This window comes from Salmo salar, chromosome 09 (assembly GCF_965601325.2).
Source record: "Salmo salar chromosome 09, fSalSal1, whole genome shotgun sequence".
Lineage (NCBI taxonomy): Eukaryota > Metazoa > Chordata > Actinopteri > Salmoniformes > Salmonidae > Salmo > Salmo salar.
Window position 1 is genome coordinate 138653143 of NC_138299.1, and position 288358 is coordinate 138941500.

At 43.4% G+C, this 288358-nt stretch overlaps 2 protein-coding genes across 2 annotated transcripts; one reads left to right on the forward strand and one right to left on the reverse strand.

Annotated features, from left to right (window-relative positions):
• Positions 1–10531: 10531 nt before the first annotated feature.
• Positions 10532–181951, forward strand: LOC106612992 (cell adhesion molecule DSCAM). The gene is made up of 33 exons (XM_014214775.3): positions 10532–11335; positions 30696–31013; positions 31120–31266; positions 110937–111083; positions 111298–111576; positions 111797–112072; positions 114285–114581; positions 115745–116017; positions 117379–117657; positions 117927–118046; positions 120209–120388; positions 128963–129159; positions 129410–129506; positions 129721–129849; positions 130017–130184; positions 130692–130762; positions 130973–131216; positions 132861–133007; positions 134054–134209; positions 134426–134559; positions 134764–134917; positions 135112–135229; positions 135931–136094; positions 136268–136366; positions 137421–137609; positions 173252–173542; positions 173723–173899; positions 174271–174301; positions 175308–175420; positions 175519–175668; positions 176747–176947; positions 177216–177518; positions 181405–181951. Exons 1-33 carry the CDS (start codon positions 11293–11295, stop codon positions 181818–181820), a joined length of 6108 nt encoding a protein of 2035 aa, XP_014070250.2. The 5' UTR covers positions 10532–11292; the 3' UTR covers positions 181821–181951.
• Positions 181952–207699: 25748 nt separating this feature from the next.
• Positions 207700–256209, reverse strand: pcp4b (Purkinje cell protein 4b). Its single transcript, NM_001146574.1, is given in 3 exon segments — positions 207700–208276; positions 226638–226689; positions 256109–256209. Coding segments are annotated over 3 exon segments (204 nt in total). The 5' UTR covers positions 256118–256209; the 3' UTR covers positions 207700–208133.
• Positions 256210–288358: the final 32149 nt, after the last annotated feature.

Here is a 288358-nt window from a genome sequence, read left to right on the forward strand (position 1 = left end):
TTGCATGTGAAAACACAGAATCCTACTTAATACTCCATGTGCTTAACCTATGTCACTTTTGTTTTGTTATCCTAACCTGAACGACAAGTCAAATATGACAAAAGTTATATCACATCTAGTCATAACCCGGTTCACACAGGGTGTGCCGGGGGCTTGAATCGAATCCCCTCACTATCTTATTGCTGCTCCACCAATGACCAGAAGAGGGCAATCCTGACCATTACCTTGCTCCCATGTAAACTGGAGGCAATGTGACATACTGGTGAGCAAATTAGTCAGATTATGGGAGTAAACAGCCTCAGTGCTGTGCAAAGCTTCTTCAGAGGAACATCGGTTCCTAATCCTCACAGAGATCTGATCACTATGTCTGATGAGACCGGAGAGATGACCACACAGAGAACGTCATATCACCCCCTGCCCCCTCCACCTCTTTCATCATCACAATACACCCACAGCTCCACCCAATCACCTTCAGAGTAGCCATCTCCCAATCCTTACAATGAATACATGTCAAATTCTAGAGTTTATATATACATATATTTCTAGATTAAATTACATTTCACAGCCTAACACATTACAAGTCAGGTACACTGTAAACATATGCTGAGAAGTTTTTTGGTTCATACTATGATTTGATTGCACACATCATGATTGTATAATACAGTATTAGCTGTACTAGTTGTGTGCATTGCATACTCAGGCTGCAATGATCAGATCTGTGTAATAACTAGGCATTATTGGTGTCTTTCACTCTTGTGGTCACTGGTCATTATGACCACAGTTGACAGCATCCATTGGCTTCACACAATGGCCCTAGAGTTGTCCACCTGTTATGCTTGCCTGTCCTTCCGTCCATTCACCTCACCCTATTGCCTTAGCCAGAGCACAACAATGGTGCAATCAGCATGCCTTGTGCAACAGGCCTAATGACTAGGACATCTCTAAGTACATAATGCTCGTCTTAGACGCTGTGCATCTGTTGGCATTTCCATGTGACATTGGATACTGTGTAATTACAGCCAGGAAAGAGCTGGACAAGCTGGGATTAAAGGGGAAGAAGCGTAATGACCTGGCCACATGTTTCTGCTGCAAATCTAATTGTCTACCATCACCCTGCCTGCGCCTTTTTATTGGACAGGCAATAGCATTGTTTGTATGGAGATTCTTAGCCTACTTACTCTGCTTCAGATTATTGTGGAGGTCAGAAAGTCTGTGATGCCTCATACTTGTTGCAAAGAGATTTGAATCACATTTTACCATCGTTGCCCTACAGCAATATTTATACTTAAAGTCACTCGCTGACCCTTAAAATGGGGATTATTGAGGACACATATGATACATAGTAGGATATAGCAGCACAGTAGTCCCTGTAGGAGTTAGGATCACTACCCTTACCCATCCTTTGCAGCAGTATTACACACACACACACACACACACACACACACACACACACACACACACACACACACACACACACACACACACACACACACACACACACACACACACACACACACACACACACACACACACACACACCATCTGTGTTAGCATGGTGCCCGCCAGATGCGCACAGCAGCTCAACACAGATGTTCCCATGGTAGCAGCAGGACGGGAGGCTGGTGGCTGGTGGCAGAGCAGAGCAGAGCAGTTTTCGTGGCATGGTGTTTACAGTACAGGATCACCTGGGGAAGAAAGAGTAACTCCTAAGAGCTCCCCGGATGAGTTCATATCTCCAAAGTCACATACAGTAGACAATCAGAGGCATTATACTTGGTTTTATGGCCAAGAGAGTGAGAGATCAGATTGACTTACCAGGCTATCTGTAGATCTATGTTCCATAGCAAATTGGTTCAGTTTGATTAATTCTTCTCTTAAAACCTTTTGGAAAAAAGTTACATACAGTATTGTAAAAATGTATTGTTCTTGCAGGAGAGTTTTAATGTCTGTTCTATTGTTGTCTTAAAGGGAGGAAAGCAAAGGAAAGGCTGCAAAGAAAATAATTCTGTGGAAGCTGCTTTTACTATATTATTCAGCTTGCGAGATATTATTGAATATCTGTTGTGGTTCGCTCTGTCCGTCTGTGTTACAGCCTGTTTCATGGCATGCGATCTGCATCTCCACTATCTCCCGCCCACCAGTGCTGTATGTGTTGTGTGGCTGTTTTCTGGTTCAGATACCCTTCTATAATGAAAGAAAGGCGCTTCCAGGCAAAAACACCCACCCCGCTGCTGCCCGGGCCGGGGTAAGAGAGTGCAGAGTGTGCTTGCCCTCTGGCTGTGTGCTGGTGATTGTGCTCTGAGACGGGGAGATAAATAAATATAGAGGTGCGGGGGAAAGGGGGTCTTCATAAATTTTTATGACCGCATAGATAAGGTCAGTTGTGTGCCATTGTTACTAGGCAACACTGCGACCCTGTGTTGGATTGAGTTGTGAAGCTGAGAAGTCAAATTCCACATTCTTATTGCCGCCATGCTTCTGCGTTTGTTAACAATCGGGCAGCTCACAGCTCCATGCATGGTCTCTGTCAAGACCGAGAAACTAATTTAGACTTTGAGGGATTAAAGCAAACACATAATTGATAAGAGAATATCAAAATGGTATTACACCATTGTTATGACACTATAATAACATTGTGGTGAAATGATCTGCATTCCACATGTGTAATGATAAAGATGATGATCATGATGGGTTGAAATGGGTTGATCATTTTGGAGATAAAATGCATAATGATGATTTATTGATCTTTTACTTTTCCAGTGACGAATGGGAGAGAGGGAGACAAGGGGAATGCAGCTATAAGCACCAAATCACCAAACAGCCCCCTATCTTCCCTCTCTCCTTTCGTCCTCTCTCTCCTTTCGTCCTCTCTTCTTTCCCCTCTCTCTCTCCTTTCCTCCCTCTCTCCTCTCACTCTAGCCCCCTCAGCGCCCTAGTTTAGCACGTCAAGGTTGGCTACAGATATGCTGCTCCGTGCCTTGGGGCTAGCAAATGGAAGGCAGGCTGTGGTTGCGGTATCAGGGTGGGGCGTTGGTGTTGTGAATTGGTACTGGATTGCTCGGGGAGGAGAGGTGGGGGGTGGATAACTGCTCTCTATGGATGAAGGGGAATGGGTGACAAGTCATAGAGGGAGAAAGACAATGGAATGCATGCGTTTGTTAACCAAATACATATATTTCTATTGTCTATATTTGTGATTTGTTTATGCAAAATGCTTTTGTTATTGATCCTGTATTACTGTTTTCAACGGTTGGCATGTTGTTTTTCTCTTGACCAAAATAAAACTATTGCTCATTTTTCCAAGCTCTCTCATGTAGACTGTGCACGTGTGTTGATATTGACTGATTCAAGTGTTCATCTCCCTTGAGAGTGATATATGGTTGGTAACAGAACACCATCATGTGTTGTCTTTAAGTGTCACACCATTCTACCTCGGCCAACTTGTAACTCTACACATTGTTATTTGGAGCCACATGCACAATCTGTCCCCTATCAGCATCATTGTCTTAGGCAACAAAGGGGATCATTTACTGGTGCTGTGGCCAGTTCTATTCTGAGCTAATGGGTTGCATAGTGAGAGGGAACCTGATCCTCCTTTGGGTGACTTGGAAAAGGGCCGCCTGATATTTTGCTGATGATAGGTAAGTCTGTGTTTTGTTGTAAGAGACACCCGGCTTCAGAGGAGTTGTCAAAACAAGAATGCTGTTCCTGGGCGATTACCCCTGATCCATCGTCTGCAGCACACGCGCCATGGAAAGGCCAGGAGAATGTTGATGGGAGAGAGGGTGGACGGGCAGACTTGATAAAGGCAGCAGAAATAATGAGTTCATTAGATCTCTTTCATTGTTTAAGATGGAAATAAAATAAAAAGAAAGAAATAGGCCTTCACCCTTGTCTTTTTACCAAAAATATGAACATTTTTAAGTAACTGAAAATACTGTAAAAGTGTTAGTACATTGTTGCATGACCACAGTTTGTGTTGGCTATGATGACACAGAAGAAACGTCAGCAACACAACAATTCAACCCATTTTATGAAAGCAAGTGTGTATTTCTAGGGAGTGTGTGTTTATGGGGAGTCATGACCTTCAATATAGAGACCTTTCTTCTCAGTTCCATTGTTGTCCCACACGAACCCACAGCAAGGGCAAGGCTGCAGTAGCCCATGGGCCTCATTGTCAGATGTATTTACCAGTATTTGAACAACTTGCTGGGAGGCTAAATTACACCCCACCCCCACCTAACCCCACGCCATATTCAAAATGTAATAAAAGAAGTCCTCCCATTATGTGTGTATACAGTACATCTGAAATACATTTACACTGTTAAACCTGCATTGGAGTGGCTACTTCTTTACTGAAAACTAACCATCTATGCTTACTTAGCCTTACTTCATTAACAGCTAGTACATTGTGAACAGTCAGTGGTCCAGTGCTCTGGGAGTGTGAATGACGGTATTGTGTTTCACAATGTAAGTAAGCCACAGAGATTGTACAGCTGTCACTGCAGTGAAGTGATAAATGAAAGCACCTGATATCCATAAAGAATTGAGGGTTACTGTAACATTTGATATATGAGTATCACCGACTCACAAAATTCCTCCATTGAGTGTGACATTTTTAAATACGGCAGAGATGTATGACATTATTCTCATAATTATAGCCCATAATGTAAAAGGGCACTTTACCTCTTGCTGCCTACAGATATACGATCTTAATTTGAGACAGTTTGCTACAGCAGGAAAATAATCCTGCAGCAACAGGAAATGTGAATTATAATTAATGGACATTTCTCTAGGGGAAGTGGAAATTTCAAACTTCAGAAGCCTTTTTAAACCTCATACATTACAAGTTTTAAATGTCCTGCATTGCAGGAAAGTTCTCCTGCAACAGGGTGATTAAGATCGTATTGTATACATCAGACGTGGCTGAAAATCTGTTTTATGGCTGGTATTGTATAATTGTTTTATTTTAGATGTCCATTAACGCAAACCTCCTTGATAAAACATGTGAAGTACCTTATTATTTACGTCTACTAGCTTTATAGGCAGTTCACTGAAGGTTATTAGATCCCCTTTGATGCTATCTGGTATGTTTATTTGCCACCAAACACACAAGAAACCAAGTGTGAAGGAGAATCATAATGATGATATGAAAATATTGTAGAAGGTCACCTACTCAAGAGATTCTTGACCTCAGATAACTATTTTACATTCTATTATTCATAGCTATTTATTCTCTCTTGTTTCACTTCTGTGTAACTTGAATATCAACAACAAGCAGTACAGATGTCATCACTGGACTTAGCTACAGTATGCACTTTGCTGAATGGTGGCCATAAAGACATGAGAGACTCACTCGAAATTACCTGAGACCACAACAATTAGAGAAGGTGTCATTGGTGAGATTCACAAGGACATGCCGTTCTGTAGAAAGGCCTTACATGGGATTTCTGGCCCCATCCTTCCCTGTTCCTGCCAAGAGAAGGAGCCATTTTTCCACTGACAGATGGAGGATTGGTACCTTCAGAGAGAGGTTGGCCTGGAAGTGAATCCTGTCGGTGACAGGATAACAATGATGCATTGTTATTACACCCGTATTATTTATGTAGTAACATAAGTATTACACAAATGTCTCACTTGTGGTGGCACATTATGTTTGTGATGATACTTTAACTAAATAACCACTACACTATCAAAGGGATACACACAACTGCAGTATTTCATGTCCAAACTATGAAGCACTTCCAGTTTTTTAATAAGGATCTCTATAATTGGCTTGATGACAGATATCGTTAACATACTCAAATTAAAATCAGTTTTAGTTGTTTCTTGTCTAGTCTCTAGTTGGTATGGAGCTTAATGGCTTACAGTGCCTTCAAAAAGTATTTTCTGTGTTAGTCTGAATAAAAAATGGATGAAATAGATACTTTTTCTCAACCATCCACAATATGCCATAATGACAAAGTGAAAACAAGTTTTTAGAAATGTTTGCAATTGTATTGAAAATGAAAAACTGAAATGTATAATTTACATAAGTAGTCACACCCCTGAGTCAATACTGTGTAGACGCACCTTTGGTGGCGATTACAGCTTTCAGTTGTCTTAGGTATGTCTGTATCACCTTTGCACATCTGGATTTAGGGATATTCTTCCTTGCAGATTTTCTCAAGCTCTCTTAAATTAGATGGGGAGCGGTGGTGAAACAGCAATCTTCAAGTCTTTCCACAGATTTTCAATGGGATTCAAGTCTGGACATTGGCTGGGCCACTCAAGGACTTTAACATTCTTGTTTTGAAGCCATTTCAGCATTGCTTTGGCTGTATGCTTGGGGTCACTGTCCCATTAGGAACGTAAATCTTTACCCCTCAGTCTAAGTTTGTTTGCACACAGAAGCAGGTTCTCATCAAGGATTTTCCTGTATTTGGCTCCATTCATTGTTTTTGTCTCATCAGACCACATAATCTTTTGCCTTATGCTCTGGGTCTTTCAAGTGCCTTTTTGCAAACTCCAGGTATGCTGTCATGTGCATTTTTCTCAGGAGTGGCTTCCGTCTAATAAAGCGACCAGACCCCTCCTCTCTACTCTGTCCATCCCCTGTCTAAACTATGTAGCAGAAAAAAACAACTATTGCAAGCTTAACAACCGGTATCATTAACAGGTTCAAAAGAAATCCTGTTTTTAGTTTTTGGCATGGTGCTGGATGTTTTATGTATAATGCATCATAATTCCATGTCCATCCCCCTCAGCTGGGAGAGTGCAGAGCAGCCATGGCAGGCCCATTGAGCAGCCTGGTTGATAATGAGAAGGAGCTGGAGTAGACGAGCCCCTCAGGTGGTCTGCTAACAGGATCGCTTCTCGTCATCTGTAGAAAACAGAGGTCGCATCCACAGGCCATCTCTGTCTCGGACATCACATCAGCAATAAGCACCAGTAAACATCCAAAGCCACTGGACAGGCAGCCTCACAAAGCAACATTCCTTTTCCTTGGGGCTGGGTCAATTGTGCTACTACAAATGAACAAGCTTACAAACACATGTGCATAGTTCCATACTAGAGCAGACCATTCTAAATCCAATGTAAGTGGCCTGCAGGTATGTTGACCCACAGGCCTAACTCCTCTTCCTGTCCTTCCCTGACCTCACTTTATTGGAGTGCTCATATGATAAAAATAAATAGTGTACCAAATTAAATGAAGCTAGACCATTTTAATTTGATTAAATCTCTTCTTGCGTCTCGAGAACAGTCTAGTGTAAGTAGCTGTTACTGAACAAAGGAATGCTGTTGACGAGAGATGCTGGAACAGTGTGTTGTGAGCGAACGAGAGAGACTGCACTTTGAACCAGGAAGAGGACACGTCCTCCTACAGCACCGTCCTCCTCACCAAGTTGAGAGACAGAGATAAAAACTATCAACAGAAAATCTGACCATTCATCCTTTTAAAATCCCTGATTATAAGTCAATTATTCAACAATGTCCACCATAACGTCTGCAGTGTCGACAGGGGTGCCACCATAACGTACGTATCCTGCTCCTTTTCGGTAGCTAGGATTTTATTAGGATCCCCATTAGCTGTTACAAAAGCAGCATTTACTCTTCATGGGGTCCCCATGAAACAGGACATAATACAGAACAATAATGGACAAAACAGCTAAAGGACAGAGGTACAGTTGAAGTTGGAAGTTTACATACACCTTTGTCAAATACATTTAAACTCAGTTTTTCGCAATTCCTGACATTTAATCCTAGTAAGAATTCCCTGTCTTAGGTCAGTTAGGATCACCACTTTATTTAAAAAATGTGAAATGTCAGAATGTTAGTAGAGAGAATGTCACGTCCTGACCAGTAAAAGGGGTTATTTGTCATTGTAGTTTGGTCAGGGCGTGGCAGGGGGTGTTTGTTTTGTGTGTTTTGGGTTTATGTTCTATGTTATCTATTTCTATGTGTTTATCTAGTTTTCTATTTCTATGTTGGGGTTTTGGGTAATGACCTCCAATTAGAGGCAGCTGGTTGTCATTGTCTCTAACTGGAGGCCATATTTAGTTGGGTTTGTTTTCACTTGTGTTTTGTGGGTGGTTGTTTCTAGTATAGTCTGTGCACCTTACTGGACTGTTTTTGTTGTTTGTTTATTTTGATTAAGTGTTTTCTTTAATAAAATAAGAAGATGAGCACTTTACCCGCTGCGTTTTGGTCCCCCTTCAACGAAGCTTGTGACAGAGAATGATTTATTTCAGTTTTTATTTCTTTCATCACATTCCCAGTGGGTCAGACGTTTATATACACTCAATTAGTATTTGGTAGCATTGCCTTTAAATTGTTTAACTTGGGTCAAACGTTTCGGGTAGCCTTCCACAAGCTTCCCACAATAAGTTGGGTGAATTTTGGCCCATTCCTCCTGAGAGAGCTGGTGTAACCAAGTCAGGTTTGTAGGCCTCCTTGCTCGCACACGCTTTTTCAGATCTGCCCACAAATGTTCTATAAGATTGAGGTCAGGGCTTTGTGATGGCCACTCCAATACCTTGACGTTGTTGTCCTTAAGCCATTTTGCCACAACTTTGGAAGAATGCTTGGGGTCATTGTCCTTTGGAAGACCCATTTGCAACCAAGCTTTAACTTACTGACTGATGTCTTGAGATGTTGCTTCAATATATCCCCATAATTTTCCTGCCTCATGATGCCATCTATTTTGTGAAGTGCACCAGTCCCTCCTGCAGCAAAGCACCCCCACAACATGATGCTGCCACCCCCGTGCTTCACGGTTGGGATGGTGTTCTTCGGCTTGCAAGCCTCCCCCTTTTTCCTCCAAACATAACGGTGGTCATTATGGCCAAACAGTTCTATTTTTCTTTCATCAGACCAGAGGACATTTCTCCAAAAAGTACAATCTTTGTCCCCATGTGCAGCTGCAAACCGTAGTCTGGCTTTTTTTATGTCGGTTTTGGAGTAGTGGCTTCTTCCTTGCTGAGCGGCCTTTCAGGTTATGTCGATATAGGACTCGTTTTTACTGTGGATATAGATACTTTTGTACCTGTTTCCTCCAGCATCTTCACAAGGTCCTTTGCTGTTGTTCTGGGATTGATTTGCACTTTTCGCACCAAAGTACGTTCATCTCTAGGAGACAGAACGCGTCTCCTTCCTGAGCGGTATGGCGGCTGCGTGGTCCCATGGTGTTTATACTTGCATACTATTGTTTGTACAGATGAACGTGGTACCTTCAGGCATTTGGAAATTGCTCCCAAGGATGAACCAGACTTGTGGAGGTCTACAATTTTCTTTCTGAGGTCTTGGCTGATTTCTTTTCATTTTCCCACGATGTCAAGCAAAGAGGCACTGAGTTTGAAGGTAGGCCTTGAAATACATCCACAGGTACACCTCCAATTGACTCAAATGATGTCAGTTAGCCTATCAGAAGCTTCTAAAGCCATGACATCATTTTCTGTAATTTTCCAATCTGTTTAAAGGCACAGTCAACTTAGTGTATGTAAACTTCTGACCCACTGGAATTGTGATACAGTGAATTGTAAGTGAAATAATTTGTCTGTAAACAATTTGGGGAAAAATTACTTGTGTCATGCACAAAGTAGATGTCCGAACTGACTCGCCAAAACTATAGTTTGTTAACAAGAAATTTGTGGAGTGGTAGAAAAATGAGTTTTAATGACTCCAACCTAAGTGTATGTAAACTTCTGACTTCAACTGTACATACATTATATATGCCTGGAGAGGGATAGGGCCTGGAGAGGGATAGGGGCTGGTCCTGAATGTGTGGCTGCAGACAGATGCTGACAGACAGGTCCTCTGTTTGCAGTGAATGGCCTCTTAAGGCAGGTCTGATGGTTTTGGAAGATTATCAGACAGGGCCTGCTCCTGGGCAGAGGCTGGGTGGGGAAAGGACCAGAGGCAGGTCAATGTAAAATGCACCAAATCCAGTTAGAATTCCCCATCAAAACAATTGTGGTAATAATTGTTGATGTTAGAATTAAATATTGAATGATAGCCTATTTCAACAAAATGCCAAAATGTAATGCCAACCCAAAATAGAGTAAATAAATTAAGAAAAAAATTACTTTTTTCATTTGTTTCACAAAGATATCATGACATATTTTACATTCATTTTACCAACCTAATGCTAGATGTGTGAATGATTAATTTCAACTCCATTGAAAAATAATATTTTTTATGAAATTATTTCCCACAAACATATCATTTCAAAAAACTCAAGAACCTTGAGTCAAGAACATTTTGAAGGCGTAATCATGTGTACCTTTCCTGTATAGAAAATACGTTTCTAGTCAAGTTCCTAGTTTACCTTAATAAAAGTAACACTTATTTACGCACGCACTTTGTGCCTGTATAACACTGTGCGTAAAATGTTCTCCTTGTTAACCGGCTCTTCAGGTGCGCCTTCTTTAACTGCAAAATCCCCCTCCTTACTGTATATGCTCTCACCTAGCGCCTAGGAGGACTGGCTATCTATCGCCTCTGCTCCTTTAAGGCAATGAGGAATTAAAGCGGCTGCAAAGGCAGGGGAGAGGGTTATTCTGTAATGCTCTGAGGCAGCGAGGGTTAGCGCATGGACCAATGCGATTAAAAGGGCAGTGGGAAGATGCGCGTGCTTGCCTCTTGCTGGACGGAGAGAGGTGGTGAAGATGGTCTGACTTCAGCTCATCCGGATTGGGTTTTCATTCTTATTGAACTGAACATTGACTCTTTATTTTAAGTTATTTTATTTGTCACATTTTGATTCCAAACCTGATTTTATTTTTCAGTTTTCTTTTTAAGATGCGTTTTTGTGGATTCCACATCGTTATTGTTTAGGTGTCCCCGTTTCACACCCGGAGATTTATTTTAGTAACTAAGGTTGCCCGCGTGCCACTACCCTGACTCAGCATCACACCTGGGCTGCAGGCGATCACTGTAGCCCCCTCGAGCATCCCTTTGAAGAGCAGGGGAAGTAGCAATGCACGGAGGACCAGCGTAGAGCTGCGTAGAGTCGGATATCACAGCTTTAACCAAGACAATCAGAGAGGCACATATCCTCCAAGCTCAAAGAGGGGTCTGAAAAGGGGAGAGGAAGAGTAGGCTACGAGAGCACCAGGGAGGGCGTTATAGAGAAAAAAGGAGGAGACGGTAAAGACATTATTATCAGCAGAGAGTTGGACTGGTTACTACAAGCTAGTAGCAAATGTTTAACATTACACCTGCCACACAAAACATAATTATAGGAAAGCAGCTGTCAAAGTGTGCGGAGGAAGACGAGAAAGCATAGCTTGGGGGGATTGAACGGAGCAGGGCATGTGGATATTGGCTGTTATCTTTTTCCAGAGCATCTTAAATGGTAAGTTTAATTTGCTAATTTTAATGTTCATTAGTTATGTCAGTAATTCAGTGAGGAATGTAAAGTAGATGAGGGGGGTGGAGGTCACCTGTGTGACAATTTATGGGTGCCAACAGTGCTAGGGAGAGAGGAACGGGAGTGAAATGTGCTTTCATCTATTTTAACTATACGCCACATCATTGGTCAATATTTGATAGATTCACATAAATTGTGTTAAGGCAAAGAACATATTTTTTATGATTCCTTCATTCTTCAATTGCATATTTCATTGATTGCTGAGGAAAAACATTGATGTTCGTGAGAGGCTTGATAAAGTAGACGTGACCTTAAGGTTAAAACCTTAATTGTTGTCAGTTGCAATTACTACATCGAATTTAATAATTTTTTACATGCCTGGATGTTTATGCCGGTAGGCTATGTCAGTCAGTAGTAGCATGGGCCTCAATAATGACTGACGTATTTTATATACTGGAAATTTGGTTTAACCCCCTTCCCCTCCCCCATCCAAGCTATTTATTTAGAGTTGTATATTTTCAAGTTCAATATAGGGTATTCAAATTCGAAAGGCTATTAGACACATGTAAAAGCTTGATCATGTAGCCTATCATTTTACTCTTTCCTTAGAGATGTGTGATATTAGATTAAAATAGTACATTGATTTTGAATAAATGCATTAGTTTTCATTAAAGTTTTCATTAAACAATGAGATACATTTCTAGCCCGTTTCACAGGGGTGTAGACAAATGAAGACTTGTAAAGAAACAATAATTGTGTACAAAGGAGATAAAAAAAAATTTAAGCCACCAGAACCTGATAATGATGCAAAAGGGAAAGGCACCCCTGTAGACACTGCAGACAAATATAATTTTTTTTGTAATTTCTTCTTGAGATTAATGCTGGTAAATAGATTTGAAAGAGCTTGCAGTCCATATATCATGTAACAGAAATAAAAAACAATGATATTATAGAATATTACACACAGAATTATACTGTCTCCTTTCATGTGATCAATTCATATTGATTTGCAACCTCAAATATTAAAAGGACCAAGAAATTACAGAAAGACTTTCTCTATGCATTCACTTAAAAGGTGTGTGTGTGTGTGTGTGTGTGTGTGTGTGTGTGTGTGTGTGTGTGTGTGTGTGTGTGTGTGTGTGTGTGTGTGTGTGTGTGTGTGTGTGTGTGTGTGTGTGTGTATTTGTGTACTGTGTGTGCTTTCATAAATCAATGAATCTGCAATGTGAAGCTGATCGGTGAAAGCAGTAAATGTATACAATTTATTACTTTCACAGGATCAAATAAACCATTATTTACTGGATATAATCCCTTCCCCAGGAAGGGGGTTATGACAAGGCTGGGTGTGTATGGAAAGGGGGAGATGGAGACTGAGAAAACAGAGAGGTTGAAGAAAGGGGGGAAATGGAAAGAAAATATATCTTCTTACAAACTGTACAAGCTGACAAGATGGGGGCGTTGCAGATATTTTAAGTAAACCGGGTAGAACCTCTGGTTGTGGTTATGTCGTAGAGGGTCGCTGAATTTACCGCATCAGGCAAAAAGGGGGCATTGGAGGTTTGGGATTAACCCATTTTAGCACATTGAGGGATATTCATTTTATACCAACGCAGATGTGACAAGGTGAACCCAACCCACTTGGCAAGAAAATCAGTGGTTCCTTTCTAGTTCCTTGTTTCACTCCACTCCCCTCCCCCCAAAATAATCTTAAATGATACATATTTGACTATCTTCCCTTTTTCCTTGTAAGGCTATTCTCGGTCAGCTGCTTATTGACATCCAGGTTAGGCTATTCCATCTCTACTCCACATAAAATGGTATCTCCCTCACTCACACTGTCTTCTGTGGAAACTCATAAAATAACAATAAGGATTCATGATTAATCATTATAATTGTGCCGTGACATTAGATCAACTGTCAGGCCAGGCTGGATCCATATATAGTCTCAGAAGCCTTATATTGGCAACCTAATATAAGAATAGAATAGAGGGTACATGCAAACATTTATTTTATTATTTGGAAATGGCTTCACCCTTCTGTGTTGTTCTATTGTTATCTATGTTATGCCTTTTTGGACGATGGGTATAGAATGCAATTGGAGCTGGAATCTTGTTTTATTTCGCTGCACTGTATTTCATTGTATTCTGTGGTTGGATTTCTGAAGATGGCTATTATCATGATAATGATGAGGTCTGTATTGACTGAGCTGAGCTGGCAATGGCAGAATGAACGACCTTGTAGTTAATTGTTGCTTTTTAGAGTTAGGTTTGTCTATGGAGATCCTATTAAATTACTATTCTAAATACCAAATTCATATTCAAATTCCTAAATCTACAGGTCTATCACATGTTCACTGGCCTGTCTCTATGGAAACCTCCATTATGGGTGTCAGGAAAGTGTGAGTTTGACTAAATAAGGCTATACACTGGGTGGGTGACCGGAAATTGCTTGATAAGGGCCCAGCCACTTCCTGTGCCCTTATTTAGAATATTCTGGCATAATGATAATTGAGGGAATTATACCTAAATTGCACAATATAATTTTTGAGGGAACTGGGTCAGTAGATTAGTTTTCTCTGTTGTAATTAGCCTCCAAATACAAAATTCTACAGGTATGATATTTTTAAGCCTTCTTTTAATTTTTATTCTGGCCTATTTAGACATTGTGCTCTCATTTTAACTCCATTTATCCATATTATCCTAAGATATTGGGATTTTATTTTGAACCATTAAAGCATTTATAAAACATGAATTAATAATGCAATATGGAAATTAAAATATGTATTTATTTTGTGTACTGTGGGTTACCTGTTATAATTTTTATTCAAATTGAAATGTAATTAAGAGATAAAGTAGGCTATAATAGTTATATTTAGATGGCTGAGGATTTTGCTCTCTAAAAGATGCCTTAAGGCAAAACCAATCCAAGCTCCAATTCTGTTTTTAAATACATTATGCGGCGAGGCAGCTCACATAGGGCCATTATTCATGTGTTGCACGTTTCGTCACAATTGTTTTGAACATTCATTTCAGGACTGATGCCCGGCTGAGCATTCTGCTCAATGCATTGTCAACGAGCGCTGATGAAGATTTCATCAAAAGTGCATTACAGTGGCTTGGAAATACAATGACAATTCAAAAGGAGCCAAATAATTAGTAGGAAAACCCTTTGAAAGATTGACTTTAGATGCAGTATAATGTTAGCTAGCTAACTAAGATTGAAGGGAGAGCACCGAATTTTAGCTAGCTAACGTTAGCATTACTAGCTATTTTTTACCAACTTTGCTAGCTAATGACGACATTGCCATCTGTCTAAAGTAAAATTGACAACATGATAATCATGGCAAAGTTGTTTCCTACTAAATATTTGCCATGTCAATGTATTTCCAGGCCACTATAGTGTAATTTAGACAAAACAGTCATTCGCCTCCGTTCAGAATGACTGGGCAGCTTTTTGGACACCACTATGGCGGAGGGCTGCTTGAGATGGCATGACGCAAAGGAGTGACTGAGGTGCAAACCATAGATTTCAGCACAATGATTGAGAGACAAACCTGAGCAAGGCTGTTTGAGATGGCCTACACCTTCTTTTGTCTTCAATAAATTAACATTTACACTAAGGTCAATAGGTCATGTACACTTCTCATGTACACATTTCTATCTCAATCAAAATGCCCTTTCTCATTGTCGAGGCATGACTCTATGTACAAAATCATTTTCAGAAAAGATAGTCCTCGTAGGGCATCTAAATAGCTGCCAACATCACTAGCATGACAACACATTAGGAACATGAGAAGGAAAATGCAATGGAGACTGGGGGCAGATTGATTTGACTAAACTTGGCTGAGAGGAGGAACCTGTGTTTTAGGGGAGTTAATATGCTGGGGGCAATTAAGGCAGCACACTGATTTAGAGATCCATCTGTTCCAGTATAGTGAGGTGCTCCTCTTGTAAGACTTATGCCCTTGAATCCTCCATATCTATTTAAAGATCTTTAAGACTTACTGTCTTTTGGTAGCAGTGGCCTCATGTTGGCAATTGAGGAGGACTTAGATCTAAATCTAAATCAGTATTATTTGTTTTATTATTTCCAGTTAGGGAACAGGGTCGTTCCATTTGATTTCAATCACTTTTTGACCACACCGCTTTTACATTTACGTCATTTAGCAGACGCTCTTATCCAGAGTGACTTACAAATTGGTGCATTCACCTTATGATATCCAGTGGAACAACCACTTTACAATAGTACATCTATATCTTTTTTTTTTTTGGGGGGGGGGGGTCGGTTAGAAGGATTACTTTATCCTATCCCAGGTATTCCTTAAAGAGGTGGGGTTTCAGGTGTCTCCGGAAGGTGGTGATTGACTCCGCTGTCCTGGCGTCGTGAGGGAGCTTGTTCCACCATTGGGGTGCCAGAGCAGCGAACAGTTTTGACTGGGCTGAGCGGGAACTGTGCTTCCGCAGAGGTAGGGGGGCCAGCAGGCCAGAGGTGGATGAATGCAGTGCCCTTGTTTGGGTGTAGAGACTGATCAGAGCCTGAAGGTACGGAGGTGCCGTTCACCTCACAGCTCCGTAGGCAAGCACCATGGTCTTGTAGCAGATGCGAGCTTCAACTGGAAGCCAGTGGAGTGTGCGGAGGAGCAGGGTGACGTGAGAGAACTTGGGAAGGTTGAACACCAGACGGGCTGCGGCGTTCTGGATGAGTTGTAGGGGTTTAATGGCACAGGCAGGGAGCCCCGCCAACAGCGAGTTGCAGTAATCCAGACGGGAGATGACAAGTGCCTGGATTAGGACCTGTGCCGCTTCCTGTGTAAAGCAGGGTCGTACTCTGCGAATGTTGTAGAGCATGAATCTACAGGATCGGGTCACCGCCTTGATGTTAGCGGAGAACGACAGGGTGTTGTCCAGGGTCACGCCAAGGCTCTTAGCACTCTAGGAGGAGGACACAATGGAGTTGTCAACCGTGATGGCGAGATCATGGAACGGGCAGTCCTTCCCCTGGAGAAAGAGCAGCTCCGTCTTGCCGAGGTTCAAAATGCTCAATCCATATTTGCCCATGGTAGAAGTGGTAAGAAAGTGACTTTTCGAACTTGAATGACATAACATTTATGAGACAGATGTGCTCAAAGTTTTTCATACCCCACCCTACCATGAGACATCCATGTCTTCATCACTGGAAAAGATAAACAGTTGAGTTTGATATAATTTAAAAGCTTACAAACAGAGTTGTCAAACTATTTTATAATTTCTCGAAAAAACAATTTTCAGCCAAAACATGACACCCACACTCAAGAGTATGCTGTGTCTCAACCAATGGCGGACACAACACAAACACCTCAGAGGATGTAAAATAGGGTCTAAACTACATAATTGATATTAAACGTTAAAAGTTGAAAAAAAAATTTTTTCAAGAAATGATATAACAATTTGACAATCTTGTTTGTAATTGTATTTATTTAACCCTTATTTTACCAGGTAAGTTGACTGAGAATACATTTGCATTTACAGCAACGACCTGGGGAATAGTTACAGGGAGAGGAGGGGAAATTATAGCAAACTCAACTGTTTATCTTTTCCAGTGATGAAGATATGAGGGTCTCATGGTAAGGTGGGGTATGCTTTGAGCACACTTAAATGTTTGGTCAGTCAGGTACAAAAAGTTACTTTCTGAACACTTCTACCATGTGCAACAATGTATAAAAAGTTTATTTCAAATCAAATGGGGTGCGTTCAAAAAGTGATTGAAATCAAATGGAATGACCCAACAGGCAACTAGGTATCCGAGCAGCACGGTTGACCTACCTATGAAAATGTGTACAGTAAGGCAATAAAATATAGTCGCTCTGTATGCATTGATAGATACATATTTGAGAAGTAAATGTGAGTTTAGTTCAAACATGAATTCTGCACTTGTTTAAGGTCAATTGTTCTCTAGAGTAGTTCCCCTTTGAGAGGGTGTTTGCTGGTGAAAAGTGTGAATGGCTGCGTTGTTGTTATTCCTGAGGAACTGTTACTAATGGTAATGTCTGATGATGGAGACCCTGATGTGTAATAATGGATCTCCCAGTTCACACATACTGACTCCATAATGAAGATGCCTACTAAAGATGTTCAGCAGCCGTCTTGCAGTCTAATTAGTAATGGGGCATGGGAGACTCACAGGGGTGGTGGTATGTTTCACTGAATGTAAAATCTAATTACAAATCAGACTGTGTATCCTTAAGGATTCTGCTGAATCAGAACAATATAATTGCATGAGCACCATGTAAATGTCTTTCACATTAAAATGTTAACTATACTGTTTAGCATCGGCTGGGGAAAAAAAACACACACACAGATTTACATGTTTGATCAACCTGGCAAAGACATGACATGTTATTTTATGTAATGTTATTTTAAAAGGCTGAGCACTTAGAAAAGTGGCATGGTGAAGGAACAATGAGGCTAAAGCAGTTTTTAGAGAACACTGACAAAATAAATACATGCACTAACATTCTACCTATGTCTAATGCACATACTGTATGTTGGATTAGGACTACTGTATATGAGTGGTGTGTATATAGAGCTCAAGTAGGATGTAGTGCAACTCATAAGAGTCCAGTGAACAGGACAGATGTTGGAAGTGTGTAAACAACAGATGTAGACTAACAGTGAAATGCTTACTTACGGGCCCTTTCCAACAATGCAGAGAGAAAAGAGAAATAATAGAAAAGTAACAGCATGAGGAATACATATACAAAGAGTAACGATAACTATTCACAAAGTCACAAAGATCACATATCATTTTTGAGGGACAGAATTAATCGGTCACTTAATCTAGTACCCAAATGCTCATGCTTTGAACTACACAGCCATGGGAATTAACTGGATGGATCCCTATATGCCCAATGCATATGTTTGCTCTGGTACTGTATGGATGGATCACCTTGGTGACTCTCATGGTGTGTCCCTGGATCTCTTTGAGCTTGGCAGGTTGCTCACATTTCATATGCTTCCCTTTGTCTTATTGATCTACACTCTTTTACCTTTCTTAGTGTTTAATCTATGTCCTTATCACAGCTAAACTTCTCAATCAGTCATTCTGTAAGATGCAAATACTGTTTGTGTTCACAATGTTCGAACTTCATATCTAATTTCAGAATACAGAGAAAGAGACACAAACCACAGTGTATGAATGAGCGTGTATTCAAATGAATTTGGATCAGTCACCAATTTGATGTTTTAATATGCAGAGTTGCACCTTTAAAAAGAGGTGGTTCATATTTAAAGAGTCCCCAGGAATCAGTAACTTTGTGAATGTTGGTAAATGTCTCATTAGAGTGTTGCTAGCCTGAGCTTTATTATGTGTTGCTTTCCCTCTCTCTCTATCAGCCTTTCCCCAGAAGTGATTATGCTAATTGCTGTTTGATCAGATGATTAAATTATAATTCGATTAATCCGGAGTACTAAATGCTCTGAATACATTTGCTTCTGCTTGGCTGGCTGGCTGGCTTTACAGAGCTAACGTTCCCTGTCACACAGCGAACACACAGGAGAAAGGGACAACCCTAGAGGAGAGGAGGAACATTACATTTTTTGGAGGGATGGTGTGTAGTGAGGAAGGGGGATAACAAAGAAAGCAAGGGTAGTGACTGAGAAGAGAGAGGAGGGGGCAGGTTGGCTGGGGGGTTCTTTAGGGAACACATGCTGTGCTCCTTAGTGTTAAATACATATTTTTGCTTTACGGATTGGATGTGATAAATGTTTAATATAATATGTCTATAAAGATTGTCAAATAGGTCTGGAGTATTTAAGTGAGTGTGGCACATAGCATATTTAAAGAGGCCTGGTTATGGGGCAGCTAATAAGATGACAGGAGCCAGCTGTTGTGACAGCACTGACACACTTCACAACGCCAGCTGTTCATGACTGAATTCTCTTTGACAACAGTGGAATGTGGATCAATGGAAGTAACAACAATATGTGATGACATCACTTCTGTTGGTTTCTCAATTAGTGTTACATCACTGTCTAACAATAAATGGGGCGTCTGCAACATATTTTACATTTCCTACATGATTTATGATCACCTGGGCATCACCTGTTCACCTATTTTACATTTCTCTCGAATTTCTCCTCTACACTGTATGTCTACATTTGCCACCACTCTGGAAGATCCTGTTCCCATAGCGAGCATGCAGGTTGGCAATGATGTATATATGCATGACAACATCATTGATGTCCCTGCACCTTACTGTTTGGTGACAGAGTGTTGACCAGTACATGCTATCCCCAGTATGTGAGGCTGATGTAAAAACAATATCTGACCAACAAGAAACACCTCACGGCCAGACCTGTCGTGTTGTAAGATGGGGACCCATTACAAAATACTATTTGAGTAACTGCTAATAATATCAATAGTGCATAATTCATTTTCGGAGAGATATTATTTTCAAAGTCACCGTTGTGTAGTTCTAAAAAGTGGAGAATCAATTGTTTGGAATTGTAACAGTAATTGCTTATCTACCTAGCAACTACTTTGTTCTATTCTGATTGGTCAGATTTAGATTAGTTGTTGGAGGAGAACAGGAGGTAGTTGAGTTCATGGATGGCAGTAACTGTGGTCAGTCCATCATTCATTCTGCAGATGTGTAATCTGTCTCCTTCCAGTGTTTGTCTACATAGATAGTCATCCATCCATCCACCATCTAAATAACCCTCAAACTGCACTATCAACAGTATGTAATAAACTGAATTACTCTAACTCTGTGTGAGGAAGCTAAGCAGGGTCACCTGTCAAAATACTGTTGAGCCCATGTGCTCTTCTTGACCTAGGGTGTGTTCAGTTCAGTTTAACGCTTGCTACGTTACGTGATGGTTTGTACTGAACGACACATTTCCCCAAAATGCTGCGTTCTTTAACAGCCTTTGAGGTACACTATATGTACAAATGTATGTTGACACCCCTTCAAATTTGTGGATTTGGCTATTTCAGCCATGCAGCCATGCAATCTCCATAGACAAACATTGGTATTAGAATGGGTTTACTGAAGAACTCAGTGAGTTTCAATGTGGCACCGTCATAATGTGCCACCTTTCCAACAAGTCAGTTCATCAAATTTCTGCCCTGCTAGAGCTTCCCCGGTCAACTGTAAGTGCTGTTAGTGGAAACTTCTAGGAGCAACAACAGCTCAGCCACACAAGTTCAAAGGCCAAACAAGCTCAAAGAATGGGACCGCCAAGTACTGAACCATGTAGAGCGGTAAAATAGTCTGTCCTCGGTTGCAGCACTCACTGCCGAGTTTCAAACTGCCTCTGGAAGCCACGTCAGAACAATGACTGTTCGACAGGAGCTTCATGAAATGGGTTTCCATGGCTGAGCAGCCGCACACAAGTCTTTTATTTATTTATTTATTTATTTATTTAACCTTTATTTAACTAGGCAAGTCAGTTAAGAACAAATTCTTATTTACAATGACAGCCTACCCCGGCCAAACCCTAACCCAGACGATGCTGGGCCAATTGTGCGCCGCCCGAATGGGACTCCCAATCACGGCTAGTTGTGATACAGCCTGGAATCGAACCAGGGTCTGTAGTGACAACTCTAGCACTGAGATGCAGTGCCTTTGACCAGTGCCACTCAGGAGACCGAGTGTCTAAGATCATCATGCGCAATGCCAAATGTCGGCTGGAGTGGTGTAAAGCTTGCCGTCATTGGACTCTGGAGCAGTGGAAACACGTTCTCTGGAGTGATGAATCACGCTTCACCTGGCAGTCCAATGAACAAATCTGGGTTTGGCGGATGCCAGGGGAACACTACCTGCCCCAATGCATCGTGCCAACTCTTTGGTGGAGGAGAAATAATGGTCTGGGGCTGTTTTTCATGGTTCTGGCTAGGCCCCTTAGTCCCAGTGAAGGGAAATCTTAACTATACAGCATACAATGACATTCTAGATGATTCTGTGCTTCCAACTTTGTGGCAACAGTTTGGGGAAGGCCCTTTCCTGTTTCAGCATGACAATACTCCAATTGCACAAAGCGAGGTTCATACAGAAATGGTTTGTCGCGATCGGTGTGGAAGGACTTGACTGGCCTGCACAGAGTCCAGAGTCCTGACCTCAACCCCATCGAACACCTTTGGGATGAATTGGTAAGACAACTGCGAGCCAGGCCTAATCGCCCAACATCAGTGGGCAATTAGGCTGAATGGAAGCAAGTCCCCGCAGCAATGTTCCAACATCAGTCAGCTCTTGTGGCTGAATGGAAACAAGTCCCCGCAGCAATGTTCCAAGTGTGAAACAAGTGGAAAGCCTTCCCAGAAGAGTGGAGGCTATTATTAGCAGCAAAGGGGGGACAAACTCCATATTAATGCCCATGTATTTGGAATGAGCTGTTCGACAAGCAGGTGTCCACATACATTTGGTCATGTAGTGTGTGTTTGATCCCGTTTGGTGGGTGTGGCGAGGTGTGGCCTGATCAATATGGATGTGACCATTAGAAATGGCAAAAACTTGTGCAGCACACCATACACAATCACCCTCTGGGCCACCATAATCACGCTGTCTTCAACTGGTTGTACAGTACCATTTCTGGTACAAAGGAATCCGACAAAGGATATAAGAAAGATTCAGCATACTATACTCAAAAGGTTCACAGCTCTTTCTTTCTTTATTCAAACAGTCCAGTGTGACCATGTCCTCCTCATCTAAAATGTTGCCACCCAGCATTGGTCTACTTGGATGTCATTAAATCAAGATGGTCTAGCATCTTGGCATTATCCCTGTAGCAGTGGTTTAGTTTAGTCTACACACATTGACTCCCCCTTGCTCTTCCCTCTGCCGCTCACAGGCTTTGACAAGGGGATTAGCTCCAGCTTGCCATAAATACATAATGTTTTTTTAATTTCTGTTAATTTGTTTGTGGAAAGTCTACCCAATATGAAGAAAATGCTGCACTCAAAATGTCTTGAGAAATTTGCAAAAAAAACCTTAGTATTCCCTCATTGGCACAGATAGATTGAATCAACCTAGAAAAGTCTGGGCACTGAGGAGGACAATCATTGAGCAATTTTAAGAACTTGGTATTCTCATAAGAGTAGTTGTAACAACAATTGTTTTCTCCCATCCATTTGATTGAATATACAAATTGTTTGCTCGGTTAATGCCTGTAGACTACAGCAAAAGAGGACCGAGAACGCCCCCATTCTCATCGACGGGGCTGCAGTGGAACAGGTTGAGAGCTTCAAGTTCCTTGGTGTCCACATCACCAACAAACTAACATGGTCCAAGCACACCAAGACAGTCATGAAGAGGGCACGACAAAACCTATTCCTCCTCAGGGGACTGAAAAGATTTGGCATGGGTCCTCAGATCCTCAAAATGTTCTATAGCTGCACCGTCGAGAGCATCCTGACTGGTATGGCAACTGCTCGGCCTCCGACCGCAAGGCACTACAGAGGGTAGGGCGTACGACCCAGTACATCACTGGGGCAAAGCTTCCTGCCATCCAGGACCTCTATACCAGGTGGTGTTAGAGGAAGGCCCTAAAAATTGTCAAAGACTCCAGCCACCCTAGTCATAGACTGTTCTCTCTGCTACCGCACGGCAAGCAGTACCGGAGCACCAAGTCTAGGTCCAAGAGGCTTCTAAACAGCTTCTACCCCCAAGCCATAAGACTCCTGAACATCTAATCAAATGGATACCCCCCCCCCCTCCCCCCCCCCCCCCCTTTACACCACTGCTACTCTCTGTTATTATCTATGCATAGTCACTTTAATAACTCTACCTACATGTACATATTACCTCAATTACCTCGACTAACTGGTGACTCTGTACCGGTACCCCCCTGTATATAGTCTCGCTATTGTTATTTTACTGCTGCTCTTTAGTTACTTTTATTTATTTTTCTTATTCGTATTAATATTATTATTATTTAAACGGCATTGTTGGTTAGGGGCTTGTAAGTAGGCATTTCACTGTTGTATACGGCGCATGTGACTAATAAAATGTGATTTGATTTGAAATAAACTCTTTCTCCACCCTCTAGTGTTTATATTGTGCAACGAAACAGTATTATTTTTACCCTGGTACTTTTTATTCAGCTGTAGTAGCAGCAGAGGGAGCTGCTATAGTTTGGTATATACTGTAATCCCCCATCAGATTCTCTCCCTCCTGTTGGTTCATCAGCAGCATAATTCAGACATCAACGTCTGGAGCGCTGACATTCTCCCTACTGAGATATGCTGCCGCTGCCTCCTCTATTAATGAGACATCCACTCTCACCCGTTTAACGCATTAAAATAAAACTAGATCTAGAGGTACACCATGGGGCTACGCTTTACCATATCCTACTCCTCTGACATCATACAATGGATCTGTCTTTGCATATCACCAGTGAGCAGAGCAGACAACGGCCCCTTCTGTCATGTCCTGGTTAATATTCATGAAATCAAATTGGGAGACTGTCATTTGGCAAGTTCCTGTACAAGCCCTGTGTATAGCCTCTGGGCAGAAAGAGGAGAATGCTTACTCACATTGGATAACCCCCCTCATTGTCCCCTACCCTGTTTCCTTTCCTCCCCTGTCTCTGCTCCTGGTCCCAGGCCACCCCCCAGGCATAGCACAGAGGGCTGCTTTAATTACCAAGGGTTCCTGGCTGACAGAGCCTGTCACAGTGCAGCAGCTGCCCGCCCCGCCCCACTCTGCCCCGTGTGCCTATGCCCACTGGCAGCCCCGACGACAGGCCACTGGCTCACCAGACGTGACATGGGTGCCCTATAAAATACTTGGACCCAGTTGATCAATCCACCCTCCCAGTCTCTCTGGATTTCCATATTTTCTCTGTCTCTTTTTCTGCTCTCGATGTCTGTCTGTCAGATGAGCTCATGATAAAACGATGGCAAAATATGCAATACCACCCATGGATGAAGCACAATTTAAACAGTAAACTTCCAAGCAAATGCACTACATAAACTGTACATGTGGCTGTATTCATTAAAGAAAGAGGCAGTAAGGGGTTAAAGCATGCATACATGTTGGTGTTTGTCCCATCAGCATCGATTACACGTTGAATTAAATGAAGCGCCTCGGTAGTCCTGAAAGCACTCTGTGATGGCTGATTACACCTGCCTGTCAGCTGATGAATTCTACTGCCTTTGATTGATCAGCTTCACTCAAAGTGTGAATATTCATATTTATGTTCATTTTCATGTTAAATGTGTTATGTAAACATTGTTTTTTCACACTGTACCTCTGTGTTAATACAAGGGGCTGTTTTGTGTGCAGATAATAATCATGCTCAGCATTCCATCCAAAAATATTCCATCCTGATGTTCGTCCAATCGCAACACAGCAGTTGCATAATGGCAGCGTGATTGAGAGTTATTTTCATATTAAAATGAGAGAGGAGCCATTTGGTGCTATGGAATATTGATGCTAATTGGCATCATTTCAATACTGAAGTAAATGGATAATATAATAGATTACAAATGATTGTTGTTACTCTCAAGTGGTACACTTTCAGATTTACTGCTCAATGATGGTTTTCATGAGATGTTTTCATATTAGCAGTATTGTTTTATTTGACCAATCTAGTGCTATGATACCACGTATTTAATGGAATGATTAAGCTATCATTCTCTGTACATATACATTCATTATTTCATGCACTGCTCTGTTCAGTTGCTTAGGAATTAAACATGCATTCACAGTAATGGTATACTGAGAATATTCCCAGGTGCATGTAGCTACAGTACAGTAGTTGCTAGATATGTGGTCTTAACACCAGGCATCATTTGCCTCTGGCATAAACATTTTCCTTGTTTGTTTTTCATGGTTGGATGCCCTTCTCTGGGCTATCTAACATCTACAACATTTACAAATCTAGGAAATGTAAATCTGTTCGGGGATATGTTTGTGTGTATAAAATGTTCTGGATTTATATTCCCAACTAGAATCCTCCCCCCTTCTCACTGAAAAAGACAGTGGCCTTGTCTTTTTTCTTCTCCCTCCAGTAAGCTTGGTTAATTATAGATGGATATAATACATTATTGAACAGTGTCACTTCTTTCGTCTTTACGGTTCAGCTCATGAAAAATTATGGCAATTACAAATGACCCCTGTGGTTATTTAGTAAGTGGTTAGGTTTGAGAGAAGTTGTTCGGGCATGAGAAGCATGACCCTTAGTGGGGCCTCTGAGAAGGTTGTACCTGGGTTGGATGAACCCTTTGTAGAGTAACTCATGTAGAGCTGCTCCTGTAGGAATGGGTGTAGTAGTGCAGTGACATGGTACTCAGTATGATTAGATCCACAAGGACCTTTGACTTCTCTGCAGTTGGTCTTATCAAAACAATCTTTGTCATGACTACACGGTGCTAAACTGAGTCACTTTTCTGAGTTTCAAGTTGTATTAGTCGTATGTTCAGGTTACACATGGTATACACCGTCCAACACAATGCTGACTTGCACGTTCCTTCTTGACAATGCAACAACAATAAGAAATAATAAAATATAAGAAAACTAACATAAAGTAAATAAGGCTCAGTAGAATAGAGGAAATATGCCATACTGAGCCCCGCTATTCCCATTTATTTTCAGTACTCTCGCAGAATACAAGCTTTTCAAAATGTCACACTCCTTTGATGTACTTCTTTCCAGGCATTTACTATTGTGGCATTTTCTGCTTTCAGAGTATAGACTGAGTGTGCAAAACATTATGAACATGTGCTCTTTCCATGACATAGAGTGACCAGGTGAAAGCTATGATTCCTTATTGATGTCACTTGTTAAATCCACTTCTATCAGTGTAGATGAAGGGGCTAGTATCACTGAATGGGCCAGTATCCCTGTGGAACGCTTTTGAGTCAAGTTTAATAGAACGTTTTGTTGTTTGGGAATTGTATTGGACAGTGTTTTTTTCTGTATGAAACGACTAGAAAGGACTTCTTGTGTCACTAGTGTTATAAATGTAATGGGTGCTGCATCTGTTTTCTTTCTCAGCCATTGGCTCAGATTGCTCTTGATAAACCGCCAAAGATCTCTAACGCAGAAATGTTTGAGACAGAGGATTTTAGAAAGCCGTCAAATATTATATTGAACATATTTGACGTTTTATCAATTCAATAGGGATTTTAATGTTTCTAAAATATGAACAACATCACCAATTATTGATTAATTATTTAAGACACCTACCTATACACATTGATGATTTCAGAGGATTTTTCATTAAAATGACTTGGCACACTAACAGGTTGGTTTTGATCTCTTCCTCATGTCTGAGGCTGTATTATCAATAGGCCACAAGGAAGGGTTCTACTTCAGCCCCAGCTGCAAAAGGGAATGAATTACAATTTGATATGACTTTGATGTATTCTTTTCAATTGAGTATTTAAAGCAGCTACACACCCACACATAGCAATAAGACTTTCACTCCATTTTAAAAGATTTAAACAGGCACAACCTTGATAGAACTAGTCTTTTTTTTCTCTCAATCAATGTTATTTATTTGTTATTGGGCAAATCATGATGGGCTTCAACGTGTAACAGGTGTGTTTGTACTTCGTAACTCTCTTGCGTTGTGTTTTTAAAGAAAGTCCAGCCAGTGGTCCCAGGTGATTGGTGTTTATTCTGACAATAGACACAAGGAGGCACATTAAATGTGTAGGACAACAATATGTTGATGGCTGTAGATTCATGATTCATCTGTTAGCATGGAAATAACTGTGAATTAGCAGAGAGCTAATGTGACCATTACAATAAGAGCATGCTAGCTAACTCACTCTTTCGACAATAACATAGAAAAGCACATCCCAGGATGCCCCTAATATCTAACAGGTACCGTACTCATATGTATGTGCGTGGGTGTGTATGTATGTATATATATTAGGAAATGTACACATTGTAAATATGGAAACAGATTACAGTATTTCAGAACATGACCTACCGCTTGCATGTCAATAACAGACTGGCAAGAATTTACGTTTCCAATCTCCCCCTTTCTGCAAGCGTAGCCAATGACATTACCCCTTATTGACATCTGACTTAAACCAACCAATTAGAATACATAAACATTAAATACACATTTCTGCAGTGGCAAGTGGGAACATAATTAACTGCGTTACAAATGAATAAGCCTAGGTCCATCATAGACAACATTCAAACCTTCCTGGAGCTATGTTGCAGATGCTAGTACCACAGAATCAATCAGAGATAGAGGGAGGGAGGAGAGATAGAGAGAGAGAAATCAGTGTCCTGGGTAGCCCTCTCTGTTGGAAGTCATGGGCGTCACGCAGCTAGACTCAGGATACCCCTAAGTGTCTGTGAAAGCATGTGTGGGTGTGCGTCATGAGTCATCCCTATCGTCTGTCCTCTGTGTGTACGACTGCCATTGACAGATTGATCTATCTGAGGAGGCTAATGCTCAGCTAACGCCTCCATCACCTACTAAGGAATGAGCTCAGTCACAGCCAGGGATTCTCTCAGGCCAACTCTCTGCCATAGAAATACAATTATGGATGAGCCACAGGTTATACAGGATTGTGTTTTCTCCCAGTTTGTTGTTTTCATCAATGCCTTCTACAGTAAATGGGGTCAATTGATAAGTTAGAGTGGCTACCATTTGATCCCAACTTACTTCTGGACTGAACAGACTCTCAAATCAGGGTAGATCAATATGGAAGTTTCGATACAAATGTATAAATGCCGACAGATAATTAGTTTGTTCGACATGGTGGGATCTTTTTGTGTCTGTAAAATGTATTATGCGAGAAATGTGGAAATACCTTTGTGCACAAATGTTGATATAATAACCATGATATCAGAGTAAACTTGGACTCGGAAAACCATGCAGTTTATTAGGATACAGATTAAATAAGTTGTGATAAACTTCACAGAGTGGTGAAAGTTCATGGTGCTGAGCTTTATGCTCCTTTCATATCGAGGGTCATGGCATGATGATCTGCCGTTTGACCCCCCAAAAAATCTTGCTCTTGTCCATAATAATATCATCATGCAGACTAGCCTACCCGCACAGCCTGTCCACACTGTATCTGAGAGCTGTTGGCTAGAGCGCACGTGCCAAGACGAGAGTAGGCACCTTTGTGACAAAACTATCGGTAGAGTTGAAAATGCGATAGAAACACATTGAACTTTTTATTTTTATTTGGGACATGAAAACTTAAGCCAAAAAGTAAATTTTGTGTGCACTACTTGTCATCGCATTGATTTTTATCCTCAACAAGTTAGTTTGGTGCGAACACAACACTGGTGGGAAAATGCACATTTTCTTTATGCGGATTTTAGAATATTCACCTGAAAATCTGTCGCCAATTGGATGGAAACCTAGCTATGGACACTGGATTCCCACATAATTACAAACATTTGAATTGGTAACCTACTTAAACAATTTTTTGTCAGTTTGGTTTTATTTTTTATTTGTGTGTGTGTGTGTGCATGGTTGTGTGTTTGAGTGTATCTCTTTGCGGGTCAAAGCCCCTGGAGCAGAGAGAGGGTGGAAACCATTGCGATTTGAAACCTTGTTCGAAATTTATGAAGCGCTAAAATGTTTTATCCACAGGGAGGCCTAGATAGCTGTCACTGGTAAGCCATTTACTGCTAGGCACTGACTCTGACACCAGACAGAGATCTAGAGGTAGGCAGCAGGCAGGCACAGGTCCATGCTCAGCCAGGAGAAATGATACACTGAGTGTACAAAACATTAAGAACACCGTCCTAATATTGAGTTGCACCCCTATTTGCCCTCAGAACAGCCTCAATTTGTCAGGGCATGGGCTCTACAAGGTGTCGAAAGCGTTCCACAGGCATGCTGGCCCATGTTGACTCCAATGCTTTTCCCAGTTGTGTCAAATTGGCTGGATATCCTTTGGGTGGTGGACCATTCTTTATACACATGAGAATCTGTTGAGCATGAAAAACCCAGCAGCCCTGGCACCTACTACCATACCCAGTTCAAAGGTAAATAAATCTTGCCATATATTATTATTTTGTCTTACCCAGTCACCCTCTGTATGGCACACATACACAATTCATGCCTCAATTGTCTCAAGGCTTAAAATACTTATTTAACATGTCTCCTCCCCTTCATCTACACTGATTGAAGTGGATTTAACAAGTGACATCAATATGTCATGAAAGAGCAGGTGTTCAGAATGTTTTGTACACTCAGTTTATACACCACTCAGAAATCAACCACCTAACGATTAGCACTGAGCCAGCCAACTGATGCTAATTGGTCCCACTTCGTGTTTCTCTGCTTTCAAGGGAGCTACATAACGACACACACTTTTACATCATCAACACTCCTTTCCCGCTTGTTGCTCCCCTGCTCAACCAAAGCAGCATACATGTTGAAATGGCAAATGGCCTCACTTCAGGGCCTGTTAACTATAGATTTAAGAAGAAAGTTAAGCCAAGTTGCTATTCCTCAAAAAGCTTGCGCTGTTTCTTATGTTTCACCTTAGGCAAAAAGTTAAGAAGAAATTAGATTCTTGAAAATAAAGTTATTGGAAATGTTCTTAAATTCCAAGATAGCTAAACCCTTGTCTTAATCTCAGGGCAGTGAGAGGAAAAGCTCATGAAAGCAATTGAACATGTTTAATTTACTCACAAACTTTATCTGAAAGTTTCAGTATTTATTATTTTAAACCCAAGAACATGTTTTAGAACAGTAGTCTCAGTTGGAAATTTGCTAACATGATTGCCATTGCTAGTTAGATAGCTAGGTAAATCAGTTGCCTAGCAACACACATCTTAAGAAGACACGTAAGAAGATATTTGAGGAGTTTGTAAGAAAATCATGAAATCTTAAGATATTGTTGAGGAATTGCACATATAAATTATTTTATGAACTTCTTATCTGTTTTCTTAAGCAGCTTCTTAAGTTTTTGCGTAAGAAGTGTTTTGTGATTCTGGGCCCAGATCCATAACAAAGCATTCATTTGTTTCATCATGGCCAAGTAAATAACTACTGTCTTGATGTATTTAGAAGTAAACATACATATGGCTCTTAATTTGACCAGTATTGTTGCAGCAAAATAATCCTGCAGCAACAGGATTTGAAAGATTAGTCCATAATATTGCTTGATCAATGGTTAGGCTATTAGCTGACCAAAATTAGGCTATGTGACAATTGTAATACTGTTAATATAACCGTGTGCTATGGATCCCAAGGTTAGTACACACGGTTTTCAGTGAATTTATGTAAATCATGAAGCTCATCTGTATTTTCTCAGCAGGAAAATTATCAGCAGCAAAAAAGTGATCAAATTAAGATCCTACTCCGGTAGTATACCCATTCAAGTCAGTTGTCTTGTCATCTAATGTTTTTGTACTTTTTGTTCTCCTCTCTTGCAGTTTTTAGTGAAGATCTACGTTCCAGCTTATATTTTGTCAATGCATCTCTGCAAGAGGTAGTGTTTGCCAGCACCACAGGGACCCTGGTGCCCTGTCCCGCTGCAGGGGTGCCCCCCGCCTCGCTGCGCTGGTACCTGGCCACCGGAGAGGAGATCTACGATGTGCCCGGGATCCGCCACGTGCACCCCAATGGCACTCTCCAGATCTTTAACTTCCTCCCCTCCAGCTTTAGTAAGCTGATCCATGACAATACCTACTACTGCACAGCTGAAAATCCTTCAGGGAAAATAAGAAGCCAAGATGTCCACATTAAGGCCGGTAAGTATTTATTTTAAATAGTAGCTGTTGTTGTTGTCATTCCTTAATTTCTTCTTGTATGTATTAATTTGCCTTTGCCAAATGCCACCCCTCTTGCTATCCTCAGTATTTCGGGAACCCTACACGGTCCGGGTGGAGGACCAGAAAGCCATGAGAGGCAATGTAGCGGTCTTCAAGTGCATTATCCCTGCCTCCGTGGAGGCTTACGTCACTGTCGTATCGTGGGAGAAAGACACAGTCTCACTATCCTCAGGTAAGACAACATTCGTATATCTTGGTCAGAATTTTGTTCAATTCCTTGCTTGGAATCTTCAAATCAGCTATTGGATTACACGTTCAATGGAATGATTCGTAGGTGTAGCTAACAAAATAAGGTTTGTTTACACAGACAGTGCTATGGATCCCAAAGTTTCTGAATGGGAAGCCTTCCCTGCTCTGCTCTGTATGCTTGGGCCACTGTTCTCTGTCTCTCTGTGACTTACCTGCTTGTGGTCTCAGTCAGCCTTTACTGTAGCTCCATGGAATCCTGTCTACCTACAGTAATAGTCAGGCTAATGTCTGTCTGTCATATTGATTTCACCCCCCTCGATTGGAACCATTCATTGCACATTGACCTCATCCCATCAGTAGATGATGTCTGGCTATTTTTTAAAAGTGCCTTCCTCACCATCTTAAATAAGCATGCCCCACTTAAAACATTTAGAACTAGGAATAGATATAGTCCTTGGTTCACTCCAGACCTGTTTGACCTTGACCAGCACAAAAACATCCTGTGGCGTTCTGCATTAGGATCGAATAGCCCCCGTGATATCCACCTTTCAGGGAAGTTAGGAACAAATATACACAGGCAGTTAGAAAAGCTAAGGCTAGCTTTTTCAAACAGAAATTTGCATCCTGTAGTAGTAACTCAAAAATGTTCTGGGACACTGTAAAGTCCATGGAGAATAAGAGCACCTCCTCCCAGCTGCCCACTCCTCTGAGGCTAGGAAACACTGTTACCACCGATAAATCCACTATAATTGAGAATTTCAATAAGCATTTCTCTACGGCTGGCCATGCTTTCCACCTGGCTACCCCTACCCCGGTCAACTGCCCGGCACCCTCCACAGCAACCTGCCAAAGCCCCCACCATTTCTCCTTCACCCAAATCCAGATAGCTGATGTTCTGAAAGAGATGCAAAATCTGGACCAATACAAATCAGCCGGGCTAGACAATCTGGACCCTCTATTTCTAAAATGATCTGTCGAAATTGTTGCAACCCCTATTCAACCTCTCTTTCGTATTGTCTGAGATTCCCAAAGACTGGAAAGCTGCCACGGTCATCCCCCTCTTCAAAGGGGGTGACACTCTAGACCCAAACTGCTACAGACCTATGTCTATCCTACCCTGTCTTTCTAAGGTCTTCGGAAAGCCAAGTTAACAAACAGATTACTGACCATTTTGAAACCCACCGTACCTTCTCCGCTATGGAATCTGGTTTCAGAGCTGGTCATGGGTGCACCTCAGCCACGCTCAAGGTCTTAAACGACATCATAACCATCGATAAGAGACATTACTGTGCAGCCGTATTCATTGACCTGGCCAAGGCTTTCGACTCTGTCAATCACCACATTCTTATTGGCAGACTCGACAGCCTTGGTTTCTCAAATGATTGCCTCGCCTGGTTTACCAACTACCTCTCTGATAGAATTCAGTGTGTCAAATCAGAGGGCCTGTTGTCCAGACCTCTGGCAGTCTCTATGGGTGTGCCACAGAGTTCAATTCTCGGACCGACTCTCTTCTCTGTATACATCAATGATGTTGCTCTTGCTGCTGGTGATTCTCTGATCCACCTCTACGCAGACGACACCATTCTGTATACTTCTGGCCCCTCTTTGGACACTGTGTTAACTAACCTCCAGACGAGCTTCAATACCATACAACTCTCCTTCCGTGGCCTCCAACTGCTCTTAAATGCAAGTAAAACTAAATGCATGCTATTCAATCGATCGCTGCCCGCACCTGCCCGCCTGTCCAGCATCACTACTCTGGACGGCTCTGACTTAGAATACGTGGACATCTACAAATACCTGGGTGTCTGGTTAGACTGTAAACTCTCCTTCCAGACTCATTAAGCATCTCCAATCCAAAATTAAATCTAGAATCGGCTTCCTATATCGCAACAAAGCGTCCTTCAGTCATGCTGCCAAACATACCCTCGTAAAACTGAACATCCTACCGATCCTCGACTTCGGTCATCTATAAAATAGCCTCCAGCACTCTACTCAACAAAATGGATGCAGTCTATCACAGTGCCATCCGTTTTGTCACCAAAGCCCCATACACTACCCACCATTGCGACCTGCACGCTCTCGTTGGTTGGCCCTCGCTTCATACTCGTTGCCAAACCCACTGGCTACAGGTTATCTACAAGTCTCTGCTAGGTAAAGCCCCGCCTTATCTCAGCTCACTGGTCACCATAGCAGCACCCACTCGTAGCACGCGCTCCAGCCGGTATATCTCACTGGTCACCCCCAAAGCCAATTCCTCCTTTGGTCGTCTTTCCTTCCAGTTCTCTGCGGCCAATGACTGGAACGAACTGCAAAAATCTCTGAAGCTGGAGACTCATATCTCCCTCACTAGCTTTAAGCACCAGCTGTCAGAGCAGCTCACAGATCACTGCACCTGTACATAGCCCATCTGTAAACAGCCCATGTATCTACCTACCTCATCCCCATACTGTATTTATTTATTTATCTGGCTCCTTTGCACCCCAGTATCTCTACTTGCACATTCATCTTCTGCACATCTACCATTCCAGTGTTTAATTGCTATATTGTAATTACTTCGCCACCATGGCCTATTTATTGTCTTAACTTACCTCATTTGCACTCACTGTATATAGACTTTTTGTTTTCTTTTGTTCTACTGTATTATTGACTGTATTTTTTGTTTATTCCATGTGTAACTCTGTGTTGTTGTTTGTGTTGCACTGCTTTGCTTTATCTTGGCCAGGTGGCAGTTGGAAATGAGAACTTGTTCTCAACTGGCCTACCTGGTTAAATAAAGGTGAAATAAAAAAATAAAAAAATAAACAGGTTGATATTGTACATTAAACGACAACTCTCCTGTTAGACTGTTAACCAACCTCTGGGCAATTTTGCTTTATATTGTGGGACATGTTTTCATGACATTTTAAATGTGTCTGCTCAAGCACAAAGATCCCTTCTGTGATCCATGTCTGTGTGTACTGGTTGCTAGTCGAGGGCTTTACTGTTTCTGCTGCTGTAAGGAGATATGATATGGTCTATAATGACTGCACATGAGTTTTGCAGATTCAGACGAGACTGAAAAAGATGCTAGCATCTGTGAAACCTAGAAGTCATCACTTTTTACTGTGTAACATTCATGGCCTTGAAAAGTAGAGTAGTATGGAAAGCGGAATTTGGACTTTTCTCGTTTTAATTATGTGCTTAACTGTATAACACAGGGCAGGGTTATAATAGCTAGTGGGTTTTTAAGTGAGTTTAGGTCATGCAGTATTGTAGTCCTATGGAACCTTTATTTTTTACTACAAAACAGCCAGGGTGTTCTAAAGGTGAATAACGCATAGGAGCAGTGATGTTTTATCATCACCCAGTTCTTAGGAGTGCTTTTACATGCATTAAAAACAACCTAGATGGGATTGTTTCCTGTTTATTCCAATAACTATCAAGCCACAGGAGGCTTGTCAGAAGCATCAGCATCACGGTCAGGATCAGTGCTCTTTCCTCGCTAAATATTTGATGATGTTCTGATACATGAGCAAATAACCTTACAGTTATGGAGAGCGTATGTTTACTGCGTATGTTTACAAAGTGCATTTAAAGGTGTGTGTGTTTTATTTCTTTACCAGGGGTTTGATCCCAGGTTGTGTGTGTGTGTGTGTTTGTAAATGTGTTAGCATGAGGTTATCAACCAGGCCTGAAACATAGAAGATTGACCCAACCTATTCTTCTCTGAGGGTTGCCAACCCTGCACTCTAAATTTTTCATGAAAGAAGACTTTGTCTCGGTGGACACCAAATAAAGCTATCCAACCGCTGTGCTAAATTATTAATCTAAGGTTTCGGTTGGGAACAGTTACATCAAGCACACATCCGCAGTCAGACTTTCTATTGGAATTGAAAGACTAAAACCCATTCCACACACAACAGATCCACCTCAACCAGGGCCTCTGATGTTATTATACATGTTGGTTTTAATGTCATGGTTACAAATATCAGTATTAGCTACCAAATAATTAGTATTATTATAGATTTGGCCATTTTTTTCACTATACAATCATTTCTTTGTGGTTGTTCAGTCAAATATGTATGTATTTGATAGGTTCTTGTATCATATAACCCCTTTAAAGTAGACACCTTAGCATAAGGTGTTACCCTATAAATCATATTTTAATATGTACAAGGGACTGGTTTGCATTGCGTCTCATCTGAAACCTGTACATTTCCATTGATTCATGTCAGGGGAAAGAATATGTATAATTACAGACTAGGGCCGGTCTTAATTAATCAACTGTGATTGAAAAGTTAATTACAATATGAATGACCTCTTAAAATAAGGACTGCTTAGTAGTCATTTGAAGTGGCCCTGTTTTCAATCTGAATGAGCACCGCAACTCACAAGCCCTAATGTTGCCACTAACTTACCATTAACCTGTCATGCATTTTAAAATGTACCTCGCCGTGCGGCTTTTCAAATTCACAGCAGCCGCCTGGCTCCTCTCGGCTTTTGATAAACAATTGACAGAGCTAATAGGGAGATGAAAGAGAACAAAGCAGAGGAGTGGAGCTTGCAGCGCGGCTGCCTTTTATATGGGACGCCTAATGCATCTCCAGCTTTTTTATGTATCAAGTGGTGGGGCTGTTGAATACAGGATGGGCTGGACATCTTTTTGTCTTCCGCATCTGCTTTGCCTTTGTCTCTCACCTTTCACATGTGATCCAATTTAATGAGGGGGCCTTGATGGAAAAAGGCAGATCAAAACTAGCTCTCTAAGGGATGCATACAACATGTTGTCATACAGGTGTGTATTCCCCTTGGATGGAGTGATTTACAATGAAATTATGGGTCCTATGGTTATACAATAACAACTTCTTCCTCTCTTCTCTCTCACACTCTTCCTCTTTGTTTTGCTGGATGAGGCAGAGGTGGGGTTTGCTGCACAGTGAACCCGTCTCATTCAGACCACGGCCCTGCATGGCCCTGCATTGGTCCTCTGGGTTTCAGTCTCCTCCAATGATGCTACACTCTGCACCTACTAGGAAACTTGTATTCATCCATGTGAGGTGGGACTTTCTCTTGAGCAAGCAGCTTACTGTGTATACAGTATCTTACACATGTTGTTTGCTGGCATTTGCAAACATTTGAAAATATTTAAATGTTCATTTAAGTGGCAGGATGTTGCGATGGTGCTGCTGCATCACATTGCCCCAGACAGACAGAAAGACAGACAGACAGACAGGTACAAGGCCTGTGTATGGGCGAGACGGCCAGTGTCTGTCTACTGCTGCTGGGAGGAAAAGTAGAGACTGGTCCTCTGGTGCCTGGAGATAGTGCTTTCTCATTAGAACAAACACACGTGCCTTTCATCTTTTCAAGCTGAAGATTAAGCTGGAGATGGTGCAAGGGAAGCTTTTCTCAAGCATTAAGGCACAGGCTTACTGCAATGCTGGAGGAGAGGGATGACTGTAAGCTTCTCCCTCTCCTTCTCTCTCCTCTCTCTTTCTCTCTCATGCTCTCTCCTCTCTCTTTCTCTCGCTCCTCTCTCTTTCTCTCTCTCATCACTTCTTTCCCTTGCTCACTTATAAGGAATGTTGTTGAAAGATATTTGTTATTATTGGTGAATGCATTGCATACTGAGCATCTTTCCTAGTTCCCAGTTTTGGTACAATACCATAATGGTATTAAATGCAGTCATATATAGTACCAGTCAAAAGTTTGGACACACCTGCTCATTCAAGGGGTTTTCTTTATTTTTACTATTTTCTGCATTGTAGAATAATAGTGAAGACATCAAAACTATTAAATAACACAAATGGAATCATGTAGTAACCAAAAAAGTGTAATACAAGAGATTCTTCAAAGTAGCCATCCTTTGCACACTCTTGGCATTGTCTCAACCAGCTTCATGAGGTAGTCACCTGGAATGCATTGCTGCAAAGAAACCACTACTAAAGGACACAATAAGAAGAAGAGACTTGGTTGGGACAAGAAACATGAGCAATGGACATTAGACCGGTGGAAATCTGTCCTTTGGTCTGATACGCCGTGTCTTTGTGAGACGCAGAGTAGGTGAACGGATGATCTCCGTGGTTCCCACTGTGAAGCATGGAGGAGGAGGTGTGATGGTGTGGGTGTGCTTTACTGGTGACACTGACAGTGATTTATTTAGAATTCAAGGCACACTTAACCAGCATGGCTACCACAGCATTCTGCAGCGACATGCCATCCCAACTGGTTTGCGCTTAGTGGGACTATAATTTGTTTTTCAACAGGACAATGACCCAACACACCTCCAGGCTGTGTAAGGGCTATTTGACCAAGAAGGAGAGTGATGGAGTGCTGCATCAGATGACCTGGCCTCAACTTTCACCTGACCTCAATCCAATTGAGATGGTTTGGGATGAGTTGGACTGCAGAGTGAAGGAAAAGCAGCCAACAAGTGCTCAACATATATGGGAACTCCTTCAAGACTGTTGGAAAAGCATTCCAGGTGAAGCTATTTGAGAGAATGCCAAGAATGTGCAAAGCTGTCATCAAGGAAAAGGGTGGCTATTTGAAGAATCTAAAATATGTTTTCATTTGTTAAACGCTTTTTTTTGGGTTACTACATGATTCCATATATGTTATTTCATAGTTTTGATGTCTTCGCTATTATTCTACAATGTAGAAAATAGTAAAAATAAAGAAAAATCCTTGAATGAGTAGATGTGTCCAAACATTTGACTGGTACTGTTTATACTGTATAATCTTCTGGATTTGACCTTCTATAAGGGCTCAGGGGTCGTGGTGGTCAGAGAAAGGGGCCTTACGATTCTACAAGTCAGGACTACCTGGCTTGATGACTCCTTGCTGTCCCCAGTTCACCTGGCCGTGCTGCTGCTCCAGTTCCAACTGTTCTGCCTGCAGCTATGGAACCCTGACCTGTTCACCGGACGTGCTACCTGTCCCAGACCTGTTGTCCCAGACCTGCTGGAACCCTGACCTATTCACCGGACGTGCTACCTGTCCCAGACCTGCTGTTTTCAACTCTCTAGAGACAGCAGGAGCGGTAGAGATACTCTCAAAGATCGGATTTGAAACAGCCAACTGACACTTACTCTTGTGTTACTGACTTGTTGCACCCTCGACAACTACTATGATTATTATTATTTGACAATGCTGGTCATTTATGAACATTTGAACATCTAGGCCATGTGCTGTTATAATCTCCACCCGGCACAGCCAGAAGAGGACTGGCCACCCCTCATAGCCTGGTTCCTCTCTAGGTTTCTTCCTAGGTTTTGGCCTTTCTAGGGAGTTTTTCCTAGCCACCGTGCTTCTACACCTGCATTGCTTGCTGTTTGGGGTTTTAGGCTGGGTTTCTGTACAGCACTTTGAGATATCAGCTGATGTAAGAAGGGCTATATAAATACATTTGATTTGATTTGATTTGATTTACTGATGCAGTCTTAAAGTCTCTATCCTGGATGATCAGTGAGTCTTCTTCCTTGACTGCCAGCCTGCCTTCCTCCGTTGCATAACACTTGGCAGAAGGCCCAAGTCAATTTCCTGCTGGCTGCAAAACACTGTTTTCTATTTGGTTCATGCAAATGTAGCCGTCCAATGCTCGGAGCATTACCAGAGCCCCTGGATACATTTTTCCGTCACATTTATGTGGGCTGCTTCACAACTGTGTACTTTACACTAACTGTTTAAATGCCTCGGCAATCTCTCACACTGCTCTTGACGCCACTCACCCTCATTCAAGGTACTTGAGCAGTGCTAATCAAAGCTTATCAAGGAGTTTGCCTGCTAATAGCATCAGTGTCTTAACCAGCCATTCTCCATAATGTCTGGGATGCCCTTACATAAACTAGAGTAGGGAAGGAAGGAAGCCATCATCACACAGCAGGGATTAATCTAGTCAGCTTCATGACGCCTCCCCATTTTTCACTGGGATTGACAGAGGGCACCTACAGGCAGGCAGAGACAGGACAGTTAAATCAACTCGGATCCAACCCAAAGTCAGGCCAACCTTGAAAAGAGGGCAGAAATAAGCTATCACTGGTTCGCTTGGTCTGCCGAGGGGGAAGAAGAAGATGGAGAGGAGAGTGGGCGAGGCCGAAGCTTTCCTTGGTAAACAAAGGCGTCCACACTGCATTGCATAGGCCACATTGTTATGTCTCTCTCTCACGCTCTCTCTCTCTCTCTCTCTCTCTCTCAGGAGGGAAAGCATGATCTCTATCTAACCACAGAACGATTGCGAGGCAGCCCTGGGCTAGTGTGTTTGTACATGTATGCCTGCGTGCGTGGTGCCTGCGTGCGTGGTGCCTGCGTGCGTGGTGCCTGCGTGCGTGGTGCCTGCGTGTGCTATTCCTCCCACCCTGCAGTAAAGCCTTATGAAACAACACAGCACATCATTTTACTCCTACTCCACCCAGAGCAGCAGCAACTGAAATGCTGACCCTCATCTTTCACTAGATCCCAGTTCATAGTCTACTCATGCACAGCTGCTGGAAAGCTTGGGGAGATGGGGTATTGGGAGTGTGTGTATGCACGTCTGTGAGTGTGTGCGTGTGTTGAGAACGATACAATTCAGAAATATCAATACTTGTGTGCATTAATCACACGGCTGCCAGAGAGAATTATGGGAACATGAGCTGAAGGATGCATTTGTGCATTTGCAGCATGAATGCTGTGTGAAGGGGAGTTCGGGGAATTGGGGTGAGGGGATAATGGACCCTTTTATATGTGAGTGGAGTAAGCAGAGGAGATGGTCTGGGGTTGGTTGTTGATCTAAATGTACATCACACAGTGCTATATTTGTTATATGGACATACATGGACATGATTTGGAAAGGCACACACCTGTCTATATAAGGTCCCACAGTTGACAGTGCATGTCAGAGCAAAAACCAAGCCATGCAGTCAAAGGAATTATCTGTAGAGCTCCAAGACAGGTTTGTGTGGAAGGGTGCCAAAAAATGTCTGCATCATTGAAGGTCCCCAAGAACACAGTGGTCTCCATCATTCTTAATTAAAATAAGTTTGGAACCACCAAGACTCTTCCTAGAGTTGGCCGCCCGGCCAAACTGAGCAATCTGGGGAGAAGGGCGTTGGTCATGGAGGTGACCAAGAACCCGATGGTCATTTTGACTGAGCCTCAGAGTTCCTCTGTGGAGATGGGAGAACCTTCCAGAAGGACAACCATCTCTGCAGCACTCCACCAATCAGGCCTTTATGTTACAGTGACCAGACGGAGACACTCTTCAGTAAAAGGCACATGACAGCCCACTTGGAGTTTGCCAAAAGGCACCTAAAGGACTCTCAGACCACGAGGAACAAGATTTTCTGGTCTGATGAAACCAAGATTGAACTCTTTGGCCTGAATGCCAAGCGTCACGTCTGGAGGAAACCTGGCACCATCCCTACGGTGAAGCATGGTGGTGGCAGCATCATACTTTGGGGATGTTTTTCAGCGACAGGGACTGGGAGACTAGTCCGGATTGAGGGAAAGATGAACAGAGCAAAGTACAGAGAGATCCTTGATGAAGACCAGCTCCAGAGCGCTCAGGACCTCAGACTGGGGCAAAGGTTCATCTTCCAACAGGACAACGACCCTAAGCACACATCCAAGACGATGCAGGAGTGGCTTCGGGACCTGACAGAGCTTGAGAGTTTCTGCAGAGAAGAATGGGAGAAACTCCCCAAATACAGTTGTGCCAAGCTTGTAGTGTCATACCCAAGACGACTCGAGGCTGTAATTGCTGCCAAAAGTCCTTCAACAAAGTACTAAGTAATTGGTCTGAATACTTATGTAAATGTGATATACCCGGGTTTTTTATTTTTATAAATGTGCAAACATTTCTAATAAACTGTTTTTGCTTTCCCATTATGGGGTATTGTGTGTATGACCCCAACCATGGAGGGAGTGATAGAATTGTTTGTGTATTTTCACATTGTACGATGTGAGTATTTTCACATTGTATGAGGTGCACCGTATACAGTAAGTAGTCAGAGTATTACTGCAGTATTACTATTGTATAGCAAGGCCGAGCACCAGATTTCCTGCTGATTCATTACTGCAGTATTACTTCAGTATTATAGCAATTTTCCATTGAGGAGGCCGAACACCAGATTTCCTGCTGATACAGTGGATGCCTGCCACCCAGCCTATCAGAGCTATAGAAAACAACAACTGTTGATCACCGTTATAGCTCTGAGCAGGCGTTCTTAATCACAGTTTACTGATAAGTAAAAGCAATATGGCAGCCATTAGGCTGCTTAGGATGAAAATGATTAGGTGGCGATCTGTGGAGCGATGTGTACTAAGCGTGGTTTAATCTTTAATAAGCAGTGATGGGTTTATGGTATGTTGCAGTTTGGCATCAGTCGTCGGAATGGGAATGGGCATTTCCAGTGCTTATGGATTACACTGCTGTACAGGTGGACTGGACCCAGGCCAGCCTACACCATGGCAGCAGGCCAAGAAACAGATTAGTAATAAGCGCGGCGTGAAATAATTACGGGCGGAACAACCAATTAATTTCAGTTTATGAACCACTCCTAGATTTGGGGTTGTGTTTACCCATAGTGCAGTGGGGCAGGCGTCCCCTGGTCCGGGTGTGTTGGTGGCGAGGGTTGTGGCGGGCGCTTCCTATATGGTCTGGAGAACACTGGATAAACACAGAGAAGAGAGGCCAATTGATGTTCAATCAACCTCCTAGAATGCAACAGCCTCTGATCCCATCTTAAAAGCCTTGAAAAAAAGCACTTAAAGACAAAGCACCCACTGACTGACCAAAGGGATTTTATTCTCTCTCCTTCATCCTTCCAATCTGAGATGAATGCATCTTCCTCTCAGGGTGGTCAATCTAGAAAATACAGTAAATCGCATTTAGTCCCTTTAACTTCCACACTAAATCTGTGAGCCATTCTGCCCATACTGGGGGTCTTAGCGCTGATTGGAAACGCTCAAGACATTAAAGACACTGAAGTAAATTAATCAAGTGGAGTGTCAATGCTTCTTGTGCAACAAAGATCTCATCTCAGACAACAAATGGCATTGCAGTTTGGGTGTTGTTGGTGGATATCTAGATCTTTTTACAATTGCGTTCACTCAAAGCTGAGCTTGAATCATGCATTTTTAGAATATTAGATACAAATCGGTTATTAGTGTTACTATACAGTGTGTCTACAATGTAGCAGTGCTCCTCGTCCACTGCTGCCTGCCAGTATTATTATTTTAAGGTGACCCTCCATCTCTGTCTTGATGGATAAAACATCAGCCTTCATTGGCCCCTTTTCTACTGCCCAATATGGCAAACTCCTTCTTGTCATTTCCCCCTCTCCCTTCCTCCGTAGCACTAACCCTAGGAACATGGACAAAGTGCCCCAGTGGCATGTCTTTGACCTCTCCTTCCCCTTTCAGCCTACACCACAGTATGTCTCCCCTGAGTGTGAGAATCAGAACTGCGGTGTGTAGTGGGTTTGTGTGCATTGCTATCCACCCACCCACCCACCCATCCACACATCCATACATCCATCCACCCACCCACCGACCCACCCACCCACCCACCCACCCATCCACACATCCATCCACCCACCCATCCACACATCCATCCATCCATCCACCCATTCATCCATTCATTCATCCAGCCATCTATCCAGGACGGATGGACATACGCTTCCTCATCAGGAGAGTATAGCGATTAGTGTTAGAATGGTGATATGGTTTAGGGATTTGGCATTTTGAATGCTTCTGGTGGCAGCAGGGTGGAGGTGTGGCTCTCTCCTGGCTGTCACAAAGATGCTTATGGTCTAGAAAAGGGGTGGCCAACTCTCCTGTATAGCTAACTGGATGTGCAGGCTTTTGTTCCAGCCCTGCACTAATGTAACAAACCTGATTCAGCTTACGTGAAAAAACAAAAGTGAGGCTGGTAAAGTAGGGATGCACAGACGTCTGCCTTGGGGTTGGTAGGTGCACTCTTGCCATTTTCCATTTTGTGCAAACCGTAGTGAAAGGGGAAGCAATTATCTGTCCCTGTCTTCCTTTGGTATTATGGAGCCTTTCATAGTGTTGTTGACTGTGACGTCACAAGGTGGCGGCCGTGGAGACTGACCTTTTGACAGACGCAGCCTGCAATCTTCACATCCGCGTAGGTGTTCAGCCAGCCACTCAGAGCAGCTCCTGCTGCTGCACAGTCTTATCACCTGCCTACAGCTGCTGCTGCCCCTCTGATGGAGCAAGGAGGAGGGGGGGGGGGGGGGGGGGGGGAGCAAGGGAGAGAAGGAGAGATGTTACTGCGGTTGAGAAAGAGGATGATTTCCTCTGCCTGTACCAGCACATATCCATGTATTTTAAAGCACTGCATTCAAATTGAATTTTCATGGTACATTGCTTGTGTGATATAGCTAGTGTGCTTAAACATATTTGAGGTGCTGTTTTTTTAATGCTGTTTGAGAAATGTTCAGTGCCTCAATCATTGTAGTTAAGTATGTTGGTAGAAAAATAGTTAAATTGGGTTTTAGAGCAAAAACATGCTTTGTAGCCTTAGTAGAAATAATATATAGAAAAAAAGCTCAATCTGAATTGATTTTCCTGGTACTTTCTGCTGTACTTGAGTTACCATGGAAACCTGGTCATGTTCCCCTGGCCTCCTAGGGCAAGTGTAATTGTTGTCTGTTTCTCAAAGCCAAATTCTCCAGCTCTCTCAAATGGTTCATCTACCGATCAAATAAAAAAACATTCTCAAGGATATATTCCTCCTGGAGTCTACAATTGTAGCTTTATGAACCTGCCTGTTTAGCATCTAGCAGTCTCTAACCACAATCGTACAAAGATTGTGTACTATGTGTGCCATTGCTAGCAATAAAGTAATGCCTTCACTTCTCCCATTTTCTATTTGAATATACATTTTTGCCTACTGCAAAGGACTGTTGCATTTATAATGTAAGTAGCTGCTTGTAGGGATGTACAGAAACTGCCATTACCAAGCCTCTCCCATACTGTCTTTACCTCACGCAGGCTTTATATTTCCTACCCAAATGAGAAGGGAGAGAGAGCTCTCGTTTTCCTACAGGAATAATTAGCTGAAATTGGGGCTGCGTCGCTGGGCTGTGAGCATGCTCACTCAGCAAAAAGGCCTGGGAGGCTTCTCAGCTTTTCGACTTTGTATCAAAGGGGACTCTGGGGTCACCTGTTTCCTCAATATTTCAAGTCAGATATTGTCCTGTTACTGTGTTGGACATATCCCAACTTTCTCTTACAGATCAATACAAATGAATAGTCCAAACTAGAGGGATATTGACTGACGTATCCACGTACGTTATGGTACAGTGATCATATGTTACTCCCCTAGCCCTTTGCTGTTTTGATAAAGACATTCTGTACTGTAGAAAAGCATGGGTCTAGTCTTAACTGGACACCTGGTGTTTACCTGTAGAAAAGCATGGGTCTAGTCTTAACTGGACACCTGGTGTTTACCTGTAGAAAAGCATGGGTCTAGTCTTAACTGGACACCTGGTGTTTACCTGTAGAAAAGCATGGGTCTAGTCTTAACTGGACACCTGGTGTTTACCTGTAGAAAAGCATGGGTCTAGTCTTAACTGGACACCTGGTGTTTACCTGTAGAAAAGCATGGGTCTAGTCTTAACTGGACACCTGGTGTTTACCTGTAGAAAAGCATGGGTCTAGTCTTAGCTGGACACCTGGTGTTTACCTGTAGAAAAGCATGGGTCTAGTCTTAACTGGACACCTGGTGTTTACCTGTAGAAAAGCATGGGTCTAGTCTTAGCTGGACACCTGGTGTTTACCTGTAGAAAAGCATGGGTCTCGTCTTAACTGGACACCTGGTGTTTACCTGCACACCATCAATCAAAGTCCCCATGGCCAAAATCATATTTTGACAAATGCACCTTTAAACATTGAGAGAAAGACTTGCCTAATATTCTTTGATTACTCATGTTTTTTTTATTGTTGGGGGCAGGCTTTTTGATTATTATTTGTAAAAAAAAAATACTACTAATAATATAAAAAGCCTGTTATTATTCTTAAATGTATTTCATTTGTCATTAAGCAATTCAGGACATTTTATGTAAAAACTTTTTTTTTCAATAATAGTGGACAAATATAAACTCAGCAAAAAAATAAATGTCCTCTCACTGTCAACTGCATTTATTTTCAGCAAACTTAACATGTTGAAATATTTGTATAAACATAACAAGATTCAACAACTGAGACATCAACTGAACATGTTCCACAGACATGTGACTAAAAGAAATGGAATACTTTATCCCTGAACAAAGTGGGGGCCACTATCAACAGTAACAGTCAGTATCTGGTGTGGCCACCAGCTGCATTAAGTACTGCAGTGCATCTCCTCCTCATGGACTGCACCAGATTTGCCAGTTCTTTCTGTGAGTTGTTACCCCACTCTTCCACCAAGGCACCTGCAAGTTCCCGGACATTTCTGGGGGGAATGGCCCTAGCCCTCACCCTCCGATCCAACAGGTCAAAGACGTGCTCATTGGGATTGAGATCCGGGCTCTTCACTGGCCATGGCAGAACACTGACATTCTTGTCTTGCAGGAAATCCCGCACAGAACAAGCAGTATGGCTGGTGGCATTGTCATGCTGGAGGGTCATGTCAGGATGAACAGCAGGAAGGGTACCACATGAGGGAGGAGGATGTCTTCCCTGTTACGCGCAGCATTGAGGTTGCCTGCAATGACAACAAGCTCAATCCGATGATGCTGTGACACACCGCCCCAGACCATGACAGACCCTCCACCTCCAAATCGATCCCGCTCCAGAGTACAGGCCCCGGTGTAACACTCATTCCTTCGACGATAAATGCAAATCCGACCATCACCCCTGGTGAGACAAAACCGTGACTCATCAGTGAAGAGCACTTTTTGCCAGTCCTGTCTGGTCCAGTTACGGTGGGTTTGTGCCCATAGGCAACATTGTTGCCGGCAAAGTCTGGTGTGGACCTGCCTTACATCAGTCCTACAAGCCCTCAGTCCAGCCTCTCTCAGCCTATTGCGGACAGTCTGAGCACTGATGGAGGGATTGTGCGTTCCTGGTGTAACTCGGGCAGTTGTTATTGCCATCCTGTACCTGTCCCGCAGGTGTGATGTTCGGATCTACCGATCCTGTGCAGCTGTTGTTACACGTGGTCTGCCACTGCGAGGACGATCAGCTGTCTGTCCTGTCTCCCTGTAGCGCTGTCTTAGGCATCTCACTGTACGGACATTGCAATTTATTGCCCTGGCCACATCTGCAGTCCTCATGCCTCCTTACAGCATGCCTAAGGCACATTCACGCAGATGAGCAGGGACCCTGGGCATCTTTCTTTTGGTGTTTTTCAGAGTCAGTAGAACGGCATCTTTTGTGTCCTAAGTTTTCATAACTGTGACCTTAATTGCCTACCGTCTGTAAGCTGTTAGTGTCTTAATGTCCGTTCCACAGGTTTATGTTCATTAATTGTTTATGGTTAATTGAGCAAGCATGGTGTTTAAACCCTTTACAATGAAGATCTGAGGAGTTATTTCAATTTTTACTAATTATGTTTGAAAGACAGGGTCCTGAAAAAGGGACGTTTCTTTTTTTGCTGAGTTTATATACACTGAGTGTTCAAAATATTAGGAACACCTTCCTAATATTGACTTGCACCCCCTTTTGCCCTCAGAACATCCTCAATTCTTCGGGAAATGGACTCTACAAGGTGTTGAAAGCGTTCCACAGGGATGCTGGCCCATGTTGACCCCAATGCTTCCTACAGTTGTGTCAAGTTGGCTGGAAGTCCTTTGGGTGGTGGACCATTCTTGATAAACATGGGAAACTGTTGAGCGTGAAAAACCAAGCAGCGTTGCAGTTCTTGACACACAAACCGGTGCGCCTGGCACCTACTACCATACCCCGTTCAAAGGCAGTTAAATCTTTTGTCTTGCCCATTCACCCTCTGAATGGCATACATACACATTCCATGTCTGAATTGTCTCAAGTTTTAAAATTTCTTCTTTAACCTTCATCTATACTGATTGACATCAATAAGGGATCATAGCTTTCACCTAGTCAATCTGTCATGGAAATATACTGCTCAAAAAAATAAAGGGAACACTTAAACAACACATCCTAGATCTGAATGAAATAAATAATCTTATTAAATACTTTTTTCTTTACATCGTTGAATGTGCTGACAACAAAATCACACAAAAATAATCAATGGAAATCCAATTTATCAACCCATGGAGGTCTGGATTTGGAGTCACAGTCAAAATTAAAGTGGAAAACCACACTACAGGCTGATCCAACTTTGATGTAATGTCCTTAAAACAAGTCAAAATGAGGCTCAGTAGTGTGTGTGGCCTCCACGTGCCTGTATGACCTCCCTACAACGCATGGGGCATGCTCCTGATGAGGTGGCGGATGGTCTCCTGAGGGATCTCCTCCCAGACCTGGACGAAAGCATCCGCCAACTCCTGGACAGTCTGTGGTGCAATGTGGCGTTGGTAGATGGAGCGAGACATGATGTCCCAGATGTGCTCAATTGGATTCAGGTCTGGGGAACGGGCGGGCCAGTCCATAGCATCAATGCCTTCCTCTTGCAGGAACTGCTGACACACTCCAGCCACATGAGGTCTAGCATTGTCTTGCATTAGGAGGAACCCAGGGCCAACCGCACCAGCATATGGTCTCACAAGGGGTCTGAGGATCTCATCTCGGTACCTAATGGCAGTCAGGCTACCTCTGGCGAACACATGGAGGGCTGTGCGGCCCCCCAAAGAAATGCCACCCCACACCATGACTGACCCACCGCCAAACCGGTCATGCTGGAGGATGTTGCAGGCAGCAGAACGTTCTCCACGGCGTCTCCAGACTCTGTCACGTCTGTCACATGTGCTCAGTGTGAACCTGTTTTCATCTGTGAAGAGCACAGGGCGCCAGTGGCGAATTTGCCAATCTTGGTGTTCTCTGGCAAATGCCAAACGTCCTGCACGGTGTTGGGCTGTAAGCACAACCCCCACCTGTGGACGTCGGGCCCTCATACCGCCCTCATGGAGTCTGTTTCTGACCGTTTGAGCAGACACATGCACATTTGTGGCCTGCTGGAGGTCATTTTGCAGGGCTCTGGCAGTGCTCCTCCTGCTCCTCCTTGCACAAAGGCGGAGGTAGCGGTCCTGCTGCTGGGTTGTTGCCCTCCTACGGCCTCCTCCACGTCTCCTGATGTACTGGCCTGTCTCCTGGTAGCGCCTCCATGCTCTGGACACTACGCTGACAGACACAGCAAACCTTCTTGCCACAGCTAGCATTGATGTGCCATCCTGGATGAGCTGCACTACCTGAGCCACTTGTGTGGGTTGTAGACTCCGTCTCATGCTACCACTAGAGTGAAAGCACCGCCTGCATTCAAAAGTGACCAAAACATCAGCCAGGAAGCATAGGAACTGAGAAGTGGTCTGTGGTCCCCACCTGCAGAACCACTCCTTTATTGGGGGTCTTGCTAATTGCCTATAATTTCCACTTGTTGTCTATTCCATTTGCACAACAGCAGGTGAAATTTATTGTCAATCACTGTTGCTTCCTAAGTGGACAGTTTGATTTCACAGAAGTGTGATTGACTTGGAGTTACATTGTGTTGTTTAAGTGTTCCCTTTATTTTTTTGAGCAGTGTAGTTCCTAATGTTTTGCACACTCAGTGTGTGTTTACCATTTTATTCTCTTCCCCCTCTTCCTGACTCTATTGCCCCCATCTCTTTCTCTCTCTCCCACTTTCCCTCTGAAATTCACTATTAAAACAAGTAAAAGTGATCGTTTGAAACAACTATTGTGAATGCCTGGTGTACAGATATAGGCTGCATAACTAGCAGTTCTTCTGAAGTGGGAGAAATCTATTTGCTTGTGGAAGCTGCTTGCATAATCCTTTAGTTACACTTGCACAGCTGTGAGCAAAGATATGGCACTTTGGGATTTTGCATGAATATCATTGGGAGGACAAAGAAATGAAAGTGATAAGCATGTGTGTGCAGGGTCCTTTGCATAAACCAGGCTAACCCATAATCTAAGTTCTTTAAAATGACATTGAAATATAAGTGAAAGGAAACATTAATGAGCACATGCTGTTTTAAGACAATTATAGGAAAGTTGGTGACAAGGCTGAAAATAAACCAAACATTTCAGATATATAAAATAAAACACATTAAAGCTTTCTTTAAATCTAGATTCTGAGCAGCAGTTTTTGGGCAATACATTTCTATTTAAATTGTGTTATGAATGACACATATGGTCTTGTGTTTTTATTTTATTTTAAGTGGCCCCCTTCAGACGGTTTTACAACAACACATGGCTTTGTATATGTGTCTGTATGACCTCTCATTGAACAGCTCTCAATACATCTGTCGGTTTCTCCCCTTTTCTCCTGTGTTTGTTTGCTCAGACTCTTATGCCCTGGCGCCTGTATTCCAAGCCCAGTGTGTGCACTGTGTGCTTGGGTGTAAGGGACAGATGCTGAAAGCTAGTCCAATATGCAAGCATGGCTGTCATCCCTGTCTTTGGCCTGTTTCTGTCTGTCAGGCACAAATAACATTAACATTTCAGTACCAATGTGATACAATAGTAATGTATATAAAAAAAGGGAATTTCAGCATCCTGGAGGGTTGAAATATTTATGCCAGTGCGAGGTAAATGGCTCCAAATCTGAAAGAAGGATGAAAAAAGGAAAAGAGAAGAAGGAGACAAGAAGAAATTGCTTGTAAAGCTGTGCTCTCAACAGCTAGGGTGCATAATCAATGAAGTGAAGTGTGTGTTGTACCCTAAGCATTGAGACTGCTTCACACAAGCCCATCCTATTTTTACAGGGAAGACGGGTCTGTTGCTATGCTCTTTGAGAAGGTCTCCTGCAGTTTGGAAAAAAGAAAAAAAGAACATTCGCCGTTGACATCACACCTCGTAGTGGACACCAAGGGAGAGAGCGGTCTAAATTAGAGGCTCTGTGCTGGCTGGAGGTTTTTGTTGATAATTGATGATTTGTTCCATTATGCACTCTGAAAAGGACAGAGTTGACACCTGCAGAAACAGACTACTGGATTGATTCATTTATGTTGTAGCAAAGGTGTTAATGCATAGAAGAGAGCAGAAAAAGCAGACATAGCACTATGCTGTATTTAAGCAATAGTGTGCCAAGCTTTTAGTATCATACCCAAGAAGACTAAATGCTGTAATCGCTGCCAAATGTGCTTCAACAAAGTACTGAGTAAAGGGTCTGAAAACGTATGTAAATGTGATATTTCAGCTTTTTTATTTGTAATAAATTTGCAAAAATGTATAAAAGCCTGTTTTTGCTTTGTCATTATGGGGTATTGTGTGTAGATTGATGAGAGAAAAAACGATTTAATCATTTTTTTAATAAGGCTGTAACGTAACCAAATGTGGAAAAAGCCAAGGGGTCTGAATACTTTCCGAATGCCCTGTAATCTATACAAAGTATTTAAAGCATAATCAATTTTTGTTGATGTGTATATTCTTAATACAGGATAGTGACCTATATACAGTGTATATTATATTTTACACTTGTTTACTGTATCAATCAAAATAGTTTTCAGGATACAATATGCATTTTAGATGGCCAGTTCCAGATGTTGTGCATTACTCCTTGGATTAGAGGCATCATCTTGGATTAGCCAATCCACGGTTGGGTTCTTGAGGTGCAGTAGGAGTGATGAGACTGACTGGTGTGCTGCTCTGTTGGATTACTTGATCCCAGTTTAAACCCCAAACCAGGATGACTTTATGGAAATCAGGGGCGCTGCTGTGGTTGACACCAATGTTCTACCCGAGTTCCATTGTGGCAATGTCATACAGTGTAGTTGGACTGCACACATAATGTAATCAGTATCCATGCAGTGAAAGATGTACAGTAAACATTGGAATCAAGAAGGTTAAACCTCTTAAGGATCCGCCCCTTTTTTTAAATTTTAGCCTAAAATGACATACCCAAATCTAACTGCCTGTAGCTCAGGCCCTGAAGCAAAGATATGCATATTCATGGTACCATTTGAAAGGAAACACCTTGAAGTTTGTGGAAATTTGAAAGGAATGTCGGAGAATATAACACAGTAGATCTGGTAAAAGATAATACAAAAAAAATCCAACCGTTCATTTGTATTTTTTTGTACCATCATCTTTGAAATGCAAGAAAGGCCACAATGTGTTATTCCAGCACAGGTGCAATTTAGATTTTGGCCACTAGATGGCAGCAGGGTATGTGCAAAGTGTTAGACTGATCCAATGAACCATTGCATATCTGTTCAAAATGTTGTATCAAGACTGCCCAAATGTGCCTAATTTGTTTATTAATAACTTTTCATGTTCAAAATTGTGCACTCTCCTCAAACAATAGCATGGTATTCATTCACTGTAACAGCTAGTGTAAATTGGACAGTGCAGTTAGATTAACAAGAATTTAAGCTTTCTGCTAAAATCAGATATGTCTATGTCCTGGGAAATGTTCTTGTTACTTACAGCCTCATGCTAATCGCATTAGCCTACGTTAGCTCAACCATCCTGTGGAAGGGACACCGATCCCGAAGAAGTTAAATCAAAGTGAACAGAAGTCTGTTGCTAGGATGAATAGTTCTCAATATCCCAACTGTTCAATGCTATAATGTGTAACACAAAAGGCTTGATATGTATATGCATTCATAGCCTATTTACTGTAGGTGCCTGTTGTGTACAACTGTGCATGAATGCTGGTGTGGATGTAAACTACCGTTCAAAAGTTTGGGATCACTTAGAAATGTCCTTGTTTTTGAAAGAAAAGCACATTGTTTGTCCATTAAAATAACATCAAATTGATCAGAAATACAGTGTAGACATTGTTAGTGTTGGATACGGCAGATTTTTTATGGAATATCTACATAGGCGTACAGAGGCCCATAATCAGCAACCATCACTCCTGTGTTCCAATCGCACGTTGTGTTAGCTAATCCAAGTTTATCATTTTTAAAGTCTAATTGACCATTAGAAACCTGTTTTGCAGTTATGTTAGCACATCTGAAAACTGTGGTGCTGATTAAAGAAGCAATAAAACTGGCCTTCTTTAGACTAGTTGAGTATCTGGAGCATCAGCATTTGTGGGTTCGATATCAGGCTCAAAATGGTCAGAAACAAATAACCTTCTTCTGAAACTCGTCAGTCTATTCTTGTTCTGAGAAATAAAGGCTATTCCATGCAAGAAATTGCCAAGAAACTGAAGATCTGTACTACTACCTTCACAGAACATCGCAAACTGGCACTAACCAGAATAGAAAGAGGAGTGGGAGGCCCCGGTGCACAACTGAGCAAGAGGACAAGTACATTAGAGTGTCTAGTTTGAGAAACAGATGCCTCACAAGTCCTCAACTGGCAGCTTCATTAAGTAGTACCCGCAAAACACCAGTCTCAATGTCAACAGTGAAGAGGCGACTCCGGGATGCTGGCCTTCTAGGCAGAGTTCCTTTGTCCAGTGTCTGTGTTCTTTTGCCCATCTTAATCTTTTATATTTATTGGCCAGTCTGAGATATGGCTTTTTCTGCCTAGAAGGCCAGCATCCCGGGGTCGGCTCTTCACTGTTGATGTTGAGACTGGTGTTTAACGGGTACTATTTAATGAAGCTGCCAGTTGAGGACTTGTGAGGCGTCTGTTTCTCAAACTAGACACTCTAATGTACTTGTCCTCTTGCTCAGTTGTGCACTGGGGCCTCCCACTCCTCTTCTATTCTGGTTAGAGCCAATTTGCTCTGTTCTGTGAAGGGAGTAGTACACAGCGTTGTACGAGATCTTCAGTTTCTTGGCAATTTCTTGCATTTAATAGCATTAATTTCTCAGAACAAGAATAGACTGACGAGTTTCAGAAGAAAGTTCTTTGTTTCTGACCATTTTGAACCTGTAATTGAACCCACAAATGCTGATCTTCCAGATACTCAACTAGTCTAAAAGCCAGTTTTATTGCTTCTTTAATCAGCACTACAGTTTTCAGCTGTGCTAACATAATTGCAAAAGGGTTTTCTAATGATCAATTAGCCTATTAAAATGATAAACTTGGATTAGCTAACACAACGTGCGATTGGAACACAGGAGTGATGGTTGCTGATAATGGGCCTCTGTTCCCCTATGTAGATATTCCATAAAAAATCTGCCGTTTCCAGCTACAATAGTCATTTACAACATTAACAATATCTGCACTGTATTTCTGATCAAATTGATGTTATTTTAATGGACAAAAATGTGCTTTTCTTTCAAAACAAGGACATTTCTAAGTGACCCCAAACTTTTGAACAGTAGTGTACGTGTGTATTTGTGTGCATGAGAAGAAGGAAGGTAAGAATGTTTGTGCATATGAGAGAAATTAAGGGAGAAAGAGGGAGTTAAGCAGTGTGTGTGTACGAGGCAGGTGATCAGGCTCCCAGTACAGACAGCTCCAGCTAGCTGCTGGTAATAAGGGTTATTTTCTCATCTAATTTGCTCAGAATTTGTGCTCGGGCCTCTGGCAGATGGATTGTGGAAGGTTACCACTTTTAATGGGGGAGGCAGGGTGAGGCTGCTGTGGTGTTGTGGTAGTGTAGTGGAAGCCTGGGAACAGAACAGCCATGTCTGCTGCTCTGCTCTGGGGCCAGACAGGGAGGCAGGGAGCAGGCAGCTAACCAGGACAGCCAGTCTCTTATCAGCAGAGCTGTGAGGGCCACTGTCAGAATACAAATAGCATCTAGCGAGGAGGACTATGGATTAGGCTGTTCTATTACACAGTGTTTGTCATGCTGCTTCAGAGGGAGGGGAGGGATGCGGTGTGTCTTTCTGTGTGGAGGGAAGGAAGGCATCAAGCTGCATGTGTTTGACATGCATGGCGGCCCACACCTACACTTACGGGGTTGCAGGTAGCCAAACAGACAGAGCATTGGACCAGTAACTGAAAGGTTGCTGGTTCGAAATACCTGAGCCAACAAGGTGAAAAACTGTCAATGTGCCCTTGAGCGATTTGCTCCAGGGGCGCTGTACTACTATGTCTGACCTTGTAAAACAACACATTTCATGTGACTATATACAGTGTATTCGGGAAGTATTCAGACCCCATGACTCTTTCCACATTTTGGAACGTTACAGCCTTATTCTGAAATGGATTCAATTGTTTATTTTCCTCATCAATCCACACACAATACCCCATATTGACAAAGCACAAACAGGTTTTTAGACATTTTTGCAAAGATAATAATAATAATTGTATACATTTTAGAGTAAGACTGTAACGTAATAAAATGTGGAAAAAGTCAAGGGGTCTGAATACTTTCGGAATGCACTGTATTCTGAATACTTTCGGAATGCACTGTATATATACACTACAAAAGTATGTGGACACGTGCTCGTCGAACATCTCATTCCATTATCATGGGTGTTAATATGGAGTTGGTCCCCCCTTTGCTGGTATAACAGCCTCCACTCTTCTGTGAAGGCTTTCCACTAGATGTTGGAACATTGCTAAGGGGACTTGCTTCCAGTCAGCCACAAGAGCATTAGTTAGGTCGTGCACTGATGTTGGGTGATTAGGCCTGGCTCGCAGTCGGCGTTCCAAGAGTTTGCAAAGCTGTCATCAAGACAGAGGGTGGCTACTTGAAAAAAATTCTCAAATATAAAATATATTTTGATTTGTTTAACCCTTTTTTGGTTACTACATGATTCCATATGTGTTATTTCATAGTTCAATGTCTTCACTATTATTATACAATGTAGAAAATAGTAAAAATAAAGAAAAACCCTTGAATGAGTAGGTGTGTCCAAACCTTTGACTGGTACTGTATATATTATATATTTTTTGGGAGGATCAGCTGTGCAGTATGATGGATGATGATGTGATATCATTAATGTAAGATGTTATTATAAATGACAGTATATGATTTTCATATCATGATAACCCTGCAGGATTTATTTCCTAGCCATTTGCTTCAGTAGGTTTTTGTCTGTCAGCCATTTGTCTTTTTATGGTAGCAAAGAAAATGATCTGAAAATTAAATATGACATGTCATTTTGGGATGTTGCTGCGTATATCACAAAGGATCTCTTGATAGTAGTTTGCAGTGGTGTGTGTGTGTTTGTGTGTGTGTGTCACTCTCCCTACATGTATTTCTAGTTGCGTTTGTCACTCTTTTCCTGGGGAGGATGTGTGTCATGTCTGATTATAGTTAACCCCTGTGAAGCGGCTGGTGCATCACTCCCTTCTGTCCCCATCCCTCCATCCCGCCCACCCTCCCTCACTCCTACTGACTTTCAGACAGGCAGAACAGGAGAATATTCCCCCTCAAGGTCTCCCACCCTGGCTCTCCCGCGGGTGGCGTCTCCTTGGAAACCGAGTCAGAATTGACTGTGGAGCACAGATGGATCGCTGCCCTTTATCAGGTTACACCATTGGCCAATTCCAAAATAACCAGCCTGCCTCTGTGATGCTACGACGAACCCCTCTTCCCTTGTCCTACCCACCTGACACGTGTAGACATTGGGTTGAGCCAGGCTGAACCAGACAGGTGCTGAGGCTATGTGGTGCTGAGGCTGTGTGTGTGGCTCAGTGATGGAGGAGGATATCTCCTAGTGAATAAGATGGAGTGAAGAGCAAGTCTACTCCAGTATCTTCTTCCCTTACTGTGACCTTGGGAGAGAAACAAAATGGAGACCACCATTTTCTCACTCTGTATAAACTGTCTGCTAGATGTAACGGCTAGCTTGATAATATCTTACCACTTTAGTACACAATGTACGTGTAACAAGGTAGGTGGTATTCACAGGACACAACCTTCTGTACAGTGCATTGGGAAAGTATTCAGAACCTTACTTTTTCCACATTTAGTTAGTTATGTTACAGCCTTATTATAAAATTGATTAGATAGTATTTTCCCCTCGTCAATCTTCACACAATCCCCCATAATGACATTATGGGGGATTGCAAATGTCTGCAAATGTCTGCAAATGTATTAAAAATATAAATCTTAAATATCACATTTACATAAGTATTCAGACCCTTTACTCAGTACTTTGTTGAAGCACCTTTGGCAGTGATTACAGCCTCGAGTCTTCTTGGCTATGATGGTACAAGATTGGCACACCTGTATTTGGGAAGTTTCTCCCATTCTTCTCTGCAGATCCTCTCAAGCTCTGTCAGGTTGGATGGGGAGTGTCGCTGCTGTCACAGCTGTCTTCAAGAATGGACCAAGGCGCAGCGGGAATGTGGATACTCATAGTTTAATTCAAAAAGAGTAAAGCATCCACGGTGAAAAAACAATAAACAAGACAGCAACAGTTTCGCAGGCTAACTAAACGCAGTGCAAAAACAACTACCCACAACCCCAAAGAAAAACACACACTCCTATATAGGACTCCCAATCAAAGGCAACTCAACACACCTGCCTTCAATTGGGAGTCCAAATCACCAACACAACCATTCACACACACAAAACCCCTGCCACATCCTGACCAAAACTAACATCATTACGCCCTCTGCTGGTCAGGACGTGACAGTACCCCCCCCCCTCAAGGTGCAGACCCCGGAATGCACCTAAAAGAAAAAAAAAAAACCCAAACAACAAAAAATATCCCCCTAAACAATAAGGGAGGGAAGGGAGGGTGGCTGCCGTCAACGACGGCACTGTGCTACACCCTCCCTCCCCAACCCACCTCTCCAGGAGGTGGCTCAGGTGCAGGACGTGGACCTCGCTCCACCTTCGGCGTCGCCCACTTCGGTGGCGCCGATAGCTGCGCCGGGCAGACGGGCCATTCGGGCTGACCCTGGCAGACGGACCACTCTGGCTGGACCGGAGGACAGGCGGGCCACTCGGGCTGGCCCGGAGGACAGGCGGGCCACTCGGGCTGGCCCGGAGGACAGGCGGGCCACTCGGGCTGGGCCGGAGGACAGGCGGGCCACTCGGGCTGGGCCGGAGGACAGGCGGGCCACTCGGGCTGGACCGGAGGACAGTCGGGCCACTCTAACTGATCCGGGCAGTCGGGCCACTCTGGCAGCTCCGGGCAGTCGGGCCACTCTGGCAGCTCCGGGCAGTCGGGCCACTCTGGCAGCTCTGGGCAGTCGGGCCACTCTGGCAGCTCCGGGCAGTCGGGCCATTCTGGCAGCTCCGGGCAGTCGGCCACTCTGGCAGCTCCGGGCAGTCGGGCCACTCTGGCAGCTCCGGGCAGTCGGGCCACTCTGGCAGCTCCTGACTAGCGGGCGGTTCTGGCGACTCTTGACTGGCGGGCAGCTCTGGCGACTCTTGACTGGCGGGCAGCTCTGGCGACTCCTGACTGGCGGGCAGCTCTGGCGACTCTTGACTGGCGGGCAGCTCGGGCGACTCTTGACTGGCGGGCAGCTCTGGTGACTCTTGACTGGCGGGCAGCTCTGGTGACTCTTGACTGGCGGGCAGCTCAGATGACTCTTGACTGGCGGGCAGCTCAGGTGACTCTTGACTGGCGGGCAGCTCAGGTGACTCTTGACTGGCGGGCAGCTCAGGTGACTCTTGACTGGGGGGCAGCTCTGGTGACTCTTGACTGGCGGGCAGCTCTGGTGACTCTTGACTGGCGGGCAGCTCTGGTGACTCTTGACTGGCGGGCAGCTCTGGTGACTCTTGACTGGCGGGCAGCTTTGGCGACTCTTGACTGGCGAGGCTGGGCTGACGCACTAGACGCCTGATGCGTGGGGCTGGTACTGGACGTGCCAGCCTGGAGACACGCACCTCCATGCTAGTGCGTATAGCGGGAAACACCGGACCTTCGAGGCGCACTGGCGGTCTTGAGCGCAGGGTTGGCATCACCCCTTCCGGCTCGATGCTCACCTCACCCTGGCACATGCGGGGCGCTGGTACAGGGCGGACTGGCCTGTGCGTACGTATAGGCGAGATGGTGCGTACCTCAGCGTAACATGGCGCCCTCCACCTCATACGCACCTCCCTGTAATCACGGGTAGCTGGCTTACGGCTCTTCCTTGGCCTGGCCAAACTACCCGTGTGCCCCCCCAAAATAAATTCTTGGGAGTGTCTCTCCGGCTTCCTCGCCAGCCGTGTTCCAGCATAACGTTCCCGTTAGTTCCTCTGTCCAGCTGCCTCCACTCTCCTGAGTGCCTCCACCTGTTCCCATGGGAGGCGATCCCTTCCGGCCAGGATCTCTTCCCAAGTGTAGACTCCCTTGCCGTCCAGGACGTCCTCCCATGTCCATTCATCCACCCGATGCTCCTTCCTCTTCCGCTGCTTGGTCCTTTGGTGGTGGGTAGTTCTGTCACAGCTGTCTTCAAGAATGGACCAAGGCGCAGCGGGAACTTGGATACTCATAGTTTAATTCAAAAAGAGTAAAGCATCCACGGTGAAAAAACAATAAACAAGACAGCAACAGTTTCGCAGGCTAACTAAACGCAGTGCAAAAACAACTACCCACAACCCCAAAGAAAAACACACACTCCTATATAGGACTCCCAATCAAAGGCAACTCAACACACCTGCCTTCAATTGGGAGTCCCAATCACCAACACAACCATTCACACACACAAAACCCCTGCCACATCCTGACCAAAACTAACACCATTACGCCCTCTGCTGGTCAGGACGTGACAGCTGCACAGCTATTTTCACGTCTCTCCAGAGATGTTCGATCGGGTTCAAGTACAGGCTCTGGCTGGGCCACTCAACGACATTCGGAGACTTGTCTTGAAACCACTCCTGTGTTGTCTTGGCTGTGTGCTTAGGGTCGTTGTCCTGTTGGAAGGTGAACCTTTACCCCAGTTTGAGGTCCTGAGCGCTCTGTAGCAGGTTTTCATCAAGGATCTCTCCGTACTTTGCTCTGGTCATCTTTCCCTCGATTCTGACTAGTCTCCCAGTCCCTGTCGCTGAAAAACATCCCCACATCATGATGCTGCCACCACCATGCTTCACTGTATGGATGGTGCCAGCTTTCCTCCAGATGTGACACTTAGCATTCAAGCCAAAGAGTTCAATCTTGGTTTCATCAGACCAGAGAATCTTGTTTCTCATGGTCAGAGTCCTTTAGGTGCCTTTTGGCAAACTCTGGCCACTCTACCATAATGGCCTGATTGGTGGATTGCTGCAGAGATGGTTGTCATTCTGGGAGTTTCTCCCATCTCCACAGAGGAACTATAGAGGTCTGTCAGAGTGACCATCGGGTTCTTGGTCACCTCCCTGACCAAGGCCCTTCTCCCTCGATTGCTCAGTTTGCTGGGCGGCCAACTCTAGCAAGAGCCTTGGTGGTTCCAAACTTCTTCCATTTAAGAATTATGGCCACTGTTCTTGGGGACCTTCAATGCTGCAGAAATGTTTTGGTACCCTTCCCCAGATCTGTGCTTCGACACAATCCTGTCTCGGAACTCTATGGACAATTCCTTCGACCTTATGGCTGGGTTTTTCTCTGACATGCACTGTCAACTGTGGGACCTTATATAGACAGATGTGTGCCTTTCTAAATCATGTCCAATCAATTGAATTTACCACAGGTGGACTCCAATCAAGTTATAGAAACATCTCAAGGATAATCCATGGAAACAGGATGCAACTGAGCTCAATTTTGAGTCTCATAGCAAATACTTATGTAAATAAGGTATTTCTGTTTATTATTTTTAATATATTTGTAAAAAATAAAATGTCATTATGAGGTATTGTGTGTAGATTGCTGAGGATTTTTTTTTTATTGAATCAATTTTAGAATAAGGCTGTAACGTGACAAAATGTGGACAAATTCAAGGGGTCTGAATACTTTCCGAAGGCACTGTACATACACACAGTACATACTGTTTACATATTCACAACTGCCTTGTTTCAAATAACTGGTGCCTGAGAGAGAGAATAGATATGTCCTACAAACATGTTGTTTCTAAGTAGACCGTAGAAGACTCCCAGAGATTATTATGCACAGTTTTTGTCTGTCTGACACACAATTTTTCTTACTTTGTGTGACTTGACATCCTGTCCATTGTAAAAGGCAAACTGAGAGTGAAGATGAGCCCCTTTTCCTTTTCCTTTGTATTGTCTGTTAACCCAAACTAAACTTGTCTGCATTTCATCCCTGCTTCTCCATTAGTGTGGTGAGACACTGACTCGGTGGGCCTCACCTCACCCTGACCTCAGTCCTAGGGACCACCACAGCTAGTCAGTAGGAGATTGATGTCTTGGCCTTCAGTCGCAGTCAGGCCGTCAGTCAGGCGGACACACACAGTGACAGGCCTCTACAGTAATTACCCAAGTCAGGCTTCATCCACACAGAATGTACTGCCATGTGGTAATCCTGGGAGCATATGGAGATGAGAGGAATTAGCGCTCCACTAGAAAATAAAGAAATTAAAGCGCCCAATAAGGGAACATTAAGGCCTAATTGTCTGACCCATGTGTGGTGGGTCTTGAAACGGATTCAGCTTTTTACCACCAACGTCTGTTAGCACTCATCTCTAAATCATCTAATAACAACAACAACATCAATAACAACTCACTTGTTGGTAGAATTAGAGCTGGTATCCCCTTTATAGCCGTAGTGTTCTCAATGCTCCAGTGGACCAAAGATGGAAGCCAAGCCATTTGATTGCGGAGGGAAAAAGTCCTCCATACTGTCAGCATCACATCTTAGGTTGGGATTGGCCTACCCCCAGAGAGAGTTTGTAAATCGATCAACCAGCCACAGAGCCTGTACTTACAACAATTTTCGTTCCCTGTCGATCCAGTTCTTTCTCCTTTTTTTGGCACCAGGGTATCTTTTCCAGGCGGATTTGCATCAATAAACCTGGGTAAGCAAGGATTTTAATGCCTAATTGGGCTGTAATGAGCTGTCGCATTTCGCCGAGTGCTGAGGTTCAAGCTTATTAGTTGCTTGGTTGCCCATAACATTTTCCTTCTTCCTTCAGTTCTCCAATGTTAGAAAATTGTCAATGTCAATGCGATTTTTTTCTCCGTCCCATCTCTTTAAAATAGATATATATTAGTGTTATAAAAATATACTTCTATTATCTACAAGGCTTGGGCCCTCTACTCGATTGTGTCAGAAATCAGTACGGTGGACACATGACTCAGATATCACAATAGAAGTTACACGCTAACACTAGCTAGTTTTAGCTAATGCTAGCCCTACAGAGTTGTCCGCTGGTTAACATTAGGCTACGTGCTAGCCTAATGGAGGGAAAGGGTTTTTTATCTGTGAATAATCACCCATCTAGATACATATTTTTTGTCTTTATACTAAAGTAGTATGGTTTGAAGCTGTGAGATTATGCATAAAGCCTGTGTCACTGTCTGGTACTTCAATAGTAGCCTAGCCTAATACTAGCACCCAGTGTATTATGCCTGAAGCGTCATAATATATTAGTTAACCTGAAGGAAGTATGGAGGAGTGGGGTGGAAGCTGTCCAATTTTCCCTTTTCTTTAATTTAAAAGCCTCTTAATTTGAATGTGCTGCAATTTAGAGGGACTAGGATGAATCATATCCAATTACTATACCAAACAGCGAGATTGGATATATTTTATAAGACGTGATCTACAGAATGTGTACAGGCAACTAGCAGCAATAATATATCAAGCTTAGCCTTTAGCTGATTCCAGGTAATTCAGAGGTTACGACCCCATTCACTTCTCTTGAGAGAAAATTAAACAATGAGCGAAGACTGAGGATAAAATCCAACATTAGAGAATATATCCTAAATGTATGTAAGGCTCTGAGTAGGATATTAGGCCTGGATCTTTCCGGTCTCTCTTCCTGGGCCTATGGCTCCTGTACAGTGTTAGATGTGCCAATTGATAACAAAAGGGAAGGCAAATTAGTTCTGGCTGAGAAAAGAGGTACTCATTTAAGCATCTGTTTGTTTTCTCAAAGATTCCAACCAAGAAGCTGAGTCTCTCGGGGCAGCAGCAAGTCCCTCGAGAGGCCAGTAATTAACACTGAAGGGGGAGAGGAGGCGGGGGGCAGTGAAATGCTGCGTTTTATTTTCTAATTGATACACCGTAAAAGACTGTGCCCCGAGGTGACTGTTGACATTGCGTTCCAAGCCGTCGCACTGTAGCGCTAGCTCCCCATTATTCTAATGTATTTATATATCACAGCTAAATGGAAGGCCCTGTTACAGATTCATCTACATAAAAGAGTACTGTAGTGCCGGAGGGCATGAACAGATGAGAGCGTTTAGTAAAGCCCCCGTCCCCCCTTACCCAACCTTCTCCCCCTGCGTAGCCTACCCTCTGCCGACTACTCTGTTAACTTGTCACTTGTCATCGCCAAGAAGCAAGGTACCAAATGCCACGCTGTTTGTGGGTCCACACACACACACACACACACACACACACACACACACACACACACACACACACACACACACACACACACACACACACACACACACACACACACACACACACACACACACACACACACACACACACACACTTCCCTCTGCAGTAAAATGACAGAGAGCTATTCCCTCTGCAAACGGGTCTCAGATGATGAAAGAGTCGATTTTTCCCTCTGATTTATGCTGTGTGGCGGGCGGATGTGATCACAGCGACACCGTGTTCATGTCTCTCTCCCTCTTCTCTCTCTCCATCTCTCTGCATAATGTAGTCTGTTTCATTCCTCCAACGATGGGGAACACTCTGGGTGTACTGAAGCAAACAGGTTTCCAGCTGATGGCTAATTCTCCTGTGTCTGTGTGACGCCCCAGCTGTTTCATCACCACACGCCTTTCTGTGGGGCTGTCACCATCACAAGGAAACCCCAGCTCCTGACGTCACCACATTCTAATCCACAGCTGATTGACAGTGGCATTTCCATTTTCCCCATTAGTTTGGATATGGCTGGCGCTCTGACAAGGGTGGCAGCCTGTAGTGTGTGTGTGTGTGTGTCTGTGTGTGTTTGTCCGTGTGTGTGTGTGTGTAGGGTTATATTGAAATGGATGAGATGGACCATAGCTGTCTTCAAAGAGGCCATTCGTCCCAATTGACCAGATGCTGCCCCTCTGTTGCAAGCCTCTAATGCATGTCAATGACAGTCCATGTTATTAAGCCTGATGTCTGAGTGCTCTGGCCTTAGGACAAGGTTGCTTGAGCTTTTGTCCTGAATGTATGTACATGTATGAGGAGACCGATAAAATATAGTACCAGTCAAAAGTTTGGACACACCTACTCATTCCGGGGTATTTCTATATTTTTACTATTTACTACATTGTAGAATAATAGTGAAGACATCAAAACTATGAAATAACACATATGTAATTATGTAGTAACCAAAAAAGTGTTAAACAAATCGAAATATATGTTATATTTGAGATTCTTCAAAGTAGCCACCCTTTGCCTTGATGACAGCTTTGCACACTCTTGGCATTCTCTCAACTAGCTTCATGAGGTAGTCACCTGGAATGCATTTCAATTAACAGGTGTGCCTTATTAATTTGTGGAATTTCTTTCCTTCTTAATGCGTTTGAGCCAATCAGTTGTGTTGTGACAAGGTAGGGGTGGTATACAGAAGATAGCCCTATTTGGTAAAAGACCATGTCCATATTATGGCAAGAACAGTTCAAATAAGCAAAGAGAAATTACAGTCCATCATTACTTTAAGACATGAAGGTCAATTTGATGAAACTGGCTCTCATGAGGACCGCCACAGGAAAGGAAGAACCAGAGTTACCTACGTTCATTAGTTACCAGCCTCAGAAATTGCAGCCCAAATAAATGCTTCAACAGAGTTCAAGTAACGGACACATCTCAACCTAAACTGTTCAGAGGAAACTGTGTGAATCAGGCCTTCATGGAAACCACTACTAAAGGACACCAATAAGAAGAAGAGACTTGCTTGGGTCAAGAAACACGAGCAATAGACATTAGACCGGTGGGAATCTGTCCTTTGGTCTGATGAGTCCATATTTGACATTTTTGGTTTTGTGAGATGCAAAGAAGGTGAACGGATGATCTCCACATGTGTGGTTCCCACTGTGAAGCATGGAGGAGGAGGTGTGATGGTGTGGGGGTGCTTTGCCGGTGACACTGTCTGTGATTAACTTAGAATTCAAGTCACACTTAACCAACATGGCTATCACAGCATTCTGCAGCCATACGCCATCCCATCTGGTTTGCGCTTAGTGGGACTATCATTTGGTTTTTCAACAGGACAAGGACCCAACACACCTCCAGGCTGTATATCACCCACCTCAATCCAATTGAGATGGTTTGGGATGAGTTGGACCGCAGACTGAAGGAAAAGCAGCCAACAAGTGCTTAGCATATGTGGGAACTCCTTCAAGACTGTTGGAAAAGCATTCCAGGTGAAGCTGGTTGAGAGAATGCCAAGAGTGTCCAAAGCTGTCATCAAGGTAAAGGGTGGCTACTTGGAAGAATATAAAATATAAAACATATTTTGATTTGTATAACACTTTTTTGGTTACTACATGATTCTATATGTGTTATTTCATAGTTTTGATTTCTTCACTATTATTCTACAATGTAGAAAATAGTAAAAATAAAGAAGAATCATTGAATGAGTAGGTGTGTCCAAACTTTTGACTGGTACTGTACGTCAAATTCCATCTGTGACAGTTGGTTCATAATCAGATTACCTCTCATTCAATCTGGGTTGGGGGGCGCAGTCCAACGTCTGGCAATTTGGGCTGGGCCCAGCTGTGGTTACATTGGAGGACCTGCAGCGTATGTGACTGAAGCTTGTTCATTCTCTTAACCCTATGACCCCCCTGCCCTGGATGGGCCGGGGCCAGGTTTGTCCCCTGTGTTTGAAAGGTCCTGGTTTGCAGAAGGTGACTTAAAGGGAGCGCTAGTGTGTCAGTGTGTCAGACAAGCTGATGACTTACATATACTCTGCTCTATTTATGCACGCACTCCCTCTTCCTCTCCTCCTCACTTTTCTGTCTCTCACCCCTCCCATTCTGCCTTTCTCTCTCCTCCTATTCTCTCTCTCTCTCTCTCTCTCTCTCTCCTCCGTTTCTCTCGCTCGCTCTCTTGCTCTGCCTACTGTCTAGCTCTGTGACGGTAATTAGTGTTGAAAAGGACATTTTCTGCAAAAGCTTTCAAATGCTATTTAGTTCTCCCCTTGAGCTAGAAAGCCCGCCTCACCCCATACACCCTTCCTTGTTACTGTCTTATGATCGCTGTGCATCTTGATGCTTGCGCTTTTGGTTATTTGCGTGCAGAAAACATATCAGCTTAGATATTTTCTCCCGTTTTTTTTACTCTCTTTTCCCATAATATGTGAGCTTTACGTTTGGATGTGTTTTAGACTGAATCGAGCCTTGAGCTGAGTTGTGTGTGTAAGTTTGTGTGTGTCTATATTGTAAGTGTGTGTTTGTGTTGTGAGGGAGAGGGCTGGAATAGTTTGGCACCTCCCAGCTGGACCTGCCAGAGCCTCATACTGCTGATGCAGTGCGAAGGTCATCCACACCACAGGGGGCAGCGTCCACACTTCAGAAACCCCGCCAGGATGTTTTCACTCCCCCTCTGCTTCGCTACGGGCGTCTGCTGACCTCTCTCTGGGTCACAGGGGTGACACTTCTCCGTGTCACAGCCCAGAAGCATCAACAGTCTCTCCCTTCCCCACTTGGCCACCGGACCTGATACCCTATGTACAGAAAGGACAATAGATGGGTGGTATCAGTGTTGTCTTTCTCTGTGTGTTAATACTGGGCTGGACCTGTACTGTACATACTGTACATTCAATACATTGGCTTTCCTCTGGTGGAACACAGTGGGTACCTCTGATGGGTGGCATGCTTCCAATTGGGTTTACTGGGCTGTCACCCAACCAGAACTAAAGTTATCCCTGCCCCTCAGTACTGGCCTTAATTTCCTGGCACAGTGGAAACAAACAGAGCCACACTGACTCTGTCTGACTGACTCCCATTCAATGAGATATCTACTTGAGTGTGGCTGAGTGTTCTGGTTAGTGTTCTGTTTTTCAAACAGATTGTTTTCATTGGAGTCTACTTACAGTACTCTGCATTTGTAAATAAACTTCTGTAAAATGGATCATGTTAACGACATAGTTATACACCACAAGGTGACGTACAGTGCTTTTTGTACCCAAATGTAGCCTAGTTACCCCATAGATATTGTAGAAGACAAATTGAGACATCATCTCATATGTCAGCTACTGTACAGTAGCAGCATTACAAACACACTGCACATGTTTACATGATATTATTGGATCTGACTTTTTAAATATTTCCTGTATATACTATTCTTACTTACTTACTTTATTGTGTATTACATCTTTCCTATTTTTATTTATTTGTTTTTCTTTTTTTTGTATACATTGTTATTGATTATTGCATTGTTGGGTTTTGAGTTTGCAAGAAAGGCATTTCATTGTACTTGTGCATGTGATATTAAAGCTTGAAACTTGAAACACTGTCTGTAGCATCTCAGTGAGGCAGAGCTGGTTAGTGTGACAGTCTCTCTCACAGGACTGCAGTTATCCAGGAGAGGATGATGGCGTCTTTGTCTGGGCTTTTCTACCTGGGTGAACAGGGCGGATCTCCGGTCTCCCAGTCCCCCCATCTGGCACATGTCTGTGATAGGCCTCTTAGAGCTGAGAGAGGTGTACACCACTGCTCTCTGCTCCTGTCAACGCTTTGTTCCACACCGCTCAGCATCGCTCTGCCCCGCACCGCCTGTGACTCCCTGCCGTTGTCACAGTAACCATCTCACCTTCCTTCCGCAGTCACACCTAATGAGATGAGTGTGTCTGCTGGAGGACAGAGAGAGAAAGAGAGAGGGGAAGAGGGAGGGAGGGAGATGGAGCGAGGGGGAATGGAGAGCAGAGGCAGAGAGAGAGAGAATGAGTGAGAGAGAGGTAGAGGGAGGGAAATGGAGAGCTAGGGGAGAGGCAGAGGCAGAGAGATCGAGAGGGATATATCACAGAAAAACTGAAAAAGATTGCATTCTGCAGTATGGCTGAATTTGTGTTTTTTTTTATCCTCCATACTACATCAGATTCTTCACTTCCCTGTCAGTTGACCAAAGAATCCTTCTAAAAAAGGAACAGCTGAGAGAGAGAGAGAGAATTAACCACGCCAGCGCTATTTATGACCTGACAATAGGGAACAGTGTCTATCACCACCTGTGCATGTCCATAGACATCCAATAACGCTTTTTAATGGCTAATTACCCTGGACTAAGGAAATTGTGATTACATTCAGAGATTAACATTCAATTAAAGGTAAACGTTCCTGGCGCTGTTGCTTTCGTGTGCATTCTGCTCAATTCATACTCAATGAGTTGAATGTAATAACTTTTATCACCTGCTACTAGTGCTTGAGGTAGGCTTGTGTACTGTACAATGATGTGCTCTCCAAGTGTGATGTTCAATAGCACCTGTAGGAGACCTACTAGACCAGGGCTCTCCAACTCTGTTCCTGCAGAGCTACCGTCCTGTAGGTTCTTTCCAACCCTGTTCCTGCAGAGCTACCGTCCTGTGGGTTTTCTCTCCAACGTTGTTCCTGTAGAGCTACCATCCTGTGGGTTTTCTCTCCAACCTTGTTCCTGCAGAGCTACCGTCCTGTAGGTTCTCTCCAACCCTGTTCCTGCAGAGCTACCGTCCTGTAGGTTTTCTCCAACCCTGTTCCTGCAGAACTACCGTCCTGTAGGTTCTCTCTCCAACCCTGTTCCTGCAGAGCTACCGTTCTGTAGGTTTTCTCTCCAACCCTGTTCATTCAGAGCTGCCGTCCTGTAGGTTCTCTCCAACCCTGTTCCTGCCGAGCTACCCATCCTGTAGGTTTTCTCTCCAACCCTGTTCCTGCAGAGCTACCCGTCCTGTAGGTTTTCTCTCCAACCCTGTTCATTCAGAGCTGCCGTCCTGTAGGTTCTCTCCAACCCTGTTCCTGCCGAGCTACCCGTCCTGTAGGTTTTCTCTCCAACCCTGTTCATTCAGAGCTACTGTCCTGTAGGTTCTCTCTCCAACCCTGTTCCTGCAGAGCTACCGTTCTGTAGGTTTTCTCTCCAACCCTGTTCATTCAGAGCTACCGTCCTGTAGGTTCTCTCTCCAACCCTGCTCCTGCAGAGCTACCGTTCTGTAGGTTTTCGCTCCAACCCTGTTCCTGGAGAACTACCGTTCTGTAGGTTTTCGCTCCAACCCTAATCTAGCCCACCTGAGTCTAGTAATTAGCTGGTTGATCAACTGAATCAGCTTAGCTGAAACTGGGGTAGGAGTGAAAACTTACAGGAGGGTAGGTCTCCAGGAACAGGGTTGGATTGAATACCTACAGGAGGGTAGGTCTCCAGGAACAGGGTTGGATTGAATACCTACAGGAGGGTGGCTCTCCAGGGACACGGGTGGATTGAAAACCTATAGGAGGGCAGGTCTCCAGGAACAGGGTTGGATTGAATACCTACAGGAGGGTGGCTCTCCAGGGACACGGTTGGATTGAAAACCTATAGGAGGGCAGGTCTCCAGGAACAGGGTTGGATTGAATACCTACAGGAGGGTGGCTCTCCAGGGACACGGTTGGATTGAAAACCTATAGGAGGGCAGGTCTCCAGGAACAGGGTTGGAGTGAAAATGTACTAGACCTACAGTACAGCTGTTGTCAATGGCTCCAGACCTGTTGCCCTGCTGTGTGTGAGCATCTGTTCCTCAACACTACAAGACTGTTTTAACTCCTGTATGTCTGTAGTGGTGCCATAAAAGCCCCATCCAGAGCCATGAATCAAGCCTCCAGGGCCAGACCAGATTGCCAATTATGCACATGAATAGAGCCACCAAACACAAATGAGAGCAGGTGATGGTGGGAATTTGAGTGAAAAAAGCTTCCCCAACATCATGGCTGTGGTTTGCATTTGATTATATTTATATACCTGTCTTGACCGGAGGTACATGTCAAATGTTCTGTGTTTTTATGACTCGGTCCTGTGTGTGTGTGTGTGTGTGTGTGTGTGTGTGTGTGTGTGTGTGTGTGTGTGTGTGTGTGTGTGTGTGTGTGTGTGTGTGTGTGTGTGTGTGTGTGTGTGTGTGTGTGTGTGTGTGTGTGTGTGTGTGTGTGTACATGCATATGTTATTGGCGTTCTGTTGTCTCTCTGTGAAACAGTCAGCAGTCTTTAATGGTGTTTTATTGGCTTTCATTGACAATTAACCCAGGTTTAATTAAGGCCAGTTTACATGGCCACTAATTGTTTGTGTGATTAACGTCACATTTGGACAGCCGTTAACCTCTATGGGCTAGGCGGGACGAATTCGTCCCACCTACGTAACAGCCAGTTGAAGCCTGTGGCGCGATTTTCAAATACCTTAAAAATCCTATTACTTCAATTTCTCAAACATATTACTATTTTACAGCTATTTAAAGACAAGACTCTCGTTAATCTAACCACACTGTCCGATTTCAAAAAGGCTTTACAACAAAAGCAAAACTTTAGATTATGTCAGCAGAGTACCAAGCCAGAAATAATCAGACACCCATTTTTCAAGCTAGCATATAATGTCACAAAAACCCAGAAGACAGCTAAATGCAGCACTAACCTTTGATGATCTTCATCAGATGACACACCTAGGACATTATGTTATACAATACATGCATGTTTTGTTCAATCAAGTTCATATTTATATCAAAAAACAGCTTTTTACATTAGCATGTGACGTTCAGAACTAGCAAACTTCCGGCGAATTTACTAACAATTTACTAAATTACTCACGATAAACGTTCACAAAAAGCATAACAATTATTTTAAGAATTATACATACATTACTCCTCTATGCACTCGATATGTCCGATTTTAAAATAGTTTTTCGGTGAAAGCACATTTTGCAATATTCTAAGTACATAGCCCAGCATCACAGGGCTAGCTATTTAGACACCCAGCAGGTTTAGCACTCACCAATATCAGATTTACTATAAGAAAAATGGTCTTACCTTTCCTGTTCTTCGTCAGAATGCACTCCCAGGACTTCTACTTCAATAACAAATGTAGGTTTGGTCCAAAATAATCCATAGTTATGTTCCAACAGTGACGTTTTGTTCGTGCGTCCCAGACACTATCCCAATGGTAAATAACGGTCGTGCGCACGGCGCATTTCGTGACAAAAGATTTCTAAATATTTCATTACCGTACTTCGAAGCATGTCAACCGCTGTTTAAAATCAATTTTTATGCCATTTTTCTCGTAAAAAAGCGATAATATTCCGCCCGGGAATCTGCAATTAGATAAACAGCCGAAGGAAAATATATCACTGGGTCGAATCGGGCACGCGCCTAATTCCATTGTCCTCTGACGGGCCACTTGGAAAAGGCGATAATGTGTTTCAGCCTGAGGCTGCCTCGTCATCGTTCAGGTTTTTCCCGGGCTCTGAGAGCCTATTGGAGCCGTGGGAAATGTCACGTTACAGCTAAGATCCTGACTCTTCAATAAACAGAAGCAAGAACAACAACACCTTGTCCGACAGGCCACTTCCTGCATGAAACCTTCTCAGATTTTTGCCTGCCAAAGGAGTTCTGTTATACTCACAGACACCATTCAAACAGTTTTAGAAACTTTAGGGTGTTTTCTATCCATATGTAATAAGTATATGCATATTCTCGTTACTGGGTAGGAGTGGTAACCAGATTAAATCGGGTACGTTTTTTATCCGGACGTGAAAATACTGCCCCCTATCCCAAACAGGTTATCACAGTTAGAGCACAGGGAATGGATCTCACACCTTAACCCTGTGTTATGACTGACCCAGGGTGGCCTGCTGAACTGGCAGGGTGGGACTGTTGCCCATTGCCAATATGAGGCTGCTGGATGGCTTGTGGAAGGGTCACATTGGCTATCTGTGTGTATCTGTGTTGCGACTTGAACCGTATAGATGTTTACTTTATAAATAAGGTATGGTTATATAATACTGAGAAGCAATCAGGAGAACAGTCAGACGTCAGTACTGTAAATGAACAGTCCTCTTCTCTAGAACATAGAATTCACACGTGATCACCCATGTGAAGATCTCCTCAATCCACTAACTTCTCTGACTAGCATCAGTCCCTGTGTAGTGTTCAGTAATCAAGTGACAATATTAACAGTCGTCTGCTGTTTCCCACGTGAACATCACACTGAGCAGCTCTCAGATTCATTCCAGTTTTTCCGTCAACTTAATTAGTCACATCTGAGTTTAATTACATTGAGTGGAGGAAGTCGTAATCTCAAGTAGATCAAATTAAGCTCTATGCAAATCCTGAAGTGTCTCGTTTCTGTCTCTGTGGTGACAATCTATCTTTGCAGCAGGAGTCCAATGACGCTTCTCTGCTGTTAAAATGGGATTTTAACACTGGATATCACCCTATTAGAATTGTTAAGTGAGTGGCTGCCTACTTCCTCTATGAGAAGGGACTAATCTTGTGTGTGTGATATTGTGGCTAGAGAAAAGGAGAGTGTGGATATATGTAAGACATACACCAGGGATCATCGACCAGATTCAGCCGCGAAACAATTTTTTTCTTGAGCGGACGGTCGGGTGCCGGAACATTATTACAAATAGTTTGTAGACAGCAAACATTTCAAGAACTTTGAAAGTTTCTTCAAGTGCAGTCGCAAAAAACCATCAAGCGCTATGATGAAACTGGCTCTCATGAGGACCGCCACAGGAAAGAAAGTCCCAGAGTTACCTCTGCTGCAGAGGATATGCTCATTAGAGTTAACTGCACCTCAGATTGCAGCCCAAATAAATGCTTCACAGAGTTCAAGTAACAGACACATCTCAACATCAACTGTTCAGAGGAGACTGCATGAATCAGGCCGTCATGGTATAATTGCTGCAAAGAAACCACTACTAAAGGCCACCAATAAGAAGAAGAGACTTGCTTGGGCCAAGAAACACGAGCAATGGATATTAGACAGGGGAAATCTGTCCTTTGGTATGATGAGTCCAAATTTGAGACCACAGAGTAAAGGAAAAGCAGCCAACAAGTACTCAGCATATGTGGGAACTTCTTCAAGACTGTTGGAAAAGCATTCCAGGTGAAGCTGGTTGAGAGAATGCCAAGAGTGTGCAAAGCTGTCGTCAAGTCAAAGGGTGGCTACTTGGAAGAATCTAAAATCTAAAATATTTTTGATTTGTTTAACACTTTTTTGGTTACTACATGATTCCATATGTGTAATTTCATAGTTTTGATGTCTTCACTATTATTCTACAATGTAGAAAATAGTAAAAATAAAGAAAAACCCTTGAATGAGTAGGTGTGTCCAAACCTTTGACTGGTACTGTAAATATATTTTTGCACAGAAAACTTGGAGGGACAAATAAAACCACCCACGGGCCGCCAGACATACGGTATGCCTAAGTTGGTGTTTCAGAACTGCTTTAGGATACATGTAACAGGGATATTAGTAATAGCCTAACTGTAGAGAAAAAAAATAAGACAATATATAGGCCAAATGGCAATATGAGTGGAGCGTGAAAAATGTTGGTGGCTACTCAATCCAATGAGAAGATAATACAATGATAACATCATAACAACCGGCCTACATATGGTTGCTTTACATCAATTTACATCATAGTTACAGACATTAAAGACCTCTTACAGTCACCATAGCCATGAAGTTTGGCACTGGTACTCACACTGTCCAAACACTTTTTCTTCACTGAAAATGTCAGACAGGCCAGTGGTGTACAGTACGTTACCTTTGGGGTATGGACACAAATCCTGGGAGGATCTTGTAATGAATCTGCCCTACTCCGTGAGGACTCTGACCTTGTGGCTTGTGGATTTCTAGACCAGCTTTATCAATCATGTCATTGTAGCCTAGCAGTTAAAAGCATTGGGCCAGTAACCCAAAGGTTGCTGGTTCAAATCCAATTCAGATATTTTTATATCTGATACAGACTGTACATATCTGCTCTTTTCCCGAATGTGCAAACAGGAATCTGATCTTTTGACTTATACCATATATATCTTTTGACTTATGACCGATTTATACCACCTCCAATTATGGATCTTAATCCTGATGCAAACCTGATCCTCCATATCCGACACGTCTGGACGCTCAGATCAGATACATTTGCTCTGAAGTGGATTTTTTGCACATGACTTGCCCCTAACCATGACAACCACCCCAAAATTTAAAGTAACAGTGACAGGAAATGAGCATTACATCTATAGTTGAAGTCGGAAGTTTACATACACTTAGGTTGGAGTCATTAAAACTCGTTTTTCAACCACTCCACAAATTTCTTGTTAACAAACTATAGTTTTGGCAAGTCGGTTAGGACATCTACTTTGTGCATGACACAAGTAATTTTTCCAACAATTGTTTACAGACAGATTATTTCACTTACAATTCACTGTATCACAATTCCAGTGGGTCAGAAGTTTACATACACTAAGTTCACTGTGCCTTTAAACAGATTGGAAAATTCCCTGAAAATGATGTCATGGCTTTAGAAGCTTCTGATAGGCTAATTGACATCATTTGAGTCAATTGGAGGTGTACCTGTGGTTGTATTTCAAGGCCTACCTTCAAACTCAGTGCCTCTTTGCTTGATAATCATGGGAAAATTGAAAGAAATCAGCCAAGACCTCAGAAAAGAAATTGTAGACCTCCACAAGTCTGGTTCATCCTTGGGAGCAATTTCCAAACCCTGTTCATCTGTACAAACAATAGTACGCAAGTATAAACACCATGGGACCGCGCAGCTGTCATACTGCTCTGGAAGGAGACGCGTTCTGTCTCCTAGAGATGAACGTACTTTGGTGCGAAAAGTGCAAATCAATCCCAGAACAACAGCAAAGGACCTTGTGAAGATGCTGGAGGAAACAGGTACAAAAGTATCTATATCCACAGTAAAACAAGTCCTATATCGACATAACCTGAAAGGCCGCTCAGCAAGGAATAAGCCACTGCTCCAAAACCGACATAAAAAAAGCCAGACTACGGTTTGCAACTGCACATGGGGACAAAGATCGTACTTTTTGGAAAAATGTCTTTTGGTCTGATGAAAGAAAAATAGAAATGTTTGGCCATAATGACCATAGTTATGTTTGGAGGAAAAAGGGGGAGGATTGCAAGCCGAAGAACATCATCCCAACCGTGAAGCACGGGGGTGGCAGCATCATGTTGTGGGGCTGCTTTGCTGCAGGAGGGACTGGTGCACTTCACAAAATAGATGGCATCATGAGGAGGGAAAATTATGGGGATAAATTGAAGCAACATCTCAAGACATCAGTCAGGAAGTTAAAGCTTGGTCGCAAATGGGTCTTCCAAATGGACAATGACTCCAAGCATACTTCCAAAGTTGTGGCAAAATGGCTTAAGGACAACAAAGTTAAGGTATTGGAGTGGCCATCGCAAAGCCCTGACCTCAGTCCCATAAAACAATTGTGGGCAGAACTGAAAAAGCGTGTGCGAGCAAATAGGCCTACAAACCTGACTCGGTTACACCAGCTCTGTCAGTAGGAATGGGCCAAAATTCACCCAACTTATTGTGGGAAGCTTGTGGAAGACTACGCAAAACGTTTGACCCAAGTTAAACAATTTAAAGGCAATGCTACCAAATACTAAATGAGTGTATGTAAACTTCTGACCCACTGGGAATGTGATGAAAGACATGAAAGCATAAATAAATCATTCACTCTACTATTATTCTGACATTTCACATTCTTAAAATAAAGTGGTGATCCTAACATACCTAAGACAGGGAATTTTTACTCTGATTAAATGTCAGGAATTGTGAAAAACTGAGTTTAAATGTATTTGGCAAAGGTGTATGTAAACTTCAGACTTTAACTGTATGTGCTACTTCAGAGGCTACATCAGTGTGAATGTTCAAATCTGATATGGGTTACATGTAAAACTGTGTGTGGACATTTAGAAAAAAATATTGGATATAGAAAGAAAATCAGATTTGGGTTCTTACATGCTGACCAAACCGGCTCCACTTTGTGTATTTAAAACCAACTGTGAACCAGCTATATTAATTTGTGGACAAGTTGTTATTTTACCTGAAATGCATATGGTCCTTTTTTGCCAGATCTTTGAAGAATTTTGACCCATTTTGAATCATACAAAATTGTGTTCTCTACTCTGACAATTAATCCACAGATAAAATGATAAACCTAGTTAGGTTTTAGTTAGTTTTCTTTCATTAATCTCTCCTCAGTTCTGTGGACTTTATTTGGTGGTTGGCAACCAACTTTAAGGTGCATTACCACCACCAACTGGATTGGAGTGTGGACCTTGTTCATCTTTCAATCACCCACGTGGGCTAGTATGCTTGTAAAAATCAATGAGTAGACATCCTGGGAGAGGCGGGACTTGCAGTGCGTCTAAAGTAGAACCAAGTTATATTTTAGCACCTGTCTACGCACATGCCCGTTGACAAGCACGAGCAGTTTGGATGAAATGATTGAATAACATGTATGTTTACATTTTATTTTGCAAATGTGTAGAGTGGCTGTGTAAACACAGCCTAGGAGTCTGAGTCCACACAACCGTGCATGACAGTGGGGAATGGGGAGATATGCACATACAGTAGCCTTCCCTCAATTAGATCTTTGTGATTGACTGATACAAACCCGATCCTCCATATGCAGACTCCTTCTGGATGCTCAGATCAGATTTATTTACTCTGAAGTGTTTTTGTGGTTGTGTTTTTTGCACATGACCTGCGATTACCATGACAACCACCCCACAGGAAATGAGCATTGCATCTTTGTGCAAATCTGCACAAATATGAATTGGATCACATTTAATACTGAGTGTGGACAGTCATAAAAAAGATTGGATATAGAAAGAAAATCAGATCTGGGTACTTAGGGTGGCGGTGGAAACAGCCTTAGATGGCTGTGTGAGTAAAAATGTTAATTGGTTGCATCGGTGCGAGCTGCACATTCTACCTGGTCACCTCAATCAAAATGTCCTATTTTTGGGGCGGATAAAACCATGATTTGGTAAAACAGTAAAGTGCATTATCCTCATAATTCTTGTATTGAAAATGTCTGCCCTGCCACTGTGCCTCTTTAGCTGGGGTCAGCTGCTGTAATGAGCAAGCCTCTCACACTTTCTCTCTCCCCCCTCATTCCCCTGAAAAATGCATTATGATTGTTGTCGTGACGTGACTATCATTAATGTGATGACTGCTATTTATCGAATAATTACCTACTACGTTTAATTATTACCCGATTAAATTAATAATGTAACAATTAACTCATTAGGAATTTGGGGCACCAAGGGAACAGTGGTTTACCGAGTTACTATCTCCGGACTTAAACTTTAACCTGTTAGGGCTAGGGGGCAGTATTTACACGGCCGGATAAAAAACGTACCCGATTTAATCTGGTTATTACTACTGCCCAGAAACTAGAATATGCATATAATTATTGGCTTTGGATAGAAAACACCCTAAAGTTTCTAAAACTGTTTAAATGGTGTCTGTGAGTATAACAGAACTCATATGGCAGGCAAAAACCTGAGAAGATTCTGTACAGGAAGTGCCCTCTCTGACCATTCCTTGGGCTTCTTGACTCTTTTTATTGAAAACTTAGGATCTTTGCTGTAACGTGACACTTCCTACGGCTCCCATAGGCTCTCAGAACCCGGGAAAAAGCTGAAGGATGTCGAGGCAGCCCCTGGCTGAAAAACATTAGCGCCTTTGGTAAGTGGTCTATCAGAGGACAATGAGACTGAGGCGCGTGCACGAGGCGACCCCATGTTTTTATTTTCTCTCTCTTTGTACTAAAACCCAGATTCCCGGTCGGAATATTATCGCTTTTTTACGAGAAAAATGGCATAAAAATTGATTTTAAACAGCGGTTGACATGCTTCGAAGTATGGTAATGGAATATTTCAATTTTTTTTGTCACGAAACGCGTCGGGCGCGTCACCCTTCTTTACACTTCGGATAGTGTCTTGAACGCACGAACAAAACAGAGGATATTTGAACATAACTATGGATTATTTTGAACCAAACCAACATTTGTTATTGAAGTAGAAGTCCTGGGAGTGCATTCTGACGAAGAACAGCAAAGGTAATAACATTTTTCTTATAGTAAATCTGACTTTGGTGAGTGCCAAACTTGGTGGGTGTCTAAATAGCTAGCCCTGTGATGCCGGGCTATCTACTTAGAATATTGCAAAATGTGCTTTCACCGAAAAGCTATTTTAAAATCGGACATAGCGAGTGCATAGAGGAGTTCTGCATCTATAATTCTTAAAATAATTGTTATGTTTTTTTGTGAACGTTTATCGTGAGTAATTTAGTAAATTCACCAGAAGTTTGCGGGGGGTATGCTAGTTCTGAACGTCACATGCTAATGTAAAAAGCTGGTTTTTGATATAAATATGAACTTGATTGAACAAAACATGCATGTATTGTATAACATAATGTCCTAGGCGTGTCATCTGATGAAGATCATCAAAGGTTAGTGCTGCATTTAGCTGTGGTTTGGGTTTATGTGACATTATATGCTAGCTTGAAAAATGGGTGTCTGATTATTTCTGGCTGGGTACTCTGCTGACATAATCTAATGTTTTTCTTTCGTTGTAAAGCCTTTTTGAAATCGGACAGTGTGGTTAGATTAACGAGAGTCTTATCTTTAAAATGGTGTAAAATAGTCATATGTTTGAGAAATTGAAGTAATAGCATTTCTAATGTATTTGAATAACGCGCCACAGGATTCCACTGGCTGTTACGTAGGTGGGACGATTTCGTCCCACCTTCCCTAGAGAGGTTAAAGATTATCTAAATATCTCTTACATTAATTATTACCTCAAGAATCTCATTCTGTATGTCGCATAATCCTTGGATATCTGCACGAACCCTAACCTAAGTGATGAATCAGCAATACACAATTGGCTTAATTATTTATTTACTAACTAACTAAATCATCACACAGAATACATAAACACACACAGCATAGGTTATTGATTACATACATAATACAATGAAACCAGGTCCTTAGCGGACTAACAAAGCATGACTGTTTGGTTTCGTATTCTGGAAGGAGAGACAAAGCGAGTCAACTTATCAAATATACATTTGCAAACTACGCTCACCATAACCAGAATCCTTAGCACCATAACAACCGCTCATTCGGATTAGAAATGAATATATATTTACTCGTAGATGTCTTTCTTTGTCATCTCTCTGTTGAAACCACTCAATCCGTTTATGGGAAGATGTTCGATATAGGTCTCTGGTTGTCCACCAGAGGTCACAATGTCCTTAGATGTAGGCTTCTTTTGTTCTGGAGTGTTCATTAGAATAGATACTTCAGATGTACCACATAGTGTTCAGAGGGACCTATTCTTCCCTCTCGTCTTTGGTCAAATGTCCTAGACTGATTAACATGCACAGCTGCAGACGGTGCATGTTTTGGTCTGGTTTGCAACATTTCTAACCATTTCAACGTGTGGGCCATGGCCTCATGTTCTCTGGTCTCAATGGTTGATTATTCAGGGTACAACTAGAACCACTTTACACACCGGCAGCATCCCGGCATGTTTTGGTCTAATGTAAATTTCGTTAACCTCTCTGGGCTAGGCGGGACGAATTCGTCCCACCTACGTAACAGCCACTGGCAGCCTGTGGCGCGATTTTCAAAGCGTTAAAAATCCTATTACTTCAATTTCTCAAACATATGACTATTTTACAGCTATTTAAAGACAAGACTCTCGTTAATCTAACCACACTGTCCGATTTCAAAAAGGCTTTACAACGAAAGCAAAACATTAGATTATGTCAGCAGAGTACCAAGCCAGAAATAATCAGACACCCATTTTTCAAGCCAGCATATAATGTCACCAAAACCCAGAAGACAGCTAAATGCAGCACTCACCTTTGATGATCTTCATCAGATGACAACCCTAGGACATTATGTTATACAATACATGCATGTTTTGTTCAATCAAGTTCATATTTATATCAAAAACAGCTTTTTACATTAGCATGTGACGTTCAGAACTAGCATACCCCCCGCAAACTTCCGGGGAATTCGCTAACATTTTACTAAATTACTCACGATAAACGTTCACAAAAAGCATAACAATTATTTTAAGAATTATAGATACAGACCTCCTCTATGCACTCGATATGTCCGATTTTAAAATAGCTTTTTGGTGAAAGCACATTTTGCAATATTCTAAGTACATAGCCCAGGCATCACGGGCTCGCTATTTAGACACCCGGCAAGTTTAGCACTCACCATAATCATATTTACTATTATAAAAGTTTGATTACCTTTTGTTGTCTTTGTCAGAATGCACACCCAGGACTGCTACTTCAATAACAAATGTTGGTTTGGTCCAAAATAATCCATCGTTATATCCGAATAGCGGCGTTTTGTTCGTGCGTTCCAGACACTATCCGAAATAGTAAAGAAGTGTCGCGCGCATGGCGCAATTCGTGACAATAAAATTCTAAATATTCCATTACCGTACTTCGAAGCATGTCAACCGCTGTTTAAAATCAATTTTTACGACATTTTTCTCGTAGAAAAGCGATAATATTCCGACAGGGAATCTCCTTTTCGGCAAACAGAGGAAAAAATCCCAAAGGCGGGGGCGGTCGGGGTCACGCGCCTAAGCCCAGTGTCCCTTGATCGGCCACTTGAGAAAGGCGATAATGTGTTTCAGCCTGGGGCTGGAATGACGACATTCTGTTTTTTCCCGGGCTCTGAGCGCCTATGGACGACGTGGGAAGTGTCACGTTAGAGCAGAGATCCTTAGTAAATGATAGAGATGGAAAAGAAGTTCAAGAAATGGTCAGACAGGCCACTTCCTGTAAAGGAATTTCTCAGGTTTTGACCTGCCATTTGAGTTCTGTTATACTCACAGACACCATTCAAACAGTTTTAGAAAATTTAGGGTGTTTTCTATCCATATGTAATAAGTATATGCATATTCTAGTTACTGGGTAGGAGTGGTAACCAGATTAAATCGGGTATGTTTTTTATCCAGCCGTGTCAATACTGCCCCCTAGCCCTAACAGGTTAACGAGTCCTTTTAACCTGTTATGGCTAGGGGGCAGTATTTTCACGGCGGATAAAAAACGTACCCGATTTAATCTGATTATTACTCCTGCCCAGAAACTAGAATATGCATATAATTATTCGCTTTGGATAGAAAACACTCCAAAGTTTCTAAAACTGTTTGAATGGTGTCTGTGAGTATAACAGAACTCATTTGGCAGGCCAAAACCTGAGAAGATTCCATGCAGGAAGTGCCCTGTCTGACAATTTCTTGGCCTTCTTGATTATCTCTATCCAATACAGGGGATCTCTGCTGTTACGTGACACTTCCTACGGCTCCCATGGGCTCTCAGAAGGTGGCAAAAAGCTGAATCGTGGCTTTGCAGGCTCTGGCTGAAAAACATTAGCGCGTTTGGATAGTGGCTGGTCACAGTACTATGAGACTCAGGCTCGTGCATGAGTCGACTCCATGTTTTATCTTTGAACGAAAACCACCACTCCCGGTCGGAATATTATCGCTTTTTTACGAGAAAAATGGCATAAAAATTGATTTTAAACAGCGGTTGACATGCTTCGAAGTACGGTAATGGAATATTTAGAATTTTTTTGTCAGGAAATGCGTCGTGCGCGTGACCCTTCTTTACACTTCGGATAGTGTCTTGAACGCACGAACAAAACGCCGCTATTTGGATATAACTATGGATTATTTTGAACCAAACCAACATTTGTTATTGAACTAGCAGTCCTGGGAGTGCATTCTGACGAAGAACACCAAAGGTAATCAAACTTTTCTAATAGTAAATCGGAGTTTGGTGAAGGCTAAACTTGCTGGGTGTCTAAATAGCTAGCCCTGTGATGCCGGGCTATGTACTCAGAATATTGCAAAATGTGCTTTCACCGAAAAGCTATTTTAAAATCGGACACCTCGATTGCACAAAGGAGTTCTGTATCTATAATTCTTAAAATAATTGTTATGTTTTTTGTGAACGTTTATCGTGAGTAATTTAGTAAATTCACCGGAAGTGTTCGGTGGGAATGCTAGTTCTGAACGTCACATGCTAATGTAAAAAGCTGTTTTTTGATATAAATATGAACTAATGTAAAAAGCTGGTTTTTGATATAAATATGAACTTGATTGAACAAAACATGCATGTATTGTATAACATAATGTCCTAGGGTTGTCATCTGATGAAGATCATCAAAGGTTAGTGCTGCATTTAGCTGTGGTTTTGTTTTTTGTGACATTATATGCTAGCTTGAAAAATGGGTGTCTGATTATTTCTGGCTGGGTACTCTGCTGACATAATCTAATGTTTTGCTTTCGCTGTAAAGCCTTTTTGAAATCGGACAGCGTGGTTAGATAAAGGAGAGTCTTGTCTTTAAAATGCTGTAAAATAGTCATATGTTTGAAAAATTGAAGTTTTTGTATTTTTGAGGAATTTGTAATTCGCGCCACGCCTATCATTGGATATTGGAGCAGGTGTTCTGCTAGCGGAACGTCTAGATCTGGTTCGCGGTTCCATCATATTGACATGAACTCTGAGCTGACTGGGCACAAGTTTATATGAAAAACCATTATCTCATTTAGAAGGCTAAAATCACATTGCCATTTTCACAAAAGTATTGTCATACTTAATCATATATTCTATACAACATTTAGATTTAAACCTGACAACTAGAATGTGTACACCCTCAGAGATACAGTTATTTAGTTATGGTATAACTAAACAACTGTATCTCTGAGGGTGTACATATTGTAGTTGTCAGGTTTGCATCTAAATGTTGTGATATCACAAAATAATAAACACTTTGACAGGATTGTTCTTTAAATCCCCACCGACCATTTCCCACATTCTTTATGTTAGAAATATTGTTTCATTATCCACTTTTGGATGTTGGAGTTTTGGCGGCAAAGTCTCTGTGTAACAAAGGATTTTCAGCCTTCCATTTCTGCAGAACAGGCCATAAAACAGGGCAAACTCCCCCCTCAGCTCTCCTGTGGGAGCGAGGGGGGGTCTGGCTATCCTCAAACATGTGCCTAGCTGATGGGTCCTTTTGATCCTCACCAAGGAGGGAGAGTCATGACATTGTATAACATTTCAAAATGCAATGGAGGGAAAAACTCAACTTTGGTCAAAGAGGGTCACCGCTTTCTGTAGGTATAAAAACATTTTCAATATTGAGATCAAAGCACTCAACTTTGGTCAAAGAGGGTCTCCGCTTTCTGTAGGTATAAAAACATTTTCAATATTGAGATCAAAGCACTCAACTTTGGTCAAAGGGGGTCTCCGCTTTCTGTAGGTATAAAAACATTTTCAATATTGAGATCAAAGCACACTGTTTTACAATCGAGGTATCTGATAGGGCTTTGAAATGCGGACCGAGCGAAATGCGCATCGACCATCGCCTCATTAGCCTACTACGACTACCAAGCTTGTTTTAAGACATTACATTTACTGTTAGATTAGTACATGGCTACTAGAAGTAGGTTTTATATTTGAGTCAACGATTTAGCTAATGTATTTTGAGTTTCCATTTCCTCAGGTGGTGAATTAACACCAATGGAATTAGGCCTATATGTAATATTAGTGCACATAAAGATGAAGGAAAATTAATCTCTATTGAACAAACAAATCTGATAATTCTGGAGCCCTATTTTGACAGTAAAATATAACAAAAATTGTCAACCCAAAACTCATGTAAATCACTGGATTAGTTTGCATATAAAAATATCCTCAATCATGCATTCCTGCATGGACATGTTATATGAGACGTATTTATGGAACACTTCTTAATAAAACATTGTGAATTACTTGATGATGACTATTAGTATGATTACTCCTATTCGTTCAATTGCATGATCCGATTTCTTTATTTTTTTTTCATGGCTGGTGCAACTAACTGAAAAAGTTAGTGGCACCAGTGCCACCCGGGGAAAACATTAGTCTGGAGCCCTGTAGTTTCCTGGTAAACTTAAAAAGTTACCAGTTAAAATTGTTCATGCGGTCACTAGCTCTGATCTGAGGATGATCCCTTAACAGTAAATATTGCATTACGACCAACTGTGGAGGCCCAGAGCTCTGGAGGAGGCCTCCTGCTTGTGGACCGAAACACTAATTCATGAATGGACCCTCCACAGCCAATCACCATCATGCCATAGATGAAATCATGTTGGGTATTGGTAAGATGATTTTCTTCTCATGTCAAATCTGCTCAAAGACTCCTTCCAGTGAAGTCTGCTGGGTTATTCATGCCTTGGCAGAAGACATGATGCCATATTGGATGGCTTCCATAACAGATTAAGGAGTTCTAATTTGTATCATAATCTCACATTACAGAATACAGCTCGCTGCATTCATCTCAGGCAGTCAGACACTGGGGAAGGACGGAGAAGAGGAGAGGGGCAGAGGGAGAGAGGGAGGTGAGGGGGAGAGAGAGAGGGAGGGAGGAGGGGGAGAGGGACTGGTTTCCTCATAGACAGATGGTGATGAGGATGTGTTACTCCCTGTAGCATGCCTCGTCTAGTCTGGCCGCTAAATATGTGATGATGAGGAATCACCAGGGATACTGTATGAGATGCATCAAAACAGAGCAACGTTGCACCTAAGACACCAATTTAAGGTTGGTTTTACATTTCCCCGAACAATGGTTAAATTTAGGATTTGGGGATGATAAACTGATCCTAGATCTGTGCATAAGATATATAAAAACGTAGGGAGATAAGGAGACGGCAGTCATGGACTTTCACATTGTGACACATTGAGACATAATTTCTCACAGTGACATATTGACCTTTGCTGACAAGAATGATTACAAACAAAATAATTCACTATTGGAGCAAATGTAAAGTAGCATCCATACTCATTTTGTTCTGTCTCACCATATTCAATATATCTCTACGTTGTGTTGGTTGTGTCATTGGCATTAAGTAAGTAAACACAGTGTAGCATTTGAAGTTAAGGAAGAAATGTGTTGAGGCCAGAGAGATAAGCTAGCAGCAGACGATGCTCCAGAAGCAGCATACAGACAGTAATAATGACTCCTCGTCTGTTTTCCCCCTCAGACTGAGCTAATATATTTTTGCTGGGTAATGATACCGAGACGGGAGAGCATATTCCCAGTAATTGATCCTGCTGGCTACCGCCGAGCTCTAACGAGCTAAACGAGGACGAAAACCCTCCCAGCCAAGAGCAGAGTTTTTATAGAGGAGAGAAAGGGAGGGAGAGAGAGAGAGAAAGAGAGAGAGAAGCAAATGAATGCATGCAAGTCAGATTCATGGAGTAATGCAATTTCTAATACAAAGACGTTCCCGGGGTTTATCCATGGTTTCTGTGATGGCGGCATGCTGTAGCAGATCAAAGAGAGGAGTGTAAAATGGTTGGAGAGAGGGCTGCTTGAGCATTCTCTCCTTTTTCTTGTGCTGGAGAGAGAGAGGGAGCGAGGGAGCATGTGGATAGAGCACTCCCTCTTTCATCTCTGACAACATCCACTGGGGTTTGGGATATTGTGCATTTTGGAGTGAAATATTTCAAAGGGGTCGCAGAACTGAAGATTCATCTCTCCTCTGCCATGTTGTCTCTATGCTGCTGGGTAGAAATCTAAGGGTTGCTGCACCTGTTGTCTTGTCTTCTTTTCTGATCAAAATGCCTTTCATTTTCACCTGATAATACAGTCCGACATTGATTAACCAGGATGACACACAGACCAATAATTGCTGTCTGCCTCTGAAAACTACTACGCACTGACTCATCTCAGGGCCGGGTTTAGTTTCTGAACAATTGTTTAATGTTAGGCTACCTATTTATTTTCTGTCTTCTATGCAACGGATTGTGAACCTGCCTCCAGATATTATATCTTCAAATGCATCTAGACAGTGGATACAGCACATACCGTTTTTGTCCATCTGACTTAGTTTACATTCTGTCAAGAAACAAGTAGTTATAGTTATTGCTGTTGTTGATTAGTGCTGACTACACAATCACAACAGCTATATATTATAGGTTAATTGCTGGAGTATTAAATGAACCCATTAATCCCCTTCTTTTCTCTTCCATGCATACCTTGGAATTCTTCTGGAATTAGGTAAGCCATATACATATATTTTAATGTGTTAAATAATAATAATAATAATAATAATACAAAAAAAGTTATCGTTTTGAAACTAAAATATTGTAGTGTAGGCAGCAGATTCAAATTGTTGTCAGGTGCTTCATCAGCATCTCTAATCAGTTCTATCGATACAACTAATATCAAATAGCAAGTAAGAGGCAAATGACCAGAAGTCATCGCAGCATAAGGATGCCTGGATGGTTTGAGAGGAGTGTATGTAGGATAAAAGCCTAGGGTGTGTTTATTGTGTGATGCCTGAAACCGAGACAACCGAGAGAGGCTGCTGAATGCTGAATATTCATGGGGCGTGCTCGCGGGGGCCCAGAGATAAGACGTTTATGTTCTGCCAGCAGGGAAAATGGACAATGGGCACCGCGGAGAGGTGTAGACATCAGTGGTTTAATGGCTTGAATCTAACTCGGGCCAATTAAAAGGCATGCAGCGTGCGCAGGGGTGGGCGGCCATTCATTTCAGGGGAAATTGAGGTTGAAATGAGCCATTGTTCGGACACGTGGCCACAGCATTGCATACTGAGTGCCAGCCCTGCAGTGACACTCTAAAGGGTAGATAGAGGAGAGAGAGAAGAGGATTGCTGTCATGGGTGGAGATTATGAACAGTGAATGCAGTGTGTGGAGAGAGATAGAGGAAGAGTGAGAGAGAGAAATGGAGAGAGAGAGAGAGAGACATCCACACACATACACAGACAGAGAGGGGAAAGAGAGAGATCGAGAGACAGAGAGAGAAAGACACACTGGGAGAGTTAGATAAAATGCTATGCCTTTGATTTACACTCTCTGGCTGTAGATGTCTCCCTGTCTTTGTGGATAGGAATTGTCTGGCTGTATTTTCTGCCTATCTCTGTGCGGATAGGGCCAGGGGTTGCCTGGTAGAGTTGGAGTTGCCTTCCCCAGGTGTGACGTCAGCTGGACAGACACCACACACTGCAGAAGTGCTGACTGAGGCCATAGACACACACAGACACACACACACACACGCCTGACAAAACAGCACATGGAGATTATACATCACAGCTTGTCAGGCGTGTGTATGTGTGTGTGTGTGTGTGTGTGTGTGTGTGTGTGTGTGTGTGTGTGTGTGTGTGTGTGTGTGTGTGTGTGTGTGTGTGTGTGTGTGTGTGTGTGTGTGTGTGTGTGTGTGTCTGTGTGTGTGTGTGTGTCTGTGTCTGTGTCTGTGTGTGTGGGGGGGGGGGGAATGATTTGAGAAAATCCTCACTGATGCAATCACTTTATGACCATTATCATCTCATCAGTTAAACATATTTTTGTGTAATCATCTGTAGTTTCTAATGTGTGTGTTTGTCAGCTTAAAGCGCCGCTCTCTGTTGAGCTTTCAATGTCATCTTTTGATGGTTTGATACTGTAACCCAGAGAGGCGTTCTGCCTGCATGGCTGCTGAATGTGTCCACATGTGACCTTTGGTTAATGTCACACGTCACAGGCTTTCATGTCACCCCAACACAACATGACAGGACTTTTTTCCAACCCCCGTTTTCCTCCCCTGAAACAGAGGCATCATCAGAGCTATTTTAGTGTAGAGCAGGCAAGGCGGACCACATTAATTATCCCTGTGAGTGGTCTGGATGGACGAAGGGCAGTCAGCTGGAAAGGAGAGGCAGGGGCAGGGCGGTGGGGTGTAGGAGGCAGGTTCCCTAAGGGTGGGAGGGGGGGCAAATGAGCGAGGGATGCTAGACGTGTGCGCTTATATGTATGGACAGGAAGGTTCCTACTCTACACTACCTTTTATAGAATCAGCATGCTAAGGTGTTCTGAAAACCCACATTGGGTGTATTTCATTGATTTGAGGTTTTGACGTCAGACATGTTTTGTGGATACACATCCGTTTCAAAATCTTTCTGGGTATTCATGTCGAAAAATGCTCACATCCCAGTCAAATTTCACACACAAAAGAGAAAAAGGCCTCTTTTATCACCAAGTGCCCATCTCTCTCTGAGTGTTGGTGTACAAAAGTGATCACAGAAGTCCCATTCCTACTGAACTTTACAACAAACATCAGCACCAAGATAATACTCTAACTCATAAGAGCTTAGGAGAAAAGGAGGGAGGAAGAAAAAGGAAAGAGAGGATGCAGAGAGGCCGGAGACCGGAGAAAGACGAGGCATGGTGAGTATGACCGTATCAGTACGGTGTTGTGAGGAATGACAGAACAGGAGATTCTGCAGGAGGGGCAGTGTCAGGATGCATCCCAAATGGTACGCTATTCCCTATATAGAGTACTACTTTTGACTAGGGCTCATTTGGGACGAAGCCTCAGACAGAGACAGGGCCCTAAGATGGACGGACCCTGGGCCCCTGGCTGCAGGTAGTGTTTAACGAGCTCAGCCTTACAAAGCCATGTGTGTCATCTGATTACTGTAGCATCCTCTGTCTCTCCCTCTTTTGTTCACTCTCTCATGCTCTCTTTCTCTTTCTCTCTCTCTCTCGTTCTCTCTCTCCCCCCACCCCCCCTCTCTCTCAGATAAATTATATCCTCAGGTCTATTTCTATGTTGGTCTATATTGTTGTTCAGTATTAGATAATAGATATGATAATTTGTATTTATTTATTTATTTATTTTTAGCTGTTGGCTGATATTTTTTTAGCTGTTGGCTAAATGTGTCAAAAGTGGGACATGAAATGTGGTCTATTTAGGTCTAGTTTATTCAAGATACAGAAGTTGTCCGCAGTATTGCAACACTACAATATCACAATCATACTTTAGTATTGACCTAATGTAAAGCCAGCCTTTTCCACAAACTTTTAACCTCTCTGGGGTCCCACCTACTCAACAGCCAGTGTAATCCCGTGGCACGATATTCAAATACCTCAAAAATGCAAAAACTTCAATTTTTCAAACATATGACTATTTTACACCATTTTAAAGACAAGACTCTCGTTAATCTAACCACACTGTCCGATTTCAAAAAGGCTTTACAACGAAAGCAAAACATTAGATTATGTCAGCAGAGTACCCAGCCAGAAATAATCAGACACCCATTTTTCAAGCTAGCATATAATGTCACATAAACCCAAACCACAGCGAAATGCAGCACTAACCTTTGATGATCTTCATCAGATGACACCCCTAGGACATTATGTTATACAATACATGCATGTTTTGTTCAATCAAGTTCATATTTATATCAAAAACCAGCTTTTTACATTAGCATGTGACTAGCATGTGACTAGCATACCCACCGAACACTGCCGGTGAATTTACTAAATTACTCACGATAAACGTTCACAAAAAACATAACAATTATTTTAAGAATTATAGATACAGAACTCCTCTATGCACTCGCTATGTCCGATTTTAAAATAGCTTTTCGGTGAAAGCACATTTTGCAATATTCTCAGTAGATAGCCCGGCATCACAGGGCTAGCTATTTAGACACCCAGCAAGTTTAGCACTCACCAAAGTCAGATTTACTATAAGAAAAATGTTATTACCTTTGGTGTTCTTCGTCAGAATGCACTCCCAGGACTGCTACTTCAATAACAAATGTTGGTTTGGTCCCAAATAATCCATTGTTATATCCAAATAGCGGCGTTTTGTTCGTGCGTTCAAGACACTATCCGAAAGGGTAAATAAGGGTGACGAGCATGGCGCATTTCGTGACAAAAAAATTCTAAATATTCCATTACCGTACTTCGAAGCATGTCAACCGCTGTTTAAAATCAATTTTTATGCAATTTTTCTCGTAAAAAAGCGTTAATATTCTGACCGGGAAAGCGTGTATACGTACAAAGAGAGAGAAAATAAAAACATCTCGTGCCCTTGTGCACGAGCCTGAGTCTCAGAGTACTCTGACCGGCCACTATCCAAACGCGATAATGTGTTTCAGCCTGGGGCTGCCTCGATATCATTCAGCTTTTTCCCGGGTTCTGAGAGCCTATGGGAGCCGTAGGAAGTGTCACGTTACAGCAAAGATCCTCAGTCTTCAATAAAAAGAGCCAAGATGAACAACAACTTGTCAGACAGGCCACTTCCTGTTCAGAATCTTCTCAGGTTTTTGCCTGCCATATGAGTTCTGTTATACTCACAGACACCATTCAAACAGTTTTAGAAACTTTAGGGTGTTTTCTATCCAAAGCCAATAATTATATGCATATTCTAGTTACTGGGCAGGAGTAGTAACCAGATTAAATCGGGTACGTTTTTTATCCGGCCGTGTAAATACTGCCCCCTATCCCCAACAGGTTAAAAGTGTATGCATCTGACCAATTGTGCTATTTTGTGTGTTTTTTGCTGATTTTAACTTTATTTGTACATAATGTTTCCCCCATCGTTTCCTATAACCGAAAATAACTTCTGGACATCAGAACAGTAATCACTAACCTCGATTTGGATGTGGAGTTCTACTTCAATGAGACGACGGCGAAGGACCAACTGCTCATCCCAGACCAGGCCCAAATCCCAACACTCGAAAGAGGAAGAGACTGCATTATAGAGGCCGGTGTGCGGGATACCTGACGAGACTACATTGGCGAGTGGATAAACTGCCTCTGCATGTTCGTCAATAGAACAGTAATCACTGGAGAATAAACTAGAAGAACCCTGTTCAAGTTCTTGAGATCAACATCATCTGAAGAACTGTAATATCCTACGTTTCTCCAAGTCGTGGCTTAATAATAATCGATCTGTTTTTTTCTGTACATCGGCAGAACAGAACGGCAGCATCAGGTAAACACAAGGGGGGTGGTGTGTGTCTTTGTTAACAACAGCAGGTGTACGATCTCTAATATTAAGGAAGTCTCCAGGTTCTGCTCGCCTGAGTTAGAATACCTCATGATATGCCATATTTTTGTAGCTGCCAATTTACCACCAAAAATTGATACTGCCACTTAGATTGCATTCAGTGAGCTGTTTAGGGCCATAAGAAAACAAGAAAATGCTCACCCAGAGGCGGTTTTAATGCAGGAAAACTGAAATCTGTTTTACCTCATTTCTACCAGAATGTCAACTATGCAACTAGATCACCTTTACTCCACACACAGAGACACATAAAAAGCTCTCCCTTGCCCTCCATTTGCCAAATCTGACCATAACTCTATACTCCTGATTCCTGCTTACAAGCAAAAGCTTAAACAGGAAGTACCAGTGATGCACCCAATATGGAAGTGGCCCGAGAAAGCGGATGCAAAGCGACAGGACTGTTACTCTAGCACAGACTGGAATATGTTCTGGGATTCATCCGATGGCATGGAGTTTACCACATCAGTCACTGGCTTCATTAAAACCTGTTGGGGCTAGGGGGCAGTATTTTCACGGCCGGATAAAAAAACGTACTCGATTTAAACTGGTTACTACTCTTGCCCAGAAACGAGAATATGCATATAATTAGTAGATTTGGATAGAAAACACTCTAAAGTTTCTAAAACTGTTTGAATGGTGTCTGTGAGTATAACAGAACCCATATGGCAGGCCAAAACCTGAGAAGATTCCATACAGGAAGTGCCCTGTCTGACAATTTGTTGTCCTTCTGTTGCATCTCTATCAAAAATACAGCATCTGTGCTGTAACGTGACATTTTCTAAGGCTTCCATTGGCTTTCTAAAGCCGCCAGAAAGTGGAATTGGGTGTCTGCTGTCTCTGGGCAAAGAACAGCAGCAGAGTTTGTGAGTGGTCAGCCTGGGGACAGTGAGACTGAGATGCGCGTTCACGAGACTACTCAATTTTTTTTCTTTCAGCCTTTGAATGAATACAACGTTGCCCGGTTGGAATATTATCGCTATTTTACGAGAAAAATAGCATAAAAATTGATTTTAAACAGCGTTTGACATGCTTCGAAGTACGGTAATGGAATATTTTGCATTTTTTTGTCACGAAATGCGCTCGCGCGTCACCCTTCGGATAGTGACCTGAACGCACAAACAAAACGGAGCTATTTGAATATAACTATGGATTATTTGGAACCAAAACAACATTTGTTATTGAAGTAGAAGTCCTGGGAGTGCATTCTGACGAAGAACAGCAAAGGGAATCCAATTTTTCTAATAGTAATTCTGAGTTTAGTGAGCCCCAAACTTGGTGGGTGTCAAAATAGCTAGCCGTGATGGCCGAGCTATGTACTCAGAATATTGCAAAATGTGCTTTCGCCGAAAAGCTATTTTAAAATCTGACACTGCGATTGCATAAAGGAGTTCTGTATCTATAATTCTTAAAATAATTGTTATGTATTTTGTGAACGTTTATCATGAGTAATTTAGTAAATTCCCTGGAAGTTTTCGGTGGGTATGCTAGTTCTGAACATCACATGCTAATGTAAAAAGCTGGTTTTTGATATAAATATGAACTTGATTGAACAAAACATGCATGTATTGTATAACATAATGTCCTAGGAGTGTCATCTGAAGAAGATCATCAAAGGTTAGTGCTGCATTTAGCTGTGGTTTCGGTTTTTGTGACATATATGCTTGCTTTGAAAATGGCTGTGTGATTATTTTTGGCAGGGTACTCTCCTGACATAATCTAATGTTTTGCTTTCGCTGTAAAGCCTTTTTGAAATCGAACAATGTGGTTAGATTAACGAGAGTCTTGTCTTTAAAATGGTGTAAAATAGTCATATGTTTGAGAAATTGAAGTTATAGCATTTTTGAGGTTTTTTTATTTCGCGCCACGCGATTCCACTGGCTGTTGACTAGGGTGGGACGTTTGCGTCCCATAGCCCATAGAAGTTAATAAGTGCATCGACGACGTCGTCCCCACAGTGACCGTACGTACATAACCCAACCAGAAGCCATGGATTACAGGCAATATCTGCACTGAGCTAAGGCTAGAGCTGCCGCTTTCAAGGAGCGGGACTCTAATCCAGACACCGTGGACCCACTCCAATTTGCATACCGCCCCAACAGATCCACAGATGACGCAGGCTTCAGCCACTCAAGTCATAGACTGCTACCTCACGGCAAGTCTGGCACTAAAAGGCTCCTGAAAGGCTTCTACCCCCAAGCCCTTAAGACTGCTGAACAGTTAATCAAACCCCCCCCCACACACACATACACACACAGTATTCAGACCCCTTGACTTTTTCCACATTTTGTTAAGTTACAGCCTTATTCTAAAATGGATTAAACGACACTCGGGCGGGGCACTGCATCTCAGTGCAAGAGGCATCACTACAGTCCCTGGTTCGAATCTAGGCTGTATCACATCTGGCCGTGATTTGGAGTCCCATAGGATGGCGCACAATTGGCCCAGCATCATCCGGGTTTGGCCCGGGGTAGTCCGTCATTGTAAATAAGAATTTGTTCTAAACTGACTTTCCTAGTTAATTAAAGGTTATATTTAAATATGTAAAAGAAATGCCCTCATCAATCTACACACATTACCCCTTAATGACAAAGCGAATATAGGTTACATTTCTGCAAATTCATTGAAAATAAAAAATACATAAATACCTTGTTTACATAAGTATTCAGAGGCTTTGCTATGAGACTTGAAATTGAGCTCAGGTGCATCCTGTTTCCATTGATCATCCTTGAGATGTTTCTACAACTTCATTGGAGTCCACCTGTGGTAAATTCAATTGATTGGACATGATTTGGAAAGGCACACACCTTTCTATATAAGGTCCCACAGTTGACACTGCATGTCAGAGGCAAAACCAAGCCATGGGGTTGAAGGAATTGTCCGTATTGCTCAGAAACAGTATTGTGTTGAGGCACAGATCTGGGGAAGGGTACCAAAACATTTTTGCAGCATTGACGGTCCCCAAGAACACAGTGGCCTCCATCATTCTTAAATGGAAGAAGTTTGGAACCACCAAGACTCTTCCTAGAGCTGGCCACCCGGCAAAACTGAGCAATTGGGGGAGAAGGGCCTTGGTCAGGGAGGTGACCAAGAACCTGATGGTCACTCTGACAGAGCTCCAGAGTTCCTCTGTGGAGATGGGGGAAACTTCCAAAAGGACAACAATCTCTGCAGCACTCCACCAATCAGGCCTTTATGGTATAGTGGCCAGACAGAAGCCACTCCTCAGTGAAAGGCACATGACAGCCCGCTTGTCGTCCCAGCGTGTTTTCTGTGTGTTACCGTCTCTCTAGTTCTTGTTTTCTAGTCTTCCCGGACCTTTTCTGCCTGCCCTGACCCTGGGCCTGCTTGCCGTTCTGTCCCTTTTTGACTCTGACTTGGACTACGAACCTCTGTCTGCCCTCGATCTGCCCTCGACCTGCCCTTTTGCCTGCCCCTTTGTCATAATAAATATTCTGAGAACCGAACCATCTGCCTCCTGTGTCTGCATCTGGGTCATATCCTGAGTTGTGGTAGTACGAATTGGTCACGACTGACCCAGCAGACAGACCAGCTCCACAACACTGTCCCCCTGCAAGGAGCCATCATTGGAAGACACAAGGAACTTCTTCAGAACCTTATGGAGGGACTCCATACCTTGGAAGAATGCCATGACCATCTGCTCAAGTCATTACTGGAGCAAGCCACAACGGAAACCTCCCGGGCGCCCAGTAACCTTGCTACTAGCAATGCTTCTCTACAGCCTACCCCGGCTTCCCTAGAACCCCGCTTACCTTCTCTGGAGCGCTATACTACAGCCCTCTTCGTTTCCTTCGGATCGGACGAAGATAGTGTATCTTACAATGCTGATGTCTGGAAGGGCTATGGCGGTGTGGGATCAACAATCCGACATTTCCCTTAGTCTGGAGGATTTCGTGGCGGAGTTAACCTCTTGGGGCTAGGTGGGACGCTAGCGTGCCACCCGTGGTGCACTCCATCAACAGCAGGTGCATTTCAAGAGCGGCAAATTTGAATCCAAATAAATGTCAAAATTCAAATTTTTCAAAAATACAACTATGTTACACCATTTGAAAGATAAACATCTCCTTAATCTAACCACGTTTTACGATTTCAAAAAGGTTTTACGGCGAAAGCATAAATTTAGAGTATGTTAGGACAGTACATTTACAAGAGTTGTGTGTAATGTTTTGTCAAGTCAAAGACAGGGTCACCAAAACCATAAAACCAGCTAAAATGATGCACTAACCTTTTACAATCTCCATCAGATGACACTCCTAGGACATTATGTTAGACAATGCATGCATTTTTAGTTCTATCAAGTTCATATTTATATCCAAAAACAGCGTTTTACTATGGCATTGATGTTGAGGAAATCGTTTCCCTCCAATAACCGGCAGTCAAGTCAGCGTCAGAAATTAAATAATTAAAATTAGAAAACATTGGTAAAATATTATATTGTCATTTAAAGAATTATAGATTTACATCTCTTGAACGCAATCAACTTGCCAGATTTAAAAATAACCTTACTGGGAAATCACACTTTGCAATAATCTGAGCACTGCGCCCAGAAAAATACGCGTTGCGATACAGACTAGACGTCATGTTGGGGAGATCTAAAATCGAAAATACTATGTAAATAATCCATTACCTTTGATTCTCTTCATCAGATGTCACTTCCAGGTATCACAGGTCCATAACGAATGTAGTTTTGTTCAAAAAAGCTCATCATTTATGTCCAAAAATCTCCGTCTCGTTAGCACATGATGTAAGCCAGCCGGACTTCTCGTCATGAACGAGGGGAAAAAATATATTTCCGTTCGTTCAAACATGTCAAACGTTGTATAGCATAAATCATTAGGGCCTTTTTTAACCAGAACATGAATAATATTCAAGGTGGACGAATGCATACTCTTTTATAACGTATTGGAACGAGGGTACCCAACATGAACTAGCGCGCCAGGTGTCTAATGGGACATCACCGTTCCATGGCTCTTGTTCGGTCAGATCTCCCTCCAGAAGACTCAAAACACTTTGTAAAGGCTGGTGACATCTAGTGGAAGCAATAGGAAGTGCCAAAATATTCCTAAACCCCTGTGTTTTTCAATGGGATAGGTTTAAAGTCAATACAACACATCAGGTATCCACTTCCTGTCAGAAAATGTCTCAGGGTTTTGCCTGCCAAATGAGTTCTGTTATACTCACAGACACCATTCAAACAGTTTTGGAAACTTTAGAGTGTTTTCTATCCATATATAATAAGTATATGCATATTCTAGTTACTGGGTAGGATTAGTAACCAGATTAAATCGGGTACATTTTTTTTATCCAGACGTGCAAATGCTGCCCCCTAGACCCAACAGGTTAAGGAAGGTGTTCAATTTCCCGGTGTCTGGGAGACAGGCAGCTTGGAAGCTACTTTGTCTGCGTCAAGACTCCCGCAGTGTGGCAGACTACATGGTAGACTTTCGCACACTGGCTGCCAAGATTGTCTGGAACCAGGAGTCTCTGTTCGACGCCTTCCTTCATGGATTATCGAGGAAATCAAAGATGAACTCACAGCCCGGGAGTTACCCAGGGACTTTGACTCCCTCATAGCCTTGACTATAAGGATCGATGGACGCCTACGGGAATGCAGGAGGGAGAGGAGGTCTGTTTTCAGCCACACTCTCTCATCCATGGATTCAACATCGCCTCCGAAGAAACCCGGAAGTCCACGACACCGGCATTCCACAGAGAATTTGAAATCACCCGAGCCCCCTTGGGGATCATCGGGGACTGGCGACTCGTCTTCTCCTGCGACCATGCAACTGAGCAGGGATAGATTGTCTCCTAGTGAACGTTTACGCAGGCAGAGCCCCAACAGTTGCCTGTATTGTGGTACTACAGGACATATCTACATATACTACATATCCATCTATCCAGTAAAAGACCAGGCTCATCAGTAGGTATGGTTACACTGGTGGGCCATAAAGGGAGTCTCCAAACTGCAATTACTCGTATTCCTCTCCACGCGATCCTGTTGTGGGGTGACCGGTCAAAATCTCTCCGGGTGCTCATTGACGCTGGGGCTGATGACAGCTTCATGGACGCTACCCTGGTATCTGAGCTGGGTATCTCTACTCAACTTCTCTCCATTCCCATGGACGCCAAAGCTTTGGACAGACGCTCCATTGACAGGGTCACTCGCAGTACGGTTCCATACAGTTTCTACTAATTGAATCTCCTCATACACCTGTGGTTTTGAGATTTTCATGGCTCCAGAGGCACAACCCCCTGATCGACTGGACTACAGGGTTGGAGCCCATTCTGCCATGCACATTGCCTTAAGGCGGGGCACCCTGCCCTGGGACGTCCTTCTGCGGGCTTGGGAAAAGCTTTGGATTTCTCAGCCTTTCCCGCGGAGTACCAGGACCTCCAGGAGGTTTTTAACAAGGCTCAAGTCACATCCCTTCCTCCGCATCAACCCTACGATTGCACTATTGACCTCCTCCCGGGAACCACACCACCTCGAGGGCGGCTTTATCCCTGTCTGGCCCAGAGACCAAGACTATGGAGTTATACATTGAGGATTCTCCAGCTGCCGTGATCATGCGTTCTGCTGCCTCCCCTGCCGGGCAGGGTTTTTCTTTGTGGAAAAGAAGGACAAGACCCTGCGCCCGTGTATCAACTACCGGGGCCTTAATGACATCACTGTAAAAAAATTGTTACCCGCTACCACTCCTCTCCTCGGCTTTTGAGCCTATTTAGGGGGCGACCATCTTTTCAAAGTTGGACCTTCGGAGTGCCTATCACCTGGTTCAGATATGGGAAGGAGATGAGTGGAAAACAGCCTTCAACATGGCTAGTGGACACCACGAGTACCTGGTTATGCCATTTGGTCTGACCAATGCTCCCGCAGTGTTCCAGGCCCTGGTCAACGATGTGCTTCGTGACATGTTGAACCGGTTTATGTTTGTCTATCTCGACGACATCCTTGTCTTTTCCTTGTCGGCTTAAGAACATGTTCTTCATGTCCAACAAGTCCTCCAGCGCCTCCTGGAGAACCAGCTGTTTGTAAAAGCGGAGAAATGTGAGTTCCATCATTCAACTATGTTCTTTCTGGGATACGTTATCGCTGCAGGAAACATTCAGATGGATCCTGACAAGGTGAGAGTGGTGGTGGATTGGCCCCAACCCACATCCAGAGTGCAGCTTCATTTCTACCGCTGGTTTATTGGGGGCTACAGCACCCTGGCCTCCCCCCTCTCTGCACTCACCTCTCCCAAGTTTCCGTTTATGTGGTCCCCAGCTGCTGACTGGGCATTTCTGGATATGAAGCACCATTTCACCACAGCCCCCATCCTAATCCATCCGGACCCGTCCCGTTAGTTCATGGTGGTGGTTGATGCCTTGGACATTGGAGTGGGGGCCGTCCTGTCCCAGCATTCTGTCCAGGACCAAAAGCTGAATCCCTGCGCTTTCCTTTCCCATCGTCTCAATTCTGCTGAGAGGAACTATGAAGTGGAAAATTGGGAACTTCTGGCGGTCAAGATGGAGCTGGAGGAGTGGAGGCACAGGCTTGAAGGGGTGGAACATCCATTCTTAGACAGAACACTGGGACAGGATGGCCCCCACTCCAATGTCCAAGGCATCAACCACCACCATGAACTGACGGGACGGGTCCGGATGGATTAGGATGTGGGGCTGTGGTGAAATAATGCTTTATATCCAGAAATTCCCACATTTCTCCGCTTTTACAAACAGCTGGTTCTCCAGGAGGCGCTGGAGGACTTGTTGGACATGAAGAACATGTTCTTAAGCCGACAAGGAAAAGACAAGGATGGGGGGGGGTGTCTCCACATTCGTTGCTGCCTGCACTGTGTGCGCACAGAACAAGATTTTGTGGCAAGCTACAGCTAGTCTCCTTTAACCACTCCCTGTTCCTCATCTCCCCTGAACTTTGTCACTGGTCTCCCTCTGTCAGATGGCAACACCACCATACTTACTGTGGTGGATAGGTTTTCGAAAGCTGCACATTTTATTCCCCTTCCCAAGTTACCCTCAGCCATGGAGACAACCCAGCTTATGGTGCAGCACGTCTTCCGGATCCATGGACATCTGGAAAACATGGTCTCCGATCGGGGTCCTCAGTTCTCGTCCAGGTTCTGGAAGGCATTCTGCACCCTCATTCGGTCATCGGCCAGCCTGTCCTCTGGGTTTCATCCCCAGTCCAACAGTCAATTGGAGCGAGCCAATCAGGACCTGGAGACTACTCTTCATTGCTTCGTCTCTGCCAACCCCACCACCTGGAGCCAGCAACTTGTGTGGGTGGAGTACCCCCGCAACTCCGTTCCCTGCTCAGCCACTGGACTCTCGCCCTTCAAATGTTCCTTGGGTTACCAGCCCCCGCTGGTAACCCAAGAGGTCAGCATACCCTCGGTCCAGATGTTCGTCCACTGCTGTCGGCATACCTGGAAGAGAGTCCGGTCTGCTCTTCTTAAGACCATCTCCAGGTATCAGAAACAGGCGGATCCCCACCGGACCCCGGCTCCCCGCTATCGGCCCGGGGCAGAGGGTATGGCTGTCCACCCGTTTTATTGGTCCATTCCCCATCTCTAAAGTCTTTAGACCCTCTGCTGTTCGTCTTCTGTTGCCCCGTACCCTCCATATACATCCCACTTTCCATGTGTCTAGGATTAAACCTTTGTCTCACAACCCTTGTCTCCTGTTTCCAGGCCCACCCCTAATCCCGTCTCATCGACGGCCATCCGGCGTACATGGTGAAGCGCCTCCTGAACATTTCCCCTCAGGGCAGGGGATTCCAGTACCTGGTTGACTGGGAGGGTTATGGCCCGGAGGAGAGGTGCTGGGTCCCTCTAGGAACATCCTGGACCCAGCCCTCATCACTGAGTTCCGCCGCCGACACCCCGGTCAACCAGGTATGTGCCCAGATAGGATGCCAGGAGTTGGGGTACTGTCACATCTGTTTCACCTGTCTTGTGCTTGTCTCCACCCCCCACAAGGTGTCTCCTATTTTTCCCCATTATCCCATTGTCTGTGTATTAATACCTGCGTTTTCTGTTTGTCTGTTGCCAGTTCGTCTTGTCTCGTCAAGTCGTCCCAGTGTGTTTTTTGTGTGTTACCTTCTCTCTAGTTCTTGTTTTCTAGTCTTTCCAGTTCTGACCTTCCTATCTGTCCTGACCCTGGCTGCCATCCTGGCCCTTTTTTACTCTGCCTTGGATTACAAACCTCTGCCTGCCCTCGACCTGCCCTTTTGTCATAAAAAATATTCTGACAACCGAACCATCCTCCTCCTGTGCCTGCATCTGGGTCATATCCAGAGTCGTGATACTCAGACCATGAGAAACATGATTCTCTGGTCTGATGAAACCAAGATTTAACTCTTTGGCCTAAATGCCAAGTGTCACGTCTGGAGGAAACCTGGCACCATCCCTACGGTGAAGCATGATGGTGGCAGCATCATGATGTGGGGATGTTTTTCAGCGGCAGGGACTGGGAGACTAGTCAGGATCGAGGGAAAGATGAACGGAGCAAAGTACAGAGAGATCCTTGATGAAAACTGTTCCAGAGCACTCAGGACCTCATAGTGGGTCGAAGGTTCACCTTCCAACACGACAACGACACTAACCACACAGCCAAGAAAACGCAGGAGTGGCTTCGGGACAAGTGGCCCAGCCAGAGTGGCCCAGCCAGAGCCCGGATTTGAACTGATCTAACATCTCGGGAGAAACCTGAAAATAGCTGTGCAGCGAAGCTCCCCATCCATCCTGACAGGGCTTGAGAGGATCTGCAGAGAAGAATGGGAGAAACGCCCCAAATACAGGTGTGCCAAGCTTGTAGCGTCATACCCAAGAAAACTCGAGGCTGTAATCGCTGCCAAAGGTGCTTCAACAAAGTACTGAGTAAAGGGTCTGAATACTTATGTAAATGTGATATTTCAGATTATTTGTAATAAATTTGCCCAAATTTCTAATAACCTGTTGTTGCTTTGTCAGAAATGGCTATTGTGTGTAGATTGATCAGGAAAAAGTATATTTAATCCATTTTAGAATAAGGCTGTAACATAACAAAATGTGGAGAAAGTCAAGGGGTCTGCTTCCAAATGCACTGTAGATACACTTTCACACTCTTCACATACGCTGCTGCTACTGTGTTTATTATCTATCTTGACTGCCTAGTCACTTTTACCCTGACCTACATGCACATTGACTCGGTACCAGTACTCCTTGGATAGAGCCTCATTACTTTATTGTGTTAGCATTTCCTTTTTTATTTATTTTTGCTATTTTTTCTTACTTTCTAACTGCATTGTTGGGAAAGGGCTTGTAAGTTAGCATATCACAATAAAGTCTACACCTGTTGTATTCGGCACATGTGACAAATAAGATTTGATTCAGTGATCTGACAAACCATGCATAATTTATGAAATGCATTGTCAATACTTTAATGGCTTTTTTTTCCCTCTGTGCTGTAATCGATTGACAGATTTATTACCACTATTTCATGTTGTTTCATGTGGGCTTCGTGCATTGTTTATTGCAAACTATTTCCAAAGCCGATACTAGCCAGGCCAGTGTGTAGCAGTGACTGCACCCCCCAGTGTTGAAGTACGGCAGCTCAAGGCAGCATACAGAAGCTCTCAATCATGACGGGGGACTGCCTGATACACAGCGCCCTGAGGAATAATGGTTATTTTGCATGCATGTGTGTACTGCAGAGTACAGTATTTGACTCCATTTTTGCAGTGGTGTAAAGTACTTAAGTAAAAATACTTTAAAGTACTACTTAAGTAGGTTTTTTGGGGTATCTGTTCTTTACTTTATTATTTATATTTTTTACAACTTTTACTTCACTACATTCCTAAAGAAAATAATCTTCTTTTTACTCTATACATTTTCCCTGACACCCAAAAGTATTTGTTACATTTTGAATGCTTAGCAGGACATGAAAATGGTCCAATTCATGCACTTATCAAGAGAACATCCCTGGTCATCCCTTCTGCCTCTGATCTGGCGGACTCACTAAACACACATGCTTCATTTGTAAATTATGATTGAGTGTTGGAGTGTGCCCTGGCTATCCATAAATAAATAAAAAACTAAGAAATGGTGCCGTCTGGTTTGCTTAATATGAGGAATTTGAAATTATTTATACTTGTACTTGTACTTTTGATACTTAAGTATATTTTAGCAGTTACATTTACTTTTGATAGTTAAGTGTATTTTACTCAAGTAGTATTTTACTGTGTGACTTTCTCTTTTACTTGAGTCATTTTCTATTAAGGTATCTTTACTTTTACTCAAGTATGACAATTGGGTACTTTTTCCACCACTGATTATTTTGGGGGGATGGGGTGCTTGCTGGAAGTGAGGGAGAGACAACCGTTTCCCTGACAACGTCAGTTGTTGTCAACACCTCCGTCTTAATAGTGACAAATGGTACTTATTACATCAGCGTTAATTTCCCCCCATCTCCTTCAGATGAAGATACTTAGCCTGCACTGATCAAATTGTGTCAGCATAATTACTGAGAACAGACCCTATTAAAAGCCAGAGCTTCAGATTCAGTGTCGAGCCTCATGGTTAGGCCTATCATTCAGCTGCATCTCTGGGAGACTGATGTAGACAACCCGTATACTAATGTCCAGAACTCTACTCACTCAGACAAAAATACTGTAGGAGAACAGTCAAGGGGGTAATAGACATAGGGCCCAATTCAATGGAACTGCACTGCAGTATTTACAGTACATAGGAGGAGCTTTTTCCCATGGTCAAATAAATTCACATGATGGTTTTGGGTGCTGATAAAAACCTACTTCTCTTACCAAGTAGACTCCCTTCACAGGTGCTTCCAGTTGTGTGTGGGGGCAGTAATTTGTCTACAAAGATACTGCATTGTAAGGCAGTGTGAATGTTTATCGCTATGAAATTATTAATGGGGCACCAGTCCTTTCTTGGACAAAATTGGTATTCTATGACTTGACTTATGAGTTATTTACAATAACTTTGTAAGACTAAAATTTGAATAATAGTAATGCATTGATTTAATCTGAAAGTATGAATTATTTAAGAATCTATTGTAGTTATTTTCCAGAATAAAAGACAAACACAAGTTCTTTATACAATCAACATTTAATAACGCTAATCAAAATATTCACCAAAATAATGAGGGATCATAAAAATAGAATGAAAGACAAGAAAGAGACCAAGATATCTGAATATTAAAGATGTGATACTCAGTCTGTGAACAGTTTGTTGTCCCTCGCTCTAGTTAGGCCACATGGAGGTGAACAAAGGCAAGATGGCAGTGTGTCCTCCTTTGTCCTTACTTGAGGGGTTTCTTTGTGGTGGTTTATTGCTCCTTTCCTCTGAGTTTGGAAGGCCCCTCATGTGCTGCTCCTCTGGGTTGTGTCCCAGGTTACTCTGTCTGCTGGCTCTTCCTTTGAGTTGCAGAGGCTGTGCTCTAAATTGTCTTCTCCTTCTTTCCTTGAAGAAGGTTAGCTTAAATGTACAGTTCAGGCCGCACTAGCTCTTTAAAGACTAAGTCTCCTTCTGAGACTGTTTAGTTCATGGGCTCTTCCATCCTAGTTTCTGGACTGGATTACAGGTACTATTCCCCAACATGTACTTTTTCCCTGACTTATCAGTTCACTAGTTCTTGCCATTAAAGGTGAAGGTCCAGGCCCTGTTGTCAGCCTACTGAACATGGAGGTTCTTCTCCCTCCTCGATAGAAGTCCAGTTTGAGAGGTCCAGGTTGAGACGTCCAGCAGGATAAGAGGCTAAACGAGTGAGGGGGAGACGTCAGAACCCTTTTGTAGTCCTGTGAGGTCACATGGTATCACACCTAGGTGTGAAGGCCCACTTTATGACCCTTTGTCTTGGATAGAGAGAGAGAGCGCTTGGAGGAACTCAGTAGTCCATAACAGTTCAGCATTATAGACAGTAAAAGGATGTTCAACATTGTTCAACATATGACATTAAAACGGCACAATGCTACATCATGAACATTTCTATAGCAGGTTCAATTTATTTCCAGCCTCACTTTTGTTTTATGAAATAGAGGCCAAAACAAACCCCAAAATTATAAACTTTTAATTTCATTAAAGTTTAATTTAAAGCTTAAACCTAGCTTTAAAATAACCTCAATTACCATAAGCAATTTCATCAGCTTTATATATGTGGATTTGGTGTTGCCAGTAGCTCAGTGGAGAATACGGTTGTTTCTCTCTGGTTGGGGACTGCATGGAGAGAGAATGAAATTCACAAATTAGTGTCGTCTGATGGGATGGAAATGTGTTAATTGCTGTTTTTAAGCTGCTGCAATAATGAGGTTATGATGGCAGACTGCTCATGGCACATTATTTAGCCCAGAGCCCATATAAACTCACAGAACTGTTGGTTGGTGAAAATAGAGTGCTAAATGTAATTACTCATTTTACAATCTGTGGATATTCTACATCGTCAAATATACATTTAGTGCCAGTGGAAGTGTTTCCAGCTGTGGTGTTAGTTAGCTGGTTTAATGTGAAACGTACAGGGTTTCCTGTGGCATTGGCTGTCCTCTCTCTTGTAGCCTACACAGAATGTTGCTCTCTGATACAAAGACATTTCAGACAAGAGGTAATAATTTGACAGAGAGAAGTGTGAATGTTGTTGTCTCTGGCTGGAGCAAACACCGGCCTTTGTCCTCCCAGTTGATTGGTTTTGCTTGCAGTGTGCTGTCTGTTTGTGTTGAAGCTAACATTAGCCAGCCCACCAGGCATCTCTCAGGGATAACTAACTGCCATGAAGAAGATTACACCCACATACAAAAATCACACCTCCCAGCTAAAATCCCACCATGCTCAGTCCACATCAACAACCAAAGCTAATCCAGGAACGTTTTCTCACTGTTGGCTAGAGGTGCTGATACAAGGAGCCAGCTGTAGTAGAGTACATCTAAAGGTGGCTAGCCTGTCTCTCTCTCTTTCTGCACTGTTCTGACCTTGGCTTCTGGTTGCGTGAAAGCAGCACGGAGCCTCTGTTGTTGTCAGAGCAGAGGGAAGAAAGAAATAAAAGAGAACTTTGAATACCTTTCATCAGGCCAGGAGTCAGAGAGAAAGAATAGCACTCCCTCATTATGCAGTATCGTGTGGAGATGAGAGCGGTTGGTTGGTGCGTGGTCGCGGAATGGCACGGAGGGAGAACACCTCCACAATGGCACCAGGTATGCAGAGAGAACATGGAGTGAAGGTGGATTAATTATACATGCAAGTACAACACAGTAGCTCCTTGCCTGCCTGCTGCCTCTGTGCCTAGCCAGGCTCAAACTAAAGGCTCACACACACATCGCACTGAATGTGCATCTACCATTCGTCTGCCGATCTTTCAGCGCACTGTGTTTTAGGGACCACCCACTGTAGAACGTCAAACTGCCGACATTTTTCATGCGATTCTACATGTAAAATCAGTACACACTTGGTTCACAAATTACATTGAGGTGCTAAGTACTCTCAGCCAGCAAACGCTATTGGTCTGTCTGAGCCCTAAGGCTGTGTGTTTATAGGATCCACAGTACTGAACAACTCAGGTCCCAGAGGTTTTGCAGGCTGGAGCTCTGTTGATGCCTCTGTTGAGGCTAGTATAGTCCAATAATCTCCTGTATAGGTCTTGTATTACTAAGAAGGGTTGAAGGCTCATTGATATCACAACTTGAAGAAGGAGTTTGAAATACTAACAAGCTGCATTTCAACTTTTGTTCAGTCAGTTATTCATGTGTAAAACAAGCTAATTCAGGACAACCATTGTTGGTTGTGCTTAGGTACTGTACAGGTCCTTCTATACTCTACTACACTGTTCATATGTGTTAGTGGCTACCAGCATTTTTTTATACGCTCCTTCACAATCCAAACTAGGATTTGAATTGCCGTCTGTCTCTCATCGTGTAGTGAGCAAGGCTGGGAGGTCAACCTCTTCAAGAGTCCACTGGCATATGTTTTTTATTGTTGTATAATCTAGCCATAATTGGTACTAGCATATCAGACTTACTGTATAGCATATGCTTTTGTTTGCTATTTTAAGAGTTTTCTTCTGTAAAATACTGTACATTCATTCTATATGCTATTTCAGATAAAGTCCTATCCTTCAAATATAGTCCTGAATCACAGGTTCAAACCAGAACTTTGATCAAAACTAAAGAGAGTAGAAAAAAAATCTGCATGATTTATTCAAATGACATATTTCACATGTAAGATTTGTGTTTAAATATGCATAGTTCATCTCATGACAGCTGGGCATTTTTTGCATGGATTGATTCAACCCAGCTGAATGATTTATGATGAATAAAAAGGCATCTTTAATTTACTGAGGAGAGGTAAATAACACCAGTCACTCACTGCAAAATGGAGGACGCTTTCTTTACAGGCCATCAAATAATTCCTCTAAAATCACTTCTTGATTTTACAGATCTTTGATCTTTGAGAGGATTAGGGTTGATTGACGGATCAAAGGAGTTACTATGTGTCCTTAAGTGGTGTTTTGATGTAGCACAAAGGAGAAGAGGGGAGATGGTGACACGCTTCGTCACCCTTCCACACACATTCATTATTAACGCTCCACAGTGCGCTGAGTCCCTACCCTACACGTGGGTCGGTGTGGTGTGGCTGGGCCAGCTGTCTAGTGGGCTGGGCACTGGGTACTGGAAGAGATAGGATTATTATATCTACAGGATGGCTTGCAAACCCCTCTAACCTCAAATAACAGGAGTCAGGACACATACTGTACATGTAGCTGAATAGGGAGAGAGGACAGAAAGAGGACAGACAGAGGACAGAGATAGGACAGAAAGAGGACAGAAAGAGGTGGGAAGGAGGTTAAAATGGGAAGAGGGACTGAGCGGTGGATGAAGGAGAGGAAGGTCCAGAGAGAGGGCAGAGTATTTTATATTATCCAGGGTGTGAGAACTGGGCTGTTGGTGAATGTAGCCGACGTACACTATGACAGCCATGATGGAGCCATGTTGTCAGCCAGCCGGGTGTCCATGCATCCGCCCTACTGCGCTATAGGCTGAGGAGGAGCTCCCTGACTCCCTGTCCCTGCATGGTGAGGTCAGCAGCCCAGTGACCTGACCTCAATTATACCAGATTAGAGATCAGAACAGATCTCCGGCACGCTGACCTCGGAGCAGCCACCAATTAGTCTCCGAACATGCAGTCAGAAAAGAACATCTTGTCCAGGAGGACAAGGAGAGGGTGTGGAGGAGCAGGCGGAGCCAAGATCCCTGTCCCTACAATGTCCACACCTATTTCCCATACATTTTTCCCAATGAGGTTTTCGACAATGCTTTTGGGCATTGTAACATTTTGTACTGCTATTTCCATGTCTTTGACTACAGGTCTGTAATTGTGTCTTAGCATATTGCTTTAGTCTCCCTATCACACATTAGCTGTTGGCAAAGTTGAATACACAGCTGTGTGTAGATTCACTCTACCAATAAGATCAGAGCTAACCCACTGGGCACACACTGGTTGGATCAACGTTGTTTCCATGTCATTTAAATGAAATTACGTTGATCCAATGTGGAATAGACGTTGAATTGATTTCTGTGCCCATTGGGAAGCCACATGGCCAGAATGATCCTATCCGTCATCTCTCTATGGAACTGGGAAACACAGTCTAAGTCACCAGAGTAGCCAGAATGTAACGGCTGTCGTGAGATAAAGTAGACCAAGGTGCAGCGGAGTTAGTGTTCATCATTGAATATTTAATTGCACAACGTGAACACTATACAAAAACAAGAAAAGAGAAAACCGACAGCCAAACAGTCCTGTCAGGTGCAAACACTAAACAGAAACAATTACCCACAAAACCCCAACGGAAAAACATGCACTTATGTGTGACTCCCAATCAACAACAACGAACTTCAGCTGTGCCAAAGAAATACAAAAACAAAGAAAAAGAACATTGAACGCCCACCCAATGTAACACCCTGGCCTAACCAAAATAAAGAACAAAAAACCCCTCTCTATGGCCAGGGTGTTACAGTACCCCTCCAAGGTGCGGACTCCGGCCGCAAAACCTGACACTGAAGGGGAGGGTCTGGGTGGGCCTTCTTACGGCGGCGGCTCGAAGGTCTGGTGGGCGACCCTGACTTCGCCCGGCTGGCGGGCGACCCTTGTTGCGCCCAGCTGGCGGACGAGCCTGGCTGCGCCCGGGTGGCGGGCGGCGATGGCTGCGCCCGGCTGGCGGGTGTCCCTTGCTGCGCCCGTCTGGCGGGCCATTCTGGCAGATCCGGACAGACGGGCCACTCTAGCAGATCCGGACAGGCGGGCCACTCTGAGAGACCTGCTGGTTTGGTGCATAAGGCACTGCCAGAGTGGCAGATCCGGACAGGCGGGCCACTCTGGCAGATCCGGACAGGCGGGCCACTCTGGCAGATCCGGACAGGCGGGCCACTCTGGCAGATCCGGACAGGCGGGCTACTCTGGCAGCTCCGCGCGGGCCACCGGCAGCCCGACAGGCGGGCCACTCTGGCAGCTCCGAACAGGCGGGCCACTCTGGCAGCTCCGAACAGGCGGGCCACTCTGGCAGCTCCGAACAGGCGGGCCACTCTGGCAGCTCCGAACAGGCGGGCCACTCTGGCAGCTCCGAACAGGCGGGCCACTCTGGAGGCCTAGTCCTGGGAGGTGGTACCGGACGGACCAGGATGGGGAGACCCACTGGAGGCCTGGTCCGTGGAAGCGGCACAGGAGAGACCAGGATGGGGAGACCCACTGGAGGCCTGGTCCGTGGAAGCGGCACAGGAGAGACCAGGATGGGGAGACCCACTGGAGGCCTGGTCCGTGGAGCAGGCACAGGACAGACCAGGATGGGGAGACCCACTGGAGGCCTGGTCTGTGGAGCAGGCACAGGACAGACCAGGATGGGGAGACCCACTGGAGGCCTGGTCCGAGGAGGAGGCACAGGCTTAACCAGGATGGGGAAACCCACTGGAGGACTGGGCTTTACACAGAACCCCCTTCCCTTAAAAAGGAGGATGCACATTCTCATCTACAAGTCGTGTCTTATTTAGCATTCTTAGTATGCAAGTCTTATTTAGCGTTCTTAGTATGCAAGTCTTATTTAGCATTCTTAGTATGCAAGTCTTATTTAGCATTCTTAGTATGCAAGTCTTATTTAGCATTCTTAGTATGCAAGTCTTATTTAGCATTCTTAGTATGCAAGTCTTATTTAGCATTCTTAGTATGCAAGTCTTATTTAGCATTCTTAGTATGCAAGTCTTATTTAGCATTCTTAGTATGCAAGTCGGGAGAAATTCGATTTAGTCCCGGGCAAAGTGAGGGTGATTAGATTAAGTGTGTTTCTGGAGAACGAAGGGAGAGCTAGCTCCTTCAGATCAGCAGGGCTGGGAAGGGAATGTGTGGAGCTGGGCTGAGCTGGGCTGGACAGGGCTGGGAAGGGTTGGGCACGGCAGGGCTGGGAAGACCAGGGCAGGGCTGGGCTGCACGTGGAAGACTACGCAGCACTCCTGGCTCTTTTGATGCTCTGCCTTTATCACAAACACCAGGCTGCCTGTTTCAATGATTTCACCTCAGGTTCAGAAGCTTAATCTATACATGCAAATATTCTGAGTATATAAAACATTAAGGACGCCTGCTCTTTCCATGACATAGACTGACCAGGTGAATCCAGGTGAAAGCTATGACCCCTTATTGATGTCAAATCCACTTCAATCAGTGCAGATGAAGGGGAGGAGACCAGTTAAATAAGGATTTTTAAACCTTGAGACAATTGAGACATGGATTGTGTATGTGTGCCATTCAAGACAAAATATTTAAGTGCCTTTGAACAGGGTATGGTAGTAGGTGCCAGGAGCACCGGTTTGTGTCAAGAACTGCAACGCTGTGTTTTTTTACACAGCATTAACAGTTTCCTGTGTGTATCAAGAATTGTCCACCACTCAAAGGACATCCAGCCAACTTGACGCAACTGTGGGAAGCATTGGTGTCAACATGGGCCAGCATCCCTGTGGAACGCTTTTGACACCTTGTAGAGTCCATGCCCCAACTAGTCGAGGGTGTTCTGAAGGCAAAAGGGGGTGGGGTCCAACTCAATATTAGGAAGGTGGTCCTAATGTTTGTTATACTCTGTGTATACTCGGTGTATAACAGTACTGTATGTCTGGAGGATCTGATACAGGCTAACATTGATAGGGACAGAATATTGCTGAATGCTGTGAAATCAAAAGCCAGATGGTGGAGAAGGAGTCAGAGGCAAGGAGAGAGAAAGACTAATAGAAAGGAGAGCGAGATAGGAGAGACAAAGACAATAGACTTTCTTTCATTTTGATTTTCTGCTGCAGTCTGCTGAGCCCTGTCTTCTCTCTAGCATCCCCTCTCCCTGCTCTTCAGTTTGTCATAACACAATAACAGAGGTCTGACAGCTTAAAAGACACTGGAGGAGCATGGAGGTGCTTGGGGAGAAAATTGCTGCAGAACACAGGCTGCTCAGTGGCTAGAGAGAAATACCATTTTGTCTCGCACAAGATGGATTCCACTGTGAGATTGCATTGTACCAAAGACAGAATCAAAATGGAGAACCTTTAAAAAAGCAAACTTTGTTTTACATAATTGTTATTGGCCTATGTTGGTGATATCAAATACTCTGATACAAATCACACCATTTTATATTTTCACTTTGATTGAACAATGTATTGTGACAATATTGAATATTGAAGAAGTAAATCATACATATCATTTATGAATATCAATATGAAAGAGATATCATTTTGATGTATCTGATCTCCTCAACCTTTAAAGAAATGCCTGGCAATGATAAGGGCACGCACACACACACACCACCCTCCCTCTACAGATCACACTGCTGGTTGCCCGTCACACAACTGCATTTAAATCAGGAGCTAGAAACCCCTTCAGGATATCAAATCCATGGACTCTGGTGTCTATTCTAACTAGGTCAACTCGTACAATAGCTGCAGACTCTTTCTCCCTCTCCTCCCTCTCCTTATTTTTACTACCTTTCATAAGTGGATTTTTTATTTATTTTTATTTGTATGAACAATAGATAACGAATGAATTATCAAATATGCCAATAATAAAGGCAGGTAAAATATTTCTTTATCCGGTTCTTTTGTATTTTTTACCAATTGATAACTTTGCCAAAAAAACACTGATATCCTATGCTTGACTTGTCATTGATTCTCTGTAGATTTCAGGCCACAATGGTGCATGATGTTTTACAGTCCATTTTTATCAGGCTTTATCTAAAGACACCTTCCTCGTTGCCAGAGACAAGGCACAGCCCTGCTACTGTAGCTGGTTTTAACTGAAGCTGCCCCTGGCTGGTGTTCCTTGGGGCCTAAATGCTCACTAAGCTGTCTCTGTCTTAGCATGCTCGCCACAGCACAGTGAAGACAATCTCCTGTAAATTGCTTTTTCGATCAGTTTTGACATCAATCTGCTCTCCTGGGGATAACGCGTGCATATGATTGCGAGAGGAAGGTATCATTCCTTATGGATGTTGACAACCCCACTCAGTCGGGTTTGATCCCCAGAATTAACATAATATTACTGCACAGACTGAACTGCTAGTGACACCCAAAGAGGATTTGGTTGCTGTAGCAGAGGTTTAGACCAGATAGATTACTGGAGCTAGGGAGGGCAGAGGTCAAATGTAAAGGTTATCTCAGGTAAAAGGTCTTGGTATGATATGTTTAAGGATATGTATGCATAATAGAACTTATCTAGATAATTCAGTACTGTTTGTGAATGCCATGGATTATGCGGGACCGGGTGTCTTTTCCAGCTGGATGGCGTACTACAGTAGCTTCCTATGAGCTGATTGGCTCCTGTATTTTTTTATGTGAATAATCCCTCCTTTCTTTCTCTCTCTTTTTCTCTTCCAGGACTTAGATTTCTCATCACAACCACAGGAGCCTTGTATATTCTGGACGTCCAGAATGAGGATGGATTGTATAACTACCGCTGCACCACACGGCATCGCTACACGGGCGAGACCAGGCAAAGCAACAGCGCCCGGCTTTTTGTGTCAGGTCAGTCTGTGCTGCCCTAAATACCCTAAATAACGGTACCCCAGAAACATCTAGATATCTGTGCAGTACACCATGTTGCAGTAATACATCAGAAACTTCTGCATCTTCATACACTGCAAAGTCCACAACACGGTAAATTCGATCGCAACACTATCTCTTCTAATAGTGAACTCTATTCTTATCATAACAACTTCTCTCTCTTATCTCTCATAAGATCCCACCAACTCAGAGCCTGGGATTCTGGATGGCTTTGACCGTCGGGAGGTCATGGCGTCCCATCGGGTGGAGCTGCCCTGTAAGGCGTCGGGCCATCCCATGCCCAAGTACCGCTGGCTGAAGGACAACAGCCCCCTGGAGCCCGACACACGTTTCCGCCAGAGTGTCACGGGCCTGCTGATAGAGAGCGCCCAGCCCACTGACTCTGGCACCTATGTGTGTGAAGTGTGGAACAGCTATGGCAACGCTGAGGTGGTGGGACGGCTTCTGGTCAAGCGTGAGTCCAAACACCACATCACACTCACACATCAGGAGCTATCACAGCCTGGGTGCCATGATGTTTCTGCGTTAGCTGCTCTAGCCCTGTCACTTTGTTTATCTATTTCTTTGAAAATGTTCTTACAACAAAATATTTGTGTCACGGTATAAGAATGTCATAGGCCACCAGTTTGGTTTGTTGTTATTGATGTGTGTTCTGTATTTTCTCTGGTGTCCAGAGCCCCTGAAGGCGGTGGTCAGCCCACGAAAGGTGAAGGGCAGCGTGGGTAGTAAGGTGTCCTTGCATTGCAGTGTCAGTGGCTCTGATGAGTATGAGCTGTCGTGGTACCGTAACGGAGAGATCATCTACCCCGGCAACAACGTGCGGATCACAGGCATCAGCAGGGAGAACCTGATCATGGAGGGCATGGCCAAGAGCGACGGCGGGGCCTACCAATGTTTCGCCAGGAAGAGCAAAATGTCCGCTCAGGATTTTGTTCAGGTCATTTTGGAGGGTGAGCTACAGTACAGGTTTCTTATAAAGATCAATGCTACTATGGCAGTTATTTGATATATTGGTGTTCTTATAATGACACAGTGGTTAGAATATATCACCATGTGTTTTTTTTTCATGTGTACTGTACTGCTTGGAAGTTGACTATAGCATGAGTGGTTACGGTTTTATGTTGTGTGTATGTTTTGTGTCCATGTACTGTACCATTCAAACGTTTGGTCACACCTACTCATTCCAGGTTTTGTCTTTATTTTTACTATTTTCTACATTGTAGAATAATAGTGAAGGCATCAAAACTATGAAATAACACGTATGGAATCATGTAGTAAGCAAAAAAAGTGTTCAACAAATCAAAATATATGTTATATTTGAGGTTCTTCAAAGTAGCCACCCTTTGCCTTGATGACAGCGTTGCACACTTTTGGCATTCTCTCAACTAGCTTCATGAGGTAGTCACCTGGAATGCATTTCAAATAACAGGTGTGCCTTATTAATTTGTGGAATTTCCTTCCTAATGCGTTTGAGCCAATCAGTTGTGTTGTGACAAGGTAGGGGTGGTATACAGAAGATAGCCCTATTTGGTAAAAGACCAAGTCCATATTATGGCAAGAACAGTTCAAATAAGCAAAGAGAAATTACACTCCATCACTTTAAGACATGAAGGTCAGTCAATCCGGAAAATTTGATGAAACTTGCTCTCACGAGGACCGCCACAGGAAGGAAGAACCAGAGTTACCTCTGCTGCAGAGGATACGTTCATTAGAGTTACCAGCCTCAGAAATTGCAGCCCAAATAAATGCTTCACAGTTCAAGTAACAGAAACATCTCAACATAAACTGTTCAGAGGAGACTGAGTGAATCAGGCCTTCATGGTAGAATTGCTGCAAAGAGACCACTACTAAAGGACACCAATAAGAAGAAGAGACTTGCTTGGGTCAAGAAACACAAGCAATAGACATTAGACGAGTGGAAATCTGTCCTTTGGTCTGATGAGTTCAAATTTGAGATTTTTGGTTCTAACCGCCGTGTCTTTGTGAGATGCAGAGTAGGTGAACGGATTATCTCTGTGTGTGGTTCCCACTGTGAAGCATGGAGGAGGAGGTGTGATGGTGCTTTGCTGGTGACACTGTGATTTATTTAGAATTCAAGGCACACTTAACCAGCATGGCTACCACAGCATTCTGCAGCGATACGCCATCCCGATCTGGTTTGCGCTTAGTGGGACTATCATTTGTTTTTCAACAGGACAATGACCCAGCACATCTCCAGGCTGTGTAAGGGCTATTCTACCAAGAAGGAGAGTGGTGGAATGCTGCGTCAGATGACCTGGCCTCCACAATCACCCGACCTCAACCCAATTGAGATGGTTTGGGATGAGTTGGACCGCAGACTGAAGGAAAAGCAGCCAACAAGTGCTCAGCATATGTGGAAACTCCTTCAAGACTGTTGTAAAAGCATTCCAGGTGAAGCTGGTTGAGAGAATGCCAAGAGTTTGCAAAGCTATCATCAAGGCAAAGGGTGGCTACTTTGAAGAATCTAAACTCTAAAATACATTTTGATTTGTTTAACACTTTTTTGGTTACTACATGATTCCATATGCGTTATTTCATAGTTTTGATGTCTTCACTATTATTCTACAATATAGAAAATAGTAGAAATAAAGAAAAACCCTTGAATGAGTAGGTGTGTCCAAGCTTTTGACTGGCACTGTATGTGTAGTTGCAGCAGCAGTGACTTAGCAGAAAGGGATTTTGGCCCTGGATCGATACAGGGCCAGTGTTGTGCTCCTGCAGAACAGCAACTGTTATTAGGGTTACTACCCCAGTCAGCTTTAAACTGCCTAACTGAGCCTGGTTGCTTGGGCAACTGTCTCGCATGGCCACGGAACTGTATAAGGAGGATATTGATCATCTATAATGATGTAGAACATGCTAGGGTTATCAGAGAGCAACAGCAGGCCACTCTAAAATAGAGCTGTTTTCTATCATTAACAATTGTTCTTGGTTTTGTGTTGCACATTATTTTCACACTTGTAAGGAATTATTTGAATTGTTTTATGTGAGCGATACCTTAGCTGACTAATGTCAGTGTAGAATACGTTTACAATGTTCATACAGTACATGATGCAGAGATTTGTCAGGTTCTTCTGTCCAAGCCTCCCGTTGTAATCCTATTAACCATTACCCATGGTCTCCCTCTCTCTCCCCTTTCAGACGGCACTCCGAAGATTCTGTCCTCCTTCAGTGAGAAGGTGGTCAACCCCAACGAGCCGGTCTTCTTGGTGTGTAACGTCAAAGGCACTCCCCCTCCCTCCTGTACCTGGAACCTGGACGACGACCCGGTCATCAAGGACAGTCACCACCACCCCGGCCACTACGAGACCCACGAGGGCCACGTGGTCAGCCAGCTGAACATCACCCACACCAAGGAGGTGGACGGAGGGGTGTACCGCTGCACATGCAGGAACTCGGCCGGGGCGGTCTACCACCAGGCTCGAATAAACGTAAGAGGTGCTTGTCAGATCAGCTCCTCCAAAACAACAAAAACATACACCTAACTCATGTTTGTTTGGTTTCCAAGTTAAATGCCTGTTTCTTTTAGGTTTTTGTTCTACTCTCCCTCCTTTGCTAAGTGCCGACATATTCCTAACCTTTTTTACTTGAGATCATTTTCTTTCTTTCTTTATTTCTTCCTTTTATTCCTCAGTTTCAGTTGCAGCTTTGGACTCCATTGTTTAGTTTCTCCTAATTTCCTCCATGTTGTTTTTTATCCCTGTGTGAATTTCTCTTGTCACATTGCCTCTCTTTGTATGACTGTGATACTCCAGTTCTATAGCTTTTTCTATTCTAACACTGCTATTTCTAGTCGCCCGTATGTTGTTGGCCTGTTTGCATGTCAGTCCCTCATACTGTCAAAGACAATGCCAGGTCACAACCAATCATGTTTTGTCAGTGTGTGTTTGTGTATGTGTGATCCATCCATAACATGTCTGTTCTATTGATTGTGTCTCCTTTGTTGGTCAGGGACATTCTGCTTGCTATAATACCTCTCTTCCTGTCTTTAATAGTAATCTGATCCTCTACACAGATCACTGTTGCAGAGATGATTCCCTTCAGCTGATTTACACTGCTGTTCCATGTGTAGATGTTTGAACACATTTGACCAGTGTATTATTATTTTATTTGTAGGCCTTACTGACAGGCAGGTTTTCAGCCCAGTGTGGTGTATACTGGTAAACTTTGTACTGCATCTTTCTATGGTGGTGGTGGTTTTATCTTAAAACTGCAAAAGGGATTATAGTTCTCTCTCTTTTGTTTCCTTGGTTAGTTTCTTACTTAGTTTTTTGTTGTCGAATGTATTCTTTATTTATTCAACCAGACAGTTAGTTTCAAGTGGCTCTTGGATTTGTAATGCAGATAACTCATACAGTGAATATTGTCCACTAAAATGTTCTGTCTTTCAGCTGTCAGCCAACCCTACCTTGTCCTTGTCTAATTTGGTCCTGATTTCACAGCCCTCTCTTCAGAGTCTACCATGAGGTTCTGTGGTAAAAACAAACACATTTGGGTGTGCTGTCAATACATACGGCTTGATGTTGCTGACTGTCATTTCACAATCCTCTCACCCATAAATGTGTTTATAGAGAGCTCTCTCTCCCTCTCTGTATTTTTAGGGGCTGCCAGCATCCGTCCGATGAAAAACATCACAGCCATCGCAGGGCGGGACGCGTACGTCCACTGTCGCGTCATTGGCTACCCATACTATTCCATCAAGTGGTATAAGAACTCCCACCTGCTCCCCTTTAACCACCGGCAGCGGGCCTTCGAGAACAACGGCACTCTGAAGCTGTCCAACGTGCAGGAGCTAGACCAGGGAGAGTACAACTGCAGGGTATTGGTCAAACCTCATCAAGAGACCAATCAGAGCGTCCATCTCAATGTCAAAGGTAGGAAGAGCCTGCCTCCCTGACTCATGCACTGTGACAGTACACAGTAAACAAGGTATTTTTTCTAATATCCACACTGGCATACCACAATTTGGAAAGTGTAAAGGAAGTCACACTGCTTTCTTAGCAAATACCACTTCCTCTCAATTCGACCCATACCTGGCACGAACTTGGTACCTCTGTCTTGCTAGCCCACATGACCACCCTCCTGATGCATCTTACCAGTCGGCACCATGTGAAAAGCTTGCTCTTCACTGGCACAAGTGGGGACACTTCAGGCTGAGGAGTAGGTTACACACATCACCATGTGCTACATAAGCATTCTAAGAGGTATGAGAGTGTGGACAGTAGAACATGGCAACGCTGTAGGCAGAGATAGGAAGTGACCTCGCAGGTCATACTCCCATTGGCCAGGGCCATCACATCACATTGTTAACCATAAGCTACAGTAACACTGCCTGACATTCACCACTGCTATGACTGCACTTCTTTGGTATGTGAGACTAAATTAGAGTCATTAGTATGACTGCACATACAGTAGCGATTGAGCTTGATTACCAGAGACCCAGAATACGTAATGGGAATGTTAACGAGTGATTCCCCATGCCTCATATCCATGTCATGAATGATGCAGCCACTGCTTAAAACATTTCCAGGAGATGAGGCTGGGGCGGGGCGGGGGAAAGGGGGACCACATGATATAAAGCAACACTTCCCCGCTACAAGTATCTTAGTTAATTTGCTCTGCTCAAGCTTCAAATTCTGAAAGCGGCTGGGGAGATCCCAGGAGTCCATTATCCCTACTTTGTTGTGAATTAAATCAGTGCTCAAGTGCTGCTTATTTCAGTGTTATTTTAACTCATTGATTCTCAAATGCAGCTGACTTGCGGGATGGCTGGAGAGTCCCCTGAGAAGGTGCCACAGTGGACTTACTGAGCAGGATCTCTCATCTAGGTCGTTATCTAGTCTAGCATGGGGCCTGATTCTCCATTCATTTGTATAACATGTTGTTTTTTCTCTTCTTGAGGGTCGTTAGGTTTTCTAGACAGACTGATGTGGCATGAGTCACCAAAATACAGAATCACCCCTTCAAGTGTTTATGGAATAGTACACCTGTTCTTGGCACTGTTTGCTCCGACTCTGAGTACAGAATGTTCGGCTAGACTGGAGGAATGACTAAGGTGGAATTACGTGATGATTCACTCTCAGTCCTTCTGAGTTCAGAGTCTATTCAACGATTTCCAATGACCAAAGGGATTGATAGAATATTGAAGTATGACACACAGGAGATTCTACCGGTATAGTGTATTGTCTCTCAGCCTAATGTGGTTATGGTCACCTCTCCCCCTCTTCCCTTCCAGTTCCACCGTACATCCAGCCCTTTGCATTCCAGCGGTTCTCCATTGGTCAACGCGTCTTCATCCCCTGCGTGGTAATGTCAGGTGACCAGCCCCTGGACATCACCTGGCAGAAGGACGGGCGGCCAATCCCTGCCAGTCTGGGGGTCACCATCGACAACATAGAGTTCACCAGCTCACTGCGGATCTCCAACCTGTCCCCAGACCACAACGGAAACTACACCTGCATTGCACGCAACGAGGCTGCAGCCGTTGAGCACCAGAGTCAGCTCATTGTCCGGGGTGAGAGAAGGCTAGCACATTGTTCCTCTGTCTCTGTCTCTAGATGTATCTCTCTTAGGTTCCCTCCTCTCGCTCCCTGACTCGTACTGTCTTTCTTTCTCTCTCTGTTTCTGTTTCTTTCTCTGCTCCTCTCTCCGTTGCTTCTCATCTGTCTTTATACTGGGATTTCTCTCCACTGCACTCTTTTTCTCAATCTATCGCTTCTACTATCTTTCTGTCTCAGAAGTACTAGTAAGTCAGTCTGTGTGTGGTTCCCTCTGCTCTTCCAGTTCCTCCCCAGTTTGTGGTACAGCCCACAGACCAGGATGGGATCTATGGCAAAACTGTGACCCTCAACTGCTCTGCTGAGGGTTATCCACGCCCCACCCTCGTATGGAAGCACTCCAAAGGTAAACAGATATGGAACTCAAGCATCAGAAGACTGTTAGCATGAATGAAATGGTTATACAAACGTATTAATGGACATTGTTTGGGGATGTAACGGCAGCTCTTTTGGAGGGAGTAACGGTAGTAGTAGTTGAAGGCATATGGGTTCCATCTGTTTCATCCACAGCCCGTGTATGATGTGGTTCAACAACTGCAGGTGTACACACACACTGTCACAGGTCGCAGGTGTACAGCCACTGTCGGTTGTGAGGTGGGGGAGCTACCAGTGAGGTGTGAGAGAGCAGGTGAACAAAGTGGCACAGCACTTGACCTGGATAGCTGAAGAGGGGACCCAGGTGTTTGCTGCTTCGTCCATAACCAGGGATGAAAGCTTCCCTGGTTATGAGAGACAACAACCAATCCAACCAATTGGGTGGTGTGGGGGGCCGTGTGAGGGGCATCAAAGGCGTGGGGACAGGGCCAGACAGACAGTAGCCAGGCTTTGATGGGATTTGTTTTTGACTTGGGCTCCCTGGGACCGAGAGGAGATTGGGTTTGATGTGAGAGAGACACTCCTCAATGTCTTAGACCTCCTGTCTGATTAAAAATGTCTGGCAGATCCTTGGTCTGTCGCCACGGCGATGGCAGAGTGTAGACTCGGCCGGGGCCTTTATCTGAGATGTACCTCTAATTTATAAGTGCGTGTGTTGCTGTATGTTGTGGTTCTGGATAATGCTTTTTATTCTCCCAGTCAGGTGCTAGCAGAGCAGAGCCACAGAGAGATAGAACAGTGAAGAAGGAAAGGTCAGCTGGTATTAGCATAACTGCTAGCTCCCTCTGGATATGCAAAATCCATCATTCAAGAGCACGTCCTCCTCTCTCGCTCTCTCTCTCTCTCTCTCTCTCTTCTCGTCTACAAGGCAGCAGAGCGGGAATAGTACAGCCACTTGACCCCTCGCTAACCATAGGCACTTGACTGGATTTTTAATTAAGGACCAAAACCCACAGTTCACTAAATGTCCTTATCTTTACACGCTAACTTTATCGCATGCTAATATCTGGCCCAGTTCAGACATATGTTTAATACTCTATGAGCGAGCCTGGATGTGTTGCTGTAACATAGGTAGACCACTTACAGCTCTGAGTGGATTTCCATTCCCAGGCAGCTCGTTGACCTGAACATTTTCAGTATTACACATTTCCTACAGTACTGAAGTCATTTTGACCTTTTGAATGAGACTGTCCAACATTACCTCCAACAGAAACATGGATGATTATAGAAAATAACTTGTTCCCTAATATGTGAAAAGTATAATGCTGTATGCTAGTATGCTGAAGAATACCTCACCACCAGGGAGATGTGCCCAACAAATGAAGAATATTTGACCTACTAAAAGCATGTACATACTAATACTAATCTTTGTGTTTCACCAAGACAAAACCAATGCTTTGGAGATTAGGTTGTATTTACCCCAAAATATATGTACAATACAATGTTCAGTCTTTGATGTGTAGATTTGTAAATGTACATGCTTACATGTTCAATGTTGTTCACATGAAGGATACCAAACATGGCTTACAGACAGAAAATCAAGGAAAAACAAAGGAAAAGAAAAGTACTTTTTTTGTGTAAAGAAAACTGCTCTGCATTTTATTGGCTGATTCCTTGTTTCAAGGCCACGTTGCAGTCTTGTTGTTTTCTTCCTCAGCAATCTGCTCTGGTGTTGAACATGAGCACTATCTCTTTAACGATTACCTCATTTTAGTGGCTACATTCTCCACAGCAGCTGCTGAGGTTTAGGGGCAGCATTAAGATACATGTTTACTGTCCTTAAATCCCTAAAGCTTTGTCACTAAAGCGTTACACACACTGTACAAGTCAAATAAGGATGCGCATCTGTCAATAGTCTTGACCCAAAACATGAGCATTAAAAACAAAAACAGTAGTAGCTTTGGATTTAAATTAGTAAGGGGAAATTGTAGCACACCACCCCCATGTGCTGTTAACCTTACATTGCTTATGCCAAATACAATGTTTCCGATTAAGGATTAGAGTATATTGTAGACTTACACGTCCTTTACAAATATGTACACAATTTTGAAAGGTGCTAAATGCATTTAAAATGTGGATCTCAGGTTATATCATCCATGACTCGTGGCCCCGTCCCTCCTGTCTCTTCCCCAGGTAACGGGGTTCCACAGTTCCAGCCCATCGCCCTGAACTCTGGCTCCCGTATCCAGCTGCTGGTCAACGGCTCTCTGCTCATCAAACACGTGCTGGAGGAGGACAGCGGCTACTACCTGTGTAAGGTCAGCAACGATGTGGGAGCTGACGTCAGCAAATCCATGTACCTCACCATCAAAAGTAAGACTCCAAAAACACTGTAATGTTTCTTTCTGACTTCCTTATTAGACTAACTCTGCTTGGTATTGTTGGGTGAAGCATCAAATGACAAGTGTGTATCGCATCTGTGAGTTTGGGTCAGAGCAAATGAGGGGAATATAAGGGTAAAATCTTGATCCCACAGTATAGTCACTGTTCCTTTGGCCCTGGGTGTGTGTGTGTGTGCGTGAGCAGCTAAGGACTTATGTCCCGTCCATTACACGCTGAACTCTTCATTCAAGCGGAGTCTGCCAATTGCAAAAGAGAGGGACAGAGCACTACACCACTACACCACTGGGCTCTCTTGTTCTCTGGCCTGCTTTCTCTATCTCACTCTTTCCCCCTCTCTGTTTCTCTCTCTCTCTCTCTCTCTCTCTCTCTCTCTCTCTCTCTCTCTCTCTCTCTCTCTCTCTCTCTCTCTCTCTCTCTCTCTCTCTCTCTCTCTCTCTCTCTCTCTCTATCTCTGATAATGATTCTGTTCCCCTACTTGTCTTACATCACCTACATCACATTTAAAATGACATATAGCACCTTCATAAGGTCACCAGTATGCCGTCTCTCAATCTGTATTTCCCTGAAGTCACAGAAATGTGACCACCCTATATGTTATCTTCTGGTATCAGCCCTGTCCCTGGCTGCGTATTGATTTGTATTACAGTGTTCTCCTATAGCCTTGTAGACATCATGTTTAACCGACAAGGGGGAGAGGGCCTGCCTTGTCAGGTCTATTTTAATCAGTACCAGCAGCAGTCTAATGTAACTGTAGCATCACTAATCACTTTCTGGTTACAAAACCAACCTGAGACAGAGCCAAGGCCTGGGCCATGGCCAGGCTAAGCATCATTAACGTCAGTGGGACTTGGAGAGGAACTGGGACACCGTTCAGTGACATAAGGTCACTCATTAGATGCTGTGTCATTTCAAAGGTTTAGTCATTGAACAATTGACCTTAGGGTTGCTCAGATGGCCTATAGGCTACTGTAGTAACTGTACATTGAATCATCACACAGTTAAAACAGATACAGTCTGTGTAATGAATCATGACAAACTGAAACAAGGACAGGGCATGGTTTTGTATTGGAGTCCAGACAGTTTGTCTCTCTCTGCTGTGTTGACTGGTGTGACTGCAGCATGTGGAGTATGTTAATAATGGTTGCGCTAGCAGGACAACTTCCAGTGAAACTGGAGGGAGTGCAATTCAAATAAATAATCATTAATATTATGGATTTTAAACATTTAGGTACATATAAGTGTCTCATCGGCTGAAAGCTTAAATTCTTTTTAATCTAACTGCACTCTCCGATTTACAGTAGCTATTACAGCGAAAACATGCCATGCGATTGTTTGAGGACGGCGCCCCACATCAAAATATTTTCCCAACGGCACAGGTTTCATACATTCACATATAAGGATTAAATATTCACTTACTTTTTGAAAATCTTCCTCTGATTTGTCATCCAAAGGGTCCCAGCTATAATGTAGTGTCGTTTTGTTAGATAAAATCCTTCTTTATATCCCAAAAAGTCTGTTTAGTTGGCGCCATCGATTTGAGTGATCCACTCATTCAACTTGCAGAGAAAGGAATCCGAAAATCTACCCCTAAACTTTGTTTCAACAAGTCAAAATATGTTTCTAATTACTCCTCAGATACCCTAAAATGTAATCAAACCATAATATTTCTTTCCGAAAGAAGTATGTTCAATAGGAAACCGATTTTAGTAGGTGCATTATGTCTTCATGGTGCGCGCAAACACGAGTTTCCAAGACTGCGTCCTTCTACTAAAACTGTTATTTCTTATTTGTTTTTGAAGTTACAAGCCTGAAACCTTGAACATAGACTGCTGACACCCCGTGGAAGCCATAGGAATTGTATCCAGGGAGCTCATTTTCAATATGACCTTTTTCTTGCATTTCTAAGAGGATGGTCTCTCTCTCTCTCTCTCCAAAAAAAGATTGTGGGTTGGTTTTTCTTAGTTTTTTCTCCAACCATATCTATTGTGTTATATTCTCCTACATTATGTTAACATCTCTACAAACTGCAAAGTGTTTTCTTTCCAATGGTACCAATTATATGCATATCCTGGCTTCAGGGCCTGAGCTACAGGCAATTTACTTTGGGCACGTCATTCAGGCAGGAAGTGGAGAAAAAAGGGGCCTAGCCCTAAGAAGTTAATGACCCTGGTCACCAGTCTCCTGGCACTGCCAGTCTGGCTTCGCTGCGTGGGGGAAGTATTCTCATTTGATGGTGCTCAGATGTGAGTGGAGCTTATTTTCTGTTGCTGTTCTTATCAAGCTGTTGCAGGAGCCCCCCCGCTAAGCCGCTCTCTCTGTCAGAGCCAAAGGCAGCTCCCTCCTGGCATTGACTGCTGCACAAATATGCAAACAGACACACAAACAAACACACGCAAAGATGGTAACACACACGTGCGCTCCTACAGTACACACAAGCCCACATTTACACACACACGTGCGCACACACTTTCTCTATCATGCATCCATTCAGATTCACATAATGTAAATAAATACACACTCTCACACACATCAGTAACCATACATACACATCCCATCATCAACACACGCAGACCTGCACAGACTTTTAGGTTCCATTCCATACCTTTGCGTTTTATATACTTACACTAATTTGTGCAAACAAGCATGAGCCATCTATTTAAACAAACAGTCTCTGATCATGGTGTGGCTACGACACTGAGAACACAGACATACATTGGCTGTATGCTAGCCAGCATGGCTACGATGCCCTGGCCTACCCCACCCAGTGTACTGTACAGTATGAGCTTGTCATAGTTAATGAGGATAACATGGAAATGCTTATGTAGCACTCTGTGTTTCCATCAGTACATTAGCTCACTGGAGGCCGTGGTTGCCATGCAGTGGCTGGACCTGTGAGACAGCACACTTACACAGCCAATCAGCAACTGGCTGGGCCCGGGCACCATTCTTCTTTTTTTTTTTTTACATTACCACCCAGGTCATTGGTCAGCATGCCATAAACAGTAGCTATGCAGTTGGTTAATGCCTAATTATCACTGACAGACAGTTGGCTGTACACCGTAGCCAGGCCCAACAACAGCAACACGCTTCCAGTCACAAGAAAGCCTCTTCCTCTCCTCTCTGCCTTCTTTTCCCAGGAGGTATTTGTCTCCTGACGTGTGAGAGAGTATTTGTGCAGGAGAACAGGGCATTAGAGTGGCTCCACTCAACTTGTCATCCCTGTACTGTATGGCCTGTAAGAAGAACACTGGGCCGGCCTGAGGAGTGTGTGTGTGTGTGTGTGTGTGTGTGTGTGTGTGTGTGTGTGTGTGTGTGTGTGTGTGTGTGTGTGTGTGTGTGTGTGTGTGTGTGTGTGTGTGTGTGTGTGTGTGTGTGTGTGTGTGTGTGTGTGTGTGTAGTGTAAATCTGTGTGTGTGGGTGTATTATAGGCTATATGCATTTCATTGTGTGTGTGTGTGTGTGTGTGTGTGTGTGTGTGGTGTGTGTGTGTGTGTGTGTGTGTGTGTGTGTGTGTGTGTGTGTGTGTGTGTGTGTGTGTGTGTGTGTGTGCGTGCGTGCGTGTGTGCGTGCGTGTGTGTGTTTGGGGGGTATAGCCCAGTGAGGCATTGCATGGCGTGGTGGCCTACTTTCCCAGCATGCCCGGCGAGGAGAGGAGATGATAAAATGAGGGTTGAAGCGTATTATCCTCACACAGCGCCATCGCCCCAGCCTCAGCCCCAGATCAGCTTCCACCCTGACACTGAGACCAGCGTGCCCCAGGACACACGATATCATTGGGAATGTACAGGGGGAGGATGGGAGAGCAAGAGATTTGCTTTTAATGTATCAGTCTCATAGCGTTTCATAGCCTACTGTAACTGTGTGTATGTGTGAGCTGACTACATTGTACTGTACTATAGGTCTATGCAGGATAGAGGAGTTAGGCTGAGAGCTGCTCCTTATCACCAGATTCCATAAGCCTTCAAAAGCTTAATCAGGAAGACGGAGGGAGATTTAGGGCTGTTACAGTAAGGGGTGTTACAGTAATACTAATTGTAAAGGGGACCCACTGTGAGCATGTCTCTGTGTAGTGAGGTGTATAGATTCCTGCTCGTTCTCTCCTATAGCCTACTCTCATTTCCTGTTTAGTTATATTCAAATCTCTCAAGACTATTTCAATTTAATGATGATCGACATCTTGGAAATGTGAACATTCTGATTATCCAGAAAGCTCAGAGTTGTAATGTCTTTGGGGCTTTTGTTAGTTGTATCCATCTTGCTACTGGGGGGTTGGAAGCTCAGTCATTACATGATGGTACAGCTGTACTCTTGTCACTCATCAAAATATCACATTTCATGCCTTATAAACCCTGAACTGTGCACTCGTAGACTCAAGATGCTTTCTGTAAAAGTGTACTTATTCGCTTGAGTGGATTGAAAAAGAACACCATTAGTGTCTCAGTATGCACTGCTGCCTGTCTGCCCTGACTATTCTGCTGCCTGTCTGCCCTAACTATTCTGCTGCCTGTCTGCCCTAACTATTCTGCTGCCTGTCTGCCCTAACTATTCTGCTGCCTGTCTGCCCTGACTATTCTGCTGCCTGTCTGCCCTAACTATTCTGCTGCCTGTCTGCCCTAACTATTCTGCTGCCTGTCTGCCCTAACTATTCTGCTGCCTGTCTGCCCTGACTATTCTGCTGCCTGTCTGCCCTGACTATTCTGCTGCCTGTCTGCCCTGACTATTCTGCTGCCTGTCTGCCCTGACTATTCTGCTGCCTGTCTGCCCTGACTATTCTGCTGCCTGTCTGCCCTAACTATTCTGCTGCCTGTCTGCCCTAACTATTCTGCTGCCTGTCTGCCCTGACTATTCTGCTGCCTGTCTGCCCTAACTATTCTGCTGCCTGTCTGCCCTAACTATTCTGCTGCCTGTCTGCCCTAACTATTCTGCTGCCTGTCTGCCCTAACTATTCTGCTGCCTGTCTGCCTTAACTATTCTGCTGCCTGTCTGCCCTAACTATTCTGTGTGTGTGTGTGCATGTGTGCATGTGTACATGCGTGTGTGTGTGTGTCCCAGGCCGATGAAGCTCTTCAGTGAGTTTCTGCTTCATTTAAACCCGTCAATACTTCAATTAGAGACAGACTAAGTAAGGGCCCAGGGGAACAGTTATTTGCATGTGGTGTTCTACCTTATTTTCAGTCCCTCTCTTACAGAGAAAGGGTTCAGATCAGAAAGATAAAACAACTGATGATTTTGCTACTGCTGTGCAGCTAACACATTTTACTCAAAGTGTGTACACCCTAGCCAACTAGAAATCCTACAGTAAGATGTTTTTATTTTATTTTATATACCAATTTTTGGGGGATTTCTTGTCACAAAAATTAAACTCTATAATGGTCTGTTCATCATGTACAATTTCAAGACTGGCATTTATTGCAATTCACACCTTTTAATAATGCTACTGGATGATTGTTTACTCAATCAGTTGTAGTCCATCTCCATCCAAGATGGCAACCTCCTCCTCAGTCTCCCTCTGCCCAGTGACACACAGCCAGACCTGACTGGGACCTGACAGACAGACAGGAATAGAAACCTCCTCCTCAGTCTCCCTCTGCCCAGTGACACACAGCCAGACCTGACTGGGACCTGACAGACAGATAGGAATAGAAACCTCCTCCTCAGTCTCCCTCTGCCCAGTGACACACAGCCAGACCTGACTGAGACCTGACAGACAGATAGGAATAGAAACCTCCTCCTCAGTCTCCCTCTGCCCAGTGACACACAGCCAGACCTGACTGAGACCTGACAGACAGATAGGAATAGAAACCTCCTCCTCAGTCTCCCTCTGCCCAGTGACACACAGCCAGACCTGACTGAGACCTGACAGACAGACAGGAATAGAAACCTCCTCCTCAGTCTCCCTCTGCCCAGTGACACACAGCCAGACCTGACTGGGACCTGACAGACAGATAGGAATAGAAACCTCCTCCCCCTCTCTCTCTCTCTCTCTCTCTCTCTCTCTCTCTCTCTCTCTCTCTCTCTCTCTCTCTCTCTCCCTCCCTCTTTCTCTCCCTCCTGCGCATTATTACCAGGCTCTGTAACATCGCTGGATATTAAAAAATATACATCAACCAAGCAATTATGGGCTATCAAAAAGAATACTGGTAGCCTGGGGGGCTACTGAGGGCTGTGTTGTGAGTGTAGGCAGGAGAGAGGAGTCTGGCTGGGAGCAGCCTTTTGTTGTCCCCACAACCTTCTTTAACAAGTCTCAGGTTGTTGTGAGGATGGTTTAAGATGGAGAACACCTTGAGCTGCCTGTTTGTTCTATGTCATCTTTGACACCTGAGGCCTTTACTGTAGCAGTATTGGGAGTGTCACAGCAAACTGAGTATGACACTGTGGAAGCACACAGCACAGAGCAGCCAGTCTCTGTAGCTTTAACAAGCAGCCAGAGCAGACAGACATTTCCCTGAAATTTGATCAGGTGGAACTGTGTTGATCACACAGTGGAGGAGCTGGGTTCTGTGCCAGAGCCACGTGTGTGATGACAATAGCAGATCGTATGCCTGTGTTATTTGAAAGGTATGTCAGAATTAGGATTCTTCTTTTATTCTGCGCCACCCCCCTCCTTCAGCTCCCCCTCTTCCCTCCTCTCCTCAAAGGCGGAGCGCTCATCAAGGCATGCCCTCCGTCTCGCGGGGGCAGGAGTAGGAAAACATCAGGCAGGTCTCCTGCTGACGCCGCCTGCCACGGCGCTGCCTGCTGCCTCAGACGTACAGAGAAACTACCCCTGTTAAGGAGCAATAACATTTAGAGAAGGCTGAGGAGGATATTTTAATGTGCCTCACTTAAAATTCATAGTTGTCATGCAAAATAAATCAGCATTCTTTGGCGTAGCTTGAGAGTGAATAAGAGATGAGGCTTAAATGTTGGCAGACCTTAGTCTGACACATTCAATCATGTCAGAGACGGGCTGTCAGCTAGCGGAGCCACACCCCCTCCTACACACACACACACACACACACCCCTCCTCTGCACCGAGAACCTCAAACGGGGTGGTGCAGAGAGAACGAGGGAGATGGAGAGAGTGTGTCACCTGGGATCATGTGTTGTTTGTTATTGCTGCATGTGTTTCTCTGTTTTTCAGACATTGTGTGGGTGTGTATGTGTGTTCTATGTGAGTGTTGCCTTCTTGTGTGGATGTGTGTGTGTTCTGTGTTGGTGTGTGACTGTGTGTGTAGAAGACAGCGGAGAGGTCGAGGTTCTGAGTGTGTGTGTGGAGGGGTAGTGAGACAGCAGTGGGGCCAGAGGAGTAGTCTTGTCTGCTGTGTATGAATAATCAAAGTGGGCTCTCATCATTAAATCATAGCCGTCCTGGTGGGATAGGAGAGAGAGGAGAGAGATCACAGTTACACTGCTGCAGGGGAACATCCTCTCAGACAGTGTTTCTGAGACTTGTCATGAGTCCTCTGTGCTCGTACTACCCACTTAGTTCCTGGAGAAACAGCTTCTTTAACAGACACAGACAGACACACACAGACAGACAGACACACAGAGGAGAATGGCTAGAGCACCAGCCCCCAGACGTATCCCATTGTGTTAGCCAGTAGGATGTACTGTATATATGATCTTGTTAAACACGTACAGTAGACATACCATATGTACCTACACATTCATATACAGTACATTCTTTTGTCTGCCTTGAAGTCCATTCCTCTCGGAAACATAAGCAACAGTGCACTGCACATACAGTATGTGCAGCATTTGTATCAGATATCAGTACAGCAGGTTGTATCATCAAGGCTTTCAATGTAACTGTGATATACACAAACCTATGTGAGACAGTACAGGACTGTACGAAAAAAAAATATGAAATTTATGAAATGTATGCATTCACTACTGTAAGTTGCTCTAGTTAAGAGCGTCTGCTAAATGACTGAAATGAAATGAAATGAAATGTGTCTGTACAGTAGTAGAGGACACCTGCAGCTGTTTATAGCTGAACTGGGGTATTTCCCCAAATACAATACAATACACACACACACACACACACACACACACACACACACACACACACACACACACACACACACACACACACACACACACACACACACACACACAGCACCGCTGCTAATGAGCGTGGTGCGTCGTAGTGCCGCAACGTCAGACGAGCTCTACACACACCGCGGGTGTTCAGACTAGTCACAGCTTTCCTCTGCTCTGTAGCACCCTGTCTCTGTCTCTGTCTCTGTCTCTGTCTGAGATGCTCTGCCTCAGGAACAACACGTGAACAGTTGCTGTCTGTTTGATTGCTTACCTGAAGGCCTGTTTTTGAACCAAGGCCCGTTTTTGGTCAATGCATTGTGGGAACCAGGGAGATCTAGATAGGAGTTCATGACTCTCCATAGTTGACTATTCTCAGCCGTGACGTACTCCTTTAGGCTTTAGGGTGGCAGAGGCCAGTTAAAGGAGAATGTATGAGTCTCTGTTAAGTTACGTAGAGGTTCCAACCTCTGCTTCACTCTCTCCCTTTCTCTCCTTCTCTCCTCTCACCCTCTCTCTCAGTTCCGGCCATGATCACGTCGTACCCCAACACCACCATGGCCACGGTGGGCCAGCAGAAAGAGATGAGCTGCACGGCCCATGGGGAGAAGCCCATCATGGTGCGCTGGGAAAAGGAGGAACGCATCATCAACCCAGAGACCAGTCGCTACACCGTCGTGGTCAAAGAGGTGGCTGACGAGGTCATCTCCACTCTGAAGGTGCGCCTGAGGCCTCCACCTCAAAAGGGGGTGATGTGTATTATTGTGTTTATACTGAGCTGGTATTAGTGTAGTACGTTCTCAATATAGCATGAATGATCATAGTAGCGTTTGTGCTTGCAGTGATTGGCATTGGACATTTTGTGTAGCCTATAAAATAACCAGAGGTTATGATCAGTTGAGTTACCAAACTGTTTTGGTGTATTATGGAGATGTTTCCTGGTTGAAAACTATGTTGACCTCTCCTCAGATTTTGCCCACTGTTCGGGAAGATTCTGGATTCTTCTCCTGCCATGCCATCAACTCCTATGGTGAAGACAGAGGGATCATTCAGTTAACAGTGCAAGGTAAACCCCTGGCTTCAGCTCCAGCTTCTTAAGCTGTTTCTGCATAGTGGTACCTTTTTGTTGCTACTGTAAGTTTTTCCTGACCACATCAGCTAGTATCTCTGGGCCTTAGTTAACTTGAGCCTGCAGTTTGTTTTCTCCTGGTCAGGTCAACTAAGTGAACAGATAAACCTCTCTATCTAATCTGTGTGTGTGTGGTGTTAAACCCTTTTAGAACCTCCGGACCCTCCCGAGGTGGAGATCCGAGAGGTCAGAGACCGGACAATTGCCCTCCGCTGGACCATGGGCTTTGACGGAAACAGCCCCATCACAGGATATGACATTGAGTGCAAGAACAAGTCAGGTAGGGCTGGCACAGAGGCCTATGGAATAATGTGAGAAATCCATATGAAATTCCATATGACATAGTTATAACTAAATCTTTTTTTTGCATTAGCTAACTTGTTTGTTGTTGGTTGTCATGTCATACAGAGATGCTAATAGGTTCATTGCGTTTGGCCCCCCCCCCAGCCTCATGGAATTCAGCCCAGATAACCAAAGATGTGTCCCCCCAGCTGAACCAGGCCACCATTATAGAGCTGCACCCCTCCTCCACCTACAACATCCGCATATTCGCCAAGAACGACATCGGCAAGAGCGACACCAGCAACGAGCTCACCATCACCACTGACGAAGCAGGTCGGCCCACACAGATCTGTCCTTCACTGGGTCAAAACATCATGTAGTTATGTTCAAAACCAGTTTGACACATATTCTGTTGGTCTTCAGATTTTAGCCATGGATATGTGTTTTTTTCAATTATGATATTTTCTTGAATATAGTAAAGGTCCATCGCTCGTTCATAACTAGAGCAAAGGGATTCCTAGCGCTGTAGCACCATCTAGTGAGATATTTACTCAAAATAATGAATGTCTGAATTGACTCAGTCAATGATGGTGGGTTATAAAAATGATTCAAAAAGGACTTTTACCATTGCATTTTTGTTTCACAGTTCTGGTCTACTTAAGGGGTGGCTCTCCCATAGACACCAATGCGATAGCAGGTCTGGTCTACTTAGTTCACGCGCCACGCACCAACCAGAAAAAAAGGAGCCTATGAAATGTCTTGCTTTCTCTATCATCTCTGCAACAGTCAACTGACTCTCTCATAAGAGTATTTTATGTTAATATTACACCTGTTCTACAGCCCCCGATGGCCCTCCACAGGAAGTACAACTGGAGGCCACCTCTCCACAAAGCATCAAAGTCACCTGGAAGGTACTGTGTCCTCATGGTGTTAAACAGAGCTATTTTCCTGTTTCTATCGATGTCTATGTACAGTCTGATCGTATGATATGACAATAGTAATGCAGAGCATTTGACCAAACGTTTTACCCTAATTATAAGCAAAAGGATGGCAGCATTTGAACATATTTTACAGCATTTGAACATATTGTCGTTGTCCCCCATTCTCTTCCTCCTCCTCAGGCCCCCCACAAGCACCTTCAGAATGGGGTGATCCGGGGCTACCAGGTGGGTTACAGAGAGTACAGCTCTGGAGGCAGCTTCCAGTTTAACATCATCAGCATGGACACCACAGGGGACAGCAGCGAGAGCATCACCCTGGACAACCTGAGGAAGTTCACTGAGTATGGGGTGGTGGTGCAGGCAGCTAACCGTGCTGGCACCGGCCCCTCATCTCAGGAGGTCATCACCAAAACACTGGAGGATGGTTAGTACGGATCAGGGGGTTAAGGAGTGGGGTTGGGTTGGGTAGGGATTAGTGTTTGTGTTTAGTTTACTTCTTAATAGCATTAGAACGTTGCAGTGTGAAAATGTAATTGCCGTAGGTAGACTATCATCTTCTGGATGATTGCTGAATTACCTCAAACCAAAATATTTGAAATCACTAATACAGTAAGAAGCCAGTAGCAGGAGATATTGCAGCCTAGTCTGAACAAAAATATAAACGCAACGTGCAAAAATGTCAAAGATTTTACTGAGTTAAAGTTCATATAGGCCCTAATCTATGGATTTCACATGACTGGGAATACAGATATGCATCTTTTGGTCACAGATACCTTTAAAAAAAAGTAGGGGCATGATCAGAAAACCAGTCAGTATCTGGGTGACAACCATTTGCCTCGTGCAGCGCGACACATCTCATAGAGTTGATCAGGTTGTTGTGGCCTGTGGAATGTTGTCACACTCCTCTTCAATGGCTGTGCGAAGTTGCTGAATATTGGCGGGAACTGGAATACGCTGTCGTACACGTCGACCCAGAGCATCCCAAACGTGCTCAATGGGTGACATGTCTGGTGAGTATGCAGGCCATGGAAGAACTGGGCCATTTTCAGCTTCCAGGAATTGTGTACAGATTCTTGTGACATGGGGCCGTGCATTATCATGCTGAAACATGAGGTGATGGCGGCGGATGAATGGCACGACAATGGCCTCAGGATCTTGTCACTGTATATCTGTGCATTGAAATTGCCATCAATAAAATGCAATTGTGTTCGTTGTCCGTAGCTTATGCCTGCCCATACCATAACCCCACCGCCACCATGGGGCACTCTGTTCACAAAGTTGACATCAACAAACCGCTCGCTCACACAACGCTATACATGCTGTCTGCCATCTACCCCGTACAGTTGAAACTGGGATTAATCCGTGAAGCGCACACTTCTCCAGCATGCCAGTGACCATCGAAGGTGAGCATGTGCCCACTGAAGTCGGTTACGACACCGAACTGCAGTCAGGTCAAGACCCTGGTGAATGCGACAAGCACGCAGATGAGCTTCCCTGAGACGGTTTCTGACAGTTTGCATAGAATTTATTTGGTTGTACAAACCCACAGTTTCATCAAGTGTTCCCGGTAGCTGGTCTCAGACGATCCTGCAGGTGAAGAAGCCAGATGTGGTTATACGTGGTCTGCGGTTGTAAGGCCGGTTGGACGTACTGCCAAATTCTCTAAAACGACGTTGGAGGTGGGTTATGGTAGATAAATGAACATTCAATTCTCTGGCAACAGCTCTGGTGGACATTCCTGCAGCCAATTGCCAACACTGCACATTTTACAGTGGATTTTATTGTTCCCAGCAAAAGGTGCACCTGTATAATGATCATGCTGTTTATCAGCTTCTTAATATGCCACACCTGTCAGGTGGATGGATTATCTTGGCAAAGGAGAAATACTCACTAACAGGGATATAAACACATTTTTGCACAACATTTAAGAGAAGTAAGCTTTTTGTCCATTTTTATTTCAACTCATGAAACATTGGACCAACACCATACATGTTGCATATATATATTTGTTCAGGGTACCATTGTCTATACATGTCCTAACTTCGGTTCCCCTCCTGTCCCTTGACAGTCCCCTCGCGTCCCCCTGAGAATGTCCTGGCCATGGCCAAGTCTCCAGAAGTCATCTCTCTGTCCTGGTTGACCCTGCCCAAAGAGGCCCTCAATGGAAACCTGCAGGGCTACCGAGTCATCTACTGGGCCAACCTGGCAGATGGAGGTAGGGTTTATTAACTCACGCTCAGAACACTTAGCGGACCACTGGTGGTAGGAGCACTATGATCATAATGGTTTTAGCCCATTCTTTCATTTTCTATATTAACTGCTATGTAGCGTGTCATTCATCTTGTACTTGACAGATTTGTGCCACTAGGTGAGGCTGTGGTTTAGTTTTTAGTTTTCTCAACAGGCAACACTAGATCATGGGTGTGCCTTGTTGAATGTTTGCAATATCTCAGCAACGTTGCCATTTTCTCCTCAATTTCATTCTGCCAGTGTTGGTTCAAATTAGTTACAAATGACACTTCTAGCTTTACTTACAAATCAACTATCCAATGAGTATTATATCTCAATAGACATATATCCATTAAAAACGGGCTCCTGTTCTGTATATAATGTAGTTTATTAGTTGTTTAGTAGCTTCATTCTAGATGAGGTGGGTTATTTGGATGGAGGTACCATGGGGCCAGAGTGGGCAGCACCCAGACCTAACACGCTGCTCCCAGGCCCTGTGGATGGGATCCAGCCTGCAGCCTCTCGGGGCTCCATCAATAATTCACAAGATGCAGTAACTCACTGAGGGTCACTGCTTCAGTTCTGTCTACAAAGACACTCAGTCAAGGACACAGGAGATGCAGCAGACAGAGCACTACAGCCAGTAGTCAGTCATTACTATATCACAGATACTACCTCGGTCAAAAATCACAGTAGCTTACTGTGTATGGCAGTGGTGTAAAGTACTTTATTAAAAATACTTTAAAGTACTACTTAAGTCGTTTTTTGGGGTATCTATACTTTTACTTAAGTACTATTTTACTGGGTTACTTTCACTTTTACTTGAGTCATTTTATATTAAGGTGTCTTTACTTTTACTCAAGTATGACAATTGAGTACTTATTCCACCTCTGGTTCTAGGTTTATTGTATTATTGTGGTCACTGTAGTTCTTTTCTCATAATGCCGTCACACTGGATCATAGACTTAATTTGACATGGCGTGAGAGTGAGTGATAAAAAGGTTGTTTGTAACCGTTGTGTGACATTGACAGAGTTGGGAGAGATCAGGAACGTGACCACCTCCTACCCATCTCTGGAACTGGATGGTCTGGAGAAATACACCAACTACAGCATCCAGGTTCTGGCCTTCACCCGGGCTGGGGACGGGGTGCGCAGCGAGCAGATCTTCACCCGGACCAAGGAAGACGGTGAGATACAAATCCTGGCTTGAGATACACTTGAGATAGATGTGGATCATTGCTTTCACATTGAAATCAAAGTATGATTCCTACATAAGTTCCAACTATGCATGTAATAAAGCACTGTCTACAATGAGGCCATATAAGCCCATTTTCACTGTTTCTATTCATATATACAGAATATATGTATGTTTAACATAATATGCCCCTCCTTCCTCCCTCTAGTCCCTGGGCCTCCAGCGGGGGTTAAGAGTGCAGCCGCCACCAGCTCCGTGGTGTTTGTGTCCTGGCTCCCTCCTCTCAAACTCAACGGCATCATCAGGAAGTACATTGTCTTCTGTTCCAACCTGCACCCCACGGTACGGAGCTCTATTATTATTAACACAGCTCTCACAGCAGCCTTGAATGCTCATTACAACACTGCCTCCAGTCCTCCCATTCTGGGCTGTATTAGAAAGTCCTGTAGGGAGAGAGAAAGCTCATGAAGATTACTCCCCTGTTCAAGTTGTATGATAAATGCATAGACGTGTAACCCCCTTCCCTTTCTCCCTCCCTCTCTCCAGGTGATGAGTGAGTTTGAGGCTTCTCCTGATGTGTATTTCTACAGAGTGCCAAACCTGGCCCGCAACAGGAAGTACAGCATCTGGGTGGTTGCCGTGACAGCCGCTGGGCGAGGCAACAGCAGTGAGACCATCACAGTGGAACCTCGGGCCAAAGGTACTGCCTGTGTAACAGCGTAACTATTGAACGTTGGGAATCAAAACTGATGTTTCTGAAATATTAGTGATTGCAGTATGATGTTGATTGATATGACATCTAGGATATTGCTTGCATTCTGTTATTATTCATCATTGTTATCCATTGGAATAGAATGGTAAAGTCACAGGGATGCATGTGTGTAACCCCCCTAGCTCCTGCCAGGATCCTGACGTTCAACGGAACAGTGACTACACCCTGGATGAAGGACATCATTCTGCCCTGCAAGGCGGTCGGAGATCCACCCCCCACCATCAAGTGGCTGAAGGGAAAGTAAGTCACGCCATAGAGCTGTATAGAGATCACAACGTTGTATCTGTGCCATTATGGCATTTGTGACAGCATTGGCAGCGCCATTGAAGCTATCTACATTTTCTTCTTCTTTTGATGTATGTACCATTATTTGCAGTGCTGGAGTCTTGAACCAAATATTGTCATTCATTTATGTGGCCCTGGCGGGCAGCCTCAAACTGGGCGGCGCGCCTCCAGGGCGGTCTTAGCTTTAAGCCATTTACAAACTAGGGCGGTCATATAGCTTTAAGCCATTTACAAACTAGGGCGGTCATATAGCTTTAAGCCATTTACAAACTAGGGCGGTCATATAGCTTTAAGCCATTTACAAACTAGGGCGGTCATATAGCTTTAAGCCATTTACAAACTAGGGCGGTCATATAGCTTTAAGCCATTTACAAACTATGCAAACCAATTTGAAGAAGAAGACAATGCTCTGATCATTGGCTGATCGCTCCCAACCCATAGGAATCTCCACCCAGTTGACTACTTTAAAATGATGGAAGCCTTCAATGGCAAATGTCCATGCAAAACCAGGTAATTTCCAAGTAATGATCTCTATACATCTCTATGGTCAAGGACTATCTGTCACATGATTCAGCACAATGCAGGTATGTCAAAATCGTAATCACGTTTTTACATACTGTACTGAACATCATCTGGTCAACTCTACCTCTCAACAGCAATGGTACCCCTGCCCCTGTTCTGATTGACGGACGCCGCAGTGTCCATAGCAACGGTAGCTTCATCATCCGAACGGTGAAAGCAGAGGACTCTGGGAACTACAGCTGTGTGGCCAGCAACAACTGGGGCTCTGATGAGATCACGCTCAACCTGCAGGTTCAAGGTAAGACAGAGAAAGATGCCCAAGGATAATTGTCCAATACTAATTTGTATTGGACAGTATTGAAAGGCCTTTCTACGTAGCTCTTCTGAGGACACTTTGTGGCTAGTTTGATGTAGCACAGATGCTTTGTTGTCATGGATTTTGTTATAAACATCATTCCTTTTGTTCTACAGTTCCTCCAGACCAACCACGCCTCACAGTTACCAAGACAACCACCACGTCAATCACTCTGTCCTGGATACCTGGGGACAACGGAGGAAGCTCCATCAGAGGTGAGTGACGTTAGGCCATTTAGACACAGCAGAGACACCTCTACAAGGCATAGACCTCCTTTCCGATACCCCAGTGACACTTCAACAAGACAAATATCCCCATTCACACCCACTAACTAATGACATTTCAACAAGAGATAAAGTAGACCTCCATTCAGGACACACTAACCAATGACATTTCAACAAGAGATAAAGTAGACCTCCATTCAGGACACACTAACTAATGACATTTCAACAAGAGATAAAGTAGACCTCCATTCAGGACACACTAACCAATGACATTTCAACAAGAGATAAAGTAGACCTCCATTCGGGCACTCTAACGACACCTCAAAAATTCACTGGTGACTACTAAGACACACCAATGGCACTTCAGTAACACGGCTGGTACCCTATTAGGACATTGGGTGAACAAAATAATCTTCCAAGTCCCCCCACTTCTCATTATCTTAGACAGGCTTAGTAATTGCGCTGAGTGGGGTGCTAAAAGAGTGGAGAGGGAATAGATTAAAAAGGAACAAAGAAGATTAGGTGGGTTAAAGTGGAAGATTAAACCACTCAGTCAAGAAGAAAGCCCAATCACAGAAGGAGTAGCACTGGTGATTTATCATAGCTGGTCATCCCTGGAACACAACAGGCTTCTGGCCTCTCAGGCTTTTTAACAGAGATCATAAGGGATGTCCAGGGTGATTTCCTATGGTATTTGTTTTCATGTCATGCGTCAAAGTACAGTATATTGTACAGTGCCTTATTTCCTTTTATTTGTGTAGAGTAAATATTGGCTATGATCATGTGCTTTTGTCCTGCCTTATGTGACATTTAATGTTAATCAGTTTCATTGGCATGTTTATAAGTATTTAGCCCATGTCTAAGCGCAAATACTTCAGGGTTCCACTTTGCTGTGCCAGCATTATGAGAGATTATCTGGGTAATGTAGTTATTAGGTTATTAGATTAACTTGGAGTGTGTTGGGAGAGATGTTACAGTTATGCCCCCCCCCCCCCCTCTCTCTCTCTCTCTCTCTCTCTCTCTCTCTCTCTCTCTCTCTCTCTAGGCTACATCCTGCAGTACTCAGAGGACAACAGTGAGCAGTGGGGAAGCTTTCCCATTAGCCCTAGCGAGCGCTCGTACCGTCTGGAGAACCTGAAGTGTGGCACTTGGTACAAGTTCACCCTGACTGCTCAGAACGGAGTGGGGCCCGGACGCATCAGTGAGATCATTGAAGCAAAGACCCACGGAAAAGGTAGAGTCTCTATTGCAGGGATGGGCTATAGGTAGAGTCTCTATAGCAGGGATGGGCTATAGGTAGAGTCTCTATAGCAGGGATGGGCTATAGGTAGAGTCTCTATAGCAGGGATGGGCTATAGGTAGAGTCTATATAGCAGGGATGGGCTATAGGTAGAGTCTCTATAGCAGGGATGGGCTATAGGTAGAGTCTCTATAGCGGGGATGGGCTATAGGTAGAGTCTCTATAGAGGGGGTGGGCTATAGGTAGAGTCTCTATAGCAGGGATGGTGTATAGGTTGAGTCTCTATAGCAGGGATGGGCTATAGGTAGAGTCTCTATAGCAGGGATGGGCTATAAGTAGAGTCTCTATTTCAGGGATGGGCTATAGGTAGAGTCTCTATAGCAGGGATGGGCTATAAGTAGAGTCTCTATTTCAGGGATGGGCTATAGGTAGAGTCTCTATAGCAGGGATGGGCTATAGGTAGAGTCTCTATTTCAGGGATGGGCTATAGGTAGAGTCTCTATAGCAGGGATGGGCTATAGGTTGAGTCTCTATAGCAGGGATGGGCTATAGGTAGAGTCTCTATAGCAGGGATGGGCTATAGGTAGAGTCTCTATAGCAGGGATGGGCTATAGGTTGAGTCTCTATAGCAGGGTTGGGCTATAGGTAGAGTCTCTATAGCAGGGATGGGCTATAGGTTGAGTCTCTATAGCAGGGATGGGCTATAGGTAGAGTCTCTATAGCAGGGATGGGCTATAGGTAGAGTCTCTATAGCAGGGATGGGCTATAGGTAGAGTCTCTATAGCAGGGATGGGCTATAGGTAGAGTCTCTATAGCAGGGATGGGCTATAGGTTGAGTCTCTATAGCAGGGATGGGCTATAGGTAGAGTCTCTATAGCAGGGATGGGCTATAGGTAGAGTCTCTATTTCAGGGATGGGCTATAGGTTGAGTCTCTATAGCAGGGATGGGCTATAGGTTGAGTCTCTATAGCAGGGTTGGGCTATAGGTAGAGTCTCTATAGCAGGGATGGGCTATAGGTTGAGTCTCTATAGCAGGGATGGGCTATAGGTAGAGTCTCTATAGCAGGGATGGGCTATAGGTAGAGTCTCTATAGCAGGGATGGGCTATAGGTAGAGTCTCTATAGCAGGGATGGGCTATAGGTAGAGTCTCTATAGCAGGGATGGGCTATAGGTAGAGTCTCTATAGCAGGGATGGGCTATAGGTAGAGTCTCTATTTCAGGGATGGGCTATAGGTAGAGTCTCTATAGCAGGGATGGGCTATAGGTAGAGTCTTTATAGCAGGGATGGCCTATAGGTAGAGTCTTTATAGCAGGGATGGGCTATAGGTTGAGTCTCTATAGCAGGGATGGCCTATAGGTAGAGTCTTTATAGCAGGGATGGGCTATAGGTTGAGTCTCTATAGCAGGGATGGGCTATAGATAGAGTCTTTATAGCAGGGATGGGCTATAGGTAGAGTCTTTATATCAGGGATGGGCTATAGGTTGAGTCTCTATAGCAGGGATGGGCTATAGGTAGAGTCTTTATAGCAGGGATGGGCTATAGGTTGAGTCTCTATAGCAGCGATGGGCTATAGGTAGAGTCTTTAGAGCAGGGATGGGCTATAGGTAGAGTCTTTATAGCAGGGATGGGCTATAGGTTGAGTCTCTATAGCAGGGATGGGCTATAGGTAGAGTCTTTATAGCAGGGATGGCCTATAGGTTGAGTCTCTATAGCAGGGATGGGCTATAGGTAAAGTCTCTATTGCAGGGATGGTGTATAGGTAGAGTCTCTATAGCAGGGATGGGCTATAGGTAGAGTCTTTATAGCAGGGATGGGCTATAGGTAGAGTCTTTATAGCAGGGATGGGCTATAGGTTGAGTCTCTATTGCAGGGATGGTGTATAGGTAGAGTCTCTATAGCAGGGATGGGCTATAGGTAGAGTCTCTATAGCAGGGATGGGCTATAGGTAGAGTCTTTATAGCAGGGATGGGCTATAGGTAGAGTCTCTATAGCAGGGATGGGCTATAGGTAGAGTCTCTATTGCAGGGATGGTGCTATAGGTAGAGTCTCTATAGCAGGGATGGGCTATAGGTAGAGTCTCTATAGCAGGGATGGGCTATAGGTAGAGTCTCTATAGCAGGGATGGGCTATAGGTAGAGTCTCTATAGCAGGGATGGGCTATAGGTAGAGTCTCTATAGCAGGGATGGGCTATAGGTAGAGTCTCTATAGCAGGGATGGGCTATAGGTAGAGTCTCTATTTCAGGGATGGGCTATAGGTAGAGTCTATATTTCAGGGATGGGCTATAGGTAGAGTCTATATTTCAGGGATGGGCTGTAGGTAGAGTCTCTATTTCAGGGATGGGCTATAGGTAGAGTCTATATTTCAGGGATGGGCTATAGGTAGAGTCTCTATAGCAGGGATGGGCTATAGGTAGAGTCTCTATAGCAGGGATGGGCTATAGGTAGAGTCTCTATAGCAGGGATGGGCTATAGGTAGAGTCTCTATAGCAGGGATGGGCTATAGGTAGAGTCTCTATAGCAGGGATGGGCTATAGGTAGAGTCTCTATAGCAGGGATGGGCTATAGGTAGAGTCTCTATAGCAGGGATGGGCTATAGGTAGAGTCTCTATAGCAGGGATGGGCTATAGGTAGAGTCTCTATAGCAGGGATGGGCTATAGGTAGAGTCTCTATAGCAGGGATGGGCTATAGGTAGAGTCTCTATAGCAGGGATGGGCTATAGGTAGAGTCTCTATTGCAGGGATGGGCTATAGGTAGAGTCTCTATAGCAGGGATGGGCTATAGGTAGAGTCTCTATAGCAGGGATGGGCTATAGGTTGAGTCTCTATAGCAGGGATGGGCTATAGGTAGAGTCTCTATAGCAGGGATGGGCTATAGGTAGAGTCTTTATAGCAGGGATGGGCTATAGGTTGAGTCTCTATAGCAGGGATGGGCTATAGGTAGAGTCTCTATAGCAGGGATGGGCTATAGGTAGAGTCTCTATAGCAGGGATGGGCTATAGGTAGAGTCTCTATAGCAGGGATGGGCTATAGGTAGAGTCTATATAGCAGGGATGGGCTATAGGTTGAGTCTCTATAGCAGGGATGGGCTATAGGTAGAGTCTCTATAGCAGGGATGGGCTATAGGTTGAGTCTCTATAGCAGGGATGGGCTATAGGTAGAGTCTCTATAGCAGGGATGGGCTATAGGTAGAGTCTCTATAGCAGGGATGGCCTATAGGTTGAGTCTCTATAGCAGGGATGGGCTATAGGTAGAGTCTCTATAGCAGGGATGGTGCTATAGGTAGAGTCTCTATAGCAGGGATGGGCTATAGGTAGAGTCTCTATAGCAGGGATGGGCTATAGGTAGAGTCTCTATAGCAGGGATGGGCTATAGGTAGAGTCTCTATTGCAGGGATGGTGCTATAGGTAGAGTCTCTATAGCAGGGATGGGCTATAGGTAGAGTCTCTATAGCAGGGATGGGCTATAGGTAGAGTCTTTATAGCAGGGATGGGCTATAGGTAGAGTCTTCATAGCAGGGATGGGCTATAGGTTGAGTCTCTATAGCAGGGATGGTGCTATAGGTAGAGTCTCTATAGCAGGGATGGGCTATAGGTAGAGTCTTTATAGCAGGGATGGGCTATAGGTTGAGTCTCTATAGCAGGGATGGGCTATAGGTAGAGTCTCTATAGCAGGGATGGGCTATAGGTAGAGTCTCTATAGCAGGGATGGGCTATAGGTAGAGTCTCTATAGCAGGGATGGGCTATAGGTAGAGTCTTTATAGCAGGGATGGGCTATAGGTAGAGTCTCTATAGCAGGGATGGGCTATAGGTAGAGTCTTTATAGCAGGGATGGGCTATAGGTAGAGTCTCTATAGCAGGGATGGGCTATAGGTAGAGTCTCTATAGCAGGGATGGGCTATAGGTAGAGTCTCTATAGCAGGGATGGGCTATAGGTTGAGTCTCTATAGCAGGGATGGGCTATAGGTAGAGTCTCTATAGCAGGGATGGGCTATAGGTAGAGTCTCTATAGCAGGGATGGGCTATAGGTAGAGTCTCTATAGCAGGGATGGGCTATAGGTAGAGTCTCTATAGCAGGGATGGGCTATAGGTAGAGTCTCTATAGCAGGGATGGGCTATAGGTAGAGTCTCTATAGCAGGGATGGGCTATAGGTAGAGTCTCTATAGCAGGGATGGGCTATAGGTAGAGTCTCTATAGCAGGGATGGGCTATAGGTAGAGTCTCTATAGCAGGGATGGGCTATAGGTAGAGTCTCTATAGCAGGGATGGGCTATAGGTAGAGTCTCTATAGCAGGGATGGGCTATAGGTAGAGTCTCTATAGCAGGGATGGGCTATAGGTAGAGTCTCTATAGCAGGGATGGGCTATAGGTAGAGTCTCTATAGCAGGGATGGGCTATAGGTAGAGTCTCTATAGCAGGGATGGGCTATAGGTAGAGTCTCTATTTCAGGGATGGGCTATAGGTAGAGTCTATATAGCAGGGATGGGCTGTAGGTAGAGTCTCTATAGCAGGGATGGGCTATAGGTAGAGTCTATATAGCAGGGATGGGCTATAGGTAGAGTCTCTATAGCAGGGATGGGCTATAGGTAGAGTCTCTATAGCAGGGATGGGCTATAGGTAGAGTCTCTATAGCAGGGATGGGCTATAGGTAGAGTCTCTATAGCAGGGATGGGCTATAGGTAGAGTCTCTATAGCAGGGATGGGCTATAGGTAGAGTCTCTATAGCAGGGATGGGCTATAGGTAGAGTCTCTATTGCAGGGATGGGCTATAGGTAGAGTCTCTATAGCAGGGATGGGCTATAGGTAGAGTCTCTATAGCAGGGATGGGCTATAGGTAGAGTCTCTATAGCAGGGATGGGCTATAGGTGGAGTCTCTATAGCAGGGATGGGCTATAGGTAGAGTCTCTATAGCAGGGATGGGCTATAGGTAGAGTCTCTATAGCAGGGATGGCCTATAGGTAGAGTCTCTATAGCAGGGATGGGCTATAGGTAGAGTCTCTATAGCAGGGATGGGCTATAGGTAGAGTCTCTATAGCAGGGATGGGCTATAGGTAGAGTCTCTATAGCAGGGATGGGCTATAGGTAGAGTCTCTATAGCAGGGATGGGCTATAGGTAGAGTCTCTATTGCAGGGATGGTGCTATAGGTAGAGTCTTTATAGCAGGGATGGGCTATAGGTAGAGTCTCTATAGCAGGGATGGGCTATAGGTTGAGTCTCTTGCAGGGATGGTGCTATAGGTAGAGTCTCTATAGCAGGGATGGGCTATAGGTAGAGTCTTTATAGCAGGGATGGGCTATAGGTTGAGTCTCTATAGAAGGGATGGGCTATAGGTAGAGTCTCTATAGCAGGGATGGGCTATAGGTAGAGTCTCTATAGCAGGGATGGGCTATAGGTCGAGTCTCTATAGCAGGGATGGGCTATAGGTAGAGTCTATATTTCAGGGATGGGCTATAGGTAGAGTCTATATTTCAGGGATGGGCTATAGGTAGAGTCTATAGCAGGGATGGGCTATAGGTAGAGTCTCTATAGCAGGGATGGGCTATAGGTAGAGTCTATATTTCAGGGATGGGCTATAGGTAGAGTCTATATTTCAGGGATGGGCTATAGGTAGAGTCTCTATTGCAGGGATGGGCTATAGGTAGAGTCTCTATTGCAGGGATGGGCTATAGGTAGAGTCTCTATAGCAGGGATGGGCTATAGGTAGAGTCTCTATAGCAGGGATGGGCTATAGGTAGAGTCTCTATAGCAGGGATGGGCTATAGGTGGAGTCTCTATAGCAGGGATGGGCTATAGGTAGAGTCTCTATTGCAGGGATGGGCTATAGGTAGAGTCTCTATAGCAGGGATGGGCTATAGGTAGAGTCTCTATAGCAGGGATGGGCTATAGGTAGAGTCTCTATTGCAGGGATGGGCTATAGGTAGAGTCTCTATAGCAGGGATGGGCTATAGGTAGAGTCTCTATAGCAGGGATGGTGCTATAGGTTGAGTCTCTATAGCAAGGATGGGCTATAGGTAGAGTCTCTATTTCAGGGATGGGCTATAGGTAGAGTCTCTATAGCAGGGATGGGCTATAGGTAGAGTCTCTATAGCAGGGATGGGCTATAGGTAGAGTCTCTATAGCAGGGATGGGCTATAGGTAGAGTCTCTATAGCAGGGATGGGCTATAGGTTGAGTCTCTATAGCAGGGATGGGCTATAGGTAGAGTCTCTATAGCAGGGATGGGCTATAGGTTGAGTCTCTATAGCAGGGATGGGCTATAGGTAGAGTCTCTATAGCAGGGATGGGCTATAGGTAGAGTCTCTATAGCAGGGATGGGCTATAGGTAGAGTCTCTATAGCAGGGATGGGCTATAGGTAGAGTCTTTATAGCAGGGATGGGCTATAGGTAGAGTCTTTATAGCAGGGATGGGCTATAGGTTGAGTCTCTATAGCAGGGATGGGCTATAGGTAGAGTCTCTATAGCAGGGATGGGCTATAGGTAGAGTCTCTATAGCAGGGATGGGCTATAGGTTGAGTCTCTATAGCAGGGATGGGCTATAGGTAGAGTCTCTATAGCAGGGATGGGCTATAGGTTGAGTCTCTATAGCAGGGATGGGCTATAGGTAGAGTCTCTATAGCAGGGATGGGCTATAGGTAGAGTCTCTATAGCAGGGATGGGCTATAGGTAGAGTCTCTATAGCAGGGATGGGCTATAGGTAGAGTCTCTATAGCAGGGATGGGCTATAGGTAGAGTCTCTATAGCAGGGATGGGCTATAGGTAGAGTCTCTATAGCAGGGATGGGCTATAGGTAGAGTCTCTATAGCAGGGATGGGCTATAGGTAGAGTCTCTATAGCAGGGATGGGCTATAGGTAGAGTCTCTATAGCAGGGATGGGCTATAGGTAGAGTCTCTATAGCAGGGATGGGCTATAGGTAGAGTCTTTATAGCAGGGATGGGCTATAGGTAGAGTCTCTATAGCAGGGATGGGCTATAGGTAGAGTCTCTATAGCAGGGATGGGCTATAGGTAGAGTCTCTATAGCAGGGATGGGCTATAGGTAGAGTCTCTATAGCAGGGATGGGCTATAGGTAGAGTCTCTATAGCAGGGATGGGCTATAGGTAGAGTCTCTATAGCAGGGATGGGCTATAGGTAGAGTCTTTATAGCAGGGATGGGCTATAGGTAGAGTCTCTATAGCAGGGATGGGCTATAGGTAGAGTCTCTATAGCAGGGATGGGCTATAGGTAGAGTCTCTATAGCAGGGATGGGCTATAGGTAGAGTCTCTATAGCAGGGATGGGCTATAGGTAGAGTCTCTATAGCAGGGATGGGCTATAGGTAGAGTCTCTATAGCAGGGATGGGCTATAGGTAGAGTCTCTATAGCAGGGATGGGCTATAGGTAGAGTCTCTATAGCAGGGATGGGCTATAGGTAGAGTCTCTATAGCAGGGATGGGCTATAGGTAGAGTCTCTATAGCAGGGATGGGCTATAGGTAGAGTCTCTATAGCAGGGATGGGCTATAGGTAGAGTCTCTATAGCAGGGATGGGCTATAGGTAGAGTCTCTATAGCAGGGATGGGCTATAGGTAGAGTCTCTATAGCAGGGATGGGCTATAGGTAGAGTCTCTATAGCAGGGATGGGCTATAGGTAGAGTCTCTATAGCAGGGATGGGCTATAGGTAGAGTCTCTATAGCAGGGATGGGCTATAGGTAGAGTCTCTATAGCAGGGATGGGCTATAGGTAGAGTCTCTATAGCAGGGATGGGCTATAGGTAGAGTCTCTATAGCAGGGATGGGCTATAGGTAGAGTCTCTATAGCAGGGATGGGCTATAGGTAGAGTCTCTATAGCAGGGATGGGCTATAGGTAGAGTCTCTATAGCAGGGATGGGCTATAGGTAGAGTCTCTATAGCAGGGATGGGCTATAGGTAGAGTCTCTATAGCAGGGATGGGCTATAGGTAGAGTCTCTATAGCAGGGATGGGCTATAGGTAGAGTCTCTATAGCAGGGATGGGCTATAGGTAGAGTCTCTATAGCAGGGATGGGCTATAGGTAGAGTCTCTATTGCAGGGATGGGCTATAGGTAGAGTCTCTATAGCAGGGATGGGCTATAGGTAGAGTCTCTATAGCAGGGATGGGCTATAGGTAGAGTCTCTATAGCAGGGATGGGCTATAGGTAGAGTCTCTATAGCAGGGATGGGCTATAGGTAGAGTCTCTATAGCAGGGATGGGCTATAGGTAGAGTCTCTATAGCAGGGATGGGCTATAGGTAGAGTCTCTATAGCAGGGATGGGCTATAGGTAGAGTCTCTATAGCAGGGATGGGCTATAGGTAGAGTCTCTATAGCAGGGATGGGCTATAGGTAGAGTCTCTATAGCAGGGATGGGCTATAGGTAGAGTCTCTATAGCAGGGATGGGCTATAGGTAGAGTCTCTATAGCAGGGATGGGCTATAGGTAGAGTCTCTATAGCAGGGATGGGCTATAGGTAGAGTCTCTATAGCAGGGATGGGCTATAGGTAGAGTCTCTATAGCAGGGATGGGCTATAGGTTGAGTCTCTATAGCAGGGATGGGCTATAGGTAGAGTCTCTATAGCAGGGATGGGCTATAGGTAGAGTCTCTATAGCAGGGATGGGCTATAGGTAGAGTCTCTATAGCAGGGATGGGCTATAGGTAGAGTCTCTATAGCAGGGATGGGCTATAGGTAGAGTCTCTATAGCAGGGATGGGCTATAGGTAGAGTCTCTATAGCAGGGATGGGCTATAGGTAGAGTCTCTATAGCAGGGATGGGCTATAGGTAGAGTCTCTATAGCAGGGATGGGCTATAGGTAGAGTCTCTATAGCAGGGATGGGCTATAGGTAGAGTCTCTATAGCAGGGATGGGCTATAGGTAGAGTCTCTATAGCAGGGATGGGCTATAGGTAGAGTCTCTATAGCAGGGATGGGCTATAGGTAGAGTCTCTATAGCAGGGATGGGCTATAGGTAGAGTCTCTATAGCAGGGATGGGCTATAGGTAGAGTCTCTATAGCAGGGATGGGCTATAGGTAGAGTCTCTATAGCAGGGATGGGCTATAGGTAGAGTCTCTATAGCAGGGATGGGCTATAGGTAGAGTCTCTATAGCAGGGATGGGCTATAGGTAGAGTCTCTATAGCAGGGATGGGCTATAGGTAGAGTCTCTATAGCAGGGATGGGCTATAGGTAGAGTCTCTATAGCAGGGATGGGCTATAGGTAGAGTCTCTATAGCAGGGATGGGCTATAGGTAGAGTCTCTATAGCAGGGATGGGCTATAGGTAGAGTCTCTATAGCAGGGATGGGCTATAGGTAGAGTCTCTATAGCAGGGATGGGCTATAGGTAGAGTCTCTATAGCAGGGATGGGCTATAGGTAGAGTCTCTATAGCAGGGATGGGCTATAGGTAGAGTCTCTATAGCAGGGATGGGCTATAGGTAGAGTCTCTATAGCAGGGATGGGCTATAGGTAGAGTCTCTATAGCAGGGATGGGCTATAGGTAGAGTCTCTATTTCAGGGATGGGCTATAGGTAGAGTCTCTATAGCAGGGATGGGCTATAGGTAGAGTCTCTATAGCAGGGATGGGCTATAGGTAGAGTCTCTATAGCAGGGATGGGCTATAGGTAGAGTCTCTATAGCAGGGATGGGCTATAGGTAGAGTCTCTATAGCAGGGATGGGCTATAGGTAGAGTCTCTATAGCAGGGATGGGCTATAGGTAGAGTCTCTATAGCAGGGATGGGCTATAGGTAGAGTCTCTATAGCAGGGATGGGCTATAGGTAGAGTCTCTATAGCAGGGATGGGCTATAGGTAGAGTCTCTATAGCAGGGATGGGCTATAGGTAGAGTCTCTATAGCAGGGATGGGCTATAGGTAGAGTCTCTATAGCAGGGATGGGCTATAGGTAGAGTCTCTATAGCAGGGATGGGCTATAGGTAGAGTCTCTATAGCAGGGATGGGCTATAGGTAGAGTCTCTATAGCAGGGATGGGCTATAGGTAGAGTCTCTATAGCAGGGATGGGCTATAGGTAGAGTCTCTATAGCAGGGATGGGCTATAGGTTGAGTCTCTATAGCAGGGATGGGCTATAGGTAGAGTCTCTATAGCAGGGATGGGCTATAGGTAGAGTCTCTATAGCAGGGATGGGCTATAGGTAGAGTCTCTATAGCAGGGATGGGCTATAGGTAGAGTCTCTATAGCAGGGATGGGCTATAGGTAGAGTCTATATAGCAGGGATGGGCTATAGGTAGAGTCTCTATAGCAGGGATGGGCTATAGGTAGAGTCTCTATAGCAGGGATGGGCTATAGGTAGAGTCTCTATAGCAGGGATGGGCTATAGGTAGAGTCTCTATTTCAGGGATGGGCTATAGGTAGAGTCTCTATAGCAGGGATGGGCTATAGGTAGAGTCTCTATAGCAGGGATGGGCTATAGGTAGAGTCTCTATAGCAGGGATGGGCTATAGGTAGAGTCTCTATAGCAGGGATGGGCTATAGGTAGAGTCTATATTTCAGGGATGGGCTATAGGTAGAGTCTCTATAGCAGGGATGGGCTATAGGTAGAGTCTCTATAGCAGGGATGGGCTATAGGTAGAGTCTCTATAGCAGGGATGGGCTATAGGTAGAGTCTCTATAGCAGGGATGGGCTATAGGTAGAGTCTCTATAGCAGGGATGGGCTATAGGTAGAGTCTCATTGCAGGGATGGGCTATAGGTAGAGTCTCTATAGCAGGGATGGGCTATAGGTCGAGTCTTTATAGCAGGGATGGGCTATAGGTAGAGTCTCTATAGCAGGGATGGGCTATAGGTAGAGTCTCTATTTCAGGGATGGGCTATAGGTAGAGTCTCTATAGCAGGGATGGGCTATAGGTAGAGTCTCTATTTCAGGGATGGGCTATAGGTAGAGTCTTTATAGCAGGGATGGGCTATAGGTAGAGTCTCTATAGCAGGGATGGGCTATAGGTAGAGTCTCTATAGCAGGGATGGGCTATAGGTAGAGTCTCTATAGCAGGGATGGGTGATAGGTAGAGTGTATATTTCAGGGATGGGCTATAGGTAGAGTCTATATTTCAGGGATGGGCTATAGGTAGAGTCTCTATAGCCGGGATGGGCTATAGGTAGAGTCTTTATAGCAGGGATGGGCTATAGGTAGAGTCTCTATTGCAGGGATGGTGTATAGGTAGAGTCTCTATAGCAGGGATGGGCTATAGGTAGAGTCTTTATAGCAGGGATGGGCTATAGGTTGAGTCTCTATTGCAGGGATGGTGTATAGGTAGAGTCTCTATAGCAGGGATGGGCTATAGGTAGAGTCTCTATAGCAGGGATGGGCTATAGGTAGAGTCTCTATAGCAGGGATGGGCTATAGGTTGAGTCTCTATAGCAGGGATGGGCTATAGGTAGAGTCTCTATAGCAGGGATGGGCTATAGGTAGAGTCTCTATAGCAGGGATGGGCTATAGGTAGAGTCTATATTTCAGGGATGGGCTATAGGTAGAGTCTCTATAGCAGGGATGGGCTATAGGTAGAGTCTCTATAGCAGGGATGGGCTATAGGTAGAGTCTCTATAGCAGGGATGGGCTATAGGTAGAGTCTCTATAGCAGGGATGGGCTATAGGTAGAGTCTCTATAGCAGGGATGGGCTATAGGTAGAGTCTCTATAGCAGGGATGGGCTATAGGTAGAGTCTCTATAGCAGGGATGGGCTATAGGTAGAGTCTCTATAGCAGGGATGGGCTATAGGTAGAGTCTCTATAGCAGGGATGGGCTATAGGTAGAGTCTCTATAGCAGGGATGGGCTATAGGTAGAGTCTCTATAGCAGGGATGGGCTATAGGTAGAGTCTCTATAGCAGGGATGGGCTATAGGTAGAGTCTCTATAGCAGGGATGGGCTATAGGTAGAGTCTCTATAGCAGGGATGGGCTATAGGTAGAGTCTCTATAGCAGGGATGGGCTATAGGTAGAGTCTCTATAGCAGGGATGGGCTATAGGTAGAGTCTCTATAGCAGGGATGGGCTATAGGTAGAGTCTCTATAGCAGGGATGGGCTATAGGTAGAGTCTCTATAGCAGGGATGGGCTATAGGTAGAGTCTCTATAGCAGGGATGGGCTATAGGTAGAGTCTCTATAGCAGGGATGGGCTATAGGTTGAGTCTCTATAGCAGGGATGGGCTATAGGTAGAGTCTCTATTTCAGGGATGGGCTATAGGTAGAGTCTCTATAGCAGGGATGGGCTATAGGTAGAGTCTATTGCAGGGATGGGCTATAGGTAGAGTCTCTATAGCAGGGATGGGCTATAGGTCGAGTCTTTATAGCAGGGATGGGCTATAGGTAGAGTCTCTATAGCAGGGATGGGCTATAGGTAGAGTCTCTATTTCAGGGATGGGCTATAGGTAGAGTCTCTATAGCAGGGATGGGCTATAGGTAGAGTCTCTATAGCAGGGATGGGCTATAGGTAGAGTCTCTATAGCAGGGATGGGCTATAGGTAGAGTCTCTATAGCAGGGATGGGTGATAGGTAGAGTGTATATTTCAGGGATGGGCTATAGGTAGAGTCTATATTTCAGGGATGGGCTATAGGTAGAGTCTCTATAGCCGGGATGGGCTATAGGTAGAGTCTTTATAGCAGGGATGGGCTATAGGTAGAGTCTCTATTGCAGGGATGGTGTATAGGTAGAGTCTCTATAGCAGGGATGGGCTATAGGTAGAGTCTTTATAGCAGGGATGGGCTATAGGTTGAGTCTCTATTGCAGGGATGGTGTATAGGTAGAGTCTCTATAGCAGGGATGGGCTATAGGTAGAGTCTTTATAGCAGGGATGGGCTATAGGTTGAGTCTCTATAGCAGGGATGGGCTATAGGTAGAGTCTCTATAGCAGGGATGGGCTATAGGTAGAGTCTCTATAGCAGGGATGGGCTATAGGTAGAGTCTCTATAGCAGGGATGGGCTATAGGTAGATTCTCTATAGCAGGGATGGGCTATAGGTAGAGTGTATATTTCAGGGATGGGCTATAGGTAGAGTCTATATTTCAGGGATGGGCTATAGGTAGAGTCTCTATAGCAGGGATGGGCTATAGGTAGAGTCTCTATAGCAGGGATGGGCTATAGGTAGAGTCTCTATAGCAGGGATGGGCTATAGGTAGAGTCTCTATAGCAGGGATGGGCTATAGGTTGAGTCTCTATAGCAGGGATGGGCTATAGGTAGAGTCTCTATAGCTGGGATGGGCTATAGGTAGAGTCTCTATTTCAGGGATGGGCAATAGGTAGAGTCTATATTTCAGGGATGGGCTATAGGTAGAGTCTCTATAGCAGGGATGGGCTATAGGTAGAGTCTCTATAGCAGGGATGGGCTATAGGTAGAGTCTCTATAGCAGGGATGGGCTATAGGTAGAGTTTCTATAGCAGGGATGGGCTATAGGTTGAGTCTCTATAGCAGGGATGGGCTATAGGTAGAGTCTCTATAGCAGGGATGGGCTATAGGTAGAGTCTCTATAGCAGGGATGGGCTATAGGTTGAGTCTCTATAGCAGGGATGGGCTATAGGTAGATTCTCTATAGCAGGGATGGGCTATAGGTTGAGTCTCTATAGCAGGGATGGGCTATAGGTAGAGTCTCTATAGCAGGGATGGGCTATAGGTTGAGTCTCTATAGCAGGGATGGGCTATAGATAGAGTCTCTATAGCAGGGATGGGCTATAGGTAGAGTCTCTATAGCAGGGATGGGCTACAGGTAGAGTCTTTATAGCAGGGATGGGCTATAGGTAGAGTCTCTATAGCAGGGATGGGCTATAGGTAGAGTCTCTATAGCAGGGATGGGCTATAGGTAGAGTCTCTATAGCAGGGATGGGCTATAGGTTGAGTCTCTATAGCAGGGATCGGCTATAGGTAGAGTCTCTATAGCAGGGATGGGCTATAGGTAGAATCTCTATTTCAGGGATCGGCTATAGGTAGAGTCTCTATAGCAGGGATGGGCTATAGGTAGAGTCTCTATAGCAGGGATGGTCTATAGGTAGAGTCTCTATAGCAGGGATGGGCTATAGGTAGAGTCTCTATAGCAGGGATGGGCTATAGGTAGAGTCTTTATAGCAGGGATGGGCTATAGGTAGAGTCTCTATAGCAGGGATGGGCTATAGGTAGAGTCTCTATTTCAGGGATGGGCTATAGGTAGAGTCTCTATAGCAGGGATGGGCTATAGGTTGAGTCTCTATAGCAGGGATGGGCTATAGGTAGAGTCTCTATAGCAGGGATGGGCTATAGGTAGAGTCTCTATAGCAGGGATGGGCTATAGGTAGAGTCTCTATAGCAGGGATGGGCTATAGGTAGAGTCTCTATAGCAGGGATGGGCTATAGGTAGAGTGTATATTTCAGGGATGGGCTATAGGTTGAGTCTCTATAGCAGCGATGGGCTATAGGTAGATTCTCTATAGCAGGGATGGGCTATAGGTAGAGTGTATATTTCAGGGATGGGCTATAGGTAGAGTCTATATTTCAGGGATGGGCTATAGGTAGAGTCTCTATAGCAGGGATGGGCTATAGGTAGAGTCTCTATAGCAGGGATGGGCTATAGGTAGAGTCTCTATAGCAGGGATGGGCTATAGGTAGAGTCTCTATAGCAGGGATGGGCTATAGGTAGAGTGTATATTTCAGGGATGGGCTATAGGTAGAGTCTCTATAGCAGGGATGGGCTATAGGTAGAGTCTCTATAGCAGGGATGGGCTATAGGTAGAGTCTCTATAGCAGGGATGGGCTATAGGTAGAGTCTCTATAGCAGGGATGGGCTATAGGTTGAGTCTCTATAGCAGGGATGGGCTATAGGTAGAGTCTCTATAGCTGGGATGGGCTATAGGTAGAGTCTCTATTTCAGGGATGGGCATAGGTAGAGTCTATACAGGGATGGGCTATAGGTAGAGTCTCTATAGCGGGATGGGCTATAGGTAGAGTCTCTATCAGGGATGGGCAATAGGTAGAGTCTATATTTCAGGGATGGGCTATAGGTAGAGTCTCTATAGCAGGGATGGGCTATAGGTAGAGTCTCTATAGCAGGGATGGGCTATAGGTAGAGTCTCTATAGCAGGGATGGGCTATAGGTAGAGTCTCTATAGCAGGGATGGGCTATAGGTTGAGTCTCTATAGCAGGGATGGGCTATAGGTAGAGTCTCTATAGCAGGGATGGGCTATAGGTAGAGTCTCTATAGCAGGGATGGGCTATAGGTAGAGTCTCTATAGCAGGGATGGGCTATAGGTAGAGTCTCTATAGCAGGGATGGGCTATAGGTTGAGTCTCTATAGCAGGGATGGGCTATAGGTAGAGTCTCTATAGCAGGGATGGGCTATAGGTAGAGTCTCTATAGCAGGGATGGGCTATAGGTAGAGTCTCTATAGCAGGGATGGGCTATAGGTAGAGTCTCTATAGCAGGGATGGGCTATAGGTAGAGTCTCTATAGCAGGGATGGGCTATAGGTTGAGTCTCTATAGCAGGGATGGGCTATAGGTAGAGTCTCTATAGCAGGGATGGGCTATAGGTAGAGTCTCTATAGCAGGGATGGGCTATAGGTAGAGTCTCTATTTCAGGGATGGGCTATAGGTAGAGTCTCTATAGCAGGGATGGGCTATAGGTAGAGTCTCTATAGCAGGGATGGGCTATAGGTAGAGTCTCTATAGCAGGGATGGGCTATAGGTAGAGTCTCTATAGCAGGGATGGGCTATAGGTAGAGTCTCTATAGCAGGGATGGGCTATAGGTAGAGTCTCTATAGCAGGGATGGGCTATAGGTAGAGTCTCTATAGCAGGGATGGGCTATAGGTAGAGTCTCTATAGCAGGGATGGGCTATAGGTAGAGTCTCTATAGCAGGGATGGGCTATAGGTAGAGTCTCTATAGCAGGGATGGGCTATAGGTAGAGTCTCTATAGCAGGGATGGGCTATAGGTAGAGTCTCTATAGCAGGGATGGGCTATAGGTAGAGTCTCTATAGCAGGGATGGGCTATAGGTAGAGTCTCTATAGCAGGGATGGGCTATAGGTAGAGTCTCTATAGCAGGGATGGGCTATAGGTAGAGTCTCTATAGCAGGGATGGGCTATAGGTAGAGTCTCTATAGCAGGGATGGGCTATAGGTAGAGTCTCTATAGCAGGGATGGGCTATAGGTAGAGTCTCTATAGCAGGGATGGGCTATAGGTAGAGTCTCTATAGCAGGGATGGGCTATAGGTAGAGTCTCTATAGCAGGGATGGGCTATAGGTAGAGTCTCTATAGCAGGGATGGGCTATAGGTAGAGTCTCTATAGCAGGGATGGGCTATAGGTAGAGTCTCTATAGCAGGGATGGGCTATAGGTAGAGTCTCTATAGCAGGGATGGGCTATAGGTAGAGTCTCTATAGCAGGGATGGGCTATAGGTAGAGTCTCTATAGCAGGGATGGGCTATAGGTAGAGTCTCTATAGCTGGGATGGGCTATAGGTAGAGTCTCTATTTCAGGGATGGGCAATAGGTAGAGTCTATATTTCAGGGATGGGCTATAGGTAGAGTCTCTATAGCAGGGATGGGCTATAGGTAGAGTCTCTATAGCAGGGATGGGCTATAGGTAGAGTCTCTATAGCAGGGATGGGCTATAGGTAGAGTTTCTATAGCAGGGATGGGCTATAGGTTGAGTCTCTATAGCAGGGATGGGCTATAGGTAGAGTCTCTATAGCAGGGATGGGCTATAGGTAGAGTCTCTATAGCAGGGATGGGCTATAGGTTGAGTCTCTATAGCAGGGATGGGCTATAGGTAGATTCTCTATAGCAGGGATGGGCTATAGGTTGAGTCTCTATAGCAGGGATGGGCTATAGGTAGAGTCTCTATAGCAGGGATGGGCTATAGGTAGAGTCTCTATTTCAGGGATGGGCTATAGGTAGAGTCTCTATAGCAGGGATGGGCTATAGGTAGAGTCTCTATAGCAGGGATGGGCTATAGGTAGAGTCTCTATAGCAGGGATGGGCTATAGGTAGAGTCTCTATAGCAGGGATGGGCTATAGGTAGAGTCTCTATAGCAGGGATGGGCTATAGGTTGAGTCTCTATAGCAGGGATGGGCTATAGGTAGAGTCTCTATAGCAGGGATGGGCTATAGGTAGAGTCTCTATTTCAGGGATGGGCTATAGGTAGAGTCTCTATTTCAGGGATGGGCTATAGGTAGAGTCTCTATAGCTGGGATGGGCTATAGGTAGAGTCTCTATAGCAGGGATGGGCTATAGGTAGAGTCTCTATAGCAGGGATGGGCTATAGGTAGAGTCTCTATAGCAGGGATGGGCTATAGGTAGAGTCTTTATAGCAGGGATGGGCTATAGGTAGAGTCTCTATAGCAGGGATGGGCTATAGGTAGAGTCTCTATTTCAGGGATGGGCTATAGGTAGAGTCTCTATAGCAGGGATGGGCTATAGGTTGAGTCTCTATAGCAGGGATGGGCTATAGGTAGAGTCTCTATAGCAGGGATGGGCTATAGGTAGAGTCTCTATAGCAGGGATGGGCTATAGGTAGAGTCTCTATAGCAGGGATGGGCTATAGGTAGAGTCTCTATAGCAGGGATGGGCTATAGGTAGAGTGTATATTTCAGGGATGGGCTATAGGTTGAGTCTCTATAGCAGGGATGGGCTATAGGTAGATTCTCTATAGCAGGGATAGGCTATAGGTAGAGTGTATATTTCAGGGATGGGATATAGGTAGAGTCTATATTTCAGGGATGGGCTATAGGTAGAGTCTCTATAGCAGGGATGGGCTATAGGTAGAGTCTCTATAGCAGGGATGGGCTATAGGTAGAGTCTCTATAGCAGGGATGGGCTATAGGTAGAGTCTCTATAGCAGGGATGGGCTATAGGTAGAGTGTATATTTCAGGGATGGGCTATAGGTTGAGTCTCTATAGCAGGGATGGGCTATAGGTAGAGTCTCTATAGCAGGGATGGGCTATAGGTAGAGTCTCTATAGCAGGGATGGGCTATAGGTAGAGTCTCTATAGCAGGGATGGGCTATAGGTTGAGTCTCTATAGCAGGGATGGGCTATAGGTAGAGTCTCTATAGCTGGGATGGGCTATAGGTAGAGTCTCTATTTCAGGGATGGGCAATAGGTAGAGTCTATATTTCAGGGATGGGCTATAGGTAGAGTCTCTATAGCTGGGATGGGCTATAGGTAGAGTCTCTATTTCAGGGATGGGCAATAGGTAGAGTCTATATTTCAGGGATGGGCTATAGGTAGAGTCTCTATAGCAGGGATGGGCTATAGGTAGAGTCTCTATAGCAGGGATGGGCTATAGGTAGAGTCTCTATAGCAGGGATGGGCTATAGGTAGAGTCTCTATAGCAGGGATGGGCTATAGGTAGAGTCTCTATAGCAGGGATGGGCTATAGGTAGAGTCTCTATAGCAGGGATGGGCTATAGGTAGAGTCTCTATAGCAGGGATGGGCTATAGGTAGAGTCTCTATAGCAGGGATGGGCTATAGGTAGAGTCTCTATAGCAGGGATGGGCTATAGGTAGAGTCTCTATAGCAGGGATGGGCTATAGGTAGATTCTCTATAGCAGGGATGGGCTATAGGTAGAGTGTATATTTCAGGGATGGGCTATAGGTAGAGTCTATATTTCAGGGATGGGCTATAGGTAGAGTCTCTATAGCAGGGATGGGCTATAGGTAGAGTCTCTATAGCAGGGATGGGCTATAGGTAGAGTCTCTATAGCAGGGATGGGCTATAGGTAGAGTCTCTATAGCAGGGATGGGCTATAGGTTGAGTCTCTATAGCAGGGATGGGCTATAGGTAGAGTCTCTATAGCTGGGATGGGCTATAGGTAGAGTCTCTATTTCAGGGATGGGCAATAGGTAGAGTCTATATTTCAGGGATGGGCTATAGGTAGAGTCTCTATAGCTGGGATGGGCTATAGGTAGAGTCTCTATTTCAGGGATGGGCAATAGGTAGAGTCTATATTTCAGGGATGGGCTATAGGTAGAGTCTCTATAGCAGGGATGGGCTATAGGTAGAGTCTCTATAGCAGGGATGGGCTATAGGTAGAGTCTCTATAGCAGGGATGGGCTATAGGTAGAGTTTCTATAGCAGGGATGGGCTATAGGTTGAGTCTCTATAGCAGGGATGGGCTATAGGTAGAGTCTCTATAGCAGGGATGGGCTATAGGTAGAGTCTCTATAGCAGGGATGGGCTATAGGTTGAGTCTCTATAGCAGGGATGGGCTATAGGTAGATTCTCTATAGCAGGGATGGGCTATAGGTTGAGTCTCTATAGCAGGGATGGGCTATAGGTAGAGTCTCTATAGCAGGGATGGGCTATAGGTTGAGTCTCTATAGCAGGGATGGGCTATAGATAGAGTCTCTATAGCAGGGATGGGCTATAGGTAGAGTCTCTATAGCAGGGATGGGCTATAGGTAGAGTCTCTATAGCAGGGATGGGCTATAGGTAGAGTCTCTATAGCAGGGATGGGCTATAGGTAGAGTCTCTATAGCAGGGATGGGCTATAGGTTGAGTCTCTATAGCAGGGATCGGCTATAGGTAGAGTCTCTATAGCAGGGATGGGCTATAGGTAGAATCTCTATTTCAGGGATCGGCTATAGGTAGAGTCTCTATAGCAGGGATGGGCTATAGGTAGAGTCTCTATAGCAGGGATGGTCTATAGGTAGAGTCTCTATAGCAGGGATGGGCTATAGGTAGAGTCTCTATAGCAGGGATGGGCTATAGGTAGAGTCTTTATAGCAGGGATGGGCTATAGGTAGAGTCTCTATAGCAGGGATGGGCTATAGGTAGAGTCTCTATTTCAGGGATGGGCTATAGGTAGAGTCTCTATAGCAGGGATGGGCTATAGGTAGAGTCTCTATAGCAGGGATGGGCTATAGGTAGAGTCTCTATAGCAGGGATGGGCTATAGGTAGAGTCTCTATAGCAGGGATGGGCTATAGGTAGAGTCTCTATAGCAGGGATGGGCTATAGGTAGAGTCTCTATAGCAGGGATGGGCTATAGGTTGAGTCTCTATAGCAGGGATGGGCTATAGGTAGAGTCTCTATTTCAGGGATGGGCTATAGGTAGAGTCTCTATAGCAGGGATGGGCTATAGGTAGAGTCTATTGCAGGGATGGGCTATAGGTAGAGTCTCTATAGCAGGGATGGGCTATAGGTCGAGTCTTTATAGCAGGGATGGGCTATAGGTAGAGTCTCTATAGCAGGGATGGGCTATAGGTAGAGTCTCTATTTCAGGGATGGGCTATAGGTAGAGTCTCTATAGCAGGGATGGGCTATAGGTAGAGTCTCTATTTCAGGGATGGGCTATAGGTAGAGTCTTTATAGCAGGGATGGGCTATAGGTAGAGTCTCTATAGCAGGGATGGGCTATAGGTAGAGTCTTTATAGCAGGGATGGGCTATAGGTAGAGTCTCTATAGCAGGGATGGGCTATAGGTAGAGTCTCTATAGCAGGGATGGGCTATAGGTAGAGTCTCTATAGCAGGGATGGGCTATAGGTAGAGTCTCTATAGCAGGGATGGGCTATAGGTAGAGTCTCTATAGCAGGGATGGGCTATAGGTAGAGTCTCTATTGCAGGGATGGGCTATAGGTAGAGTCTCTATAGCAGGGATGGGCTATAGGTAGAGTCTCTATAGCAGGGATGGGCTATAGGTAGAGTCTCTATAGCAGGGATGGGCTATAGGTAGAGTCTCTATAGCAGGGATGGGCTATAGGTAGAGTCTTTATAGCAGGGATGGGCTATAGGTAGAGTCTCTATAGCAGGGATGGGCTATAGGTAGAGTCTCTATTTCAGGGATGGGCTATAGGTAGAGTCTCTATAGCAGGGATGGGCTATAGGTTGAGTCTCTATAGCAGGGATGGGCTATAGGTAGAGTCTTTATAGCAGGGATGGGCTATAGGTAGAGTCTTTATAGCAGGGATGGGCTATATGTTGAGTCTCTATAGCAGCGATGGGCTATAGGTAGAGTCTTTATAGCAGGGATGGGCTATAGGTAGAGTCTTTATAGCAGGGATGGGCTATAGGTTGAGTCTCTATAGCAGGGATGGGCTATAGGTAGAGTCTTTATAGCAGGGATGGGCTATAGGTAGAGTCTTTATAGCAGGGATGGGCTATAGGTTGAGTCTCTATAGCAGGGATGGGCTATAGGTTGAGTCTCTATAGCAGGGATGGGCTATAGGTAGAGTCTCTATAGCAGGGATGGGCTATAGGTAGAGTCTCTATAGCAGGGATGGGTTATAGGTAGAGTCTCTATAGCAGGGATGGGCTATAGGTAGAGTCTCTATTTCAGGAATGGGCTATAGGTAGAGTCTCTATAGCAGGGATGGGCTATAGGTAGAGTCTCTATTGCAGGGATGGGCTATAGGTAGAGTCTCTATAGCAGGGATGGGCTATAGGTAGAGTGTCTATTTCAGGGATGGGCTATAGGTAGAGTCTCTATAGCAGGGATGGGCTATAGGTAGAGTCTCTATTGCTTGGATGGGCTATAGGTAGAGTCTCTATAGCAGGGATGGGCTATAGGTTGAGTCTCTATAGCAGGGATGGGCTATAGGTAGAGTCTCTATAGCTGGGATGGGCTATAGGTAGAGTCTCTATTTCAGGGATGGGCAATAGGTAGAGTCTATATTTCAGGGATGGGCTATAGGTAGAGTCTCTATAGCAGGGATGGGCTATAGGTAGAGTCTCTATAGCAGGGATGGGCTATAGGTAGAGTCTCTATAGCAGGGATGGGCTATAGGTAGAGTCTCTATAGCAGGGATGGGCTATAGGTTGAGTCTCTATAGCAGGGATGGGCTATAGATAGAGTCTCTATAGCAGGGATGGGCTATAGGTAGAGTCTTTATAGCAGGGATGGGCTATAGGTAGAGTCTCTATAGCAGGGATGGGCTATAGGTAGAGTCTCTATAGCAGGGATGGGCTATAGGTAGAGTCTCTATAGCAGGGATGGGCTATAGGTTGAGTCTCTATAGCAGGGATGGGCTATAGGTAGATTCTCTATAGCAGGGATGGGCTATAGGTTGAGTCTCTATAGCAGGGATGGGCTATAGGTAGAGTCTCTATAGCAGGGATGGGCTATAGGTTGAGTCTCTATAGCAGGGATGGGCTATAGATAGAGTCTCTATAGCAGGGATGGGCTATAGGTAGAGTCTCTATAGCAGGGATGGGCTACAGGTAGAGTCTTTATAGCAGGGATGGGCTATAGGTAGAGTCTCTATAGCAGGGATGGGCTATAGGTAGAGTCTCTATAGCAGGGATGGGCTATAGGTAGAGTCTCTATAGCAGGGATGGGCTATAGGTTGAGTCTCTATAGCAGGGATCGGCTATAGGTAGAGTCTCTATAGCAGGGATGGGCTATAGGTAGAATCTCTATTTCAGGGATCGGCTATAGGTAGAGTCTCTATAGCAGGGATGGGCTATAGGTAGAGTCTCTATAGCAGGGATGGTCTATAGGTAGAGTCTCTATAGCAGGGATGGGCTATAGGTAGAGTCTCTATAGCAGGGATGGGCTATAGGTAGAGTCTTTATAGCAGGGATGGGCTATAGGTAGAGTCTCTATAGCAGGGATGGGCTATAGGTAGAGTCTCTATTTCAGGGATGGGCTATAGGTAGAGTCTCTATAGCAGGGATGGGCTATAGGTTGAGTCTCTATAGCAGGGATGGGCTATAGGTAGAGTCTCTATAGCAGGGATGGGCTATAGGTAGAGTCTCTATAGCAGGGATGGGCTATAGGTAGAGTCTCTATAGCAGGGATGGGCTATAGGTAGAGTCTCTATAGCAGGGATGGGCTATAGGTAGAGTCTCTATAGCAGGGATGGGCTATAGGTAGAGTCTCTATTTCAGGGATGGGCTATAGGTAGAGTCTCTATAGCAGGGATGGGCTATAGGTAGAGTCTATTGCAGGGATGGGCTATAGGTAGAGTCTCTATAGCAGGGATGGGCTATAGGTCGAGTCTTTATAGCAGGGATGGGCTATAGGTAGAGTCTCTATAGCAGGGATGGGCTATAGGTAGAGTCTCTATTTCAGGGATGGGCTATAGGTAGAGTCTCTATAGCAGGGATGGGCTATAGGTAGAGTCTCTATTGCAGGGATGGGCTATAGGTAGAGTCTCTATAGCAGGGATGGGCTATAGGTAGAGTCTCTATAGCAGGGATGGGCTATAGGTAGAGTCTCTATAGCAGGGATGGGCTATAGGTTGAGTCTCTATAGCAGGGATGGGCTATAGGTAGAGTCTCTATAGCAGGGATGGGCTATAGGTAGAGTCTCTATAGCAGGGATGGGCTATAGGTAGAGTCTCTATAGCAGGGATGGGCTATAGGTTGAGTCTCTATAGCAGGGATGGGCTATAGGTAGAGTCTCTATAGCAGGGATGGGCTATAGGTAGAGTCTCTATAGCAGGGATGGGCTATAGGTAGAGTCTTTATAGCAGGGATGGGCTATAGGTAGAGTCTCTATAGCAGGGATGGGCTATAGGTAGAGTCTCTATAGCAGGGATGGGCTATAGGTAGAGTCTCTATAGCAGGGATGGGCTATAGGTTGAGTCTCTATAGCAGGGATCGGCTATAGGTAGAGTCTCTATAGCAGGGATGGGCTATAGGTAGAATCTCTATTTCAGGGATCGGCTATAGGTAGAGTCTCTATAGCAGGGATGGGCTATAGGTAGAGTCTCTATAGCAGGGATGGTCTATAGGTAGAGTCTCTATAGCAGGGATGGGCTATAGGTAGAGTCTCTATAGCAGGGATGGGCTATAGGTAGAGTCTCTATAGCAGGGATGGGCTATAGGTAGAGTCTCTATAGCAGGGATGGGCTATAGGTAGAGTCTCTATTTCAGGGATGGGCTATAGGTAGAGTCTCTATAGCAGGGATGGGCTATAGGTAGAGTCTCTATAGCAGGGATGGGCTATAGGTAGAGTCTCTATAGCAGGGATGGGCTATAGGTAGAGTCTCTATAGCAGGGATGGGCTATAGGTAGAGTCTCTATAGCAGGGATGGGCTATAGGTAGAGTCTCTATAGCAGGGATGGGCTATAGGTTGAGTCTCTATAGCAGGGATGGGCTATAGGTAGAGTCTCTATTTCAGGGATGGGCTATAGGTAGAGTCTCTATAGCAGGGATGGGCTATAGGTAGAGTCTATTGCAGGGATGGGCTATAGGTAGAGTCTCTATAGCAGGGATGGGCTATAGGTCGAGTCTTTATAGCAGGGATGGGCTATAGGTAGAGTCTCTATAGCAGGGATGGGCTATAGGTAGAGTCTCTATTTCAGGGATGGGCTATAGGTAGAGTCTCTATAGCAGGGATGGGCTATAGGTAGAGTCTCTATTTCAGGGATGGGCTATAGGTAGAGTCTTTATAGCAGGGATGGGCTATAGGTAGAGTCTCTATAGCAGGGATGGGCTATAGGTAGACTCTTTATAGCAGGGATGGGCTATAGGTAGAGTCTCTATAGCAGGGATGGGCTATAGGTAGAGTCTCTATAGCAGGGATGGGCTATAGGTAGAGTCTCTATAGCAGGGATGGGCTATAGGTTGAGTCTCTATAGCAGGGATCGGCTATAGGTAGAGTCTCTATAGCAGGGATGGGCTATAGGTAGAGTCTCTATTTCAGGGATGGGCTATAGGTAGAGTCTCTATAGCAGGGATGGGCTATAGGTAGAGTCTCTATAGCAGGGATGGGCTATAGGTAGAGTCTCTATAGCAGGGATGGGCTATAGGTAGAGTCTCTATAGCAGGGATGGGCTATAGGTAGAGTCTTTATAGCAGGGATGGGCTATAGGTAGAGTCTCTATAGCAGGGATGGGCTATAGGTAGAGTCTCTATTTCAGGGATGGGCTATAGGTAGAGTCTCTATAGCAGGGATGGGCTATAGGTTGAGTCTCTATAGCAGGGATGGGCTATAGGTAGAGTCTTTATAGCAGGGATGGGCTATAGGTAGAGTCTTTATAGCAGGGATGGGCTATATGTTGAGTCTCTATAGCAGCGATGGGCTATAGGTAGAGTCTTTATAGCAGGGATGGGCTATAGGTAGAGTCTTTATAGCAGGGATGGGCTATAGGTTGAGTCTCTATAGCAGGGATGGGCTATAGGTAGAGTCTTTATAGCAGGGATGGGCTATAGGTAGAGTCTTTATAGCAGGGATGGGCTATAGGTTGAGTCTCTATAGCAGGGATGGGCTATAGGTTGAGTCTCTATAGCAGGGATGGGCTATAGGTAGAGTCTCTATAGCAGGGATGGGCTATAGGTAGAGTCTCTATAGCAGGGATGGGTTATAGGTAGAGTCTCTATAGCAGGGATGGGCTATAGGTAGAGTCTCTATTTCAGGAATGGGCTATAGGTAGAGTCTCTATAGCAGGGATGGGCTATAGGTAGAGTCTCTATTGCAGGGATGGGCTATAGGTAGAGTCTCTATAGCAGGGATGGGCTATAGGTAGAGTCTCTATTGCTTGGATGGGCTATAGGTAGAGTCTCTATAGCAGGGATGGGCTATAGGTTGAGTCTCTATAGCAGGGATGGGCTATAGGTAGAGTCTCTATAGCTGGGATGGGCTATAGGTAGAGTCTCTATTTCAGGGATGGGCAATAGGTAGAGTCTATATTTCAGGGATGGGCTATAGGTAGAGTCTCTATAGCAGGGATGGGCTATAGGTAGAGTCTCTATAGCAGGGATGGGCTATAGGTAGAGTCTCTATAGCAGGGATGGGCTATAGGTAGAGTCTCTATAGCAGGGATGGGCTATAGGTTGAGTCTCTATAGCAGGGATGGGCTATAGGTAGAGTCTCTATAGCAGGGATGGGCTATAGGTAGAGTCTCTATAGCAGGGATGGGCTATAGTGAGTCTCTATAGCAGGGATGGGCTATAGGTGAGTCTCTATAGCAGGGATGGGCTATAGGTAGATGTCTCTATAGCAGGGATGGGCTATAGGTTGAGTCTCTATAGCAGGGATGGGCTATAGGTAGAGTCTCTATAGCAGGGATGGGCTATAGGTAGAGTCTCTATAGCAGGGATGGGCTATAGGTAGAGTCTCTATAGCAGGGATGGGCTATAGGTAGAGTCTCTATAGCAGGGATGGGCTATAGGTAGAGTCTCTATAGCAGGGATGGGCTATAGGTAGAGTCTCTATAGCAGGGATGGGCTATAGGTAGAGTCTCTATAGCAGGGATGGGCTATAGGTAGAGTCTCTATTGCAGGGATGGGCTATAGGTAGAGTCTCTATAGCAGGGATGGGCTATAGGTAGAGTCTCTATAGCAGGGATGGGCTATAGGTAGAGTCTCTATAGCAGGGATGGGCTATAGGTAGAGTCTCTATAGCAGGGATGGGCTATAGGTAGAGTCTCTATAGCAGGGATGGGCTATAGGTAGAGTCTCTATAGCAGGGATGGGCTATAGGTTGAGTCTCTATAGCAGGGATGGGCTATAGGTAGAGTCTCTATTTCAGGGATGGGCTATAGGTAGAGTCTCTATAGCAGGGATGGGCTATAGGTAGAGTCTATTGCAGGGATGGGCTATAGGTAGAGTCTCTATAGCAGGGATGGGCTATAGGTAGAGTCTCTATAGCAGGGATGGGCTATAGGTAGAGTCTCTATAGCAGGGATGGGCTATAGGTAGAGTCTCTATAGCAGGGATGGGCTATAGGTAGAGTCTCTATAGCAGGGATGGGCTATAGGTAGAGTCTCTATAGCAGGGATGGGCTATAGGTAGAGTCTTTATAGCAGGGATGGGCTATAGGTAGAGTCTCTATAGCAGGGATGGGCTATAGGTAGACTCTTTATAGCAGGGATGGGCTATAGGTAGAGTCTCTATAGCAGGGATGGGCTATAGGTAGAGTCTCTATAGCAGGGATGGGCTATAGGTAGAGTCTCTATAGCAGGGATGGGCTATAGGTTGAGTCTCTATAGCAGGGATCGGCTATAGGTAGAGTCTCTATAGCAGGGATGGGCTATAGGTAGAGTCTCTATTTCAGGGATGGGCTATAGGTAGAGTCTCTATAGCAGGGATGGGCTATAGGTAGAGTCTCTATAGCAGGGATGGGCTATAGGTAGAGTCTCTATAGCAGGGATGGGCTATAGGTAGAGTCTCTATAGCAGGGATGGGCTATAGGTAGAGTCTCTATAGCAGGGATGGGCTATAGGTAGAGTCTCTATAGCAGGGATGGGCTATAGGTAGAGTCTCTATAGCAGGGATGGGCTATAGGTAGAGTCTCTATAGCAGGGATGGGCTATAGGTAGAGTCTCTATAGCAGGGATGGGCTATAGGTAGAGTCTCTATAGCAGGGATGGGCTATAGGTAGAGTCTCTATAGCAGGGATGGGCTATAGGTAGAGTCTCTATTTCAGGGATGGGCTATAGGTAGAGTCTCTATAGCAGGGATGGGCTATAGGTAGAGTCTCTATAGCAGGGATGGGCTATAGGTAGAGTCTCTATAGCAGGGATGGGCTATAGGTAGAGTCTCTATAGCAGGGATGGGCTATAGGTAGAGTCTCTATAGCAGGGATGGGCTATAGGTAGAGTCTCTATAGCAGGGATGGGCTATAGGTAGAGTCTCTATTTCAGGGATGGGCTATAGGTAGAGTCTCTATAGCAGGGATGGGCTATAGGTAGAGTCTCTATAGCAGGGATGGGCTATAGGTAGAGTCTCTATAGCAGGGATGGGCTATAGGTAGAGTCTCTATAGCAGGGATGGGCTATAGGTAGAGTCTCTATAGCAGGGATGGGCTATAGGTAGAGTCTCTATAGCAGGGATGGGCTATAGGTAGAGTCTCTATAGCAGGGATGGGCTATAGGTAGAGTCTCTATTTCAGGGATGGGCTATAGGTAGAGTCTCTATAGCAGGGATGGGCTATAGGTAGAGTCTCTATTTCAGGGATGGGCTATAGGTAGAGTCTCTATAGCAGGGATGGGCTATAGGTAGAGTCTCTATAGCAGGGATGGGCTATAGGTAGAGTCTCTATAGCAGGGATGGGCTATAGGTAGAGTCTCTATAGCAGGGATGGGCTATAGGTAGAGTCTCTATAGCAGGGATGGGCTATAGGTAGAGTCTCTATTGCAGGGATGGGCTATAGGTAGAGTCTTTATAGCAGGGATGGGCTATAGGTAGAGTCTCTATAGCAGGGATGGGCTATAGGTAGAGTCTCTATAGCAGGGATGGGCTATAGGTAGAGTCTCTATAGCAGGGATGGGCTATAGGTAGAGTCTCTATAGCAGGGATGGGCTATAGGTAGAGTCTCTATAGCAGGGATGGGCTATAGGTAGAGTCTCTATAGCAGGGATGGGCTATAGGTAGAGTCTCTATAGCAGGGATGGGCTATAGGTAGAGTCTCTATTTCAGGGATGGGCTATAGGTAGAGTCTCTATAGCAGGGATGGGCTATAGGTAGAGTCTCTATAGCAGGGATGGGCTATAGGTAGAGTCTCTATAGCAGGGATGGGCTATAGGTAGAGTCTCTATAGCAGGGATGGGCTATAGGTAGAGTCTCTATAGCAGGGATGGGCTATAGGTAGAGTCTCTATAGCAGGGATGGGCTATAGGTAGAGTCTCTATTTCAGGGATGGGCTATAGGTAGAGTCTCTATAGCAGGGATGGGCTATAGGTTGAGTCTCTATAGCAGGGATGGGCTATAGGTAGAGTCTTTATAGCAGGGATGGGCTATAGGTAGAGTCTTTATAGCAGGGATGGGCTATATGTTGAGTCTCTATAGCAGCGATGGGCTATAGGTAGAGTCTTTATAGCAGGGATGGGCTATAGGTAGAGTCTTTATAGCAGGGATGGGCTATAGGTTGAGTCTCTATAGCAGGGATGGGCTATAGGTAGAGTCTTTATAGCAGGGATGGGCTATAGGTAGAGTCTTTATAGCAGGGATGGGCTATAGGTTGAGTCTCTATAGCAGGGATGGGCTATAGGTTGAGTCTCTATAGCAGGGATGGGCTATAGGTAGAGTCTCTATAGCAGGGATGGGCTATAGGTAGAGTCTCTATAGCAGGGATGGGTTATAGGTAGAGTCTCTATAGCAGGGATGGGCTATAGGTAGAGTCTCTATTTCAGGAATGGGCTATAGGTAGAGTCTCTATAACAGGGATGGGCTATAGGTAGAGTCTCTATTGCAGGGATGGGCTATAGGTAGAGTCTCTATAGCAGGGATGGGCTATAGGTAGAGTGTCTATTTCAGGGATGGGCTATAGGTAGAGTCTCTATAGCAGGGATGGGCTATAGGTAGAGTCTCTATTGCTTGGATGGGCTATAGGTAGAGTCTCTATAGCAGGGATGGGCTATAGGTAGAGTCTCTATAGCAGGGATGGGCTATAGGTAGAGTCTCTATAGCAGGGATGGGCTATAGGTAGAGTCTCTATTTCAGGGATGGGCTATAGGTAGAGTCTCTATTGCAGGGATGGGCTATAGGTAGAGTCTCTATAGCAGGGATGGGCTATAGGTAGAGTCTCTATAGCAGGGATGGGCTATAGGTAGAGTCTCTATAGCAGGGATGGGCTATAGGTAGAGTCTCTATAGCAGGGATGGGCTATAGGTTGAGTCTCTATAGCAGGGATGGGCTATAGGTAGAGTCTCTATAGCAGGGATCGGCTATAGGTAGAGTCTCTATAGCAGGGATGGGCTATAGGTTGAGTCTCTATAGCAGGGATGGGCTATAGGTAGATTCTCTATAGCAGGGATGGGCTATAGGTTGAGTCTCTATAGCAGGGATGGGCTATAGGTAGAGTCTCTATAGCAGGGATGGGCTATAGGTAGAGTCTCTATAGCAGGGATGGGCTATAGGTAGAGTCTTTATAGCAGGGATGGGCTATAGGTAGAGTCTCTATAGCAGGGATGGGCTATAGGTAGAGTCTCTATAGCAGGGATGGGCTATAGGTAGAGTCTCTATAGCAGGGATGGGCTATAGGTAGAGTCTCTATAGCAGGGATCGGCTATAGGTAGAGTCTCTATAGCAGGGATGGGCTATAGGTAGAGTCTCTATTTCAGGGATGGGCTATAGGTAGAGTCTCTATAGCAGGGATGGGCTATAGGTAGAGTCTCTATAGCAGGGATGGGCTATAGGTAGAGTCTCTATAGCAGGGATGGGCTATAGGTAGAGTCTCTATTGCAGGGATGGGCTATAGGTAGAGTCTCTATAGCAGGGATGGGCTATAGGTAGAGTCTCTATAGCAGGGATGGGCTATAGGTAGAGTCTTTATAGCACGGATGGGCTATAGGTAGAGTCTCTATAGCAGGGATGGGCTATAGGTAGAGTCTATTGCAGGGTTGGGCTATAGGTAGAGTCTCTATAGCAGGGATGGGCTATAGGTCGAGTCTTTATAGCAGGGATGGGCTATAGGTAGAGTCTCTATAGCAGGGATGGGCTATAGGTAGAGTCTCTATTTCAGGGATGGGCTATAGGTAGAGTCTCTATAGCAGGGATGGGCTATAGGTAGAGTCTCTATTTCAGGGATGGGCTATAGGTAGAGTCTTTATAGCAGGGATGGGCTATAGGTAGAGTCTCTATAGCAGGGATGGGCTATAGGTAGACTCTTTATAGCAGGGATGGGCTATAGGTAGAGTCTCTATAGCAGGGATGGGCTATAGGTAGAGTCTCTATAGCAGGGATGGGCTATAGGTAGAGTCTCTATAGCAGGGATGGGCTATAGGTTGAGTCTCTATAGCAGGGATCGGCTATAGGTAGAGTCTCTATAGCAGGGATGGGCTATAGGTAGAGTCTCTATTTCAGAGATGGGCTATAGGTAGAGTCTCTATAGCAGGGATGGGCTATAGGTAGAGTCTCTATAGCAGGGATGGGCTATAGGTAGAGTCTCTATAGCAGGGATGGGCTATAGGTAGAGTCTTTATAGCAGGGATGGGCTATAGGTAGAGTCTTTATAGCAGGGATGGGCTATAGGTTGAGTCTCTATAGCAGGGATGGGCTATAGGTAGAGTCTTTATAGCAGGGATGGGCTATAGGTAGAGTCTTTATAGCAGGGATGGGCTATAGGTTGAGTCTCTATAGCAGGGATGGGCTATAGGTAGAGTCTCTATAGCAGGGATGGGCTATAGGTAGAGTCTCTATAGCAGGGATGGGCTATAGGTAGAGTCTCTATAGCAGGGATGGGCTATAGGTAGAGTCTCTATAGCAGGGATGGGCTATAGGTAGAGTCTCTATAGCAGGGATGGGCTATAGGTAGAGTCTCTATAGCAGGGATGGGTTATAGGTAGAGTCTCTATAGCAGGGATGGGCTATAGGTAGAGTCTCTATTTCAGGAATGGGCTATAGGTAGAGTCTCTATAGCAGGGATGGGCTATAGGTAGAGTCTCTATAGCAGGGATGGGCTATAGGTAGAGTCTCTATAGCAGGGATGGGCTATAGGTAGAGTCTCTATAGCAGGGATGGGCTATAGGTAGAGTCTCTATAGCAGGGATGGGCTATAGGTAGAGTCTCTATAGCAGGGATGGGCTATAGGTAGAGTCTCTATTTCAGGGATGGGCTATAGGTAGAGTCTCTATAGCAGGGATGGGCTATAGGTTGAGTCTCTATAGCAGGGATGGGCTATAGGTAGAGTCTTTATAGCAGGGATGGGCTATAGGTAGAGTCTTTATAGCAGGGATGGGCTATATGTTGAGTCTCTATAGCAGCGATGGGCTATAGGTAGAGTCTTTATAGCAGGGATGGGCTATAGGTAGAGTCTTTATAGCAGGGATGGGCTATAGGTTGAGTCTCTATAGCAGGGATGGGCTATAGGTAGAGTCTTTATAGCAGGGATGGGCTATAGGTAGAGTCTTTATAGCAGGGATGGGCTATAGGTTGAGTCTCTATAGCAGGGATGGGCTATAGGTTGAGTCTCTATAGCAGGGATGGGCTATAGGTAGAGTCTCTATAGCAGGGATGGGCTATAGGTAGAGTCTCTATAGCAGGGATGGGTTATAGGTAGAGTCTCTATAGCAGGGATGGGCTATAGGTAGAGTCTCTATTTCAGGAATGGGCTATAGGTAGAGTCTCTATAGCAGGGATGGGCTATAGGTAGAGTCTCTATTGCAGGGATGGGCTATAGGTAGAGTCTCTATAGCAGGGATGGGCTATAGGTAGAGTGTCTATTTCAGGGATGGGCTATAGGTAGAGTCTCTATAGCAGGGATGGGCTATAGGTAGAGTCTCTATTGCTTGGATGGGCTATAGGTAGAGTCTCTATAGCAGGGATGGGCTATAGGTTGAGTCTCTATTGCAGGGATGGGCTATAGGTAGAGTCTCTATAGCTGGGATGGGCTATAGGTAGAGTCTCTATTTCAGGGATGGGCAATAGGTAGAGTCTATATTTCAGGGATGGGCTATAGGTAGAGTCTCTATAGCAGGGATGGGCTATAGGTAGAGTCTCTATAGCAGGGATGGGCTATAGGTAGAGTCTCTATAGCAGGGATGGGCTATAGGTAGAGTTTCTATAGCAGGGATGGGCTATAGGTTGAGTCTCTATAGCAGGGATGGGCTATAGGTAGAGTCTCTATAGCAGGGATCGGCTATAGGTAGAGTCTCTATAGCAGGGATGGGCTATAGGTTGAGTCTCTATAGCAGGGATGGGCTATAGGTAGATTCTCTATAGCAGGGATGGGCTATAGGTTGAGTCTCTATAGCAGGGATGGGCTATAGGTTGAGTCTCTATAGCAGGGATGGGCTATAGATAGAGTCTCTATAGCAGGGATGGGCTATAGGTAGAGTCTTTATAGCAGGGATGGGCTATAGGTAGAGTCTCTATAGCAGGGATGGGCTATAGGTAGAGTCTCTATAGCAGGGATGGGCTATAGGTAGAGTCTCTATAGCAGGGATGGGCTATAGGTTGAGTCTCTATAGCAGGGATCGGCTATAGGTAGAGTCTCTATAGCAGGGATGGGCTATAGGTAGAATCTCTATTTCAGGGATCGGCTATAGGTAGAGTCTCTATAGCAGGGATGGGCTATAGGTAGAGTCTCTATAGCAGGGATGGTCTATAGGTAGAGTCTCTATAGCAGGGATGGGCTATAGGTAGAGTCTCTATTGCAGGGATGGGCTATAGGTAGAGTCTCTATAGCAGGGATGGGCTATAGGTAGAGTCTCTATAGCAGGGATGGGCTATAGGTAGAGTCTTTATAGCACGGATGGGCTATAGGTAGAGTCTCTATAGCAGGGATGGGCTATAGGTAGAGTCTATTGCAGGGTTGGGCTATAGGTAGAGTCTCTATAGCAGGGATGGGCTATAGGTCGAGTCTTTATAGCAGGGATGGGCTATAGGTAGAGTCTCTATAGCAGGGATGGGCTATAGGTAGAGTCTCTATTTCAGGGATGGGCTATAGGTAGAGTCTCTATAGCAGGGATGGGCTATAGGTAGAGTCTCTATTTCAGGGATGGGCTATAGGTAGAGTCTTTATAGCAGGGATGGGCTATAGGTAGAGTCTCTATAGCAGGGATGGGCTATAGGTAGACTCTTTATAGCAGGGATGGGCTATAGGTAGAGTCTCTATAGCAGGGATGGGCTATAGGTAGAGTCTCTATAGCAGGGATGGGCTATAGGTAGAGTCTCTATAGCAGGGATGGGCTATAGGTTGAGTCTCTATAGCAGGGATCGGCTATAGGTAGAGTCTCTATAGCAGGGATGGGCTATAGGTAGAGTCTCTATTTCAGGGATGGGCTATAGGTAGAGTCTCTATAGCAGGGATGGGCTATAGGTAGAGTCTCTATAGCAGGGATGGGCTATAGGTAGAGTCTCTATAGCAGGGATGGGCTATAGGTAGAGTCTTTATAGCAGGGATGGGCTATAGGTAGAGTCTTTATAGCAGGGATGGGCTATATGTTGAGTCTCTATAGCAGCGATGGGCTATAGGTAGAGTCTTTATAGCAGGGATGGGCTATAGGTAGAGTCTTTATAGCAGGGATGGGCTATAGGTTGAGTCTCTATAGCAGGGATGGGCTATAGGTAGAGTCTTTATAGCAGGGATGGGCTATAGGTAGAGTCTTTATAGCAGGGATGGGCTATAGGTATAGTCTCTATAGCAGGGATGGGCTATAGGTTGAGTCTCTATAGCAGGGATGGGCTATAGGTAGAGTCTCTATAGCAGGGATGGGCTATAGGTAGAGTCTCTATAGCAGGGATGGGTTATAGGTAGAATCTCTATAGCAGGGATGGGCTATAGGTAGAGTCTCTATTTCAGGAATGGGCTATAGGTAGAGTCTCTATAGCAGGGATGGGCTATAGGTAGAGTCTCTATTGCAGGGATGGGCTATAGGTAGAGTCTCTATAGCAGGGATGGGCTATAGGTAGAGTGTCTATTTCAGGGATGGGCTATAGGTAGAGTCTCTATAGCAGGGATGGGCTATAGGTAGAGTCTCTATAGCAGGGATGGGCTATAGGTAGAGTCTCTATAGCAGGGATGGGCTATAGGTAGAGTCTCTATAGCAGGGATCGGCTATAGGTTGAGTCTCTATAGCAGGAATGGGCTATAGGTAGAGTCTCTATAGCAGGGATGGGCTATAGGTAGAGTCTCTATAGCAGGGATCGGCTATAGGTAGAGTCTCTATTGCAGGGATGGGCTATAGGTAGAGTCTCTATAGCAGGGATGGGCTATAGGTAGAGTCTCTATAGCAGGGATCGGCTATAGGTAGAGTCTCTATAGCAGGGATGGGCTATAGGTAGAGTCTCTATTTCAGGGATGGGCTATAGGTAGAGTCTCTATAGCAGGGATGGGCTATAGGTAGAGTCTCTATAGCAGGGATGGGCTATAGGTAGAGTCTCTATAGCAGGGATGGGCTATAGGTAGAGTCTCTATAGCAGGGATGGGCTATAGGTAGAGTCTCTATAGCAGGGATGGGCTATAGGTAGAGTCTCTATAGCAGGGATGGGCTATAGGTAGAGTCTCTATAGCAGGGATGGGCTATAGGTAGAGTCTCTATAGCAGGGATGGGCTATAGGTAGAGTCTCTATAGCAGGGATGGGCTACTGGCCCTCGGATACATTTTTAATTTCGTTTTTTAAAACTCAGTCGGATTCTCAACTTAAAGTTAGAATAGTAGAATACACAAGGTGCAATAAAAAATGGGTTATGATAGTCACTGATTGTCACTCAATTAGCCCATATCAGCTAACATGTTTTAGATTGGTAAATTAGTCTAGCGGCCAGCAATCTAAACTTAGTAATCATGGATGAATTACCGGCCCCATTGATTTTGTTTGTCAGTCTCACTCAGGTATCACATTAAAAACTGCAAACATTTCTCTCCACCCTATGGCAAAATGTAAAACGACCAATTTTCCCCCCGTCCAATGTCAAAATGAGTAGAATTGGATGACATGACTTATAAAACTGCACAATTTTCTCTATGCCCCATGGCAACATGTGTAGAATTGCACGACATTAACTCTAAAACGTAAAACATTTCTCTCCGAGGTCAAGAGTGGGGCTGCTAAAATATTTTGCTCGCAATGTGGTGGGTGGGGGGATGCACATGTGGGTATGCAGACCTGCAAGCAATTTTTTTGTGGCCCCCACCCCCATCAAATGTGCTCATCTCTGCTCTATAGCATCTCCACCCCACCACTGTCCCCTTAGAACTGACTCTAAGTCAATTTCTATCCAAAGAATTTACCAAGCAATTCCTTGAACTTGCTCAATTATTGTGACCTGATTTGGTTCATGAATAAAATGTTACTGGCATCCTTAAAAGTCTACATCTGGTCTCTTCACCCCTCTTGTTTCCAGAGCCCCAGTTTGCCAAAGAACACGAGCTGTTTGCCAGCATCAATTCCACCCGGGTCAGGCTCAACCTAATTGGGTGGAACAATGGCGGCTGCCCAATCACCTCATTCACCCTGGAGTACCGTCCGGTGGACACGGCAATGTGGACCATGGCTCAGCGCACCTCACTAACCAAGAGCTACATCCTGTACGACCTGGCGGAAGCCACCTGGTACGAGCTGCAGATGAAGGTGGTCAACAGCGCTGGCTTCGCCGAGAAGAAAATCACATTCGCCACGCTCAACGCCGATGGAAGTGAGTTCAGTTCAGTGGTCCTCTAGGATGACAATATTTTTTCTTAAACCATGATACTTTCATTTACAAAAGAAGTCCTTCCAAAGAAACATATTTGACTACGATTCTTAGTCCTCCCAAGTCCCAGACCTGGTGGTAAATAGTCATGCCTAATACTCAGGATGGTTCCTCTCCCCGCAGGCACTATCCCTCCTCTGTTGAAGACAGTGGACCCCATCACAGACAACATGTCAGGCAACGAGGGGCTGAAGATGATGGTGACCATCACCTGTATCCTGGTGGCTGCTGTCATGGTCTTCATCCTCCTGATGGTGCTGAAGAGGAGGAGGAGGGAGCAGAGGCTCAAGAGGCTACGCGGTGAGTCAGAACATAAAGACACTCAGATGTACACGTACCCACACACACACAATAGAAACAAGGCAAACAATAACACACAAGCACTTTTTAGAGCTTTATGCTCAAGAGAGTGAGGATCAATTAACTTGAGCAGAGTAGAATTGTGAGTTTGTGACTATTGACTTTCATTATGTAATTAAGAGGCTATGAGTTTAGCTAACACCGTAGAACGGTCTGATCAGATCTAATGTTCCACTATTAATTTGCCAACACTCTAATGTTCTAGTTTTGCACATCTAGGAAATTGGCTTGGTGCCTATGATTGTAATATGTTAGCTTTTGTCAACCACAACTCTGCATTGTTACTAACTTATTGTATGCTGACTTCACAGATGCAAAAAGCCTGGCAGAAATGCTGATGAGGTACGTGAAGAGGAATAGATAGGCATCAACTATAGATAGGAATCATAAAATACTTTAAAGTAACTGTCCAGTGTTTCCAGATTTCTATGAAATATGACCTATAATTACTTACAATATGAGTGAAATAGTAACAAAAAAATTGTAATTAAGTGTGTTAAAAAACAGCTTTTCTGTGTTGGAATGGTGTGGGCGTACCCCAACAACGGAATGGTGTGGGCATATACCAGTCATTAAAAATATTAACGGGAGTAGACCGATGATTGGCCAGCTCATCCTTCTCTAGACTGCTGATTGGCCAGCTCATCCTCCTCAGGAGTATGACATCATACTCTATTAGGAAATACAACCAAGGTATTTTTCAGTTTGAGGTAGGGTTTTTGCGGCCAATTTATGCTTTGGCCACAAATACGAGAATAGGACAAGTCAACAAATCAAATCAAATGTTATTGGTCACATACACATGGTTAGCAGATGCTATTGCGAGTGTAGCGAAATGCTTATGCTTCTAGATCCGACAGTGCAGCAGTATCTAACAGGTAATATCTAACAAATTCCACAACAAAACATAATACAATCTAGTAAAGGAATGGGATGAGAATATATAAATATAATATATATGGATGAGCAGTGACAGAGAGGCTAAGATGCAATAGATAGTATAGAAGAGATAGTGTAGGATACAGTATACAGTATATACATATGAGATAAGTAATGCGAGATATGTAAACATTCTTAAAGTGGCATTATTAAAGTGACTAGTGTTCCATTTATTAAAGTGGCCAATGATATCAAGTCTGTAGGTAGGCAGCCGCCTCTCTGTGCTAGTGATGGCTGTTTAACAATCTGATGGCCTTGAGATAGAAGCTGTTTTTCAATCTTGATATGAGTTAACATAATATGAACTTTTAAAAGTAAGATTCTCACTGGACAGTTACTTTAAAACTATGACAGAAAACGTACAAACAATAACAAACAAAAGCCCCTAACTGACATTTCTATCTCCTAGTAAAAACACACGGACACCAGACACAGCGAACAAGCAGCAAGCCATGAGAATGCACATCGACATCCCCCGAGCCCAGCTGCTCATCGAAGAGAGAGACACTATGGAGACTATTGGTGAGACAAGTCTGCAACGCCAGTTTATCCGTCGCGCGTTATATTTGATCATCTTTTCTAATAACTCATTGTCTTCCTCCCTGTTTTCTGTCTCTCAGACGACAGGTCGACGGTGCTGCTGACTGATAATGACTTTGGGGAGACGTCCAAACAGAAGTCGTCCACGGTCACGCACACAGTCCACTACCAGTCCCTGTCGCAGGCCACCGGCCCACTGGTGGACGTCTCCGATGCCCGGCCTGGGACCAGTAAGAGCTTTACCTATTTAATCACCTCTATATCCCACCCCTCACCACCTTTACTCTGTCGTCCCCTGGAAGAATAGGGGTAATTCATGGTTGTTTATTTGTTTGTAGTTATGTGAAATAAGAGAATGCTCTCTCTCAAGATTCATATTTTCTGATGTAGTTGCATTCAATCCAAGCATCTGCTGTAACTTTAAATCATTGTACATATTTATTTATCTCTCAGGTGCCTGTAACTGGACCCCAGTCCTCCAATCAGTGTTTAGACTCTAGTTTTTATAAACAACAGCTCTAACAATAAACCTCCAGGTATTCACATACCCTGATCCCAAATCCATTCTAAGCAAACTAGAATTTTCAGCTTATCATAGTTTCAACCCTCAGATGCACTCACAGAGCCCACAGCCCAGAGCAGTGTGAGCCAAGCCAGTGGCTGCACAGTGGCTTATGGAGGCTCTGTTGCTGCTGAGCTTCAGTGGAGCTGAACTGATGAAGAGAGGAGAGGCATCTGGCTCCACCTGACAGCTCACCTGATTGGGCTCATTGAGGCTGGCCTGGCAGCACTGTGGGCCTAAACCTTATCTGCTGACTCAGCCATATCTATCCAGAGTGTTGGGCAAACACTGCCTGGTGCTCCAGTCTCCAGCCCACTGATGGAATTACTCCACTCTGACCTACTACTATTACCACTGCTATTCTTCTCTGGCTTCTCCAGGCCGACTCTAATCATGGCCGTTCTAAAGGGCTATTCTGATTTGGTGCCATTGATGCATAGCACAGTAGGTTAAATGTCTGGGTCAGACTGAAAATGATACTGTTTTTTCTTTGGGGAATATTATATCTACTGTGAAAACGATGAATTATTATTGATCAATAGATGTCTCTGTAATTTGATACACAGAAAATTAAGACTCAATGTATGCTATTTACTGTCTAGTAGCACTTCAGTGTGACGTATGAAATGGCACCCTATTCCATTGGGACCCTGGTCAAAAGTAGTGCACTACATAGGGGATAGGGTGCCAATTCCGACACTGCCTAGGCCTCTCATCAGTAATGACCTTGGCCCTTTCATCCCCAGACCCAACAGCACGCCGCACTGCCAAAGCAGGCCCTGCAGCCAGCAGGAACCGATACGCCAGCCAGTGGACCCTGAACCCCCCCCAACCACCCACCTCCTCCCACACCCTGAGCACAGACTGGAGACTGCCCACACCGCGCGCCACCGGCTCTGTGGACAAGGAGAGCGATAGCTACAGCGTCAGCCCATCGCAGGACACAGGTACTGGACTGACCCTATGTCTCACATACAACATTAGTCTGCAGCAAAGGGGAGACCACTACTACTGTACGTGGAAGGGTCAGAGTGCTCACGGTATGTTTTAAGATATTTCCTATATATCTTAGGAAATTTCAGCTATATGCATGTACTATAATGGATGTTGCTTCTTTGTGTGTGTGTGTGTGTGTGTGTGTGTGTGTGTGTGTGTGTGTGTGTGTGTGTGTGTGTGTGTGTGTGTGTGTGTGTGTGTGTGTGTATGACTACACAGACCGCGCGCGGAGCAGCATGGTGTCGACAGAGAGCGCGTCGTCCACGTACGAGGAGCTGGCCCGAGCCTACGAGCACGCCAAGATGGAGGAGCACCTGCGGCATGCCAAGTTCACCATCACAGAATGCTTCATCTCCGACACCTCCTCAGAGCAAATGACTGCCGGGACCAACGACTACACAGACAGCCTGACGTCCAGCACGCCATCCGAGTCAGGCATCTGCAGGTTCACCGCCTCCCCGCCCAAGCCTCAGGACGTCAGCCGGGTTATGAACATGGCAGCACCTAAGGCCCACAGACCGGGTATACAGAACACACACGCACAGTACAGTTCAAACCTTACTGAAACTTCATTATTTTCCTCATTACTCTAGATCAGTGTTACAAAACGCCTATTGCAAAATAATGATCATAAGGTACACTTCCTCAGATAACACCTCTGGAATGCGTTAATGCTTGATGAAGTACAAACACTATTAAAACCCCAGTAATACCCCTCTCACAGTGCTGTACTCATCTTCAGTGCTCTGCAGCAATGTCTGCACATGGAGGATCTGTCTGTCCATCTGTGTCTGTCTGTCTGTCCGTCCGTCCGTCCGTCTGTCAGTCTATCCGTCTGTCCGTCTGTCTGACACTGTCCTCCCCCAGGTTGGCCTCATATGACCTGCTGCTACTCAACTCCTATTCTTATTGGTTCCACTGTCTGGCGCAGCTTGTGGACAGACCAAACAGAATGGGTTGAAATACATAGACATGAGGAAATGCACATTTTTCAAATACTTTTTGTAAAAAATACACACACACAGACATATTGTATATAGTACGTTTAGCAAGTCCTGGCCTGCCATGTTGTCAGTCTGGGCTGGGTGCATGAAGACTAGCTTGGTGTTGATGTTGTCTGAAGGCAGGATCTAGGTTGGGCTGAGTTAGACAAGGTAGACAGGTTTTGGCTATCTGAGCTGGGTCTTGAGTTTCCGTTCCTCATTATGTTTTCATGGTGCGTACACGAGCCAGCTGCCCACAGTCATCAGCCAGCGGGAGGCTTAAACCGTCAGCTGAGGGCAAGTAGAGGCTATCTGTCAAGCCAATCTAATGCTATTGTCTGTCAATACAAAACAACACTTTACAGCCACAATGGAGATGTTCAGCGCGATATCAGTCTTTCAGACACAGAGCCCTGGTGTCACTTTCATCCAGCGGGAGCTGGGCGACACCAGCGACACGTAGACACGCTTTACAGGTTTCTACAATAAGTCCCTGTTGAAGGCCGTTGTTGCCAGTCTGGTATAACATCAGCCAGCTCTGTTGTGGCACACACTGTGGAATTCACCCATGTTAGTTTGAACACAGTTAATTGTTACGGTGTTTTTACCCAATGAGTGTCACATAGTAGCATCAGAAAAAACAAAGAAGAAAGAAAAAAAGCTATATTTTCAATATAAAACATACATGTCGATGCTGGCATACAATAGAGATGGCATACAAAAGTGCTTAATGGACATCTGTCTGTCTGTCTGACAGTGGCCCACTGCACCCCCCCCCCCCCCCCCTCTGTAGTAATGTACCTTTGCCCTGAGTTGACCCTGTGACACAGAGGAGGGGACAGCCCTCTCTCCTGTTACTCTGACACGTTTCAATCACAATCACACACACCTGATACTGATACAGTGGGTGAACCTGGGGTCATGACTTTGACATTAAGTGCGTCCACTACGTGTGGGATTTGGCAAGCTCATTTCTTCAGCAGACTGTGTTTGTGTATGTCTGTTGTTGTGACTTAGATGAAGATCAGATCTAATTTTATGTCAAATTTATGCAGAAATCCAGGTAATTACAAAGGGTTCACATACTTTTTCTTGCCACTGTATAGACAGGTGTGTGCCTTTCCAAATCATGTCCAATCAATTGAATTTACCACAGGTGGACTCCAATGAAGTTGTAGAAACATCTCAAGGATGATCAATGGAAACAGGATTCACCTGAGCTCAATTTCGAGTCTCATAGCAAAGGGTCTGAATACTTATGTAAATAAGTAAAAAATTAAAACATATAAGAAAAAATTTGAATAACCTGTTTACGCTTTGGCATTATGGGATATTGTGTGTAGATTGCTGAGGATAATTTTTTTTTAAGCAATTTTAAAATAAGGCTGAAACGTAACAAAATGTGGAAAAAGTCAGAGTCTGAATACTTTCTGAAGGCACTGTACATCAAAGCCCCCAGCTAGAGACTTATTGCATGGCTGGCAATCATTATTGTGTAGCTGATACAAGTTGTGCTATTACCCACGTACTGCAACTTACGGCCTGATGGATTTCAGCTAAGTAAATTCCTAATGAGCTCCCAAAGAAAAGCTTAAATCTATATTTAATTCAATTAAAGCTGGTCGCCATTTATCATTTTTACTTGTTTTAATAAAGCCTGTATTATAAACTGTAAATTATGCATGCTCCCTATGAACTCTGGAATTCAGTCACTAAGGTCACATGTAGGATACAATCTACACAGACGAGCCGGTCCTCCTCTGTGTGTCGAGTTGGTGATGGCGGCGGAGATGGTGGTGGTGGTTGGGGATAGTGATTGGGCATTGAAAAGGCCAGTCACTGAAGCCTACTGATCTCTGTGACCTCAGAAAGATTAACATTGAAGACATCCATTGGAACAGTACACGTCTCCCCACCACTCCTAATCAAGTGTAAAATCTTTAGTACGACTCATACATCTCTGGCTACTGGACATGTCTTTGTGATGAGCTAATTTCCTAAATTAAATACATAGTTTATTCAGTGGACGAGATACTTTTACAGCAGACGTGATTGTATCATCATCCACTCAACCGTGTCCAGTGATTCACTCACTGTTTGCATGGGGGAATACTGTGTAGAGAAGCCCAAGTCTTTTAAAGTACTGCAGTGTCATTAACTAAATGTAGACTTGGGTTACATCACAGGCTTGGTTTAATCTGGCTCCTGGACAGCAAAGATTCTGTCTCCGAATGAGATTTGAAGCACCTTTCTGCTTCAGTTAACCCCAGGTACAGATGAGGAGAGTTTGAGAGTGGGCAGTGCAGGGCTGTTCGACGTGATAGTCCTGAAGAAATTGAAAAGTGATTTAAATATGAATCTGACAGGTTAATGTAGCAATATCAAAGGATAATAAATCCCGTCATCAAGCCATGAAAAATGATATCGTCCTGAAACCCTCATAGAGTCTGTATCCTCCCGACTCAATATGAAAGATTACATTACATTATCCAAACTCAAATCTTATTTCCTCAACTCATTTGATTTCCTATGAAATGCCATATATCCTGACAGTAAGTAGATACCTTATGAAAATACCCATATGGAATAGAAAGTATCAAATAGAAAGTAACCAAGTAATGCTGACATTGAGAACTGCCCTCCCAGCTCAGTATGTAGTGAGTGCACCCCTCTAACATTCCTGACTGGGTACCCCTCTAACATTCCTGACTGGGTACCCCTCTAACATTCCTGACTGGGTACCCCTCTAACCTTCCCGACTGGGTACCCCTCTAACCTTCCCGACTGGGTACCCCTCTAACCTTCCTGACTGGGTACCCCTCTAACCTTCCCGACTGGGTACCCCTCTAACCTTCCCGACTGGGTACCCCTCTAACCTTCCCGACTGGGTACCCCTCTAACCTTCCTGACTGGGTACCCCTCTAACATTCCCGACTGGGTACCCCTCTAACCTTCCTGACTGGGTACCCCTCTAACCTTCCCGACTGGGTACCCCTCTAACACTCCCGACTGGGTACCCCTCTAACCTTCCCGACTGGGTACCCCTCTAACATTCCCGACTGGGTACCCCTCTAACATTCCCGACTGGGTACCCCTCTAACCTTCCCGACTGGGTACCCCTCTAACCTTCCCGACTGGGTACCCCTCTAACCTTCCCGACTGGGTACCCCTCTAACATTCCTGACTGGGTACCCCTCTAACCTTCCCGACTGGGTACCCCTCTAACCTTCCCGACTGGGTACCCCTCTAACATTCCCGACTGGGTACCCCTCTAACCTTCCCGACTGGGTACCCCTCTAACATTCCTGACTGGGTACCCCTCTAACATTCCTGACTGGGTACCCCTTTAACCTTCCTGACTGGGTACCCCTCTAACCTTCCTGACTGAGTACCCCTCTAACCGCCTCTCTGGTCTCATCCCTCAGGAGGAGAGCTTGTGCACCTGCCCCCGTACCTACGAATGGACTTCCTGTTAAACCGTGGCTCTGCGTCGGGAGGCCGGGGGTCCAATGGTGGTAACGGAGGAAGAGAAGGAGGAGGAGGGGAGACAGGGGCGTTGGGTCAGGCGTGTTTGGAGCCCCAGAAGAGCCGCACACTGAAACGGCCCCCGCTCCTGGAACCCACACCCATGGAGGTGCCAACGTCCAGGGAGGTGCAGCAGTGGCAGCCAGGGACTGCCTCCACCCTGCCCCAGCGTGAGCCCACTGGCCGTGAGGCCACCGGAGACCTGGCCCAGACCCAGGCTGCCAAGCTCAGCAGCTCACAGGAGTCCCTGCTAGACTCCAGAGGACACCTAAAACAGAGCAACAACCCATACGCAAAGTCCTACACACTGGTATAACACAAGGAGTTACGTTACACACTTCGTTTACAGACTGTAAACTGTACTGCAGCTCTACACAGAGAGCTGGCACGGAACAATGATGATGATGGACACTTTTCAACAACAACTAAAGTTGTATATATATATGTATATGTATATGTATATATATATATATGTGTATATATATATATATATATATATATATATATATATATATATATATATATATATATGTGTATATATATATATATATATATATATATATATATATATATATATATATATATATATATATATATATATATATATATAAATATATATATATATACATACATACATACACATATATATATATTTCTGACTCCAAGTGGATGCGTTACTTTGATTCTTTCTGTATTTCTTTCTCTGGCTTTCTTTCGTTCTTCTCTCTTCTCTATTCCTTTCTTCTATTCTTTTGTTCTTGCTCCCTTCTTTCCTCTTCTGGCTCTCTGATTTCTCAGTTTTATTTTCTATTTGAGTATTCTTTTATTCTAAACACCATATGAAAATTGCCAAAATAATGTATTTAAATTTGACAGAGAAAAATACTATTGAATTTATATCAATGATAATTATAGTCATTATTATTATTATTATTATATATAAAAAATTTAAAATGTCTAAAAACAAGAAGAAGAAGAAGAAGAGGAGGAGGACTCTGGAACACTCTGCAGGAGGATATTTCTTTCTTCATTTATTTATTTAGTTTGTCGCAGTGTGATCGAATCGATGATTGGGTAGCTGGTGGTTTTTCAATAATGAGAGGAGCCAAGGAAAATAACTGCATTAAAGCTGAACCTGTCTGTCCATGCCTTCGACTCAATCTACTCAGATAGATTGTTACTACATTCTTCAACCTTTCCAATGACTGCATGGGGACTGATCTATGACAATTATAGGAATGGCTGGAAAATCCAAAAGAGAATTTTGTCACACTATGAAAATTATACAATGTGAATATATATAAAAGAGATCACTTTTATTTGTGGATATTACAGGGAAAATGATTTGGTTAATAAAGTCCTTAGTCATGTTTGCACACGTGGGTTTGATTTGAGATTTGGACAATACTGCTTATTCTCTTTCTTCCTCCATCTCTACCCTCTCAGCCACCACAGAGCCCAGCACACCGATCACTCCATAGCCTGTGTGTTGTGTAACACAAGCACCCTTCACTATGTAGACACTGCAATAATTGATTTGGGTGTATACATGATAAATGACTCTGAACAGGTCACCTGGATCGGATGTCTCACATTATATTAGCTAGTAGAGGGCAGGCAGGGTATAGACATCACTGCTCCCTATCAGACCTCAGGGGTATCTGACTCCATTGACCCGCTCCCCCATAGTGCAGAGGACTCTCTGGGAAAATAGGTATGATTTATCCACACTAGTGACGACTTATTGGTATGTGGATAACTGTGGCAATCCAATACATGCATCACCTGAAAGCCCAGATCTAATGTTACCGCTGCAGTGAAGGGTATTGACTAGACATATCTGTCAGCATTGTGACCTTATTTCAGGGAGATGACAAACTAGTGAAAGATGAGACTTCCTGTGTCTTAGTTCATGTTTTGGGGTCATTTAAGTCCGTTAGCACTGGTTGTATCTAACTGAGTGTTGGGCTCTTTTGATTTGACTTCTCAACATGGTCTCACTGGGTTGGCCTGGAGTTGTCACCCCCAACAGGGGGCGCTGTGTAGTCACTTAACACAGCACCTCTGTGACAATAAATGAGGAGAAATTGGTTTTGCTTTAGAGAGGGCTGTACAATACTTAAACAGATTTTGACATTCTTATGGGAAGCTTCAAGGGCAGGACAAGAACACGCGGTCGTCTATCCATCCGTTTGGAGCGTCGCTAGACTCTACCACACAGAACCCAATAAATTATTCATCCCCACACCGACACTGGTCCCAGATCAGGTTCACATTGTCACACACCGATCCCCCTATGCCAGTGTATGGGGCACCACACACACACATACACAGCACTATGCCACTACAGGGAGTAGTAGTGACATCTTAATGAATCTACTACCTCTCTGGAAAGTTAGGGATTGTCTCCTGCCCAAATGGGTGTACTTGTAGACAGACCATCTATAATGTAGCACTGGAGATCTGATGATATTCTCCACTGAGCCTGAGGAGTCACATCACAGGCTTACGTAATGACAGATATGGGCACTTGGTGTGGGAAAATATGTTGTGTTTAGAAAAACATAGGAGCCTTTTATTGTGCTCCCACATCTTCAGTACATGATGACATATTCCTAATGGACTGGATATCACGTAACTGGGGAGAAGACTATCCTCTCTTGACGTGGGAAGTGTGGTTATAACTCATCTTTTCCACATATCGTCGCTGTCTGATGAAAACTACATTTTGTTTTACATGTATTAAAAGCAGTAACCCGTCAATGTACTCTGAACATTTCATGCCACTAGGACCATGCAAATGTATTCAAAATATTCAAAATAGGTTCTGATGTTTCATAATTGTATGTTCGTTAAAGGGAAATTAGGGTCATTTTTTTCAATTTCCTATCAAGTTACTGTTTTGTAGATTAGAGGTTTTCATCAGACATCAACAATATGCTCCAATGTACAGTATATGTCTCATGACAGCGATAAGTAAGTGTCATGTACAATAGTGAATTTAATATATGAGTGCTGATTTCACTCTCATACAGTAAGTATAGAATGGAGGAATAGAGTGCTTCTGTTCCTCTGACCGGAGCCCATTATTCCACCTCCCAATGCGCACAGCGGAGAGAGAAGCTCCAAATCCAATCAGATTTTAGATAGAGACACGATGACCTGAAAGAAGACGTGAGTGCCTCACAGTGTCAATCAGGAGAGATTCACACCTTTCCGTTAAATCATAGCCTGCATCCAAATGTGAAAAGGGTGTTACTTACAGTATAAGCTAATGAGCTCATTCAGTAAGGGTCATCGGGGTTCGTAAGTGATAAGATGCAGTTGAAGTTGGAAGTTTACATACACTTAGGTTGGAGTCATTAAAACTCGTTTTTCAACCACTCCACAAATTTCTTGTTAACAAACTATAGTTTTGGCAAGTCGGAATGGACATCTACTTTGTGCATGACACAAGTAATTTTTCCAACAATATTTTACAGAGGGATTATTTCACCTATAATTCACTGTATCACAATTCCAGTGGGTCAGAAGTTTACAAACACTACGTTGACTGTGCCTTTAAACAGCTTGGAAAATGCCAGAAAATGATGTCATGGCTTTAGAAGCTTCTGATAGGCTAATTGACATCATTTGAGTCAATTGGAGGTGTACCTGTGGATGTAATTCAAGGCCTACCTTCAAAGTCAGTGCCTCTTTGCTTGACATCATGGGAAAATCAAAAGAAATCAGCCAAGACCTCAGAAAAATAATTCCTTGGGAGCAATTTCCAAGCGCCTGAAGGTACCACGTTCATCTGTACAAACAATATAAACACCATGGGACCACGCAGCCGCCATACCGCTCAGGAAGGAGACGCGTTCTGTCTCCTAGAGATTAACGTACTTTGGTGCGAAAAGTGCAAATCAATCCCAGAACAACAGCAAAGGACCTTGTGAAGATGCTGCAGGATAAAGGTACAAAAAAATCTATATCCACAGTAAAACGTGTCCTATATTGACATAACCTGAAAGGCCACTCAGCAAGGAAGAAGCCACTGCTCCAAAACCGGCATAAAAAAGCCAGACTATGGTTTGCAACTGCACATGGGGACAAAGTTCGTACTTTTTGGAAAAATGTCCTCTGGTCTGATGAATCAAAAACAGAACTGTTTGGCCATAATGACCATTTTATGTTTGGAGGGAAAAGGGGGAGGTTTGCAAGCCGAAGAGCACCATCCCAACCGTGAAGCACGGGGGTGGAAGCATCATGTCGTGGGGGTGCTTTGCTGGAGGAGGGATTGGTGCACTTCACAAAATAGATGGCGTCATGAGGAAGAAGAATTATGTGGATATATTGAAGAAACATCTCAAGACATCAGTCAGGAAGTTAAACCTTGGTCGCAAATGGGTCTTCCAAATGGACAATGACCCCAAGCTTACTTCCAAAGTTGTAGCAATATGGCTTAAGGACAACAAAGTTAAGATATTGGAGTGGCCATCACAAAGCGCTGACCTCAGTCCCATAGAAAATTTGTTGGCAGAACTGAAAGAACTGAAGCATGTGCGAGCAAGGAGGCCTACAAACCTGACTCAGTTACACCAGCTTTGTCAGGAGGAATGGGCCAAAATCCACCCAACTTATTGTGGGAAGCTTGTGGAAGGCTACCCGAGACGTTTGACCCAAGTTAAACAATTTAAAGGCAATGGTACCAAATACTAATTGAGTGTATGTAAACTTCTGACCCCCTGGGAATGTGATGAAAGAAATAAAAGCTGAAATAAATCATTCTCTCCACTATTATTCTGACATTTCACATTCTTAAAATAAAGTGGTGATCCTAACTGACCAAAGACAGAGAATTTTTCTAGGATTAAATGTCAGGAATTGTGAAAAACTGAGTTTAAATGTATTTGGTTACGGTGTATGTAAACTTCCGACTTCAACTGTAGGTTTGCAGCACGGTGTTCAAGGGTCATGCAGCCTCACAGGGAGTGAATGTACAGTAGAGGAGGGGTTTCATGGCTTTACCCAGTTTGAGATGAGCTGAAATTCTGAAGTTGTGTGTGCGCGAGCTGATTCGGAGATAATGCAGGCCAGAGATAATGCACTGAGGACGCTTCTATTGGTTAGGGAGGCTATGAGGGGATTGTACTGCAGTGTCAGTTTAGGCAGGTTTGGAATAGACCACCACTCTCCACTAAGCCTCATAATGAGGTGCCAGAAGAACAGGGCAATTTGGAGCTCATAAAATACTGGGCATCTCCCTGGAGGTAACACTGTGCTACTTTCATCTGTCAGCCCTTGTCCTCCTCACAAGACCAGTCTTCCCCCAATTTCCTTCTGACATTCTCTCCCTCTCTCTTCACTCTTCTCTCTCCTCGCTCTATCGATCCTGAAGCTGTCTTGTCCTTGTCCTAACTGAAGGATCTGATCTGTGCTCCTGGATGCTTCTGACAAGAAATGGTCTCTCTTGAACATTTATCATCAAACTGGACTAGGTGGGAGACTTGGTTTTGTTGGCATCCTCCTGCCGAGGGGGTGGATTTATGATCTTATGCCACATAACTGTATTCATCTCCTTGCCCCCCCCCCCATCCCAACTTCCTCTGAAGTAGGCCTACAAACCAAATGAACCATGGCGGCGGTCTGAGATTTACACGCAACCCGCCAGTGCAAGCTACAAGTTTATTAACTGTTCTCTTAAATCAGCCAGACAGAATTCTCCACTCCGATCGGCTAGAGGAGTATGCCGCTCATTGATTGTGAGATATTGAGTGGTCCAGGTTAGACCGGTCTTGATTGACGGGTGGCTTTCTTGAATTCTCTTAATTAGTTCCTTTTAATAACTATCCATACACTACATGAGGGACTGCAAATTAATCAAGTGTGTGGTCATGTGTAGTGGTGGTGAGGGATGTCATTAGGACTGTTCACAACCTACCTCATACCTTATTGTACCTCATGTTCACCTCATTATCAGTATCTTATAGTACCTCATCAGTATTGTATAGTATCTCATTATAAGTATCTTATAGTACCTTATCAGTATCGTAGAGTACCTCATTATCAGTATATTATATACCTCATCAGTATCGTATAGTACCACATTATCAGTATCTAATAGTTCCTCATTATTATTATCTTATATTTCCTCATTATCAGTATCTTATAGATGTAAGGGGTGCGTAACTGGTGGCAGAGAAGCAGAACTGGGTAATAATCGGAGCAGTTTAATATACAAAACCAAAACCACCGGCATCCAGAATAACAATGTATGGGTAACATAAACCGTCGCGCACCAGACAACAATGTGCACAAGCACTTACAACAAACAATTCCGCACAAAGACATGGGGGGAACAGAGGGTTAAATAGACAACACATAATGAGGGAATGAAAATCAGGTGTGTGGGAAAACAAGACAAAACAAATGGAAAATGAAAAATGGATCGGCGATGGCTAGAAGACCGGTGACGTCGACCGCCGAACACCGCCCAAACAAGGAGAGGAACCGACTTCGGCAGAAGTCGTGACAATAGGACCCCATCAGTATCATATAGTACCTCATTATCAGTATCATATAGTACCTCATCAGTATCGCATAGTACCTCATTATCAGTATTGTATAGTACCTCATTATCAGTATCGTTTAGTACCTCATCAGTATTGTATAGTACCTCATTATCGGTATCTTATAGTTTCTCCTTATCAGTATCTTATAGTACCTCATTATCATTATATTATAGTACCTCATTATCACATGTAAGATGTTCTATTGTTCTGTGGGTAGTGCCTCTATTCCACAAGATTTATCAATGTTATTTGTGGTTCCTATTCACTGATAGTTGAAGGTGTGTCCATGTAGATTCAAGGTATGTTTTGGGTCAGTTCAGTACTTCTCTGTATATAGGACATCCTAGTGACTGTTATACAGTCCTTGTCAACCAAAGTCAATGAGTGTCTGGGGTAAAACATGTAAGTCGACCAGTCTGCCTGGAGTTGGTCAAACAATTTTAGGTTGCCTGCTGCTAGTCACCCTGGGATGTTGTTTCTACACGAACGGTAAGGACACTTAACACTCTGTCTGACCTATACAGCAGTACTTCCAAAGACTTTCTATGCTCTTGGGGATTCTCCCTAATTTTCCTTAACTCTGAAATATACTTAGCATTTTGATCATGAAGAAGAGGGCATTCATTACACTTATGTGTGTTTTACGTGGTAAAATGGTCCTTTTACTTCGAAACCATAAGAGATGATCAGGTTGCTGCTGCAAGTTTAGTCTGAGCATGATGACTGTTACAGTAACAACACATCTATTCCGATCTTCATGTTCACATGATCTGACTAAATCCACTTATTACCACCAGGATGAACAACAAAAGTGTCGTTATATACATGTACTGTAGATGTTAAACCTTGAGACATTCAGGCCTGCTGCAAGAGTTGGCCTTTTTCTTTGTTTGCTGACCCCATATGGAGAAAATCTGGCAATTTGGAGAGATTACGCACCTGAAATATGCGTAGGTGATTTTGTTTTACCATTGTAATGACCAGAAAATGCTGCAATACATGCTTTTTTTCACACAAAAGGGAAATCCATGGTGTAGACATTCGTACAGTGTCTATTTATTCTATACCTTCTAATCTCTAAGATACAGTTCTTGTTTCTAATTGGAAATACACATGAATGCATGTAGGAATTCCAAAAAGATAGGGGGAGCAACGTGAAACGCTGTAAAATCTATTAAAAAAATGTCAGGATGAACACACCTGAGAACTATGTCTATAACGGGAGGGTGAACAGTTGTGACCCATTACAGTGGTTAGAAATACTCAGTAGTTCAGGGGGTGGGGGGCAGAATGAGTGAGGCTACTGGAGCAACTTAGCTGCTGGCTGCACCAATCATTTCTAGGCCATTGTTCAAGGTGGAAGAAAAGAGAGTTCTCAATGAGTTACAGTATGGAAACACCGAGGGTTGAATGAGATTATATTATAATCAAAAACACTGAGCCATAGTTTATTAATGTTTGACCTTGAAATGAATTTATACCTTTTGAAATGAATAGGTCCACTTTCGTGAGGTTTAATCAAATTCATTGACAAGTTCACTGGTTAGATTATTTGTCTTGGTGGATCTCCTTCAGGGTGTTAGTATTGATTTTAGATCTATTAGTCCAATATCATTCTGTTTAAATAGCCTGTTCTGAGAACTTTCAACCTTCTCTGAATGCAAAGTTGATCATTCTCCACACAGAGAGCAATACCTGTGGTGTGTGAGAGTTTATCTGAAGGTAACACAGACAAAGGCATTGTTCGTTAAGTAATACATGTACCTCCATCCCAGAGGAACTCCCTGGCCACCATTCACATTGATTTCAGGCCAAGTAAGTAAAATGACAACCATTGCCAAGCACTCACGTCCAGACTTGCAATGCACTACGTCACGTTGTTATAGTCCATCTCTGACAGGCCAGCTTGAAAACTGAATCCTGGCTGATTCCATTATGGCCCCTAGCCCTAACCCTAACCTTAGCTTCATGTATTCTGTGAACACGGTGGGTTACTGGCACCGGCCCAGTTTGATAGTGACGCTGGGATTCAATCAAAGTTTTAATCAGGCTTTCAGAGTAACAGCAGGATGCAGCTTTGTTCAGCACTGTCAAAAAATGCTAACGAATGCATTCAGAATCAAGTTTCTGTTCAAGCTATCAGCATTCAATTTCCACTGTCCCCAAGAATAAGCGTTTGCTATGTAAGAGGATCTAGGGAAACTCAGAAAAAAAGTTTCCAGCTCTCGGATTGATCAAAAGGGACTTCAGTGGAGCTAAAGAACAAAAAAGCTGAGGATCAGTGAAGGTAAACTTCATTCGATTTTGTGGAAGCTATTAATGTAGAGCTGAAGTTCAAATATAATCCCCATGTGGAATTTTCCCATTAGTATAGATATAGTATATCTTGAGTGATGAACCTCTCAACACAATCAAACATTTTTTTTCACAAATATTATTTTCTAGTGAATTAGGTCCATATCATTGAAACTATTGTTATACTGTAGTTGCTGAAAATATAAATTATAATGAATGAAATCTACAGTAGGCTTTGGCTACAATCATAATTTTTTTCCGCTGCTGTCTAAACCTGTACATTCTCTCAACAGAGGAAACGCTAAAGTACTAACCAACAAATCAAGAGATGGGGGAAGTGTGTGGATCGCTGCTGTCTGGAGAACCTAAGCTCTCATTATAGAAGGATACCCCTTGACAGGAACTCAGGAAGTGATCTGCAAATTATTTGCTTTTATTTTCTGGAAATATATTTAGAAGAAGTAGGTCGGTGCAGCGATGCAAGGCAAAATAACTGAACTGTCAGTTCCCATAACAATATGGATGATTAATTATTATCTGTAACCTTCTACTGTGAAATGAATTTGTGTATTTGTCCAGTCTAGAATAGGAGGAATGGTAGTGTACATATATTATACCTTGCTGTTGCTTTAAAATGGTAGTACAGTACAGGGGAAATATTTTGTATGGAGTACAGTCATCCATTAGTGATATTATTCCTCTATGGGTGATATATTATATTTCACCGCGATGATAACCATAGAAATGTCACGTCCTGACCAGTATAGGGGTTATTTGTATTTGTAGGTTGGTCAGGACGTGGCAGAGGGTATTTGTTTTATGTGGTTCGGGGGTTATGTGTATTGTAGAGGGGTGTTTTATTTATGTATTACGGGGTTTTGGTGTATGTTCTGGGTTTTGTATTCTAGGTTGGTTTTCTAGTTTGTTTATTTCTGTGTGGTCTGTGTGGCTCCCGATCAGGAACATCTGTACGTCGTTGTTCCTGATTGGGAGTCATATATTAGTTGCGTGTTTTCATCTGGGGATTTGTGGGTAGTTGATTTTGCACTGCTTGTTATTATAGCCTGTAAAACTGTTCCTGTTGTTTCTTTGTTTATTGTTTTTTTCGTGTTCACATTTTAATAAATAATAATGATGAGCACGCAACCCGCTGCGCCTTGGTCCTCTCTCTCCTACGACAGCCGTTACAAGAAATCGAATCTGTTTCTATGATGACAAGAACATGCCCTTGAATAGTTTTTTATCAAAAGAGTAGACATATAGTATCATCACTGTATTCAGATGGGCTCTCCATCTGTTAAAATATTCAGTGTATTATGTGTGAAAGTGTCCCCCTAACACATCATACAGTACATGTCTATGTGTAACACCACAATTCCATTACACTCTATGTTTATCAAAACAGGCGTTGTTTTTCCCTCAAGATTGTGGAACGAGATTAAGTTTCTTCATCTGAGAGATGCTGCTGATTTTAGGGCCTGCATCCAACTGCAATGTCTGGGTTGTGAAGCCTGTGCCGGCTGGCTGACCCCATGGTGCTTCAATCTATCTCTAATTTATAGGTGAGAGAAGGGCGCCAGCCTGGGCCTCTCCAGGGAGGTATCTGCGGCCCAGTGGCGATGCTAATGACACAGTTCCCCATCCCAATCCTCATCCCAGACCTGTCAGCTTCCACTCTCTCCCTCCAACATCATCCCACCAGGAAGGAGAAGATTGCTGTTCCAGGTACTTGTCTCAAAAGCCCTGTTCATACCTGGTGCTAATATCCTTTTTCCTGATCTTGTCCATACTCTGATTGTGCCCACATTTTTGGACAGGTGTAGAGGATTAAAAGACACATTGTGATCTGATTGTGATCAGATGTTTCTGACCACCTCCGGAGGTAGCCAGGCGGCAGGTAGTCTCAAGGTTAGAGCATTGGGCCAGAAACCGGAAGGTCGCTGGTTTGAAACCCTGAGCCGACAAGGTGAAAAATCCGTCACTGTGCAAGGCCAAACCCAATTGCTCTAGGGGCGCTGGACAATGGTGACCTCGGCTGTGACCCCACTCCCTGCGGGTGTCTCAGGAGAAGTTGGGATATGCAAGAAACACATTTCCATGACACACTTGTAGAAGTGTGTAACAGGACAAATACAAGCACCCCCCAAATTATTAATTAACCTAAAAGTGTAAATGGATCTGGACAGTGAAGCCATTTAAATCATCATTATACCACTTATGACATCAATATGTGTCGTAAAATAAATAAATACATGTTTGCAAACAGAGGGCGTATCATTAATTCTGGGCACAATGCAGACACAGTGGATGGACAAGCGATACATTTTACTACCATATGTAAATGCAAATTGGGTAAAATCAGAATGTGGACAAAGGACGCATGTCAGCACCAGGTATAAACAGGGCGAAAGTGAGAGGAGGAAATATTACAGCCTGGGCTCAGCTAGAACACACACACCAGAACAACTAGAGGATACTTTTTTACTCACGTCTCAGAACAAGTATTACCCTCAGCAAGTGGCACACTGGTTCATCCAAGCAGGGTGGGTTGTGGCACACTGGTTTATCCTAGCAAAGTGGGTTGTGCCACTCTAGTTCATCCTAGCAGGGTGGGTTGTGCCACTCTAGTTCATCCTAGCAGGGTGGGTTGTGACACTCTAGTTCATTCTAGCAGGGTGGGTTGTGACACTCCAGTTCATCCTAGCAGGGTGGGTTGTGACACTCTAGTTCATCCTAGCAGGGTGGGTTGTGACACTCTAGTTCATCCTAGCAGGGTGGGTTGTGACACTCTAGTTCAGTCTAGCAGGGTGGGTTGTGACACTCTAGTTCATCCTAGCAGGGTGGGTTGTGACACTCTAGTTCATTCTAGCAGGGTGGGTTGTGACACTCTAGTTCATCCTAGCAGGGTGGGTTGTGACACTCTAGTTCATCCTATCAGGGTGGGTTGTGACACTCTAGTTCATCCTATCAGGGTGGGTTGTGACACTCTAGTTCATCCTATCAGAGTGGGTTGTGACACTCTAGTTCATCCTAGCAGGGTGGGTTATGGCACTCTGGTTCATCCTAGAAGGGTGGATTATGCGCTGTGTTGTAGGGGGAGCTGGAGTGAATGATGTATCTTCTCATGCGAGGAATGACCTTCACAAGAGCTCTGAAGGCCATTGTTCCCTTACTTTTTATTTAAAACTGCACAGATAGAGACTTTACTCTTACAGTAAATCACTGGCAAACTGTCATTTTCACTGTTTCAAAATCTGGAAAGCATCTTGATGAGGTAAACGTAATACTCCACACTTGCGTTGTTTCTGACTAAGACTTTGCTGCCAATTTGGCCCTCTATGTCGTTACATAAAAAGGAAATGGGCCAAGCAGCAGTTCAATCTTCTCCGGTTTATACAGCTATTGAGTCAATCACTACGAAAGATCAATGACGTTCAAAGGTCACTACGGGCATTGATAAAGTCCAATTGAGCTGCACCCAGAGGCCTGCTAATCCCTATAATGATGCTGTAGTCTAAGAGGCTCAGGCACCTCACTGGCCACCTCAGGTCACTTCACTATACCAGTCTGGTACAGGGGCAGTGCTTAAAGGGGCAGTGCAGTCAAAACGTGGTTTCCTGTGTTTTATATCTATTTCCACACTATGAGGTAGGAATAATACTGTGAAATTACGAAAATTATGATCATTCAGTTTTAGTCTAAGAGCTGTTTGAAAAGACTGCCTGAAATGTCTGCTTGTTTTGCATGGGTGGGGTTTTGGACCTGGTATAAGTTCATAGACCTAGAACATAGTGCGTTTGCTCTCCTCTGATAATAACAGCTAGAGTCCTTCGCATAAGTCCTTCGCATTAGGTTTCTCCAATTAGGCCCACCACTCAACCACTCCCAGATAGTCCTAGCAAGATTCTTACTTGAGAAAATTGCTTTTAGTTAAGAAGCTATTTCTGTTTATTTTTGACAATCTTTAATGAAAACAATCAGAGTAAGGTACTTCATTGTTACCCAGAAAAAAAGGTACTTGAGATAAAAAGAAACAAGAAAAATCGAAATAACCCATAACTTCAGAGATCCACCATATGTGACAGTAGTTTTCTGCATATGCTTTCACATCGATATCAAAGCATGATTCCCTCAAAAGTTCAAGCTATGCACGTAATACAGCACTGTCTGCAATGAGGCCATATAAGCCCATTTTCACTGTTTCTATTCATATATACAGAATATATGTATGTTTAACATAATATGCCCCTCCTTCCTCCCTCTAGTCCCTGGGCCTCCAGCGGGGGTTAAGAGTGCAGCCGCCACCAGCTCCGTGGTGTTTGTGTCCTGGCTCCCTCCTCTCAAACTCAACGGCATCATCAGGAAGTACATTGTCTTCTGTTCCAACCTGCACCCCACGGTACGGAGCTCTATTATTATTAACACAGCTCTCACAGCAGCCTTGAATGCTCATTACAACACTGCCTCCAGTCCTCCCATTCTGGGCTGTATTAGAAAGTCCTGTAGGGAGAGAGAAAGCTCATGAAGATTACTCCCCTGTTCAAGTTGTATGATAAATGCATAGACGTGTAACCCCCTTCCCTTTCTCCCTCCCTCTCTCCAGGTGATGAGTGAGTTTGAGGCTTCTCCTGATGTGTATTTCTACAGAGTGCCAAACCTGGCCCGCAACAGGAAGTGCAGCATCTGGGTGGTTGCCGTGACAGCCGCTGGGCGAGGCAACAGCAGTGAGACCATCACAGTGGAACCTCGGGCCAAAGGTACTGCCTGTGTAACAGCGTAACTATTGAACGTTGGGAATCAAAACTGATGTTTCTGAAATATTAGTGATTGCAGTATGATGTTGATTGATATGACATCTAGGATATTGCTTGCATTCTGTTATTATTCATCATTGTTATCCATTGGAATAGAATGGTAAAGTCACAGGGATGCATGTGTGTAACCCCCCTAGCTCCTGCCAGGATCCTGATGTTCAACGGAACAGTGACTACACCCTGGATGAAGGACATCATTCTGCCCTGCAAGGCGGTCGGAGATCCACCCCCCACCATCAAGTGGCTGAAGGGAAAGTAAGTCACGCCATAGAGCTGTATAGAGATCACAACGTTGTATCTGTGCCATTATTGCGTATGTGACAGCATTGGCAGCGCCATTGAGGCTATCTGCATTGTAAAGGAGTCCGTTTCTTCTTCTTTTGATGTTTGAAAAAAGTGTCAAGCTAATATTGATGACTTACCGCCATTTGCAGTGCTGGTGTCTTGACCAAATATTGTGTCATTCATTTGTTGTGGCCACTAGATGGCGGTTAAGCCATTTACAAACTAGGAAAACCAATTTGAAGAAGAAGACAATGCTCTGATCATTGGCTAATTGCTCCCAACTCATAGGAATCTCCACCCAGTTGACTACTTTAAAATGATGAAAGCCTTCAATGGCAATGTCCATGCAAAACCAGGTTATTTCCAAGTAATGATCTCTATGGTCAAGACCTATCTGTCACATGATTCAACACAATGCAGGTATGTCAAAATCGTAATCATGGTTTTACTATGATAACGTTCTTTTGATTGATGGATGCTGCAGTGTCCATAGCAACGGCAGCTTCATCATCTGGATAGTGAAATCAGAGGACTCTGGGAACTACAGCTGTGTGGCCAGCAACAACTGGGGCTCTGCAGGTTCAAGGTGAGACAGAGAGAGAGAGAGATGTCCAAGGATAATTGTCAAAACTGTCCAATACCAATTGGTACTAACTAGGGCTGTGGCGGTCATGAAATTTTGTCAGTTGGTGATTGTCAAGCAAATAACTGCCGGTCTCACGGTAATTGATTGTTAATTAACATAAACACATTTAGCATCTCCTGGCTTCCATTAGCCTACAAGCCACTGATGCAGGCCTTTGGAATGTCTAAAATGTAAAAAGTGTAATAAATCCATGTAATATAGCCTAAACCACCACAATAAATCCATTATTTATTTTAGACGGTTCTAAAGAAACATGATATGAAGAAAATGTAGTCTATTTCAGAAGAACAGAATTCCATACTCTGAGTTGTTCTTATATTAGACCCTGATCTGACTATGCCACATGGCTGTGGGCTACACTAGTTCATTTAGCAGACAAGATTTGCTTAGAATTCCCAGGTATTATTTTATAGTATGAAGAATACAATTGAACATAGCTGAATAAAATAGAAAGGATATTTTCTCCAAACAATTTCTGACTGTGTCACGTCCTGACCAATATAAGGGGTTATTGGTTATTGTAGTTTGGTCAGGACGTGGTAGGGGGTATTTGTTTTATGTGGTTTGGGGTTTTATGGGATATGTATTTATGTAAGAGGTGTGTTTGATTTATGTGTTCCGGGGTTTTTGGGTAATGTTCTTGTTTTGTATTTCTATGGTTTTCTATGTTGTGTATTTGTGTTGTCTTTGTGTTGGCCTGGTATGGCTCTCAATCAGGAACAGCTATACATCGTTGTTGCTGATTGAGAGTCATACTTAGGTAGCCCTGTTCCACCTGTCCCTTTGTGGGAAGTTGTTGTTGCACTGCTGTGTGTTAGCCTACAATACTGTTCGCTCGTGGGTTTTCTTGTTTTGTGTTTTCAGTGTTCTAAATTAAAAGTCATTATGAGCACTCAACCCGCTGCGCCTTGGTCCACTATATATGACGACCGTTACAGAATGAGTGCGCACACGCAGCTATTCTGTGTTGAGCGGTTCACAAAAAAACAGCTCCTACTATATGCTTCATTTAGAGTTATTTGTGCAACTTTAGTCGTGACTCAAACGTTGGGCTATACAATGCATTTGGAAAGCATTCAGACCCATTCACTTTTTCCAAATATTCTTACATTACAACCTTATTCTAAAACTATTTAATCACATTTTTCCCCCATCAATCTACACACAATACCCTATAATGATAAAGCAAAAACAGTAAAAGAAAAAACTGAAATATGACATTTACATAAGTATTCAGACCCTTTACTCAGTACTTTGCTGAATCACCTTTGGCAGCGATTACAGCCTCGATTCTTCTTGGGTATGACGCTACAAGCTTGGTACACCTGTTTTTGTGGAGTTTCTCCCATACTTCTCTCCAGATGGCTCTGGAGCAGGTTTTCATCAATGATCTCTCTGCACTTTGTCCATTCATCTTTCCCTCAATACTGACTAGTCTCCCAGTTCCTGCCGCGGAAAAACATTCCCACTGCATGATGCTGCCACCACCATGCTTCACCGTAGGGATGGTATTGGCCAGGTGATGAGCAGTGCCTGGTTTTCACCAGATGTGACGCTTGGCATTCAGGCCAAAGAGTTCAATCTTGGTTTCATCAGACTAGAGAATGTTGTTGCTCATGGTCAGAGAGTCCTTTAGGTGCCTTTTGGCAAACTCCAAGAGGGCTGTCATGTGCCTTTTACTGAGGAGTGGCTTCCATCTGGCCACTCTACCATAAAGGCTTGATTGGTGGAGTGCTGCAGAGATGGTTGTCCTTCTGGAAGTGTGTCCCATCTCCACAGAGGAACTCTGGAGCTCTGTCAGAGTGATCATCGGGTTCTTGATAACCTCCCTGACCAAGACCCTTCTCCCCCGATTATACAGTTTGGCCGGGCGGCCAGGTCTAGGAAGAGTCTTGGTGGTTCCAAACTTCTTCCATTTAAGGATAGAGGCCACTGTGTTCTTGGGGACCTTCAATGCTGCAGAAATATTTTCGTACCCTTCCCCAGATCTGTGCATCGACACAATCCTGTCTCGGAGCTCTACGGACAATTCCTTCGGACTCATGACTTGGTTGTTGCTCTGACATGCACTGTCAACTGTGAGACCTTATATTAGACAGGTGTGGGCCTTTCCAAATCATTTCCAATCAATTTAATTAACCACAGGTGGACTCCAATGAAGTTGTAGAAACATCTCAAGGATGACCAATGGAAACAGGATGCACCTAAGCTCAATTTCGAGTCTCATAGCAAAAGGTCTGAATACTTAGGGAATTAAGGTATTTGTGTTTTTTATTTTTAATACATTTGGGAAAAACCATGATGTGACTATAATGATGATTTGAAAGAAGTTGCATGAAAGGCATGAGCTCTGCTTAGTTTCTTGCGCAGGCTGCACATACTTCATCAGTCTCTCACTCATATTTTGACAAGCACTTAATGCCTTGAATTATGCCTTGAATAATGCCTCGAATTTCCCAGCAGCATCCACCTTATGGCCCTTATGGACCTTCTTTGGACACTGTGTTAACAACCCTCCAGACGAGCTTCAATGCCATACAACTCTCCTTCCGTGGCCTCCAACTGCTCCTAAATACAAGTAAAACTAAATGCATGCTCTTCAACCGATCGCTGCCTGCACCTGCCCGCCCGTCCAGCATCACTACTCTGGACGGTTCTGACTTAGAATATGTGGACAACTACAAATACCTAGGTGTCTGGTTAGACTGTAAACTCTCCTTCCAGACTCACATCAAACATCTCCAATCCAAAGTTAAATCTAGAATTGGCTTCCTATTTCGCAACAAAGCATCCTTCACTCATGCTGCCAAACATACCCTCGTCAAACTGACCATCCAACCGATCCTCGACTTCGGCGATGTCATTTACAAAATAGCCTCCAACACCCTACTCAACAAACTGGATGCAGTCTATCACAGTGCCATCCGTTTTGTCACCAAAGCCCCATATACTACCCACCACTGCAACCTGTACGCTCTCGTTGGCTGGCCTTCTCTTCATAATCGTCGCCAAACCCACTGGCTCCAGGTCATCTACAAGACCCTGCTAGGTAAAGTCCCCCCTTATCTCCGCTCACTGGTCACCATAGCAGCACCCACCTGTAGCACGCGCTCCAGCAGGTATATCTCTCTGGTCACCCCCAAAGCCAATTCCTCCTTTGGCCGTCTCTCCTTCCAGTTCTCTGCTGCCAATGACTGGAATGAACTACAAAAATCTCTGAAACTGGAAACACTTATCTCCCTCACTAGCTTTAAGCACCAGCTGGCAGAGCAGCTCACAGATCACTGCATCTGTATATAGCCCATCTATAATTTAGCCCAAACAACTACCTCTTCCCCTACTGTATTTATTTATTTTATTTATTTTGCTCCTTTGCACCCCATTATTTATTTCTACTTTGCACTTTCTTCTACTACAAATCTACCATTCCAGTGTTTTACTTGCTATATTGTATTTACTTTGCCACCATGGCCTTTTTTGCCTTTACCTCCCTTATCTCACTTCATTTGCTCACATTGTATATAGACTTATTTTTATACTGTATTATTGACTGTATGTTTGTTTTACTCCATGTGTAACTCTGTGTTGTTGTATGTTGTCGAATTGCTTTGCTTTATCTTGGCCAGGTCGCAATTGTAAATGAGAACTTGTTCTCAACTTGCCTACCTGGTTAAATAAAGGTGAAATAAAATAAAAAATAAAATGTGACTGTAACCCCCCTAGAAAATCGATGCCTTTTGCGGCCAGTGGCCTCTGTGCCCTGGGCTGAATATAATAATTATTATTCCCTTCTACCGGCTGCATGCTCTGAAGCAGCTCTCACTCACATGGCTCTCTCAGATATATACATTCTTATTAGCCAATGCCATGTCATGTGATCTGGTCCTCCTCACAGCCATCTCAGCTCTGAAGTAGGCTATAAGTGAAGACAGACACAGCGTGTCCTTATCAAATTCTGATGCGCATATTGAAGACGTTAGAACTGTCCACATTTACTTTTCGTCAGCCAGCAAGATGAGTAGGCCAAACAAACAGCAAAAGCACTAGCCTATGTCAATCTACTATCCCCCATAGTACAAAAATGTACCTATTCTATTGGTCAACTTGTCCTACTGTACGAGAAATAAATACTCCAAACATAGTCTGGGACAGTTGTGGAATGCGATAGATCCCAAATGAATACAACCACTCGCATCCCCAAAAATATTTTAAAAGCAACGAGGCTGATACAACAGAACATTTAGCTTAAAATGTTTTTGAACTATTTGGCAATTTCTTCACATTATACGTACATCAATGGGAACATGGCAGTCGGCTATAAGCACAATTGTTCCAAAATGCAATCAATTAGAAAACCATTCTCAAAAGTGACCGCAAATGCGCTATGCATGTAATGCTTTATTATGATGCATTATAAAGGTGCATTTTAATGCTGAAAATGATCTTCCCCAAACTTGAAACTCACACACTGCCTACGTGTGCCAGTTAGGCTCTACACATGTAGTAAAGAAGATTAATGTGATTCATTTTAAGAAGTTATTTGACCACTTTAGTTGTGATACAAACATTATCAAAACATATAGGCCTATGGGCCAGGCTACATGAGGTGTGTGACTATGATATGAAAAATGTGTTGTGTCTTGCATTACTGCACACATTACTGGGCATCATTCAAACGTCATTCAAAAATGTGTTGTTTCTTGCATTACTGCACACATTACTGGGAATCATTCAAACATCATTCAAAAATGTGTTGTTTCTTGCATTACTGCACACATTACTGGGCATCATTCCCAAGTGATAATAGGCTAATATTCTCACCCATCAGACTATTCTTGATGTAATCTTGTCTTTACATAGGCTATACTAAATAATATATATGAAATTAGTTTTGATTTACAATGGACCATTATCATGCACCTGTCACGGAACAGTATCAGGGGATAAAAATACATGTAATCTATGTACACTGCTCAAAAAAATAAAGGGAACACTTAAACAACACAATGTAACTCCAAGTCAATCACACTTCTGTGAAATCAAACTGTCCACTTAGGAAGCAACACTGATTGACAATAAATTTCACATGCTGTTGTGCAAATGGAATAGACAACAGGTGGAAATTATAGGCAATTAGCAAGACACCCCCAATAAAGGAGTGGTTCTGCAGGTGGGGACCACAGACCACTTCTCAGTTCCTATGCTTCCTGGCTGATGTTTTGGTCACTTTTGAATGCTGGCGGTGCTTTCACTCTAGTGGTAGCATGAGACGGAGTCTACAACCCACACAAGTGGCTCAGGTAGTGCAGCTCATCCAGGATGGCACATCAATGCGAGCTGTGGCAAGAAGGTTTGCTGTGTCTGTCAGCGTAGTGTCCAGAGCATGGAGGCGCTACCAGGAGACAGGCCAGTACATCAGGAGACGTGGAGGAGGCCGTAGGAGGGCAACAACCCAGCAGCAGGACCGCTACCTCCGCCTTTGTGTAAGGAGGAGCAGGAGGAGCACTGCCAGAGCCCTGCAAAATGACCTCCAGCAGGCCACAAATGTGCATGTGTCTGCTCAAACGGTCAGAAACAGACTCCATGAGGGTGGTATGAGGGCCCGACGTCCACAAGTGGGGGTTGTGCTTACAGCCCAACACCGTGCAGGATGTTTGGCATTTGCCAGAGAACACCAAGATTGGCAAATTCGGCACTGGCGCCCTGTGCTCTTCACAGATGAAAGCAGGTTCACACTGAGCACGTGACAGACGTGACAGAGCCTGGAGACGCCGTGGAGAACGTTCTGCTGCCTGCAACATCCTCCAGCATGACCGGTTTGGCGGTGGGTCAGTCATGGTGTGGGGTGGCATTTCTTTGGGGGGCCGCACAGCCCTCCATGTGCTCGCCAGAGGTAGCCTGACTGCCATTAGGTACCGAGATGAGATCCTCAGACCCCTTGTGAGACCATATGCTAGTGCGGTTGGCCCTGGGTTCCTCCTAATGCAAGACAATGCTAGACCTCATGTGGCTGGAGTGTGTCAGCAGTTCCTGCAAGAGGAAGGCATTGATGCTATGGACTGGCCCGCCCGTTCCCCAGACCTGAATCCAATTGAGCACATCTGGGACATCATGTCTCGCTCCATCCACCAACGCCACGTTGCACCACAGACTGTCCAGGAGTTGGCGGATGCTTTAGTCCAGGAGACCATCCGCCACCTCATCAGGAGCATGCCCAGGCGTTGTAGGGAGGTCATACAGGCACGTGGAGGCCACACACACTACTGAGCCTCATTTTGACTTGTTTTAAGGACATTACATCAAAGTTGGATCAGCCTGTAGTGTGGTTTTCCACTTTAATTTTGAGTGTGACTCCAAATCCAGACGTCCGTGGGTTGATAAATTGGATTTCCATTGATTATTTGTGTGTGATTTTGTTGTCAGCACATTCAACTATGTAAAGAAAAAAGTATTTAATAAGATTATTTCTTTCATTCAGATCTAGGATGTGTTTTTAGCAGTATATTTAAATAGTGAATGGAGGACGCTTTTCCCTGGTTCATTTTCATACCAGCCAGGTAGGCTTTACTCCTGTTGTAAAGCAAAGCAATGAGCTTAATATTAGGAAAGTTGAGAAATAAATATAGTAGGCCTAGCCTATACTGTAGAAAGCTGATGGTATCCTCCTCTCTTTAATAGAGGCCATCAAACTCTGTTTTCCCACTCTATTGCATAGCCTATAGAAATGTTGTGCAACATGAGGTCATCGGCTCTCATGAAGTGTTTGATTAGATTTTTTATTACACTTCCATTGATGTCAGAGTGAGTAGAGGGACAATAGAGTGCTGAGTACCAGGCAGTTAGTTTGATAGGCTACTAATGACCCTCAGCAGCATCAGAGCTTGGCGAAGCCCATTTACCGTGACTTAACAGTCAAATGGAATTTGACTGCGGTCATGACTAGTGATGTGGTCCTGCTTACATTGCCCTACCCTATGCTTTGACCTCTTTCTCCCCTCTCTCTCCAGATGAAATCTTGCGACTTGTGATGGCCGGCCGCCCAACAACCTGCCCCTTGACCCTATCCCCTCCTCTCTTCTCCCTTACCTCACCTTGCTCATCAACTCATCCTTGACCGCTGGCTACATCCCTTCCGTCTTCAAGAGAGCGAGAGTTGCACCCTTCTCAAAAAACCTACACTCGATCCCTCCGATGTCAACAACTACAGACCAGTATCCCTTCTTTCTTTTCTCTCCAAAACTCTTGAGCGTGCCGTCCTTGGCCAGCTCTCTTGCTATCTCTCTCAGAATGACCTTGATCCAAATCAGTCAGGTTTCAAGACTGGTCATTCAACTGAGACTGCTCTTCTCTGTGTCACGGAGGCTCTCCACACTGCTAAAGCTAACTCTCTCTCCTCTGCTCTCATCCTTCTAGACCTATCTGCTGCCTTTAATACTGTGAACCATCAGATCCTCCTCTCCACCCTCTCCGAGTTGGGCATCTCCGGCGCGGCTCACTCTTGGATTGCATCCTACCTGACAGGTCGCTCCTACCAGGTGGCGTGGCGAGAATCCATCTCCGCACCAGGTGCTCTCACCACTGGTGTCCCCCAGGGCTCAGTTCTAGGCCCTCTCCTATTCTCGCTATACACCAAGTCACTTGGCTCTGTCATATCCTCACATGGTCTCTCCTATCATTGCTACGCAGACGACACACAATTAATCTTCTCCTTTCCCCCTTCTGATAACCAGGTGGCGAATAGCATCTCTGCATGTCTGGCAGACATGTCAGTGTGGATGACGGATCACCACCTCAAGCTGAACCTCGGCAAGACGGAGCTGCTCTTCCTCGTTCCACGATCTCGCCATCACGGTTGACAACTCCATTGTGTCCTCCTCCCAGAGTGCTAAGAGCCTTGGCGTGACCCTGGACAACACCCTGTCGTTCTCCGCTAACATCAAGGCGGTGACCCGATCCTGTAGGTTCATGCTCTACAACATTCGCAGAGTACGACCCTGCCTCACACCGGAAGCGGCGCAGGTCCTAATCCAGGCACTTGTCATCTCCCGTCTGGATTACTGCAACTCGCTGTTGGCGGGGCTCCCTGCCTGTGCCATTAAACCCCTACAACTCATCCAGAACGCCGCAGCCCGTCTGGTGTTCAACCTTCCCAAGTTCTCTCACGTCACCCCACTCCTCCGCACACTCCACTGGCTTCCAGTTGAAGCTCGCATCTGCTACAAGACCATGGTGCTTGCCTACGGAGCTGTGAGGGGAATGGCACCTCTGTACCTTCAGGCTCTGATCAGTCCCTACACCCAAACAAGGGCACTGCGTTCATCCACCTCTGGCCTGCTGGCCCCCATAACTCTGCGGAAGAGTTCCCGCTCAGCCCAGTCAAAACTGTTCGCTGCTCTGGCACCCCAATGGTGGAACAAGCTCCCTCATGATGCCAGGACAGCGGAGTCAATCCCCACCTTCCGGAGACACCTGAAACCCCACCTCTTTAAGGAATACCTGGGATAGGATAAAGTAATCCTTCTAACCCCCCCCCCCCAAAAAAAAAGATATAGATGTACTATTGTAAAGTGGTTGTTCCACTGGATATCATAAGGTAAATGCACCAATTTGTAAGTCGCTCTGGATAAGAGCGTCTGCTAAATGACGTAAATGTAAAATGTAAATGACTGCCGGTGTGGCAATATGGTCACCCTAACAACCCTACTCATGCATCCTTATTTCAACTCCAAACCCATCACTGGTGTGCGTGGCCAAAGAGTTCTACATGTATGCTCATGTCATCTGACCATAGCACTGGTTCCAATCCAAGTTTCAATACAGTTTAGAAAACTCTAGGTGTTTACATTTGTTGTATGACATGACAATAGAGCTTTTTGGCCACGCCCCACAGTGGTGGGTTTGGCATCGAAATAAGGATGCATAAGCAGAAAAGAACCCCATACCTATTTTGGTGGTGGATCTTTGATGTTATGGGGCTATTTTGCTTCCACTGGTCCTGGGGCCTTTGTTAAAGTCAACGGCATCATGAACTCTACCCAGTACCAGGAAATGTTTGCCAAAAAGCTGCTTACCTCTGTCAGGAGGCTGAAACTTGGCTGCAAGTGGATCTTCCAGCAAGACAATAATCCCAAGGACACATCAAAATTCACAAAGAAATGGTTAATTGACCACAAAATCCCAATTTTGCATTGGCCATCTCAGTCTCCGGAAGTGAACCCAATTGAAGTCCTGTGGTTTGAATTGAAGAGGGCAGTCCATAAGCGCAGACGAAGGATATCAAGGATCTGGAAACATTCTGTATGGAGGAATAGTCTAAGATCCCTCCCAATGTGTTCTCGAATCTCATCAAACATTTTAGAAAAAGGCTCAGTGTCATTAACCTCGCAAGATGAGGCATTGAAAACAGGGTTGTCAATAATTTTTTACCCCTATTTTTTTTTATTTGTTTTGCTATGTTAAACAAAATGTCTTTCTCTGAGCTTTTGCATTAGTACAAAATTATATAAGCTCCCAATTTGTTTCAGCATACAATATACAGTGGCTTGCGAAAGTATTCACCCCCCTTGGCATTTTTCCTATTTTGTTGCCTACAACATGCCTACCACTTTGAAGATGCAAAATATTTTTTAAACAACAAATAAGACAAAAAAACGGAAAACTTGAGCATGCATAACTATTCACCCCCCCCCCCCCCCAAAAAAAAAACAAGTTAAAACTTTGTAGAGCCACCTTTTGCAGCAATTACAGCTGCAAGTCTCTTGGGGTATGTGTCTATAAGCTTGGCACATCTAGCCACTGGGATTTTTGCCCATTCTTCAAGGCAAAACTGCTCCAGCTCCTTCAATTTGGATGGGTTCCCTTAAACCACTCGTGTTGCTTTAGCAGTATGCTTAGGGTCATTGTCCTGCTGGAAGGTGAACCTCCCTCCCAGCCCCAAATTTCTGGAAGACTGAAAAAGGTTTCCCTCAAGAAATTCCCTGTATTTAGCACCATCCATCATTCCTTCAATTCTGACCAGTTTCCCTGTCCCTGCTGATGAAATACATCCCCACAGGATGATGCTGCCACCACCATGCTTCACTGTGGGGATGGTATTCTCGGGGTGATAAGAGGTGTTGGGTTTGCGCCAGACAGCATTTTCCTTGATGCTCAATTTTAGTCTTATCTGACCAGAGTACCTTCTTCCATATGTTTGGGAGTCTCCCACATGCCTTTTGGCAAGCACCAAATGTGTTTGCTTATTTTTTTCTGGCCACTCTTCCATAAAGCCCAGCTCTGTGGAGTGTACGGCTTAAAGTGGTCCTATGGACAGATACTCCAATCTCCGCTGTGGAGCTTTGCAGCTCCTTCAGCGTTATCTTTGGTCTCTTTGTTGCCTCTCTGATTAATGCCCTCCTTGCCTGGTCTGTGAGTTTTGGTGGGCGGCTCTCTCGGCAGGTTTGTTGTGGTGCCATATACTTTCCAGTTTTTAATAATGGATTTAATGTTGCTCCGTGGGATGTTCAAAGTTTCAGATATTTTTTTTATATCCCAACCCTGATCTGTAATTCACCACAACTTTGTCCTTGACCTGTTTGGAGAGCTCCTTGTGTGTAGTGCCGCTTGTTTGGTGGTGCCCCTTGCCTGGTGGTTTTGCAGACTCTGGGGCCTTTCAGAACAGGTGAGATCATGTGACAGATCTTGTGACACTTTGATTCCACACAGGTGGACTTCTTTTTAATGAATTATGTGAGTTCTGAAGGTAATTGGTTGCACCAGATCTTATTTAGGGGCTTCATAGAAAAGGGGGTGAATACATATGTGCGCACCAATTTTCCGTATTTATTTATATAAAAAATAAAATTGAAACAAGTTTTTTTTCATTTCACTTCACCAATTTGGACTATTTTGTGTATGTCCATTACATGAAATCCCCCCCAAAAAATCAAATTTAAATTACAGGTTGTAATGCAACAAAATAGGAAAAACACCAAGGGAGAATAATACTTTTGCAAGGCACTGTATCTCAGTATTTGTATTATTTATTTTATAGTCTTTTTTGCTCATCTTCATCAAGGGATCCAATAATTCTGGACCTGACTCACTGTTTCCAACTGGCTAAATTATTGGGATTTGGAAGGCAGCGTAGCGATGACCCTTCTAAAACATTCAATAGCCAATCAAATATTCATCACAGTGTTCAGGGAAAAAAATCCCAGTTAGTTACGGATTAAGCAATTTGTTTGCAAGTAAGGAGAGCTCTAACAACCATGAGTAAGAAGGAGGAGGACGGAATCGAATAAGGAGAATTAATCAATTAGGATTATTAGTCATTGGGATGGTAACACTGTAGAGGGGAGGGAAGGCAACATAGGAGTGGTGCACCTCATTCTGAAGAATATTCTATTTTTTTGAGTTCCAGAGGGATACGACTGAGTCCCCATGCTACCCTGCAGAGCAGGGTATGCTAATGCCATCCATCAAAGATAGTCTAGTGGCTTACAATAAAAACATGCCATGCTTGATACATACCTGCAGGTAATTTACCCGCTTTGTAATATTTTGACATATGCACTTGTCCACACAGAATGTTTATTTAAATTCAATGTACATTGTTACACAGTAGATCATAGCATGAGGGTGCCATGCAGATAAGAAAAATGCATTTATATTATAATGTGATGAAATCATCTTCTATTCTAGATGGAGAAACCCTGATAAATACAGAAGGGATGGTGGAGGTAAAAAGCTGAATAAATACATCAATACATTCCCTAACACATTACACAAGCTACACACCATGGATGGACAAAATGGCGGGACAGAAAACCGATCTTCAGAACTTTGCCATTTATTGGTACAGCAATCAAATAATAGGTTACGTATGCAGTTTCACAGACATGTCACTGATCGACAGGCTTCTGCCTTCCTTCCCCCCCCCCCCCCCCCGACCCCACCCCTTGAGTTCGTATGGTATGAATATGTATACATGCAAATGCCACCACGCCAAGCCGCCCATGCCAGGTCTCCACAGCTACAAGGAAACCCTGCAGTCACTATGACTTGTCGTCAGTCTTCTTCTTAGTCTGAAACTTCCGGAACTGTGATTGGATGGCGACGGCCGCCTTCTCAGTCTCCGGGGCGTCCATGTCGATGTCAAAGTCCTCTGCTGGGACTTCCTGGGACTTCTTGGATGCATCTGGAGGAAGAGGAAATTAGGCTTGTGACTTACTAGGCTCCACAGAGTGGTGCTCCACTAGTACTCTGGGTTCCTGCAACTGGGAGACCCTCTGAATACACAATACATTATGCAAGATACACACGTACAGTAGAATCCTATATTTAGTTTTTTTGCCCTAGTACTACACAGCTGATGAAAAAAATCTGCTCATCAAGCTTTTCATTTTCATTTGAATCAGCTGTTTAGTGCTAGGGCAAAAAACTAAACGTGCACCCAGGGGGGGGGGGCCCCAAGACCGAGTTTGGGAAACCCTGATCCAAAGCACAATAATGCATACCAAAAGAAAGGGTACCACAATTGTATTCATTGAAAACAACATGGTCCAGAAGATTATAATTTACCCTGTAGCTCTCAGGCCTTCATTATGGAAGGGATGGCCATGCAATTCCAGGGGGTGAAAAGACAAGGAACACATTGATCTGCCGTAGCTAATCCCCAGTTCTCTCTATAGACAGACTCAGCTCACACTCCTAACCAGTGGTGTGAGCCAATCATCTCACAACAGGAAATATTAAAATGGATAACTATTAACTTTCTGTGCCAAAGTATTGAGCAGTTTATGAATTAAAAGTTAAAATGTTTAAATATACACAACCATTCAAAAGTTTGAGGTCACTTAGAAATGGCCTTGTTTTTAAATGAATAGCAAATTTTTTGCCCATTAAAATAACATCAAATTGATCAGAAATACAGAGTAGACATTGTTAATGTTGTAAATGACTATTGTAGCTGGAAACGGCTGATTTTAAAAGGAATATCTACATAGGCGTACAGAGGCCCATTATCAGCAACCATCACTCCTGTGTTCCAATCGGACGTTGTGTTAGCTAATCCAGGTTTATCATTTTAAAAGGCTGATTGATCATTAGAAAACCCTTTTGCAATTATGTTAGCACAGCTGAAAACTGTAGTTCTGATTAAAGAAGCAATAAAACTGGCCTTCTTTAGACCAGTTGAGTATCTGGAGCATCAGCATTTGTGGGTTCGATTACAGGCTCAAAATAACCAGAAACAAATAACTTTCTTCTGAAACTCATCAGTCTATTCTTGTTCTGAGATATTATGGCTATTCCATGCGAGAAATGGCCAAGAAACTGAAGATCTCGTACAACGCTGTGAACTACTCCCTTCACAAAACAGCGCAAATTGGCTCTAACCAGAATAGAAAGAGGAGTGGGAGGTCCCGGTGCACAACTGAGCAAGAGGACAAGTACATTAGAGTGTCTAGTTTGAAAAACAGATGCCTCACAAGTCCTCAACTGTTATCTTCATTAAATAGTACCCGCAAAACACCAGGCTCAACGTCAACAGTGAAGAGGTGACTCCGGGATGCTGGCCTTCTAGGCTGAGTTCCTCTGTCCAGTGTCTGTGTTCCTTTGCCCATCTTAATCTTTTCTTTTTATTGGCCAGTCTGAGATATGTCTTTTTCTTTGCAACTCCGCTTAGAAGGCCAGCATCCCGGAGACGCCTCTTCACTGTTGACGTTGAGACCAGTGTTTAGTGGGCACTACAATATGGATTGATTAAGATTTTCTTTAGTGAACAACTTTTTATTTAGTTTGTAATTTTTTTCAATGGCCATTACACAGGTATAGGTATAATATTCAGACTAATATCAAATCATATATTCAGTTATCATAATTTCTGTTCATATGTTCCCATATACAGTGAGGGAAAAAAGTATTTGATCCCCAGGTGATTTTGTACGTTTGCCCACTGACAAAGAAATTATCAGTCTATAATTTTAATGGTAGGTTGATTTGAACAGTCAGAGACAGAGTAACAACAAAAAAATCCTGAAAAACGCATGTAAAAAATGTTAGAAAATGATTTGCATTTTAAATAGGGAAATAAGTATTTGATATATATTTACAGATGTATTAGACAAAGACAACCAGAGCAACATATAGCAGGGAGTTCCAATATGATCAGAAAATAAGTTATATCACTAAATACTTCATAATAACAACCCAAATGTTAAAAGTGACGGAGTTGCCCTTTAAGGGCCTATGTATTACCCATGTTTGGTTCACCTACAATCTAACCACAAAGCTGGCCATCTATTCCACTCTCTTTCTGTCTGCCCTCCCCCTTTCCTTCTAAGTTCAAGAGAAGTGCACAGTGCTATGAAATGCTTACTTGCAGGTTCACCTCTTGACAATGCAACAACAATAGAAAAAGTAAGTAGCTAAGTGAATAAAAAGAGTAATAAAAACAAAAGGTCAATTAAAGAAATTCACAGATTTAATAACGGGCAGTTATTTTTACAAAGTTACATAACCTATATGGAAATAACAGACATAAGCCAATCATGTTTACCTGTAGAATGGAATAGGTTATAAGACCTCTATGATTCATTTCATTTCGTCACTTCTACCACCTCTACATTGCCAATTTTAAACAGGGTTAAATATCTAGTTGTACTAAAGTTCAGCTTCAGTCCACAGGGGTGCACTGTGTCACTGTCAGAAGATGTGTGCTTAAGTCAGAAAAACATTCATCTCTTCGGTCTCAGCTAGCTAGCCAGCTACTGGTAGCTACTGTGGTAGCTAGCCAGCCAAGCTGGAAATATACACTTTTCCTAATATCATGACTTATATCAACATCCTTAGCTTGCCCATTCACTAAATATACAGTTAAATAACTCTGGCGGACAACCAATAGCTTATGGATGCTGAGCGCTAACACTAGCTTATTAGCATTAGCCAACCCTTATGCTGAGGGACACTAGATAGCTAGCTAGTTAGCTACCATCAACCATGCACAAACTTGAGACTAACTCGTGCTGCTGCTGCACTTTGACTTTCTGGCTGTTCTGCCCTCTGCACCTCATTTACTGCTGCCTGCTTGTGTTCAATCTGCTCACTTTTTTTTGCTTCTCTTTCAGAAGAAGTTCTGAATATCCATATTTGCTCTGTGAAATACTGCAGGGTCTGAATGCGTGACAGGCGTTTTGCTGAGTGATGACTTCAAAGACAGTACAGTAGGAAGATAGACAGAAACTGCTTCTCCAATAGAAATCCAAGATCAAACTTGTAGGTGATGTCAAGATCATGCGCAGAAACACGTCATGAAGTCTAACGTTCGGCTCAAGCAGAACTGAGCATGTGCAGGCTGTCAAATCAAAGGCACTTCGATATGAAGTTGTTTTTGACATAAATTAAAACCTGTCACTTTTACGAGGTTGGAGTAATACAATTTTCAACTACTTAAGTCATTGGCTCGAATCTAGGTTGTGCATTTCGATTTTGAGAAAATTAACAACTAAGGAAGCACTTCCATCATTGACTTCTCAAACCCCAAACCCCCGAGTGGTCTGCTTGGTCTGTTTTGCAAGCGTTCCCAGAAGTCTCGCAATGTTGCAACTCTGGGTTTAGAAACTCTATGATGACTTGACATCTAACCGGCACTGTAGGGGTGGGGGAGGGGTCAAGGGACATGAGCGGTCCACTGCGTTGTGAAATCTCGACCAATCACAGCAGGCACCGGCGAATCACTCAGGTGCTTCTTGCAGTGCCTGCTATTGCCTAGCGCAGTATATTTTGTTTCTTTTTTCATCAAAATTTGTCAATAAAAAATAAATACAAAAATACTGCATAGTGCAAGTGATGTGGGATTATGGAAACTCATGTCACACATACAGCCTGAAATAAAAACATTTATAAAATAAATCATCAAAAGGTTTGGGGCTGGACCAAAAACACAGAGGCCTATCATCGTCACTGGCTTCAACCCCTGCATTAACTGGTATTGATTTTTCCTAAGCTCTAATGTGTGCTGTATCCATCTCCCAGCATTAGCTATTGAACTGCGCCCTCCCTGGTTTCAACGAGATATATTGATAAGCTTTGTGCTGTGAAGGACAGACAGGTGTTTCCAACCACAACGCCTTCCTTTTTACTTTCAGGACTCAAGGCTGATGGGCTAAGTTTGATATCTTATTACAATCTCATTATCTAAACTAGAAATGACTACATTCAAAATGTTTTAATAAAGAGTTGAGGTTCTTGCATGGTCGTTTTTGGGGATTCTTCATCAAGCTGAAAAATAAATATTTCTGGCCCGAATGACAATGATGGATCATGTTCCTTGGGGTAACTTTAGGAGTCATCTTTTCACCATACAGGACAAATGATCTAAGTTATTACTCGTGGCACCACTTTCAACGGTCATGTCCATGCTCTTATGTGAATGTAATGCCTGGTGTCAGGGTGACACTCTGAATAGTCTTTAGAATACTTTTACTGCAGGATGTTTTTTTACAGTATATGTTTATGGCAGCTGGATGGTGGTAACAACTGTTATCAAAGACTATGACATCATGCCACAGTGAATTGTTTCACCCTGTCTCAACGCATGGGTTCCTTGGCCGACTTCAACATACTGTACTCTGACAAAATGGAGCTGGATGGATTTTTTGCCATATAACAAATAGTATTTTCCAGTCATAGAATCTGAAAAGGTTCTTCATAAAAGAGGAAGGACAAAAACACGATTGTAGACCTCAGGCAATGAACCCAGGTTCCATTACCTGAACGATATGTGCTCAGTGCACAGGCAATAAAATGCACATTTTATTATTACCTACACATGTTACCATCACAAAAGCCTCGCTCCTAATATAATGTAATAACAACTTGACAGGTGTGTCTGTGGACTTCCTATTCTCATTCCCATAGGACCATCACTCGGAAAGGAAAAGACAGCCTCATCAAAGTGAACCAGGGGGCCTTCTCTCACTCCTCTTTAATCAGAGGAAGTGTGTGTGTGTGTGATTGTGTGCGATTCCCACATGGGGCTTTACGTGGCTGTGTGTGTGAAGGTCAGTTAAATACAACTAACGCTAGCTACACCTCTGCGTCTCCCCAAAATCAATAGGTTGGGGCCTTATTGATCGCTTGCCTTTTGTGTTTTTGTATGTATGTATAGATACATAGACATGTCCTAGTGACAGGTAAAGTGAACTTTAATATCAATGGAGGCTGCTGAGGGGAGGACAGCTCATAATAATGACTGGAACAGAGCTAATGGAATGCCATCAAACACATGGAAACCATGTGTTCGATATATTTGATACCATACCACTGATACTGCTTCAGCCATTACCATGAGCCCGTCCTCCCCAATTAAGGTGCCAACAACCCCCTATGTTCAATATGTACGTTTATTACTCTTTTTGTTTTTAAACAACCATTATTTGTGGCTTTTATTGTTTTGTATTTGATCTTGATGTGTGTAATAATGGGTTTATTCAGATATACATTTGGACTTTCCATAAATATTGGTGATATTTAACAGAACAAGGTGAATTTATTCTGGGTATAATTGAGTGCAGTAGTGCTAATTATGAGAGCATAATAAAATGGGTCATCAGGCCTCACAATGAAAGCTAGTCCATAGCTAATTATAGTACATGATGACTTTGATCTCAAAGGTGAGGGAGTTGGATTATGCTGTGGCTCATTTGAATAGAAATGTATCTGCATAGTTCTCCATTTGGGGATACCTCGCACATTTTTATGAACTGTTATAAAATATGTGAACTATAAACTCTGTGAACTATGTAATTTGTACATGATATGTCTTTTATACATGATCTAACCATGTCATCTCTCACCTCCAGCTGTTTCTATGAGAGGGACAGTCTATGTGGGGAGTAGGACTTCATACAGCCAGGGAACATATGGTCTCAGTGTATGACAACTGGGATTCAATCAACCACTCTGTCCAAACTCATATTACCGATTAACTGGAAATGTTTTAGGTAGATATATTAATATTGTGGTTATGTGAATGAGCAATTCCATTCCATCTCTCCGTAGAGACGGTTATCATGCAAAGAGCCTTGGCTTCGACAACGATGTTCTTCAGAAATGCAGAGTACAGAATGAATAGGGTGTACCAGTTAATATGAATACATATCTCTCGCTCTGTTGGTGTCCTTGGTTTCTGAAAGGCCTTCCTCTATTGTCCAGGTATGTCGAGTGGGGGACAGAGTCAATAGCATCTCCTCTGCAGCCTAAGAGCTTTGCCTATGTATTGAGTGGGGATCCAGGATGCTGGGGAAGCATTTTTGAATTGTCAAGGTCAGACAACAAAGGCATTTCAGTCTTTTGTGTTGTTGTGTCCATGTGTGTTGTTGTGTCCGTGTGTGTGTGTGTGTGTGTGTTTTCCATTGCTTTCTTTAATTAAGTGAACAAAGACAGCAGGCCTGAATCGTAAAGCACAATAACATTGTTTGCCTGTATACTGTACCAAGTCGCTTTTTCTTCTCAATCAAGAGCTGGAGGTGAATTGGATTTCAGTAATTGCTAGTGTTGAATAATGTAAGACAGCATTTTATAGCAGGGTTTCTCTTTACATTCCACCATACATCATTGCACCACAGAAAAAGGTTGAATTGATACAACGTCACCTCTTATGAGAGGTCTTATGTCTTTTCAACTCCCACTGTTGATCTCTACACTGTCACTTCACCAATCATGACCTGTAAGTGTATTTTTGTATTTTTCATGCTCTCACCTTTGCTTGTTATAATTGTGTCACTAATTCCTCATTATGGAAGTTGTATTTCTTGCTGCACCTTTGTAAAGCAGGGCTACCTTGCAAAAGAGACTTTTTTCTCAATGGGACTTCCTTGTATAAATAAAGGTTAAATCAAGTAATCATGTAATAGATCTGCATTCTACTGATAGATCAGTCATCATTCCAGTATCAACACATATCAACATATTTGGCTTCAGTTTGAAGACCACTCATTTTCACTTCCATTTTCCAAGTTTCTGTACTTACTTCACCAGTGAACTTAGCGAACACTAATGATATCTGTGGTCATCTGTTAAGCCATCTGAATTAAGCACATCCCATGCTTATCTGATGAAATAGGGACAGCTTATTCCCTATGATATCATCCTGAATCAGGATCTAATGTCTTGTCAGCTAGACATGTCCTCCACATGTGATAGGGAGCATATAAAACTATGAGAATTCAGAAAGGCACGTTTCAGGGTTCCCATCAAATCCCTTGGACGACGGGCAGCGGGAGAAAATAGTTTACCCTGCTAAAGCTGTTATTTCCCCCAGGATTGGACTGAAACAGACAAAACATTTATATATCTCTGGTTCAAACAGACAGTCCTCAGAGCTTTGGGATTAAAATAACTCTAAGGGTTATCCATTGTCTAAAGGTTTCTTCTTTTATCAAATGGAGTCAGGACATTAACCTGTTGGTGCTAGGGGGCAGTATTTGCATGGCCGGATAAAAAACGTACCCGATTTAAACTGGTTACTACTCTTGCCCAGAAACTAGAATATGCATATAATTAGTAGATTTGGATAGAAAACACTCTAAAGTTTCTAAAACTGTTTGAATGGTGTCTGTGAGTATAACAGAACTCATATGGCAGGCCATAACCTGAGAAGATTCCATACAGGAAGTGCCCTGTCTGACAATTTGTTCTCCTTCTGTGGCATCTCTATCGAAAATACAGCATCTCTGCTGTAACGTTTCATTTTCTAAGGCTTCCATTGGCTCTCAGAAGGCGCCAGAAAGTGGAATGATGTCTCTCCAGTCTCTGGGCGAAAAACAGCAGGACATTTTGTGAGTGGTCAGGCTGAGAACAGTGACACTGGAGACGTGCGTTCATGTGAATTCTCCATGTTTTTCTTTCTCTCTTTGAATGAATACAACGTCGCCCGGTTGGAATATTATCGCTATTTTACGAGAAAAATCGCATAAAAATGGATTTTAAACAGCGTTTGACATGCTTCGAAGTACGGTAATGGAATATTTTGAATTTTTTTGTCACGAAATGCGCTCGCGCGTCACCCTTCGGATACTGACCTGAACGCACGAACAAAACGGAGCTATTTGAATATAACTATGGATTATTTGGAACCAAAACAACATTTGTTGTTGAAGTAGAAGTCCTGGGAGTGCATTCTGACGAAGAACAGCAAAGGTAATCCAATTTTTCTTATAGTAAATCTGAGTTTGGTGAGGGCCAAACTTGGTGGGTGTCAAATTAGCTAGCCGTGATGGCCGGGCTATATACTCAGAATATTGCAAAATGTGCTTTCGCCGCGATTGCATAAAGGAGTTCTGTATCTATAATTCTTAAAATAATTGTTATGTATTTTGTGAATGTTAATCGTGAGTAATTTAGTAAATTCACTGGAAGTTTGCGGTGGGTATGCTAGTTCTGAACATCACATGCTAATGTAAAAAGCTGGTTTTTGATATAAATATGAACTTGATTGAACAAAACATGCATGTATTGTATAACATAATGTCCTAGGAGTGTCATCTGATGAAGATCATCAAAGGTTAGTGCTGCATTTAGCTGTGGTTTTGGTTTTTGTGACATATATGCTTGCTTTGAAAATGGCTGTGTGATTATTTTTGGCAGGGTACTCTCCTGACGTAATCTAATGTTTTGCTTTCGCTGTAAAGCCTTTTTGAAATCGGACAATGTGGTTAGATTAACGAGACCCTTGTCTTTAAAATGGTGTAAAATAGTCATATGTTTGAGAAATTGAAGTTATAGCATTTATGAGGTATTTGTATTTCGCGCCACGCGTCCCACCTTGCCCAGGGAGGTTAAAGTTGAATAGTGTCGCAGAAATCCTGTTTTGTTAAAGATAGATTAGGAATATTGAATTGTTGTTGAAATACAGTGTACAGTGCCTTCAGAAAGTATTCACACCCCTTGACCTTTTCAACATTTTGTTGTGTTACAGCCTGAATTGTGTCACTGGCCTACACACAATACCCCGCAATGTCAAAGTGGAATTATGTTTTTCCACATTTTTCCTAATTAATATAAAATGTAAAGCTGAAATGTCTTTAGTTAACCCCTTTGTTATGGCAAGCCTAAATAAGTTCAGGAGAAAAAAAATGTGCTTAACAAGTTACAGTACATTCGGAAAGTATTCAGACCCCATGACTTTTTCCACATTATGTTACGTTACAGCCTTATTCTAAATGGATTAAATAACAAAAAAATCCTCATCAATCTACACACAATACCCCATAATGACAAAGTGAAAAGAGGTTTTTAGAAATGTGTGCAAGTATTTATTTATTTAAAAGAACTGTATACTTATTTATATCAGTATTCAGACACTTTGCAATGTGACTCGAAATTGAGCTCAGGTGCATCCTGTTTCCATTGATCATCCTTGAGATGTTTGTACAACCTGATTGGAGTCCACCTGTGGTCACTTCAATTGATTGGACATCATTTTGAAAGGCAAACAACTGTCTATATCAGGTCCAACAGTTGACAGTCCATGTCACAGCAAAAACCAAGCCATGAGGTCGAAGGATTGTCCATAGAGCTCCGAGACAACATTGTGTTGATGCACAGATCTGGGGAAAGGTACCAAAACAATTCTGCAGCATTGAAGGTCCCCAAGAACTCAGTGGTCTCCATCATTCTTAAATGGAAGAAGTTTGAAATCACCAAGGCTCTTCCTAGAGCTGGCCGCCTGGCAAAACTGAGCAATTGGGGGAGAAAGGCCTTGGTCAGGGAGGTGACCAAGAACACAATGGTCACTCTGAAAGAGCTCCAGAGTTCCTCTGTGGAGATGGGAGAACCTTCCAGAAGGACAACCATCTCTGCAGCACTCCACCAATCAAGCCTTTATGGTAGAGTGGCCAGACGGAAGTCACTCCTCAGTAAAAGGCACATGACAGCCCAGTTGGAGTTTGCCAAAAGGCCCCTAAAGACTCTCAGACCATGAGAAACAAGATTCTCTTGTCTGATAAAACCAAGATTGAACTATTTGGCCTGAATGCCAAGCGTCACATCTGGAAGAAACCTGGCACCATCCCTACAGCAAAGCATGGAGTTTAGCAGCATCCTGCTGTGGGGATTTAACATTAACTAAAGCATCTCTGTGCTCTGTAGCCATTACACTTGGAGGGGGTAAACCACAGACATGTTCAAAAGTTCAGTACAGGTTACAGTCATTCATTACAATACGTAAATTAAACAGGAGTTGTTCAATTTGATAAACTCTTTGGTTAGTGTCAGTTGATCTCAAAAAGTATTTGTATAGTTAGACAACCTTACATTTAAAAATATGAAATGATACCTGGGAGACTAGTCAGGATCAAGAGAAGGATGAACGGAGTAAAGTACAGGTAGATCCTTGATGAAAACCTGCTCCAGAGCACTCAGGACCTCAGAATGGGGCGAAGGTTCACCTTCCAACAGGACAACAACCCTGAGCATACAAGACAAGTCTCTGAATGTTCTTGAGTGGCCCAGCCAGAGCCCGGACTTAAACCCGATCGAACATCGCTGGAGAGCCCTGAAAATAGCTGTGCAGTGACGCCCCCCCATCCAACCAGACAGAACTTGAGAGGATCTACAGAGAAGAATGGGAGAAACTCTCCAAATACAGTTGTGCCAAGTTTGTAGTGTCACACCCAAGAAGACCTGAGGCTGTAATTGCTGTCAAAGGTGCTTCAACAAAGTACTGAGTAAAGGGTCGGAATACTTATGTAAATGTGATATATAGTTTTTTTATACATTTGCAGAAATGTCTAAAAAACTGTTTTTGCTTTGCCATAATGGGGTATTGTGTGTAGATTGACAAGGGGAAAAAACTATTTGATACATTTTAGAAGAAGACTGTAATGTAACAAAATGTGGAAAAAGTCAAGGGGTCTGAATACTTTCCCAATGCACTGAACATAATAAGTTACATGGACTCTGTGTGCAATAATAGTATTTAACATTTTTGAATGACTCATCTCTCTACCTCACACATACAATTATCTGTAAGGTCCCTCAGTCGAGAGTGAATTTTAAACACAAATTCAACCACAAAGACCAGGGGGGTTTTCCAATGCCTATTAAAGAAGGAGAGATATATATATATATATATATATATATATATATATATAGCGTGGGAAAAAAGTATTTGAACCCCTGCTGATTTTGTACATTCGCCCACTTACAAAGAAATGATCAGTCTATAATTTTAATAGTAGGTTTATTTGAACAGTGAGAGACAGAATAACAACAAAAAAATCCTGAAAAAACGCATGTCAAAAATGATATAAAATGATTTGCATTTTAATGAGGGAAATAAGTATTTGACCCCTCTGCAAAACATGACTTAGTACTTGGTGGCAAAACCCTTGTTGGCAATCACAGAGGTCAGACGTTTCTTGTAGTTGGCCACCAGGTTTGCACACATCTCATTAGGGATTTTGTCCCACTCCTCTTTGTAGATCTTCTCCAAGTCATCAAGGTTTCGAGGCTGACGTTTGGCAACTCGAACTTTCAGCTCCCTCCACAGATTTTCTATGGGATTAAGGTCTGGAGACTGGCTAGGCCACTCCAGGACCTTAATGTGCTTCTTCTTGAGCCACTCCTTTGTTGCCTTGGCCGTGTGTTTTGGGTCCTTGTCATGCTGGAATACCCATCCACGACCCATTTTCAATGCCCTGGCTGAGGGAAGGAGGTTCTCACCCAAGATTTGACGGTACATGGCCCCGTCCATCGTCCCTTTGATGCGGTGAAGTTGTCCTGTCCCCTTAGCAGAAAAACCCCCCCAAAGCATAATGTTTCCACCTCCATGTTTAACGGTGGAGATGGTGTTCTTGGTGTCATAGGCAGCATTCCTCCTCCTCCAAACACGGCGAGTTGAGTTGATGTCAAAGAGCTCCATTTTGGTCTCATCTGACCACAACACTTTCACCAGTTGTCCTCTGAGTCATTCAGATGTTCATTGGCAAACTTCAGACGGACATGTATATGTATTCTTGAGCAGGGGGACCTTGTGGGCGCTGCAGGATTTCAGTCCTTCACGGCGTAGTGTGTTACCAAATGTTTTCTTGGTGACTATGGTCCCAGCTGCCTTGAGATCATTGACAAGATCATCCCGTGTAGTTCTTGACTGATTCCTCACCGTTCTCATGATCATTGCAACTCCACGAGGTGAGATCTTGCATGGAGCCCCAGGCCGAGGGAGATTGACAGTTCTTTTGTGTTTCTTCCATTTGCGAATAATCGCACCAACTGTTGTCACCTTCTCACCAAGCTGCTTGGCGATGGTCTTGTAGCCCATTCCAGCCTTGTGTAGGTCTACAATCTTGTCCCTGACATCCTTGGAGAGCTCTTTGGTCTCTGCCATGGTGGAGAGTTTGGAACCTGATTGATTGCTTCTGTTGACAGGTGTCTTTTATACAGGTAACAAGCTGAGATTAGGAGCGCTCCCTTTAAGAGTGTGCTCCTAATCTCAGCTCGTTACCTGTATAAAAGACACCTGGGAGCCAGAAATCTTTCTGATTGAGAGGGGGTCAAATACTTATTTCCCTCATTAAAATGCAAATCAATTTCTAACATTTTTGAACATGCGTTTTTCTGGATTCTTTTGTTGTTATTGTGTCTCTCACTGTTCAAATAAACCTACCATTAAAATTATAGACTGATCCTTTCTCTGTCAGTGGGCAAAAGTACAAAATCAGCAGAATGTTCATTTCTCTACCATAAGTCACCTCTAGAGAATTTGGCAGTACGTCCAACCGGCCTCACGTCCAACCGGCCTCACAACTGCAGACCACGCATAACCATGCCACCCGGACAGCTGGTCTGAGACTGATGAAACTGATGAGTATTTCTGTCTGTAATAAAGCCCTTTTTTGGAAAAAAACGAATTCTGATTGGCTGGGCCTAGCTCCCCAGTGGGTGGGCATGGCTCCCATGTGGGTGGGCCTATACCCTCCAAGGCCCACACATGGCTGTACCCCTGCACAGTCATATGAAATCCATAGATTAGGGCTCTGATTCAGAGGGGTTGGGTTAAATACGGAAGACACATTTCAGTTGAATACATTCAGTTGGACAACTGACTAGGTATCCCCTTTGCCTAATACATTTATTTCAATTGACTGATTTCCTTATAGGTAGAGGTCGACCGATTAATCGGAATGGCCTATTAATTAGGGCCGATTTCAAGTTTTCATAACAATCAGTAATCTGTATTTTTGGCCACCGATTTGCCGATTTTTTTATTTTATTTTTTAAATGTTTTTTTAAATTATTTTTTTAAACCTTTATTTAACTAGGCAAGTCAGTTAAAGAACACATTCTTATTTTCAATGACGGACTAGGAACGGTGGGTTAACTGCCTTGTTCAGGGGCAGAACGACAGATTTTTACCTTGTCAGCTTGGGGATGCAACCTTACGTTAACTAGCCCAACGCTCTAACCACCTGCTTTACGTTGCCAAGGTAAGTTGCTAGCTAGCATTAAACTTATCTTATAAAAAAACAATCAATCAATCATAAACACTAGTTAACTACACATGGTTGATGATATTACTAGTTTATCTAGCCTGTCCTGCTTTGCATATAATTGATGTGGTGCGCATTCGCGAAAAAGGACTGTCTTTGCTCCGACGTGTACCTAACCATAAACATCAATGTATTTCTTAAAATCAATACACAAGTATATATTTTTAAACCTGCATATTTAGTTAATATTGCCTGCTAACATTAATTTATTTTAACTAGGGAAAATGTGTCACTTCTCTTGCAAACAGAGTCAGGGTATATGCAGCAGTTTGGGCCGCCTGGCTTGTTGCGAACTGTGAAGACTATTTCTTCCTAACAAAGACAGCAGACTTCGCCAAACGGGGATGATTTAACAAAAGCGCATTTGCGAAAAAAAGCACAATCGTTGCACGACTGTACCTAACCATAAACATCAATGCCTTTCTTAAAATCAATACACAGAAGTATATATTTTTAAACCTGCATATTTAGCTAAAAGAAATCCAGGTTAGCAGGCAATATTAACCAGGTGAAATTGTGTCAGTTCTCTTGCGTTCGTTGCACGCAGAATCAGGGTATACAGAATCTGTCTCGTTGCGAGCTAATTTGCCAGAATTTTACGGAACTATGAAATAACATTGTAGGTTGTGCGATGTAACAGGAATATTTAGACTTATGGATGCCACCCGTTAGATAAAATACGGAACGGTTCCGTATGTCACTGAAAGAATAATGTTTTCGAGATGATAGTTTCCGGATTTGACCATATTAATGACCTAAGGTTTATTATATTATAGTTAAGTCTATGATTTGATATTTGATAGAGCAGTCTGACTGAGCGGTGGTAGGCAGCAGCAGGCTCGTAATAGTCAAAAGTATATGGTTTAGAGAGAAATAGTCGACGCGTCATAATTCCTGTAATAACTTGCGGCTGAACTTGAAAGGGGTTCCTTCGCTATTTTACCCTTCATGTATTCCATAGAGAATGTCTTGATCTACTTCAAATAAGGTCTGTGTTTTGTGCTTAAACCGCCTCGGCGTTTTGATACCCGTGTAAATCTCACTAGGTAACGTTTGTCAACATATTTTCATAAATCCACTCTACAAAATGTTTTATCTTCGCTTATATTGATCAGAGTTATATCCTATGGATATCTACACAGTTATAAAATTGGCAAGGTGGTGTAAGCCTAAACCAAACACAGACCTTATTTTAAGTTAATCTAAAAATATCCTATGGAATAAATGAAGGAACCGCTTTTCAGATTTTGCTAGAAGGTGTCATGGGAATTATGACTCGCACTTTGGTAGTCAATTCTTACCATGCCCATTATTAAAATAGGATTTCCTGCATATAGAAATTACAGTTTTTGTTTTCAGCATTCATCACAGGTAACTTAAACTCTATTTTTATTATTCAAACAGTTGAGAGTATTTGTCTCCTAAGCAGACTCTTCAGTATCGTTGTCACTTCAGAGCTGTGTGTGTGCGTGTGTGTGTGTGTGTGTGTGTGTGTCTGTGTGTATATATATATATATTTAAAAAAGCATAATAATAATCGGCCGATTAATCGGTATCGGCTTTTTTGGGCCTCCAATAATTGGTATCGGTGTTGAAAAATCATAATCGGTCGACCTCTACTTATAGAAACTGTAACTGAGTAAAATCGTTGAAATTGTTGCATGTTGCGTTTATATTTTTGCTCAGTAGTTACTCCACAACACTAACCTAAATGACTGTACAAAATAAAATATTCCAAAACATACATCTTGTTTGCAACAAGGCACTAAAGCAATACTGCAAAAAATGTGGCAAAGCAATAAACTTTTTTTCAAATCCAATACAACACATTATTGAGTAGCATTCTCCATATTTTCAAGCAGAGTGGTGGCTGCATCATGTTATGGGTATGCTTGTAATCGTTAAGGACTGGGGAGTTTTTCAGGATAAAAAAGAAATGGAATGGAGCTGCTGTCACGTCCTGACCAGTATAAGGGTTAATTGATATTGTAGTTTGGTCAGGACGTGGCAGAGGGTATTTGTTTTATGTGGTTCGGGGTGGTGTTTTATTTAGTGGGGCATTTGATTTGTGTATTCCGGGGTTTTTGGGCACTGTTTTTGTATTCATGTATTTCTATGTTTGGTCTGGTGAGTCTGGTTCTATGTTTGGTTAATTGGGGTGGGGACTCTCAATTGAAGGCAGGTGTTGTCTATTTGCCTTTGATTGAGAGTCCTATATATTAGGGGGTGTTTGTGTTTGTAATTTGTGGGAGATTATTTCTTGTTTTGCTTGTTTCTTGTTTAGCGTGAGTAAGCCTTACAAGACTGTTTCGTTGATCGTGAGTTCGTTCTTTTGTTATTTTGGTGTTCACTTCGTTATTTCAATAAACGTAAAGATGAGCATCCACATTCCTGCTGCATTTTGGTCCTCCTTTCCCAACGACAACAGTGACAGCTGCCTTCTACAAAGTATTAACTCAGGGGTGTGAATACTTATGTTAATGAGATATTTAATTTTCAATAAACATTTCTAAAAACATGTTTTCACTTTGTCATTATAGGGTATTGTGTGTAGATGGATGAGATGGATATGTTTTATTTAATACATTTTGAATTCAAGCTATAACAACAAAATGTGTAATTAGTCAAGGGGTATGAATACTTTCTGAAGGCATTGAAGAGAATCTTCTACATGTCAAGTCAGCTTTGACATTGGACTTTGAACTCCCTCTGTGACGGTCATAACAGGGTTTGACGGACAGCCCTTTGGGCGCTCCTGTTCCTGTCTACGTGCGTCCTTCAGCCCTCATCACCGTCAACTACATGACATCACCAGGAAGAGAGAGAGCGGCCGAAAGTGGGCCTTTTCAAGCTAGTTTAAGGTGCATTGGGCCAGCGTGTCAGTTATGCTCTATCCACCTCTCTCCCTCTCTGTCCATGTCAGCATGCAGCTCTGGCTGCAACCCTGTGGCGAACTGTTCTCTTTTTTTTGCAGAAGGGCACAAAAGTCCATGTTTTAAAATGCTTACCAGGCTCTGGCTTCATTTAGTGGCCATAACGCAGATCAGCAGTGTTTTATTGGGAACTTAGTCCCGTGGGGAAACATTGAGTGACTGAACGAGCAGCACTTTTGCTCTGCTGCTAGTGTTGTTGGTGGTGTGGTGCCTCAGTAAGTTATTGGTAAGGAAACTCAATGTGACTTCCTGTAACTTTGGTTCTCCATGCTGACGGCCAGATGGAGCATATCTAACCCTAGTAGAAGACTCCTGACATATTAAAACTTACAATAAGATGCTGTTGTTGACAAATTTGTAATAACAAAAAGAAAATACATAACACTGACAGGTTAAAGGCCTTACAAGGACATATACAGTTGAAGTCAGAAGTTGACATAAACTTAGGTTGGGGTCATTAAAACTCGTTTTTCAACCACTCCACAAATTTCTTGTTAACAAACTATAGTTTTGGCAAGCCGGTTAGGACATCTACTTTGTGCATGACAAAAGTAATTTCTCCAACAATTGTTCACAGACAGATTATTTCACTTATAATTCACTGTATCACAATTCCAGTGGGTCAGAAGTTTACATACACTAAGTTGACTGTGCCTTTAAACAGCTTGGAAAATTCCAGAAAATGATGTCATGGCTTTAGAAGCTTCTGATAGGCTAATTGACATAATTTGAGTCAATTGGAGGTGTACCTGTGGATGTATTTCAAGGCCTACCTTCAAACTCAGTGCCTCTTTGCTTGACTCTTTGCTTGACATCATGGGAAAATCAAAAGAAATCAGCCAAGTCTGTTTCATCCTTGGGGGTAATTTCCAAATGCCTGAAGGTACCATAATCATCTGTACAAACAATAGTACGCAAGTATAAACACCATGGGACCACGCAGCCGTCATGCCGCTCAGGAAGGAGACGCATTCTGTCTCCTAGAGATGAACGTACTTTGGTGCGAAAAGTGCAAATAAATCCCAGAACAACAGCAAAGGACCTTGTAAAGATGCTGGAGGAAACAGGTACAAAAGTATCTATATCCACATTAAAACGAGTCCTATATCGACATAACCTGAAAGGCCGCTCAGAAAGGAAGAAGCCGCTGCTCAAAAACCGCCATAAAAAAGCCAGATTATGGTTTGCAACTGAACATGGGGACAAACAATGTACTTTTTGGAGAAATGTCCTCTGATCTGATGAAACAAAAATAGAACTGTTAAGCCATAATGACCATCGTTATGTTTGGAGGAAAAAGGGTGAGGCTTGCAAGCCGAAGAATCATGTTGTGGGGGTGCTTTGCTGCAGGAGGGACTGGTGCACTTCACAAAATAGATGGCATCACAAGGTAGGAAAATTATGTAGATATATTGAAGCAATATCTCAAGACATCAGTCATGAAGTTAAAGCTTGGTCGCAAATGGATCTTCCAAATGGACAATGACCCCACGCACACTTCCAAAGTTGTGGCAAAATGGCTTTAAAGGACAACAAAGTCAAGGTATTGGAGTGGCCATCACAAAGCCCTGACCTCAATCCTATAGAAAATTTGTAGGCAGAACTGAAAAAGCGTGTGCGAGCAAGGAGGCCTACAAACCTGACTCAGTTACACCAGCTCTGTCAGGAGGAATGGGCCAAAATCCACCCAACTTATTGTGGTAAGCTTGTGGAAGGCTACCCGAAACGTTTGACCCAAGTTAAACAATTTAAAGGCAATGCTACCAAATACTAATTGAGTGTATGTGAACTTATGACCCACTGGGAATGTGATGAAAGAAATAAAAGCTGAAATAAATCATTCTCTCTACTATTATTCTGACATTTCACATTTTTTAAATAAAGTGGTGATCCTAACTGACCTAAGACAGAGAATTTTTACTAGGCTTAAATGTCAGGAATTGTGAAAAACTAAGTTTAAATGTACTTGGCTAAGGTGTATGTAAATTTCCGACTTCAACTCTAGTAAGTCCTCCGTTCCATATTGCAAGACTTTTATATAATTACTGGTACTTTAAAATTATGTTTCGGTTACCTTGTCCTCCAGATGTTTTGCTGTTTCCGCCCGCTGTACCAGATCCTTGTCTCTGTAAAACACACAATGGACACAAAAAAAGATTAGGTTTAGGACTTCCAATCTGTATTAATAGTATTTTTTTAGAAGCGTTATTCAAGGAAAACCCCCTCTAGACTCAATAAGGAAATGTGTAAATTCCCATGATCCTCTGGGTTTCAGACATTACCATCACAGTCCTCTGAAATATCATGGGTACACTATAATTAATGTCTTTCCATATCTGATGGAAAATAACAGTGAGTCACCTACAGTGTGAAATCACAGCTCATCTTGCCTACATTCTGATGGATGCTGCTCATTTTAATCACTTTACATTCCAAAAGCTCTACCTTTCGTCACATTAACTTGCAAATCAGCTCCATGCTCTGGGGAAATCCAGAAGCGGTGTGTAAAAGGTATCTTCATCTGCTCTGATTTGGGTAGCGAGAGCGTTCTGGGTAGCGAGGCTCCACTACGAGGTGAACCGGGTTCAGACACAATATGCTGTTTGAGCTTCTGAGTGCAGGTACTGTCCAGATAGCGCAACATATGTAGGATCTTAACTGGGCCCATTTGCTACAGTAGGAAAAGTAATCCTGCAGCAACAGGAAATCTAAATTATTATGTGTATTATAACTAAATGGACATTTTTTTCACAAGGGAAAATCAAGTCAAATTTCTGTGGAAATGACAAACTTAAGAAGACTTTTTCTAAACCTCAAATGCACTACACGTTTTACATTTCCTGCATTGCAGAAGTTCTGGGTGAACAAATGAAGATCCTTAATCTGCATTGCAAGGGCTCAGGTTGATCAAAGTAAGATCCTACATCTGTACACTAAAAGACCCAGGCACGGTAAAAGCAGATATTACATTAGAGAGGAGTACAGGAGTGACACTCGCTTTCACAATGGAGAGATTAAGGAGGCTATTCTTAGAATCATATTATACTCATCCTTTTAATATGCGGCAGCGGTGCAAGTGAGAGAAGGGATATCACAGGGAATGACAGAGGAGACTCTTACAAACTGTAAGGCATTAGGGTTGTTAACAGCAGCAGGCATGTTCTGGTGAGACGTTTCAAATCATTTCAATGTAAATAAATAGTGTAATGGAAAGTGGCAAACATTTCTATGAATGATGTCACAAGATGTTTTCCAACGTGTGAATGATCGGTGTATCTCAAGATGGCAACATACTACAGTAGCTATGCATCTATCTAACCCAGTTTAGCATTCGGTCTGACTAAGGGACGATTACACAGTTTGGGGCATTTTCTTAATTTATTGTAATGAAAGGTTAAGCATCAATGGACTGTAAATATATATATATATGTTATGTTATATGTTATATATATATATATGTTTACGGTATAGTCCACTGAAAAAGATCATGCTGTAATACCAAGGCTCATATACCACAATGAAGGATGTTAAATGCAACAATAAAAAGGTGATTACATCAGATGATCTTGTCGTTTCCTACTCCACCATATCTAACCATGCTAATTCAACACTAAGCATCTCTCCTGTAATTGATGTCCCTGCGCCTGTGCTCAGGACTGTGTTGGTGTCTTCATTTATCTTTAGAGCCACAACAAATAATAGCTAGAGGGATTCAATGGAGAGGAGCACAAAGGAACCAAATTTGAATACTCAGTCACTGCCGCAAACATTACCACACCATTCATTCAATATGTACATCATTTACAAGCAACCACCCTGGAGAAACTTCTCTCTATATAACTTTCATAAGGACTACAACAACTAAACAAAATGAACGTAGGACTACCTGCCCAATGAGCCACTGCTCATGGTCGACCACAATTGAATTATTCCACCTGAAATATTAAAAGGGCTAGGCCTATCGTGTATTATGAGTCCTTGCATTACTACAACATTATCTATTTAAAATGGTTTCTCTCACGCATTAGCTACCCAATGGCGTCATAAAGGTATTTCAGATCTTGCAAAGTCACCTTCCTCATCGCCATATATCCCAGTTCCCAGCCAGCTGGCCGGATGGAGGGGAGACAAAGAGGTTGTCAGCTCATGTTTCCCTACGGCTAATCAGGGCTGTCTAATGAAGGGAATTTCTCCTCATGAACATAAGTAGAGGGGGAAGGAGAGGGGGATCGATACCTCCTGCAGTTCCAAGACTAGCACAGACAAACATTGGCAAGGAGAAGATGTGCTCAATTGGGTGGGACTGCAGCATCCTATGCTTTCCTCCTCTCTCTGCATGGTTTTCAAGTGATGATCCAGAGTCTGAGCCATAATGGCAGGGTCTTAAGTTAGCCACTGACTGATATTTGTACTGGGCATGTTTTAAAGCTTGGTCCTGCAAAGACCAGTCAAATCTGGATGGATCAATATATATATATATATATATATATATATATATATATATATATATATATATATATATATCTTATGGTTCTTTGTGTCCCATGAAACATCCATGTGTGTATCCATGAAACATCCGTGTGTGTATCCATGAAACATCCGTGTGTGTATCCATGAAACATCCGTGTGCGTATCCATGAAACATCCATGTGCGTATCCATGAAACATCCGTGTGTGTATCCATGAAACATCCGTGTGTGTATCCATGAAACATCCGTGTGTGTATCCATGAAACATCCGTGTGTGTATCCATGAAACATCCGTGTGTGTATCCATGAAACATCCGTGTGTGTATCCATGAAACATCCGTGTGTGTATCCATGAAACATCCGTGTGCGTATCCATGAAACATTTTTCCTTCCAATTCCAACAAATCAGAGGAAATGCTATTGGATGGGGAGTTTACACTGCAACACAAACACAGGAGGAAATTGTTTATGTCGCTATCTTGAATTCTGGACTCTATGGGATTCCCCCATAGAGCTATTCTCACCAGTACTTCCATCCCTATAACCCATACCCTTTTGCCCACAGGTTCCCCATTTGGTCACGTCAGAGAGGCTTCCATGCTTTAATATCCGAGGAGGTGAGGAGGCACAGTGCTACATGTTCTCCTTCTGCACATCTCTTCCTGCATCAGTAATGGAATGCTTTCAATCAATTTCCAACAGTGTGCACAGTGCTTTGATGCTGAGGGGAGGGGGGAGTTGGAGTGGAGGGGGTGAGTGGGTGGGAAGAAGGGGAAGGGGGAATGGGGGGATTGAAACGTCCTTACAAGCCTAACAACCCAGCCTTATGGGGAAGCAGTCTAATTCAAGAAAAGTCTCTTATGCAATTTTGGATTTTATAAGACCTTATTATTCTACTAGCTGTGAAATATGCAAATGTTAAATCACTGTTGTTGTTTACCTGTAAAAACACTTCCCAGCTCTCACCCGGGACACAATCTCTCATTACCTTGACACAATACGAGGAGCTGCAACTCCTGTCTAAAAACAGTTATCATAATAGACGGATAGGCTGATGTTTCTTATGAAGTCAGAGTTGAGAGGCTCCCTCCTGCCTTCCTCCCTGCAGCTCCAAACAATCCCCAGTAGATAGGGAGGCTGTTTTGTTCTCGATGGCTGCTAATCCCAGTTGAAAGGGAAGAGCCGTGTCTCTGCATCAGGGCCCTGTAATGCCCATGAAATGAACTGATGCCTGCCTGACTGCCCTGTCTGTATGCCTGGGCTACGCTAACGTGGCTCCCATCGCTAGAATCAGCAGCACTCTGACTAGGAGAAGAGAGCACTGCAAAGGCGCCCCCCCCCAAAACTTTTTTTTTTTTTTTAAATGATCAAAAGGCACTGAAGCTGGAGGCAGGAAGCTGGAGGCAGGAAGCTGGAGGCAGGAGGCAGCCCTTCAGCTCAACCACAACAGAGTATCTGTGTTATTGGAGCAGTGAGGTTGCAGCAACATTGCAGAATCATTGCAAGAACTTTGGGGTAATCTATGCATGAGCTGCGAAGGCATTCAAAGATGGTTAACCTAAAGGCAACTCATTCACAAAGACCCTGTGGTTTGTATGACATTTCAGCAACATTGTAGCCATTGTGGTTTCTTAACCAAGACTGTGGAGCAGCACAGCGCACCTCCTTAAAACATAGGGATAAATAATGGAGCTATGCTTCCTCGGACAACACAGCACAGGGCTTCAGATCACTCCAGAGGTGATGAGAGACTAATGCACTGAAAGACAGGGGAGAGGAAATACCATTAGGGTTGAGGCTGAGCCAATTGCAATAACAGCGGCTCGGTGAGTGTGATTACTGATGGGGAAAGGGCTATCCTCAGTCTGCAGATTTACAAAAGTATGCACACACACACTCTAATACGCATACACACATGCACAGAGGCAGGGATATCCTCCGTATGATGTCACACACACACAAAGCTATACTGCAATTAGAGATATGGGGGAGAGCGAGATGGGTAGAAACCCATCAAGTGCAAAGAGACACTAATTACATTGCAATGACAGGGAAGAGAGGGATACACAGTGGGCCTTTCATTAGGCATTTAGAGTTACATACTCACACAAACATTAGGCCCTTACACGTGTCTGCACACAGACACACATCCATACACAAACACACAGACATACACAAATGAACGTGCACACTCGCTGCAAATTCCATGGTGGCTGCAGCAGCATTCACACCTCTGGGCTGTCAATTACTTCAAGGAAATAAACGCACACACACACACACACACACACAGTAATAAACAACTCCCTTGACAGGCAAAAGGCAGGTGCAGGAATTAATGCACACATGATCAGAAAAATGTAACTATGTTTCCTCCGACTGGGCTGTGGTCTTCGGAAGGGCAGTCAGAATAGAGCTTTACACAGAGAATCTTTTTACATGATTTCAACCTCCTTTCTGCTGAGAGCTTCCTACTTAGTCGACATCTCCTCTGCAGTAGTGTACGTGTTGCAGATTATAAAAGGTCCTCTACCTTTTCTCAGCTGGACTAGGTCTGGGAATCTCATAGAACCTATTCATTCTGTCACTCTGCTGTTACCTGGTGGTGTAGTGGAAGAGGAGGATGGCTCTGACTGGGTCCATAATAGCCGGTGAGGAATGGTGTCTAGACTCATTACTGGTTACACTCCTTCATCACCATTAATTATACTCTTGCCTCAGTACCACCTCCACTATGACTCTCCACCTGGCTAACATCCGCTGGACAGTAGCCTCACCTGACCAACACAGAGGTTGGGAAGTTGAGACTACTGCCAGAAGTGGACAGTTATGAGAATGCCAGCATGCTGGTTTAGAGATAGGTCTGGCTACAGTTTCTAAAAAGACATACAAAATGTAGCTGTGGAAAGCCAGTTTAATCCTCCAGACACCTTATCCTCCTACCTAACATTTCAGCAATCATCATAGTATGCTACTCCCTGTGTTGGCTGTGAAACGAGAGGGCTTCACATGGGGAGGTTCCTGATTTGTTCATCTCTCTTTGTGAGAGAGGCTATTACATAAACCATGCTGTCATCATGCCTTTCAGGCATGGGGTGGAACATCATCATGGCAGTAATAGGTCTTCACAATGGTTTTTGGTTCTCTATTTTGTATTCTTGCATGTAACCAGAGAGGTAGAACTCTCTGCTCTTACTGGGGCTTGAGCTGAACAAATGATTACCACCAAATGTAATCAGTGTTCATTCATTTCATGCTAGAGAGGCCTCTTGGGAGGTGGTGAATGGAAGGCTGTATCATATCTCCTAATATCAACAAGGCAGGCTGGAGGTTTTCTTCTAATTAGGTACCCTTTGGGGAGAGGTAGAGCGGGACAGTAAGACAACATCTCGCTTAAGTTGAAGGGAGAGTGGCAGATTTGGGTGTCATAAATATCAGCTGTTTGACATTGATTGGCGAAGGCTCAGCCAAGGCACAGTCTGCCGGTATCCCGGGTGGCGCGCTGCTCAGCTGTGTTCCCTGGGTTCTTCTATTTCATGGCAGTAAAGACTCCTGCCGCATTATGAAGTGAACTGTTCTGTTAGTCCACCACGTCAAGAGTAACCCCCCCCCCCCCCCCCCCACACTTCTCTCTCTTACATCCACCCACACATATACACATGCCATATCTAAATTTGAGCCAGTTTCACACAGCAAGAAAATAATCCTGCAGCAACAGGAAAAGTCAATTGCTATGTGGATTAAAATGAATGGACATTTTTGTAGGGGTTGATACATTTTTTGTTCGGGAAAATCATGTCTGAAATTAAAGTGGAAATTACAAACTTTTGGAGTCTTTTAAAACCTTGAATACACTACAAATGTGCATTTCCTGCTGTGCATGAAAATTCCTGCAACAAAAGGATGAACAAATGAAGATACGGCATCTGTACACACAGACAACCTCTTTGGCTGGCTTCGGGAGCTATCTTCACAAGTGACGCACAAACTTTCAAACAAAGCGCATAGACTTGCATATAACAGTTTAAAAAATGTCCCTTCCTACTTTAAACTGAAGGGGGTTGCAAAATGTTTGTGCAGAAATTCTGTGTATTACGCACCCACAGAGCTGACCCCTCATAAGTGAAAAACACAAACACACATACGCACACTCAGACGTCATACCTTTACTATTTCATACTGATTTCATATGTTTGTGAATTGTGATGCACAATTTCTAAAGAAACATAATTGGTGAGTACTCGTCACCCGTACATGGTCAGGAAAGCCATACAAAGGTAGCTGTCCCTTCAGAAAAGCATTTGTTTTCCTTCTTACACACAACTGCTACAGTAGGAATGCTTTGATTCACGCCAATTACTATGTGCAGGGAGAGAAAACAGGTTAACGCTCTTCTTCAAATTATTTCTTCGAACTTGCGTTTGTTACACAGCTTAATGAGCCTTGAAATTGGTGAGATTACTTTTTTGTACGTTTATTTCAAAAGCGAGCGTCTCCAGTCTCAGTGGGATTGGTTTCCCCCTGGACGATGACGACTGTATACAGTATGTTGCGTGCGTGCAGCTGCAGATCACGTGAGGGAGCATAGCACTGCAGTGCTACAGAGAGTAAGTAACCACTGGTCTGAGAAATAGGTGAGGGATTCCCCCTGATCACAGTGCAGTTGAGGGTGCCATTAGCCAGCTGATTTACTTCAGGAGCTACATGGTGCGTTGAAGTCCTGGCAAAAAAGATGGCGTCACTTTGGAGGTGCCACTCAGGTGACTCAGGGTCAGATTACTATTTTCAAGACCTACTACTACGCCTGCAATGCTTGGTTCGACTTCTTCAATGAAAACTGTTCCTGGTAAACTATCCTGTCCTTTATAGATGCTCTTCAGACAATGAGGACATTCCCACAGTCCATCCCCATGTTTACCGCTACAGTATGACAACACAGATGATCTGGAAGCCTCCTGGGCTTACTGGATGTGAAAATCAATAGCCTTTTTTCCCTGTCAGACCCCTATTAGTTTGCTAATCTGTAATTCCTGATGCATAAACACAGTTGGCATTATGAAGAGATGGATATTTTATGGATGTTTTGGCCAATGTTACTGGATCAGCTAACACCCACCACTTTGAGTCGCTTTCAGTCCCAGAGAAGCACTCATTTAGAGTCGGACCGACAGACATTCTGTCACACGTCATCGCCACCAAACTCATGTGACTCTTCCCTCATCCCTCACCGTAACCGGACGACCCAGATAGCGCTCTGCCTGTCTTTGTGGGCCACGCAGCAGGAGAATAGCTTGCAAATTAGCCAAAAATAGCAAGGTGTTAAATTTAGGCCCCTAATTATGTGAAATTATGAATTTGTCCTCCAACATGTGCTGCCCCTTGAAGATGGTTGTACCGGAAGCATCCCACATAGTGTCCCCAGGGGAGAAGATAGCCCTCTCCCTGAACTGAGAATGCTAGAGGAAGAAGATGATCTCATGAATCTACAGCAAAATGGTTACATTCCAGCAAATGTTTACATCCTTCTCAAACTCTTGCGATCCTTGAAAGATGTTGTTTTGTTGTTGTTACTATTTGTCGTGTCTGGGAACAAGATAACTATTTGTCATACTATTGTGGTTATACTAATAATACCTACTGTATAACGCTAGCAAATTCAAAACCTCAGTGGGTGGGCAGAAAATTGACCCTCTTCTGTCCAAATGCACAGCAAATCTAGTGGCAAGGGTGGAATTACTCAAATAAATAAATAATCCCACACAGCCGTTTGTAGTGCTATTTTAAGGCTTTTGGCAGCTTGAGTGGTCTGAAAGAGTTCCATGCAGCACTCAATGTCCATTAAGAATTTAAAGAGGAGATTCAGAACTAGGCCACAGACAATTCAAGAAGAAGAAACACAAGGCTCGATCGCTTCCTCTCCCTCTTGTTCAGTCTGATGGCTTGTAGATAGAAACTGTCTCTGAGACTGTTGGTATCACGCTCATGCTCAGATACCGTCTGCCCGACGGTAAGGGAGTGAACAGGTCATGGCTGGGGTGTGTGGGGTCCTTGATGATGATGCGGGCCTTCCTCAGGCACCGTTTCAAGTAGATGTCCTGGATGGGTGGGTGCAATTGATGTACTGGGCCTTGCAGGCGTGGAGGGAGCAATTCCCTTACCAGGCCAAGAAGCAACCGGTCAGGACGCTCTCGATGGTTCAGTGGTAGTATTTGGAGAGGACCCTGGGTGGGATGCCGAATTTCTTCAGCCGCCTTAAGGTTCTATCAGAGTACCAAACGTGTACGTGTATGCACAGCAGTGTTCTGGAATATTGAACCTTTGGCATTCATACTTTTCAAATTCTCAGCGCAGCTCATGCAATTTCTCCAACTGTCAACACATTCAAATGAACAGACAACGTGTACAGGAGACAAGTTGGTTGGGAATTGTGGGAGTTGCGTTCCACGCAGATGGTGGTCTCAGAGCCGCGTAGCTATGTCATAATGGGAAGCCGGACTATCAGTGTCTGTGGACTATTATTTATGCATAAGAAAGTAGAAGCGCTGTTGCGCCCTTTCGACAAGAGTGGTGGTGTTGGTCCATATCAAGTCCTCGGTGATGTGGATGCCGAGGAACTTAAAACTGCTGACTCTTTCTACTGCAGTCCCGTTGATGTGGATTGGGGCATGTTCCCTCCTCTGCTTCCTGAAATCAACAATCAACTCCCTTGTTTTGCTGATGTTGAGGGAGAAGTTGTTGTCCTGGCACCACAATGCCAGTTCACTTACCTCCTGTGAGTCTAGCCGTGGGTCACCCCGAGAGAGACAGTCAACTCCACATCCTGAGCTGGATGGGTAAAGAGCTCAATTCAATTTCCATTGACGCCTACTGTACAAACTCAGAGTGGCAACTACCGTGGAATAAGTTCAGTTCAGCAGGGCTCTTGAAACAAGCCATGAGGGGAAACCTTGTAAACCATAAATGTTGTTTGGGCCACTATAACAAAACCAAATCATCAACTTTCCATACAATGACTGGTTATAAATCTAGACAGGTAATGACTTTTTGATGTTTGACAATCTACTTTGTATGTATAGCGTTCTGACAGATCACGATTACTGAGGGGCTTTATAATGCACATGGGGAAGTGACAGTTTGTCAAACATTAAATTGTGTTGAGCTGTACTGAGAAAACTAGAAATGTCTCACTCCCATCACTTCCTTTGATTAATCTGTAGTAATCTGTAGTGTTCCCAAGGTATACAGCTTGCATTAGTATTCACTCCAACCCTTACAGTACCATTGTCTCAAAGGACTATGTGGCCACCTACAAATTAATGCCTCAAAAGTTATCATTTCTGTAACATCCAGAGAGGACATTATCAGGCTCCTGGCTCAGATGGTCTATTAATCTGAGGTGGGATTCTGACATAGTCACTTTGAGAAATGCCATAGTCAGAGCGGGATTGCAAGAAAGGTTAGATTGTACCTTGCCGAAGACAAGTGACAAAGCTGTTCTAAGGATCTAAGGTCTAAGGTAATTTCACTTCTGTTAATCCAAACAGTGGAGTGAGTTATTCTACTTCTTGGAAGAATTAACTTGTCTCCATATGGTGAGCATTACGCTCCCCGCGATATGCAACTTTTCAGGGAAGTCAGGAACCAATTTACACAGTCAGTTAGGAAAGCAAAGGCTAGCTTCTTTTGCCACATGGTTCAATCCTCGGCCGACTCTTTTCTCTGTATACATCAATGATGTCGCTCTTGCTGCGGGTGATTCTTTGATCCACCTCTACGCAGATGACACCATTCTATATACATCTGGCCCTTCTTTGGACACTGTGATAACAAACCTCCAAACGAGCTTCAATGCCATACAACACTACTTCCGTGGCCTCCAACTGCTTTTAAATTCTAGTAAAACGAAATGCATGCTCTTCAACCATTCGCTGCCCGCACCTGCCCACCCGACTAGTATCACTACTCTGGACAGTTCTGACTTAGAATATGTGGACAACTATAAATACCTAGGTGTCTGGCTAGACTGCAAACTCTCATTCTAGACTCATATTAAGCATCCCCAATCGAAAATGAAATCTAGAATCGGCTTTTTATTTCGCAACAAAGCATCCTTCACTCATGCTACCAAACATACCCTCGTAAAACTGACTATCCTACCAATCCTTGACTTCGGCGATGTCATTTACAAAATAGCCTCCAACACTCTACGCAGCAAATTGGATGCAGTCTACCACAGTGCCATATGTTTTGTCACCAAAGCCCCATATACTACCCACCACTGCGACCTGTATGCTCTCGTTGTCTGGTCCTCGCTACATATTCATCGCCAAACCTACTGGCTCCAGGTCATCTAAGTCTTTGCCAGGTAAAGCTCCGCCTTATCTCAGCTCACTGGTCACCATAGCAACACCCACCCGTAGCACGCGCTCCAGCAGGTATATTTGACTGGCCATCCCCAAACCCAACACCTATTTGGCCGCCTTTCCTTCCAGTTCTCTGCTGCCAATGACTAGAACGAATTGCAAAAATCACTGAAGTTAGAGACTTATATCTCCCTCACTAACTTTAAGCATCAGCTGTCAGAGCAGCTTACCATTGCTGCAGCTGTACACAGCCCATCTGTAAACAGCCCATCCAACCAACTACCTATCTCATCCCCATATTTGTTTTTCTGCTCTTTTGCACACCAGTATTTCCACTTGCACATCCTCATCTGCACATCTATCACTCCAGTGTTAATTGCTAAATTGTAATTACTTCGCCACTATGGCCTATTTATTGCCTTACCTCCTTACTTCATTTGCACACACTGCATACAGCTTTTTCTATTGTGTTATTGACTGTACGTTTGTCTATCCCATGTGTAACTCTGTGTTGTTGTTTGTGTCGTACTGCTTTGCTTTATCTTGACCAGGTCGCAGTTGTAAATGAGACCTTGTTCTCAACTGGCCTACCTGGTTAAATAAAGGTGAAATAAAAAATATTTTAAAAAATACTAATCTTGGGAGTTCAAAGTTAGAGAACTTAACAAGTCTGATGCGATCAAAATCACAACAGGGATCTCTTCTGTGCGCATCCAAGAGACAGGTAACTCCCAAATTAATGAATTGAGAGATTGAATGACAGATGTTGAGCAGAAGAGATTATTTATGGCCGCCTGTCAGGCAGTCCCCTGGAACAACACCACAGGAAACGCCTCAAATCTCCAACCACATCGTAGCCTGTGTCTTTACTCAATCTTCGTCTATCGCTAACTCATCCAGATCATTTCAGTCCTGGCAGCAGATTTCTCTCCCACTTTAATGAGTTTAGAAATGAGCACACCAGTGTTGCTCCATTTAGCCAGTAATGGGAGTTGAAAATGCCATCAATAATACTAACTCTAGCCACCCAACCAGGCCGGCTGAGACTGTACCAGAGACCGTTTGGAGACGTCTCATGCAACTTTCTGTTTCACCTCGGTAACCTTGCCTACCGGTAGTTTTAGGGGATATGAGAGGCCAATGACCCTCAAGAAAAACCGCGCAATTGCATCACCGATTCCACAGCTGTAGTAGACACCAACATTAACCCTCGTCTGTGCTGCATTTTCCAGCTCTATACCTAATTTCTGTGCTACCCTGATATTGGTGGTAAATTGCCAGTAGATTTAGGGAAGGAACTAAATCTTCTGAGGGGAAGGTCGGTCTGGAGCTCAAGCTGTGCTCCCTCGTCAGAGTCATTACCAGTCGAGCTCAGATAATTTACCACACCATCCGTTACACCATTTACCAGTGTCTTTAAATTAAGTTGGTTGTCAACTCGCAATCAGAATAGAATGAATAAAACCCTATTTAAGATTATCTCTCTGACTTTACACTTCAGTTTTAAAATAACTCAGTAGATGCTTTTTACGCCACGGAGACACAAAAAACCCAATGAAGTTCCACCTCTCTGCTGTCAGATTAAGTTAGCCCGTTTGAATGGAGATTACTCCCCATCGATAAAAAGCAAACAGCTTTACTTTCCAATATGCAACTCCATTTAAAATGCACAAATCCTCTCAGGCACATCATTCATCATTGTGAATTCAGTGTTGAGTAACGTCTGTAAAATGGATACAAGAGAATTAACAAAACTTAAAATGACATGTTTCCCATAAGAACTATTAGGATAGCTTCAACCCCTTTCCCTGAAAATACCAAAGCGGTACTGGGACATTTTCAAATCTCTTGAACATATTTTGGGAAAATTGAAAAAGTGGGTTACATTAAATTCACTTGCATTGTTATTGCAATGAGAACTACAGAATTGCAAAGGATGCTAGCCAAGTTTTGTTTCTGCCTTGCAACCTATACTGTTGTTTGGAAGATCTGATAAAAAATCCTGCACGGCATGTGAAGCAAAGAGAACATCTTGATCTGGGCTTGATGTTTTAACAAAGAATGAAAATACAATTCCTGATACCAGTATATGCACATCTAATTAACAAGAACATATGTATACTCATAATGTACTATTCCCAATCACACCCAAACAGCAGATTCTTTTAAAATGATTCTTCACATTTTAAATGCCGGCCAGAGCTTCTACAGAACTGTACATGATGATGTTCCCGGATGTTGTTTGTCTCCATTACATTGGTCCGGAGACCCTTGCAATCCCCGATGTGATGTTTTCTGCCACAAATCCGTGGAGTGTACTGCTGTAATGAATTCTGGGAGGAAAAAGATGTTGTGTATGGCAAGAACTGTCGCTCTGCTAATTCAGCCCCCCCATCGCCACCCACCCACTCATCTTGTGTGGTGAGAGACCAGCATACACAGGGAGGGCAATGCAGTGTTGCTGACACAGCTGAAACGGCTATATGATTCACACGCATGTGGTGAGAAGAAATGACTTTGTGGAATTCCATGATAGCTGTTTTCATTCTGCAGTGTTTCATATTGTCAGATGGATGCACACTAGTCAAGCAATCCATTGTTGTCAAAACCTTTCAAACCTGTTAGTCCTCACATCTACCATGATTTAGGTTTCACAGTAATTCATGTCACACATACTGTAAAGCACACACATATAACACCAGACTGGAACACCATAACATTGTAATAACAGCCACACCCATTGTTTCCTGATTCATGCATTTACAATAAAAAGAGTATCAAAGTCCCCCCACATGGATGCTAATGTGAGCGATTCCCATTCAGTGTTCTGCTAACCATTTACCCCCATAGAAATCCCATTACAATGAAAGACACATTTACATACTTGTTATGTTCTACTTGCTGACTGAGTCTCACCCATCATCCGATGGTGTTGTTGACCTCCAATGCATTTCTCCTAAGCAACAGGCTTAATAAATAAAGACGTCAATTTGTTTTATTGATTTAATTTACCAATAGGCATTGCCTCTGCCAGATGCAGTGCAGAGGCCTATTATAAAACTGTGTGCAGGGATGGAAACATTTATTTGCAGCACGATAGTAATCAAACAAATACCACTCACATTATAAGGACTATTTATTTTCCTGAAAATACTTAACATCTCAAAGCTCAGTATGTTGGTAAGTGTTGAACACAGACACAAGTGATGCATGATCTTCTAATTGGAGCAAATAGCCAGTTAGATCTTCTTTGCCTGTTAATAAAGGTCTAGGTCAGTGGTTCCCAAACTTTTTATAGCCCCGCATCACTTCAAACATTCAACCTCCAGCCACGTACCCCCCCAGCACCATGGTCAGCGCACTCTCAAATGTTTTTTTGCCATCATTGTAAGACTGGCACACACACACACACACACACACACACACACACTATACGACACATTTATTAAACATAAGAATGAGTGTGAGTTTTTGTCACAACCCGGCTCGTGGGAAGTGACAAAGAGCTCTTATAGGACCAGGGCACAAATAATAATAATCAATAATTTTGCTCTTTATTTAACCATCTTACATATAAAACCTTATTTGTTCATTGAAAACTCACCACAGGTTAATGAGAAGGGTGTGCTTGAAAGGATGCACATATCTCGGCAATGTTGGGTTGTCTCAGAGAGTGTCTCAGTCTTAAATCATTTTCCACACACAGTCTGGGCCTGTATTTAGTTTTCATGCTAGTGAGGGCCGAGAATCCACTCTCACATAGGTACGTGGTTGCAAAGGGCATCAGTGTTTTAACAGCACCATTTGCCAACGCAAGTTACTCTGAGCACAGCCTATCCAGAAATCTAGCAGTGGCTTCTGATTAAATTCAATTTTCACAGAACCGCTTGATGCAATTTCGATGAGGCTCTCTTGTTCAGATATCGGTAAGTGGACTGGAGGAAGGTCATGAAAGGGATAACGAATCCAGTTGTTTGTGTCATCCGTTTCGGGAAAGTACCCGAGTAATTGCGTACCCAACTCACGCAGGTGCTTCGCTATATCACATTTGACATTGTCCGTAAGCTTGAGTTCATTCGTACAAAAAAAAAAAATCATACAATGATGGAAAGACCTGTGTGTTGTGCTTGTTAATGCAGACAGAGAAGAGCTCCAACTTCTTAATCATAGCCTCAATTTTGTCCCGCACATTGAATATAGTTGCAGAGAGTCCCTGTAATCCTAGATTCAGATCATTCAGGCGAGACAAAACATCACCCAGATAGGCCAGTTGTGTGAGAAACTTGTCATCATGCAAGCGGTCAGACAAGTGAAAATTATGGTCAGAAAAATTTAAGCTCGTCTCTCAATTTAAAAAAAAAAAGTATATATTTTGCCCCTTGATAACCAGCACACTTCTGTATGTTGTTAATAAAGCGTTACATGGTCGCTGCCCATATCACAGGTTTGCAAACTGCTGAGGGCCCAAAAGGGTGACTCTTTTTTTTGCACTAAAACATGCAAAAAATCCCTGCTAGTGGGCAATGCAGGTTTTAACTAATTAAACAACAAAGAATATGATCTACATGATCAGTCTCTGTGTGTAAAATAAAAACTGGTTAATGTGAACCTAACTCACAGCTAAAAAAATGTATAGAAAGCAAACCAATGTTATTTGTTGCCTAGACTTTACTGCAAATGACACTCAAGACTTGAGAAAAAACAGTACACTAATATTGGAGATAGCCATGACAGCCTTTATAATAGAACACTTGTGACCACACACACACATCTAAATATATCTTAAAGTAGAAATAGAATAAAATAAATAGGCATTCTATTTTTGCTCTATTATAGTGGCCACTATAGTAGATGTCGATCAAGTGCACAAGGCTACATGTGTGCATAAATATTGTTCACCGAGTAAAGAATGTTATAATCCCCCCTCACTCGTGTTACTGTCAAGTTCAACACAACAAAAACAATATATTTGTGCTACACTGCACATTGTTACAGTGTACACTTTCTGCCTTTGGACATCGATTCTACAACATGCCAGCAGAGAATGATACACTTTGTTGGCATAATTGATCTCTTTCAGGCAGAGAGTACACCTGACATACCCCCTTTAATCCACTGTTTTGAAAAAGTGAGAAAGAGGGAAAGTGTGTGGTGTTCCTTTCACCTCTATAGTGGCATCCAGCTTAAGCCAGGCCCAGCTCCAGCTACACTTGATCCCTGAATCCACTTGTTTAACAAGCAACGCCTCATTTTCACCTAATTCTCTCATTCTGAAAATGAACCACATACTGTAGAAGGAAAACATTAGTTGACAGATAGTACTCTAGTCAGTTCGCTAACTTGTTAACATTTCACTCAGATTGCCAGGGTCCAGTAAGCAAAGGCAGCTGTCAATGATCACGTTAGGCTGCGTTTCATTTGATTTGTTATGGCGGTTTGATTGCGGAGGAGGCACTAGTAATGTCTGCAGTTTTCGGTTTGTCATTTTGTTTCAAGTGTATTAGTCTATAAATAAATCTCTTTGCCAAAATTCATCTCTCCCATGTCTTATTCAACTAGTAGTTGTTCTGAAATGTTTATTGCTTGCCTACATTGTACTCCCTCCTCTATGTTTAATATAACACACATACATTCATTATTCATTTTGGTTGCCTATCCTGATGTGAAGTTAAATCTATAGAAAGTTTTTGACTCTGATGTGTGCCACAGAAAGTATTTGACTCCTAGTTCAAATCCAATCAAATCAAATAGTTACAAAATTAAGGAAATTAGAAGGGGGTGGGGATTTTCTTGCCTGCCGAAATTCTCCCCCCCTCCCTTCTATTTTGGGACTGCAAGGCCTGGCACACTTCATAATCATTTTGGTAGCTTACTGACAAGTGAAGAGCAGAAATCTCAACTAGCAAGCATGTCGCAGCAATGAAGAATTGAGTGTGTGTGCGTTCAAGCGAAGGGGGTGGGGGGGGGGGGGGGAATTCTGCCAGGGGGTAGATTTTCGGCACAACAACGGCAAGGAGTCATATACCAGTTAATACTATAGTGAAATAGTTAGGTTATTAACGTTAGCTTATCTGATGTTGTAACGTTAGCTAGCTAATGTTAGCTGTCTGACCTTATTAGCCAGATAATTTTCACACCATAAATTATTTGATCAGTTAAGTTGGCTAATGTTGCTCAACATTTCTCTGGATAGCTAACGGAGAATTCTATCCAGCTACTGTAGCAATATACTTAAAAATGCTAACAATACTTGTTCCACCACACTTTCTACCCTCACCTCAAACTTTCCAAATTCCAGTTGTTTTTCAGTTACAGCTCATGAAGTACGCTTCATCACCTTCTCACCCCTGTCTCCGTAGTCAGGCTTCTCACCTACCTCTAAGTTATTGTTCAGTAGACGTGCTGCTGTAGCTGGTAAACTGCCATTCCACCCTCCGCTCTCTCAGCGCTCGCTGATGCTGTAACTGGCACATTGGTTGTCTCTTCTCTCTTCAGTCGCGTGCTACATTCTATTGTTATGTGAATGATTGGCTGAACCTTGGATACAGCCAGTATTGCTCCAAACGCGCATCACTCGTTCGCTTACAGCCAGTAGTCATCCAAAGCCCCCCCTCCCGCCCAAACTTTTCACATCGGATCTACATGAATCACCTAGGTCACCTATTTTGGATTCAAAACTGCGAATTTCGCTGAAAGGTGACTAGTTTGCATCCCTGATATCAATGCATAATGCAGAAAATACACGAGAGTTCAGGGGCCTTGCTTTAAGAAAGTTAACCATTTTCACTGAAGTGTTTATTTTTTAGGTGAATCACATTTTTATTTGGCGTACCCCAGACGGCATTGAGTTGCATACCCCTGGGGATACACGTACCCCAGTTTGGGAATACCTGGTCTAGATAGTATATGAACTATTTACTTTCCATGTGTTGGAAAAACCCCCAGATATTAGCGAAAAATGACACAAATATTGTTTTCCACTAGGTTTAGAATAAGGCTAAATGTTTCCTGGATTCTAACCATCTGTGTCAGTTACATCACCCAACATTTCAACAGTAATAATCCGGGGGGGGTTCTGCTTAGCTTCCCCATAAAATCATGGTCAGGGTAAAAATGTATTCTTGAGATGTTGCACTTTATCCCGGCAGCGGGACGTTGCCATTTGGACAGGCTAAGCCTATTTAACCCGTGTGTCATTAGAGAAGGAAGATCTCTCAGCTTTCTCTGCCTGCCTGTTGTACACACTGTCCCGAGTATCAGTCTGGCAATGTGGGAGGCCACACAATACAACAGCAGAGCATCTATTCTATACAATCCACAAAAGTCCCCTAATCCAGGCCTGCAACAAAAGTATCCCCTAAAGCAGCTTAATATTGTAGAGTAGAGAGAAGCGGCCGCCCTCCAGTCTCTTGAAGGCAATCAATCTGGAGAGATTGGGATGTGCTGCTTATCCTTTAACTCTGGCCTGGTCCATATATGCAGATTTGTACCCTAAGATACAGCCTGTGCTTTGAAGATTAAATAACTGCTTTCTGAACTCTTGGTAAAGCCTTCGACTACCAGCAGTCTCCTACTTGAATCGATTACAGTGCAAACCCTTGAACTAGGATGAAAAGTGTTCAGAGAAAATCTGAAAAAGTGCCTTCAAATCTGATATCTCTGTGCCAAATCTGATTTCCCTGTACTCTATCCTATCTCAGCTCATGGTAATATAGGTAGATGAATGCAAATTATTATTCTCAAATTCCCTTTTCCACACAAAAGAATAGCTTTACTGATCACAGCTGAACGTCTCTACCCTAACTGAGCCAAACAGACCCATTCAGTAGAGACCCCTCCCCCCAACCCAGTTATTAAAAACGATACATCAAACTGTAGCAGGAAAGTAACAAATTGCAAACTGAAAGACAATAAAACAGTTGATCTACAGTAGCTCATGGCAGGATGTGTCCAATCTGATTGCTGCTAGCCTGCCCGGTTGCTCTGCAAGGCCTCTTGAGTAGCATAAAGCAATCCAATCTGGGGAATGGGAGTGCAATGATGTGTGAAGATGCCAGTACAGAATTAGAGGGAAGAGGAAGATAGAAACGCACAGTCTGAAATCAGGAGGATGGCAATTATTGGGGGGCTGTCATAATCAGATTAAAACTTTACGGGTCCTCTGTGATTCTATCCATACAGAAACTATTCACACCTCTTGACTTTTTCCACATTTTGTTGTGTTCTAGCCTGAATTTAATATTGATTACATTTAGATTTGTTGCCACTGGCCTACTCACAATACCCCATAATGTCAAAGTGGAACTGTGTTTTTTTTTTACATTTTTACAAATAATAACATATTAAGTCTTGAGTCAATAAGTACTCAACCCCTTTGTTATGGCAAGCCTAAATAAGTTCAGGAGTAAAAATGTGCTTAACAAGTCACACAATAAGCTGCATGGCCTCTATGTTCAATAATAGTTAACATGATTTTTTTTATCTCTGTACCCCACACATACAATTATCTGTAAGGTCCATTAGTTGAAGCAGTGAATTTCAAACACAGATTCAACCACAAAAACCAGGGAGGTTTTCCAATGCCTCGCAATGCTATCCCTTTTAGCATGGTGAAGTTATTAATTACACATTGGATGGTGTATCAATACACCCAGTCACTACAAAGATAAAGACGTCCTTCCTAACTCAGTTGCCGGAGATGAAAGAAACCCCTCAGGGATTTCACCCCGAGGCCAATGGTGACTTTAAAACAGTTATACAAAGTGTTATGTTTGGGGCAAATCCAATACAACACATTACTGAGTACCACTCTCCATATTTGCAAGTATAGTGGTGGCTGCATCATGTTATGGGTATGCTTGTAATCGTTAAAGACTGGTGAGTTTTTCAGGATAAAAAAGAAACGGAATGGAGCTAACCACAGGCAAAATCCTAGAGGAAAACCTGGTTCAGTCTGCTTTCCACCAGACACTGGGAGATTAATTCACCTTTCAGCAGATCAATAACCTAAAACACAAGGCCAAATCTACACTGGAGTTGCTTACAAAGAAGACAGTGAATATTCATGAGTGGCCGAGTTACAGTTTGACTTAAATCTACTTGAAAATCTATGGCAAGACCTGAAAATGGTTGTCTAGCAATGATCAAAAACCTATTTGAGAGCTTGAAGAATTTTGAGAATAATCATGAGAAAATATTGCACAATCCAGCTGTGGAAAGCTCTTAGAGACATACCCAGAAAGACACATCAGTAATCGCAACCAAAGGTACTTCTACAAAGTATTGACTCAGGGGTGTGAATATTTCTGTATTTCATTTCCAATAAATTAGCACAAATTTAAAAAAACATGTTTCACTTTGTCATTATGGGGTATTGTGTGTAGATGGGTGAGAAAAAACACAACACAACGTGGAATAAGTCAAGGGGTATGAATACTCTCTGAAGGCACTGTATGAACCGTAATGTGATTTTGGTCATGAATAGATAGGGAGGTGGGTATCTAGATGGGTTCATGAACTGAGTGAAATACTATTTCTCCTCGCTGAAAGATCCTATTTGGCATGTCTGCCATCATGCAAACTGATAGTATCTGCAGAAAGGGAGGATGCTTTTATAGATGGACCTATATAAGTGATTCACTTGTTTTTCAAGCAAAGCCAAGCAATTCTAGTAAACCCGCCAGGTCTTCCAGCTAAGGTCTCTTAAATTCAATCCTAGCCTGGTCACATTGTCTGTAGATTTAGGGGTAGTGAATATCGCACGACACCTCTGTCATCCAAGTTTAAATGTTTTGGGGTTATTGAAGGAGTGTCAAATTCCTATTGTCCCTTAAAGTGGATTTAAACAGCTTTTTCGATGAATGAACATCAAGGAATCTTGGATTTACTCTGAAATAGGAAATAAGGAGAGGCAAATGCAAATTGGTGGAACACGGCATATGGTCTCTCACTGCAGTCCTCAAAATAATTGGCAGCTTTCTTTAGATATTAAGAACTCTAATACTCCATGGAGCTGGAACATGTGGTAATGACCTGGCAGGATAGATCTGGGCTGAGCTTATGCTAATTTACTGTCACGTAATTAGCTTCCCTATCCATTCTACAGCTGGGCAGACTTGTTCAAAAGTGTTGCAGGTCGTAAAAATTTGAGGTGAGAAAAACCCTCACATAAGAACTAGAGGTCGATCGATTAATCGGAATGGCCGATTAATTAAGGCCGATTTCAAGTTTTCATAACAATCGGTAATCGGAATTTTTGGCCACCGATTTGCCAATTTTTTATTATTTTTTTACACCTTTATTTAACTAGGCAAGTCAGATTAAAAACACATTCTTATTTTCAATGACGGCCTAGGAACGGGGGTTAACTGCCTTGTTCAGGGGGGATTCGTTTTTGCAACCTTCTGGTTACTAGTCCAACGCTCTAACCACCTGCCTTACATTGCACTCCACGAGGAGCCTGCATGGCGGCTGACTACCTGTTACGCGAGGGCAGCAAGAAGCCAAGGTAAGTTGCTAGCTAGCATTAAACTTATCTTATAAAAAACTATCAATCTTAACATAATCACTAGTTAACTACACATGGTTGATGATATTACTAGTTTATCTAACGTGTCCTGCGTTGCATATAATCGATGCGGTGCCTGTTAATTTCTCATCGAATCACAGCCTACTTCGACAAACGGGTGATGATTTAACAAGCGTATTTGCGAAAAAAGCACTGTCGTTGCACCAATGTACCTAACCATAAACATCAATGCCTTTCTTTAAAATCAATACACAAGTATATATTTTTAAACCTGCATATTTAGTTAATATTGCCTGCTAACATAAATATGGGTCACTGCTCTTGCGTTCATTGCCTGGCTCGTTGCAAACAAATTTGCCAGAATTTTACATAATTATGACATACCATTGAAGATTGTGCAATGTAACAGGAATATTTAGACTTAGGGATGCCACCCGTTAGATAAAATACGGACCGGTTCCGTATTTCACTGAAAGAAAAAACGTTTTGTTTTCGAGATGATAGTTTCCGGATTCGACCATATTAATGACCTAAGGCTCGTATTTCTGTGTGTTTATTATATTATAATTAAGTCTATGATTTGATAGAGCAATCTGATTGAGCGGTGGTAGGCACCAGCAGGCTCGAAAGCATTCATTCAAACAGCACTTTCGTGCGTTTTGCCAGCAGCTCTTCGCAATGCATTGCGCTGTTTATGACTTCAAGCCTGTCAACTCCCAAGATTAGGCTGGTGTAACCGATGTGAAATGGCTAGCTAGTTAGCGGGTGCGCGCTAATAGCGTTTCAAACGTCACTCGCTCTGAGACTTGGAGTAGTTGTTCCCCTTGCTCTACATGGGTAACGCTGCTTCGAGGGTGGCTGTTGTCGATGTGTTCCTGGTTCGAGCCCAGGTAGGAGCGAGGAGAGGGACAGAAGCTATACTGTTACACTGGCAATACTAAAGTGCCTATAAGAACATCCAATAGTCAAAGGTATATGAAATACAAATTGTATAGAGAGAAATAGTCCAATAATAACTACAACCTAAAACTTCTTACCTGGGAATATTGAAGACTCATGTTAAAAGGAACCACCAGCTTTCATATGTTCCCATGTTCTGAGCAAGGCACTTAAACGTTAGCTTTCTTACATGGCACATAAGGCACTTTTACTTTCTTCTCCAACCCTTTATTTTTGCATTATTTAAACCAAATTGAACATGTTTCATTATTTATTTGAGGCTAAATTGATTTTATTTATGTATTATATTAAGTTAAAATAAGTGTTCATTCAGTATTGTTGTAATTGTCATTATTACAAATAAATAAAATCGGCAGATTAATCGGTATCGGCTTTTTTGGTCCTCCAATAATCGGTACCGGCGTTGAAAAATCATAATCGGTCGACCTCTAATAAGAACACACCAAGTTCCTGCACATACTGTACACTGACTTCAGCATCGAACACGTCTGTGTTGCTGCATTAGGTTACAGCACTGTGATACAAGACCTCTTTGATCTTAATAAGCATATACTAAGATGTGGAGGGGAGGTGCTGAGGTAAGATGAATAAGATCCAAGAATATCCTGCAGTTCATTTGATTGTTCTGTTCCGAATAGGAAATGAGTTGGAACCCTGTATGCAGGAGGATAACACCCATGACCACTGACACTGATGATTTGACAGTAAGATGTTACGATTCATGGTGCTACTGTACATGTATGTTGCAATGATATTGGATTACAGGCAAATGTGCATTGATGTCTTAATGCGATTCAAAATGGACGGAAAATGAGTCTAGTAAGGAGTTTATCCTCCCTGAAGTAATGTTGGATTTTTTCTAAAAGAGCTTTGTCATTACACACAAACGAGGAGACGATGGTATCTATCTTCCTCATAAAACGGGGGCCACAAAAGATAGGAACATGCTTTATGAGGCCAAGCAACAGGTCGTATAGGATGTACAGGTATGATTGATTGGCCAATTGTTTGAGTGGAGCTGTGTGTTGCACATCAACCGACTCAGCCATAAAGGTTTTTTTGTGTGTCAGTAATTTACAGTACACATAGACTCCACTCTAGGTCAGGACTCCAACCCTGTTTCTGGAGAGCTACTGTCCTGTAGGTTTTTGCTCCAACCCTAATCTAGCGCACCTGATTCTAGTTACAACTCGGGTTGGACTGAAAACCTACAGGAGGGTAGCTCTCCAGGAACAGGGTTGGAGAGCCCTGCTCTAGGTAATGGAAAGACTGGGAGTATTGGGAAAGTAGCTACATCAGCATTTCCCAATAATAGTCCTCCATCGCCCCAGAGAATGATAGTTTTCAGACCAGCTTGTCTTTTCATAATTTCATTATTTTGACAAGTCGAAAGCTCTTGACATTCAGGTTATTCAGCTGAATGTTTAATCCCTGATAACTGAAAAGTAGATTCACTAGACTAAAAGCCTGGCTATGAAATATATTTTGTTGACAGCCTTTCACACGCTGTCAAAACAATAGCCCAGAGTTGTGCACTTTTACAATATGCTGAGAGGAAGTACGTGTGGACGATGGGAGGGGATGAGAGGAGGGGGAGAGAGCAAAGTGCTGCATTACTGACCAGTGCTAGGCTATTCCATCCAGAACGTGCTGCTGCTGTGCTTCAATTACTGGCTTCATGCCAAACTTGGTGGGGGGAGAGGCAGCTGACTTTGATTCAGAACAACTCTGCTCTGCATGAGCCTGACAAAACACATCAACTAAGCAGAAAAACCTCTTTGAATTCTGTACACCAACCGCACTGGACGTATCCTCACCGCAATTACACTTCTCTGAATCAGCGGGAGATGGGAGGCTCAGGTTGCCTCGCATATCTTACAAGGGACGTTTCATTTCCCGTAGTTCAGGGCTGGCAAGCTTCCAATAATTCAACACCCATTATAATTCCTGTTGTGTACTATAAACATTTAATTTTCATTGTGATGAACAAAGCTAAATAAACAACTATAGCCTAAGCACAATGAGGCAAATTCCTTTCATTTCCTTTCCAAATCAAAATTTTGAAACCAAACTAACAATAAGAAATTAGAAATGAAGAGCACTAGACTGTAAATAAATATGCACTTGAATAACCTCTGCTTGTTCTCGTGTTAACTTGGAGCAGCTTCCTGTCCCAGGGCATTGTTAGACTGGAAGCCTCCCTTAGCCTGTGTCTTAAGTGGAGGTCGACCGATTAATCGGAATGACCCATTAATTAGGGCCGATTTCAAGTTTTCATAACAATCGGTAATCGGCATGTTTGGACACCGATTATGGCCAATTACATTGCACTCCATGAGGAGACTGCATGGCAGGCTGGCTACCTGTTATGCGAGTGCAGCAAGGAGCCAAGGTAAGGTGCTAGCTAGCATTAAATGTATCTTATAAGAAACTATCAATCTTAACATAATCACTAGTTCACTATACATGGTTGATGATATTACTAGTTTATCTAGCTTGTCCTGCGTTGCATATAATCGATGCGGTGCCTGTTCATTTATCATTGAATCACAGCCTACTTCGCCAAACGGGTGATGATTTAACAAGCGCATTCGCGAAAAAAGCACTGTAGTTGCACCAATGTGTACCTAACAATAAACATCAATCCCTTTCTTAAAATCAATACACAAGTATATATTTTTAAACCTGCATATTTAGTTAATATTGCCTGCTAACATGAATTTCTTTTAACTAGGGAAATTGTCACTTTTGCGTTCTGTGCAAGCAGAGTCAGGGTATATGCAGCAGTTTGGGCCGCCTGGCTCATTGCGAACTGTGTGAAGACCATTACTTCCTAACAAATGTATTTGCCAGAATTTTACGTAATTATGACATAACATTGAAGGTTGTACAATGTAACAGCAATATTTAGACTTAGGGATGCCACTCGTTAGATAAAATACGTAACAGTTCCGTATTTCACTGAAAGAATAAACGTTTTGTTTTCGAAATGATAGTTTCCGGATTTGACCATATTAATGACCTAAGGCTCGTATTTCTGTGTGTTATTATATTATAATTAAGTCTATGATTTGATAGAGCAGTCTGACTGAGCGGTGGTAGGCAGCAGCAGGCTCGTAAGCATTCATTCAAACAGCACTTTCGTGCATATGCCAGCAGTTCTTCGCTGTGCTTCAAGCATTGCGCTGTTTATGACTTGAAGCCTATCAACTCCCGAGATTAGGCTGGCAATACTAAAGTACCTATTAGAACATCCAATAGTCTAAGGTATATGAAATACAAATGGTATAGAGAGAAATAGTCCAATAATAATTACAACCTAAAACTTCTTATCTGGGAATATTGAAGACTCATGTTAAAAGGAACCACCAGCTTTCATATGTTCTCATGTTCTGAGCAAGGAACTTAAACGTTAGCTTTTTTACATGGCACATAAGGCACTTTTACTTTCTTCTCCAACACTTTGTTTTTGCATTATTTAAACCAAATTGAACATGTTTCATGATTTATTTGAGACTAAATTGATTTTATTGATGTATTATATTAAGTTAAAATAAGTGTTCATTCAGTATTGTTGTAAATGTCATTATTACAAATATATATATAAAAAATTGGCAGATTAATCGGTATCGGCTTTTTTTGGTCCTCCAATAATCGGTATCAGTATTGAAAAATCATAATCGGTCAACCTCTAGTCTTAAGAGAGTATCCACAGTGTCTGGAGAGGTTAACAGTCTGCTGCTGATGCAGATTTTCAGGGATCACAGTGCTCTCAGGCAACCTCAACACACACACACACACACACACACACACACACACACACACACACACACACACACACACACACACACACACACACACACACACACACACACACACACACACACACACACACACACACACACACACGGGCGGACACACATACACGGTTGGGCACAGGCGCGCACATGCACGGGCACACACGCCCAGCGGGTTTCTTCCACAACTCAGATGGTATTTTCAGCACAAAATGTCCGTAAAGTGACAGTGTCATCCTCGCTTCAGTCTACCCCAGAGTCTGTGTGCTACCAGCCTAAATGTGTGAGTAAACTCAAATGCTAACTTGTCATTCATGTTCTGAAGACAGAATGTCACAGTAAGAGCACAAAGCCTGTTAATTCTCTGGGTGGCAGAAAAGCCTTCTTTAATCTTTCACTCTTTATTTTTCCACAATTGTGACTGACTTCTCAGCAGAACTGAGAGCTGAACATCTGACTTTACAGACAATAAGCTGACAGACAATTCATAATACTTGTGTCCCAATTCAAACTAACAAAATGTCAGATACTTGGATGGGATATAGCTATAGCTTATTACAGTATGTAAAGAGTATATGGGTGGACAAAGCATGGAAAACACCATTACAACACGGTTATTCAACATTAGGTCAGCAAATATGTGTATTGCATGCTGTCAGTCAAATTACTTAAAGGCCCAGTGCAGTGAAAAACGTGATTTATCTGTGTTTTATATATATTTACACACTATGAGGTTGGAATAATACTGTGAAATTGTAAAAATTATGATAATGCCCTTTTAATGTAAGGGTTGTTTTCAGCCTGTTTTGGTGGGATGGAGTTTTGACATCACCAGGCAGTAAATTAGTTAACAGACCAATAAGAAAGAGAGTTCCAAGCCTCTCTGCTAGTATTCTGTTTTCCCCTGCCCATTCAGACCACTCCCAGACAGTCCTAGCAAAATTGTTTATTGAGAAATTGCTCTTGCTAAGAAGCAGTTTTGGGTTATTTTTGACCATTTCTGATGAGCGATTAACCGACATTTCATTTTTTGTGGGTTATTAAACAACTAATTGACCGACATCTGTTCAATTACTTCAATTCCATTAAGTTCAGCTTTTTTTGTGAGCTCTAGAGAGAAATCAAATCATTCACGACAGAAATCAAGTCAAGAACTATGTGGGACGCTGGACTGAAGGGAGTTTTCATTAAGCAAATATTCAACCTAGTTCAGCTCAGAAACGTGGTAATTAACTAATTAACCAGTTTTTCAGTCTCGGGCGGAGATGGATTAGAGAGAAAGAGACAAAGCGAGAGCTTTCATTCTCGCCCAAATCTGTCCAAAATAAGCCCAATGCGTTTCTGTAGGCTTATTTTGGACCTAAATCTGTCGCCTGCCTTCCTGTCTTTGGGACAACGACTCCCATTTTTAGGGCGGAGACATGAGCATCCATCATTATATACAGATCTCTGGACGGATACACTTTTATGCCTGCTGTATTAGGTTAGAAACACACAGACCGCATGAGAGAGTAATGTACACAACAACAACGAGAGGGACAGAGACAGTTCGTGAAAGTATGCCTTCTCTACTTTGAAGAATTAGTTAAAAAAATTACATTTGACAACGCTGCAGCATAGGCTAATTAGGCAGGCTAGCTAAATAGGATGACTAAAGACAGTGCAGTATGGGCAGCACATAGATAACATTAGGTTTGGCTGACAGACTGCTACTGCCTGAACAGAGATGAGATGACTTTAAGGAATTTTTTGATAATAAAGTAATCAAATAAAGTAATATACACAACTGAAATATTGTATTATTTTATAGTAATTTCCTATTTTTCTATTGATGTCTACCCAATGTAGACCTAACAGAAACAATGGAATATTTTCAAAGTTTTGGCAATTGAATGCTACATAAAAAAAGCTATATTTCATTGCTTTGATGTAAAAAAATCTAATGTTATACCGAAATCAAAAACCGTAATTATTTTTGCATAATTCAACCGAAACGACGTCAGAAAGCACTAATCGCTCAACAGTATAGACAATTTTAAGGGGAGGCAGATAGCCTAGTGGTTAGAGCGTTGAACTAGTAACCGGCTGTCATTGAAAATAAGAATTTGTTCTTAACTGATTTGCCTAGTTAAAACATTTTTTATTGAAAACAATCACAGTAAGGTACTTAATTGTTACCCAGAAATAATTTAATATTGAGATAAAAACAGCTGCATTGGACCTTTAACACTGTAATGTGCACAGTGCCAAAGTTTATGGCATTATGAAACTCTATTAACACTAAAGTTTATGACATTGTCACATATAGGCAAGCTATTAACACCATAGCTGCAAAAGGGATTGGTGACCTCCACCAATGTGTGAATATTCAATAACGAACTTTTGAAACTCTGCCTGATAAAATGTTCTTGCGCTGGCCGCAAAAATGGCTATTAATATCCCCCTCCAACCACTTTGAAATGAATCAAGCCAGAACATCTGTGACTAAGGATCAGAGGCCAGTTAGCTGTGGGAAAACCTAACAGCAGTTTTCCATTCCAAGCTGTAAACCCCTGTGAAGTTGGAAGTGCTCGTGTTGCCTATGACCGTGCTGTATATTGAGTAGCCAGTAACCAGTAACCATCTCATTCATCACCTAACATATAGACTGCCAGTGGTACAGTAGCTTATATGAATTGAGAGGAAAAGATAATTCGTTCTCGAATGAATGATAAGAAACATTAATGGCAGTCATCAAGTTATTTGTTCCTCAAGGAAATGGTTAAGACATGTTTACATGGTGCTATATTATATTGGCCATTGCAATTCATGGTGCGGAATCATTGACATTGTATCTTAATAAAAGTTCCTCTTCATAAGACATTTTGAACTGTGATATTCTCAATACACTCATTAGCCTAAGACTGGAAATTAATTACTATACTCTAGGCACCCGGAATTCACCTGTCCATGCAACAATTACTTAAAACCTGTTCCAATTGGCACAGTTCCCGCGTATGTCACATTTAATCGAAAAACAATTAGGCTTCTGACATATCTATTGTAAAGTCATAAACAAGAGTTTCGTGGTCATATTGCAACTCAGTGCCCATGAATGAAGGGTAGGCTAAAGTTTTTTAGTCTACTCGTAAACCCATATAAACCTTTGTAAACCGCAGGTGAGTTGAGGATAGTACAGACGTTATGGTGCAGCATAGAATTCTGCAAACGTGGATCATGTCTGTTCGCAGCATCAGTGGATTCAAGGTAAATAAACCACATCATTTGGTAGTACTGTAGCAATCTGTCGGTTATGGAGCATGAGGAATATTGAAAGATACCTATCTTATGTATTTCAATTTATTCAGAACTAGGCTATTCACACAAGAGCTGTGCTCGTGTGTAAATACTTCATTCTAAAGATGTCCATTCAAAATATAAAATGATCCTACCTCACTCATGATGTACAGTAGTAATCTCGAGGTTGCTCTCGGTTTCCAACGCTTGAGTTCACCTATTAGGAGTTAACTGTCGTCTTTTTCGCAATGGCTCACCACGGACAGAGAAGCTTTATAAAATATTATGCCGAAGTCCTCAGTGTCATCACGCTCCCACTAAACCAATAGGAATGCCGTCGGCAAATTTGTCTCACAAGTCACCACCCAACTTCTTGAAATATTCATAGACTGTGAAAGCTTTTTTTTATTATAATAAAACAGGGCTTCTGATTCTTTCTGACAAACGTTAGGTTATGAATTAAAACAGGGGGAGGCATTTAATGAATGTTTTATTTTTTTTAAATCGAAGTCATTATTTCATCATTGCGCATCGCATCATACGCAGACCGCAGGAACGACAATGTATCCGGCTTTCTTGACACATACAATACCAGTCAAAAGTTTGGACACACATACTCATTCAAGGGTTTTTCTTTATTTTACTATTTTCTAAATTGTAGAATAATAGTGACGACATCAACACTATGAAATAACACATATGGAGTCATGTACTAAGCAAAAAAGTATTCCACCCAAAGTAGCCACCCTTTGCCTTGACAGTTTTGATCACTCTTGGCATTCTCTCAACCAGCTTCATGAGGTAGTCAATTGGAATACTTTTCAAACAGTCTTGAAGGAGTTCCCACATACGTTGGCTACTTTTCCTTCACTCTGCAGTCTACCTCATCCCAAACCATCTCAATTGGGTTGAGGTTGAGTGATTGTGGAGACCAGGTCATCTGATGCAGCACTCCATCACTCTCCTTTTTGGTCAAATAGCCCTTACACCTGGAGGTATGTTTTGGACTCATCAGACTAAAGGACAGATTTCCACCAGTCTAATGTCCATTGCACGTGTTTATTGGCCCAAGCAAGTCTCTTCTTAATATTGGTGTCCTTTAGTAGTGGTTTCTTTGCAGCAATTCGACCATGAAGGCCTGATTTACGCAGTCTCCTCTGAACAGTTGATGTTGAGAAGTTTCTGTTACTTTAACTCTGTGAAGCATTTATTTGGGCTGCAATTTCTGAGGTGCAGTTAATTGTCGATTTCTGAGGCTGGTAACTCTAATGAACGTATCCTCTGCAGCAGAGGATACGTTCATTAGAGTTACCGGCCTCTGGGTCTTCCGTTCCTGTGGCGGTCCTCATGATAGCTAGTTTCATCATTGTGCTTGATGGCTTTTGCGACTGCACTTGAAGAAACCTTCAAAGTTCTTCAAATTTTCCGCATTGACTGACCTTCATGTCTTAAAGTAATGATGGACTGTCATTTCTCTTTGCTTATTTGAGCTGTTCTTGCCATAATATGGACTTGGTCTTTTACCAAATAGAGCTATCTTCTGTATACCCCCCTACCTTGTCACAACACAACTGATTGGCTCAAACGCATTAAAAAGGAAAGAAATTCCACAAATGAACTTTTAACAAGGCACACCTGTTAATTGAAATGCATTTCAGGTGACTACCTCATGAAGCTGGTTGAGAGAATGCCAAGAGTGTGCAAAGCTGTCATCAAAGCAACTTTGAAGAATCTCAATTATAATTTGTTTTTTTTTTAACACTTTTTGGGTTAATACATGATTAAATATGTCTTATTTCATAGTTTTGATGTCTTCACTATTATTCTACAATGTAGAAAATAGTAAAAATAAAGAAAAACCCTGTCATGAGTACATGAGTAGGTGTCCAAACTTTTGACTGGTACTGTATGTAGGCTAGTACATTTTATACTTTTACTTTGATTTAAAGACTAGGCTATAGGTTGTGTTGAGAGGTTTGAACACCTGCATCAGAGAGTTAATGAGAGTAAATTGTACAAAGTTCCGCATTATCTCACCATGCTTGAGTGTTTGAGTTTTATGGCTTCACAGAATCTCTGAGGTGAACTCAGACATAAAACTGTATTTGCCATTTTTGTTCAGAATCAGTTAGAATTCCTTTGGCAAATCCTCAGTCACAGGGTTTAGATTGAATTGGTAGAGTCAGAGAGACAATTGTGTTTAAAGGGATTTTTCTTTTGGACAGTTTTCTTGGTGTTATAAGGATATGGTAATTCATATTATGACTAGCTATATCAACTGTTTGACAATCAGGACATTTCCCCAAACAATTCTGCTAAGGGATTGAAAAACTCTGATGTTATTTGTCATATTATTATGATTATTAGTAGGCTAGTCCTCAACGCCATTGCATGCCATTGCATATAGGCCTATTGGCATGAAAACATCCACTATTACTACACCCCACCCACCCCCCTTTATAATCATTATAATTTGCTTCAAAGCTGTAAATGTTTATCTCTGAACATAATGGACAGAAATGAAGCCATGGCAAATTCCATTCACTCAATAGGGAAGGAAAGATTTCACCCACATTTAGCATGCTCCCATTCACACTCATCTCTTTGTTTCTTTTTCTTTAACAGAAATAATATTTGACATGGAGGAATTGCGGATGAGCAATATTCTCAGTGCCTTTGTAGTTGGTTTTCACTGTAAGGGTGTACAGCAGAACAGGCTGGTGGGAGGAGCTATAAGATTATGGGCTCATTGTAATGGCTGGAATGGAATAAATGGAACCGTATCAAACACATCAAACATATGGAAACCGTGTGTTTGACTCAGTTCCATTAATTCCATTCCAGCCATTACAATGAGTCTGTCCTCCTATAGATACTGTAGCATCCTGAGACCGGGCCTGTCATCAGAGTGCCAGTGTAGTCCCTGAAGAGTGATGACAGATGGAACGGAGAATGATTACAAATGTAGCCGAGGCCTCTTGTCTGTGTCCTTTTGATGAGGGCATCACCTCATCTAGAGGAAATATCTATCCATTTCCATCCAGTGAGACCCATATGGGCTCCCGAATGGCACCGCGGTCTAAGGCACTGCATCTACGTGCTAGAGGTGTCACTACAGACCCTGGTTTGATTACAGGCTGTATCACAACTGGCTGTGATTGGGAGTCCCATAGGGTGGTGGACAATTGGCCCAGCGTCGTTAGGGTTTGGCCGGTGTAGGTTGTCATTGTAAATATGCATATCGTCCTTATTATCATACATGAAAAGAGAAGCCAAAGGACATTCATATTCACTATGTGCCAATGAGAAACCCCAGTTCTCAAAGGTACTAAATGTCTTGTACCCCACAATGAGTTTATGATGATAATGTAGGAGGCTTAGCTCTTCATTAATAACTTTGCATATTTATCCTTCATATCTCACCTTTGTGTTTGTAAACATGAAGTGTGACCTCCATAATGTATTTTAAGGGATAGCATTGTATTTGATTGTATTTGCTTAGTTAGTTCTGAGCATTGCTCATCCCTCAGTGGATTGCATAGAGTGTCTATTTCAGAGGCGTGTGTGTACGTATGTGTGTGTGCGTGTGTGTGTGGGCGCTGTACGTGCGTGTGAGCACTGCTCCTCTCATTCCCAGGTAAGATAAAAGCATTGGTCTCAAGTCAGATGCTCCTGGCTCAGACACGGTTCAGAATCAATCTCCTCTTTAATACACGAGCCAGAGGAAACTGTTAGACCATAAATAGACAGCTTCTCTTTTTATCTCCAGCAGAAAGAGCTCACCTTACGCTGCAGAAGAGTGGAGGAACAGAGTAACAAAGACAAGAGCTAACAGAGAGACAGCAGGTAGCCTAGCAGTTAAGCGTGTTGGGCCAGTAACCGAAAACTTGGTGGTTTGAATCCCCGAGCCAACTAAGTATAAATTCTGTCCATATGCCTTTGAGCAAGGTACTTATATACCTGAAATGTAACTGCATGCCCTTGTTGACTGTGTGGGATGTTATTGCATAATACAACCTCCTGGTCTAACCAGCCTCATATGCATGTATGAGCCAAGTTTAAATACTGTAGAAAACAGTTGAATGAACAACACCCATATGCTGTTTTATTACTATCATAATTGGTCATAGCTTCCCTGTCTATACAGCAGCAACCTGTCATTCAGGCTAGGTGGGGCACTTTAGCTAAAAATACAGATTTTTTAAATTAGATTTTTTTCTTCTGTTTTGCAAGTTAATTTGGCATTAATTTGTATCACATATCAGTTAGCGAACAATGTAAAAACACATTTATTGACTGAATAAAGCCGCATACACACGGTCTCTTTCTTGCTTTCGTAAGTAAGGCAGCTCCAAAATGTAGGTGTTTCAGCCTAACTCAGTGCTTTCTGTGGTAGAGGGGCAGCCAGCAGAAAATACAGAGCGTAGGCATTGGTCATCTTCTCTAATTGTGCCGTGATTGGCTCAATGTTCTGTCACTCATGGGGATACTACGTCACCGCAAAATCTACAGGAAGAGCTAGGCAGTTCAAGCCCCCTTGAGTGCTGCCAAAGATTTACATTAGAAGTTCCCATCCAAGAAGGCCCAAGGTCATTGGCCACATATAAAATGACGTCAAATAACATTATAGCTACCGTAGCTTTGATTGGACGGATCATGTCAACATCATACTTTCAAAATCTTAGCTAGCAAGCTAGACAAGCAGTCATAATTTTATTTTATTTTATTTATTTCACATTTGTTTAACCAGGTAGGCCAGTTGAGAACAAGTTCTCATTTCCAACTGCGACCTGGCCAAGATAAAGCAAATCAGTGAGACAAAAACAACAACACAGTTACACATGGGATAAACAAACGTACAGTCAATAACACAATAGAAAAATCTATATACAGTGTGTGCAAATGTAGCAAGATTAGGGAGGTAAGGCAATAAATAGACCATAGTGGCGAAATAATTACAATTTTGCATTAACACTGGAGTGAAAGATGTGCAGATGATAATGTGCAAGTAGAGATAGTGGGGTGCAAAAGAGCAAAAATAAATAACAATATGGGGATGAGGTAGTTGGGTGGGCTATTTACAGATGGGCTGTGGGGATGACCAGTCAAATATACCTGCTGGAGCGCGTGCTACAGGTGGGTGTTGCTATGGTGACCAATGAGCTGAGATAAGGCGGGGCTTTACCTAGCAAAGACTTATAGATGACCTGAATGTAACAGCCATTGAAAGGATGGGACCTAGGTGCAGCGGAGAATGTATTCATCTTGACATTTAATAGAAAAAATGAACACTTTACAAAATAAACAAAAACAACTAGCAACAGTTCTGTCAGGTTATCAAGAACTAAACAGGAAAATAGCTACCCACAAACCCCAATGGAAAAACAGACTACCTAAGTATGGCTCCCAATCAGCGACAACGATGTACAGCTGTCCCTGATTGAGAGCCATACCAGGCCAAAACAAAGAAATACAAAAACATAGAAAAAAGGACATAGAATGCCCACCCAAATCACACCCTGACCAAACCTAAATGGAGACATAAAAAGGCTCTCAGGTCAGGGCGTGACAGTGGAGCCAGTGGGTTTGGCGATGAATATCAAGCAAGGGCCAGCCAACGAGAACACACAGGTTGCAGTGGTGAGTAGTATATGGGGCTTTGGTGACAAAATGGATGGCACTGTGATAGACTACATCCAATTTGCTGAGTAGAGTGTTGGAGGCTATTTTGTAAATGACATCGCCGAAGTCAAGGATCGGTAGGATAGTCAATTTTACGAGGGTATGTTTGGCAGCATGAGTGAAGGAGGCTTTGTTGCGAAATAGGAAGCCGATTCTAGATTTAATTTTGAATTGGAGATGCTTAATGTGAGTCTGGAAAGAGAGTTTACAGTCTAACCAGACACCTAGGTATCTGTAGTTGTCCACATATTTAAAGTCAGAACTGTCCAGAGTAGTGATGCTAGTCGGGCGGGTGCAGGCAGCAATCGGTTGAAGAGCATGCATTTAGTTTTACTAGCATTTAAGAGCAGTTGGAGACCATGGAAGGAGTGTTGTATGGCATTGAAGCTCATCTGGAGGTTTGTTATCACAGTGTCCAAAGAAGGGCCAGATGTATACAGAATGGTGTCGTCTGCGTAGAGGTGGATCAGAGAATCACCAGCAGCAAGAGCAACATCATTGATGTATACAGAGAAAAGAGTCGGCCCAAGAATTGAACCCTGTGGCACCCCCATAGAGACTGCCAGAGGTCCAGACAACAGGCCCTCTGATTTGACACACTGAAATCTATCTGAGAAGTAGTTGGTGAACCAGGCGAGGCAGTCATTTGAGAAACCAAGGCTGTTGAGTCTGCCGATAAGAATGCGGTGATTGACAGAGTCGAAAGCCTTGGCCAGGTCGATGAATACGGCTGCACGTACTGTCTTTTATCAATGGCAGTTATGATATCGTTTAGGACCTTGAGCGTGGCTGAGGTGCACCCATGACCAGCTCGGAAACCAGATTGCATAGCGGAGAAGTTACGATGGGTTTCGAAATGGTCGGTGATCTGTTTGTTAACTTGGCTTTTGAAGACTTTAGCAAGGCAGGGCAGGATGGATATAGGTCTGTAACAGTTTGGGTCACGAGTGTCTCCCCCTTTGAAGAGGGGGATGACCGCAGCAGCTTTCCAATCTTTAGGGAAATCAAACGACACGAAAGAGAGGTTGAACAGGCTAGTAATAGGGGTTGCAACAATTGCGGCGGATAATTTCAGAAACAAGGTCCAGATTGTCTAGACCAGCTGATTTGTAGGGGTCCAGATTTTGCAGCTCTATCAGAACATCAGCTATCTGGATTTGGGTGAAGGAGAAGCAGGTGGGGCTTGAGCAAGTTGCTGCGGGGGGTACAGGGCTGTTGACCGGGGTAGAGGTAGCCAGGTGGAAAGCATGGCCAGCTTTAGAAAAATGCTTACTGAAATTCTCGATTGTTGTAGATTTATTGGTGGTGACAGTTTCCCAGCCTCAGTGCAGTGGGCAGCTGGGAGGAGGTGCTCTTATTCTCCATGGACTTTACAGTGTCCGGAATGCGTGCTACAAGATGCACATTTCTGTTTGAAAAAGCTAGCCTTTGCTTTCCTAACTGACTGTGTATATTGGTTCCTAACTTCCCTGAAAAGTTGCATATCATGGGGGCTATTCGATGCTAATGCAGTACGCCACAGGATGTTTTTGTGCTGGTCAAGGGCAGTCAAGTTTGGAGTGAACCAAGGTCTTTATCTGTTCTTAGTTCTACATTTATTAAATGGCACATGCTTATTTAAGCTGGTGAGGAAAGCACTTTTAAAGAATAACCAGGCATCCTCTACTGAAATGATGAGGTCAATATCCTTCCAGGATACCCGGGCCAGGTTGATTAGAGGCCTGCTCGCTGAAGTGTTTTTGGGAGCGTTTGACAGTGATGGGGGTGGTCGTTTGACCGCGGACACATTACGGACCCATCATAATGAATCACGTCGACAATCTACTGGCAAATCCTTTTCAATCCTTGTCATATGAAGAGAAATTATAGATAAAACGTATCGGTGCTCATTGGCCATTAGACGTAAATATTACACAACAAGTTGGCTCAGTTGGTAGAGCATGGTGTTTGCAACGCCAGGGTTGTGGGTTCGATTCCCACGGGGGGCCAGTACAAAAAAATGCATGGAATGAAATGTATGCATTCACAACTGTAAGTCGCTCTGGATAAGAGCGTCTGCTAAATGACTAAAATGTAAAAATGTAAAAAATGAAATCGCAAATTCAACATTGAGTGGTTTGGAAGGAGTCAGTGGCTAACTGCAAGAGTTGCAAAGCAATCACTATTTTGCTTCCCCTGCCTGCTATTCAGTGGAGAGGATGTGTGGTCCATGTCTGGTTTTAAGGATTTAAAACATCTGTCTGAAAGGGTCTATTTTCCAAGCTTAAAATAATAAACATTTATATGCAACACCATGGGCCAGAAAAGGTTGAATACATTGGCCATGCTGTCAATCCAGCATGACGTTCTGCCATGTTCAAAAGAACTGGAAACTCGGAACTAGGAAATCTCAGACTTCAGTGAGTTCAAGACAACTGGGAACTCGGAAAAACAAGCTCTGACTGGGAAAATGAGTTTTGAACGGTCATCCAACTCAAAATTCGAAGTCCAGAACTTAGGCCTCTTTCTAGAGCTCCGACCTGAAGATCACTGACATAATGATTCAACCTTGTTTTTTTCCGAGTTCCCAGTTGTCTTGAAAGCACCATAAATCCAGAGAATTCCAGACTTTGATGACACTAGTTTGATCCGCCACGCCACCTTCCTGTTCAAGTGAGCACAGCACAACAACGGTGAGTCCAAAAAGGTATTGTATGCTGCTGGATAAATTATGTACTATGCCAGGGAGATATGTATACTGTAGCTAAGAAAGTAATACTAAGTGTATGTTGTGTAGTAAGCTGTTACTAGCCCATGTGCCTCACCATAATAATTTGGTTCCTTTCCCCCTCTGAAATTAGCCTACTGTTCTGACTTGGTGGTGCACATGTAGCCTATAGCCTGTTTTAGAAAAATGTCATCATCAAATATTGTAAGAGCTTACTTTGTCTGCTTATATGCCCCCTTTATTTATCCTACGGTTCTGACTTAGTGTACAGGGAGACTACTGTAAGAACGGCCCATGTTCTGAATTATGTCACTGTACATTTCAAAAGTGATGAACCAATAGCTATATTGACTACATCCATTTTAGCTCGCTCATTAATGTCTTAATCTAAATGATGGATTGCCTCTTATCTGCTCATTGTTCCCTTTTGTCATAGCTTGTACATCTTAATTGTTATAGGCCTATTGCTTCTATAGGATAATCTCATTAGTATCTTTTTCATAATTTTAGGCAATGTTGGAATTATTTCATTGTTTTTCTTACTTTGTGTATTATAATTAGCTCATGTTCTTTTCTTGACGAGGAAAAGATACTATACAGTGAGGGGAAAAAGTATTTGATCCCCTGCTGATTTTGTACGTTTGCCCACTGACAAAGAAATGATCAGTCTATAAGCAGCTTGGTGAGAAGGTGACAACAGTTGGTGCGATTATTCGCAAATGGAAGAAACACAAAAGAACAAGATCTCACCTCGTGGAGTTGCAATGATCATGAGAACAGTGAGGAATCAGCCCAGAACTACACGGGAGGATCTTGTCAATGATCTCAAGGCAGCTGGGACCATAGTCACCAAGAAAACAATTGGTAACACATTACGCCGTGAAGGACTGAAATCCTGCAGCGCCCGCAAGGTCCCCCTGCTCAAGAAAGCACATATACATGCCCGTCTGAAGTTTGCCAGTGAACATCTGAATGATTCAGAGGACAACTGGGTGAAAATGTTGTGGTCAGATGAGACCAAAATGGAGCTCTTTGGCATCAACTCAACTCGCCGTGTTTGGAGGAGGAGGAATGCTGCCTATGACCCCAAGAACACCATCCCCACCGTCAAACATGGAGATGGAAACATTATGCTTTGGGGGTGTTTTTCTGCTAAGGGGACAGGACATCTTCACCGCATCAAAGGGACGATGGACGGGGCCATGTACCGTCAAATCTTGGGTGAGAACCTCCTTCCCTCAGCCAGGGCATTGAAAATGGGTCGTGGATGGGTATTCCAGCATGACAAGGACCCAAAACACACGGCAAAGGCAACAAAGGAGTGGCTCAAGAAGAAGCACATTTATGGTCGTGGAGTGGCCTAGCCAGTCTCCAGACCTTAATCCCATAGAAAATCTGTGGAGGGAGCTGAAGGTTTGAGTTGCCAAACGTCAGCCTCGAAACCTTAATGACTTGGAGAAGATCTGCAAAGAGGAGTGGGACAAAATCTCTCCTGAGATGTGTGCAAACCTGGTGGCCAACTACAAGAAACGTCTGACCTCTGTGATTGCCAACAAGGGTTTTGCCACCAAGTACTAAGTCATGTTTTGCAGAGGGGTCAAATACTTATTTCCCTCATTAAAATGCAAATCAATTTCTAACATTTTTGACATGCGTTTTTCTGGATTTTTTTGTTGTTATTCTGTCTCTCACTGTTCAAATAAACCTACCATTAAAATTATAGACTGATCATTTCTTTGTCAGTGGGCAAACGTACAAAATCAGCAGGGGATCAAATACTTTTTCCCTCATTGTATAATGTCGTTGTGTCTGTAACCATGTTTGCCAGTGACAGTCTCTTCTAATTCAAATATTTGTTTTCAACAAAATGTTCCATAATAGACCCATGTAATTCCGGTTGATGTCGCAAGGGTTGTTTTGTTTGCGCAATCTACTGTCTGTGTGTCGGTATATTGTATATAAAAGTGGACCCTCACGATTATATTTTCCTTCCTTTTTAGACCACATAGGCATATTAAAATACTGCAAATGGTAGGCTAACCGAGTCTCTCTCTCTCTCTCTCGACTTAAAGAACAGTAAAGTTAAGGCCTCAACATATTGCTGAATTTATCTGAACTAACATCTTTCTGAATTTCTGTCGGTGTCCATTTTGAAAGTGCTGAATGAATAGGTCTACCTCTTCGCAGCTCGTTTGCTTGCACTTGCTTATACTTAGAGCTAAGTGTTAATGATATAAGAATAAACATTATGAATTCACTGAACATAAATGTAATAATGTTGGTGCATGGTTCAAAAGTTAAAACTCATTTTGGTGTTTGTTATTATTGAAGGAGAATGCGATTCTTAACGACTTACACAAATTCACAAGGAGTCAGTAGTAACCACATTTGTTTAAGCAAGTCAGCCATATCAGCTTTGGTTTTTAAAAAGGCAGAAAATTTGGCTGAATGAACTGTTTCGCTGCCAGTCAAAGGTCCGCTGATAGCCAGGTGCAGTGGAGGTAAGGATTCACTCCATGGTGCTGAAAAGAAAGCTCTATTGTTGGCACAGCTTTCTGTAGGCCCTAACAGTTTGTGGGTACCGTTTGTTACCGTTATAGTCCAATTAAAGTATTATTTAGTGTTGTGTTGTGTAGTGGCTTTGCTAAAATCGCCACTCTGTCTGTGAACTAAATACTACAGTAATAATACTAATACTACACATGCAAAGTGTGGCACAGAGGATGATAACAACACCATTGTATTGTGTTGTAGTGAGCCAAACTCTGCATTCTGACAGCTGATGTAGAGCACTGCTTTTGTGGTAGCAGCCCCTTTTATCTATTCCATAAATATGGCATGCGCTGTGGGTCTTCTCCAACCCCTTTAGGAATCTAAATACACAAACAGTCCATCTATTTAAATTACAAGATAAACTACACATGGAATGATGGGAAAGAAAACTGGTGAAAACAAGGATATAAGGCTAATATTATTTTAATTTTGTGGCACTGCTATTATGTGCTAATGTTATTACTATGTGAAAACATTGTTTTAGCAGCATATGATATTTAATATGCAAGGTGTAAGAATCTATCATTCAAATAGTATACAATTCCCACAATAAATCAGTAGCGATAAGAGAATGTGATTTGGTGAGACCAGTTTAGCACTTCAGACCCTATTTCTGGCACATGAAATGTCATTATAAGTGTGACTTGTATGTCTTTCAAACCTCATACAGAAGTTGGATCAGTCATAGACTGTTCTCTCTGCCACCGCACAGCAAGCGGTACCGATGCACCAAGTCTGGAACCAGCAGGACCCTGAACAGCTTCTACCCCAAAGCCATAAATAGTTATATAGTGTGTATTGCCAAGTTATTGTGTATTTATTTTATTTATTTTTTCTCTCTGCATTGTTGGGAAGGGCCCGCAACTAAGCGTTTCACTGTTAGTCTACACCCATTGTTTACTAAGCATGTGACAAATACAATTTGATTTTATTTGAATTTTAGCCAGTTTGCCACAGCAGGAAAATGATCATGCAGCAACAGGAAATGTGAATTATTACATGGATTATATTCAATGGACATTTTTGTAGGGGCTGATACATTTTTCATATGTGAAAATCAAATCTGAAATTTCATGTGGAAATTACAAACTTCAGAAGGCTTTTTCAAACCTCAAAATACACCACACGGTTTTGATTTCCTGCATTTCAGAAAATGTATCCTGCAACAGGCTGATCAAATTAAGATCCTACGTATGTAGTTATTGACAAAGAAGAGAGTTGAATCAGTGACATCATTAGGGGAAGGCTCTTGGCTTTTCTCACAGATAAATACTTGTCTTTGATTAACCAAAATTAACCACTAATGTTATCTTCCTTTAATTCATTCATTTAGATTAGTTTATCATGGAAATGTATCTCCACTGCAAATATGGTGGGGACATTTGGTCTATAGCAATGAAATTACCTAGCTAGATCATCGATCGTGGAATGGATCTTAATGGTTTGTTGTTGTTTTTCTCATCATAATGAGAGTTTAATTTGTTGGCTTAATTGCTTTGGTTTTACTTATATGGTAATATTCAATGTTTATTCTAGATCTAATGTAATGCTGTGTTTAAAGGTCAATGGGTAGATTAGTTACTGCTACATGCAAATATTTATTTCATTGATAAATTTAACATCGCATTTAAATCCTTTTTGTTGTTGTACCTAAATTATTTTACATTTAATTTAACTAGGCAAGTCAGTTAAGAACAAATTCTTATTTACAATGACGGCCTACCCCGGCCAAACCCTAACCCAGACGACGCTGGGCCAATTGTGCGCCACCCTGTGGGACTCCCAATCACGTCCGATTGTGATAGAGCCTGGGATCGAACCCGGGTCTGTGGTGAAGCCTCTAGCACTGAGATGCAGTGCCTTAGAACACTGATTGATATAATTCTGAACATGTAAGGAAAAACATCTCCATATGGGTTGACACACAGTGATGTACACAGCCCAGGCCTTATTGCTATCTCTGTCGTCCTCAATATCGGGACAGTTAAACCGGTATTAGCTGAGCTTGGTTATAGTTCATGCACGCCTTCAACATAACCTTGAGGATGGTATGTGGGTGTTTGTGTGCGTTTATGTGCACGTGTCTGTGCATGTCTTGTGTGTGTGCCTTAACCTTTACCCTCCCTACATAACCTCTCTTCTCTCTGTATACTGCCCTGCATCCAGAGATCCTACATCCAACACTGGTGTGCCTATCTGTGCACTCTCCAAGTAAACAATGTGACAAAAGAGCCTGGGGACATTCTTAGTGTTTTCATGACTATAGCAGGAAACTTAATTTAATCCTGTGAGCATGGGCACTGCCAGCAACCCCAAGACAGCATAATGAAACCTCACATAGGGAAAGCCTGACAGCCCTCCCTGGGCCATGCTGGGCCCAGAACTATTTTAAGGCTCTGTGGGCTGTCTGCTGTCTCTGTCGTTCGCTCTTCCTCCCTTCATCCTAGCCTGTTGTGTCTCCCAATTGCTAGTCGTGTGCCTCACTGTCGTTCATTCAGATAGACCCCGTTTTGTCATTGAAGCCCAAGAGTTTTTTGGGCGAAGTCCCTTCTCTGGAGAATCCTCTTCATCAGAATGTGCACAGTGATCGGCTCAACAACTGTTCTTTGGCGCTCTAAGTGGATGGGTGCATCTTCTCCCATTACCTCAAAGCTCATTGAAGGAAAAGTAGGGTGGCTTTAATGCAATGCAATTTGTCTTCCCTCCTGAATTCATGATCAATACCAATTGGAGCAGTGCCAAGCTTATTTGCACTGTCAGTAGGTGTATATTGATTGACGTGCCCAGAAATATTGGCATAAGCGGTGTATTTCCCCCATCCAAATGGCAGCTGGCTTTCATTGAGTCATTCCATGCAAAAACCCTCAAATTGTAATTGGATCCATTTCATGTCAGTTTCATTCAGGAAATGCATCGATATCAGGGATTATTGTCGTGTGTGTCACACCTGCACCCGGTCCCCCTCCCATGCGCTCGAAGGCGCCAGGCTCCGCAGCATTACGTACTCCTGCCACCCGTCATGCGCATCAGCAATTATTGGACTCACCTGGACTCAATCACCTGTGTCATTACCTCTCCTATAGCTGTCTATTCCCAAGCTCTGTTCCCTGCTTCAGGATTAATGTTCATATGTCATTATGTTTCCCGGTGCTGACGCTGTTCCTGTCTTGTTTGATGTCCGTTCTACGTTAAATGTTCAACTCCCCGTACTTGCTTCTCTTCTCCAGCGGCGGTCCTTACAGTGTGTATGTCATGCGGATTGTTAACGGGGTCACTAGACATTTTCTGATTGCATTTGAGTGATGATATTGAATTGCCTGATATGTCCAATGAGAACTCAGGTCAACAAAAACCCGAACAAAAGCATGAAAAAAAACAATTTAGAGAGACATGATATCTAACACAGAAACTCAAAACATATCTTGAAGATATTTCAGAATCTGAAGGCAGCTCGACCCACAGGGCACACCCTGGTTGAATCAATGTTGTTTCCACGTCATTTCAATTAGCAACGCGCATTCCCCTCCCACCTGAGGATCTGTCTTTTTCAGACATCTATTTCCTGTGTTTGAGGGGTAAAAAAAAAATCTGCTTGTCACTTAAATCTTGCTGGATTGATTGCTTTCATTTTACACCTGTAACTCTCACTCTTGCTCGCTTGTCGTTTTTTCAAGTTAACGTTCCAACCACATAAATGTTGGTAATGACAATAGTATCTATAAGCCAGAATGTTCAATACAATTATATTTGACATTACTTACATTACCGGTTGTACATGTTGTTCCTTTTGGCTTTAGGAGGTGGAGACAGGGTATCCACAGGAAAGTGTTGTTTACCCAACTTTGTGGCGCTTGTAGTTTCTGTCGCATGATTTTTTTTTATCTCTTCTTGACTCATTGCACGTGATGCACAATATGTAAAAAACAGCCGAATGTAACCGAACGTAGTCCACCGAAACAAGCTTCCTTGCAATCAGCTGGATGTGTTTGCCTTTTGGTCTGTGGTTCGGTTAGGCCATATTGTGCAAGTGTATGTCACATGCAAATTGCATCAGCATTGAAAATAAAAACCGGAAGTACAAACCAAAAAACAGAGTTGGGTTAATAACACTACTCTGTGGAAATTTGGTCTAAGTTTTCGAGCAGCAGAAGGACAAATCACAGACAAATGGTAGAGCAAGTTTAAATGTAATTTTATTCAACAATCTGGCTTGTAAGGAACATTTACATAATTTTGCACACAAATGTCTCAGGCTGTACAGTATATATCAATTCATTGTGTATTACAACTTGATTAATCAGACAAGGCTCAATGGAATACATTGTCTTTCCTTTGAATCTATAAGAACACTAAAGCTTCATCAGGAATTTAAAGCACCATCTCCACACTTACAGTAACAGTCAAGATTTTGGACACACTGACTCATTCAAGGGTTTTTCTTTATTTTTACTATTTTCTACGTTGTAGAATAACAGTGAAGACATCAAAACTATGAAATAAAACATATGGACTCATGTAGTAACCAAAAAAAGTGTTAAACAAATCAAAAACATTTTTAGATTTGAGATTCTTCAAAGTAGCCACCCTTTGCCTTGATGACAGCTTTGCACATTCTTGGCATTCTCTCAACTAGCTTCATGAGGAAGTCACCTGGAATGCTTTTCCAGTAGTCTTGAAGGAGTTCCCACATATGCGTACAGCGTAAGTTGAGACGCCTTGAGGTAAGTGGGTAATAGTGCTGGTTGGTCAAAGTTTAATTCATGGGATAGGGGTGTGGTATATTGTATATCTTAAATGTATGCCTACATTCAGATGTAGATATCTCTGTTCAATATCACTTATCCTTCCATTTCCTGACCAGTTGTCTGAGACAGGGATGTTGTTTCAATGTGTCAATTTGTAAGCAAGTTCTCTGCACTTGAGGCTACTAAGCCCATGAAACTAGTCTGCAAAAATCTTGATACAGTTGAAGTCGGATTTTTACATACACCTTAGCCAAATACATTTAAACTCAGTTTTTCACAATTCCTGACATACGATCTTTGTCCCCATGTGCAGTTGCAAACTGTAGTCTGTCTTTTTTTAATGGATGTTTTGGAGCAGTGGCTTCTTCCTTGCTGAGCGGCCTTTCAGGTTATGTCGATATAGGACTCGTTATCCTATGGATATAGATACTTTTGTACCGGTTTCCACCAGCATCTTCAGAAGGTCCTTTGCTGTTGTTCTGGGATTGATTTGCACTTTTCGCACCAAAGTACGTTCATCTCTAGGAGACAGAATGCGTCGCCTTCCTGAGCGGTATGACAGCTGTGTGGTCCCATGGTATTTATACTTGCGTACTATTGTTTGCACAGATGAACAAGGTACCTTCAGGCGTTTGGAAATTGCTCCCAAGGATGAACCAGACTTGTGGAGGTCTACAATTTTTTTTCTGAGGTCTTGGCTGATTTCTTTTGATTTTCCCATGATGTCAAACAAAGAGGCACTGAGTTTGAAGGTAAGCCTGAAATACATCCACAGGTACACCTCCAATTGACTCAAATGATGTCAATTAGCCTACCAGAAGCTTCTAAAGCCATGACATAATTTTCTGGAATTTTCCAAGCTGTTTAAAGGCACAGTCAACTTAGTGTATGTAAACTTCTGACCCACTGTAATTGTGATACAGTGAATTATAAGTGAAATAATCTGTATGTCAACAATTGTTGGAAAAATTACTTGTGTCATGCACAAAGTAGATGCAAGAAATTTGTGGAGTGGTTGAAATACGAGTTTTAATGACTCCAAGTGTATGTAAACGTCTGACTTCAACTGTATATTTAGCAAGCTCAGACTCCATGTCATCATATAAGACCTTATGTGCCTTGCTGCTCTATTATAGCCTCTGTTTCGCACAGGTAGATGTTCATTTTCCTTTTTGTCAGTGTACCTCTTCAGTGTCATTCTATTTTTTCATCCCTTCCTGCTGCTCGAATGGACTTCTTCCCTTCTCTCACTTCCTTGGCTGCTCTCTCAAGAACTTCAAGGGGGGCTAGACCCCTGCTTGTTTTACATTTGTATACACTGGGCATGATTAAGTCTACTCTGTAACAATAAAAATGCACTCTTGAGTTCATATGCCTGAGACATTGCAAAACTACTATGCATAAAACTGACCAAATGTAATCATAAAGTGTGGCCATTGGCTCAACTTACCCCATGGCAAACATTTTGACTATATTAGTCAACACAGCTACAAGGATGCACATTAATGCTTGGTTTAGGACCTCATATTGTAGATTACGGAGACCCCAAATGATGTATAAAACAATCTTAAATCTACCTTGTCACACCCTGATCTGTTTCACCTGTCCTTGTGCTTGTCTCCACCCCCCTCCAGGTGGTGCCCATCTTCCCCACTTATCCTCTGGGTATTTATACCTGTGTTCTGTCTGTCTGTGCCAGTTCAAACCTACCAGCAGTTTGTGTCTCAGCTCCTTCTTTTTCCAGTTTCTCTTTTCTCACTCTCCTGGTTTTGATCCTTGCCTTGCCTGACATGACCACTCTGCCTGAGCCTGACTGCCGTCCTGTACCTTTGCTCCACCCCTGGATTACTGAACTCTGCCTGTGCCTGCCTACCGTCCTGTACCTTTGCTCCTACTCTGGATAATCGACCCCTACCTGCCTTGACCTGTCGTTTGCCTGCCCCTGGTGTTACAATAAACATGGTTACTTCACACAGTCTGCACTTGGGTCTTACTTGGCCTGATAACCTACTTCATTTTTTTTTTTTACCTAACTTACAACTTTTTCCATTTGGTTTCTTCCTCCACAAAATTGACATCTTCCTAAATATTTGGTCACATTATTAAATTTGTGTATGGTTTCCTAGAAACAAGGGGTGGGTCAACTTACCCCACTCTCTGTCACGATCGTGAGGAAAGACGGACCAAGGCGCAGCGTGATTAAAGTTCCACATACTTTTAATCCAAAGTGAAACTACAATAAACACCGACCGTGAACAAACAGTACGCACATCAGCACTCAACAAAACAATATCCCACAAAGCAGGTGGGAGAAAGGGCTTCCTAAATATGATCCCCAATTAGAGGCAACGATTACCAGCTGCCTCTAATTAGGAACCATACAACTCACCAACATAGAAATAGAATGACTAGAACACCCCCCTTGTCACGCTCTGACCTCAACACCATAGAGAACCAAGGGCTCTCTTTGGTCAGGGCGTGACACTCTTCCCTATAGTTCTCCCTCGAAATGAAATGCATTATGCATACCCTAACCCTGATGTCTGCATAAATCAGCCCTAGCCCCTACATTATTGTCTAACTGTAAACAGACAGTGTTCCCTTTAGATGTAAACAAACACCCACCACTGGTGAGTGTCTGGCCAGCTTTTAAAGTACCACAACTGCAAAGTTCCAGCTGAAAGACCATACCCAGAGCTTGATGTTGGGCAACAATTTAAGTCGATAAGTCATTGTTTTAGTCAAAGTATCAAGTATTTGGGCTTGAAGTGGGAAATCCAAAGTGGGAACTTTGTGGAGATCTGTGTCAATGCTATGTGTTTCCCCTATGAGATGACGTGCAAATACTTTTTAGACTACGTTTCTTTTCAGGCCTGGGTTTTATTTGAATGTCACCACCCACCAGCATGGCATTGTTTATTAATCAGAAACACATGTAAAATTCTTCCTCTTTGTAAGTTGTGACTGAGTCAAATATTTTTATAACTAAACCAAGATTGACCACAACCTGTCATTTCCAATGGGAACAAATGAGTCATAGTGGGCAGAACAAGCAAGGAGGTGGGCAGAGCTAAGCACGAGCTGGCGAGATCCTATTGGCAGCATCTGCACATTTCCGTTAGGGAATGCCTACTCTGTGAAGTGTAGGCGTTTCCTAAGCCTTTGCACTCCTAAACAATGCGGTGTTTAAAAACTTAGTCTGCTCTGTTCATAAAGATTTTAGTTTGGGAACAGCAAACTGTATTGAGATTAAATATTTAATCGCTGACAAAATTTGCAGAATGTCAGCCAAAATCAATCTCTTTCCATCTTCTCTCAATGCCGGCCAGTGGGTTTCCTCTCACTACCATTTTTGGTAGTGAGTGGAAACGCCAAGCGGACGCTTCACATTTATACATCCAGTGAAATATTTGTATCATGGTTCTATCTGTGACTGAGCTGAGCCAAACAGCCTTTCGAAGTCCACTTTGGCTTATGAGCCCTGGAGCGGATTAAAATAGGGGGTGCAAACATATTTTTTCACCTCCACTTTTTACCAGATAATTAACATAATAACAAAATCCATTGGATAATTTTTACATTTTCACTTATTTTTGAGCTAGTCTGTATTAAAATGATATTTGACTAAATTCTATAATTGTATTTTGTAACCCTGCTCCCCCCGTCGCCCCAAGAAGAATGGTTTTGACCACTACAGTTTTGCTTCGCTACACACGCCACTGCTTACATTGGTGCAGCTAGAAAGCACTATTTCATGAGTGTCTATCTTATAATGAAAGGCACCCGTGAAAGAAAATTCAAGGAACTTGTTTATCTATTTTGTTATGCTGCTGTTACATTTGTATTGGTGTTTTGTCCGATGCGCTCAGGGTGTTATTACATATCATTTGAGCAGTGTGCATCATGAGCAAAGTCATTGTAGCCTATCATTTCACCTCCCCTGTGGGAACCATGAGTACTGGCTGACTTGGCTTTGCAGTACTGCAGCCAAATATCCTACCAGCAGCCAACCAAAAGTTGCACCTTGTCCATTACAATGTATTAAACCGCATGTCTAGCCCATATCGTTCAATAATTAACCATATTATTCTTTCTAACTATTATATTTTTATGGTGGATTGGCGGCTACAATTTATGGAAGATGACAAAATTTGGAGATAACAATAGATTGTGAAGTGAAAGATAGGCTACTTGTTTCCCCTATCCATCTGTGGCGAAGGTTTCTCTAATGCTTAAGACAAATCCATCTCCAGAAGCAGCCATAGCCAGCTCACTAATCTTTTGAATACTATGTAAAACAGCAACAAAATATAACAGCTAGCTAGTTAAATAAAGGTAACTTTCTTTTTACAAAAATAAAAAAAATAAGGTTAGCAAAATAGCTAGCTAGCTAAATAAGGTTAGCATGCTAGCTAGCTACACTGACAGCTGTCAGAGCCTTATTTGTTGTTGCTTCTCTCCACTTCACATGGAATTCACAACAACGTTCACACCCCAAATTGTGAATATGTATGAGCCTGCATCATTCTTCAGAGGTTCAACTCAACAAGCGCTTCTGTTCTAGGACAGGAATTACTTTGAAATAGGGGTGGCAACTTCATCTGGAGGGCGCCTTTAAGGCTACCAAGCAGGAGAGAGGGAGCAGGAGAGAGAGGGAAAGGTTAGACTAGAAGAAGTCTGCTCATCCACTGTTACCCAGGGAATGGCTCCAATGTTTGCTTTTAATTTCCTCCATGAAGGGTCTGGGTGTGAAATGTACATGTTGAAGTGGATAGTCCAGGCAGAGTAGCTACAGAGGTGTGCTATTAAGTTAGAGAGAGAAGGTAATAGATGAAGAGAAGAAACCTCAGACAATCTACCTATCTCATCCTCCTACTTCTAGTTCTGGTACAGCTGAACACAAAGCCCATGTAGTGCTGACAGAGAGAAGCAATGACTGCCATCTCCTAGTCAGCATAGTAAGATCAAAGTGAAAGATGGGTCAATGCTTAATTACTGCCCAGCCTGAAGACCTTGGGTTTCTCCACTATCCCAATAGCTTTATTGAAAAATGTTTCTGAAGATTACCTTAAGCAGTTTTTTTATGAGATGTGAAAATATTGAGGTAAGCAAAGACCCAGACCAGGAGTTAAAAAGCCTTGGGGAGCAGAGGTTATATGACTGATGGTCTACCAATAGCGATTTGCCATTTCTCATTCCCTGCTGCCCTTGTTTTCGCTAAAAAAGGGGAGAGATAATATATACGTTCTAGAAACAAGGTTAGTCTATTTAGCCCGAATGAGACCTCAGACGGTGAAAGGAGCAACACAGAGAATCAATGACTCCAGTGGTGTCACGTCCTGACCCTTGTAAGAGGTCATTTTCCATTGTAAAGTGGTTAGGGCATGACAGGTGGTTGTTTTGGGTGGTTTTGGGTTTTCTGTTTATATGTGGGTTTTTTCTAGATTTCTACTTCTATGTTTTGTTTTCTATATTTTGGCCGGGTATGGTTTCCAATCAGAGGCAGGTGTCTACCGTTTTCTCTAATTGGAAGCCATACTTAGGCAGCCTGTTTTTCCTTTGGGTTTTGTGGGTAGTTGTTTTCCATTTAGTTTGTCAGAGTGTACCTTACGGAATTGTTGTCAGTCATTTTATTGTTTTGGTTCAAGTGTCTTCATTAAAAGTTTAAAGATGAGCACTATACACGCTGCGCCTTGGTCTACTCATTTTGACGCCTGTGACAAGTGGGTCCTGTAAAAGAAACAGCACATTTGGGAGTCAATCATGTCCTTCTTGCCCCATTGCTCAGCCCTTGTCTTCAACAGCTCTGTCCACTCATCTGTGGACGAAAGGCTATAGGTGTCACGTCCTGACCAGTTAAGGGTTATTTGTTGTTGGAGTTTGGTCAGGATGTGGCAGAGGGTATTTGTTTTATATGGTTTGGGGTGGTGGTGTAGGTAGTAGGTCGTTTTATTCATGTATGCCGGGGGTTTTGGGCACTGCTCTGTGTTTATGTATTTCTATGTTTAGTTAGTTAGTTGTGGGTATAGGTTCTAGGTTCGTTTTCTATGTATAGTTAATTGGGATGAGACTCCCAATTGAAGGCAGGTGTGTTGAGTTGCCTATGATTGGGAGTCCTATATAATAGGGTGTGTTTGTCTTTGTGGGTAGTTGTTTTTGCACTGCGTGTTGTGTGCCTGCAAAACTGTTCCTGTCATCGTGAGTAGAGTTTATTGTTTTTCCCTGTGGATGCTTTACTTGTGTTTATTAAAAACTATGAGTATCCACATTCCCGCTGCGCCTTGGTCCATTTCTGAAGACAGTTGTTACAATAGGGATGCATGTCTTCAGAGCCAGGGCTGACACCTAGCATAGGAGCCAGAGGTGATGCTAAAGGGAGAGGCCTAAGCTAAGGTACTCACCCCTAGAATCAAATCAAATCAATTGTTATTAGTCACATGCGCAAAATACAACAGGTGTAGACCTTACAGTGAAATGCTTACTTACAAGCCCCTAACCAACAATGCAGTTAAAAAAAATATGGATAAGAATAAGAAATAAAAGTAACAAGTAATTAAAGAGCAGAGACTATATACAGGGGGATACTGATACAGAGTCAATGTGTGGGGGCACCGGTTAGTTGAGGTATTATGTACATGTAGGTAGAGTTATTAAAGAGACTATGCATAGATGATAACAACAGAGAGTAGCAGCAGTGTAAAAGAGGGGGGCAATGCAAATAGTCTGGGTAGCCATTTGATTAGATGTTCAGGAGTCTTATGGCTTGGAGGTAGAAACTGTTTAGAAGCCTCTTGGACCTAGACTTGGTGCTCCGGTACCGCTTGCTGTGAGGTAGCAGAGAGAACAGTCTATGGCTAGGGTGATGCATACAAATTGTCTATTTAACTATGTGTTACTAATTGAGGCCGATGATTAACTGTGGAGTGGGATTCACCCAGGGATGCTGCTTTCTATCTCTCTTTCTGTATGCTAATGGGAAGAGATGGGATTACCCCAGCCCCTCCCCTGCAGCCTCACGCTTAGGCTGATCCTTGATGATGGTCTGCATAGTTTAGGGGAGGTGTATTGAAACCAATACCAAAACCAACAATGACTTCGATAGCAATTGATCAACCCTCTCTGGTTAGTGCAATAGGTAACTACTGGATCAACTGTACATTTCCAATATACACTACCGTTCAAAAGTTTGGTGTCACTTAGAAATGTCCTTGTTTTTGAAAGAAAAGCAAGTTTTTTTTGGTCCATTAAAATAACATCAAATTGATCAGAAATACAGGGTAGACATTGTTAATGTTGTCAATGACTATTGTAGGGTTAGGGTTAGATTTTTAATGGAATATCTACAGAGGCCTATTATCAGCAACCATCACTCCTGTGGTCCAATGGCACATTGTGTTAGCTAATCCAAGTTTATCATTTTAAAAGGCTAATTGATCATTAGAAAACCATTTTGCAATTATGTTAGCACATCTGAAAACTGTAGTGCTGATTAAAGAAGCAATAAAACTGGCCTTCTTTAGACTATTTGACTGTCTGGAGCATCAGCATTTATGGGTTCGATTACAGGCTCAAAATGTCCAGAAACAAAGAACAAGTAAGTAATTTAAGCGTGTTAACCCTCACAAGGCTGCCGGCCCAGACGGCATCCCTAGCCGCGACCTCAGAGCATGCTCAGACCAGCTGGCTGGAGTGTTTACGGACATATTCAACCTCTCCCTATCCCAGTCTGCTGTCCCCACTTGCTTCAAGATGTCCACCATTGTTCCTGTATCCAAGAAGCAAAGGTAACTGAACTAAATGACTATCACCCTATCACTTCTGTCATCACTAAGTCCAGTGCAACTGGCTCCTGGACTTCCTGACGAGCCACCCCCAGGTGGTGAAGCTAGGAAACAACACCTCCAATTCACTGATCCTCAACACAGGGGCCCCACAATTGTGCCTGCTCAGCCCCCTACTGTACTCCCTGTTCACAAATGTCTGCATCACCACGCAGACCTCCAACTCAATCATCAAGTTTGCAGATGACACAACAATAGTAGGCCTGATTACCTGAGAATTTCAAGAAGCATTTCTCTACAGCTGGCCATGCTTTCCACCTGGCTACCCCTACCCCGGTCAATGGCCCAGCACCCTCCACAGCAACCCGCCAAAGCCCCCACCATTTCTCCTTCACCCAAATCCAGATAGCTGATGTTCTGAAAGAGCTGCAAAATCTGGACCCCTACAAATCAGCCGGGCTAGACAATCTGGACCCTCTTTCTAAAACTATCTGCCAAAATTGTTGCAACCCCTATTACTAGCCTGTTCAACCTCTCTTTTGTATCGTCTGAGATTCCCAAAGATTGGAAGGCTGCCGCGGTCATCCCCCTCTTCAAAGGGGGTGACACTAGACCCAAACTGCTACAGACCTATGTCTATCCTACCCTGTCTTTCTAAGGTCTTCGAAAGCCAAGTTAACAAACAGATCACCGACCATTTCGAATCCCACCGTACCTTCTCCGCTATGCAATCTGGTTTCAGAGCTGGTCATGGGTGCACCTCAGCCACGCTCAAGGTCCTAAACGACATCATAACCGCCATCAATAAGAGACATTACTGTGCAGCCGTATTCATCGACCTGGCCAAGGCTTTCGACTCTGTCAATCACCACATTCTTATTGGCAGACTCGACAGCCTTGGTTTCTCAAATGATTGCCTTGCCTGGTTTACCAACTACTTCTCTGATAGTGTTCAGTGTGTCAAATCGGAGGGCCTGTTGTCCGGACCTCTGGCAGTCTCTATGGGGGTGCCACAGGGTTCAATTCTCGGGCCGACACTCTTCTCTTTATACATCAATGATGTCGCTCTTGCTGCTGGTGATTCTCTGATCCACCTCTACGCAGACGACACCATATATACTTCTGGCCCCTCTTTGGACACTGTGTTAACAAACCTCCAGACGAGCTTCAATGCCATACAACTCTGCTTCCGTGGCCTCCAACTGCTCTTAAATGCAAGTAAACTAAATGCATGCTATTCAATCGATCACTGCCCGTACCTGCCCGCCCGTCCAGCATCACTACTCTGGACGGTTCTGACTTAGAATACGTGGACAACTACAAATACCTAGGTGTCTGGTTAGACTGTAAACTCTCCTTCCAGACTCACATTAAGCATCTCCAATCCAAAATTAAATCTAGAATCGGCTTCCTATATCGCAACAAAGCATCCTTCACTCATGCTGCCAAACATACCCTCGTAAAACTGACTATCCTACCGATCCTTGACTTCGGCGATGTCATCTATAAAATAGCCTCCAACACTCTATCAACAAATTGGATGCAGTCTATCACAGTGCCATCCGTTTTGTCACCAAAGCCCCATACACTACCCACCACTGCAACCTGTACTCTCTCGTTGGTTGGCCCTCACTTCATACTCGTCGCCAAACCCACTGGCTACAGGTTATCTACAAGTCTCTGCTAGGTAAAGCCCCGCCTTATCTCCGCTCACTGGCCACCATAGCAGCACCCACTCGTAGCACGCGCTCCAGCAGGTATATCTCACTGGTCACCCCCAAAGCCAATTCCTCCTTTGGTCGCCTTTCCTTCCAGTTCTCTGCTGCCAATGACTGGAACGAACTGCAAAAATCACTGAAGCTGGAGACTCATATCTCCCTCACTAGCTTTAAGCACCAGCTGTCAGAGCAGCTCACAGATCCCTGCACCTGTACATAGATGGGCTGTTTACAGATGGGCTATCTACCTCATCCCCATACTGTATGTATTTATTTATTTATCTTGCTCCTTTGCACCCCAGTATCTCTACTTGCACATTAAGCTTCTGCACATCTACCATTCCAGTGTTTAATTGCTATATTGTAATTACTTCGCCACCATGGCCTATTTATTGCCTTAACTCCCTTATCTTACCCCATTTGCACTCACTGTGTATAGACTTTTTGTTTTCTTTTTTTCAACTGTATTACTGACTGTATGTTTTGTTTATTCCATGTGTAACTCTGTGTTGTTGTATGTGTCGAATTGCTATGCTTTATCTTGGCCAGGTCGCAGTTGTAATTGAGAACTTGTTCTCACCTAGCCTACCTGGTTAAATAAAGGTGAAATAAAATAAATAAATAAAATACCAACAATGAGGAGACAGCCTACAGGGAGGAGGGCACGGCCCTGGTGGAGTGGTGCCAGGAAAACAACCTCTCACTCAAGGTCAACAAAACGAAGGAGCTGATCGTGGACTTCAGGAAACAGCATAGAGAGCATGCCCATATCCACATCAGCAGGATCGCAGTAGAGAAGGTAGAAAGCTTAAAGTACCTAGGCATACACATCGCTGATGATCTGAAATGGTCCACCCACACAGACAGTGTGGTGACAAATGCACTACATTGCCTCTTCAACCTCAGGAGGCTGAAGAAATTGGCCTTGGCCCCTAAGGCCCTCAGTAACTTTTACAGATGCACAATTGTGGTACGATCTGCCCAACGCATCAACGGGGACACACTGCCTGCCCTCCAGGACACCTACAGCACGCGATGTCATAGGAAGGCCAAAAAGATCATCAAGGACATCAACCACCCGAGCCACAGTCTGTTCACCTCGCTACCATCCAGAAGGTGAGGTCAGTACAGGTGCATCAAAGCAGGGACCGAGAGACTGAAAAACAGCTTCTATCTCAAGGCCATCAGACTGTTAAATAGCAATCACTAGCCAGCTACCACCCAGCTACTCAACCCTGCACCTTAGAGGCTACTGCCCTATGTACATAGACATGGAATCACTGGCCACTTTAATAATGGAACACTAGTCAATTTAATAATGTTTACATACTGCTTTACTCATTTCATATGTATATACTGTATTCTATTCTACTGTATTTTAGTCTATGCCACTCTGACATTGCTCATCCTAATATTTATATATTTCTTTATTCCATTATTTTACTTTTAGATTTGTGTATTATTGTGAATTGTTACATACTACTGCACTGTTGGAGCTAGGAACACAAGCATTTTGCTACACCCACAATAACATCTGCTAAATATGTGTATGTGACCAATACAATTTGATTTGATTTACTGATGATTAAGCAGTGTTGAGAAAAACCCTTACACACTAATTCCACACAGCCTTGTGGTTTGGCAGTATCTAGGCTTTCTGTCATTGATAAACCTATGCAGATTACTCAAAATGCAAGGCTTTGACATTATGATTTGCAATGATGATCATTCAGATCAGGGATTTAAAGATTGTTTAACAGCACCTCTAGTCCAGAGGTTAGGTTGCTGAACCAAAACAAATGCCAGTGGATAGTCAAGAGCGTAATTTTAGTGGACCGGACAAATTTACATTTACAGCTAAAATAGATGCACTTCAAATTAAGTATTGGTGTTGGTGTGCAGAAGTGTGGTTCCGGTCTAACTCACTAACCTTAGGTCATGGCTACCGTCTAGGTGCTTCTAATTGGGGGGGGGGGGGTTGTCAAACTTGGTTTTGGGTTTTGACAAACATGACTTTTGGGCATGTGCTGTTCAAGTGTAGAGCAGAGAGGATCAACAAAATGGACAGCTGTGTCTGTTGATAAAATACTGCCCATTGCTAAGCTCTGCTAGCATGTTGTGATAAACCTGGAAAGCTTCTTTCAGAAACATCACCATTTTCCCGACCAGTGTGAACCTTTTAAAATACCTGACACAGCACTCGAAGTTCAGGAAGGGAACAGAGTAAATTCATAAAAAAGCTTGAAAACTGTCACCTCGATTGGTACCCAATGTACTCTACTGGCATGTATGTATCCCTATCTTGACATAACTTTACAGGGTGTGTCCTGCCCAGCTGCCTTCACGGTTTCATTTCGGTTTGATGTGACAGAACATAGTCTGTGAGAGAGGTTCACTTTCCTCGCAGAGCCAGAGGTGAACTCTCTCATAACCTCCTGTACTAGATAATTCCAATCCAGGTATCGGTAGGTACCATTATTGGTCATGGTATGTGTCTTTAATCTGTTGCTCATGGGCTAATACCGGAGTTAGCAAACTAATCCATACATACTGTATGAGGTCTAACATTCTACCTAATGCTGTAGGTCTCCATTTGTGAGTTGTTTTACTAAGTTTGTTCTGTGATGTGGAGTGAACAATGATGAGTCAATGCAGATTTGTTATGAAAAGGCTTTCTGTTAGGGGCTCTGGTATTGCATATCTTTTGCCTGCTGCCCAGTCATGCCTGGGTGTCATTTATCAGAACGAGAGCTGTCAGGGTACGTGAACTGCTGCCCCCTTTCTACCAAAGTCCCTGCCATCTGAGCCCAGCAGTGACAGATGAGCAGGTCGGGACATATGAAAAAGGGTCCGCAGAATCTGCAGAGAGTTCATCAGAGCAACTCTGGGTGGACTCAATGTAAGGATGGGTGGGATGATGAAATTAGATTTCAGTGAAGTGTCCATGCACCCAATCTCACTGTGTTAATATTCAAATGTGTACAGGGTAAAACAAATACAATAGACTGGACATAAGGAGATAACATCTGTTAGATAAAATATGTTCTTATTTTCCCAAAATGGGTGAAATTGAAGTGATAAAAAACAACAGAAAAATGTGAATCAAATGCAGTCTACACTGATATAAAAATGATATCCATCCTTGGTTGGCTGGTGATATAATCGATTCTACACCCTCGTTTGAAACAGCAGGATGCCCTTAGCAACACACTACAAAGCACTTCCCCAAATCAAGATATTAGGGACTGTATTTATTTTATGTTTTTGTCTATAGAAACAAAATACTTCTATCCAGTTTACTTATGCTTCCCAGAGAATCGCCAGGGGTAATATAAAAACATGCTGCAAAAAAAATTATAATAATTTGCACTCTTGAAGAAATGAACCAGAACATTTTGGACTGCAAATAATTATTTGAGTGCACATGACATGAATCGTTCCCAAGGCTTAACTTGGGGACGATACCACATAAGTCGAATAGCGCTTTCTTGCCAGCTACCATTGAGTCATTAATGTGATTACAGTCTGTTGACACATAGGAAAAGGAGAAAAACAAAGCTAAGATGTAAGAGTTGTCATGCAATGATATTGCTATGATTTAGCAATGTACCATTAGAGTATAGGGAGCACTATACTGTATGTATACTGTATAATAATATTCTTCCTAGAATGGCTAAAAGGTGACCTTGACATTCATCCCATGCTCGTTCAAGATGCATCCCACTAGAGGGCTTGTTGTTTTTATTCTGGTGATAACCCTCATGCAGCTAAAAATGTGTGTTTGGCTACGGCTAATGTTAATGGTAGGATATGAAATTGAATCTGACTGAAAGCACTGTGAGTCAGAGACACATACTGGATGTAGAGGGAAGGCTGGGGAGGATTGGAGACGCCTCACAGGCTTAAAAGTGGAAGTGCTCTGCTTAGCTAGGAATCAGATGGTGGCCATCCCTTGACCCTGCTCCAAATTCAGCCACAACCAGTTAAAGTGATGCTCCAGAGCTTTTGTATAATTTCAGCCTGTAGTTTTGAAAGTAGTGCTCATGAGCCAAAATGGGTCCGTTATAATTTTTTGTAAACTTTTTTTGTAATTCGTATGATATGTTACAAATTCCTGAATGCTTAAGATCACGGACTGCACCTTCAATCAGCCACTGGGGCCTGGAGGGAAGCGAAGAGATGTGTACCACTCTGCCTCTCACAGAGATCTCTCACAGAGATCTCTCACAGAGACTTGACCACCACATGTAGCTCTCACTCTGTTGCACTCTGGTAAAGGGCTGCCGCGTCTATTTCTAAATTGCATTAAGCAGCTAATTAAGAGAGACTTGATTATGTTAACAGGGTCACGTCAAGGATGTTTTGCTCCAGTTGCCTTTAATAGCCCAGGCACATAATACAGTAGCAAACGCCTCGTTTTGGAAGCCCTTCACTCGTGCCCAGGCCAGTGAAAGACGCACTTGAGAGCATTGGCTTTCAATAACGAGAGGGAGGCCGCTAAGTTATTCATCAGCATTGGCCCTGAGTGGCACAAACCGAGCACAATTGTTTTATTTGCTCAGACCAATGCCAAGAGGGCCCATTTAATTCAAGTCAATTATATAAACTCAGGACCCATCCTGAAGAGGCAAAGTATTTTATGTCGCGGGGGTCTAATATGCATGAATACATGTTTATAGAAAGGGTGAAGAGCTCAGGCTTTATATCCTACTATTATGTTAATATTGGATTGACAGAGTTGCACTCTTATCTACATTCATGGGTCAATAAGGAGAGATGAATCTGGTGCCACCTTGCTTTGTATTGACTCAATAGAATAATCTGTTTTCCTATATCTGTGCAAGCCATGTTTCTCTCAGGCAACAGCAGTTCAAGATTAAGGAGATACTTACTGTATGTACACTGTTTAAACTGGCCTGAAATAGCAGTAAACACAGCTCTAAATGGTACTGTGGCATTTTGAGGTCAGCTGTTTCTGTTTTTCTGTTGCATCAGTGCTCGTCTCTGCTCCCTCCTCACTGACTCCGTCCTCCATAATGGACACAACAGTCCTACCGGAAGAAAAAGTTCCACATAACAAGCCACTGGAGAGAACTTAAAAAGCTCCAGAGAGCCATTAGCAAAGGCTCTATTTATTTATTCATATATTAGGAAAGGTCTTGGGCACCCTGGGTAATTGCGAGGGCAAGCTATGAAAGGAACCTGGGAGCTGAACCCTTATCACTGCTTCTCCTCATTGGTTGCTTTTAATTGTGGAACATCTGCTGAGATCTCCTGTGTTCTGTTCGAGTATGAGGGGAAAAACAACTGCCGAAATTACAGAAGCCCCTTGAAGAGAGGAGTGTTGATTACGCAAGAGCTACACCCAAAGGCTGAGAGACGGGACGGCACCTGAGAGAGACTGTACAACGTGACCGCCTCACACAAGAACCTGAGCAGGTGGAGAGCAAACAAAGGAAGGAGGAGAGATGGAGAATGAGTGAAGGAGAGACAGAGATGGCTTTTAACAGTTTTAGAAACTTCAGAGTGTTTTCTATCCAATACTGCCAATTATATGCATATCCTAGCTTCTGGGCCTGAGTAACAAGCAATTTACTTTGTGCACGTCAGTCATCCGAACTTCCGAATACTGCCCCCTATCCCTAAGAAGTACCTATGTCTCCTGTTTCCAGGCCCAGCCCTCTTCCCTGTCTGATCGACGGCCAACTGACTTACACGGTGAGGCGTCTCCTGAAGGTTCGACCTCGGGGCAGGGGGTTCCAGTACCTGGTTGACTGGGAGGGTTATGGTCCGGAGGAGAGATGCTGGGTTCCCGCCAGGGACATCCTGGACCCAGGCCTCATCACGTATTTTCAACACCGACACCCCGGTCAACCAGGTATGCGCCCAGGTAGGACGCATACCTGGTGTCCACATCACCAACAAACTATCATGGTCCAAACACACCAAGGCATTCGTGAAGAAGGTACGACAATGCCTTTTCCCCCTCAGGAGAATGAAAAGATTTGGCATGGGTCCCCAGATCTTAAAAAAATTATACAGCTGCACCATTGAGAGCATCCTGACCGGTTGCATCACCGCCTGGTATGGCAACTGCTCGGCATCTGACCATAAGGTGCTACAGAGGGTAGTGCGTACAGCCCAGTATATCACTGTGGACAAGCTTTCTGCTATCCAGGACCTATATACTAGGCGGTGTCAGAGGAAGGCCCAAAAAATTGTCAAAGACTCCAGTCACCCAAGTCGTAGTCTGTTCTCTCTGCTACCGCACGGAAAACGGTACCAGAGAGCCAAGTCTAGGTCCAAAAGGCTCCTTAACAGCTTCTACCCCGAAGCTATAAAACTGCTGAGCAATTAATCAAATGGCCACTCTGACTATTTAAATATTTTATTAACTCTATTTCTTGAACTGCATTGTTGGTTAAGGTCTTGTAAGTAAGCATTTCACGGTAAGGTCTAGACCTGTTTTATTCGCCGCATGTGACAAATATAATTTGAAATAACATTTTGTTCACCGCAATTCTATTTCACCAGATGGGTGATAGTACAGATCTTCTCCATCTTAAAAATCACATAGTGCCTGTGCCTGAGAGGAAAGTCGCCAAACATACCAAACGCCTGCCATACCGTCAAAGCGGCAGCTATTAAATAAATTAAACATCCTCCAGTGGGTTAACAAAGAGAGCCGTGATATGAGAGGCCTATTACATGACTGTGTTCTGTGTTTTGTTTTCCAGACTAACTTTACCCTTTCTGGAACTTACTTGAGTTCCAAGGTTTTCAGTTACCCTTCACAAACAATGTATTAATTTCGCTGTGAGCCAACGAAAACACCAAGAGTTTGTCAGGCAAGGTGTACCTTTCCAGCATCAACGTCTTGGCACTCTCTTAAATGTCTGTGAGTATAACAGAACTGATATGGCAGGCGAAAACCCGAGTAGAATCCGTCCGGAATTGTTTTTGTTGTTGAAATGCTTGTCTATGGGAAATTCAAAGGAAATCCTCCCAGATTGCAGTTCCTATGGCTTCCACTAGATGTCACCAGTCTTTAGAAAGGGTTTCAGGCTTGTTTTTTGAAAAATGAGCTAGAATTTATAATTTTTCACGGTGGCTCTCATTTTGACTGTAGTCTTGTGGCACGCGTGGATGAGGGAGCGCACTTCGTTATTTATCTCCGGTATTGAACACACTATTCTCCGTCTTAAATTTGATTGTTTAT

Bases quoted from the DNA above. Each gene is read 5' to 3' on its own strand.
- LOC106612992 (XM_014214775.3), top strand. From the start codon at position 11,293: ATGTGGATATTGGCTGTTATCTTTTTCCAGAGCATCTTAAATG. The intron at 11,336-30,695 runs GTAAGTTTAATT...CCTCTCTTGCAG, and splicing joins TTTCCAGAGCATCTTAAATG to TTTTTAGTGAAGATCTACGT. The intron at 131,217-132,860 runs GTTAGTACGGAT...GTCCCTTGACAG, and splicing joins CACCAAAACACTGGAGGATG to TCCCCTCGCGTCCCCCTGAG.